At 44.4% G+C, this 288,358-nt stretch overlaps 1 protein-coding gene across 3 annotated transcripts; it reads right to left on the bottom strand.

Annotated features, from left to right (window-relative positions):
- Window positions 1–39,199: 39,199 nt before the first annotated feature.
- On the bottom strand, window positions 39,200–214,533 carry LOC143816555 (acyl-CoA dehydrogenase family member 11-like). Of its 3 annotated transcripts, none has more exons than XM_077297079.1 (15): window positions 214,401–214,533; window positions 165,981–166,245; window positions 159,167–159,399; window positions 120,415–120,514; window positions 116,048–116,165; window positions 115,836–115,978; window positions 115,500–115,649; window positions 101,835–101,929; window positions 101,663–101,762; window positions 70,685–70,825; window positions 57,496–57,588; window positions 57,303–57,410; window positions 56,996–57,167; window positions 48,066–48,132; window positions 39,200–41,238 (listed from the first exon to the last, which is right to left on the bottom strand). In XM_077297079.1, the coding sequence occupies exons 1-15, from the start codon at window positions 214,424–214,426 to the stop codon at window positions 41,112–41,114; spliced, it is 1,938 nt and encodes a 645-aa protein (XP_077153194.1). In that variant the 5' UTR covers window positions 214,427–214,533; the 3' UTR covers window positions 39,200–41,111. The 3 variants fall into 3 exon arrangements, with proteins under 3 accessions (XP_077153194.1, XP_077153202.1, XP_077153213.1); XM_077297087.1 differs by lacking the exon at window positions 214,401–214,533 and adding an exon at window positions 205,515–205,647; XM_077297098.1 differs by lacking the exon at window positions 214,401–214,533 and adding an exon at window positions 179,266–179,364.
- Between the last annotated feature and the right edge of the window lie 73,825 nt (window positions 214,534–288,358).

Consider the following 288,358-nt stretch of genomic DNA (forward strand, 5'->3'; position numbering starts at 1 on the left):
GAGGACCAGTTAGCCAGGTCTCAGGTGAAGGTGTATTCAACTATACAAAAGCAATTGCCTTTATAAAAGCATTAAGGTGGAACTAAGTTCAGTACACTTGACAGTTTAAAAGACCGCATCTTCCAATGGGCTGAACAAAATATTCTAACCTTTACTGTGGTTCTCTTAGAAGGGAAAGAAAATACTGGCATAGACTTCTTAAAGGAAGTCTATGCACCAAAAGCCTATGCTTGGTTTGAACAAATTGTTATTTGCTAACAAAGATGTGGCCAATCATTTAAATACACCTCACTACCTGCTTGCTTTCCATCTATCTCCACCCTTCTCTGGCTCTATGAAGCGAAAGCTGTCAATTTAACCAGTTTTCTGAGGTCAAGAGAGGCCCTGCCCATCATCCCTGGATACATATAAAATATTAGATTTTTTACAATCTGGGTTAGACAAAAGTCTTTTCTTACTCATCGACCTTAAGTTCCATTTTCGACTATCAGCTCGTAAATCAATCCTGAATAAGGACTGAAGCCAAACATTAAGGCTGTGTGCACAAGTTCCGGATTTTTTGCGTTTTTTGCTATAAAAACACGATAAAACCACGAAAAAAAGCATACATTAAGCATCCTATTAAAAGAATGCAATCTGCATTTTGTATGCACATGCTGCGTTTTTTTTCCTGAGCGGAAGCGCATTCCGGAAAAAAACGCGGCATGTTCATTAATTTGCGGAATCACTGGGATTCTGCACACATAGGAATGCATTGATCCGCTTACTTCCCGCATGGGGCTATGCCCACCATGCGGGAAGTAAGCGGATCATGTGCGGTTGGTACCCAAGGTGGAGGAGAGGAGACTCTCCTCCACAGACTGGGCACCATATCAATGTAAAAAAAAAGGCAGACACAATAGTAAAAAGTTGGTCACACTTGTCAAACACTGTTTGACAAGTGTGACCAACCTGATCACCTTTCCAAGCGATGCTACAGATCGCTTGGAAAACACTAGCATTCTGCAAGCTAATTACGCTGGCAAAACACTAGTGTTCAGTGGGAATACGCATGCCAATTCCTCATACGATATACCCGCGGCAGGAGTTGCGGAATTGCCACGGAAATTTCTGTGGCAATTCAGCAATGTGTGCACTTAGCCTTAGAATGTGACGTCTTCCTGGAACCAAAATTGAGTCCTGACCAAGCCAACTATGACTTCTTTTGAGCATATTGAAAATGCAGTAATCAGACTTCTAACCCCTAGTGGGGGTTTTTCTGATAGCAATCACTATGGCCAGGAGAATAGGAGAATTGCAAGCCTTATCGATTCAAGAATTGTATCTTATTATTTATAAGATTCACCCTAGAGCTAAACCCATCCTTCTTGCTCAAAGTGGTATCAAGTTTCCATAGATCGCAGCATATCGTTGTTTTAAATTTCTGTGACAATCATAATTAGAAATAAAATGTCATATGCTTGATGGAAGAAGAGAAATTCGAAATTACCTTACAGTAAATCAGTCTCTGCCTCCCTTTCCTGTGCTGGAAAGTATTCAGCATTCTTCGAGCAGAGATACAGAACGTCGATGTGGTCAAACCTCACACCTTTCTCAATCACTACATGCTATACATAAAGGTACCGTCACACTCAGCGACACTGCAGCGATATAGACAACGAGCCAACCTAAACTAGATCGCTGGAGCGTCGCTGTTTAGGTCGCTGTAGAGACGTCAAACACAGCAGCTCCAGAACGATGCAGGAGCGATCCAGTGACGTAACGGCGACTCACTTCTCGTTCTCGCTGGTTGTTAGCTCCATTACATCCATTGTTAGCGTCGTTGCTCTTGATGTCAAACACGATGATACACGCCGACCTGGCGACGAAATAAAGTTCTGGACTTCTAGCTCCGACCAGCGAAATCACAGCGGGATCCAGATCGCTGCTGCGTGTCAAACACAACGAGATCGCTATCCAGGACGCTGCAACGTCACGGATTGTTGTCATTCTCTTTGCAAAGTTGCTGAGTGTGACGGTACCTTTACGCCCAAAGGCCAAATCCTGGCCTGAAGCAAAGTCCTTCATGCTGTTGTCGCTCCCTAAAAAATGTTTATCTTGCATTTCTCATGTCAGTACAGTCATGCTGGTGCTATGTAAAATTGGAATTATACTTGCCAATAATTTGGTTTTCTTTAGCCACCATAACAGCACCATTTATATTCATCCCCTCTCTGTTCTGCCTTAAGAACATTAAATCGTCCTTTGTTCAAGCATTCTCTGGTGTTTCTGATTTATTTAGAAAACAATGGGGGAGGAGAGGGGCTTTTAACCTCTTTGCTTGTTTCTGGTTTCTGTTAGGACCCACACGCAATTTCATAGCAATGCTATAATCCTGGCTAAAGAACACCAAATTATCAGTAAGTATAATTCCAACTTTTTCTCTACATTGTCTGCCTAATTTCAGCAAAAAAATAAAAAATAAATACATATATCGTGAAAAGAAGCAAAAAATTATTTGAATATCCGAATGAGAACAAATTTTTATAGCCTTTAAAAGTACATGTATGATAAAATGCTAAAGTATGGCGGTAAGGAACGGTGGAAAATGGCTTGGTATTGAAGTGGTTAATAATGTTTTCAGTTTGTATTGTGAAAATCTGGTTACAAGTCTTATGAACTGCTGACTCGGAAGTTTTTTAACATGTATTTATGTGTATATATACATACATTAGCCAACAAGAGTTGTCAACAGAACAGCTTGAGGCTGCACAACCAAAATTTGTGGAATTTTGCTACATAGTCTGATCCCATTGGTTTACATTATGACTTGCAATTTGCTGCGACTACAATGTACTGGTTGTAAATCTAAATTATATGTCTTTTCTATATGTAATTTTCATTATTCCATTAGTTAATGATATGGGGTTGCAGGTTACGTAAATGAGAATGGAAAATAGAAATAACTATGCGAGTAGTCACTGCACAGGTGTATGTGGAATGAGAAGTGACATGTAAAAACTATCCACATTTCATTTGGTTTTAAAAATTTATTTTAGAAATAGAAAAAGAAAACAGTGTGGGAATCTCATGATGGTTGTTCATGGTAAGAAAAATTGTCAAACGCTGTAGTATCTGGTTCCCGCTCACCATGACCACACCAATAGAGAAAATACTGGGAGAAAAAAGCCTAGGTTGGGACAAAAGATTAGAGAATCTTTAAACCAAACGACAAAGCAGAATCCTCAACTACGTACAACACGAGAGAACAAAGTAATGGGATACTGAAGCAGCACCTTTACAAATTTTGACATTAGAACAAAAAATATTGGCTTTCCTCCAGTTATGAACTCTGATAGAATGAGCACTGAAAGATGCACCTGCACTTCCACTTTATCAATCTTCTCCTCTTCTTAATTGATAGGATTATCCTTAAACACATGCAGCATAGTTTTCTTCTTATTGTGGGAAAATCCTTCTTTACCAACCTTCTTAGGTTATAAAATGTACATTAGGAATACAATCGTTACAGTAAGAAAATTGTCAGAGACTGATTTAGTAGGTTTAGATGGCTATTTGGTCTTAGGGTTTATCTTGGGGAGTCTTCCGGATCTTCAGAAGAGCTAGCTGAAGATCAGGATTCTCTGGTGGCGGTGCAGGAAGTGACTGCAAATATTCGATCTGCATGCTTCCAGTCACATTCTCACTAGACCTGTTTGGCCTCCTTCAATTCACGTATACTGAGAGAGGCTGCACACGTCTATTTGGCATGTAACTACATGTATTCAAATTGCATACTTGTGGTCATGCGCCACCTGCTCCTAGAGAATCCCGACAGTGATCAGTGTGCGCGCTGTGATGATTCTTCACAAGTCTGAAATGCCATAGAGTGACTGCAGACTTTAGCCCCAAGCCTTGGCAACCCCTTTAAATTGATGAAATTATAATGATGTATTCAATACAAAATTCAAAAACACTTGTCATTTCCAGAAGTGGCTTTAAGAAGGGATTTCTACTTTACAGGAGTGTGTTATTTGCTTAATCTAACAGGCAAAATTGTGTATTGATATCTTCAAGCTTTTATATGTAAATTTCTTATACCTTGATGATAAATCAGCTTGAGATGGAGATCTTGCTCATGGATCTGAATTTGAGAGTAACCTTAGACAAGTTAACTAGACCATTAAAAGCTGGAAATATTGTTAATAGTATCACTCTGGCTTTTTCTTTTCCGCAGTACTTCTGGAATTGTTCACTGTGATGTATAAGCGTAAGCCAGAGTCAAATCCCACTTTCGGATAAGGTATCTCCTGCCAGAGAACAGTCTGCCCAGCTCAGAAAGTCGATTTTTGTATTTTTTTTAACTTCCATATTTTGTTATAAAAAGCTTTTGGATAAGACTTTTGTAAGGGGTTGACACGCTTAGCTGCAACTCCAGGTAGACACAGGAACACTTTTGACAGTGAAACGCCTGCTGGTTTATTAAAGTCCGCATAGACCAAGGGAGGGTTCAGAAAAACAAAAGCAGAGCCTTCCTGGCTTAATGGATAACAAAACAAATAAGGTATGACAGAGTCCTTTCTCTGCAGGTTCACCTGCAGTTTTCCCGCACAGTCCTTTAGCTCCTCCGGGAACTATGTGGGAGTTCCTGCTCTCTCAATACATAACACCCCACTGACTCTCATGGCCAGGTATTTAACACCCATGTGATGGCCACATGACATTGACCTCACACAGGTCCTGGAAGGACTCTACAGGTGGAGATACGGTGGACCTCCGCCACCCACTCTATGAAGGTCCACTAAAACCAGCCCATAACATAAGTTCCTATGCCACCTGTCTTATCCATGGTTTTTTTTTCTGTGCTATGTTGTGCATAAATATGTGATTCTTCAGAATTTGTATTAGTCTATGCCTGATGAAGAGACCTGTGTAGTCTCGAAAGCTTGCAATTTGTTACCATCTTTTCAGTTAGCCAATAAAAGGTATCAACCACTGAGGACTCTCAATTCTAAACATCTTTCTATCTACTGGCTAACACGGTACCAAGATATATATCTTTCCTGTATTAAAGGGCCACTGTCACCCCCTCCAGCCGTTATGAACTAAAAGAGCCACCTTGTGCAGCAGTAATGCTGCAGTCTAACAAGGTGGCTCTTTTAGTTTTTGATTAAGTTATTACCTCAATAAAGCGTTTTGAAAATTGTCCACAAAGACCAGATATTGTACCTGGAGGCGGTCCGAAGCGTCCTGTATGAATCCCCCAACGGCCGTCACTCTTCTCTTCAGGGGCGCTGGTTTCCGCCCCCTTTGCGGTGTTTCTTCTTAAATCCGGCGCCTGCGCTGTGCGTGCCTGCCTGGGGCCTGCGCAGTGTTCATTGTGAGTCACACTCAGACGCAGGGTGCATGACTGCGCCTGTGCGGGCAGTGCGGCCACCCTGTTGCTGAATACAGCAAGCCTCTGCCGTCTGTTCTGCACCAGCTGCAGGAAAACTACATTTCCCAGCGTCCCCCGATAGACCTGGCAGTCAGGGCATGCTGGGAGTTGTAGTTTTCCAGCTGCTGGAGCGCAGTGACGTCCATGGAGCCTGTACAGCGCTGGATAACACCGCACCGTGCCCGGAGGAGCCTGAAGACAGCGGCCACCACTGGGGTAACAGCTCCGCCGCCGCCGCTGTCAGGAGCCCTGGATCTGCGCTATGACCGACAATGAACACTGCGCAGGCCCCAGGCAGGCACGCACAGCGCAGGCGCCGGATTTAAGAAGAAAAAGCGCGAAGGGGGCGGCGACCATCGCCCCTGAAGAGAAGAGTGACGGCCGTTGGGGGATTCATACAGGACGCTTAGGAACGCCTCCAGGTACAATATCTGGTCTTTGTGGACAATTTTCAAAACGCTTTATTGAGGTAATAACTTAATCAAAAACTAAAAGAGCCACCTTGTTAGACTGCAGCATTACTGCTGCACAAGGTGGCTCTTTTAGTTCATAACGGCTGGAGGGGGTGACAGTGGCGCTTTAACCTCAGCAGTTAGTGTGCTGGAGGAAAAAAATACTCTGGTTTTACATCACTGACCACAGTATGCGCAGTGACACGTATCTCCCTTCATTTACTATGCCAGTGACTCTCACAATTTGTAAAAATTCATTATCAACTGAAAAATCGGAAGACAAAACACTTTTTTCCTCAAAGCACATTGTGCCTGCTTACATAGCCTGCTCAAAAATTGTCTTTTCATGTCAGCCACAGCCAGAGGTAAAATAAGGCTTCACGAGAGGGGAAAAAAAAAATCTGGCACCTTACATTTATCAGGGATGCATTTCTTGTACTCCGGTCTGCTCAACTTTTCCTCCCTTCTTGTGAAACAGTCTTACATCATAGCCTTGGCTGGACTAAATTTGATGTCTTTTGCTTGAGCCAATTTGGACTTGGTTTCTCCAGGTTTGAAATTTCAATTCGTGTGTAAAAGTTCAGTGAAGTCAGATTTTGCAACTAAATATCAAAGTAAGAGAAATGGTCTAGAAATACCAGCACTTCCAAAACTTATAAAAAACATGAAAAAATGGAAGCAAATGCAGCTTTATAAATATATGAATAACCTTTACTAGAAATATATTTACATAAAAACAGTCTAAGGCTACGTTCACATTTGCGTTGTGCGCCGCAGCGTCGTCGCCGCAACGTACAACGCAAACAAAAACGCAGTTGCGTTTTGAACAAAAAACGCAGCGTTTTGCGCCGCATGCGTTTTTTTTGCATTGAGTCATTCTTCATCCCCCCCCCCAAAGTCTAGACAATGTTTTGCATTTTTTATTGGAAAACGCATGCGTCGTACAACGCACCACGACGCAACTACTTGCGTCGTCTGCGTTGTCAATACAAGTCAATGGGAAAAAAGGCGCATCGACGACGCAAACACGACGCATGCGTTTTTTTAAAAAGTCTGCGCCGCCCAAAAAATGCAACATGTTGCGTTTGCCGCGCCCTGACAGGTGCGCCCTAACGCCGCATGCGGCGTACAACGCACCAAAACGCATGACAACGCATGTACATGCGGCGCCATGCGGCCCCAATGTTAAAGATAGGGCCGCACGACGCATGCGTTTTGTTGCGGCGACGACGCTGTGGCGCACAACGCAAATGTGAACGTAGCCTAACAAAGGGGAGATGCATGACAAAGAGCCCTCACCAATTGAGGAAGAAAAAAAAATCCCAATGGAATATGACAGATTTAAAGCTGTTTTTATAATGAAGTCATAGTGTGGCATAGAGCAGGCACAATAAAATCCATAGTAAAAGCCCTTAGTGGGTGATAAATAGTATATGCCAAGAGTTAATATGCAGCAAAGTACACAGTAATACCAAAGAGAACATAATAGATGATAACTGTCAGATGGTAAATACACACATATACAAAAAAAATCATCTGTACAACCTGTCAAAGGAAGGAGGAGATACCCCAATGCACATTTCGAGTTAGCTTTTTATGGGGGTATATGTTGGGGCGCATAAGGTTCTTTATGTAGGGAGAAAATGACTTGCCAATCTAAGGTGACAGTAGGGGGATCAGCGCTCCCGATGGCAGGGCCTTGAACCTATTGGTTTCCCCTCAAAGTGCTAAAAACCATATTCAATAAGTTTATTAACCCTTAAAGTGCTTCACAGAAGTTAAGAAGAAAAAAATATTTAGCCACAAATTTTGCATTTTCACAAGGGTAACAGGCGGAATTGTACAACAAACTGTATGATCCATTTTCTCCTAAGTACACCAATACCCCATATGTGGTGGTAAACTACTGATTGGGCAAATGACAGTGCTCAGTAGGGAAGGAGCGCCAATTGAATTCTGGAGCGCAATTTTGAATAGATTGTGATTGCCATGTCACAATTGAAGACCCCCTGACATGCTGAAACAGAAACCCCATAAGTGACCCAACTTTAGAAACTACACCTCTTGAGAAATTAATCTAGGGGTGTATTTAGCATTTTTAACCCTCAGACCATTAACAGAATTGTATAACATTGGGCTGAGTCAGTGTAAAATGACCGATTTTCCACAAAAATGTTGCTTTGGCCCCAAGTTTTTAATTTTCAAAAGGTATAATAGGAAAAAATTAATGGTACAATTTGTTACGCAATTTCTCCGGATTATGCCAATAGGTACAGTGCAAAGCTCAGAAGAGCAGAAGCGCCATATTGGAGTTCAGATTTTGCTAGAATGGTTTGAGTGTATAACATTGGCAGAGCCCCTGAGGTGCCTGAACAGGAGAAACCCCCCATCCCCTATAAATTACCCCATTTTATAAACTACACCTCTCAATTAATCAATCTAAGTATGCAGTGATCATATTGACACCACAGTAGCGTCAGAATTTTATACCATTGGGCAATGAAAAAATAATAATTATATTTTTACCACTAAAATTTTGTCTTGGCCCCAGATTTTTACATTTTCATACAAGGAAATGGGTTAAAATGGCACCAAAATTTGTCCCACAATTTCAGCTGAATATAAAAATACCCCATAAGTGGTTGTGCAGTACTGCTTAGCCATACGGTGAGACTCGGGAGGGACGAAGGGCTATTTGACTCTTGGAGCAGATTGTCCTAGAATAATTTGCGGACACCAAATATAGAGTTCTTAAGTGCTAGAAGAGCAGAATCTCCCCTCAAGTGACCCCATTTTGGAAATTACACCCCTCGGGAGTTTCATCTGAATCACATCATTCAGACATTAAGATGGAAACCCTGATACAAGTGCTCAGCAAAGAGGGCAGGATAAATGTGATTCAAAATGTGATGCAAATAAAAGCTTAATCTCAATCCACAAAAAAAACCAAAACACTCACTTCCAACACCTGGAAATACAGTGGCTTCCACGTTACCGATAGCACAAACCTCTTGAAAAACAATATAGCTCCTCGCCCCCTAAAAGAAATCCAGCAACTCCCAAATCCAAATGCCCCCTACCTTCTGAACCCAACAGTGTGCCAAAATCACATTTAGCGTCCACATGTTTGGTATTTCTGTAGCGATGAGAGCACGCTTAATTTTCAGGTGCGTGTCTCCAGAAGCACGAGTTGGGAATAATGTACTGGGTACTACAATGGCAGACTTGCAATTTTCACTTGACAACATCCACTGCTGCTCGTTTCTGGAAAACACCCATGAAGTCAAAATCATAATTATACCTGTAGATAAATTCCCAGAGGGATCCATTCACTATAATGAGGCAGCAGAGTTACTCTGGCCTCTGTTCAGTATTGTCCGTTTCAGAAGTGCACAAATCTATGGCACGACCGCGCTTTATGCACGCTTAAAAAGACAGACACAGTAGGATCATAGGCCAAACGGCATCCACAGTACCTCCATCTTCCTCATGATAGGGAATCTTCTGCCGGAGGTTCTGTCTGAATCACATATTTCAGAGATTTACACAGAAACCCTATCATAAGCGCTCAGCTTGGGAGGCAGAATAAACAATTCAACAGCAGATCTAGAATTGGTTTTATTTTTTATGCTGTTCTTCGTACGATATAAGTGATTAGACGACTTTATTCTTCAGGTCGGTGTGATTACAGTGATACCAGATTTATATTGTTTGTTTATATTTGGTTGCTGTCACACTCTAAAAACACTTTTCTTTGCGCATCGCCATATTTTGAGAGCTATAAAAATATTGAACTGCACTCTGATACGATTTTCACAAACTTACAGAATGGAGAAACTTTTTTTTCTTTTCTCTTAACCATTGAGAAAACAGATACCACGCTGCTCAGAGTCCGATCAGAATAATTGGATTATTTTCTCAGATAAAGAGAAAATGGTTCCGTGCACATATCCTTACAATAAACTATATAAGAATACATATATTAGATGCAGCTGCTAGTCCACATACTTAATACTTCAATACTAAGAAATACAAATTTATATATAATAATGAGCAAGATTAAATTCAGCATGTTGGCCCTCCCCAACACTCATGATCTCCCATGTGGTACTGTGGGAAAATTGCTCATCCCTTGTCTAAAGTTTTTTTTTTTTTTTTTTTTTTAAATCAAAACAAATTTTTATTGTGACAATCACGATTTCCCAACAATACATATTACATTCTTAATTTATATATCATGGAATAATCTTATAATTTTATTGTAAACCAATTATCAAAACCTTCTCTTCCCCCAAAACACCCCCCCTCCCCTTCCCCTTGTTTGGTATGTCTTCTTTTCCTATGTGTTTGCTTCTTCAATATTCACGAATGCATTCATTCTTCAGATTATAAAATTCCTATGCCCTTCCATATCCTTCTCTAAAACATAAATGTATTAAATATCACATCTCCAGTCATACCCTCCGGGTACATTTGATCCATTTTCCCCAAATTTCTTAACAGCACCTCTCTTAATTAGTGTTGAGCGATACCTTCCGATATCGGAAAGTATCGGTATTGGAAAGTATCGGCCGATACCGTCAAAGTATCGGATCTAATCCGATACCGATACCCGATCCCAATGCAAGTCAATGGGACGAAAATATCTGAATTAAAATAAACCCTTTCTTTCCTTGTAGGTTCATTCTACATGAAGGAAAACAACTAAGAATAATGTAGGATGTATTGGGGGAGGTGGCGGAGACATTAAAGGCACAGAGGTTTAGCCCAATCAAATAGAATAGCAGGATTTTGTTTTGTTTTTTATGACGTTCGGCGTTAGAAAGATTTTGACTATGTTAATTTTTTTTTTATTTTGTCAGATATTGATGTTTCACTACTTCCACGCCCTTCACCTTCTTTTTACTTCTCCCACACTTTCTTCTTCATTATCCTCATCATCAGCTTCTTTGACATCAACTTCTTCACCTTATTCATCTTCTTCTTCATCTTCTACCTATTTTTTTTTTTGTTACATTGTTCATATTCTTTTTATTTTACTATTATCTTCTTCATATTCAACTTCTTCATCATATTCTTATTTGTGACAGGCATTCCCGTAGTTGTTATCTATAAAAGTTTGAAGATTACACCTTCCATTCTGCCTGTCACAAAACAGTTACATTTGTCCACGTTCAGTTTGGCCTGCAGCATCAGGCTTTATCCAGGGGCACCACGAGGAGGAACGGACTCACCCCCATACACTGCTTAGTCTTCTTCTGCTTATAATTTAGATAATATCTTTTGCTCTGATATTTAGTCTTATGCTTAATGTTCTTCTGCTCTTTGTTCTGCAGCCTCTTGTTCTTCTGCTTCTCGGTCTTCCAGGTCGTCGTCGTCTCCAGGGTCGTCGTCTCCGGGGTCGTCGTCATCGGGGTCGTCGTCATCGGGGTGGTCTTCAGGGTCATCGTCTCCAGGGTCGTCGTCATCTCAGCGGTTGTCGTCTCTGGTGTCGTCGTCATCTTAGGGGTGGTCTTCCGGGTCGTCGTCTTTAGGGTCTTGAACTTGGAAATGTAGCAGAAGGTACAAGAAGGCCGAGAAAATGCCGAGAAACAGCTGATGGAACTGGAACTCGGATGGCTACCCGAAGGTCCAAGAGCCAATGGAACTACCGAGGACCAGCTGTCGTTACTGGAACCCAGTTACTAAGCAGGAGGTACCCGTGCCTGAAAGCACTACCAAGGACCACCTGACGTTGGTGGAACTCGGATACCCAGAGGGAGGCACCTAAGCCAAAGGCTCTGCCCGGAACCAGCTGACGGTACTGGAACCAGGATGGGGAGCAGAAGGTACAACAGCAAAAGACACTGCCGAGAACCAGCTGACGGTACTGGAACCCGGATGGGTAGCCGAAGGTCCAAGAGCCAATGGAACTACCGAGGACCAGCTGACGTTACTGGAACCCGGTTACTAAGCAGGAGGTACCCGTGCCTGAAAGCACTACCAAGGACCACCTGACGTTGGTGGAACTCAGATACCCAGAGGGAGGCACCCAAGCCAAAGGCTCTGCCCGGAACCAGCTGACGGTACTGGAATCAGGATGGGGAGCAGAAGGTACAAGAGCAAAAGACACTGCCGAGAACCAGCTGACGGTACTGGAACCCGGATGGGTAGCCGAAGGTCCAAGAGCCAATGGAACTACCGAGGACCAGCTGACGTTACTGGAACCCGGTTACTAAGCAGGAGGTACCCGTGCCTGAAAGCACTACCAAGGACCACCTGACGTTGGTGGAACTCGGATACCCAGATGGAGGCACCTAAGCCAAAGGCTCTGCCCGGAACCAGCTGACGGTGCTGGAACCAGGATGGGGACCTATTCAAGCTTGTCTTCCTAGAGCCCCAACTAGCGGTGTTGGAGCAAAGGGTCAGCAGGGGGAGCAGAGTGTAGGCCGAAGCCTGCACTGGAGGCATTTGTAGGTCTGTTGTGTCTGCGTGGCTGTTGCAGGACACGTTGCCGGCTACACAGCAGGGGAACAGCTGGCGGTGCTGAACCCCACTGACACATTGGCGAGGTGTTTGGCTCTGTGCAGCCAGCAGTACCGGGCGCCACCTGGCGGTGTTAGAGCCCAGGGGTCAGCAGGAGGAGAGGGAGCAGAGTGTAGGCCGAAGCCTGCACTGGCGGCAGCTTTGTGTCTGCGTGGCTGTTGCAGGACACGTTGCCGGCTACACAGCAGGGGAACAGCTGGCGGTGCTGAACCCCACTGACACATTGGCGGGTGTTTTTCTCTGTGCAGCTAGCAGCACCGGGCCCCAACTGGCGGTGTTAGAGCCCAGGGTCAGCAGGAGGAGAGGGAGCAGAGTGTAGGCCGAAGCCTGCACTGGCGGCAGCATTGTGTCTGCGTGGCTGTTGCAGGACACGATGCCGGCTACACAGCAGGGGAACAGCTGGCGGTGCTGAACCCCACTGACAGAGTGGCGGGTGTTTTGCTCTGTGCAGCTAGCAGTACCGGGCCCCAACTGGCGGTGTTAGAGCCCAGGGTCAGCAGGAGGAGAGGGAGCAGAGTGTAGGCCGAAGCCTAATTGAACCAATTTTAAAGGTAACCTTTAACCCCCCCTCAGGTGTTACACACTAGAAGAGCCACGCCTTATGCAGCAGTAGTGCTGCACAAGTGAAAGGTTGCTCTTTTAATTTTGTTCCTTGCACAAGCTGAATGAAACACGTACAACATTTTGGCCCTTATACAGTCAATCTGTCTTGGAGGCGGGAGTTCCCTTCGTAATGAGACGCAGCACAGCTGGCAAAAATACCACCTTGGTGCTTGGCGCGGCCTCCTGAGCATCGCATTTTGCTGTACAGGAGTCTGCGTTGTTGCGTTATCCCTTGGCCATGCGCTGCCCGTCTTCTGACATCATTTCATGTCGGCCGGTGCGGTTCGCGATGCCCATGGATCCCAGCCCCGCAGTGTCTTTACAGTGTTTCACACTGCGGGGCTGGGATTCATGGCCTGGCGCAGTACATATGTTCGCCTCTCGCTCGGGTCCTTACACCTGCTACAGACTATGCGGCGTCAGCTGATCCCTTACCGCATGCCACGGCCATGAAGCCGCACAGTCTGAAGAAGGCGGAAGGAGCTGAGTGACAGCCTGGCGAAGATATGCACTGCTCATGCCCGTCAATCACACCCTCGCAGTCAAAATAAATAAGACACCGAGGGGCGTTGTGTCGGGCAGGGTGGCCGCAGAGGCGCAGCCAGCCAAACAATGATGTCAGAAGAAGGGCTTTGCTACCAAGGGGGTCGTTGCGTGTCATTACAAAGGAAAGTCACACCTCAGGGACGTTTTAATGGTCTCAGGGGACACATTGTAGACGTGTTCTGTTCCACGTGTGCAAGGAGAATAAGTTTATGAGCCACCTTGCACACATGCAGCATTACTGCTGTACAAGGTGGCTGTAAAACACACAAACACCTGGGGGAGGGGGGACAGGTTCCCTTCAATTTCAGTTCTTGTGTCTGCGTGGCTTTTGCAGGACACGATGCCGGCTACACAGCAGGGGAACAGCTGGCGGTGCTGAACCCCACTGACACATTGGCTGGTGTTTTTCTCTGTGCAGCTAGCAGTACCGGGCCCCAACTGGCGCTGTTAGAGCCCAGGGTCAGCAGGAGGAGAGGGAGCAGAGTGTAGGCCGAAGCCTGCACTGGCGGCAGCTTTGTGTCTGCGTGGCTTTTGCAGGACACGTTGCCGGCTACACAGCAGGGGAACAGCTGGCGGTGCTGAACCCCACTGACACATTGGCGGGTGTTTTTCTCTGTGCAGCTAGCAGTACCGGGCCCCAACTGGCGGTGTTAGAGCCCAGGGTCAGCAGGAGGAGTAGAGGGAGCGGAGTGTAGGCCGAAGCCTGCACTGGTGGCAGCTTTGTGTCTGCGTGGCTGTTGCAGGACACGATGCCGGCTACACAGCAGGGGAACAGCTGGCGGTGCTGAACCCCACTGACAGAGTGGCGGGTGTTTTGCTCTGTGCAGCCAGCACTTCCGGACAGCAACTAGCGGTGTTGGAGCCCGGGGTCAGCAGGAGGAGGAGAGGGAGCAGAGTGTAGGCCGAAGCCTGCACTGGAGTAAGTTGAAAGGAAACCTTTAACCCCCCCCCCCCCAGGCGTTTGTAGCTGAAAGAGCCATATTGTACAGCACTAATGCTGGAAAAGGTAAACTTAGCTCTTTTAATTATGGTCCTTGCAAACGCTGAACCTAACACTTATGAAATGTGTCCCCTCACACCGTTAAACTGTCCGGTCGGTGGAACTTTCCTTTGTCATGTGACGCAGCACAGCTGTCATTCTTACCCCCTAGGCGCCGTGCGCCGCCTCTTCAGCGTTGTTTTAATCTGTCCCGGAGCCTGCGCTGTTAGGTTAGCCCTTGGCCATGCACACATTTTGCGCTGCCCGTCTTCTGACATCATTTGGTGTCAGGCTGGCTACGCCTGTGCGGCCGCGCTGGACAAGATCCCGCCTCGCTGTGTCATCTAATGTAATCACTCTGCGGACCTGGGATCCATGGGCATGAGCAGTGCATATCCTCGCCTCTCACTCCCCTCCCTACGGCTTCTTCAGACTGTGCGTCGTCACGGCCGTGGCATGCTATTAGGGATCAGCTGACGGCGCACAGTCTGAAGAAGGCGTAGGGAGATGAGTGAGAGGCGGAGATTCAGATATGCACAGCGCATGTCCATGGATCCCAGGCCCGCAGTGGTATTAAATCAGAAGACACTGCGAGGTGGGATCTCGGCCAGCGCGGCCGCACAGGCGCAGCCAGCCTGACACCAAATGATGTCAGAAGACAGGCAGCGCAAAATGTGTGCATGGCCAAGGGCTAACCTAACAGCGCAGGCTCCGGGACAGATTCAAACAACGCTGAGGAGACGGCGCATAGGGGGTAAGAATGACGGCTGTGCTGCGTCACATGACAAAGGAAAGTTCCACCGACCGGACAGTTTAACGGTGTGAGGGGACACATTTCATAAGTGTTAGGTTCAGCATGTGCAAGGAGCACCGCGAAAAGAGGCACTTTTTCCTTTTGCATCATTACTGCTGCAGAAGGTGGCTCTTTCAGTAACAAACGCCTGGGGGGGGGGGGGGGGGGACAGGTTCCCTTAAATTTAAGTTGTTGTGCCTGCGTGGCGTTCGCATGACATGTTGCCGTATACACAGCAGGGGAGCAGCAGGCATTACTGAACCCCACTAACACATTGGCGAGGTGTTTGGCTCTGTGCGGACAGCACTTCTGGACAGCAAGTAGCGGTGTTGAAGCCCAGGGACAGCAGGAGGAGGAGGTGGAGGAGAGAGGAGGGATTGCCACACACACAGCTGGGGAACAGCTGACGTTACTGAACCCCAATAACACGGCAGCAAGTGTTGACTATGCGGACAGCACTTCCAGGCACCAACTAGCGTTGTTGGAGCCCAGGGACAGCAGGAGGAGGAGGTGGAGGAGAGAGGAGGGATTGCCACACACACAGCTGGGGAACAGCTGACGTTACTGAACCCCAATAACAGAGGAGCGACTGTTGACTGTGCGGACAGCACTTCTGGACAGCAAGTAGCGGTGTTGGAGCCCAGGGACAGCAGGAGGAGGAGGTGGAGGAGAGAGGAGGGATTGCCACACACACAGCTGGGGAACAGCTGACGTTACTGAACCCCAATAACAGAGGAGCGACTGTTGACTGTGCGGACAGCATTTCTGGACAGCAAGTAGCGGTGTTGGAGCCAAGGGACAGCAGGAGGAGGAGGTGGAGTAGAGAGGAGGGATTGCCACACACACAGCTGGGGAACAGCTGACATTACTGAACCCCAATAACAGAGGAGCGACTGTTGACTGTGCGGACAGCACTTCTGGACAGCAAGTAGTGGTGTTGGAGCCCAGGGACAGCAGGAGGAGGTGGAGGAGAGAGGAGGGATTGCCACACACACAGCTGGGGAACAGCTGACGTTACTGAACCCCAATAACACGACAGCAAGTGTTGACTGTGCGGACAGCACTTCCAGGCACCAACTAGCGTTGTTGGAGCCCAGGGACAGCAGGAGGTGGAGGAGAGAGGAGGGATTGCCACACACACAGCTGGGGAACAGCTGACAATACTGAACCCCAATAACAGAGGAGCGACTGTTGACTGTGCGGACAGCACTTCTGGACAGCAAGTAGCGGTGTTGGAGCCCAGGGACAGCAGGAGGAGGAGGTGGAGGAGAGAGGAGGGATTGCCACACACACAGCTGGGGAACAGCTGACGTTACTGAACCCCAATAACAGAGGAGCGACTGTTGACTGTGCGGACAGCACTTCTGGACAGCAAGTAGTGGTGTTGGAGCCCAGGGACAGCAGGAGGAGGAGGTGGAGGAGAGAGGAGGGATTGCCACACACACAGCTGGGGAACAGCTGACGTTACTGAACCCCAATAACAGAGGAGCGACTGTTGACTGTGCGGACAGCACTTCTGGACAGCAAGTAGCGGTGTTGGAGCCCAGGGACAGCAGGAGGAGGAGGTGGAGTAGAGAGGAGGGATTGCCACACACACAGCTGGGGAACAGCTGACGTTACTGAACCCCAATAACAGAGGAGCGACCCCAATAACAGAGGAGCGACTGTTGACTGTGCAGACAGCACTTCTGGACAGCAAGTAGCGGTGTTGGAGCCCAGGGACAGCAGGAGGAGGAGGTGGAGGAGAGAGGAGGGATTGCCACACACACAGCTGGGGAACAGCTGACGTTACTGAACCCCAATAACAGAGGGGCAACTGTTGACTGTGCGGACAGCACTTCTGGACAGCAAGTAGCGGTGTTGGAGCCCAGGGACAGCAGGAGGAGGAGGTGGAGGAGAGAGGAGGGATTGCCACACACACAGCTGGGGAACAGCTGACGTTACTGAACCCCAATAACACGGCAGCAAGTGTTGACTGTGCGGAGAGCACTTCCAGGCACCAACTAGCGTTGTTGGAGCCCAGGGACAGCAGGAGGAGCCGAGGAACACAGTGTAGGCCGAAGCCTGATTGGAGAAAGTCGAAAGGGAACCTTTAACCCCCCCCAAGGCGTTTGTAGCTGAAAGAGCCAGCTTGTGCAGCACAAAGGATGCAAAAGGAAAAGGTGGCTCTTTTCATTATGCTCCTTGCAAACACAGAACTAAACACTTATAAAATGTGTCCCCTGATACCGTGAGACCGTCCCGGAGGTGGGACTTTCCTTCGTAATATGACGCAGCACAGCCGTCATTCCTACCCCCTTGGCGCCGTGCCCCGGCTCCTCAGCGTTGTTTAATTCCGTCCCGGAGCCTGCGCTGTTATGTTATCCCTTGGCCAGGCACACTTAGCGCTGCCCATCTTCTGACATCATTTGGTGTCAGTCTGGCTGCGCCTGTGCGTCCGCGCTGGCCGAGATCCCGCCTCGCAGTGTCGTCTAATGTAATCCCACCGTGGGCCTGGGATCCGTGGCCATGCGCAGTGCATATCCTCGCCTCTCACTCCCCTCCCTACGGCTTCTTCAGACTGTGCGGTGTCACGGCCGTGGCATGCTATTAGGGATCAGCTGACGGCGCACAGTCTGAAGAAGGCAAAGGGAGATGAGTGAGAGGCGGAGGTGAAGATATGCACTGCGCATGCCCATGGATCCCAGGCCCGCAGTGTCATTAAATCAGAAGACACTGCGAGGCGGGATCTCGGCCAGCGCGGCCGCACAGGTGCAGTCTGCATGACACCAAATGATGTCAGAAGAGGGGCAGCGCTAAGTGTGCCTAGCCAAGGGATAACATAACAGCGCAGGCTTCGAGACAGAATCAAACAACGCTGAGGAGCCGGTGCACGGCGCCGGGGGGGTAAGAATGACGGCTGTGCTGCGTCACATTACGAAGGAAAGTCCCACCTCCGGGACGGTTTTACGGTATCAGTGAACACATTTTATAAGTGTTAAGTTCTGCGTGTGCAAGGAGCTAAACAAAAATAGCTACCTTTTCCTTGTGCAGCATTACTGCTGCACAAGGTGGCTCTTTCAGTAACAAACGCCTTGGGGGGGGTGGACAGGTTCCATTACATTTCAGTTGTTGTGTCAGCGTGGCGGTCGCAGGACACATTGCCGGCTACACAGCTGGGGATCAGCTGACGTTACTGACACCCAATAACACTGGGTCCTATGTTTTGACTGTGCAGACGGCACTTCTGAGCCTCAACTGGCGGTGTTGGAGCCCAGGAATTAAAGTTCAGGTGGTAGAAAGATGAACACAACTGGAGACCTGGATACTGTAGACAGTCACCTAATTATTTAATCAGGAAGAGGAGTGGCAAAGTCCTGCGAGATCCAGGCCTGGTTCATTTTCAGGAAAGTAAGCCGGTCAACGTTATCGGAGGATAGTCGCATGCGACGGTCAGTTAGTACACCACCTGCAGCACTAAAGACGCGTTCCGATAGTACACTAGCCGCAGGGCAAGCCAGCACCTCCAATGCATACTGGCTTAGCTCTGGCCATGTATCCAGCTTTGAGACCCAAAACTTGAAAGGGGAAGAGCCGTCTGGGAGTACAGCAAGAGGGCAAGACATGTAGTCTGTCACCATCTGACGGAACCGTTGCCTCCTGCTGACTGGAGCCGTCTGTGATGGTGTAGACTTTTGTGTCGGGCACACAAAACTGTGCCACAGTTGGGCCATACTGGTCTTGCCTTGGGCAGAGGTACTGCTTCTGCTCCCTCTTTGTGCAGAGCCTCCTCCACTGCCTGGACGCACTGAGCTGCTTTGTAATGCACTAGCAGCACTTCTCTCAGTTGGAATGGAGAAGATGATGGAATTCACCAGTGTCTCTTGGTACTCCCGCATTTTTTGCTCCCGGTTCAACGGTGTGATGAGGCTTTCTACGTTGTCCCGGTAGCGAGGATCGAGGAGGGTGAACACCCAATAATCAGACATGTTGAGAATGTGGGCGATGCGGCGGTCGTTTCTCAGGCACTGCAGCATGTAATCCACCAAGTGCTGCAGACTGCCAACTGGCCAAGAAACGCTGTCCCCTGCTTGAGGCGTGATCTCTGCCCGCTCGTCATCACCCCACCCTCGCTGTACACACTGACTACTGGACAATTGTGTAACTCCCTCCTCTGGACGGATGTCTTCCTCCTCCATTGACTCCTCCTCATCCTCCTCACAAAGTGTCCCCTGCCTACGCGTTTGTGAGGAACCACGTGGCGCTGACTGTCCAGAAGATGATGGAAATGGTGAATCCTCATCCTCCACCTCTTCCACAACATCATCCCTTAGCGCTTGCAGTGATTTTTCAAGCAGGCAGATAAGGGGAACAGTCATGCTGACTAGTGCATCATCTGCACTCGCCATCCGCGTGGAATAATCGAAGGGACGCCAAACCTGGCAGACGTCCTTCATAGTGGCCCACTCTGTGGTTGTGAAGTCTGAACGGCGCGGAGTGCGACTTCTTTGTGCCTGATGCAGCTGGTACTCCATTACTGCTTGCTGCTGCTCACACAACCGCTCCAACATATGTAACGTGGAATTCCACCTGGTAGGTAGGTCACATATGATGCGATGTTCCGGAAGGCGGTATCGGCGCTGCAGAGCCGCAATGCGCGATTTTGCCGTGCTGGAACGCCGCAAGTGAGCACACTCTAGGCGGACCTTGTGCAGCAGTGCATCAAGATCCGGATAGTCCCTCAAAAAACTCTGCACGACCAAATTGAGCACATGTGCCAGACATGGGATGTGAGTGAGGTTGCCGAGGCCCAGAGCTGCCACCAGATTTCGGCCATTATCACACACTACCATGCCTGGCTGGAGATTCGCTGCCACAAACCACACATCGCTCTCCTGCTTGATGGCATTCCAGAGCTCCTGCGCTGTGTGGCTTCAATTCCCCAAAGAAATTAATTTCAAGACGGCCTGTTGACGTTTGGCCACGGCTGTGCTCATGTCGGTCGTAACAGGTAAACGTTCACGGGTCCATGTGGAGGTGGACTGTGACGGCTCCTGCAGCGATGATTCTGAGGAACTGGTGTAAGAGGAGGAGTCAATGCGTACAGACTGGATTCCTGCAATCCTTGGAGTGGGCAGGACACGTCCTGCGCCACTCGCACGATCTGTACCCGGCTCAACAACATTAGCCCAATGGGCTGTTAGGGAAAGGTATCTGTTGTGAATTTGCTTTTTGCTCCCTCTAGTGGTTACTAGTTTTTTGACTCTGGTTTTTCTGTCATTCCTTTTATCCGCACCTGGGTCGTTAGTTAGGGGTGTTGCTATATAAGCTCCCTGGACCTTCAGTTCAATGCCTGGCAACGTAGTTATCAGAGCTAGTCTGCTGTGCTCTTGTCTACTGATCCTGGTTCCAGTTATATCAGCTAAGTCTGCCTTTTGCTTTTTGCTATTTGTTTTGGTTTTGTATTTTTGTCCAGCTTGTTCCAAATCTATATCCTGACCTTTGCTGGAAGCTCTAGGGGGGCTGGTGTTCTCCCCCCGGACCGTTAGACGGTTCGGGGGTTCTTGAATTTCCAGTGTGGATTTTGATAGGGTTTTTGTTGACCATATAAGTTACCTTTCTTTATTCTGCTATCAGTAAGCGGGCCTCTCTGTGCTAAACCTGGTTCATTTCTGTGTTTGTCATTTCCTCTTACCTAACCGTCATTATTTGTGGGGGGCTTCTATCCAGCTTTGGGGTCCCCTTCTCTGGAGGCAAGAAAGGTCTTTGTTTTCCTCTACTAGGGGTAGCTAGATTCTCCGGCTGGCGCGTGTCATCTAGAATCAACGTAGGAATGATCCCCGGCTACTTCTAGTGTTGGCATTAGGAGTAGATATATGGTCAACCCAGTTACCACTGCCCTATGAGCTGGATTTTTGTACTCTGCAGACTTCCACGTTCCTCTGAGACCCTCGCCATTGGGGTCATAACAGTTTGCCAGGCCCGTATTAAATGTTTAATGCATTGCAGAAGAGGGATTATAAGAAAGAAGATTCTGAGTTTTTTTTTTTTTTTTTTTCTCTTCTTCCTCTTTACCTCAGAGTGGCTATGCTTGCTGCAGACATGAATGTCCAGACCTTGATTACAAGTGTGGACCAGCTGGCTACTCGTGTGCAGGGCATACAAGACTATGTTATCAGAAATCCTAGGTCAGAACCTAAAATACCGATTCCTGAACTGTTTTCCGGAGACAGGTTTAAGTTTAGGAATTTCGTGAATAATTGTAAATTGTTTTTGTCCCTGAGACCCTGTTCATCTGGAGATTCTGCTCAGCAAGTAAAAATTGTTATTTCGTTCTTACGGGGCGACCCTCAGGATTGGGCTTTTTCGCTGGCGCCAGGAGATCCGGCATTGGCTGATCTTGATGCGTTTTTTCTGGCGCTCGGTTTACTTTATGAGGAACCCAATCTTGAGATTCAGGCAGAAAAGGCCTTGCTGGCTATGTCTCAGGGGCAGGACGAGGCTGAAGTGTATTGCCAAAAATTTCGGAAATGGTCCGTGCTGACACATTGGAACGAGTGTGCACTGGCCGCTAATTTTAGAAATGGCCTTTCTGAAGCCATTAAGAATGTTATGGTGGGTTTTCCCATTCCCACAGGTCTGAATGATACTATGGCACTGGCTATTCAAATTGACCGGCGGTTGCGGGAGCGCAACACCGCAAATTCCCTCATGGTGTTGTCTGAACAGACACCTAATTCGGTGCAATGTGATAGAAAAACCGCAAATTCCCTCATGGTGTTGTCTGAACAGACACCTGATTTAATGCAATGTGATAGAATCCTGACTAGAAATGAGCGGAAAATTCATAGACGCCGGAATGGCTTGTGCTACTACTGTGGTGATTCTACACATGTTATCTCAGCATGCTCTAAACGTATAGCTAAGGTTGTTAGTCCTGTCACCGTTGGTAATTTGCAACCTAAATTTATTCTGTCTGTAACTTTGATTTGCTCACTGTCATCTTATCCTGTCATGGCGTTTGTAGATTCAGGTGCTGCCCTGAGTCTCATGGATCTCTCATTTGCTAAGCGCTGTGGTTTTACTCTTGAACCATTAGAAAATCCTATTCCTCTTAGGGGTATTGATGCTACACCATTGGCAGCAAATAAACCGCAGTATTGGACACAGGTTACCATGTGCATGACTCCTGAACACCGCGAGGTGATACGTTTCCTGGTTTTACATAAAATGCATGATTTGGTTGTTTTAGGGCTGCCATGGTTACAGACCCATAATCCAGTCCTGGACTGGAAGGCTATGTCAGTCTCAAGTTGGGGCTGTCGTGGTATTCATGGGGATTCCCTGCCTGTGTCTATTGCTTCTTCTACGCCTTCGGAAGTTCCGGAGTATTTGTCTGATTATCAGGATGTCTTCAGTGAGTCTGAGTCCAGTGCACTGCCTCCTCATAGGGACTGTGACTGTGCTATAGATTTGATCCCAGGCAGTAAATTTCCTAAGGGAAGACTGTTTAATCTGTCGGTACCTGAACATACCGCTATGCGTTCATATATCAAGGAGTCTCTGGAGAAAGGACATATTCGTCCGTCTTCTTCCCCTCTTGGTGCGGGATTCTTTTTTGTGGCAAAAAAGGACGGATCTTTGAGACCTTGTATTGATTATCGGCTTTTAAATAAGATCACTGTCAAATTTCAGTATCCTTTACCGCTGTTGTCTGACTTGTTTGCCCGGATTAAGGGTGCCAAGTGGTTCACCAAGATAGACCTTCGTGGTGCGTACAACCTTGTGCGCATTAAGCAAGGTGATGAATGGAAAACCGCATTCAATACGCCCGAAGGTCATTTTGAGTACTTGGTGATGCCTTTTGGGCTCTCCAATGCGCCTTCAGTTTTTCAGTCCTTTATGCATGACATTTTCCGGAAGTATCTGGATAAATTTTTGATTGTTTATCTGGATGATATTTTGGTTTTTTCTGATAATTGGGATTCGCATGTGGAGCAGGTCAGGTTGGTCTTTAAAATTTTGCGTGAAAATTCTTTGTTTGTCAAGGGCTCAAAGTGTCTCTTTGGTGTACAGAAGGTTCCCTTTTTGGGGTTCATTTTTTCCCCTTCTGCTGTGGAGATGGACCCAGTCAAGGTCCGAGCTATTCTTGATTGGACTCAGCCCTCGTCGGTTAAGAGTCTTCAGAAGTTCTTGGGCTTCGCTAACTTCTACCGTCGTTTTATCGCTAATTTTTCTAGCATTGTGAAACCTTTGACGGATATGACCAAGAAGGGCTCCGATGTAGCTAACTGGGCTCCTGCTGCCGTGGAGGCTTTCCAGGAGTTGAAACGCCGGTTTACTTCGGCGCCTGTTTTGTGCCAGCCTGACGTCTCACTTCCCTTTCAGGTTGAGGTGGATGCTTCGGAGATTGGGGCGGGGGCCGTTTTGTCGCAGAGAGGCCCTGGTTGCTCTGTTATGAAACCTTGTGCCTTTTTCTCTAGGAAGTTTTCGCCTGCCGAGCGAAATTATGATGTGGGCAATCGGGAGTTGTTGGCCATGAAATGGGCATTTGAGGAGTGGCGTCATTGGCTCGAGGGTGCTAAGCATCGTGTGGTGGTCTTGACTGATCACAAAAATCTGATGTATCTCGAGTCTGCTAAACGCCTTAATCCGAGACAGGCCCGCTGGTCATTGTTTTTCTCCCGCTTTGATTTTGTTGTCTCGTATTTACCAGGTTCAAAGAATGTGAAGGCCGATGCTCTTTCTAGGAGCTTTGTGCCTGATGCTCCTGGAGTCGCTGATCCTGTTGGTATTCTTAAAGATGGAGTTATCTTGTCAGCTATTTCTCCGGATCTGCGACGTGTGTTGCAGAGATTTCAGGCTGATAGGCCTGAGTCTTGTCCACCTGACAGACTGTTTGTCCCGGATAAGTGGACCAGCAGAGTCATTTCCGAGGTTCATTCCTCGGTGTTGGCAGGTCACCCGGGAATTTTTGGCACCAGAGATCTGGTGGCCAGGTCCTTTTGGTGGCCTTCCTTGTCAAGGGATGTGCGGTCATTTGTGCAGTCCTGTGGGACTTGTGCTCGAGCTAAGCCTTGCTGTTCTCGTGCCAGCGGTTTGCTCTTGCCCTTGCCTGTCCCGAAGAGACCTTGGACACATATCTCCATGGATTTCATTTCTGATCTTCCGCTATCTCAGGGCATGTCCGTTATCTGGGTGATATGTGATCGCTTCTCCAAGATGGTCCATTTGGTTCCTTTGCCTAAGCTGCCTTCCTCTTCCGATCTGGTTCCTGTGTTTTTCCAGAACGTGGTTCGTTTGCACGGCATCCCTGAGAATATTGTGTCAGACAGAGGATCCCAGTTCGTTTCCAGGTTCTGGCGATCCTTTTGTAGTAGGATGGGCATTGATTTGTCGTTTTCGTCTGCTTTCCATCCTCAGACTAATGGACAGACGGAGCGAACCAATCAGACTTTGGAGGCTTATTTGAGGTGTTTTGTCTCTGCTGATCAGGACGATTGGGTGACATTCTTGCCGTTGGCTGAGTTTGCCCTTAATAATCGGGCTAGTTCCGCCACCTTGGTTTCGCCTTTTTTCTGCAACTCTGGTTTCCATCCTCGCTTTTCTTCGGGTCATGTGGAGCCTTCTGACTGTCCTGGGGTGGATTCTGTGGTGGATAGGTTGCAGCAGATCTGGAATCATGTGGTGGACAACTTGAAGTTGTCACAGGAGAAGGCTCAGCGCTTTGCCAACCGCCGCCGCGGTGTGGGTCCCCGACTACGCGTTGGGGATTTGGTATGGCTTTCTTCCCGCTTTGTTCCTATGAAGGTCTCCTCTCCCAAATTTAAACCTCGTTTTATTGGGCCTTACAAGATATTGGAAATCCTTAATCCTGTATCTTTTCGTCTGGATCTTCCTGTGTCGTTTGCTATTCACAATGTATTTCATAGGTCCTTGTTGCGGCGGTACATTGTGCCTGTAGTTCCTTCTGCTGAGCCTCCTGCTCCGGTGTTGGTTGAGGGCGAGTTGGAGTACGTGGTGAAGATCTTGGATTCTCGCCTCTCCAGGCGGAGGCTTCAGTACCTGGTCAAGTGGAAGGGCTATGGTCAGGAGGATAATTCCTGGGTGGTCGCCTCTGATGTTCATGCGGCCAATTTAGTTCGTGCCTTTCATGCCGCTCATCCTGATCGCCCTGGTGGTCGTGGTGAGGGTTCGGTGACCCCTCACTAAGGGGGGGGTACTGTTGTGAATTTGCTTTTTGCTCCCTCTAGTGGTTACTAGTTTTTTGACTCTGGTTTTTCTGTCATTCCTTTTATCCGCACCTGGGTCGTTAGTTAGGGGTGTTGCTATATAAGCTCCCTGGACCTTCAGTTCAATGCCTGGCAACGTAGTTATCAGAGCTAGTCTGCTGTGCTCTTGTCTACTGATCCTGGTTCCAGTTATATCAGCTAAGTCTGCCTTTTGCTTTTTGTTTTGGTTTTGTATTTTTGTCCAGCTTGTTCCAAATCTATATCCTGACCTTTGCTGGAAGCTCTAGGGGGGCTGGTGTTCTCCCCCCGGACCGTTAGACGGTTCGGGGGTTCTTGAATTTCCAGTGTGGATTTTGATAGGGTTTTTGTTGACCATATAAGTTACCTTTCTTTATTCTGCTATCAGTAAGCGGGCCTCTCTGTGCTAAACCTGGTTCATTTCTGTGTTTGTCATTTCCTCTTACCTAACCGTCATTATTTGTGGGGGGCTTCTATCCAGCTTTGGGGTCCCCTTCTCTGGAGGCAAGAAAGGTCTTTGTTTTCCTCTACTAGGGGTAGCTAGATTCTCCGGCTGGCGCGTGTCATCTAGAATCAACGTAGGAATGATCCCCGGCTACTTCTAGTGTTGGCGTTAGGAGTAGATATATGGTCAACCCAGTTACCACTGCCCTATGAGCTGGATTTTTGTACTCTGCAGACTTCCACGTTCCTCTGAGACCCTCGCCATTGGGGTCATAACAGGTATCGCCCCTGTCCATGTTGACTGGTCCACGCATCGGTGGTGAGGTGGACCTTGCTACTGACGGCGTTCAGTAGCGCGTGTTTTATGTGTCCCTCCACATGCTTGTGCAGGGCAGGGACAGCTTGCCTGCTGAAGTAAAAGCGGCTGGGCACATTGTACTGTGGGACTGCCAATGACATCAAGTCACGGAAGCTGTCAGTCTCCACCAGCCTGAATGACAGCATTTCCAGTGACAGAAGTTTGGCAATGCCTGCAGTCAGAACCTGTGCTCGTGGGTGGTTTGACGAGAAAGGCCGCCTTTTCTCCCATGCCTGTACTACCGATGGCTGTAGACTGGGCTGGGAGTGTGAGGATGCCTGGGAACGTGGTGCTGCGGGTGGAATTACAGTGGGTCTCTGGACAACAGGGCAGAGGTGCCACAAGGTGTTGAAATGGTCGATTCACTAAAGTTCAAGGAATGCATGGATGTCTTTCTTCATAAATATAACAGGTTCTGGATGAGAGTCATTAATCCAGGGAACTAGTTTGATTGCCATACTTAGAGTGGGGAACAAATTTTTCACTTCCTATAGGACAATTAGCATTTGCCTCATGGGTTTTTTGCCTTTTCTGGATCAATATGTTAGGTTATAGGTTGATCTCAATGGACCTTTGTGTTCTTTCAAACTTAAATCCGTTAAATGAAACCAAGATATAGTCGAGATAATTTTTATTCTTTATCTGCCCCTCTAGTTTAGGAACTGACAATTTTGTGGATTGAAAAGGGATGGGAAGAGGAAAATAACAAGTTATGATGCTACTTTCTGCTGAATCCACATCTGGCTTTGGCAAAAAAAAAGTATGTGATTTCCAGCCTAAAGTTGGCTGACTGCTGCCAACCTCTTCAAAAATCTAAAATCAAGCACATCTTGGACCTCACTTACCAGCAATAGCAAAGGAAGCTGCCATCAGTGGATGTTGATGATTTGCTTGCCCATGAGCATTCGGCATGGCAGAACATTCCTCAGACAACCATTAAAAACCTCATTAATTACATGCGAAATAAATAAAATGGTAAGAAAAATATATAGAAATATAATAAAATACATACAGACCTACATAAAACTGACATTGATGTGAAATAAGAGGTAAACATTACAACCACATTTATATCTGTGATTAGTGCACATACATAGTTGTTTGGAAAATTTTGATTACATTTTTTCCATCATTTGCAGATTAGTCACAAATGTCCAAAAACCTAAAGCTATGTGGCACTTCACATAACAATAAATAACCCTATTCCAGCCATGACTAACAGCTAGAGTACCAAAGAGAACCATATTATAAAAATATTAATAAAACTTTATTAGGGATGACATATAAAAGCATATATAATAAAAAACAAATAACATGGTGCCTAGTGATGAGCGAATATACTCGTTACTCAAGATTTCCCGAGCACGTTCGGGTGTCCTCCGAGTATTTTTTAGTGCTCGGAGATTTAGTTTTCATCGCCTCAGCTGAATGATTTACAGCTATTAGCCAGGCTAAGTACATGTGGGGGTTGCCTGGTTGCTAGGGAATATCCACATGTAATCAAGCAGGCTAGTAGCTGTAAATCATCGAGCTGCGGTGAAGAAAACTAAATCTCCGAGCACTAAAAAATACTCAGAAGACACCCGAGCGTGCTCTGGAAATCTCGAGTAATGAGTATATTCGCTCATCACTAATGGTGCCTAATGTAGCCACTGAGTCCTGATGAACCATAGAAGTAAAATCACAACATGGGGGTCCTAAGTAAATAGTGAAGTGACTCACCAAATGAGAAAATACCATGTGTTTAAATAATACTAAACTCTCTAGAAATGAGAGAGACATTCTTTGAGTGACAATTAATAAAAAAATTTATTTGGAAAGTTTTATTTTTATCCTTATCTTGGAATGTGTTATTTGTTAATGCGTACCTGCATGTACTGCACGCAGTGACACCACATTTGTAAAAGCCTTTACATTGTAACCATGTACTAGAAGCCGGCTGTGATTGAAAGAGACTAGGTGATAAAGAGCTGCCAATAGTTGGCGCTCTCCTGGCCACAATATTGAGCCCATCTTTGAGGAAAAAAAAAAAAAAAAAAATTTATTAATTGTCACTCAAAGAATGTAGTGTACAAAATTGACTGTAGAGAATGTAATTTGTCATACATAGGGTGCACTACGAGAAAGCTGAAAACTAGGTTCACAGAGCACTTAAGGGACCTAGGAAGCACTAATATCCAAGGTAAAAATATATCAGCTGCTGCCAAACACTTTATCATGTGTCATTCAGGTAATACATCTATGATGACAATCCAGGGCATAGAACAAACTAAACTGTCACAGCGGGGGGGAGATATCAAAAGACAGCTTCTAACCAGAGAAGCTTTTTGGATATATAATTTGCGAACCAGATATCCATTTGGCCTGAATCGTAAAAATGAAATTATGTACAATTACTGCAGAATTTATTCCATTCTTATTCTTTGAATTTATCTTTGTATTAATCCTTGCATTGTTGATTGTTTTGTATGTATATTTGATATGTCATTTAGTATTTTAACCACACTTGTGTGCAATTTCCGCAGCTGCGGCGAAGTTCATGTGTTCAGGACCTGTGGTAATAATCATGTGACCAGCATTGATCACTGGATTGGTCCATGAACACTAGATAACAATCATTGCAAATCTCAGAAAATCATGCATTGACTAAGATCGGGTACGATCGAAACGCGTCGCATGTACTCTGTACTTGGACTTTTGCGCTAAGGCAAGGACTGTTTGTACTACACCAATTTTTAATGGAGAAATAAAGCATTTGAATTTTATGGAGCTGGAACGCCTTCCTTACTTCGTTATGTATATCCATCTTAGTCCAAGATGATGTTCCGTGCACCTGTCTGGATTGGTGAGCTGGCTGTGGCTTCTTATAGCCTTTTCTTTTTGCACATTTGCACTTTTGGACTTTGCCGAAGTCTCCCAATCTAATCTTGCCATTCACTGTATTTTTGCAAATGCTCATAGTACAGAGTTATCTAAGGTCATCATGAATCTTAATGATAGATCAGCAAAGGCTGCACAAGTTTTCGGTGACCTCAGCAGTACTCCAGCTGAAGATTCTGATTTTTCTATGCACATGCTGGAATTGGAAAAATTATCCAAACATGAAATGAAAATCTGGTGGAATAATACCACGCTGCAGAATTACCTAGCCAAGGATATGATCCCACGGGGCTTAAGGATAAAAAAAGTCTCCACGGTGTTGTATTCAGAGAACTTTCAAAGGGAGTGGAATCAGATCCTAACAAATTGCTCACTAAATCTGATGAAATTGTTGGTGAAACATGAAGAGTTAAAACTTGGTGAAGTACAAAAAAATATTGAAGAAATCACCATCACCATTGACAAGTTTAAAAATTCTTCACAGTATGAATCATCAATGAAAAAAATGAAAGATAATATCGGTGCGCTGGAAATTGAAATTATGGACCGTAAAAAAACGGAAATTTGAAAGGGATCTGAAAGACTATGCCTCAGACAAAGTATATGAGTGGGGCGAGTGGGACAGAAGTTATAAATCCCCGAGATCCATATTAAAAACTAGTTCAGCACACAGAAAACCGCTTGGCAAATCGCAAGTTGGATTTGTATCATCAGATGCGGAATCGTCGGATGCCAATTTAAGTGCGTCAGATGCATCTTTGGATAACAATACGTGGGAAAATAGAAGAACTTTCTACAAACCGCCAAAAAACGGAAAAGACGGGGGGGCAGAAAACACAAAAAGCATGCCGAGAATGACCACCAGATACAAGGGCAAGCAGAAAAGGAAACAAAATGCAATGTGATTAACCTTTCAACATCAAAACTCACGAAGGATCAATTGGATGTGCTGTCCTTAGGGTTAAATTTTGTGCCCGACACTGAATTTAATTTGTTCACAACTATTATGGATGTGAACAAATTTATCTGTAATCTTACAATAAAAAAACATTTTTTCAACAGTGAAGAGGAGAGAAACATAGAACCTGAAAAACAGGGGGTTAATGAGTTTGCACATATGGACTTCAGTGAGCAATTAGCGCTTGTATGTCTTCAAGATCTGTCCACACAGGGTGCAACAGGGTTTTCATCAAATGATCAGTCTGCTTGCTTTAACACTAAAAATCCATACTTCTACCCTATCCAGTCCAGGGTGGAATGTATGGATAAATTCCAAGAAATGATGGAGAAAGATTTAAAACATCTCAAAGACAATATTACTAAGGCCGGTTTCACACGTCAGTGGCTCCGGTACGTGAGGTGACAGTTTCCTCCCGTACCGGAGACACTGACACACGTAGACCCATAAAAATCAATGCATCTGTTCAGATGTCATTGATTTTGTGCGGACCGTGTGCGGACCGTGTCTCCGTGTGCCAAACACGGAGACATGTCAGTGTTCGTGGGAGCGCACGTTTTACACGGACCCAATAGAGTCAATGGGTCCGCGTAAAACACGCACCTCACACGGACATTCTCCGTCTGGGGTCCGTGTGCGTGCCGGAGACAGCGCTACAGTAAGCGCTGTCCCCCCCACATGGTGCTGAAGCCGCCATTCATATGTTCCCTGTAGCAGCGTTTGCTACAGAGAAAATATGAATGATAGTGTTTAAAATAAAGATCCATGTGTCCGCCGCCCCCCCACCCCCTGTGCGCCCCCCCGCTGGTCGGAAAATACTCACCCGGATCCCCCGTCGGCAGTCGCTCCTTCCTGGTCTGGCCGCGGCTTCTCTACTGTATGCGGCCGATTACACTCATGAATATGTGGCTCCACCTCCAATAGGGGCGGAGCCGCCTATTCATGAGTGTAAATGAGCGGCCCCACGTGACCGCATACAGTAAGCCGCGGCCAGACCAGGAAGGAGCGACTGCCGACGGGGGATCCGGGTGAGTATTTTCTGACCAGCGGGGGGGGCGCACAGGGGGTGGGGGGGCGGCGGACACATGGATCTTTATTTTAAACACTATTCTTCATATTTTCCCTGCAGCAAACGTTGCTACAGGGAACATATGAATCGCAGCTTCAGCACCATGCAGAGTGGGTACCACACGCTCCGTGTGGTACCCACTTGCCATACGGGCGGCACACGTGTGCCGCAGGTATGGCCTCCGTGAGTTCCCAGGCACACGGACACGGATAACTCCGGTACCGATTTATTCCGGTACCGGAATTATCTGGACGTGTGGGACAGCCCTAAAACAAACAAGAGCAACCTCACATATAGACAAAAAAAAGCCCTCAGGGAACTGAAAGAAATGAAAAATATTATCATTAAAAAAAGTGATAAGGGTGGCATGATAGTAATTATGAACATAAAAGATTATAAAGAAAAAATGTTAGAATTACTAATGGATAATGAAACTTACGGTAAAATGAAAGGCAATCCATCTAAACAATATAATGAGGAAATAAATATCATGGTAAATGAAGGTTTGAGTTTGGGTGTCCTTAGCAAAAAGCAGGCTGATTATTTATATGTTCCCAATCCCAAAATGCCCATATTATACGGTTTGCCTAAGGTGCATAAAGGAGTGGCTTTGCCGGCTATGAGACCCATAGTATCGGGTATAGGGTCAATGAATGAACATCTCTGTGAGTGGGTGGACTCCGTCTTACAACCCCTTGTTGTTAAATTACCAGGCTATGTTAAAGATTCTAGGGAAGTTCTCAAAACCTTTTCAAATAAAATATGGCAGAAAAATTATTCATGGTTGTGCTGTGATGTTATATCACTGTACACATGCATACCACACACCCTGGCAATGGAAGCGCTACGTGATCACTTGGAAAATTTCAGCTCCTAAACCCAGGATCTAATTAATTATGTGTTGCAAGTCACTTTTTTTCTTCTAAAACACAATATTTTTTCATTTGAAAATACGGTGCATGAGCAGAGGACAGGCGTTCCAATGGGGGCTAAGTATTCTCCCTCATTGGCAAATCTGACTATGGCGTATTGGGAACGCAAATATATCTACAGTGTGAACAATCCCTTTGCCGGGTCCATGGTCTGGTACGGCAGATACATCGATGACACCCTAATTATTTGGGGTGGCGATGTATCTGCCGTACCGGATTTCATTGGATACATCAACGGCAACGATTTTGGTATCAAATTCACCCACAAATGGAATAAAAGTACTATTTCATTTTTAGATCTAGACTTGATGGGGGTAGAAAATCAGATTGTTGACAGCAAGACGCACATAAAACCCATCAGTGGGAATACTGTGCTACATGCGAGGAGTAGCCACCCCAAACATACTATAAAGTCAATTCCAGTGGGAGAATATACGCGGCACAAGAGAAACTGTAGTAGTGAAATATCTAAAAAGGAGGAATTTGATGGCTTAAGAGTGCAGCTAAAAGAAAGACAGTATCCTGACTGGACCCTAAATAGAGCACAAAAAATAGTGGATAAAAAACCTAGAGATAGTCTTTTAACCCTAGATAGGGAGAATAAAAGAGAAAGAGAAGGTAAAAGTAAGAAACCATATGTTTGTTTCCAATACAGCAGCCAGTTCAACGAAATTAAAAATATAATATTGAAAAGGTTACCTATATTGCAGGAAGACGATTCACTATCAGATATTCTCAAAGATGGGCTCAATATTGTGGCCAGGAGAGCGCCAACTATTGGCAGCTCTTTATCACCTAGTCTCTTTCAATCACAGCCGGCTTCTAGTACATGGTTACAATGTAAAGGCTTTTACAAATGTGGTGTCACTGCGTGCAGTACATGCAGGTACGCATTAACAAATAACACATTCCAAGATAAGGATAAAAATAAAACTTTCCAAATAAAAAATTTTATTAATTGTCACTCAAAGAATGTAGTGTACAAAATTGACTGTAGAGAATGTAATTTGTCATACATAGGGTGCACTACGAGAAAGCTGAAAACTAGATTCACAGAGCACTTAAGGGACCTAGGAAGCACTAATATCCAAGGTAAAAATATATCAGCTGCTGCCAAACACTTTATCATGTGTCATTCAGGTAATACATCTATGATGACAATCCAGGGCATAGAACAAACTAAACTGTCACAGCGGGGGGGAGATATCAAAAGACAGCTTCTAACCAGAGAAGCTTTTTGGATATATAATTTGCGAACCAGATATCCATTTGGCCTGAATCGTAAAAATGAAATTATGTACCATTACTGCTGAATTTATTCCATTCTTATTCTTTGAATTTATCTTTGTATTAATCCTTGCATTGTTGATTGTTTTGTATGTATATTTATGATATGTCATTTAGTATTTTAACCACACTTGTGTGCAATTTCCGCAGCTGCGGCGAAGTTCATGTGTTCAGGACCTGTGGTAATAATCATGTGACCAGCATTGATCACTGGATTGGTCCATGAACACTAGATAACAATCATTGCAAATCTCAGAAAATCATGCATTGACTAAGATCGGGTACGATCGAAACGCGTCGCATGTACTCTGTACTTGGACTTTTGCGCTAAGGCAAGGACTGTTTGTACTACACCAATTTTTAATGGAGAAATAAAGCATTTGAATTTTATGGAGCTGGAACGCCTTCCTTACTTCGTTATGTATATCCATCTTAGTCCAAGATGATGTTCCGTGCACCTGCCTGGATTGGTGAGCTGGCTGTGGCTTCTTATAGCCTTTTCTTTTTGCACATTTATAATCCAAGTGTAGACATTCATTGGTGTCCCTTACATTAGGCACTGTTATTTATTTTATTATATACTGTATGCTTTTATGTTATAATAAAGATTTTTTAATTTTTAATAATATGGTTCTCTTCGTTACTCGGGCTGTTATTCTTGTACAGAGTAGGGTTGTATATTTTCCTTTTTGGTGTTGCAATTTCAAAATGATGGAGTGTACCCTACCAATGGCTTTTCATAGGCTTTAATCAGATGATTAAGTGTATTCCTTTCATAAATGAGTTTTTGCTTAAAAATGTCTTATTTGGTTAACAAGTTATCGGCTAGACTGTCCAACTGAACTAAGCGCATAGTAATCAAAAACAATAGAAATCGATGTTGAACTGTATAAAGGCTGGGTACAGCAGTCATAACATGTCCTCATTATTCCTATATGAAATCAGCCTGGCAATTGGAATAAGGAAGAAATATATAAACACACATGTAGAAATAAAAGTAGACTTTACATATTTATTGCTATATGCAAACCTCAAAGATTCTGTAAAAATGTTTCAAAATACAGAAATTTACCAAAGCAAAATCCATTTTTCAATAACTGTTACAATTGCATCAATTAAAACAAATACATGAAGATTAAGAACGTTAAAATTCAAATATAGTAAAGTCTGCTTTGTCTGCTTTAGAGGACACTTCATTTCACCTAATTGTTCACTCGAGCTCAGTCCTTATGTTGCAGAAGAGGTCTTTTATTTTAATACTGTTGAATTTCTCAGCAGGAGGCCTCGTACTCTAGAAGATGTTGATTGTCTATGAGAAAGCCACAGTATTTTAACTATGTACTTGATCATATGCATCAGATGCTTGGCAGTTGAAATGAGTAGTGTATTTGCTGTGGTTATTTACTTCATTTAACTTATTTAATAGGCTGATCAGAAACTCTAGCTCTGAAATTAGTATTAATCCCGGATATTCTCAGTAATGAAAGAATGTACAATAGACACAGCGCAGCTCTCCTTTGGGGCCATTGTGCAGAGTTACCGTATGTGTTGTGACAGCGCTCCATTGACATTCTTCTTTATTCCTGTGCAGTGATGAAATGTTGCTCCTACTCAAAGTTAAAATACTACAATGTCCAACGAAGAGTGTATTAAAAAGCCTGTCACCGAGTCAAAAATAGTTAATTTTTGCTTATTTTATTTCTACTGTGCTCGTTTACTCCATTTTTTGTATTTATTGTTTTTTTAAACCGCCATATAAAATCAAGAGATATGGGGCTTATTATTTAGTGCATCCAATATGCTAGCTTTATGGTCTTTTCTGAGTGGGGTGCCTTACCAGATCTTATGAAAGTATGTGTTGAGACTGTTCTGCATAATTACCCGATGATATCACTCCGTCCCATCCCAGATAATGTCCATAGTTTAGCATATTTCATACTCTAAGAAAAAAAGCCCATGTCTATAGAACCATATGGTGGATTCAAAAATAAATGGCATACTCCTGGGAGAAGAGTGAAGAAAATAAGTAAATACTGTCCACTTTGGTAACAAGTCTTTTGACTACTAAAGATTCTTCACTGAGGTAGAGAATTATTGATCAGAAGTCAGAAATGTAAACCAGATAACTGTGCTAAGGCAACAAGAATAAGGCTAAAGGTACCTTCACACTAGACGACTTTGCAATGATAACGATAGCGATCCGTGACGTTGCAGCGTCCTGGACAGCGATATCGTTGTGTTTGACACGCAGCAGCGATCTGGATCCTGCTGTGATATCGCTGGTCGGAGCTAGAAGTCCAGAACTTTATTTGGTCGTCAGATCGGCGTGTATCGTCGTGTTTGACAGCAAAAGCAACGATGCCAGCGATGTTTTACAATGGTAACCAGGGTAAATATCGGGTTACTAAGCGCAGGGCCACGCTTAGTAACCCGATATTTACCCTGGTTACCCGGGGACTTCGGCATCGTTGGTCGCTGGAGAGCTGTCTGTGTGACAGCTCTCCAGCGACCACACAGCGACGCTGCAGCGATCGGCATTGTTGTCGATATCGCTGCAGCGTCGCTTAATGTGACGGTACCTTAAGTGCACACGTTGCAGATTTGCCTGTGGAATTTTCTGCGCAGATTCTGCATCTCTTGGCAGAAAATGAAGGTAAAAATCCGTATGGATTTGATGCGTTTTTTTATGCGGATTTTTCTGGTTTTTTTGTCCGCTAAATAAAGATATGTTTAACAAAAAAAAAAGAATTGTGATGTAATTTCTTATCCATCCTCTTCATTTACATACTCCACTGAACAATAATGTTTACACACACACAGATAGATCTATAGATAGATAATAGATAGATCTATATAGCTCTATAGATAGACAGATCTATAGATACATAGATAGTTACAGTGCTGTGCAAAGTAATTGGGGCAAAGCATTTTTTTAAGTAAAATCGTAAGTTGGTTACCAGTGAGTGATTCAAACCAGTTTTAATATATAATAAATAAATCTTGGTCAACTAGCCAGTGGAAAAAGGTAATTTTCAGAATTAGAATGTAACAGTGCATTATAGCATTTTATTTTTTGCTTTGACCCAATTAACTTGCACAGCACTGTAGATATATCTATAGATGGATAGATATAATACCAAGCCGATGTTTAGTAATAAACATAATAAAATGGTACATAAAAAGAGTTAAATAAGGACACACACACAAAATCTGTGTTAGGCTGGGATCACACTTAATTTAAAATAAAAAAAAAATAAAAAAATGGCGTGGGCTCCCGTGCAATTTTCTGCGCCAGAGAGGGAAAGCCAGTGCCTGGGGGTCGATGTTTATAGCCTAGGAAGGGGTTAATACCCACAGATCTTCCCAGGCTATGAATATCAGTCCGCAGCTGTATATTTAGTCTTTACTGGGTCTCCCTATAATAGCCAGAAAAGGCTATGCTGACAGCTGCAGGCAGATATTAATAGCCTAAGAAGGGGCCATGGCTATTGGACCCCCCCCCCGGCTACAAACACCAGCTCTCAGCTGCCCCAGAAATGGCGCATCGCTAAGATGCACCAATTCCGGCACTTATATTTCTCTTCCCACTGCCCTGTAGCGGTGGCATATGGGTTAATATTTGTGGGGTTGATGTCACCTTTGTATTGTAAGGTGACATCAAGCCGGCTTATTAATGGAGAGACGTCAATAAAATCCTTATCCATTACTAATCCTAAAGTTGGTAAAGGGTTAAATAAAGACACAGCCAGAATAAAGTATTTTAACGAAATAAAACACAACACAGTTTTTCCATCTTTATTATTCAGCTAATCCATGCGACGCCCTCTATCTCCTGTAAAAATAAATAAATAAACCAACACAAATACTCCCTGGTCTGACATAGTCCATTTAATAACAACTGTCCCAGGACGATCTCCTCTATAGAACAGTCAAATCAGGAGATGTGACTGGTCTACAGGGCCTCCAGTGACACACTGACAGGAGACAATGGCTCCTGCAGTGTTATCACTGAGGTTCATGCTGTCATTTTACAGCACTGCTGCGTGAAAATTTCCCCACGCAGCGGTACCGCAAGTGACAGAGACCTCTGACGGCGGAGTGATACACTGCAGAAGGATACCTTCCGTCATTGTATAACTGGAGGCCCCTGGAGAGCGGTCATATCTGCCGATGTGACAGCTCTACACGGGAAATTGTCATGGGACACTTGTTATTAAATGGACTACATCGGAACAGGGAGTACACTGTTGGTTTATTTTTATTTATTGTTTACAGGTGATCGAGGGCACCGGGGAATTACCTGTGTGGTGAGTATGTACTGTATATGAGTGTGTATGTGGTTTTTTTTTTTTTTTACACTTGAACACAGTAGCCGGATGATGGGACTACAACTGTTCCATCATTGGCTAGCTGTCACTGTAGCAGGCATAGCCGGATGGGACTAGTAGTCCCATCAGATGATGCCTGCCTACATACAGACCGGCACACACACACAGCCCCGCAGACCCTCATACACACACAGACACAAGCACACACACATACACGTAGACAGACACGCACATAGTCTCCGCCCACACACACTTCCTTTTCCCTATCTGCGTTTCTCGCACGCAACTCCGCAGCAAAACCGCAGATCTTTTTAAACCTGCAGTTTTGCTGCGGATTTAACTGAATCAATGGAAGTCAATGGGTGCAGAAATGCTGCAGATCCGCAAAAAGAATTGACATCATTAGATTCCTTGGTAAGGCGTTGATCCAGGGAACTAGTCTGATTGCCGTATGTGGGGTCGGGAAGGAATTTTTTTCCCCATGGTGGAGCTTACTCTTACCACATGGGTTTTTTTTGCCTTCCCCTGGATCAACATGTTAGGGCATGTTAGGCTATGGGTTGAACTAGATGGACTAAGGCTACTTTCACACTAGCGTTAACTGCATTCCGTCACAATGCGTCGTTTTGCCGAAAAAACGCATCCTGCAAAAGTGTTTGCAGGATGCGTTTTTTCGCCATTGATTAACATTAAGCGACGCATTGTGACGGATTGCCACACGTCGCACCCGTCGTGCGACGGATGCGTCGTGCAGTGGCGGACCGTCAGGAGCAAAAAACGCTACATGTAACGTTTTTTGCTCACGACGGTCCACCCCCACCTCCCCGCGCTTCCCCGCACCTCACAATGGGGCAGCGGATGCGCTGGAAAAATGCATCCGCTGCCCCCGTTGTGCGGCGGAGACAACGCTAGCGTCGGGAACGTCGGCCCGACGCTAGTGTGAAAGAAGCCTTAAAGTCTTCCTTCAACCTTAATAACTATGTAACTATGGTGCAGAAAATAAAACTCTGCAAATCCAAGCATTTTTTTCCGCAGCATGTGCACACCAATTACTAATTTCCCACTGACTAACATTGCTTGTGCACTACACTGCGGATTTGATGCAATTCCACGCTGCGTAAATGCATCAAAATCCACGTGTGCACATAGTCTAAAGGTGTTCTCCACTGTTTGGCAAGTACATTAGCTAGGATTCTAACAGAAATTATGCATAACAGGGGAGTACACAGCTTATGCCAAAACTTTCTGTGTTGTGTACACTTTATACAGGTGTAGAAAGTGTTTAGGAAACAAAAAGTTGTAGCTAAAAAGAGTTGTAAATTGCACTAGTTTGTAGAATGAAGCACAGCAGCAAATATTAGTGCAAGTATGTCAGAGGTAGTATAAGACAGGAGAATGGCTGACATACCAAGCAAGATGCAGCAAATTTATTTCACTTAAGTGTTGCACACATTGGAGTAGATTTAGCAAAACTAATTTGTAGGAAGTACAATCTAGACAGTCTTAAAATGTGCCAGATTTACAAAAGTTGTTCATGCTGCTTAATTTGAATATTGTCTTATCTACGTTTACATCACATATTAATTGGCTTACTTTGTGCCACAAATGTGCCCACAATTCTGGAGCATTTTTTGGCGAGACTCCTTTTCAGTGAGTCCAAGCATCCTTGTTGCGCAAGTTACAAAAAGTGTCTAAAACACATAAGTATGGTGAAGGTCATGAAAGAGAAGTGTCTTGCTGTAAAAGACTCCAGAATTATGGCGCATTTAGCTTGATAAATATGCACCATTGTGCCTGACAGGTCTAGTTCTAACTTTAGTGTAGAAGTAATAAATCATTCTGCAGTATATTGCTTAGTCATGTAGGAATAATAAGATTTGCTTATCACACATACTAAATATTTGATCAGAGTATAGATCAAACCCATACAGATCGTTTGAACAGTTGAACTTGATCATCACATTGCCATTTCAACTAATGTGTGTATGTAAATGACAATGTTATTTACGTTTAATTACACTGTGTGCAGAATTATTAGGCAAGTTGTATTTTAGAGGAATATTTTTATTATTGATCAACAACTATGTTCTCAATCAACCAAAAAGACTCAAATATCAAAAGCTTAATATTTTTGGAAGTTGGAGTGTTTTGTTTTTTTTAGATTTGGCTACCTTAGCAGAATATGTTTGTGCAGGTAACTATTACTGTGCAGAATTATTAGGCAACTTAATAAAAACCAAATATATTCCCATCTAAATTGTTTCTTTTCACCAGGTAAACCAATATAACTGCACAAAATTTAGAAATAAACATTTCTGACATGCAAAAACAAACCCCCCCAAAATTAGTGACCAATATAGCCACCTTTCTTTATGATGACACTCTGCAGCCTTCCATCCATAGATTCTGTCAGTTGCTTGATCTGTTTACGATCAACATTGCGTGCAGCAGCCACCACAGCCTCCCAGACACTGTTCCGAGAGGTGGACTGTTTTCCCTCCCTGTAGATCTCACATTTTATGAGGGACCACAGGTTCTCTATGGGGTTCAGACCAGGTGAACAAGGGGGCCATGTCATTATTTTTTCTTCTTTGAGACCTTTACTGGCCAGCCACGCTGAGGAATAGTTGGAGGCATGTGATGGAACATTGTCCTACATGAAAATCATGTTTTTCTTGAACGATACCGAATTCTTCCTGTACCACTGCTTGAAGAAGTTGTCTTCCAGAAACTGGCAGTAGGTCTGGGAGTTAAGCGTCACTCTATCCTCAACCCGAAAAGGTCCCACAAGTTCATCTTTGATGATACCAGCCCATACCAGTACCCCACCTCTACCTTGCTGGTGTCTGAGTCGGAGTGGAGCTCTCTGCCCTTTACTGATCCAGTCTCTGGCCCATCCATCTGGCCCATCAAGAGTCACTCATTTCATCAGTCCATAAAACCTTTGAAAAGTCAGTCTTAAGATATTTCTTGGCCCAGTCTTGATGTTTTATCTTACGTTTCTTGTTCAAAGGTGGTCGTTTTTTTTTTATGTCATTAGACAACACCCCTCCTCATTACAGAGATACACATCACCTGATTTACTTAATTGGTAGTTGGCTCTCAAGCCTGAACAGCTTGGAGTAGGACAACATGTATAAATAGTATCATGTGATCAAAATACAACTTGCCTAATAATTCTGCACACAGTGTATATTGTCAGGTTAAATGGTCATCAAAGATGTTCACCTATATTTATTGATAAAAAGATTAGGTAGTAACCACTAAATGAGTCCTTAACAGGATAAAGTCAAATCAGGGAAAATTAATAGCTTATAGCTTTCCCTTTAATAAAGGGCTTTTTTCATACACAAGCTGTCTTTCCATGGAAGCTGTATCTGAATCATAGCATCCAGACGCTTCGGCGGTGATGACAGGACACAAATCTTGTTCACTCCATCTAAGAAAATGTCAAAAGACAATATTTTAAAATTTGATGCAAACATTCATTCTTGTTTTCATGCCCCTAGACGAAGGGTGGGCAATTAATTTTCTCAAGGTGTCACGTGACTGTTGTGGAGGGATGAAATTAATTCTGCTCACATATTAACATATTGATTATTATTGTTTTATATTAATTGTATCATTTAATATTAACCCCTTAACCCCCCAAGCCTGTTTGCACCTTCATGACCAAGCCAAATTTTACAATTCTGACAAGTGTCACTTTATGAGGCAATAACTCTGGAACGCTTCACCCGATCCCACTGATTCGGAGACAGGTTTTTTTGTAAAATATTGTACTTCATGATAGTGGTAAAATGTCTTCAATATGACTTGTGTTTATTTGTGGAAAAAAAACTGAATTTTGTTGAAAATTTTGAAACCTCCGCAATTTTCAAACTTTTAATTTGTATGCCCGTAAATCAGAGTTATTTCACACAAAATAGTTAATAAATAACATTTCCCATATATCTACTTTACATCAGCACAATTTTTTAAACAATTTTTTTTTGTTAGGAAGTTATTTATTTATTTTACTCATTTATATAGCGCCAATAATACCACAGCACTTTATAAACATTATTGGCACTGTCCCCATTGGGGCTCACAATCGAGAATCTCTATCAGTATGTCTTTGGAAGTTATAAGGGTTAAAAGGTTGACCAGCGATTTCTCATTTTTCAACAAAATTTACAGAACCATTTTTTTTTTTTTTTAGGGGCCACATTACATTTGAAGTGATTTTGGGAGGTCTACATGGCATAAAATATCCACAAGTGATACCACTATACCCCTAAGACTATGTGCACAAGTTGTGGATTGTATGCGTTTTTTCGCCACGAAATGCGTACACAACACAACCTATTGAATTCAATGGGATTCTGCAATGCTGTGCATTTTTCCGCGGCGGAATTGCATAGCAGAAAAATACGCAGCATGATCATTCTTTGTGCAGAATCGCGGCAAATCCGCACATATAGGAATGCATTGATCCGCTTACTTTCTGCATGGGGCTATGCCCACCATGCGCAAAGTAAGTGGATCATGTGCGGATGGTACCCAGGTGTGTAGGAGAAGAGACTCTCCTCCAGGCCCTGGGAATAAAAAATAGTTAATACTCACCTTCTGACGGCCCCCGGATCCAGCCCAGGCCTTAGCGATGCTCCCATTCCTAGTGATGCCTTGCGACATTGACCTGTGATGACGTAGCGGTTTCACGTGATGTTACGTCATCTGGAGTCATTGTTGCAAGGCATCGCTGGGAAAAGGAGTTGCCGGGAGCATTGCGAGGACCGGGAAGGCTGTGGGGGCCGCCAGAAGGTGAGAATATCACAATTTTTTAAATTATTTTTAACATTCTATCTTTTACTATTGATGCTGCATAGGCAGCATCAATAGTAAAAAGTTGGTCACACTTGTCAAACACTATGTTTGACAAGTGACTAACCTGTCAATCAGTTTTCCAAGCGATGCTACAGATCGCTTGGAAAACGCTAGCATTCTGCAAGCTAATTACGCTTGCAACACGCTAGCGTTTAGCGGGAATACGCATGCCAATTACGCATGCGTATTTCCAGCGGCAGGGAGCTGCGGAAATTTCCACGGCAATTCCGAACGTGTGCACATAGCCTTAACCCCTTTCTGACCTCGGACGGGATAGTACGTCCAAGGTCAGAAGCCCCTCTTTGATGCGGGCTCCGGCGGTGAGCCCGCATCAAAGCCGGGACATGTCAGCTGTTTTGAACAGCTGACATGTGCCCGCAATAGGCGCAGGCAGAATCGCGATCTGCCCGCGCCTATTAACTAGTTAAATGCCGCTGTCAAATGCAGACAGCGGCATTTAACTACCGCATCCGGCCGGGCGGCCGGAAATGACGGCATCGCCGACCCCCGTCACATGATCGGAGGTCGGCGATGCTTCAGTATTGTAACCATAGAGGTCCTTGAGACCTCTATGGTTACAGATCCCCGGCAGCTGTGAGCGCCACCCTGTGGTCGGCGCTCACAGCACACCTCATTTTCTGCTACATAGCAGCGAACAGCAGATCGCTGCTATGTAGCAGAGCTGATCGTGCTGTGCCTGCTTCTAGCCTCCCATGGAGGCTATTGAAGCATGGCAAAAGTTTTAAAAAAAGTTACAAAAAATGTGAAAAAAATAATAAAAAAATAAAAGTTTAAATCACCCCCCTTTCGCCGCAATCAAAATAAATCAATTAAAAAAAAAATCAAACCTACACATATTTGGTATCGCCGCGCTCAGAATCGCCCGATCTATCAATAAAAAAAAAGCATTAACCTGATCGCTAAACAGCGTAGCGAGAAAAAAAATTGAAACGCCAGAATTATGTTTTTTTGGTCGCCGCGACATTGCATTAAAATGCAATAACGGGCGATCAAAAGAACGTATCTGCACCAAAATGCTATCATTAAAAACGCCAGCTCGGCACGCAAAAAATAAGCCCTCAACCGACCCCAGATCATGAAAAATGGAGACGCTACCAGTATCGGAAAATGGCGCAATTATTATTTTTTTTTTTTAGCAAAGTTTGGAATTTTTTTTCACCGCTTAGATAAAAAATAACCTAGTCATGTTAGGTGTCTATGAACTCATACTGACCTGGAGAATCATATTGGCAGGTCAGTTTCAGCATTTAGTGAACCTAGCAAAAAAGCCAAACAAAAAACAAGTGTGGGATTGCGCTTTTTTTGCAATTTCACCGCACTTGGAATTTTTTTCCCGTTTTCTTGTACACGACATGGTAAAACCAATGATGTTGTTCAAAAGTAAAACTCGTCCCGCAAAAAATAAGCCCTCACATGGCCAAATTGATGGAAAAATAAAAAAGTTATGGCTCTGGGAAGGAGGGGAGCGAAAAACAAACACGGAAAAATGGAAAATCCCAAGGTCATGAAGGGGTTAAAATCCTGCTTTCTTCAGAACGGCGGCCTCAACTGCCATGGCATTAAATTCAGCAAATGAGAATTCTGGTGGAAGAGAGGACCCTACGAAAGGAGATGGATGATCTGGAAGTTTGCAGGGGGTGTCCATAATCATGTTTACTAGTTCTGCGAACCAGGCCCGTCTGGTCCAGTCTGGAGAATTACGCAGATGATCATATGCCCTGCCGGAGGAGTTTTGCCCAGGCGGAAACCGATTTGGCCACCCATGTGGAAGCAAATGCAGGGCAGAGGGATGCACCAGCGGCCTCGAAGCCAGATTTGGCAACAGCCTCAATCTGTCTGTCAGTGGAATCCTAAAGGGAGGAGCCATCAAGAAGGGACAAGACCATCTTGGCGGACAATCGTGAAACAGGCGGATCAACAGCGGGTGACTCTGACCACTTAGTGACAAGATGTGTGTGAAAGGGATATAGGATATCCATTTGTTTTCTCTACCTGAAAACAGTTTCTCCAAGTGTTCCCAGTGTTTCAAGAATATCCCTGAGGAGAAGTCTTGTCTTCTTTAACATTAAGGGCTTGGTAAACTGCGGATATAAGGCTGTCAACCATATCCTGGGTCTTGGTCGTCTGGTCCTGGTCGTGCTCGGAATTTGAACCAGCTTCAGACTCTGACCCCAGGGCCACCTACAAAGAGGCATGGGATATCGAGTGCAACATGAAGGATATGAAAGGGGACGGAGAGCTGAACGAGGAGCACGAATATGCCCACTTCTTAGATTTAACCCTTAATCTGCCCTTGTGAAAGTGGTGATGGTGTGCCCATGAATCGTCCAGAGGAGTGATTGGGGCACTGGTGGCAACAGGTAGGTTACAAAGACATTCAAGGACCTGGACCAGGTACTGAGAAACCGCAGTGAGGTAAGACACAGACAGAGATAGCCACAGCCCACTCCGGGAGAGGGGGTGTGGAAATGTCCTAGGCAGCGGGGGGTTCCTGTGATGCCAACATGGTAGGAGTGCAGGATTGGCAGTAGGCCAATGCCTGACCTGAGGGCCACTTTCTTTTATAAATGGAGCAGGCGTAGCGAATGATAGTGGGGGAATGGGCAAGACACTCCCCAGGTCTGGGCATATGCGAAGGCCTGGGGAATACTGCTGAGGATGGCACCTAGCAAGAAAAAAGTAGCCTGGACAGAGCCTACCTGGTCCTAGAAGAGTGGTAATCCTGGACAGTGCGGTGTAGAAAGGCGCTGAGGAAAGAGGCTGGTCTGTAGGGAAGCAGCTGCAGTAACGCTGACTGAAGCCAGGTGCTGAGGAAGGAAGCACCGTTCTGATGGCTGGCGTCCTGCCAACAGCCAGAAGAAATGTCACCGAGGCTGGCGTCCTGTTGCCTGACAGAATAGCATGGAGAAGGAGTGGGGCGGGAAGGCTGTGCTGAGATCACAACTTTAAGCCTGCGTCGCCGATAGGAGAGGAGGAAGGGATGTGCCCGAACCTCCCTGATGATTGGATAGATGGTCAAGGGAAGTCTGTTAAAGAAACATGCGCTATGATAGGAGCGTTTGAAAAAAATCCAGTGCGCCAAAGTACGCTGCATGATGACAGGGGGGGGGGAGGGGAGGGCTGGCAGAGAATAAAAAAAAGAGGGCGCTATTACAAGTACGGCTGGGGCGAGAATATTTGAAAATGGGGTTGCTCAGAGCATCGGAAGGATCTCCGAAGCACACCTGCCACTTGTGAAGGAAGAGGGACAGTACCTGAAAGGAGAGTCCCAATTCCTTCTTTGCATTCTTGAGGATGGCATCAGGGGCCCCCCTATTGCTAGGGTGTCCTCCATCCCGCACCATCTTGGTCCTTGACCATGCAGAAGTCCTTGACCGTCTTCCTTCTGGCCCGCTCCGAGGAGGGGACTGGGGAATAAGTCAAGGACCGGACACCACAAATCACCCTGTACACAGTGAAGTGGCAGGGGATAGGATCCTGCCTGGCGAGATGAGAGTGAACAGCATGGGTGATGCGCACTGTTGTCTAGGGTGAAAAATTACACCCTGCTGCCCTTGAGGAACCAAAATGACAAAAGGGAAAAGATTAACAGGGAAAAACAAGACCTGTAGGAAAAAAATACGAATCGGAGATCAAATCCAAGTCTGCCTCCTACAGACACTAAGTTAAACTGGTGAGATTTGTGCCTGTCGGTGGGTATACACTGCTGAGGAGGAGCAAATTCTTTTTTTGCCTAGTGTCAGCCTATTTATTTTTTACGTTATTCCTTATGCAGTATAAGCGATTAGGTGACTTTCTCCTACAGGTCGGTTGCAATTACAGCGATACCAGACTTATGTCGGGTCTATATGTTTGGCTGCTGTCACACACTTTTTTTTATTCCAAAAACATGTTTTTGAATTGCCATATTTTCAGAGCTATAATTTTTCCATATTTCGTCTGACAGTTATATGCCAGCTTGTTTTTTGAGGGACGTGTTGACGTGTTTATTGGGACCGTTCTCGGTCACAAAAATGTTTTGATCGCTTTCAGGATTTTTTTTTTTCTTTTATGCTGTTCCGCGGGTGGTAAAATTGATTGAATTAAAAGACAGCTTTATTCTTCCGGTCAGTACGATTACAGAGATACATTTATATTGTTTTTTCATCTATTGGTCACTGAATGGGGTTAACTACCGGGATAGTTTTATGGGCAGGTTGTCTCTGACACAGATAAACTTTTTTTTTTTTTATTAACATAAAAGTAGAAAGTTCTAATAAATATATACATACATACATATACATATATATATATATATATATATATATATATATATATATATATATATATATATATATATATATACACATACACATACCCACACACATATATTATAATATATATTTGCACATACATATATATATATATATATATATATATATATATATATATGTACTGTATGTATATGTAAATATTTGTACAATTTTTTTTTTCTTCATCCCACTATGGGACGTAACTTTCAGCAGCCTGATCACAGTTCTAATCCTCTGCAATACCGGACCACTGTCCTGGATTATAAGGGTCTGTGCACTCGTTGCGGATTTGGTTGCGGATCCGCAGCGGATTTGGCCCTGCGGATTCGCAGCAGTTTTCCATGCAGTGTACAGTACCAAATCCGCTGTCCACATGCTGGCGAAAATTCCGCGCAGAAACACAGCAGTTTATTTTCCGCAGCATGTCAATTCTTTGTGCGGATTCCACAGTGTTTTACACCTATTCCTTTATAGGAATCCACAGGTGTAAAAACGCAGGCAAAATCTGCAGAAAGGGGTTAAGCAGACTTAAGTGTGCTGGCATCCCCCTATATATGGTATGAGCTCTGACACAGCCCCCCTGTATATAGTATGAGCCCCTACACAAACCCCATATAAATTATGACCCCCCCCCACACATTCCCGCTATACAGTATGAGCCCCCATAGACATATATATATATATATATATATATATATATATATATATATATAGACACACACACACTATGTGCCCGCACATAGCTCCCTATATACAGGCACAAATCTCTCGTTCCTGACTCTCCGTACGGCAGTTATGATGTAGTGACGTCATTGCGTCTGCTGTCTCAGTTGCACACGCTGATTGGTGGAAGACAGAGCCGATGGCTCCATCCCCCACCAATGTATTCACTGGTGTTTACACCCTGAGGATGCAGATGGGACGTGGGAGGCGGCACACAAGTGTGGGCCACTGTTTTAAGCCATTGACTGTCTAGGTGTGCAGGCTACACTGAACAGCCAGAGGGCCAGATGGGACCCAGTACTTTTTGTCCATGCCTACTCTAAACCAACACCAGTAGCATTGTTTGGAACTTTTTGAATATTACCTTTGAGCACAGTATACATCTGATTCTTTTGCACCAACCCAAGCTGCATGGTCCACGAAAAGACAACCTACAATGGTAATGTACCATAATTGTGAGACATGGAAAGTTTAACTGTAAATACATAACTGCATCACATTAGCCAAGAATATTGAACTCTCCCCAATTTCTAGACCAAATAAAAAATGTCTTGGTGGGAGGATCCTAAAAAGCTTCTGCAGTTTCTCTTCTGTGACCGTCTCGTTTGGCACAATCTGACCGTTCCAACTATATTACCAGTTCCAGAACCTCATTAATGGATTGCTGGGGCTTAGGAGTTTGGGCAAGGTGTACAGTAATAATATACTTTGTTCATTTGCACAGTTGCAGGAGACCTTTGGTATCTCTCGCTCATACATGTTAGGTACTTTCAGCTAAGACATGCCTTGAACACACAGTTAAACAGAACCACCATCTCTATCTCATCGTACGCCCTCATTGGTATCCTTAACTCCCAGGGCCCTAACGGGCTGATCTCTGCTCTCTATGGACTTCTCTTCTTAACCAAAGTTGATTCTTCTCAGATAGTAGAGGAGGCGAGATGGAGAGACTCAATTCTGTCATTGTCAGCAAAGGCCTTGCAGGGTGTGACTTGTTCACATCTTGTGGCCTAGCCAGCAATTAACAATAAGCTGATCCAGCTTTCTATTATCTACCAAACCTAACTGACTCCTGCTCGTCTAACACAAGATGGGCAGTATTCCTTTTGCAGAATGTCCTCGCTGACATTCTCTAAATGCCAAATTTTGGCATCTGATATGGTCTTGCTCCCAATATCTATTTTTGGATTAAAGGGAACCTGTCACCCCCAAAATCAAAGGTGAGCTAAGCCCACCGGCATCAGGGGCTTATCTACAGCATTCTGTAATGCTGTAGATAAGCCCCCGATGTATCCTGAAAGATGAGGAAAAGAGGTTAGATTATACTCACCCAGGGGCGGTCCCGCTTCGGTTTTGCTCCGATGGGTGTCGCGGTCCGGGGCCTCCCAGCTTCTTACGATGACGTCCTCTTCTTGTCTTTATGCTGCGGCTGCGACGCAGGAGTACTGATTTGCCCTGTTGAGCACAGAGCAAAGTACTGCAATACGCAGGGCCTCTCTGACCTTTCCCGACGCCTGCGCACTGCAGTACTTTGCTCTGTCCTCAACAGGGCAGGCAAAGTACGCCTGCGCCGGAGCCGCAGCGTGAAGACAAGAAGAGGACGTCATCGTAAGAAGATGGGAGGCCCAGGACCGGACCGCGACAACCATCAGACCGGACCGCCCCCCCCAGGTGAGTATAATCTAACCTCTTTTTCTCATCTTTCAGGATACAACGGGGGCTTATCTACAGCATTACAGAATGCCGTAGATAAGCCTCTGATGCCGGTTGGCTTAGCTCACCTTCGATTTTGGGGGTGACAGGTTCCCTTTAATATTTTTTAGGTTGCTGTTCTCTCTATCAATCACTATAGTGTGCAAACCTAAACGGTTATTATTTGAGTTGTTAGATGAAGAACATTGGCAACATCACACTTTCTCAGGGAAATCTTATTCTTGCCTAGGAAAACAATTGCTCCCTGATAGATGGTTGAAAAGCCTCCCACAATTGGCAGATGGAAGGCACTGGTTAAGTTTTCTTTCAGAATAGGGGATGACCAGCTAAATTTCAAAATGTCTTTTATCTTCTAACCCTTGACCCTCAAGTAACACACTGGTTAAATATTTTTCTTGCTCTGTTCCTTTTCTATTATATATGCATTTTGTTTTTTTCCTTCCCTCATCTCAACCTGAAGTACTGGGATAGCAGAACCCCGTTTTGCTCATGGCTTGGGTCTCTGATAATCAGTCCTGATCTCTTATCTAGCCGGAGAGTCCTTCATAATTCTCCGCTCCATCTATGTGTTCTCCCAGGCTGTAATAATATGACTTTTGTTTTGTATAGGTAATCACTTAATTGATCATGTATCATCTTCTAGCTCATCAAATTCTTTGTTTTGCAACATGTTAAAGTGAACCTGTCAGCAGTTTTGGCGGAAATAAGATACAGCCACTGCCTTTCAGGGCTTATCCACAGTATTCCATAATGCTGTAGATAAGCCCCTGGTCTGACCTGAAAGATAAAAAAATAAGTTTATTATACTTACCCGGGGAGGCGGTCCGGTGGGTGTCCCAGGTCCGGGTCCGACACCTCCTATCTTGTGGTGCCTCCCTCCTGTTGAGGGAAGACCAAAGTACTGCAGTGCACAGGCCCTGGGAAAGTTCAGAGAGGCCCAGCACTGTACACTGCAGTACTTTGCTCTGCCCTCAACAGGGCAGATAAGTAAGCCTGCGCAGGAGCGCGATATCGGGGAACAATGAAGCAAGCAGGAATCACAAAAAGATGGGAGGTACCGGACCCAGACCTGCGACACCCATCGGACCGGACCGCACCAGAACCCCCCGGATGAGTATAATAGGACTTATTTTTCTTATCTTTCAGGTCGGATCGGGGGCTTATCTACAGCATTATAGAATGTTGTAGATAAGCCCTGAAAGGCAGTGGCCGTATCTTATATTGGCCAAAACTGCCGACAGGTTCCCTTTAAATAAAATGAATTAACAAAAAAAAAATATATCTAATGGAAGTACTGATTAAAGGAGCTGTCCACTAACTTGATATTTATAAACTATTTACAGGATAATCCTTCAATATCAGGTTGGTAAGGGTCCAACGCCTGGTAATTGAATAGGAGCTAAGCTGTAATAACCAGGAACAGCTATTAATAGATCTGCGCTGTTCCAGCTCTGGACAAGGTTTACATCTTGTCGCTGCCATAGCTGCTAGGCAGCTGATCAGTGGGGATGTCGGGTGCTGTAATCCCACTGATTGCAATTAATGCTCTATAGATTAGGCAATAAATATCAGAAGTATTGTACAACCCCTTTAACCATTATTTAAGAGGCATTTTATTATGGAAATGCTCAAATAACAGTGAAAGGTGTCCCGTACATGGCAGAGCTACACAATGGATCCGCTACAGGCAGCATTATATTATAGCCATATACTCCCCTAGTAGCTAGTATGTTGTGAACTCTGTTTTCGGGCTCCCTCTTGTGCTCACTGGTGGTATTGTGTGACTTTTGCTTTGGGCTCCCCCTGGTGGCTTTGTTTGTTATCCTGCTGGTCTCTGGCTATCAGCTGGTTCGTTATCCTCTGGGAGGTTCCTATATAGCTCTGTTTTACTTCCACTTGTGGCCGGCTGTCGATGTAATCAGTGCTACTCAGATTCCTTCTGACTACCTTGCTCCCAGTCCATCCAGGATAAGCTAAGTTTTGTTTGCTCATTTTTTGATCAGCAGTGTTTATCATGTTTTCTGTTCCAGCTTGCTAAAATGTAATTCCCTCGCTTGCTGGTTGCTCTAGTGGGCTGAGTTTCTCCCCACACACCGTTAGTTGGTGTGTGGGTTCTTGAAATCTCAGGATGGATATTTTGTAAGGGTTTTTTTATTGATCGCATAGACCCCTGCTCTATTTTCTGCTTTCTAGTATTAGTGGGCCTCTTTTGCTGAATCTGATTTCATCCCTATGTATGTACCTTCTTCTTACTTCACCGTTAATATTTGTTGGGGGCTTCTATATCTTTGGGGATTATTTCTCTGGAGGCAAGCGAGGTCTTTCTTTCTCTTTAGGGGTAGCTAGTTCCTCAGGCTGGCTCGAGACGTCTAAGAATTTTTTAGGCACGTTCACCGGCTACCTCTAGTTGTTTTGGATAGGTTCAGATTTGCGATCAGTCCAGTTACCATCTCCCTAGAGCTCGTCCTTAGTTTAATCACTTGCTGATCTATTTGTGATCCTCCGCCACTAGGGATCATAACAGTACAGCCGACCAGTAAAGTGTTAATTGCATGGCAGAAGCAGGAGAAAAGAAGCCTTGAGAATTTTTTTTTTTTTTTTGCCGTGTGTCTAGCTGCTGTGGCTAGCTTCTCTCCTCCTCTTAATCTTGGTGTGGCTCTGAGTTCAGCTGCTGACATGGATGTCCAGAGCTTGGCTTCCAGTCTGGATCATCTTGCTGCTAGGGTTCAAAGTATTCAGGATTTTGTTGTTCACAGTCCTATGTCAGAGCCTAGAATACCTATTCCGGAGTTGTTTTCTGGAGATAGATCTAGGTTCCTGAATTTTAGGAACAATTGTAAGTTGTTTCTTTCTTTGAAACCTCGTTCCTCTGGTGATGCCGTTCAGCAAGTTAAGATTATCATTTCCTTTTTGCGTGGTGACCCCCAAGATTGGGCCTTCGCATTGGCGCCAGGGGATCCTGCATTGCTTAGTGTAGATGCGTTTTTTCTAGCCCTTGGATTGCTCTATGAGGAACCTAATCTTGAGAACCAGGCTGAAAAAACGTTATTGGCCCTCTCGCAGGGGCAAGATGAAGCAGAGGTGTACTGCCAGAAATTTCGGAAATGGTCGGTGCTTACTCAGTGGAATGAGTGTGCCCTGGCTGCAAATTTCAGAGAAGGTCTTTCTGAAGCCATTAAGAATGTCATGGTGGGGTTCCCTACGCCTGCAGGTCTGAATGAGTCAATGACTCTTGCCATTCAGATTGATCGGCGTTTGCGGGAGCGCAAACCTGTGCACCATTTGGCGGTGTCTTCTGAACAGACACCTGAATCTATGCAATGTGACAGAATTCTGACCAGAAGTGAACAGCAAATTTATAGACGGCAAAATGGGTTGTGCTTTTACTGTGGTGACTCAGCTCATGTTATCTCAGCATGCTCTAAGCGCAAAAAAAAGGTTGATAAATCTGTCACCATTGGTACTTTACAGCCTAAGTTCATTTTGTCTGTTACCCTGATTTGTTCCCTGTCATCTTACCCGGTTAATGCTTTTGTAGATTCAGGTGCCGCCCTGAGTCTGATGGATTGGTCATTTGCCAGGCGCTGTGGTTTTGATTTGGAGCCTTTAAAATTCCCTATTCCACTAAGGGGAATTGATTCTACACCATTGGCTACGAATAGACCTCAGTACTGGACACAAGTGACCATGTGCATGACTCCTGTTCATCGGGAGGTGATTCGCTTTCTTGTACTGCATAATTTGCATGATGTCGTCGTGTTGGGTCTACCATGGTTGCAGACTCATAATCCAGTCCTGGATTGGAAAGCTATGTCGGTGTCAAGTTGGGGTTGTCAGGGAATTCATGGTGACGCTCCTGTGGTGTCAATTGCTTCGTCCACTCCTTCTGAAGTCCCTACGTTTTTGTCAGACTACCAGGATGTATTTGAGGAGCCCAAACTCAGTTCTCTACCTCCTCATAGGGACTGTGATTGTGCTATAAATTTGATTCCTGGTAGTAAGTTTCCTAAGGGACGACTTTTCAATTTATCTGTGCCGGAGCATGCTGCCATGCGGAGTTATATAAAGGAGTCTTTAGAGAAGGGACATATTCGCCCGTCCTCATCCCCTCTTGATGCAGGATTCTTTTTTGTGGCTAAAAAGGATGGTTCCCTGAGACCCTGTATTGATTATCGCCTTTTGAAGAAAATCACGGTCAAATTTCAGTATCCTTTGCCATTGTTAACTGATTTGTTTGCTCGCATTAGGGGGTCTAGTTGGTTCACCAAGATAGATCTTCGTGGTGCGTATAACCTTGTGCGTATAAAACAGGGTGATGAATGGAAAACTGCATTTAATACGCATGAAGGCCATTTTGAGTACTTGGTGATGCCTTTTGGACTTTCTAATGCTCCTTCAGTCTTTCAGTCCTTTATGCATGACATCTTCCGTGAATATCTGGATAAGTTTATGATTGTGTATCTGGATGATATTCAGTTTTTTTCGGATGATTGGGAGTCTCATGTTAAGCAGGTCAGGATGGTCTTTCAGGTCCTACGTGACAATGCTTTATTTGTGAAGGGCTCAAAATGTCTTTTTGGAGTCCAGAAGATTTCTTTTTTGGGTTTCATTTTTTCTCCTTCTACTATTGAGATGGACCCAGTCAAGGTTCAGGCTATTCATGACTGGACGCAGCCTACATCTGTTAAGAGTCTTCAGAAGTTCTTGGGTTTTGCTAATTTTTACCGTCGCTTCATAGCTAATTTTTCTGGCGTTGTTAAGCCTTTGACGGATTTGACCAAGAAGGGTTCTGATGTGACTAATTGGTCTTCTGCGGCTGTGGAGGCCTTTCGGGAGCTGAAGCGTCGGTTTTCTTCGGCTCCGGTCTTATGTCAGCCAGATGTCTCACTTCCCTTCCAGGTCGAGGTTGATGCTTCCGAGATTGGAGCGAGGGCTGTTTTGTCGCAGAGAAGCCCCGATGGCTCTGTGATGAAGCCATGTGCTTTCTTTTCAAGAAAGTTTTCGCCTGCCGAGCGGAATTATGATGTTGGTAATCGGGAGCTGTTGGCTATGAAGTGGGCATTTGAGGAGTGGCGACATTGGCTCGAGGGAGCTAAACATCGTGTGGTGGTCTTGACTGACCACAAGAATTTGATTTATCTCGAGTCGGCCAAGCGGCTGAATCCCAGACAGGCTCGTTGGTCGTTGTTTTTCTCTCGTTTTGATTTCATGGTCTCGTACCTGCCGGGTTCGAAGAATGTGAAAGCTGATGCTCTTTCTAGGAGTTTTGTGCCTGACTCTCCTGGAGATTCAGAGCCGGCTGGTATCCTTAGAGAAGGGGTGATTTTGTCTGCCATCTCCCCAGATTTGCGACGTGTGCTGCAAGAGTTTCAGGCGGATAGACCTGACCGCTGTCCACCGGAGAGACTGTTTGTCCCGGATAGATGGACCAACAGAGTCATCTCCGAGGTTCATTCTTCGGTGTTGGCGGGCCATCCTGGAATATTTGGTACCAGAGACTTGGTGGCCAGGTCTTTTTGGTGGCCTTCCTTGTCGCGGGATGTGCGTTCCTTTGTGCAGTCTTGTGGAATTTGTGCTCGGGCGAAGCCTTGCTGTTCTCGTGCCAGTGGTTTGCTGTTACCTTTGCCTGTCCCGAAGAGGCCTTGGACGCACATTTCCATGGATTTTATTTCAGATCTCCCTGTCTCTCAGAGAATGTCTGTCATCTGGGTGGTGTGTGATCGTTTTTCTAAGATGGTCCATTTGGTGCCCTTGCCTAAGTTGCCTTCCTCCTCCGAGTTGGTTCCACTGTTTTTTCAAAATGTGGTTTGTTTGCACGGGATTCCTGAGAACATTGTTTCTGACAGAGGATCCCAGTTTGTGTCTAGATTTTGGCGGACCTTTTGTGCTAAGTTGGGCATTGAATTGTCTTTTTCGTCGGCCTTCCATCCTCAGACGAATGGCCAAACCGAGCGAACTAATCAGACCTTGGAGACTTATTTAAGATGTTTTGTTTCTGCTGACCAGGACGACTGGGTTACTTTTTTACCGTTGGCCGAGTTTGCCCTTAATAATCGGGCTAGTTCTGCTACTTTGGTTTCTCCTTTTTTTTGTAATTCGGGGTTTCATCCTCGTTTTTCCTCGGGTCAGGTGGAGCCTTCTGACTGTCCTGGAGTGGATGTTGTGGTGGATAGGTTGCATCAGATTTGGAATCATGTGGTGGACAATTTGAAGTTGTCACAAGAGAAGGCTCAGCTCTTTGCCAACCGCCGTCGCTGTGTGGGTCCCCGACTTCGCGTTGGGGACTTGGTGTGGTTGTCTTCTCGCTTTGTTCCTATGAAGGTCTCCTCTCCCAAGTTCAAGCCTAGGTTTATCGGTCCTTATAAGATTCTGGAAGTCCTTGGCCCTGTGTCATTCCGTCTGGACCTCCCGGCATCATTTGCTATTCATAATGTGTTCCATCGCTCGTTGTTGCGGAGGTATGTGGTACCTGTGGTTCCTCCGGTTGAGCCTCCTGCCCCGATGCTGGTTGAGGGAGAATTGGAATACGTGGTGGAGAAGATCTTGGATTCTCGTGTTTCTAGACGGAGGCTCCAGTATTTGGTCAAGTGGAAGGGCTATGGTCAGGAGGATAATTCTTGGGTTGTCGCCTCTGATGTTCATGCGGCCGATTTGGTTCGTGCCTTCCATGTGGCTCATCCTGATCGCCCTGGGGGTTTTAATGAGGGTTCGGTGACCCCTCCTTAAGGGGGGGGGGGGGTACTGTTGTGAACTCTGTTTTCGGGCTCCCTCTTGTGGTCACTGGTGGTATTGTGTGACTTTTCCCTCGCTTGCTGGTTGCTCTAGTGGGCTGAGTTTCTCCCCACACACCGTTAGTTGGTGTGTGGGTTCTTGAAATCTCAGGATGGGTATTTTGTAAGGGTTTTTTATTGATCGCATAGACCCCTGCTCTATTTTCTGCTTTCTAGTATTAGTGGGCTTCTTTTGCTGAATCTGATTTCATCCCTATGTATGTGCCTTCTTCTTACTTCACCGTTAATATTTGTTGGGGGCTTCTATATCTTTGGGGATTATTTCTCTGGAGGCAAGCGAGGTCTTTCTTTCTCTTTAGGGGTAGCTAGTTCCTCAGGCTGGCTCGAGACGTCTAAGAATTTTTTAGGCACGTTCACTGGCTACCTCTAGTTGTTTTGGATAGGTTCAGATTTGCGATCAGTCCAGTTACCATCTCCCTAGAGCTCGTCCTTAGTTTAATCACTTGCTGATCTATTTGTGATCCTCCGCCACTAGGGATCATAACACTAGTAGCTGCTACACTGCAAATCCACCTGCACACAACAAGCTCGGCTCAGAGGTTCCCTACTCCTTTACTGGACTGCTACCACTTGTGTAGAGAGCTGTTTCAGCAATAAAAGCAGTTTACCAAATACTAATTATGATGCATACCATGAATGGTAAATTAATGGTCATTATACTTCTGAAAGTCATGAGAAAAAAAGGTGATCAATGATTGAATTTATTAATACAGAATTTCAAAACCCTTTTCGCTGCAGGTAATTCAATATTATAAAGTGTAAAGTAAACTATTCCATGTAAAAACATTACCTATGTAGATTTTGGCGATACTGTAAGCAAAATCCCGTGCTGCTAATTCCATATAGTTGCTTCCTCTCTCTCCCGCCTTCTGTGTGAAGACTTTTAGGTTCTGCAGAGCTTGCAGCAGACGTGAGACAGGTTGAGACAGACCAGGAACATTAGATGAGGCTTCCAGCATTTCCTGCAGTAAAAAATGCATATATCACAAGTTTTCTGTGAATATTAGCTGAGATCTTGTGGAAATTAGTAGTCACAGTAATAACGAGGCTTGTGTACCATGGCAATGATGGTCATAACAGAATGTGATGAACTTTACCTGAGTAGAAGAGAAATAAGCACTTAAAACCTGTCCTTGGCTCTTTATGACGGACCGTAGGACATCCAGAGATAAAACGTTGGTTGTTCCTTCCCAGATTGTTAGCACCTATCACAGATATATGACAGGGTGAGCAATGGGAATACAAGGCGATTATGGTTCACTATTGAACATTGAGTTATATAGTTCTTACTTGGGCATCTCTCAGCAAAGTTGGTAGTCCTGTATCTTCCATATAGCCCTGTCCTCCAAAGCACTCCAATCCTTCCGATATGACAGTAATAGCCTAGCATGTACAAAGATTAATACTCCTTAAAAAAAGAGGAAAGACAGGTACAAAAGCATACCTCCCAACTTTAGAAGAACAGAAAGAGGGACAGATCATGCAGAGTACCATGGCAAATTTTGGCCACACCCATTTACCATGAATTCCTTCCCTGGCAAGAGGATTGGTTAGAGGGGCGCTGTTAGTGAAGGAAATTCAGCAAACTCTCATGACTACATGGCATAGGCCCAAATCCAGGCCTGTCCACTGTATCCAGGACAGCTGGGACTTGAGATGAGCGGCTGGATTCATGGGTCTCTGGTCCAGCGTTCAGGTCAGTAGTACCTGGCAGCGTGAACTGAGGCCATGAATCTTTAACCTTCCGGCAGGACGTCATCTGTGCGTCCTGCTCATCTCTAGTTGGGACCTGTGGATTTATTTTTTGTTCCTTCATTCACAGTCAGAGCCTCCAGAACCTTATCGTCTTTATGTAGCTTTACTATATGACATCCAGTGAGTTTGAGATTGTTTTTTCGTGACACATTATAATTTTTGATAATGATAAATTTAGGTCAATATTTTTTGTGTTTATTTATAATAAATATCAAAAATTTGACAAAAATTTTAAAAAATGTGTAATGTTCAAACTTTGAATGATTATCCCTTTAATCCACCACACAAAAACATTAATAACATTTCCCACATGTCTGCTTTACATCAGAACCATTTGTAAAATGTTATTTTACTTTATTTGCATTTTATGAGGTTTAAAAATGAACAGTAATTTTTCATTTTTTCAAGGAAATGTACAAAATATATAATTTTAGGGACCTATCCAGGTTTGAAGTGACTTTGAGGGTTCTATATATTGGAAAAACCCCAAAAGTGATACCATTTTAAAAATTGCACTCCTCGATATATTGAAAACTTCTGTCAGGTAGTTTATTAACTCTTCAGGTGATTTTCAGGATTTAATGCAAAGTGGCATGACAGAAATGAAAAAGAATTTTTACCAACTTAGGGTATGTGCACACGTTCAGGTTTTTTCGCATTTTTTCGTGATAAAAACGCTATAAAAACTCATTAAAAACGCGTACATTATGCATTCTATCACTTAGAATGCATTCTGCATGTTTTGCACACATGGTGCATTTTTTTCCGCGAAAAAAACGCATTGCGGTAAAAAAAAGCAGCATGTTCATTAATTTTGCGGATTTTCCGCGTTTTTCCCGCAATTCTATGCATTTGGAAAAAACGCACAAAAAACGCGTCAAAAATGCGGTAAAAAACGCATGCGGATTTCTGGCAGAAATGTCCGTTTTTTCTCAGGAAAATTTCTGCTAGAAATCCTGACGTGTGCACATTGCCTAAATGTCGCTAACTTCTGAACAGGTTACAACAGCCTGGCAGACTCTAAGGCCGCTATTTGGCGGTGAATTGCCATGGCACACATCAGGACCACACAATCATGATCTCTGGGTGGGGATATAGTGGAAGCCCCCACACTCTGCTAACCATTTATATGATGTAGTAACTTTTGACAACAACATCTTAGGTGTTAAACAGATATGGTTAGTTCCAACACTGATCATAGCTAATACAGCAAGTTGTCAGCTATGGTGGACAGCCGACAGCTGCTGGATTGTCACCCATCGGAGGATGCTAGTCTCTTAAAGCTCAGAAAAAGACATATTGGCGGTCATTAAGGGGTTAAAGTAGTTTTTATTAAGGATTTTTTACATATATGGGGTAAAGAAAAAGGGGGAGACATATTATAAATACACAGTAATAAAGACACAAACAAGAACAAAATAAAAGCAAAATTTAAAGGGATCAAAGATATAGGCTAAATAAAGGGTGGAAAGGGTTAAGGATGAGAAGGGAAGGAAAAATATGGTTTATTAAGGAAAATGGGAAAAAGAAAAAATTAAAGGGACAGAAGGAAAATGAAAAAGATTGTTATGTACAGGATAGGAAAGGAAAGGGGTGACAATACACATATAAGATACCGTACCTTATATATAAAACATTTAAGAGGTGGGGGGGAGGAATGGGAAAGGCAAGGAAAGAAACAGGAACGTAAGAACACCTGTAAAACAGGAGTAGCCACAAGCATATTGATAAATACTAACTATTAATGTAAAATACTGTTTGTCGAATTCTAATACCGGGCGTAATTTTCATGAAATCACATCCACTTTGCTTGGACAGTTAAACACAGCAGAATGCATTTACGCTACATGTGAACATGGTCTAAATTTCAAAGCAAAGTGGATGTGCTTCCATGAAATCTCCGCTCTCTGTGGTCTGAAGATGCTGCCAAATTCTGCAGTTTTGGTGAATTTTTTCTCTATAGGCTTCTTCTGAAAAAAACGTATGAAGAAAAAAACGCTGTTGCATTTTAAAGAGCAGAATCAAAGCTTTTCTATACTATTAAAAAAGTGTTAAACTCTCACCCTTTCAAACTCTGTAATCTCGACTCTAAACTTATTGGAAATACTGGATCTATTTTCTAAGATCTCATATTTCAAAATAAACAAGAAAAAAATCAAAGCTGCTACACTTCAACTTGGATGACCAAACCAATAATTTTCTGAAGATTGCGACTGATTTCACCTGGGAAGAGGAAGAAATCTCCTACTTAGGGGTACTCTTCACTAAAAACATCTCTACTACTAAAACCAATTGTGATAGAATTATAACCTCAATTTCAAAAGACTTCCTCACCTGGGAGAATTTAGGTTTGACATGGACAGGTAAAATTTTGGCGGCCAAAACAATCATTCTCCCAAAGATTTTATACCTATTCAGAGCACTTCCCTTAATCTTCCCATCCTCTTATCTTCTTAAAATACAATCGTTGGTCAACTCCTTCATTTGGAGCGGTAAAAAAGCGAGAGTAGCTAAAGACATCCTCTACAAAAATAAATTAAAAGGAGGTTTAGGACTACCAAATATTCAAGCTTACTATTTAAGTAATCTGATAAAACAAAGCTCTAATTGGTTCAATGAATCCTCACCCCCAGCTTGGCTAGAACTCGAAACTTCACACAACAAGAACCAACCTCTAAAAGATTGTATATTTGATCACTTATTCAAGTCCAATTCTCGTATTTCCTCACATCCCATCATCTCCGCAATCTCTTCTATATGGGACAAACTCGCTAAACCTCATAGAGGGACTAATAGATCAGATCTAATAGGTAATTTCCTGCTGTACCTGCTTGTGTCCATATACAAATTCCAATTCCCAGTAGGGTGCACCCAATTAGGCATCAAAAGAGTTAGAGACGCTTATGACAACAATTTTATGTTTTGTTGAATTAAAACCAACCTCCAATCTTCAGATTTCATGTCCTACTTTATTTTGAAAGAACAGATCCGAAAATTTATAAGCAGATCATCACCAAAGGCAGAAATAGCGATTTTATTTCTTAATAATCCATGCCACAAAATCTTTTTGAGTACAAAATTCTTATATAACCACTTCAACATGGATAACAAATTTAATAAAAACTCTTACTTGACCCGCTGGGAAAAAGAACTAAGAATATCACTAAGTGAGGACCAATGGCAAAAAGCAATTAAGAATTCCTATACTTCCAACATATCATTAACTCTCCACGAGTCCTATTACAAGCTCCTAGTTAGGTGATATCTTACCCCTATAAGGCTATCACTCATTAATAGCGAACATTCTCCTCTATGTTGGAGGGATTGTGGGCATCCAGGCAATCTACTACATTATACTGGGGTTGCCCAAAGATCAAACCATTGTGGAGAAAGATTTCCGCCTACATAAACACAATTCTTAACAGAGATCTGATGCTTACCCCCCAATCGGCCTTAAGCCCCCGTCTCACTAAGCGAGATCGCTAGCGAGATCGCTGCTGAGTCACAAGTTTTGTGACGCAACAGCGACCTCCGTAGCGATCTCGCTATGTGTGACATGTAGCAGCGACCAGGCCCCTGCTGTGAGATCGCTGGTCGTGTCGGAATGGCCTGGACCTTTTTTTGATCGTTGAGGTCCCGCTGGGTAGCACACATCGCTGTGTTTGACACCTTACCAACGACCTCGTTGACGACTCAGACACTGAATCGTCATAATAGCTCCCATGTGACATCGTTGTACAGGTCGCTACAGGTCGCTGGTGAGATGTCAAACAGTGAGATCGCAGCTGCGATTGTTGGAAGATCTCACTGTTTGACATCTCACCAGCGACCACATAGCGACGCAGCAACGATCCCTGACAGGTCGTATCGTTGTCGGGATCGCTTTAGCGTCGCTAAGTGAGACGGGGCCTTTACTCTCTATCGATTTAGATAATATCCACCCTTCACGGAGATGTTATCATACACGTTATAGTCAAGAACTTGATAGCATTCAATTGGAAAAAAAATCTGTGCCAGGACTCTCTGACGTTGTTGACAGATTTCATCTCCATAACTCCCTAGAATACACGTTTGCGGTAGTTAATGGTTGTTTAACAAAATATAACATAAAATGGGAGAAATGGAACATCTTGTTTCCCTGAATTGCGTTTTCACTGAGTACTCATGTCAGGTATAATTCCAATAGGATTTGTTATTGTTTTTGTTTTTTCTTTTTCCTCTTAGGAACAGGTTATTGTCTCGGACTGGAAAAATAAACAAAAACAAAAAAACAAACAAAGAAAACTCTGCTTGATATCTGCCCAAAAATTGCATCAAATAAGGGGGAAAAGGCATGAAGGAAATGCTGCAAACACAATAATCAGAGAAGATTGCTATTGCGCTGTGTGGTGCGGACACTTGCAGAAAAAAAAGCAGCATTTGCGCTACATGTGAACACAGCCTCAGCATTACACTTTTATTACATTTTTTATGGGTTTAATAGACAAAAAAATATCAATCACACCTTTTTTTTATGTCATTTACTGATTCCCGTAAACAATCTGTTCGCTGTGATGTGCGGGTTGTTAAGATTACAGGGATACCAAATATGTCCATGTTCTGTGCAGATTTGCGATGTTTATTATTTTAAAAAACGCATTAAGTGTATGTGCACTGCACACGTTGCAGATTTGCCTGTGGAATTTTCTGTGCAGATTCTGCATCTTGGCAGAAAACGCAGGTAAAAATCCACGTGGTTTTGATGTTTTTGGTGCGGATTTTCATGCGGATTTGTATGAGTTTTTGTAGGCTAAATAAAGATTAAAAAAAAAAAAGAATTGTGACGTCATTTCTTGTCCAACCTCTTCATTTACATACTCCATTGAAGAATAATGTTTACACACACAGATAGATGATAGATATTAGATAGATCGATAGATGTATCTATAGATAGATGATAGATAGCTGATCGATCGATAGATATTAGATAGATAGATCTATCTATCTAATATCTATCTATCTATACTGTAGATCTATCATCTATCTATAGATCTATCTAATATCTATCTATAGATCTATCGATTATCTATCATCTATCTATAATCTATTATGTATAGACATATATATCTATATCTATCTATCACTCGCTTTTAAATCTGCTCTCACCTCTGCTAAACAGACCTACTTCATAACCCTCATATCTTCCCTATCCTACAACCCCAAACAGCTATTCTAAACCTTTAACTCCCTCCTCCGCCCCCCACTGCTCCCTCCAACCTCCCTCATCTCTGCTGAGGACTTTGCCACACACTTTAAAAATAAGATCGACCAGACAAGGCAAGTCTTCATTGTTCAACCACCACAATCCCTTTGTATACCAGACCAAATGCCCAAACCCCATAACTTCCCTATCCAACATCACTGAAGGGGGCTTAATTGTGCCCTCTCCAAATCGCACCTCACCACCTGTGCGCTAGACCCCATCCCATCCCACCTCCTCCCCAACCTTACCACCACACTTATCCCATCCCTAACCCACCTCTTCAACCTATCACTAACTTCTGGCACCTTCCCTTCTGCTTTCAAACATGCCACAATCACGCCTATCCTTAAAAAGCCATCCCTCGATCCAACTGCTATGTCCAGCTATCGCCCAATATCGCTGCTCCCATTCGCTTCCAAACTCCTGGAGCAGCACGTCCACTCTGAACTTTCCTCCCACCTCTCATCTAACTTGCTCTTTGACAATCTACAATCTGGTTTCCGCCCCCATCACTCAAGTGAGACAGCCCTGATCAAAATCACTAACGACCTACTTACCGCCAAAGCTAACGGACAATACTCTGCACTCCTCCTTCTAGACCTGTCCTCTGCTTTCGACACAGTTGACCACTGCCTCCTACTACAGATCCTCTCCTCCTTTGGCATCAAAGGCCTCGCCCTATCTTGGATCTCCTCGTACCTTTCCAACCGCACATTCAGCATCTCCCACTCCCACACTACCTCCTCATCTCACCCTCTCTCGGTTGGAGTCCCCCAAGGCTCTGTTCTAGGACCCCTACTCTTCTCAATCTATACACTTGGCCTGGGACACCTCATAAAGTCCCATGGATTCCAGTACCACCTCTATGCTGATCACACTCAGATCTACCTCTCTGGCCCAGATGTCACCGCTCTGCTGTCTAGAATCCCAGAGTGTCTATCAGCCATATCCTCCTTCTTCTCCTCTCGCTTCCTCAAACTCAATGTGGACAAATCTGAACTCATCATCTTTCCTCCATCCCATAGATCTTCCTTACCTGACCTATCTATCACAATCAACGACATCATGCTTTCCCCTGTACCGGAAGTCCGCTGCCTCGGAGTATCCTTTGACTCTGCCCTGTCCTTCAAACCGCACATCCAAGCTCTGTCCACCTCCTGTCGCCTCCAGCTCAAAAATATCTCCAGAATCCGTCCTTTCCTCAACCGTCAATCTACTAAAATGCTTGTGCATGCCCTCATCATCTCCCGCCTTGACTACTGCAACATCCTTTTCTGCGGCCTCCCTGCTAACACCCTTGCACCTCTCCAGTCCATCCTTAACTTTGCTGCCTGACTAATCCATCTCTCTCCTCGCTACTCCTCCGCTTCCCCTCTCTGCAAATCTCTTCACTGGCTCCCATTCCCTCAGGGTATCCTGTTCAAATTACTAATACTGACCTACAAAGCCATCCATAACCTGTCTCCTCCATATATCTCTGAACTAATCTCCCGATATCTTCCCTCACGTAATCTCCGGTCCTCCCAAGATCTCCTTCTCTCCTCCATGCTTATTCGCTCCTCATCCAACAGCCTCCAAGACTTCTCCAAAATATCCCCCATCCTATGGAATTCTCTGCCCCAACACGTCCGACTCTCAACCACATTCGGATCCTTCAGACGGAGCCTGAAAACCCATCTCTTCAGGAAAGCCTACAGCCTGCACTGACCCACTGCCTCCTCATCACTACCAGAGATACTGCCTCATCAACACCGGAGCTCCAACAACCCTCAACCTCTTGTCTCCTTCCCCATTGTTAGTTTGCTTACTGTAAGTGATATCTGTAACTTGTATGTAACCCATTCTCATGTACAGCACCATGGAATCAATGGTGCTAAATAAATAAATAATAATCTATAGATACATCTATAGATAGATATGTATATAGATAATAGAGATAGATAGATATATCTATAGATTGATAATACCAAGCCCAAAGTTTAATAATAAACATAATGAAATGGTACATAAAGAGTTAAATAAAGACACACACAAAATTTCCTCTGGGCCGGAGTCACACTTGCGAGAAACTCGCACCTCAATATCCAGCACTGCCGACGGCACTCGTTCCGACGCGTTCAGCTGCATAGAAATACAAGCAGCCGCACACTCCGGTCCCGAGTGTCGGTGGCAGTGCCGGGTATCGAGGCAAGAGACTTGTGCGATTTTCTCGCAAATGTGACAATGGCCTTGAAGGCATTCTCTGTTTTATTTGAAAAAAATATTTTGAAAAAAAAAAAATGGCCTGGGCTCCTGTGCAATTTTCTGCGCCAGAGAGGGAAAGCCAGCGACTGGAGGCCGACGTTTATAACCTAGGAAGGGGATAATACCCATGGATCTTCCCAGGCTATGAATATCAGCCCGCAGCTGTATGTTTAGCCTTTACTGGCTATTAAAATAGGGGAACCGCCCAAAAAATGACGTGAGGTCCCCCTATAATAGCCAGAAAAGGCTATGCAGACAGCTGCGGGATGATATTCATAGCCTAGGAAGGGGCCATGGATATTGCCCCCTCCCCCCTGCTACAAACACCATCTCACAGCCTTAACAGATATGGCGCATCTCTAAGATGCACCAATTCCGGCACTTAGCCTCTCTCTTCCCACTGCCCTGTAGTGGTGGCATATGGTGTAATAGGGGGTTAATGTCACCTTTGTATTGTAAGGTGACGTTAAGCCAGCTTAGTAATGGAGAGGCGTCAATAAGACACCTATCCATTACTAATCCTATAGTTGTGAAAGTGTTAAATAAACACTTAGCCAGAATAAAGTATTTTAGTGAAATAAAACACTACACAGTTTTCTCATATTTATTGTTCTGCCAATCCATGTGATGCTCTCGATCTCCTGCAAAAAAAATAAATAAATAAACCAACACAAATACTCCCTGCTCTGATGTAGTCCATTTAATAACGAGTGTCCCACAACGATCTCCCCTACAGAGCTACACCAGGAGATGTGACTGCTCTATAGGCCTCCAGTGACACACTGCATAGAGACAATAGCTCCTGCAGTGTTATCACTGAGGGTTCAATGAGTTTGCTGCCCTCACTTTATGGCACTGCTGCGTGAGAATTTTCCCACGCAGCAGTGCCGCAAGTGACAATATGAACTCTGCTGAACTCATTTTTCAAGCAGAAGATTGATAATATCAGAGACAGTTTTGATCAACAACCCCCAGAGCCCTTCCTCCCGAATTCCCAGCCCTCCACCTTCAAAACCAACTTCTCCATCATTACAGAAGATCAAATCTCCACTCTACTCTCAAAATCGCATCTCACCACCTGTGCACTTGACCCGCTCCCATCCCACTTCATCCCAAACCTCACCACTGTCTTCATCCCAACCCTAACCCATCTCTTCAACCTATCACTAGCAACTGGTGTTTTCCCCTCAAGCTTTAAACAAGCCTCCATCACACCTATCCTCAAAAAGCCCTCTCTTGACCCATCCTCTGTATCTAGCTATCGTCCTATATCACTTCTCCCTTATGCCTCCAAACTACTGGAACAACACGTCTACCTTGAACTGTCCTCCCATCTCTCTTCTTGCTCCCTCTTTGACCGCTTACAATCTGGCTTCCAGTCACACCATTCCACTGAAACTGCCCTAACTAAGGTCACCAATGACCTCTTAACCGCCAAGAGCAAGCGACACTACTCTGTCCTCCTCCTCCTCGACCTGTCGGCTGCCTTTGACACAGTGGACCATTCCCTATTATTACATACCCTCTCATCCCTTGGCATCACAGACTTGGCTCTATCCTGGATCTCATCATACCTAACAGACCGGACATTCAGCGTCTCCCACTCACACACCACCTCCTCACCTCGCCCCCTATCTGTCGGAGTCCCACAAGGTTCAGTCCTTGGGCCCCTGCTCTTCTCCATTTACACCTTTGGCCTGGGACAGCTCATAGAATCTCATGGCTTTCAGTATCACCTCTATGCTGATGACACACAGATCTACATCTCTGGACCAGATATCACCTCCCTACTAACCAGAATCCCTCAATGTATGTCCACTATTTCATCCTTCTTCTCTGCTAGATTTCTGAAACTTAACTTGGACAAAACAGAATTCATCATCTTTCCCCCATCTCACGCGACCCCCCCAACGAACCTATCCATTACAGTACATGGCTGCCCACTCTCCCCAGTCCCACAAGCTCGCTGCCTCGGGGTAATCCTTGACGCTGATCTCGCATTCAAACCACATATCCAAGCCCTTTCCACTTCCTGCCGACTTCAACTCAAAAATATTTCACAAATCCGTACATTCCTCAACCAAGAATCTGCAAAAACCCTAGTCCATGCCCTCATCATCTCTCGCCTTGACTACTGTAACCTCCTGCTCTGTGGCCTCCCCTCTAACACTCTCGCACCCCTCCAATCTATTCTAAACTCTGCTGCCCGACTAATCCACCTGTCCCCCCGCTATTCCCCAGCCTCTCCCCTCTGTCAATCCCTTCACTGGCTCCCCATTGCCCAGAGACTCCACTACAAAACCCTAACCATGACGTACAAAGCCATCCACAACCTGTCTCCTCCATACATCTGTGACCTCGTCTCCCGGTACTTACCTACACGGAACCTCCGATCCTCTCAAGATCTCCTTCTCTACTCCCCTCTTATCTCCTCTTCCCACAATCGTATACAAGATTTCTCTCGCGTATCACCCCTACTCTGGAACCCTCTACCACAACACATCAGACTCTCGCCTACCATCGAAACCTTCAAAAAGAGCCTGAAGACCCACCTCTTCCGACAAGCCTACAACCTGCAGTAACCACCGATCAACCAAACCGCTGCATGACCAGCTCTATCCTCACCTACTGTATTCTCACCCATCCCTTGTAGAATGTGAGCCTTCGCAGGCGGGGTCCTCTCTCCTCCTGTACCAGTTATGACTTGTATTGTTTAAGATTATTGTACTTGTTTTTATTATGTATACCCCTCCTCACATGTAAAGCGCCATGGAATAAATGGCGCTATAACAATAAATAATAATAATAATAACTCAATGAGGCGGAGAGATACGAGGCGGAAGATTATCTCCTGTCATTGTATCACCGGAGCCCCTAGAGAGCGGTCACATCTCCCGATGTGACAGCTCTCCACAGGAGATCATTGTGGGACACTCGTTATTACATGGATTACATCGGAACAGGGAGTATACTGTTGCATACTGTTGGTTTATTATTTTTATTTTTGTTACAGGTGATCGAGGGTGTCTGGGACTAGGTGATTGGTGAAAATGTACTGTATATGTGTTTTTGTTTGCTTTTTTTTGTTATACACAGTAGCCGGATGATGGGACTACTACTGTCCCATCATTGGCTAGCTGTCACTGTAGCAGGCATAGCCAGATGGGACTGGAAGTCCCATCGGATGATGCCTGCCGGCATACAGCCCCGCAAACACAAACACCCGCACACAGACACGCACATCTTCTCCGCACACACACAGTGTCCGCCCACACACTCTTCCTCCTCCCGATCTGCAGCATTTCTAGCGTGCAACTCCGCAGCAAATCTGCAGATCTTTTTAAGGCTACGTTCACATTTGCGGTCGGCGCCGCAGCGTCGGGCGCCGCAGCATGCGTCATGCGCCCCTATATTTAACATGGGGGCACTTGCGTTTTGCGCCGCATGCGTCCCTGCGGCGCCCGCGTCCGGGCGCAGAGGACGCAGCAAGCTGCATTTTTGCTGCGTCCAAAATCAATGAAAAAAAGGACGCATGCGGCGCAAAACGCAGCGTTGTGCATGCGTTTTGCTGCGTTTTTGTTTGCGTTGTGCGTTGCGGCGCCGACGCTGCGGCGCACAACGCAAATGTGAACGTAGCCTAAACCTGTGGTCTTGCTGCAGATTTGCATTGAGATTTTAATGGTAGTTAATGGGTGCAGAAACTCTGCAGATCCGCAAAAATAATTGACATGCTGCGGAAAATAAAATGCTGCAAATCCGCGCATTTTTTTCTACAGCATGTGCACAACAAATCAAATTTCCCATTGACTAATATTGCTTGTGCACTACACTGTGGATTTGATGCAATTCTGTGCGTCCAAAAACGCCACAGAAACGCATCAAAATCCGCAATGTGTGCACATAGCCTAAAACTTACTTTTTTTCATTATCAAGTGTTTTTCATAATTTTTTTAGTAATTTTATAGGATGAAAAAAAAAAATCTTAATCTCTCCTCTAGAAAAAGAATACGGTACATTAATTGTACACAGCAGTGTATTGCTATCAGTATAATTTGCCTGTAGTCACATCCTGCAATACAGATCAACCACAAAATTCTTGTGACTCAGCAGTTTATAGCATCTGTGTCTGTAATGTTAAAGTTGTGAGTTCAAGACCTGGGAGGCTCACGGAATAAAAACATTTTTTGTAATTATTATTTTTAGCACTTTTATAGGAACATAAAAAAAATATTTTTCTTCACCTCAGTATACAGGCACCATAAAATACATTGTTATATACACAATGTATTTCTATGAATACTGTATGTATACTCTGCTTCTGGGTTCATTGACTGCAATATAGAGGTAACCAATTTCTAATATCTCCAGCATTGTGCGTTGTGGCTCACTGGTGAAGCAACAGACTGTGGACACTGAGTTCAAGTCCTGTGGAGACTGATTACAGGTGGGAGATGAAGTGAATATATAATTTAATTTATGCATTCAGCAAAGAAGCAGCCTTGCCCCCCAGGAAGAGTTCCGGGAGCAATGAAAATGTTGGAGAAGTATCAGAGTCAGGAGTACAGCTGGGACGCGTGACTGAGCCCTCAAATCAGGACAGTTCCGCCAAATCCGTCCCGGTTGGGAGCTATACAAAAGGTCAGTTGCACTTCCTAAATTTAAAAAAATGTTAATACTTATTATGTAACAAACACAACCTAAGCAATACAAATAAAATATTTAGAATTTTGCATATTGTGCATGATAACCAATATAAACATGTACGGTAAATGGACACTATCGCTAAAGTAATATCAAGTAGTATTTAGTAAAGAAGAAAGGTGTAATATAAAGGTACAGACAGTAAATAATGCAGTATCAAAAGAATATCTAAAAGAGAATATGGAATAACTATGTGGAATAAAGTGCCATAAGCAGAGACACCAAGCTAAATTAGCTAATAGAAAAAAAGATCATATGGGAAAAAGGACCCCTCACATATTGCCACAAGAGATGGCTTCCTCAGGGGTCATTATCTCAGATATTCATCACATTTACATAACTTTATTGGTTATCATGCCGGTCATATTGGTTGTACAAGTGCCACTTTCTGGCCAAGGAAACCGGTTCCGGCACAATATGCACAATTTTAAATGTTTTCCTAAATTTAGGAAGCACAACCATTTTTTAAGTGCTTCAATATATACTGTATACATAAACATGTTTATGTACAACAGCAAAGAGTGTGGACTAGTGTACCTGTTTTCCTGTGTAGAGCTTGGCTATGGGAGTTAGTAGCCGGAGAAGATTTTGGTCCTGTACCGTTGCCATGTTTGTTTCTTGTAGGCCCAGCAAGCGCGCAACCTCCATAAGTAGAAGAAAAGATCCACGGGCTTGCACCTAAGAAAATCCAGCACATGCAAAGTTAATGAGCTCAGATCAACTACAAAGATGAAAATGTTGCCATCACTCCGATGAAGGGTAAAAACATCAAATTGAAGCTTTTTCCACTGTGAAATCGATCATTATAGATAAGTGAAACATTAGTGTAGAACAGCGTTATATAACACCATGTAAAAATGGTATTTTTAAGCCACATCCTTTAACCCTTTAAGGACCTAGCAGAGCTGAGTAAAACAGTTCTTATTTTTAAAACTTCTCCTCTCTGGAGATATTAGCTTGTAATGTTATGCTATAGTTCAATTATGCATCACCAGAGATTTATGTAGGAGGCTGAAAAATCATAAACATAAAGCAACAGAAAAGGCGAGAAAAGAAAACACGCATGTCTTCTAACTGATCTCTGCAGCAAATGTGCTACAGTATATAAGGGCCAAGTTATGCATCATGTACAATCCTTGACAAATCTCATCTCATGGCAGTCAGTGTGAGGGCAGTGTGAGAACTGTCAGCACTGGGAGATGAGAGCTGAAGGGTTTGTAATGATAACTCAGCTCTGCTGTCTCTATACAGCAGCTGCAGAGAAAAGTGAGAGGAGGGCGTGTTCTTTTTTGCCCTGTCTGTTGCTGCCTGCTTATGATTTGTGAACCTAAAAAGGGGGAAGAAGCACACACCCCCAGAGACAAATCTCTGATAATGCCCAATTGAACTTTACATAAATTATAACCTAAACGTTACAAACAAAGAGCTCTGCAATGGAGAAGAAAAATTAAACGGCAGAAGAGACTTTCAGTGATACCATTTTTTTTTTTTTGACGCGTGCATCACTTTTTATTCTATGCTTTGTGTCAGTTTGGTGAAAGCTACATTCTTGGAGTTTTTTTTCTTACCGTTTTCACTGTGTGAGATGAATAACTGTTTTATAGCTTGGTAGTTCCAGACTTGGCAATGTGTGTGAACTTTTATTTTTTACACAAAACCTGCATTTTTAGTGCAAAATATTTTTTCGAAATTTTTTTCCAGTATTAAGAATTTAGTTTATTTTTAACATTTATTTATATACAGGCTACCATAGCTGGCAGACCACAAGGTCGTTACTTGGCCTCGGATTACCCTCCTTCTGTTAACCACTTAGATGCCACTATTAAAAATGACATCTAAGGAGTTAATCTCTTGTAGCAGGGCGCAAGGGTTTTTGCCCCGACGCACTCACTGCTTCACAGCAAGCTCTGTGACAATGCTGAGACTGTCAAAACCCACCATAGCAATCGCTGGGCAGGACCAAACCTGATTGCTCTCCCTGGCACTGGAGATGAGGTGCTAACTGGCCAGGTATCAGTTTTAATTAAAACGTCACTGTAATTTTTTGTGATGACAGTTTAAATCAATCACGTACATTTATGGCGTAATGAGTAAATGCACCACATCCTCATATGTACCTTACGTGATTTTTTTGTTTAGGGGCTAATAATGATGATGAATGTGATGGATTTTAAAGTAAAAGAAAAAAGTGACAATAAAAAGAGTGTCACCCCCAAATCAATGAGTGCATTCTCATATGAGGAACTTAGCTCTTATAAAAATCATATCTTTAGTTTATAAATCTTTCCCTTCATTGTGCAAAAGCTTCTTTTTATTCCCATATGCTAGTTATGGTGCACTGTCTCAGAAGAAAGCTGGTGCCTGATCTCACTGTCAAAGTTCCTACCTTGCAAGGTGTATGTGCAGAGCTCTCTACTCTAGGCTGCAGCTGCTCCGCTACATTGTGTAGCATGCGACAACATTAGAGAGCTGTGTGTGTGCACGTGCTCCGATTTAGGAACTCCAGCAGCGAGTGAGTGCGTGAACAAGCCTTCTCACGAGACAGCGCTAGCTCTGGGCAAGCCAGCACTATATATCACCAGTGAAACAGGGCAACATTGTACCAAATCTGCTCCGCCATGTCAAGGCTACATATGACTAAGTGCTTATAGATAAATATTTATAAAGGGCAGTATAGGTATTGGACCACCCCTTTAAATTGTGTTTTGGGTGACAGACTTCATGCTGAAAAAATACTTCATTCCATTTTCTTACATTGATGATAATAAAAGGTTAGGTATGCATGTCTCATTTATGCTGCATTTTTCCCCATTTGTTTTTGCTGTGGGAAACGCAGCATTTGACTGTCCCAGCAAAGTGAATGAGATTTCTGAAACCTTCATGGACACGTTTCTTATTTTCTCCTCGCACATTTGATGCAGGTTCAACTCTACAGAATGTCAATTATTTCAGCGATTTTCACCCAATCTAATGGCTGGGAAAAAACACATGAGGTGCGTTTTTTTATGCAGCATTTTTCCTACCAAGAGACACATTTTTGATGCTGAAAGGTATGCAACAAGCACTTAACGTGTGCAAATACGCTGATAGTTTGGCATTCCTAAATCAAAAAGCAAAGAACAGATTAGCCATGACTAGAGCTTTACAAATACTTTGATTATGAGAAAGAGAAACAATCTAGGATGGGCTTTTTGCTTCCAAACAAATTAACAGTGGTGTGGAAAGGGGCATCTAGAAAGAGGTTTGGGGTCAGACTGAAATATAATACTGTGACTTTTAAAATGATAATCTTACATTTAAAAGGTTATGTCATCTGTAAACCCACTTAACGTCTTTTATTGAAACATTAAAGTTCAAAATAAACTCTATGAACTTTATCTGTCTGTACACGATTATAATTATAAAAACACTATCCTCACTTCTGACTATACGACCTACAGCATAATGAAGTGAGCAGTCTGTTCCACGCACTTCTCTAAACCTGCCATTAATCAGCAGATGGCAATGATTATCAAAGCCAAGAAGTGACCTGGCCATGGTCTGTGGAGTAACATGCCACTACACACGAGGGCATGCATTTACAAGAACATTTGTAATTAAAATTGTTATTGTGTGGTGCACAGCAGATTTCAATGCTGTAAAATCAAGACTTTGTTTTACTCATGTTGACAGCAAACTGAAATGTATTTAGTATATGGGCACTCTATACTATATTATAAACCACAAACATACAAGGAATAGATATGAACAATGCCTGTATCAAATCATTAATTTCATATTCATAGTAGCTAGACCCTTAGCTCCCTTCTACCATGTGATGTCATTCCCCTGGGAGTTAAACAATCCACACTGCTACGTGCGGGACATATGTTTGAATAATTAAACTTACATTTTTAATGGATACCATAGATAACTTTGATGATGTGGGATGACTAACTGTCTAGCCATTGAAATTTTCAGACATGTATTTACAAACGGAATAATGCAATTATACAATATACTTGAAGTATGAGCTCTCTCCTTATCTGTCCTGCTCTCATCCTCTTCTATTACAGGAATAGTATGAAGGGTCTGTAGAAAACAAATCTTCCCCCCTACAATGAATGGAGAGGTCTATCATGTGAGAGACAGAATCTTAAAGTTAAAAAAAAAAAAAAAACAGAAAATCACATTGTATGATTTTTAAATAATTAAATTGCATTTCATTTCATGAAATAAGTATTTGATACAATAGAAAAACAGAACTTAATATTTGGTACAGAAAACTTTGCAATTACAGAGGTCAGACATTTCCAGTAGTTCTTGACCAAGTTTGCACACACTGCAGAAAGGATTCTGGCCCACTCCTCCATAGAGATCTTGTCCAGATCTTTCAGGTTTCGGGTCTGTTGCTGGGAAACATTAAGCTTCAGCTTCCTCCAAAGATTTTTTGTTGGGTTCAGGTCTGAAGACTGGCTAGGTCACTCCATGACCTTAATGTGCTTCTTACGGAGCCACTCCTTATTTGCCCTGGCTGTGTGTTTCGGGTCATTGTCATCCTGGAAGACCCAGCCGCGACCCATTTTTATTGCTTTAACTGAGGGAAGGAGGTTGTTGGTCAATATCTAGCAATACATGACCCCATCCATCTTCCCTTTATTGCGGTGCAGTTGTCCTGTCGCCATTTGCAAAGAAGCACCCCAAAGTATGATGTTTCCCCACAATTCATCATGGTTGGGACGGTGTTCTTGGAGTTGTACTCATCCTTCTCCCTGCAAAAATGGCGAGTGGAGTCGATACCAAAAAGTTCTATTTTGGTCTCATCTGACATAATGACCTCCTCCCATGCCTCTTCTGGATCATCCAGATGGTCTTTGGTGAACTTCAAACAGGCCTGGACCTGTGCTGGTGTGAGCAGGGGGACCTTACGTGCCCTTCAGGATTTTAATCCATGATGGTGTGGTGTGTTACTAATGGTAATTTTTGAGACTGTGGTCCCAGCTCTCTTCAGGTCATTCACCAGGTCCACCCGTGTAGTTCTGGGATGATTCCTGACCTTTCTCGGAATCATCTTTACCCCACGAGGTGAGATCTTGCATGTAGCTCCAGACAGAGGAAGATTGACAGTCATCTTGTGCTTCTTCCATTTTCTAATAATTGTGCCAACAGTTGTTTCCTTCTCACCAAGCTACTTGCCTATTGTCCTGTAGCCCATCCCAGCTTTGTGCAGGTCTACAATTTTGTCCCTGGTGTTCTTAGACAACTCTTTGATCTTGGCCATGGTGGAGAGGTTGGAATGTGATTGAGTGTGTGGTCTGGTGTCTTTTATACAGGTAACGAGTTCAAACAGGTGCAATTAATACAGGTAATGAGTGCAGAGTAGGAGAACGTCTTAAAGAAAAACTAATAGGTCTGTGAGAGACAGAATTCTTGCTGGTTGGTAGGTGATCAAATACTTATTTAATGCAATAAAATGCAATTTTATTTTTAGATTCCGTTTCTCACAGTTGAAGTGTACCTATGATAAAAATTGCCATATACTATATCTTACCAATAGTGCATTACTCACATCGATGAATTTGCTACATTGTGCTAATTGTGTTATATATGTTATGTCCAATAACTGCTATGCACGGATACTTTATTTATTGTATTCTATTTTAAGTATTTTGCATGTTATGACAGATAATTTCTTGCTAGCTGTGATGGAATTTCATTGGTGTTTGATCTGTGTATACAATGTGGTAATGTAGCTATTGATGGCTCATCTCTCATTTGCACGCGCTGTCTCGATGTGTTCATGGCTCCTCCCGGCTCTCGGCGTCAGCACAAGGTGGGTGGCTCCGCCCCCTGCCATGTGACGCCATGCGGCGTCCTGGTTCACATGGCGATACATGCGTCACTTCCGGTGGGGTGTGGCTTACTAGCGAGGCAGACGCCACTCACTATTTGGCGGCATTTGAGGGGCAAAATGTTTATAAGGCTGCACAGTGTGAGTGTGTGTGTCACTATTTGGCGGCATTTGAGGGGCAAAATGTTTATAAGGCTGCACAGTGTGAGTGTGTGTGTGCCCCCTGACGAAGGCAGGACTGAAATGCGCGTTGGGGCGGGCACACACACCTCTCTGGATCTTCCCTGGAGCCGTGGTTTATTTTCTTAGGTAATGTGATGGCTGTTACATTATAGAGATTTGAATCACACTATGGTATTGGATAAGAATTATTGTTATAGCCATGTTTTTTACCTTTACCTCTGAGATAATATAATTTGAATTATAGATTGTATTTACAATACTTATACCTCAGATGGAATAACGGTAGTATACATATATAGGGGGACCCCACTGGGGTGTAGTGTGCCCTTGTTTACAGCAGCAACTCACACACTGATAGTCCCTACATGTTTACCTTCCCTGCATGGTTTCTGTATTAGCGATAAAGTTAAGTAAAACATTTTTTTTAACAATTCTGGACTAATACATCATTTGTTGCTTTCGCAATTGTTCTTTGTTCATGTATTTGATGTGTCCATTACTATGATCCATCACACCATATATATATAAAATGATAAGGTTAAGTGATATTGATTAATATAGTATAACGTGTGTCTGTTGGTGGGGTATATTGTGTCTACGATAAAAATTACAGACCTCTCAATGCTTTGAAGGTGGGAAAACTTACAAAACTAGCAGTGTATCACATACTTATTTTCCCCACTGTATATGAATTTAATGCAGCATAAAGAAGGAAATCAGAAAAATTATAAGAGCTTCCAGCTTCACAAGCAATTGTCTGATTCCCTTGAGGTTTTTATTGAGCTTCAAGATGTAATTAAAGGATTTCATTATTCGGAGTTTTGAACTTTATCTGGTAAAAACCTGTTGGAGCACCTTGTTTTCTCTTTGTTGGGGTTTTCACATAGGATGTGTCAATCAGCTAAGAGGCAAGTGTTGATAATTACAGCCCACACTACTGTCAACAGGTCATATGTGCAAGGATTAAAAAAGCAGATATGTAGACTGCCATATGCGGGCAGTATTGATATGGAGGGAGACATGTAGTCACCAGTGAAGTTTACTGACTAAGTGAATATCTTCTCTGCAGGATAAAAAAAAAAAATAATCACACTAAGTCTTTGCATCTTTATGGTATCAAATTTAGTTTTACTTAATCCTTATTTTTTTTAAATATTAGATGTAAATATACATTTTGCAACAGCAGGTAAAGCTATGTATACATGTTCTGGAATGGGGCATTTCATTCCCCAATTACATGTTCCAGAAAAAAATCTGTTTACAATAAATAACATGCTGTGGATTTTAAAATTACTTCCATCAATGCCAAACAGAAAAGCCATGGATTAGACCCAGCTGAATTAACATTTTCAGTGGATTTCCCTGTGGCCAGACCATATCATGTAACCATGCCAGGGGTAGGAAATTCATTTTCCCAAAAGGTTCACATGGGAGACCCTGACTGTTGTGGAGGGCCGAACCAACTAGCTGAACTCAAAAGGGGCACTCCCATCTCCAAAATCCTATCCCAATATGTAGTGGGTATAATAATAATAATGCCTGCACATGGGGTAAGCGACATAGCGAATCAGAAAACCTATACTACATATCTAATTGGAGGCATTTGCTAATAATAATATTACACCTACTACACATTGGTATAGGATCTTGGAGGTGGAAATATACGTTCAACATTGCTTAAGATAATATCTTAATTTTTATCACTTAATATTGAGCACAATTAAGTATGTTGAGCAGCAGCTACTGTTAGTACAAGTTACAATAGGGAACATTGCAACATGTATTCTTGCCTGCAACAGCTAATCAGAACCATATAATTTACTGCTTGCTATAAAGTTTTTTATAAAGTTTATTAAAAGCAGGAAATCATACTGCTCATTATTCCACTTCAAATACAGTACAGACCAAAAGTTTGGACACACCTTCTCATTTAAAGATTTTTCTGTATTTTCAGGACTATAAAAATTGTAAATTCACACTGAAGCCATCAAAACTATGAATTAACACATGTGGAATGATATACTTAACAAAAAAGTGTGAAACAACTGAAAATGTGTCTTATATTCTAGGTTCTTCACAGTAGCCACCTTTTGCTTTGATGACTGATTTGCACACTCTTGGCATTCTCTTGATGAACTTCAAGAGGTAGTCACCGGAAATGGTTTTCACTTCACAGGTGTGCCCTGTCAGGTTTAGTAAGTGGGATTTCTTACCTTATAAATGGGGTTGGGACCATCAGTTGTGTTGAGCAGAAGTCTGGTGGATACACAGCTGATAGTCCTACTGAATAGACTGGTAGAATTTGTATTATGTCAAGAAAAAAGCAGCTAAGTAAAGAAAAACGAGTGCCCATCATTACTTTAAGAAATGAAGGTCAGTCCGAAAAATTGGGAAAACTTTGAAAGTGTCCCCAAGTGCAGTGGCAAAAACAATCAAGTACTACAAAGAAACTGGCTCACATGAGGACCGCCCCAGGAAAGGAAAACCAAGAGTCACCTCTGCATCTGAGGATAAGTTTATCCAAGTCACCAGCCTCAGAAATCGCAGGTTAACAGCACCTCAGATTAGAGACCAGGTCAATGCCACACAGAGTTCTAGCAGCAGACACATATCTACAACAACGGTTAAGGCCGTTTTCACATTTGCGGTTGTGTCCGCAGCGTTTAATCCGCAAATATCCGCATGCGTTGTGTATTCCTATCTTTAACATTATAGACGCATGCGTTTTTCTGTGTTCGCGTTTTGCCGCGTTTCACGACGCATGGGTCGTCTAGTCGTCTGCGTCTTGGCGCGGAGATGCAACATGTAGTAATTTTTAGAGGCGTCATTTTGCCGCCTGGAAACGTATGCGGCTGATTGCGCAAGGTTTGCGCCGAAAAAACGCATTGTAGTCTATGTAAACGCATGCGTTTTTCTGTACATGCGTTTGCTTGCGTTTGCCGAAGCATGCGTCTCAATTGAGAAAAACATGTCTAGACACTGATAAGCCACCCCCCACATACAAGGTGATAAAGGGAGGAAGTGGACATTGGCAGTTCACTACTCATCAGACTGCCTTGCAGACGAGATGCCCCACAGCCCCTTGGAGCAGCAAACAAGCCTCAGAACTATGTGAGTATATCCTATCCAATGCATTTCTTTTCTATTTTCTGTCTCTATATGCCCTAATTTCTTTCATTTCTTTCTTTCTGCACACATCAGAATGTCTTCTTCTTCTGATGAGGAAACGCCTGGGCCTGCACAAGGGGAACATGTCAGTGAAGTGAGTATTCACCTCCTCAGATTGGTAAGTATTCACTGTCACATCTACACATATGACAATGTATATTTTCCCTTTTTCAGACCACTTCTTCTACAGCGGAAGAGACTGGGCAGGAGACTGGGCAGGAGCAGCATAGTCACGGTCGGGTGACACGGCGGCATCGTGTAAGTATACCTGGCTGACTGTTTATTGTATCCTCACTTTACAATTCTTGAATCTTCATTTCTTTCTACTTCTCTCTTTCTTTTCCTTCTGCTTCAGCACCAGTGTTTTTTTTTATTTCAATATTCATGCCATTCCTCTGATTCTGTTTTCTGTCTTCCGTATGTGAATGCCTCCAATATTAATGTCCTTTTTGTTGTTAGGTTCCAGAAGGGGATGAGGACCTCATTGAGAATGAACACCTCATCTCCCTGGTTCATGAGCAAGTCGCATTGTGGGACACCCGGGATCCACTGCACGCCAACAATGTGACGATCCGGAGGCTTTGGAATGAGGTGGCCGCAGCATTGTGGGATGGCTGGGCCAATGCCCCGGCTCGGGTCCATTCTGCATTTGGTAAGTATCGCAATGCAGTGTGATGTAGTCAATACCTTGGCCATGCTCACACAACTGTGTATGATGAGAGAAAGTCATTACTTTTTCACAGCACATACAGTTGTGTGACCACGGTCAAAAGACCATTGTCCTAACAATTATGTTTTGTTTTGTCAACAGTGTCAAAAGTCAAAACACGTTGGCGATCGATGAAGGACCGCTTCAACAAGGACCTGCGCCAAGAGAGCCAGCTTCCAAGTGGTTCTGCAGCAAGGATACGCAAATACAAGTACCACCGCATCCTTGCGTTTTTGAGACCGGTCCTTGCACGAAGAACGTAAGTATATTGGTTAAAAAATAAAAATAAAAGTTGTGTACAATGCTAGTTTTTTTGGGTCACTATTTTGAATCAGTATTTGGAATCCAAAACCATGAGTGATTGATACATGCAGAAGTGGGGTACGTGTTCTTTGAATACTTTCCCCTCACATAGTTCCTCTCCAGGTTTTGGCTTACCAATACTGATTTGAAATACCGAGCAAATACTGACAGTGTGACGGCAGCCTACACAACAGATCTATAGTCATCAAGTCAGGTGCCAGAAATAATGAATTCAGGATGCCAATGGCTCCTCAATTCATTTTTCCTGACACTTGTCCTGGTGAGTATACAGGTGGCTTGTATGTCCTCCATCGTCAATTCGTATTTTCCATCAGTATTTGGAATCCAAAACCATGAGTGATTGATACATGCAGAAGTGGGGTACGTGTTCTTTGAATACTTTCCCCTCACATAGTTCCTCTCCAGGTTTTGGCTTACCAATACTGATTTGAAATACTGAGCAAATACTGACAGTGTGACGGCAGCCTACACAACAGATCTATAGTCATCAAGTCAGGTGTCAGAAATAATGAATTCAGGATGCCAATGGCTCCTCAATTCATTTTTCCTGGCACTTGTCCTGGTGAGTATACAGGTGGCTTGCTTGTATAGAGATATGGCTTGTATTGCCTCCATCGTCTCTTCATATTTTACATCAGTTTTTTTAATCCCCAAGGAGTGGTTGATGCATGCAGAAGTAGAGCATGTGGTTTTATGAAACTTTTCTTCCTACTGTTGAACTCCTGGCTTGCAAATTCTGATGTAAAATTCACTCCAAATAGTGCTAGTGTGACCTTTCCCTATCTGAATGTTTATCTAACTGTTGAGTTATCTTTTTGTAAATGTTTAATAATAATAATTATTTTTTTTTTCACAGCACTTGGAGCTCCACTGTTGGCCCAGGTTCTGGAGCGGTCCTTCATCAGTCAGCCACAGACCCGTCCCAGCCATCCTCCAGCGCTGCAGCAAGTGGGCTTGCCACACAACCTGGAGACCAGGAAGCTGGTCCATCAGGTGTTCCCCTTCCCCAGTCCTCTGCCTCTAGCCAATTTTTTATGGGCTCCTCCCGGCAGCGGCAGAGGGCCGCGGACAGGTCACTCATGCCCGAGTTTTTGCACTTGAGCTCGGTCTTCCATGAGGGACTCAAGGCGATGGGTGACCGACTGGATACTGTCATATGAGCACACGTATCCAGGAGGTAACCACAGCCCTTGCCCAAGTGAAAGCCGACCTCCAGAGGCCAGTACATCATTTTTTTAATCAGATAGAACAGGGCATGTCGGAACACCTTAGTCCTGAGCTCCAGATTACTGTTATGCAGGCCTGCAATGCTGCTTACGTGCAGGTTATGCAGCAGAGTCGGTATTTTCAGCAGACAGTGGGGGCATTTCCAACAGTGCCCACACTGTCACGCTTTACATCAATGCCGACATCTGCTGCATACCACTGCACGGCCACCTCCATTCCAAACACTGCCGGACCGTATTATAGCACCACCACCATGCCCAGTGCAGTGGGTCAGCCCACCGCCACCACCATGACAACTGCTGCTCCTGCTTGGGCCTCCTCCACTGCCACCACCATGCTGCCGCCGCAGGACCCTGGCCTGGCGTTCCCCGCTACCACCACAAGAGTTCCGCCGCAGGACCCTGGCCTGGCGTTCCCCGCCACCACCACAAGACTGCCGTTGCCGGACCCTGGCCTGGCGTTCCCCGCCACCACAACAAGACTGCCATTGCCGGAGCCTGCCCTGGCGTTCCCTGCCACCACAACAAGACTGCCATTGCCGGACCCTGCCCTGGCGTTCCCTGCCACCACCACAAGACTGCCGTTGCCGGACCCTGCCCTGGCGTTTCCTGGCACCACCACAAGACTGCCGTTGCCGGACCCTGCCCTGGCGTTTCCTGGCACCACCACAAGACTGCCGTTGCCGGACCCTGCCCTGGCGTTCCCTGCCACCACAACAACGAACCCGGGCCAAACAAGGAAGGGGAAAGGCAAAAAAAAGCAAAACACAATAGCTATCCCTCCCCCCTCACCTCCCAATGTGTCTGTAATGTCTGGTTTGTCTCACCCTTCCAGTGTGTCTCAGCCCTCTCATGTGTCTAGCCCAATCCCTGAATTTCCTGACCCCAGCAGTTTCATAGCGCCTTCTCCTGCCACCCCTATGTCGGCTACAATAAGCCAGACCTCACAACTGGACACCCCACAATATCGGCACTCAACCCCAAGCAGGCGGAGTTAATTTTTTTGTTTGTGTGTGTTTAATATACCTGTGTTTTGCCCCAATAAGGTTTGGTTAATTGTGTATTTCGCCGCCGTCACCACACACCGTGCGCCAATAACAAAAAATGCGTCTAACACTTTTTTGGGAGCCACCTCCAACCTCCAGTACTTAATTAGCAGAACATTGAAGCTTGGTGTGTGTTTGGTTGAGAGATATGAGGTTGCCCCCAAAAATAACACTTGTATTTTCTCCAAAAACAGTTCTTTCGGTTTACTCCGTGACTTTTGGTCGCACACAGAAGACAAAATGGTGGTAATACACAGCACAACTATACTCAACAGGTCGTGTCTTATCAGAAACATTATTTATGACCCCTGACCTGCTGATTTTAGAAATGCATTGTATTACCTCCATTTTATCTTATGGGTACATATACATATATTTCACACAAAGTGAAGGGACAATGTACGTCATACATGGCATATCTATACTCACCCGGACAAGTATCAGGAAAAATGAATTCAAGAGCAATTAGCATCATGAATTTATTAGTTCAGACCCCTGACTTGATGACTATAGATCTATGGTGTAGGCTGCCATCACACTCTCAGTATTCGCTCTGTATTTTACAGCACTATTTGTAAGCCTAAACCTGGAGTGGAACTATGAGAGGAAAATTTCAATAAATACATATGCACCACTAAGCATTTAACTACCACTCCTGGTTTTGGCTTACAAATACTGATGTTAAGTACTGGACAAATACTGCGACACCCAACAGCCATCGTCTATACAGTCTGCGGCAAATAGCTACTAGTGAACCAAGACAGGACGCAATGACGTCAACAACCTAAACCCAAAAACCCTAAGTGGTTTGTTAAGAAAATAGATAGGAGACATGGTTCAGAAAGTAAAACACAATTATTTTATTAGAAAAAACATTAACATTTCAAACATAACTTTACAGACCTGAAGCCACCAGTACATTTTACACCATATTGTCCTGCCATGGCACACGCCCAATGTCAGAATCAAAAAAGGCAGCAAATTGGTCCCGCATGTGGCCTACTTCAACTGTTGACCGCAGTGGGTGATGACGGTAATCAGGCAAAGGGTTTGCAACAGGTTCCTCAAGTTCTATGGTGGGTCGCTCCTTAGCCAGAATGAAATTGTGGAGAACCACACAGGCTTTTACCACCTCATCCACTGTTTCCATTTTTAGATTTATGGCAGTTGCTAGAATGCGCCATTTGGACACCATAATCCCAAAGGCACACTCTACTGTTTTGCGGGCCCTGGTTAGTCTGTAGTTATAGATCCGTTTTGTGCGGTTCAAGTCCCGACTTGAATAGGGCTTCAGGAGATTTTCACTCATCTGAAAGGCTTCATCCCCAACCATTACAAATGGCAGCGGTGGGCCTTGTGTGTAGGGGAGTGGTCGTGGCTGTGGGAAATTAAAATTTTTGCCATAAACACGTCGGCCCATATCAGAGTTTTTAAAAGTCTGTGAATCGTTGCCACGGCCAAAAGCACCAATGTCCACAGCAATAAAGCGACAGTCCGCATCGGCTATTGCCATGAGAACTACTGAAAAATATTTCTTGTAGTTGAAGAACTGTGATCCCGTTCTGGCTGGTTTGATAATCCGGATGTGCTTCCCATCCACCGCACCCAAACAGTTGGGAAAATCACAAACAGTCCAAAATTTTTCAGCAATTTCTTTTCACATGTCCTCCGTGGGTATGGGTATAAATTCCTCACGGAGAACGTTCCATAAAGCCCAGCAGGTGTCAAAAACAATTCCGGACAGCGTGGAAATTCCAAGGCGGTACTGGAAATGAAGGGATGACAAGCTCTCTCCAGTTGCAAGAAATCTGTAGAAAGAATAAATAATTTACAAAAATGCCAAAAATACATGTCAGACCTGCAAAAATTATGGCTAGCTTTTGTTTAGAATTATTACGTACCTTAAGGTAACCAGGAGACGTTCCTCTGGTGGAATGGCTCTACGGAGCTGTGTGTCCTGTCTCCGGATGGCTCCTTGGACACGATCAAGCAAATCCCGGAAAGAGTCTTGTGACATCCTTGTATATTCCGGGAATTTTTCTGGGTTCTCATTGAGCTCACCATACAGGGTGTGATATGCACCATGGCTCTCCCGCAGTTCTACAATGGGGTGTTGCCAAAACCGCCTACGCCGTGTCCTTCTCTGTCTTTCCCGGTTTCGGTGTTGCTCCCAAGCAAACGCACATGCCAGAAAAATCTTGATGCTCAGATCCAGTTTGAAGTAAAAGCTATCCATGTGAAGATCCATCTTGTCACAGGATACAGGAGCAAAATCTGAAGATTTCAGCTGTCCTAGGGTCTATATATAGATTTCACATAATACACGCCCTCTGTAGTCCCATTGGCTGTTTCTTGTGATCTAGATTTTTCTCTAGTAAATTTTTGCAACATGCGCACAAAAAACGCAAACGCATGGAAAACGCAAGCAAAAGCATGTAAACGCAGCGTTTTAATGACGCATGCGGTAACCGTAAGCGGTTTTAAAACGCTGCGTTTACATGCGTTTTCGTGCGTTTTTCGTGTCCTTGCGTTTGCGGATTAAACGCTGCAGATTAAAACGCAAATGTGAAAGTAGCCTAAGAGAAGACTTTGTGCAGCAGGCCTTCATGGTAAAATAGCTGCTAGGAAACCACTGCTAAGGACAGGCAACAAGCAGAAGAGACTTGTTTGGGCTAAAGAACACAAGGAATGGACATCAGACCAGTGGAAATCTGTGCTTTGGTCTGATGAGTCCAAATTTGAGATCTTTGGTTCCAACCACTGTGTCTTTGTGCGATGCAGAAAAGGTGAACGGATGGACTCTACATTACTGGTTCCCACTGTGAAGCATGGAGGAGGAGGTGTGATGCTGTGGGGGTGCTTTGCTGGTGACACTGTTGGGGATTTATTCAAAATTGAAGGCATACTGAACCAGCATGGCTACCACAGCATCTTGCAGTGGCATGCTATTCCATCCAGTTTGCATTTAGTTGGACCATCATTTATTTTTCAACAGGACAATGACTCCAAACACACCTCCAGGCTGTGTAAGGGCTATTTGACCAAGAAGGAGAGTGATGGGGTGCTACGCCAGATGACCTGGCCTCCACATTCACCAGACCTGAACCCAATCGAGATGGTTTGGGGTGAGCTGGACCGCAGAGTGAAGGCAAAAGGGCCAACAAGTGCTAAGCATCTCTGGGAACTCCTTCAAGATTGTTGGAAGACCATTTCCGGTGACTACCTCTTGAAGCTCATCAAGAGAATGCCAAGAGTGTGCAAAGCAGTCATCAAAGCAAAAGGTGGCTACTGTGAAGAACCTAGAATATAAGACATATTTTCAGTTGTTTCACACTTTTTTGTTAAGTATATAATTCCACATGTGTTAATTCATAGTTTTGATGGCTTCAGTGTGAATTTACAATTTTTATAGTCCTGAAAATACAGAAAAATCTTTAAATGAGAAGGTGTGTCCAAACTTTTGGTCTGTACTGTATAGTTAATAAGTAGATGTACCTATATCAACCCACACCCAATATGATGTCCCTACAGTCTTCATATATAGTGTGACACCCCCACAGACACCACATGCACAGAATGATGCCTCTACATATCCTCACACATAGTATGATGTCCCTACACACATTATGGTGGCCCTACAGTCCTCAAACACAGTAGGATGAGCCCGACAACCCTCACATAGTATGATGGCCCCCACAGTCACCCACACAGTATAATGGCCAGCACATAATAAATTCTGTTCCCAAAGCCCCTCACAAAGTTTTATGAGCCCCCCACACATGCATGATGTTCCGACCACCCTTCACACAGTATTATAGCCCCAACCACAATTATGATGACCAAAGTCACTGGCACAGTATGGCACTCCATAAAATTCTGATGTACTTACAGCGACTCACACAAGTATGATATCCAAACAGCCCTTCACATAGTATTATGGCCCCCACCACAATATGTGATGTACCCACAACTCCTCACACAATATGCCCCTCCCCACAAGTATGATGACTCCACAGACCCTCTCATAGTATAACGACACCAATATTTTCATATTTTTTCCATACTAGTACTGACCAATAATTAAAATAATACTACTCACCCCCATCCCGTCTGTTCCAATGCATTGCTCAGCTCTGTACAATGTGTGTACTGAATCTCTGCACAGCAGACACAATCTGTTGATGTCATTATGCCCACTGAGCAGAGACTATGTGGCACAGGCTGAATGATGGAACAGGGAAGCAGTATCTACAGATTCAATTATTCTATTCCTGCATATCGCAGATACCAATAAAATCGAGATGGCCAGCAGGGTGCAACCTTATAGTGCGGGATGGGAATGTATCCAGGCCGTTGGCTGTTTCAGACAGTAGGCAAATATCGTAGTTACTCACCGATAACGGTATTTCTCTGATCCCATCACGGCACCACGGAGAGAGGGATCCGCCCTCAGGGACAGGAAACCCACAGGTTAAAAAGGCGGGACCTCTCTTCCACCTCAGTTTGGTTTACAGAGCCTTGACAGGACTTCAGCTGTAACTTAAATGGTTATTAAACAACAAAATAATTAAACCTTTCCTTTTTTTTTTTTTTTTTCTCGACACCTCGTGACTAAACATTAGTAGTGTGCACACCCACACATGAAAGGGAGGGAATATACGGGTGCCGTCATGGGATCAGAGAAATACCGTTATCGGTGAGTAACTACGATATTCTCTTACCCCCATGACGGCACCACGGAGAGAATTTCATAGAATGTATATTAGGGTGGGATTACTGCCTCCAGAACCCTCCTACCAAAGGTTAGGTCTGAAGAGCAGGATAGGTCCAGTTGGTAGTGTTTGAAAAATGTAGAGGGAGAAGACCAAGTGGCTGCTCTACATATCTGGTCGATCGATGCTCCGGCCCGCTCTGCCCAAGAGGTTGATATCTATCTGGTTGAATGAGCTTTGATCCCTTCTGGAGCGGCTTCATTGGACGAGGCGTATGCTAGAGTGATAGCCTCCCTTACCCATCTCGCCAATGTTGCTTTTGACGCTTTGTGCCCTTTATTTGGATCCTGAAAACAGACAAACAGAGACCTGCCTTTCCTACACTCCCTTGTGGCTGTTATATATTGGGTCAAGCATCTCTTAAGATCTAGTGTGTGTAGGGACTTCTCTTTTTCGTTTTTGAGATTTGGGCAAAACGATGGTAAGGATATTTGCTGAGATCTATGAAAACGTGATGCTACCTTGGGCAGGTAAGACAGGTCAGTCCTAAGGACCACTCTATCCTCTAGTATCTGGGTTAGAGGCGGGTAAGCTGAGAGAGCCTGCAAGTCACTAATTCTGCGTCCTGAGGTTAATGCTACCAGGAGAGAGGTTTTCAGGGAGATTATCTTTAAGGAAGCTTGAGACAAGGGTTCAAAAGGCGCTTTCGTGAGTGCAGAAAGTACCAGGTTTAGGTCCCAGGGAGGCGAAGTGTGGTGTATGACTGGTTTAGAACTAATTGAGGCTTTTACAAACCTTTTTATCCAGTGATTCCCTGCTAGGTCACAGTTGTATAAGGCACCCAATGCTGCAATTTGAACTTTAAGGGTACTTGTTGCTAACCCTTTTTCTAATCCTTTCTGAAGGAATTCTAGTACTTCCTTAATTGGGATTTTCCCCGACACACTGACATTTGGATTAGAGAGGAACTTCTTCCAGACCTTGCCATATGCTCTGGTAGTTACTGGTTTCCTACTGGACAAGAGTGTTGAAATTAAATTTGAGGAAAACCCCTTTTTTGCTAAAAGTTCCCTCTCAAATTCCATGCTGTCATGTGTAGGTTTTTTACTCGTGGATGGTTTATTGGCCCTTGGCGTAGAAGATTTGGGATGTCCGGGAGAACCCATGGCTCTATTACCGACATCAAGCGTAACCATGGAAACAACGCTCTCTTTGGCCAGAACGGGGCTATCATAATCACTCTTGCCCTGTCCTCCCGGATTTTCTTCAGAACTAATGGAATTAATGCTATCGGAGGAAAGGCATAAGCCAGTTGCAAGTTCCAGGGAATCAGAAAAGCATCTAGGGTCACTGGGTTCCCCCGTGGGTCGATTGAGCAAAATGCCTGTGTTTTGCGGTTTAGATAGTTTGCGAACAAATCTATTTCCGGTATTCCCCAGCAAGCTACAATGCGGTCGAATATCTCTTGGTTCAACTCCCATTCCCCCTGTCTTAACAGTGTTCTGCTTAAAAAATCTGCCCCCTGGTTCTCTGTCCCTTTGATGTGAAGGGCTGACAGAGAAGACAGATTTGTTTCTGTCAATGTCAAGATAGATTTTGTCACTTCCATCAACGAGCGGGACCTTGTTCCCCCCTGGTGATTGAGGTATGCCACCACCACCCTGTTTTCAGATAGTACTCTTACATGATGGGAACGGAGGAAAACTAGGAAGTGTTCGAGTGCGTATTTTACCGCCAAGAGTTCTTTCATGTTTGATGAACATAGTTTTTCTGTTTCTGACCAAGGGCTTTGGGCAATTTGATCTTTCAAATGAGCCCCCCAACCCCATGGGCTCGAATCCGTGGTTAGGGTTACCGAAACTGGCCATACCCATGGAACCCCCCTGGTTAAGTTGGTTGGGTCTATCCACCAACCTAGGGAACATATTGTTCGTGAGGAGATTGTTAAGCGCTTTTCTAAATCCCCTTTTAATCGGAGTTGTGCTTCTAGTATCTCCCTCTGGAAATCTCTGGAGTGGTACTGGGCCCATTGGACTGCTGGCATACAGGCTGTCATTGACCCTAACACAGACATTGCCTTCCGTAAAGTGATGACTGGAGAAAGTCTTATTTGAGTTATTAGTTCTATCATGTTGGTAACTTTCATCCCTGGAAGACGACATTCTTGTTTTGTTGAATCTATCATTATTCCTAAGTACTGATGTATTTGTGCTGGAATAATTCTGGATTTCTCTAGATTCAACATCCCACCCAAATTTGACAAGGCTGTCATCACCTTGTCTAGCTGTTGACTGCAATGGTGTGAGGATCTGCCCACTACCAGGAGATCGTCCAGATATGGGACTATTAGCACGTCTTGCTCCCTTATATGGGCCATCACTTCTGCCATCAGTTTCGTAAATACTCTCGGGGCTATAGCAAAGCCGAATAGGAGAGCTCTGAACTGATAATGTTTCAGTTCCCCTTGCATTATCACCGCCACTCTGAGGTATTTCTGGTAACTGGGATGGATAGGCACATGATAGTATGCGTCTTTCAGATCGACTACAGTCATGAAACAAGATGGATGAAGGGATCTGACACAGGTTATTATTGTTTCCATCTTGAAACTTTGGGTCACTAGATATTTGTTTAATTTTTTCACGTTTATTATCGACCTGAATGTCCCATCTAGCTTTGTTCGGAGAAAAAGAGGAGAATAAAATCCTGTATCTTTCTCCTGTTGTGGGACCTCCTGTAGGACATTCTTTGCGAGGAGACTGTATATTTCCTTTTGTAGGGCCAGTTGTTCACTAAACTGCGGCCAGTCTCGCGCTCCACTAGAGCCTCTGCCGCCATGCTGGCCGCCGGCGCTTGGGGGTATTGGAAGTGCCGCCACTGTCTCCATATCATCTGTTCCTGTCGGTGGCCGCCGCCAACATCCCCACCAGGGCCCCAGACTGGAGGTAATTTACCAGGTAGCCGCCGGTACCTATTACCGGTCGTGTGATAAAAGGGAAGAGGCAGACCGGATTCCTCTTCACTGCCTCTTCCCTGCACCTACTCAGGGCCCGCCGACCCCGGATTGTGCCCTCGGGGACGAAGATCCACCTTGACCGCGGCAGGGCCCCCTGCTGCTTGAATCCGGTCAGATGGCCCCGGTATCCCGCGATGCAGGTATGTTCACCTGTAGGTTCCCCGTCAGGGACAGGAAAGCGAACTGAGGTGGAAGAGAGGTCCCGCCTTTTTAACCTGTGGGTTTCCTGTCCCTGAGGGCGGATCCCTCTCTCCGTGGTGCCGTCATGGGGGTAAGAGAAATAGGAACAGCTAAAGGGTTGGAAGTGCACGCTTTGCCCAGGTCTTAGACGATGTATACATGCATTATTTTATTAAAAAAAACAACATTTTTTAAACTGAAATACCGTATTTTTCGGACTATAAGATGCTTTTTTTTCTCCAAAAATGTGGAGGAAAATGGGGGGTGTATGTTATAGTCCGGATGTATGGTGTGGTACGGTGTATAGTCTGGCTGTGGTGTGAAGGTGGGGGAATGGCATCAGCAGAGCAGCAGGTCACAGGAGGCTAGAGCCGATGGCTGCAGCTAACTCCTGTTCCCGCTGCTAAGGAGAAATGAATATTCACTGCATTCCACGCCCATGGGTGTGGAGGGCAATGAATATTGATTTCTCTTTAATAATATTATCCTGGTATGATTTTCCCCAAACCCCGGTCCTGGTATGCATGGCTCCATCCTTATAATTGGCCCCCACCCCCATCAAAAAACAAACCATTACACGGCACTCACTCGCAGCATCCTGCTCTGGTGCCAGCAACTACCTTATGCTTTTAAGCAGCGCATGGCAGAGACGTCATGCGCTGCTCACAAGCAGAGCACAACTGCCGGAATACTCACCGGGACTGTGCGCGCAAAGAGCAGTGAGTATTTATTGCTCTTCTGTGGCGCGCAGTGTCAGCATTCGGCTTCCTGTTGCTGCCCGGTGGTCATGAATATTAAATTTCTCTTAAGTAGTGGCACACGAGGCCGCCGGCAGCAGCAGGAAGCTGGTTCCTGACACTGCGCGCTAACAGAAGAGCAATAAATACTCACTGCTCTTTGCGCGCACAATCCCGGTGAGTATTCCGGTAGCTGTGATCTGCTTGTGAGCAGGGCATGACGTCCCTGCGATGAACTGCTTACAAGCATAAAGCAGTTGCTGGCACTGGAGCAGGATGCTGCGAGGGAGTGCCGGGTAGGGGAGTGTAATGGTTTGGTTTTTTAAATGTTTTCTGATGGGGCTAAGCATACCAGGATGGGGATGGGGGACAATTATAAGGATGGGGCCATGCACACCAGGATGGGGATGGGGCAAATTATAAGGATGGGGCCATGCATACCAGAATAGGGATGGGGCCCTGCATACAAGGATAGGGATGGGGCCCTGCATACAAGGATAGGGATGGGGCCCTGCATACCAGGACAGGGATGGACTATGCATACCAGAATAGGGATGATGGGACCATGCACACCGAGATAGGGATGAGGGAGCCATGCATTAGGATGGGAATGAGGAGGCCATGTATACCAGGATAAGGAGGGGGCCATGCATACCAGGATAGGGATGGGACCATGCATACCAGGAAAGGGATGGGACCATGCATACCAGGATAGGGATGAGGGATCAATGCATACCAGGATAAGGATAGGGGGACATGCATACCAGGTAAAGAATGAGGGGGCCATATATACCAGGATAGGGGATATTAAGTACAGAATTGACCACATTTTTTGCTTAAATTTTTTTCCCCTAGTTTACTCCTCCAAAACCTAGGTGCGTCTTATGGTCCAGTGCGTCTTATAGTGTGAAAAATACGGTAGTTATTGCTACATGAGCTAAAAGCTATGAACACATTTGCACTGTTTTTTTCTTTATTGTTAATTCACTTCCTAAATTCAAAATAAATCAACTTTCCAAATCATTTTCATTAAAAAATGTCTACCCTTTAGTTGATGCAGAGTCTGTGCAATTTCTTCACATAACTGGTTGTGTAGTTCCTTCTGACATATACGGTGGGGGAAATAAGTATTTGATCCCTTGCTGATTTTGTAAGTTTGCCCACTGACAAAGACATGAACAGTCTATAATTTTAAGGGGAAGGCTAATTTTAACATTGAGAGAAAGAATATCAAAAATAAAATCCAGAAAATAACATTGTATAAATTATATACATTTATTTGCATTTTGCAGTGAGAAATGAGTATTTGATCCCCTACCAACCATAAGAATTCTGGCTTCTACAGACCAGTTAGACGCTCCTAATCAACTCGTTACCTGTATTAAAGACAGCTGTCTTACATAGTCACCTTTATAAAAGACTCCTGTCCACAGACTCAATGAATCAGTCAGACTCTAACCTCTACAACATGGGCAAGACGAAAGAGCTTTATAAGGATGTCAGGGACAAGACCATAGACCTGCACAAAGCTGGAATGGGCTACAAAACCATAAGTAAGATGCTGGGTGAGAAGGAGACAACTGTTGGTGCAACAGTAAAAAAATGGAAGAAATACAAAATTACTGTAAATTGACATCGATCTGGAGCACAGAGCAAAATCTCACCTCGGTTATCCTTGATCATGAGGAAGGTGAGAGACCAGCCTAAAACTACACTGGGGAATTTGTTAATGATCTCAAGGCAGCTGGGACCACAGTAACAAAGAAAACCACTGGTAACACATTATGCCGTACAGGTTTAAAATCCTGCAATGCCCGCAAGGTTCCCTTGCTCAAGAAGGCACATGTGCAGGCCTGTCTGAAATTTGCCAATGAACACCTGGATAATTCAGCGAGTGATTGGGAGAAAGGGCTGTGGTCAGATGAGACAAAAATTGAGGTATTTGGCATTAACTCAACTTGCCGTGTTTGGATGAAGAGAAATGCTGCCTATGACCCAAAGAACACCGTCCCCACTGTCAAGCATGGAGGTGTAAACTTTATGTTTTGAGGGTGTTTCTCTGCTAAGGGCACAAGACTACTTCCCTGCATCAATGGGTGAATGGATGGATCCATGTACCATAAAATCCTGAGTGACAACCTCCTTCCCTCCGCCAGGACATTAAAAATGGGTCGTGGCTGGGTCTTCCAGAAAGACAATGACCCAAAATATACAGCCAATGCAACAAAGGAGTGGCTCAAAAAGAAGCACATTAAGGTCATAGATTGGCCTAACCAGTCTCCAGATCTTAATACCATAGAAAACTTATGGAGGTGTTGAAGCTCCAAGTTGCCAAGCAACAGCCTCAAAATCTTAATGATTTAGAGATGATCTGCAAAGAGAAGTGTACCAAAATTCCTCCTGACATGTGCACAAACAACATCATCAACTACCAAAAACGTCTGACTGCTGTGCTTGCCATTGTTTTACCACCAAGTATTAAGTCTTGTTTGCCAGAGGGATCAAATACTTATTTCTCGCTGCAAAATGCAAATACATTTATATAATTTATACAATGTGATTTTCTGGATTTTATTTTTGATATTCGCTCAGTGTTAAAATTAACCAACCCTTAAAATTATAGACTGTTCATGTCTTTGTCAGTGGTCAAACTTACAAAACAAGCAAGGGATCAAATACTTATTTCCCAACTGTATGCAGACAGCCAGGGCTGCCACCAGGAATTTCAGGGCTCCATACTGGCAAAATTTTCATGCCCCCCCAAGACTCCGCGTCCACCACTCAACCCTTCCAGATTCCCACGGCCCACTCTCAGAAAAACTCCACTTCTGCACCACGTCCTCACCAATCACACATGAACAGCTCTGAACACCATATCACATACACGTACATCAGCTTTTGTTTTGGCCAAAAGTGTTTTTTTTTTTAAACCTGCCACTACAACTACAAGGTAGACTCTTTAGGCAGGGCCCTACTCTATTCTAACATATTAGACATTTATTAAAATATCCAATACTCTTTTTAGATATATTATTATGTATTGCTCTTCAAGGAAATGTGTCACATACATTTTTTAAAATGACCAATAATACCACATACGAGGGACAAATACCGCCACACCAAGCCGGACCACAAATTACTGCCACAGTGACCAAATAATACCATATACCGGTGAAAAATACCACCACACCATGACCAGACCACATAGTGACTGAATAACACATACAAGGAAAAATACTGCCACACCATGACCAGACCACATATTACCACCATATAGTGACCAAATACTACAATACTTATTAATAAAAAACCATAATACCAATATTACCACAAGTGCCATTATATACAGGAGCTCTGTACATAGTCTACAGTATATAGTGTCAGTGTACCAGTAATACAGGGATCACAAGAGACACTATATACAGAGCTCAGGCATATAATGTCACTGGTGATCCTTGTACACTGACACTATATACAGAGATTCGGTGCATAATGTCAGTGTACAGGTAATACAGGGATCACCAGTGACATTTTACACAGGAGCTCTCTATATAGTATAGAGTGTAGTGTGCCAGTGTATAGCTAACACACTGACATAGCGGCAACGTCTCTAGTTGAAGTCCTTCATCTTCGCTTTTCTTCTTCATCCAGCATAGCCCGCCAACACTTCTTCTAGGCAGGACTTGTCTCTGCAGAAAATAAGACACAGTTATCTAAAGCACCACTTCCAAAACAAATTCACCAATTATTCTTCAACTTCTACACTACACCAGTTGACAGTAACAGGACTTCCTCTCCCTCACTGAAAGCAGTATCCTCAAAAATAAAATAAATCCCTTAATTAGCCCCTACAATAATAATGTCTCACATCCTGTTCCCATATGTACGCCATTCTGGACCCCACATGTCTCAATCATGGCCCCTTGTATTCTCCCATTCCTGGCTCCATAAGTTCATCCATCGTGCCCCCATGTGTCTCCATCATGCCCCCGTGTCGCCTCTATCCTGCCCCATAAGATCTCCCATTCTGCTCCCCATTGTGTGGAGTTACAAAAAAAGTCTTAGTTACTCACCGGTTAACGGTGTTTTTCGGAGTCCATGACAGCACTACGGAGAGAGGGGATCCGCCCTTCAGGAACAGGAAACCTACAGATACATAAGGGCGGCACCTCTCACACGCATCAGTTGGTTTACAGAGCACAAGAGGACCACCAAGGTTAATAGCATACATAATAAACAATGATACAAATAACTAACTATTCACTACCCGTGAATTATATAAATAAAGGAAGAGGTGTACACCCAGAACTTAAGAAGACGGGAGGGTATGTACAGGTGCTGTCATGGACTCCGAAAAACACCGTTAACCGGTGAGTAACTAAGACTTTATCGGTCGTCCATGACAGCACTACGGAGAGAATTACAGAGAGTAACTAACTAGGGAGGGACTACAGCTTGCAGCACCCTTACACCAAACGAAAGGTCAGAAGAGGCACCCAAGTTCAATCTATAATGGTTATAGAATGTGTGTGGAGAAGACCAAGTAGCAGCCTTACAAATTTGGTCGATCGACACCTCCAATCTTTCCGCCCACGAAGCCGCCATAGCTCTAGTGGAATGCGCTTTCAGACCTTCAGGCGCCGGCTTGCCCTTTGAGATGTATGCCAGCGAGATAGCCTCCCTGATCCATCTAGCTAAAGTAGATTTTGATGCCCTGTGACCCTTCCTACTACCCTGATAGGACACGAATAGGGCGTTATCTATCTTCCAGGGATCAGTTACTGCCAGATATTCCAGGATACATCTTTTTACATCTAAAGTGTGTAGCTTCCTTTCCTTATCGTTAGTAGGATTGGGGAGGAAGGATGGAAGAACTATTTCCTGTGTTCTGTGGAACCTGGACACTACTTTAGGAAGATATGCTGGATCAGGGGATAGTATCACTCTATCATCCCTAAGCTGCATGTAAGGGGGAACCCTGGATAATGCTTGGATGTCGCCTATCCTACGCGCCGATGTTAGGGCCACCAGGAAGGCTACTTTAAGTGATACATTTTTAATAGAGGCTGATGCAATTGGCTCAAATGGGGCCTCTGTCATGGCTGAGAGGACTAGGTTCAGGTCCCATGGCATGACCCTATTCTTCACCATTGGCCTGGACCGTTTTGTCGCTCTGATGAATCTGCTGACCCAGTGATTCTCAGCAATGTTGCAGCCAAAGAGGGCCCCTAAGGCTGATACCTGCACTTTAAGTGTATTTGGGGATAACCCCATATCTAACCCTTTCTGTAAGAATTCTAAAATCTGGTCTATTGGTATTGACTGACCAGCTATTACCCCCGAGTTTTGAAGGAACCTCTTCCAGATCCTAACATAAATCTTTGTGGTGATTATTTTTCTGCTCTTCAGTAGAGTGTTAATGAGGCCCGGAGAGAACCCCCTATCCTTTAACAGCGCCCGCTCAAAATCCACGCCGTCAGATGAAGGCCAACCGCCCGAGGATGGTAGACTGGGCCCTGGGACAGGAGATCCGGGATGTCTGGCAAGACCCATGGGTCGGATATCGACATAGCCCTCAGGCATGGAAACCACGTCCTTCTGGGCCAGAAGGGGGCAATTATTATCACTGTGGCTTTGTCCTTCCTGATTTTCCTCACCACCAGAGGAAGTAGAGACAGGGGAGGAAAGGCGTAGGCTAGCCTGAAGTTCCAGTCTATGAGGAGGGCGTCTACTGACAGAGGATTTTCTCTGGGGTTGAGAGAGCAGAATTGTGCCACTTTCCTGTTTTCTTTTGTGGCAAACAGGTCTATTTCTGGTTGACCCCATCTTTCCACGATGAGGTTGAAGATGGAGTCGTTCAGGGACCACTCCCCCTGCCTCAATGTGTTGCGGCTTAAGAAATCCGCTGTAGTGTTTTCTGCCCCTCTTATGTGAAGAGCCGTCAATGAGAGAAGATGTTGCTCTGCTAGATGGAATAGACGATCTGCTACGCACATTAGGGATTTGGAACGAGTCCCGCCTTGGTGATTTATGTATGCCACGGCGACCCGATTGTCCGAGAATACCCGCACGTGGTGGCCCTGTAGATAGATAAGGAGTGATTTAACTGCCTGTTCCACAGCCGTTAACTCCTTTAGGTTGGAAGACATTTCTATCTGATCCTGATCCCAAAGCCCCTGGATCAATGTATCCCCCATGTGAGCCCCCCATCCAGAAGGGCTAGCGTCCGAGGTGACTATACGAGTTACATTATATTCCCAGGGGACCCCTGTGGACAGGTTCTCTTGGACTAGCCACCATCCGAGGGATATAATAGCGTCTTGGGATAGGGTCATCAGGCTCTCCAGACATCCCCCCAACCTTTTTTGTTGTAACAGCACCTCGCCCTGAAGTATCCTCGTATGATACTGGGCCCATCGGACCGCTGGAATACAGGACGAGAGAGAGCCCAACAGAGACATGGCTCTTCTAAGGGACATGGTGGGGTTTTTAGAGGCATTCAGCACCTGAAGGTGCAGGCGATCAATTTTCTCTTGAGGCAAACGGCATTCCTGAACCTGGGAATCCAGGGTCAGGCCTAAAAATCGCTGCACCGTCATGGGCTGTAAGCGTGATTTTTTGACATTTAGCATCCACCCCAGATGCTCCAGAGCAGACATCACTTTATGTAACTGTTCCAGACAGTGATCCACCGTTTTACCTACGATAAGGAGATCGTCCAGGTAGGGGATTATTAGAATGTTGGACTCATGCAAGTGAGCCATAACCTCCGCCATAACTTTGGTAAACACTCGAGGGGCGACCGATATACCAAAGGGGAGGGCCCTATACTGGAAGTGTCTGATTACCCCATCCAACCTTACCGCCACCCTCAGGTATCGTTGGTGACCTGCATAAATGGGGATATGGTAATAGGCGTCCTTCAAATCCAATACTACCATAAAGCAGTTTTTAAACAGCAGCTTTATTGCGGTGTTAATAGTTTCCATCTTAAATGATTGGACGGTCAGGAAATTATTAAGAGCCCTAAGGTTAATAATTGTTCTGAAGGAGCCATCAGGTTTACTTATTAGAAATAGAGGAGAGTAGAATCCTCTACCCTGTTCTCCTTCCGGAACCTCTGACAGGACATTCTTACTGAGCAGGTCGTGAACTTCTGCTTCCAGGGCCGCCTGTTCTGCTGGAGAGGACCTGAGTGGGGTAACTCTGAAGAAGTTCTGAGGGATGGAGGAGAACTCTAGCCGCAGACCCGTGGCTATTAACCCCAAAATCCAATCACTACTGGAGATTTTGGACCAGGCCGGGTAGAAGGCAGATAGTCTACCTCCCACCGGGGCGACTAGTCATTGGGGTGGTTTTTTGACCTCACGGGATGGCTCCTGACGTCCTCCACCTCCAAACATAAATCCAGTACCTTTCTTCTTTTTCTCATCCCATCTGCTCTGGTCTCTGGCTGGTCTCCTACGAAAGAATCTTTTCCCTGTGAAGGGACGCCTGTAAGAGGTAGCTGGTAGATTGGGAAACTTTTTCTTCTCGTCTCCAGCTTTCTCCAGCAGTTCGTCTAGGACTGGACCAAACAGGTATTCCCCTTCGCATGGGATTGAAGGTCACCTGGCCAACATTTCAGCCATAGGGCCCTGCGTGCTGCGTTTGATAGTCCGGCCGCCCTAGCCGCCATTCTTGCCGAATCCGCAGATGCGTCCGCGAGAAAGGCAGCGGCATTCTGAATTGTTGGCAGGAATTTCAACATAGAGTCTCTGGAAACACCGCCTTCCAACTTAGACCCTAGCTGATCCAGCCAGACCATCATCGATCTGGCTGCACATGTCGCAGCTACAGCAGGTCTCAGGGCACCCGCCGACATCTCCCATGTCCCTTTAAGGAATGAGTCAGCCTTCTTATCGAGAGGGTCCTTTAGGGAAGCCATGTCGTCGAAGGGGATAGATGATTTTTTAGACGCCTTAGACACCGCTGCGTCCAATTTCGGCGCCTTATCCCATGTATTCACCATGGGGTCCTCAAAGGGATATCTGCGTTTAAAGGCAGGTGGAAAAGAGCCTTTCTTCTCCGGTTTTTTCCATTCCCTTTTGATGAGGTTCTGGACCTTGTCATTGAGCGGAAAAGACCTACGTTTTTTAGGGTCTAGACCGCCAAACATTAGGTCCTGTGTAGAGAGTTCTGGCCTTTCATCAGCCACCCCCATGGTGGATCTAACTGACTTAATAAGTTTGTCCATTTGGTCCAATGGGAAACAGAACCGGTTAGACTCCTCTTCCGAAGAGGACGCTGAGGAGACAGAGGCGTCTGACTCATTCTCCCTACTAGGGCCAGCGGACAACTCCGACTCTGAGGCGCTAGGCTCCCTTCTTCTTTTTGAAGACTCCCCCCGGGACAGGGATTTCAGGGAATCTTTCACCTCCTTCCTGATAATCTCCCTAAGGCTTGATGTGAAATCAGGAGACTCTTCCGCCACCTATGGGAGCGGAGAAAAAGGCTATGTAATTTATCTGGCGCTACCGCTATCAGTGTTCCCATCAATTTATTTCCTACCGTCTGCCGTACACACGACTGACAAAGTCTCTTAGGGTAGGCGTCTGGCAAAGGGCAAGCGCATAGCGCGCACTCCTTGTTTTTTGATTTACCAGCGCTTTTTTTCCCCTACGGAAATAAACATAGGAAAAGACTGCATCAGGGTACATTCACGAAGATCTCTTACCCAGGCAGTAGCGGTAGGTACCGGATTACTGGGGGGTCGGTCCAGATCCTTCTGCTTAGATCTGCGACTGGTCTGGTTACTGCGTCCGCGGGTCTTCAGCTGGGGGTTCGCATGGGACTTCTCCGAGGATCCATCCTGCTCCTGCTCCAGCAGACCGACGGCAGCTTCCGGCTCATCCATAGCTGCAGATGGGCTCACAAGCAGTGCTGCAGCATTCTGTTTGGCTATAAATAGCCCTCCCCCGGATCCGGAATCAGTGCAGGTGTGTGGCCAAATCCACCCCCCCGACTTGCAGGTGACTGCTCCACCCCCCCTGCACCCAAACGCCCCCCCCCCCGCCGCATGCAGGACAGCGGCGTTTTTAGAAAAAAAACCGGCCGGCGTTTGGCTTCCGGTTTTGGCCCCGCCCCCTGCGTGTCACTTCCGGTTTCGGGCAGAACGCTCAGAAACGTGCCCGGAAGCCGGGGAACGGTGCCGCCGGACCATCCAGCCGCCCCCCCGCTACGCCACCGCCGCTTCCACGGCCGCAGCCCAGCGGTGACCGCGGCAGAGGCCGGCGTCCGACCCCCAGCTCCGGTCCCGAATCGAAAGGAGCACACAGGACGCCGCGCTGCACCGCACCGACGGGGATCAGAGTGGGGAAGACCGAGGCCCAGGGGGGAGAGCGGACCCCGGGGGGGGACATACTCACCTGCTGACCACTGGGGATGGACCTCCTCCGGACGTCGCTCCACACTGCACCGCTCACTGTCGTGGAGCCCTACCCGGACCCACCGTGGCGCTTCCAGGGACCCGCACTGCCCGAGGTAGGAGACCCCCTCGCTACCTGGGTCGGACAGCCGGCCTGGGTATTGATAGGAGAAACGAAGTCGTATCTGCAGGGAATCCTGTCCTCCAGGAACAGGAAACCAACTGATGCGTGGGAGAGGTGCCGCCCTTATGTATCTGTAGGTTTCCTGTTCCTGAAGGGCGGATCCCCTCTCTCCGTAGTGCTGTCATGGACGACCGATAAAAAATAGTTTCTTCTTACCTGGCCAGGGTCCAGCGGCATCCTCCCCTCATCTATCTGAGGCGCGGTCATGCCGGCGCATGGCAGTGAAGTCATAAGCCGATGTCAGCTAGATGCTATTAACTATTGCTGTGCAGAAAGCCACTGGCTTGCTACAGTGCATTGCATTTCATATGAACGTGGATCTGAGGACACACGTTCAGTTACTAAACTGGCAGACTTCTGCAGCTAGAGCCCAGTGAGCAGAAGAAGAAAAAGAGGGTGGGCCCAGACCAGGTCCTCCTCTACTCACCGGGACTCATACGCCATTAAGGGCAGTAATACCTGGATGGCAGCCCTGCAGACAGCACACAGCTTCAGGCTGCTGTTGGCATCCATCAGCTATACTTAGAGAATGGAGTGGAAAACAAAGAGAGCAGGTGCAAAGTTTAATATTAGAAGTAGATTGTAAAATGAACATCAGAAGGTCTAAAAATTAAGGAATGAAGACTGCAGCCTAAAAAATCAGTGCAACTTTTTAACTCAAGTGATTAGTGTCTGCAGATGTATAAACAAGTTGTCAGAATTAATTTTTCTCAATGTTGTATAACTAAAATGCTGCCATATCACCATATTTGTTAAATTTCAGCAAGAAACAATATCAAAGAAAAAGCACTTACCTCCATGCGTGCAATAGTCTGCATATGCAAAGGATGATCCTTTATCAGATTGCCAAATACAAATCTCTTTGATGCATAATCACGGGCCAGATTAATTACCCTAGATTTAAAAAAAAAATGTGTGGTTATCTGCCTGAATACATAGTACAAATATATTGTAGAGAGATTTTACCTTCTCATGCCAGCAACTGCAGCAATGGTGTTGTGAATGCGAGTTATTGTCAACATATTGGAGATTGAAGCAACACCACGACCTTCAGGTGAGATCTTAAGTTTATCAAAATAAAGGAAAATACATATCAGCCCTTAAATATAACTGACAATCTGATCTTGTGGATATAAAACAGATTTGAAAAATGTTAGTCCTCTAGTAATAAGGTATGTGAATAGCCTCTTCAGAGTAGAAGAAGAGTACAGGACTTCTGGTGCCACCCATTTGATGTATTAATGAGAAACAACTTAAGGGTAACCTACCAGAGTACAGGGAATAAATAAAGAAAAAAGCCTTTAACACACAAAGCAAAAGGGTTTGCAAGTATTAAGATACTACATCCCTTGAAATGTGGCATAATTATCACAGCTTTTAGGTGTAGAAATATATAAGTATGTGTTTTTACATTGGCCATCTGAAAGATAATGGCAAATAGGAACTTAGCCTGATTTAAGAGTCTGCTATAATCTTGAAACGCCTGCTAATTCTCATCATGTCTTCAGTTAAGCAGGCGTCAACCATTGAGTACTGACAATTGTTATCTTTGTGTTAACGTTTTTAATTATGACTGTTGTGTTTGAAACTGTTAGGGCTTGTTTCCACTTGCGAGAAATAAGTCCGTGTCTCGCATGTGAAAACCAAGCTCTGGCGTGCCAGAGCTTGGTTTTCACATGCGGGACACGGACGTGTTTCTCGCAAGTGGAAACAAGCTCTTAAACTGTAAAGTGCTGCGGAATATGTTGGCACTATATAAAGATTATTATTATTATTATTTTTTCTAAGTTGGTTTGACCAATTTTACAAATGCGCCCTTAATGTATTGCAGACATGAATTAACTTAGTAACAGACCCCCTGCTATTCCCGGCCTCTCCCCTCTGTCAATCCCTGCACTGGCTCCTCAATACCCAAAGACTCCAGTTCAAACCCTAACCATGCCATCCACAACCTGTGTCATCCATACATCTGTGACCTTGTCTCCCAGTACTTACCTGCACGCAACCTCCGATCCTCACAAGATCTCCTTCTCAACCTCCCTCTTATCTCCTCTTCCCAAAATCGGATACAAGATTTCTCCCGCGCATCCCCCCTACTCTGGAACTCTCTACCACAACATATCAGACTCTTGCCTACCGTGGAAACCTTCAAAAAGAGCCTGAAGACCCACCTCTTCTGACAAGCCTACAACCTGCAGTAACCACCGATCAACCATACCGCTGCACGACCAGCTCTACCCTCACTTACTGTATCCTCACCCATACCTTGTAGATTGTGAGCCTTCGCGGGCAGGGTCCTCTCTCCTCCTGTACCAGCTGTGACTTATATGGTTTAAGATTACTGTACTTGATTTTGTATTATGTATACCCCTCTTCACATGCTCACATGTAAAGCGCAATGGAATAAATGGTGCTATAATAATAAATAATAATAATAACAACAACAGTATCTCAATAGTATCAAAGTACTGTACTACCACATGACTAAACACCTTAAAGAGTTAAACTCCAGCTCAGAAATATCCCCGCCAGAAAGTAAACTTTTTTTTAGGATATCAGTAAAAAAAAAAATCTGTAAACTATTACAGCCTGAAATAGCCACATGATCATGCTGAAACTAAACAATGCCAGAGGCATTTATGTTTCTGATTAATACACACTACTGTTGTGCAGCAGATCTTCCCACTGAGAAGAGCGCCTACTGTTGTTCTCAGGATAAGCTACATAAAATGAGCACAATCTTACATGATAATCAATTAATGACTACATGTTTTGTCATTGCTCAGCGCCATATCACTGGGTCCTTGGGATTAGATTCTAATTAAGGTACTCTATGTCTCAGAATTTGCCTTGTGCTTCTGTGGGAGTCTTCTCACTTATCATTTTCTCATAGAGAGTAAATAAGAACTTCTGTAAACAGACAAAAGCTTTTAGATTTGCTTTAGCAAAATTCCTTAACCCCTTAAGGTACCGTCACACTCAGCGACGCTGCAGCGATATAGACAACGAGCCGACCTAAACTAGATCGCTGGAGCGTCGCTGTTTAGGTCGCTGTAGAGACGTCAAACACAGCAGCTCCAGAACGATGCAGGAGCGATTCAGTGACGTAACGGCGACTCACTTCTCGTTCTCGCTGGTTGTTAGCTCCATTATATTCATTGTTAGCGTCGTGGCTTTTGATGTCAAACAAGACGATACACGCCGACCTGGCGACTAAATAAAGTTCTGGACTTCTAGCTCCAACCAGCGATGGCACAGCAGGATCCAGATCGCTGAGATTGCTATCCAGGACGCTGCAATGTCACGGATTGATGTCGTTCTCTTTGCAAAGTTGCTGAGTGTGACGGTACCTTTAGTGACGGAGCCAATATGCAGCTTAATGACCAGGCCAATTTTTACAATTCTGAAAACTGTCACTTAATGAGTTTATAACTCTGGAACGCTTTAATGGATCCCGCTGATTCTGAGACTGTTTTTAGATGTTACATGTTAGTGGTAAAATTTATTCGATATTAATTGCGTTTATTTATGAAAAAAAAAAACCGAAATATGGCGAAAATGTTTAAAATTTTGCAATTTTCAAACTTTGAATTTTTATGCCCTTAAATCAGAGAGATATGTTATACAAAATAGTCAATAAATATCATTTCCCACATGTCTACTTTACATCAGCACAATTTTGGAAACAACATTTTTTTTGTTAGAAAGTTATAAGGGTTAAAAGTTGACCAGCAATTTCTCATTTTTACAATAAAATTTACAAAACCATTTTTTAAGGAACCATCTTACATTTAAAGTCACTTTGAGGGGTGTACATGACAGAAAATACCCAAAAGTGACACCATACTAAAGACTGCACCCCTCAAGGTGCTCAAAACCACATTCAAGAAGTTTATTAACCCTTTACGTGCTTCACAGGAACTGAAACAATGTGTAAGGAAAAAATTTACATTTAACTTTTTTTTTTTCCCACAAAAATGTTTTTTTAGCCCCCCAAATTTTTATTTTCACAAGTGTAAAAAGAGAAAATGAACCATAAAAGTTGTTGTGCAATTTCTCCTGAATACGCCGATACCCCATATGTGGGGTAAACCACTGTTTGGGCGCATGGCAGAGCTCGGAAGGGAAGGAGCGCAGTTTGACTTTTTCAATGCAGAATTGGCTGGAATTGAGATCAGACGCCATGTCGCTTTTGGAGACCTCTTGACGTGCGTAAACAGTGGAAACCCCCCCCACAAGTGACCCCATTTTGGAAACTTAGACCCCTTAAGGAACTTATCTAGATGTGTGGTGAGCACTTTGAACCCCCAAGCGCTTCACAGAAGTTTAGAACGCAGAGCCGTGAAAATAAAAAATCTTTTTTTCTTCCTCAAAAATGATTTTTAGCCAGCAATTTTTAATTTAAAAAATGTAAAAAAAAATTTTCACAAAAATTATCTTTTCAACCCCAAATTTTTACTTTCACAAGGGTAATAGGAGAAATTGGACCCCAAAAGTTGTTGGCTAATTTGTCCTGTTTGGGCACACATCGGGGCATAGAAGGGAAGTAGTGATGTTTTGGAATGCAGACTTTGATGGAATGGTCTGCGGGCGTCATGTTGCATTTGCAGAGCCCTTGATGTGCCTGAACAATAGAAACCCCCTACAAGTGACCCCATTTTGGAAACTAGACCCCCCAAGGAGCTTATCTAGATGTGTGGTGAGCACTTTGAACGCCCAAGTGCTTCACAGAAGTTTAGAACGCAGAGCCGTGAAAATAAAAAATCTTTTTTTCCACAAAAATTATTTTTTAGCCCCCAATTTTTAATTTTCCCAAGGGTAAAAGGAGCAATTGGACCCCAAAAGTTGTTGTCCAATTTGTCCCGAGTACGCTGATGCCCCATATGTGGGGGTAAACCACTGTTTGGGTGCACGGCAGAGCTCAGAAGGGAGGGAGCACCATTTGACTTTTTGAACGCAAAATTGGCTGGAATCAATGGTGGCGCCATGTCACGTTTGGAGACCTCCTGATGTACCTAAACAGTGTAAATCCCAATTCTAACTCCAACCCTAATCACAACCCTAACCCCAACACACCCCTAACCCTAATCCCAACACACCCTTACCCTTATCACAAACCTAACCCTAATCCGAGCCCTAACCCAAACCCTAATCCCAACTCTAACCCTAATTTTAGCCCCAGCCCTAACTTTAGCTCAACTCTAACCCTAATGGGAAAATGGAAATAAATACATTTTCTTTATTTTATTATTTTTCCCTAACTAAGGGGGTAATAAAGGGGGGGTTTATTTACTATTTTTTTATTTTGCTCACTGTGATAGGATCTATCACAGTGACCAAAATTAACCAATAGGAAAAATCTTCCTATTGTTGCCGGGTGCTGGCCGGAAGATCTCAGCGGGCGCACTGAGTATGCGCCCGCTATTTTATTACCGGAAGAAGATGCCAGCGGCCGTGGAGGGAAGCAGGAGGATCCAGGGACACTGGTAAGTATCGGGGGCAATCGGAGACCATTTTTCTCTGTCCTCTGATGTGAGATCACATCAGAGGACAGAGAAATTGAATGGCCTATCGTGCTTTTTTTTTCTTGAGATCGCCGTTATACTGTTTGTTAATAACGGCGATCGCAACCCGGGGGTCGATAAAAACTGACCCGAATCATGTTCCCTGGGATCTCGGCTACACCCGGCAGCCGAGACCCCAGAAGAAAACCCGACTCTGGGGGGCGCTATACACTTTTTCCACAGCGCTCTTAATTAACAGTGCTGTGGTTTAAGTACCCTTAACTACCGCCATTAAAAGGCATATCAGCGGTCATTAAAGGGTTAAAAGTAGTGATGAGCGAATATACTCGTTACTTGAGATTTCTCGAGCATGCTCGGGATCCTCTGAGTATTTTTTAGTGCTCGGAGATTTAGTTTTTCTTGCCACAGCTGAATGATTTACATCTGTTAGCCAGCATAAGTACATGTGGGGGTTGCCTGGTTGCTAGGGAATCCCCACATGTACTTATGCTGGCTAACAGATGTAAATCATTCAGCTGCGGCAAGAAAAACGAAATCTCCGAGAACTAAAAAATACTCAAAGGACCCCCAAGCATGCTCGAGAAATCTCGAGTAACGAGTATATTCGCTCATCATTAGTTAAAAGGGAACCGGCCAGACATATCATGCTGCTCGAACCCCACACACAGCAGTGTTCCTCAACTCAAATTCTCAAGGCCCAGCAACAGATCACGTTTTCAGGATTTCCTTAGCATTGCACAGGTGATAATGCCACCACACGGGCAATAAAGAGGAGATCCCGAAAACACAATCTGTTGATGGTATATAAACAAGGAGGAACCGGAGTCTATGCAACTTAAAGGGAACCTGTCATCGGGATCGTGCACAGTAACCTACAGACACTGTCAGGTCATTGCCGTTATACTGATTACAATGATACCTTGGTTGATGAAATCCGTCTTGTGGTTGTTGTTTAATATTTATTTTCAGTTTTGAGTTCATGAGATTCTCGTGCTCCGGGGCGGCTTGTAGGGGGCTCTCCATGTGGTGCTTTGATTATGCATTCCTCTGTATGGCTTCCGACAAGTCACTGATCCCTCAGTTACATAATACCTATTTTACATAATGAATATTATATATATATCTTAAAAAAATCTCCTTCTGCAGGTGTTGGCGGTGGCAAATGCACTGCACCATGATCGTATATATAATGTGTATGTAATCCTTTTATTTCAGGATATCCATAAATTCTTTAAAAAAAAAAAATCTGTTTGAAAATGGCGCTGGCCCCGTCTATGCAGTAGCAGCTATGAGTGATCTGATAGCTGCTACTGAGCAGGTAGCGTCATCATGCAAGAGAAGGAAAAATTGTCTCCACTAAGATGGCACCATTTTTTCTCTAGCAAGATGTCGATGCCGGTGCCTGTGCAATATTCTTTATGTAAAATAGGGTCCCTCAGTGACCTGTCAGATGCAATACTGATGAATAATTAAGCAGAGCACCACATGAAGCCCCCCTACCCCCGAAACGCGCAGGCCTTGGAGCACAAGAATCTCATTAACTCAAAACTGAAAATAAAGATTAAACAACCACAAGGCGAATTTCATCTCATGTCTGTAGTTTACCGTGCACAATCCGTTATTAAAAATATATTTTATTGAAAAACCAGTTACAGACAAATGCGTAAATTCTCCCCCTATTCTACCTGGTACGTTTGAACTGTCTGCTAACTTGGAATACCCACTGCATCCCTGAATCCATGCATCTCTCTCCACCTATTCTACCTGGTACACTGCTCCTTTTCCCTGACTTTAATTCAATGAATCATACTTCTAATTTACTGCATGCTGATTGATATATTCTTGCTTTTCACACCTAACACTATCCTCCTATCTTATCCTATCTTTCTTCAGCTTTGAAGGCAGTCAAATGTTCATGTAACTGCAATCTGCTAATTGTCCCCTGCTGTGGACTGTCCAAACTACAGGTACCGTCACACTAAACGATATCACTAGCAATCCGTGACGTTGCAGCGTCCTGGCTAGCGATATCGTTGAGTTTGACACGCAGCAGCGATCTGGATCCTGCTGTGATATCGCTGGTCGTTGCTGAAAGTTCAGAACTTTATTTGGTCGTCAGATCGGCGTGTATCGTCGTGTTTGACACCAAAAGCAACGATGCCAGCGATGTTTACAATGGTAACCAGGGTAAATATCGGGTTACTAAGCGCAGGGCCGCGCTTAGTAACCCGATGTTTACCCTGGTTACCAGCGTAAAAGTAAAAAAAAACAAACACTACATACTTACCTTCCGCTGTCTGTCCCCCGGCGTTCTGCTTCTCTGCACTGTGTAAGCACAGCGGCCGGAAAGCAGAGCGGTGACGTCACCGCTGTGCCCTGCTTTCCGGCTGGCGCTTACACAGTGCAGAGAAGCACAGCGCCGGGGGACAGACAGCGGAATGTAAGTATGTAGTGTTTGGTTTTTTTTACTTTTACGCTGGTAACCAGGGTAAACATCGGGTTACTAAGCGCGGCCCTGCGCTTAGTAACCCGATGTTTACCCTGGTTACTCGGGGACTTCAGCATCGTTGGTCGCTGGAGAGCTGTCTGTGTGACAGCTCTCCAGCGACCAAACAGCGACGCTGCAGCGATCGGAATCGTTGTCTGTATCGCTGCAGCGTCGCTAAGTGTGACGGTACCTTACCACAATCCCTCACACTTAAAACCTGTGCAACTGATTCCCTCCCCCCTGCTTCCTCTCTCTGGGGCACTTTGGAATGCCTGCTCTGTCTGCAACAAGCTCCACGTGATCCACGATTTCTTTACTTCCCGCAACCTTTCCTTCCCGGCCCCGAGACCTGGCTGACACCCCCTGACACGGCCTCCCCTGCTGCACTGAGTTACGGTGGCCTCCACAATACCCACACTCCTCGCTCTGGCAACAGACATGGCGGAGGAGTTGGTTTCCTTTTTTCTAAAAACTGTCTATCCAACCCCCACCCTCCCTTATCCTCCCTTCTTTCGAGGTTCATTCTGTCCATATCTAATCTCCAAATGGCTGTCATATACCAACCACCGGGCTCAGCCACTGCCTTCACTGACCAATTCTCCACCTGGCTTCTTTACTTTCTCTCTGCTGACATCCGCCCCATCATAATGGGTGACTTTAATATCCCTACTGACACCCGCCAACCAGCAGCCTCCAAGCTCCTGGCCCTTACCTGATCCTTTGGACTTACTCAGTTGTCCTCCACAGCCACCCACACAGACAGACATACGCTCGATCTCATCTTCCCCTGCCTCTGTTCCTTATCAAATCTCACAACCTCTCCCTTCCCCCTATCTGACCACCATCTACTCACCTTCTCTTCCTTGTCCTCCTCACCTGCCCCCCACATCCAGCCAGTACCACATCCTCGCAGGAACCTTGCACACCTAGACATTCAGAGACTCTCAGACTCTCTTCTACCCCTGTCCTCCATATCTTCACCCCACGACACGGATAGCGCCACTGCTTTCTATAACTCCACCCTCACATCAGCCATAGACTCAGTCGCCCCTCTCATACATGGCAAAGTGCGACAAATCACTAGGCAACCCTGGCATAACAACGTCACAAAAAAACTCCGACAAGCATTCAGGGTCGCGGAGCGGTGTTGGAAAAAAACACGCCTGCCAGACGACTTCACCGCTTTCAAACAAGCTACACTTGCCTTCACACTAGCTCTCACTTCTGCTAAACAGACCTATTTCACTAACCTTGTATCTTCACTATCCTACAACCCAAAACAACTGTTCAGCACATTTAACTCTCTCCTCCGCCCCCCACTGCCACCTCCAACTCCCCTCATCTCTTCTGAGGACTTTGCCACCTACTTCAAAAACAAGATCGACCAAACAAGGCAAACCTTTACTGTTCCAACACCCCAACCACTCCATGTACCAGACCTCTGCCCTTCCCCAATAACTTCCCTCTCAAACATCACTGAAGGAGAAATTACTCGCCTCCTTTCCAAATCACACCTCACCACCTGTGCACTTAACCCCATACCTTCCCACCTGCTCTCCAACCTCACTAACGCTCATTCCGGCCCTAACCCATCTCTTCAACCTATCGCTATCTTCTGGTACTTTCCCCTCTGCCTTCAAACATGCCACCATCACACCCATCCTCAAAAAAGCTAACCTTGACCCAACTGCTATGCCCAGCTATCGCCCCATGTCACTGCTCCCGTTTGCTTCCAAACTCCTTGAGCAGCATGTCCATGGTCAACTTTCCTCCCACCTCCAATCTGGCTTTCACCCCCACCACTCCACCGAAACTGCTGACCAAAATTACTAATGACTTACAGCCAAAGCTAACAGACAGTTCTCCATCCTCCTCCTTCTCAACCTGTCCTCTGCTTTCGACACAGTTAACCACTGCCTACTGCTACAGATTCTTTCTTCCCTCGGCATCAAAGGCCTTGCCCTGTCCTGGATTGCCTCATACCTTTCCGACCACACATTTAGCGTTTCCCACTCCCACACTACCTCCTCACCCCACCCCCTCTCTGCTGGAGTCCCTCAAGGCTCTGTCCTAGGGCCTCTACTTTTTTCCATGTATACCCTTGGCCTAGGACAACTCATGAAGTCCCATGGCTTCCAGTACCACCTATATGCGGACGACACTCAGATCTACCTCTCTGACTCAGATGTCGCCTCTCTTCTGTCCAGAATCCCGGAGTGTCTGTCAGCCATATCCTCCTTCTTCAACTCTCGCTTCCTAAAACTCAATGTAGACAAAACCGAACTCATCATCTTTCCCCCATCTCGCGTATCACCCCTACCTGATCTATTATGGTAAACGGCATCACGCTCTCTCCCGCACCTGAAATCCGCTGCCTCGGGGTAACTCTCGATTCTGCCCTGTCCTTCAACCGCACGTCCAAACTCTTGCCACCTCCTGTCGCCTCCAACTCAAAAATATTGCCAGAATCCGTCCCTTCCTCAGCCCACAATCTACTAAAAAACTCTTGTGCATGCCCTCATCATCTCCCACCTCGATTACTGCAACACCCTCCTCTTTGGCCTCCCTGGTAACTCCCTTGCACCACTCCAGTCTGTCTTCAACTCTGCTGCTCGGCTAATCCACCTCTCTCCTCCTCTGCTTCACCCCTCTGCAAATCCCTCCACTGGCTCCCAATTCCCCAACGAATCCAGTTTAAACTGCAAACACTGATCTACAAAGCCATCCACAACCTGTCTCCTACCTATATCTCTGAACTAATCTCCCACTATCTTCCCTCACGTAATCTTCGATTCTCCCAAGACCTCCTACTCTCCTCCACACTTATTCGTTCCTCACACAACCGCCTCCAAGATTTCTCACGAATATCCCCCATCCTCTGGAATTAAACGTCTCAACACGTCCGATTATCCACCACCCTCGGATCCTTCAGACGGAACCTGAAAACCCATCTCTTCAGGAAAGCCTACAGCCTGCAAAAACCATTCTGCAGCCTCACCAACCACCCGAGCTGCCACCTCACCAAGCACCCGAGTCGCTGCCACGTCACCAATCACCCAAGCTGCCGCGTCGCCACCACCAGAGCTGCCGCCTCACCAACCACCCAAGCTGCCGCCTCACCACCACCACTGTCTCTTCCCCATTACCCTGAAGAATTTAAGTCCGCAAGGACAGGGTCCTCTCCCCACTGTACCAGTTTGTCATTGTAAATTTGTTTACTGTTAACGATATCTATAACCCTGTATGTAACCCTTTTCACATGTACAGCACCATGGAATTAATGGTGCTATATAAATAAATAATAATAATAATAATAATAATAATAATAATAAACACTGGGCAAAAAAGAGATAAAGGTAAATCAGTGACAAATAATCCAGAGATGATGGGGCCAGGAGTACTGCATGTATAACAATAACCAAAGGGTAATATATGAAGCTAAACAGTGATGGTAAGTATAAAAAGGTAACTATCCTGAAGCAAATCAAATAAAATGATCTATTAGGCAAAAGTATAAAATGCACACGTGGTAGGTCTGAACTACATAGTGTGAGTTCACATGGAAATGGATCTCCAGCAGTCCATGCACTGTGGCAGAATGTAGTATTAGTTCCATATCCATGCTCACCAGCACACTTGAGTCTGACAAGCTCCTGGATGAGAAAAGGATAATTACCTTTCATACTTACCATCACTGTTTATCTTCATATATTACCCTTTCGTTATTATTATACATGCAATGCTGTTGGCTCCATCATCTCTGGATTATTTGTCACCAATTTACCTTCATCTCTTTTTTGCCCAGTATTTATGTGTTTGTGTCAGTAATTGCTTTTTCAATAAAATATACGTTTTTATTAAGTAGCATAGACTCAGGTTTTTCCTTGTTTATATATCCAACAGAGTTGCTACTATAGTCATTTTTGGACCTCATTTACATATAAATGCATATTTAATAAAATATTTAACTGGAGAATTCTAAATATATGATCCGTTGATGGGTCTCAAGGACTGGAGTTGAGAAAGCCTGACATACAGTATGAAACATACTGTACAGTATATTCCCTCATTACAAGACGCTAACTTTTACTGTAAATAGATACAGTGCTTCAGAGAAAACCTAGCTTACAAACAAGCTAGGCATAAAAAAAGGAGTCTGCCGGGCACCTCCCACAGTTTGACTGACATTTATTTTTACAATGTACAAATATATATATATTTTTAGTGGAGACCATCAATCAATCCTACCTAGGTGATCAGAACAGACAAGTAACTCAGTCAACACTTCTCCCTGGCTCCTTCTCAAGATAGGGTCTCTCTGTGCAGTATTTCAGACTAAAACTTTATCTTTTGTAATGGGTGAGCTTGTGTAGAGTCCAAGCTCCTTGCGCTTTCAGGCAGCATGAAATGGCTGCCAATTTCCCTTTAACTGTAATTGTACTTTGGAAAGTACATGTTAGTCATCTGCCTACAGTCACCTTTTCAACTTAATGGTTTAGTAAGTGAAAAAAGGATCAACTCTTTCGCTCACCATGGTTTTAACATTTAACATCGTACACAAAAATTTTATGGAGAAATTCCACTGAAATGCAGCTTCTATTATTTCGCAAGCACTGTCTCTTTTTCACAGCGTGATGTGATTTGTAATCTGATCCAGAGCATCTAGATTTTTTTTTCTGTGGTGATTCTCATTCAAAAGAATACATATGATGGCTTTTTGTGTGTATCATATATACTGTAAGGAAGCCACACTTGCCAAATCTATCGGTTAGTCCAGGAGATATCTTGGTGTGCCAGCAGAGCAGGTGGATTGTCCATCAGTTTCAACTTCCTTTATCAACCAAACCAATTTCATGGCACTGAGGAGAGGAATTAAAATGGAAGTGTTTGGCCATTGAGCTAAAGGATCAGTTTTATGGGATAGAGATAATTCAGTGACAAAGAATGTATAATTCGTGAAGAAATGTTGAACTTGATGGACACAAGTCTTTTTTCAATTGATGTAATAACTATGTTTAGGGTTTTTTATTAAAGAGAACCTGGCAGCTGATACATGCTCCCCTAACAGTGGGCAGCAAGTATAAGGCAGTGGCTGTACAATCACTTCCATGTTTGTTTGTCTCTTTGTTGTTGTTTCAGAGATAAACACACTTAGTAGCCGCTGGGGACCGAGCCATGTTAAGGCTAGGGTCACATTGCGTTATGTGACCGCGTTTAACGCGGTGTAACGTACTCCATTAACGCCGCCATTGCCTGTAATGGCGAACGCATCGCTAGCGGCCGCCCACATTGGGCGTGCGCTAGCGATGTGCCGTCATTTGAGTGACGGCCCGCGAACGCTGCTAGCTAGATCGGCTAACGCGATCCCTTTTGGAACATTGCGTTAGCGCAGTCCGTAGCGCTATGCGCTAAACGGACTGCCCTAAAGCAATGTGACCCTAGCCTTCTAGAACAGTCATACTTGTGGGTCCCCAGCGGCCTTCTCACTGCCCACTAGCAGTGACGGCAAGCCTCTCCCTATGTGCACACATAGGCAGAGGCTTGCCAGTCACTGTCAGCAGGCAGGAAGAAGCTGAATAATGTATCACATGTCCAGATGTTTGGTTGTTTGCTTAGACTGAAAAATTAATTACCAGGTGGTTAACATTGCTGTGACTATCAGACACGCAGTCAATCATACGAATCCAACCCGTTCTCTGATAAGCATCTCACCGCCTATAGACAATGTACATACAGAGTCTTGGTGTGAGTGGGATCAGTTTCTCAGTTCTGCTGCATTGCTAAATATAAAGGCTCTGATTGTGTCAGAATGCCTGTACCCAGTAAAATAAGTGATACATAGTTGAATTCACGGTCTCTATTCCTACATCATGCTGCTCTCAGATGGGATATCAGAAACCCGCTGATAGATTCCCTTTAATGAATTTGTGAAAATAAGAAGTTGAAGGGACACTCAAAGTTTATACCACTGAATTCTATGGGAAATATTACAGTATGTGTTAAATGTGCACTGTTGGAAACTGTTTGCATGGCTGTATTTGTGGCTGTTATAACCAAATGATTAACAGAATTGTTACACCCTCTGTCCTATTACTCGGCCTGTTTAGTATGTTGGCAAAACATGTAATTTTCACCACTAAGCAAAGCTGAAACTGCTTATAGTCAGATGCCTTCTGGAAAAGATCCTTAAATAGGATCTGCCTGAAAGAAAAGCATGTGTGCATTATTGAGACACAAATACAGTTATTCCTGATCTGTTCCAGACCCTCATGTATTAATCTGTTGTAAGTGGATACGGACATCAAATAGGCACACATTTACATTTTAAAAATGGCCATAGCTTTAGGTTTTTCAACACACACCCTTGATAGACTTTTGGATTCCATTAGATTTAGCAGTAATCTACAATTTGGTCAAAATGGCTTAGAAAAACTCCACGTTTTGAAACAAAACTCCCACTAAGCGCTCGGACACATTTACAGATCTTCTAATTTATGGACTAAAAAGTAAATTTATCTTTAAGTAATCATGATTAAAGTAATCATCTTTGGGTAGAATATGTTTATTACGTGGTTAAGAATTTCCCATATTACAAAACAATGATCAGAAAATACTTACCCGCAGAGCCTTTACCCCATCAAGGAGCAATTCTGCCGTTGGCAACTGCCTAGTACCCAACTTTTCTTTAAGACGCTGAACCTCGATTCCATTTAGTTCTCCATCTGCATCCCTGACCTCCAAGTAAAAAAGTGATAGTCCTTGTGTGCCCTGCAAAATGTAAACAGCTTAAGTTTATTGCATTTAATTTATTTCAAGCATATTAACATGAGATTTTTTTGTCTTTTTGTTGCATTTTTCATAATTACAGCAAATATATGGTTCTATTAAGATTATAAAAATTGTAGATAAAAAATTAATCTGATTCACCCCAATTAAGGGCTTAAAGGGATTTACCGACATAATATGTCCTTGTGCATTCATCACTCTGCCCAGAGTCAAAGTCATGTCAGAGTCCGTGGCTGATGTAAACCATTTGTACCCATAAAGCTTGTAAGTGCCATCCGCCTGGGCATGAGCCACTGTTTCTGTGCCATGTGCTGAAAACAGAAAATATACTGGTTTATTCTGGCTGTACATGTTTCACACTGATGGATTTAATCACCCACCAACATCTGATCCTCCTTTGCGTTCTGTCATCCACTGGCCAGATGTCCAAAATCTTTTAGGATCTCTGGAGGTAAGGTGTCTGAATGCATCCTGCAGTGCCTCAGGCATACCCAGTGACTGTGAAAGGAAAGTTCAGGAATTTAAATTATATTTTATTAACAATAACAGATAATTAAGAAATGTACATAATGAACTTTATCCTCTTGTTTATATTCTTGGTTGTAGTTTTACGGAAACTCTCACTATTCTTAATACCTAAAATGAATGGTTTTGTTTAGTTGCCTTTCTCTACTCCTTGGCCGTTACTTATTTTCTAGTGGTCATGCCTTGTCAAGTCTAAAGGGAATCTGTCACCACATTTGACCTTTCTAAACAGTTAGTTTGGGCATACAGGTTGTAGAATGCTAACAAAAAGTTCATCCCTGTGTGTCTCATATCAGATGTGTTGTTGATAAATCATCTTTTATCACTTTAAGTAAATGAGCTGTTCCAGGCTATGGGAGGACGCTGCCTTGAAGTTAACTCAGGCTCCATAGCTTATTTTTACAAGGGGGAGTTACCAGTGTGAGACAAATAACTAACACAGAACAGAAAAATGTTTAGAATTGAGAGTCCTCAGTGGTTGATACCTTTTAATGGCTAACTGAAAAGATGGTAACAAATTGCAAGCTTTCGAGACTACACAGGTCTCTTCATCAGGCATAGACTAATACAAATTCTGAAGAATCACATATTTATGCACAACATAGCACAAAAAAAAAAAACAACCATGGATAAGACAGGTGGCATGAAGCAGAATTACCATGAGTGATAAACAGTTATGTCCATAAATGTTGAGCCAGTTCTCAGATAAGGAATGTTTTATTGTCCTCTGATTGGGGTCTCTGTTGTGATGACCCCTCATAGTCTGAGGGGCAAGTTCCTTAGTTGATGTAAAAGGACCTAAATCCATGTGACACATTCATTCCACCACTAAGACAGTCAAAGGACGACCTTTGACTGTCTTAGTGGTGGAATGAATGTGTCACATGGATTTATGTCCTTTTACATCAACTAAGAAACTTGCCCCTCAGACTATGAGGGGTCATCACTAGGGTTGAGCGACTTTTGCTTTTTTAGGATCGAGTTGGGTTTTGTGAAACCCGACCTTCTCGAAAGTCGGATCGCGTGAAATCGGCCGATTCTACTGTAAAGTCGGGTTCCGGACCGGAACACGAAACCCAATGCAAGTCAATGTGGATTATTTTTTAAAATCAATCAATCAATCTCTCTCTCATATGTTGTGTTTGACTGCGGAAATCACTGCAGCCCAAACGGTAATATGGCTCTATGACGCCGCAGAAACCAGGCCGGAACCTATGTCATCACGCTGCCCACACTCCTTAATTGGCTGAAAAAATGGCGGGGAAAGCGTCATACAAAACGCGACTTTGGCGCCAAGATCGCCGACCACGTGGCCGATCCCACGCTGGAGTCGGGTCGGGTTTCACGAAACCCGACTTTGCCAAAAGTCGGCGACTTTTGAAAATGAACGATCTGTTTCCCTCAACCCTAGTCATCACAACAGAGACCCCAATCAGAGGACAATAAAACATTCCTTATCTAAGAACTGGCCCAACATTTATGGACATAACTGTTTATCACTCATGGTAATTCTGCTTCATGCCACCTGTCCTATCCATGTTTTTTTTCTTGGTTTTTTTTCTGTGCTATGTTGTGCATAAATATGTGATTCTTCAGAATTTGTATTAGTCTATGCCTGATGAAGAGACCTGTGTAGTCTCGAAAGCTTGCAATTTGTTACCATCTTTTCAGTTAGCCATTAAAAGGTATCAACCACTGAGGACTCTCAATTCTAAACATTTTTCTATCTACTGGCTAACACGGTACCAAGATATATATCTTTCCTGTAACACAGAACAGGAAATTTTTCTTTTTACAAAACACATTTTTTGCTTCTCTCTGAGCTCTGCTGTATTGCAACAACATTGCAACCCTTTCTGCCTGTGAGATGGAAGCTGCAGCTGAGAGAAACCTGCAGATGTGTCCGTTATAAACCCACAGAGTTCTGCAGTGAGATCAGTAGATCAGAGAGCGGCCATTATATACCACACTGGTAACTCCCCTTCATGTAAAACAAGATCTGGAGGAAGAGCTATCTTTTAGGCAACATCCTTCTAAGACCCTGGAAGAGGCCATTTAAATCAAGTGATAAAAGATGATTTATAAACAAGGCATCTGATATGAGGCATACAGGGAGGGCTTTTTTCAGCAGTCTATATGCCCATATTAATAGTTTAGATAGGTCAAATGTGATGACAGATTCCCTTTAATAATATCCCTTGTCATCTACCTGTTCAAAAATAACATCCTGAGTGGTCTACTAAATGCAACACAGATACTTAATAGGGTATTCGAATACTAAGATTTTTCTTTTCCTGTACTTTGACTTCTAGCAAGATGGAAATGAAAAATGTTCCAGACCTTGAGGATAAAATCATGCAAGTTATTTCAATATTAAGTTAAAACTACGCCACTAAATATTGGAATAAATTGGATGATAAATAATCACTTTTTGCAACTGGGTTTCAATTAAAATATTGCACTGTTTGGCACTTACAGGGTCTTTGTTTCCCTGCACATATAACTTTGATTTGGTCTGTGCTCATAAATAAGCTGAGCGGATATCAGAAAAATACAGATGTAAGAGTTAAAAACTATGAGTCAGACCATAATAGCAGATTCGCAGTTAATGCTTTCTGAAGGCAGGAATAGACAGTACAATACAGAGGCTATATGAGGCAAAATGTGTAAAATTTCTAATGAAACCCAAATGCAAAATTTATTTTTAGCCCAAAATATATGCATTTAAGTTAAAGAAAAAAAAATTCACATTGTTGAACAACCCCTTTTAAAAACACCAGTAGGGCTGGAGTTAGGTTAGGGGCAGGCAAACTAGGCATTTGCCTAAGGCCCCCACTCCCACAGTCAGTGGCATGCTGATATGGGGCCCGTGAGTCAGGTGGATCCGATGCCAGCGCCGGCTACTCCCCCCCACATAGCGCATTTACCTGTATAAGTATCATAGATGCAGATACAGTTGAAATCAATGGAGGAGAGAGCGTAAATATCCTATCATTCCCCCTCTGCTTCTGACACAGTGGGCATAATGACGTCACTTCATCTCATGCCACGCTGTGCTGAGCAGTGTAGCTGCTGAGTAGACACACTGCAGAGATCAGAGAAGTGGGGGAACGGGGAGAGGCAAGTATGTATTTATTTTTAAATCATTGAGTAATACTGGAGTAATATGGGGTGTGCATTATACTATATGGGACTGCATTATACTCTACGGGGGCTGCGTTAGACTATCAAGGACTATTAGGAGTGCATTATACTATATGGGGGCTTTATGATACTGTATGGAGAATTACGGGGAATGCATTATGCAGGGTTATTATTATTATACATTTTTTATAGCGCCATTTATTCCATGGCACTTTACATGTGAAAAGGGACAAATACAATAAACATGAGCAAAAACAAGGCACTAACAGGTACAGAAGGAGAGAGGACCCTGCCCGCGAGGGCTCACAGTCTATGGGGAATGCATTAAACTATGGGGAGTGCGTTGTCCCCGGCACCTGCGCTGTAAGTTCCCATTATGTGATGGGAGTCGAAGGGCAGCGCAAACTGCGCATGCCCCCCCAAAAAAAACTTACAGGGCAGGCGCCGGGGACGTTAATGAAGGAAGTGGAGGCGGCGCCCGGAGGCCTTGAGTGATGGCTGGGAGGCGTTTGTGTCAGGGGGAAAAGATATGACCCCCTGACAAACTACAGGTAGGAAAGGCAAATTCTAAAAACGAGTAGTTCAGCGTTGGCAGGGACCCCAACTAAAAGAGCCACCTTGACAGAATGCAGCATTAGTGCTGCACAAGGTGGCTCATTTAGTTAAAACCGCCTGGGGGGGGGGGGTGACACGTTCCCTTTAATTGTTTATGCCGGAACAGGAATCATTGTTCTCAGCAGCACATCGCCCGGTGAAAACTGCAGATATGCTGCTGATAACATGATACTGTATGGGGACAGAATGATCTACTTAAGATAGTTCGGTGCTCAGCATTCTTTGTCAACCTGTGTAAAGAGGCAGGGAAACAAGAATCGAACAACTTCAATATTGTTGATTATGCTCGTTTAATGGCTTGAATTTAGCGCATGTAAATAGAACCAAAATGTTTCTGTGTGATGGTGCAATATGTTAGCACTTGTGGACCCAGTCTAAACTTTTGCCAAGGGCCCCGCTTTGTCTAAAACCAGCCCTGGCTCCCAGAATACAATATATTCTCTCCACACAAACATCATCTTACCTCTATGACCTTTGCTGCACCATCGGTCATAGCAAGAGGACAGCTGAAGAATCCAGAGGATGGTGAATAGAGATAGAGCTTTACAACCTGGATCAAGCGGCTGCAGAATTCACAACAGAAGCAATAGTATTACATTTATATACCCAATAAATTAGAGTCTGGAGCATATTAATGACCTTTTAATAAAATAATGACTTAACCCCTTCACCGTACATGTATGGCACAAGAATCATACTGCAAAGTCATTTTTATCACAAAATGTACACCGTAAAATCAATTTCCAAAAACAATGTTAGAATTCTGCTTTTTTTTCACTATGGGAGTGGAATCGCGTCCATATTCATTACTTTAATGAGCGGTACCACATGACCGCTGAACACAGGAAGGAGCTGCCAGCACCCGGAGACCATCGCATCGGAGAAGCAGGGACCGAGAGGGGCACTTTCAGCCTAAATAAATGGGCTGAAAATCTCGGCTTATACTCAAGTATATACGGTATATAAAGAGTAAAATCTTACAGACAAACAAATAGACTCAGACAAATGGAAATGGGGGGAAATGATGTGGAATGCTATAACCTAGTTATACCCATCTCATAGAGGTCATATATTTAACATGGCCCAAAAGGAATCCCAAGGAGACCAAACAAGGTTAAATCTCTCTACAGTATTGTCATTAAGGGCTGCCCAAAATTCAAAGTTCCTGATATCCTTGATGCAAGAATATAGATCTATTTGAGAAGGTTGAGAGGTTTGCTTCCAATGGTGGGCAATCAAACAGTGTGTTGCTGTTAACATATGTTAAAGCAATCTAATGCATCTCTTGGATATGGATCCAGGGAAAATATTCAATAGAAAGAGCTGAGGATTCAGTGGGCGATCTACTCCAAAAACTTGCTTAGTGAGGAGTTGGACTATTACCTAAAACTGTTTAATCAGTGGCCAGTCCCAAAAAATGTGAAAAATAGAACCTCTAGACAGGAGCAATGCCAGCAAAGGGAAGGAATAGATGGGTCCATTTTTATGGAAAAATTCTGGCGTATGATGTAATGATTTTGTACGGATTTTCTTTGTATGAAATACAAGGTGCAGTATTGGCTGCTCTGGTCCAAACATTTTTCCACTCTACCACGGTCAAATGTTTTACCCAAACATTTCTCCCATTTGAGCATATAAGAGTGTCTAGTTAGGGAATCTGAGTCTGGAGCCCGAAAAATATTGTAAATACTACAGTAGATATTAAACTTGTTGCTATTGAACTATTTTTGCACAGTCCCTCAAAGGAAGTACGAATGGAGGTCTGCAGACCTTGAAATAATGATGAGGCAAAGTGCCTAATTTTAATATATTGAAGTAATGTAAGAGAACTGAGGGAGAATTTTGTTTTCAGATCATCATAGAAATGTAAAATTTGCGTATTATAATTGATTATGTCAGCGAAGTTAAACAAGCCAGATTGAGTGCATACCCATGTAAACGCGTGGGTTGAACTTTCAGGAAAATTCGACCACCAACAGTTTTTACAGGCTGATCAGATGCCTGGTTTCTGGTAGCGTATGGCTTCCAGGAGTGTGGTGTACAGGACAAAAGGAACAAAACTATTACATTTTATATTTAATCCAGAATGATAGGCATTGTTTATAAAAAGAAATATACAAAGATTCTACACAGGGGACAAACAATGGAGCATATACAATTACATAAAATAAAAAGGAGAAAAGAAAGTTACTACATTGGTTATAGAGATGGCTCAGATAGTGAAGGAGAGGACTTCGATTGGAAACGTCAAGTGAATGGGAATCATACATACACATGTATATATTTCTCTGCAGGAACCCAGATCATAATTCGCCTTGACCGTTTATCAGCACCTAAGTTACACCCACACACCTCCCCTTTATGAATTGCAACAGGGCTGGTCCATGGATGTGGCTTCAGTTTCTGAAAATTATGATATTCCCAACATTAATAATATCTTCACTTCTGATGATTGCAGAAGTTAGAGATCGCCACCATATTTTTATCGGGATTTTACCGTTCCATACAAAGCAAACGTGGCATGGCTATTGTCGGCTATCTGGCTACTATTGATTTGGGGTTTATAGGCAGGTGTCACAATTATGAAAAAATATGCATGATCTTCCCTGATTATTCCTGAAGTTGAAGATGTCTCATCAATATCAGATCTATACATACCCCAATATTAACAACTTTCCACCGATGGCCAACAGTCTAGTTGTACACTACGATTCCAAAGTTTAGGGTCACCCAGACAATTTTGTGTTTTCCATGAAAACTCATACTTTTATTAATCAAATGTGTTTCCAAATGAATTGAAAATCTAGTTCAGACATTGACAAGGTTCGAAAAAAGACTTTTATTTTAAATAATAGTTTTCTCCTTCAAACTTTGCTTTCGTTAAAGAATGCTCCCTTTGCAGCAATTACAGCATTGCAAACCTTTGGCATTCTAGCAGTTAATTTGCTGAGGTAATCTGGAGAAATTTCACCCCATGCTTCCAGAAGCTCCTCCCACAAGTTGGTTTGGCTTGATGGGCAATTTTTGCATACCATACGGTCAAGCGGCTCCCAGGACAGCTCAATGGGGTTGAGATCTGATGACTGCGCTGGCCACTCCATTACAGATAGAATGCCAGCTGCCTGCTTCTTCACTAAATAGTTCTTGCATAATTCAGAGGTGTGCTTTGGCTCATTGTCCTGTTGTATGAAATTGGCTCCAATCAAGCGCTGTCCACAGGGTATGGCATGGCTTTGCAAAATGGAGTGGTAGCCTTCCTTATTTAAAATCCCTTTTACCTTGTACAAATCTCCCACTTTACCAGCACCAAAGCAACCCCAGACCATCACATTACCTCCACCATGCTTGACAAATGGTGTCAGGCACTCTTCCAGCATCCTTTCAGTTGTTCTGCATCTCACAAATGTTCTTCTGTGTGATCCAAACACCTCAAACTTGGATTTGTCTGTCCATAACACTTTTTTCCAGTCTTCCTCTGTCCAATGTCTGTGTTCTTTTGCCCATATTAATCTTTTCCTTTTATTAGCCAGTCTCAGATATGGTTTTTTCTTTGCCACTCTGCCCTGAAGGCCAGCATCTCTGAGTCGCCTCTTCATTGTAGACGTTGACACTGGCATTTTGTGTGTATTATTTAATGAAGCTGCCCGTTGAGGACCTGTGAGGTGTCGATTTCTCACACTACAGACTCTAATGTACTTGTCTTGCTGCTCAGTTGTGCAGTGGGGCCTCCCACTTCTCTTTCTACTCTGGTTAGAGCCTGTTGTGCTCTCCTCTGAAGGGAGTAGTACACACCGTTGTACGAAAACTTCAGTTTCTTGGCAATTTCTTGCATGGAATAGCCTTCATTTCTAAGAACAAGAATAGACTGTCAAGTATCACATGGAAGTTTTTTTTTTTCTGGCCATTTTGAGAGTTTAACCCCTTTCTACCATTGGACGTACTATTCCGTCCATGTGGGGTGGGCCCTACTTCCCAAGGACGGAATAGTACGTCCAGAGCGATCAGCCGCGCTCACGGGGGAGCGTGGCCGATCGAGGCCGGCTGTCAGCTGACTATCGCAGCTGACATCCGGCACTATGTGCCAGGAGAGGTCACGGACCGCCCAGGCACATTAACCCCCGGCACACTGTGATCAAACATGATCGCAGTGTTCCGGCAGTATAGGGAAGCATCGCGCAGGGAGGGGGCTTCCCTGAAACCCTCGGAGCAACGCGATGTGATCGCGTTGCTGCGAGGGTCTCTTACCTCATCCTCCCTGCTGTGCATGTCAGATCGCTGATTTGACACAGTGCGCAGCAAAGTGTCAGATCAGTGATCTGTCACATTACTGTGATGTCCCCCCCGGGGCAAAGTAAAAAAAAAAAAAATTACATGTGTGAAAAAAAAAAACAAACCTAAATAAATAAAAAAAATATATATTGTTCCAATAAATACATTCCTTTATCTAAATAAAAAAAAACAAAACAATAAAAGTACACATATTTAGTATCGCCGCGTCCATAACGACCCGACCTATAAAACTGTCCCACTAGTTAACCCCTTCAGTGAACACCGTAAAAAAAAAAAAAAAAACAAGGCAAAAAACAACGCTTTATTATCATACTGCCGAACAAAAAGTGGAATAACACGCGATCAAAAAGATGGATATAAATAATCATGGCACAGCTGAAAACGTCATCTTGTCCTGCAAAAAACGAGCTGCCATACAGCATCATCAGCGAAAAAATAAAAAAGTTATAGTCCTCAGAATAAAGCGATGCAAAAATAATTATTTTTTCTATAAAATAGTTTTTATCGTATAAAAGTGCCAAAACATAAAAAAATGATCTAAATGAGGTATCGCTGTAATCATACTGACCCGAAGAATAAAACTGCTTTATCCATTTTACCAAACGCGGAACGGTATAAACGCTGCCCCCCCCAAAAAAAAAGAAATTCATGAATAGTTGGTTTTTGGTCATTCTGCCTCATAAAAATCGGAATAAAAAGCTATCAAAAAATGTCACGTGCCCGAAAATGTTACCAATAAAAACGTCAACTTGTCCCGCAAAAAACAAGACCTCACATGACTCTGTGGACCAAAATATGGAAAAATTATAGCTCTCAAAATGTGGTAACGTGAAAAATATTTTTTGCAATAAAAAGCATCTTTTAGTGTGTGACGGCTGCCAATCATAAAAATAGGCTAAAAAACCTGCTATAAAAGTAAATCAAACCCCCCTTCATTACCCCCTTAGTTAAGGAAAAATTAAAAAAATTATTTATTTCCATTTTCCCATTAGGGTTAGGGGTGGGGCTAGGGTTAGGGGTGGGGCTAGGGTTGGGGCTAGTGTTGGGGCTAGGGCACGACTCATATTGCACGACTCGTTAAAGGGTTGATTGTGACTTGTAGGATCGCTACTTCCAATAGGTGGCGCTATAGAGTTAAGTCCTCTTTTTTTCAGCAGAGGCAATTTGCACATTTTTATTTAAACATTCCAAAAATTCCTGTGAAACACCTGAAGGGTTAATAAACTTCTTGAATGTGGTTTTTAGCACTTTGACGGGTGCAGTTTTTAGAATGGTGTCACACTTGGTTATTTTCTATCATATAGACCCCTAAAAATGACTTCAAATGAGATGTGGTCCCTAAAAAAAAATGGTGTTGTAAAAATGAGAAATTGCTGGTCAACTTTTAACAATTATAACTCCCTAACAAAAAAAATTTTGGTTCCAAAATTGTGCTGATGTAAAGTAGACATGTGTGAAATGTTACTTATTAAGTATTTTGTGTGACATACAGTATCTCTGTGATTTAATTGCATAAAAATTCAAAGTTGGAAAATTGCAAAATTTTCAAAATTTTCGCCAAATTTCCGTTTTTTTTCACAAATAAACGCAGGTAATATCAAAGAAATGTTCACCGGGATCCGTTGAAGTGTTCCCTCATAAAGGGACAGTGGTCAGAATTGTAAAAATTGGCCCGGTCATTAACGTGCAAACGACCCTTGGGGGTAAAGGGGTTAATGGAACCAACAAATGTAATGCTCCAGATTCTCAACTAGCTCAAAGGAAGGCCAGGTTTATTGGTTCTATAATAATAATCTTTATTTTTATATAGCGCTAACATATTCCGCAGCGCTTTACAGATTGCTCACATTATCATCACTGTCCACGATGGGGCTCACAATCTAAATTCCCTATCAGTATGTCTTTGGAATGTGGGAGGAACCGGAGTACCCGGAGAAAACCCAAGCAAACACAGAGAGAACATACAAACTCCTTGCAGGTATTGACCTTGATGGGATTTGAACCCAGGACCACAGCGCTACAAACTGTTTTCAACTGTGCTAACGTACTTGCACAAGAGTTTTCAAGGGTATTCTAATCATCATTAGCTTTCTTACAGTTAGCAAACACAAAGTACCATAAGAACACTGGAGTGATGGTTGTTGGAAATGGGCCTTTACACTCACCGGCCACTTTATTAGGTACACCATGCTAGTAACGGGTTGGACCCCCTTTTGCCTTCAGAACTGCCTCAATTCTTCGTGGCATAGATTCAACAAGGTGCTGGAAGCATTCCTCAGAGATTTTGGTCCATATTGACATGATGGAATCACACAGTTGCCGCAGATTTGTCGGCTGCACATCCCAAAGATGCTCCATACAAGGCAGGATGGATCCATGCTTTCATGTTGTTTACGCCAAATTCTGACCCTACCATCCGAATGTCGCAGCAGAAATCGAGACTCATCAGACCAAGCAACGTTTTTCCAATCTTCTACTGTCCAATTTCGATGAGCTTGTACAAATTGTAGCCTCAGTTTCCTGTTCTTAGCTGAAAGGAGTGGTACCCGGTGTGGTCTTCTGCTGCTGTAGCCCATCTGCCTCAAAGTTCGACGCACTGTGCGTTCAGAGATGCTCTTAGGCCTACCTTGGTTGTAACGGGTGGCGATTTGAGTCACTGTTGCCTTTCTATCAGCTCGAACCAGTCTGCCCATTCTCCTCTGACCTCTGGCATCAACAAGGCATTTCCGCCCACAGAACTGCCGCTCACTGGATTTTTTTTCTTTTTCGGACCATTCTCTGTAAACCCTAGAGATGGTTGTGCGTGAAAATCCCAGTAGATCAGCAGTTTCTGAAATACTCAGATCAGCCCTTCTGGCACCAACAACCATGCCACGTTCAAAGGCACTCAAATCACCTTTCTTCCCCATACTGATGCTCGGTTTGAACTGCAGGAGATTGTCTTGACCATGTCTACATGCCTAAATGCACTGAGTTGCCGCCATGTGATTGGCTGATTAGAAATTAAGTGTTAACAAGAAGTTGGACAGGTGTACCTAATAAAGTGGCCAGTGAGTGTATATACCTCTATGAAGATATTGCATTACAAACCAGACGTTTGCAGCTAGAATAGTCATTTACCACATTAACAATGTATAGAGTGTATTTCTGAATCATTTAATGTTCGCTTCTTTGGAAAAAAACTGTGCTTTTCCTTCAAAAATAAGGACATTTCTAAGTGACCATAAACTCTGGAATGGTAGTGTAGCTGTACCATTTTGAGAGAAGGGGACAATAATTACTGTATATACTCATGTATAAGCTGAGTTTTTCAGCACATTTTTTGTGCTGAAAATGCCCACCTCGGCTTATACACGAGTCATTGTCACAGACAGATGGTGGGGGAGGGGAAGAGGCGGAGCAGCGGGTCACAGAGGCAGGAGCCGGCGGATGTGGCTAAAGCCTGTGCCTGCTGCTAAAGAGAAATGAATATTCACTGCACTGGCAGTCCCGAAAAAAAACAAGCCCTCATATGTCTGTCTATGTGGACAGAAAAATAATAGTCGAGACTTCAGGAAGAAAAAACAAAAGCAGAAAAACGGAAATTGGCCCCATCATGAAGGGGTTAAGAAAAAACTAATACAGCAATTGTGTATCAGCTCTAGACCTTAGATATGATATGTGAATTTAGAAGAGCACATTATACAATAAATATCACACTCATCTAGGGTACGTGTATGGTAATTGGCCAGTAGAGATGGGCAAAAACCTGGATGTTCAGGTCCGTCCGAACAGTTACAAAAAGTTCAAGTTCCAGAACAGTTCCAGAACAGTACCCTAACATCCAGTGTTTGCCACGCTGTCATGTGCATGACAGCGCGGCAAACACCGCTTCTGATTAGTGGTGAAATCATCCCCGCCGGTCAGCGAGCCGCGGTTCCCACACTGTTAAAAGACAGCGTGAGCACTCAGCTGTGATCGGAGGTATAAAGCTTACCTCCAGTTACTGGAGTCAGCTAATGAAACTACTGCTCCCATCATCCGACACCTGCTGTCGCCAGGGCCGGCCTGGCCATCGGGCATTTCTGGCAAATGCCAGAACGGCCGGTCCCTGTAGTGGGCCGCTCGATCTATTAATAGCTCCTTCATGCTGTCAGCTTCTGCAGCCAGCAGCGCGCTACTGTTAAAATCACTGCCGCTGTATGGGATGAAGTTTGCAGCTGCCGTCTGGTGTCCTGGTCACACCAGCAGCAGTGAGGTAATATAGAGACAGGCAGGGGGGAGGGGGAGGGGCGCTCTGCTCTGCTCTGCTGTGCTGCCCGGACCCTGCCACTTACTGCAGCTGGTGATCACGACATCAGACCGCCCACTTCCTCCTGTCCACTGTGTCCGTCCAGCAAAGCGGCAAGGAGTGGGACAGAAAAGATTTAGAAGCTGCTGATGACCTTAACGTGAGTGTCCTGAGCAGAAGCCCAGAAAGCCCCGGAGTTGTACTTAGGAAAAAAGAAGCTGCTAAAAGGCAAGCATTAATAGAATTAAGAAAAAAAAAAAAGCTGTGTCCACTCTGCTCCAATGCCACTAAGGCTATATTTCCACGGTCAGTATTGGCAGCGCTCTGGACGCAGCACATACCCGCTCCGTCGTAAGCGCTGCCAGCTTTTGTACGTGTGGTGATTCTGCATGTGTTCACTGGAATGTGATATTTATCTGGCAGAGACAAAGCGTCTCCGCCTAGATAAATAGACATGCTGCGGTCTAGAAAGACACACTGCATGTGTGTATACGCAGGGAAGCTGCGGGTGTCCCTGCATGCATAGTGGAGATGGGATTTCATAAAATCCCATCCACTATGGTGTAACATCTTTACGCTGCGGGTTGGATGCTGCGGCTGGACACAGCGTTCAATCCACAGCATTTACTGACCGTGGAAACATACCCTAACTGAAGAGAAAATCACCACTCCTGTGGTGAACTAGAACTCCCAGCATGCCATAGGAGCTTCTGTACATGCTGGGAGTTATAGTTCTCCTCAAAGGGATAAGGATAATAGTCAATCATGTGACATAAATGTCACCTATGGGATCTTAAAGGGAATCTGATGGCTGATGCATGCTGCTCGTTCCACAGGTCGCATGTATCAGACAGTGGCTGTATAATTCCAGAAAGGTATGGTTGACTCTGAAATGCTGCTATGTTTCAGGAAAACACACTTTAAAAGCTGCTGAGAACCAAGGCCACACGAGTGACTAGTCAGACAGGCGGGTCCCTGGTGGCTTCTCCCCATCCGCTCCCACTGAGGGACAAGTTTCTTCCTGCGTGCGAGTACAGAGACACACCAGTCACTGGAAGCAGGAGGGGAGAAGTCAGACATGTTTTTCTCTGTGATGCCGCAGCGTTTCAGAGACAAACATACCTGGCTTAGATCGTACAGCCAATACCGGATATGTGCTGCCCATGGGTCACACAGCACTTATCAGCGGTCAGGTTCACTTTAACCCCTTTCTGACATCTGACGTACTATCCCGTCGAGGTGGGGTGGGCCCGTATGACCACCGACGGGATAGTACGTCATACGCGATCGGCCGCGCTCACGGGGGGAGCGCGGCCGATCGCGGCCGGGTGTCAGCTGCATATCGCAGCTGACATCCGGCACTATGTGCCAGGAGCGGTCACGGACCGCCCCCGGCACATTAACCCCCGGCACACCGCGATCAAACATGATCGCGGTGTACCAGCGGTATAAGGAAGCATCGCGCAGGGAGGGCGCTCCCTGCGGGCTTCCCTGAGACCCCCGGAGCAACGCGATGTGATCGCGTTGCTCCGAGGGTCTCCTACCTCCCTCCTCACCGCAGGTCCCGGATCCAAGATGGCCGCGGCATCCGGGTCCTGCAGGGAGGGAGGTGGCTTACCGAGTGTCTGCTCAGAGCAGACACTTGGTAAGCCTGCAGCCCTGCACAGCAGATAGCAGATCTGGCAGAGTGCTGTGCACACTGCCAGATCAATGATCTGTGATGTCCCCCCCTGGGACAAAGTAAAAAAGTAAAAAAAAAATTCCCCACATGTGTGTAAAAAAAAAATAAAAAAAATATCCTAAATAAAGAAAAAAAAAAAAAAATATTCCCATAAATACATTTCTTTAGCTAAATAAAATAAAAAAAACAATAAAAGTACACATATTTAGTATCGCCGCGTCCGTAACGACCCAACCTATAAAACTGCCCCACTAGTTAACCCCTTCAGTAAACACCATAAGAAAAAAAAAAAAAAAAACGAGGCAAAAAACAACGCTTTATTACCATACCGCCGAACAAAAAGTGGAATAACACGCGATCAAAAAGACTGATATAAATAACCATGGTACCGCTGAAAACGTCATCTTGTCCCGCAAAAAACGAGCCGCCATACAGCATCATCAGCAAAAAAATAAAAAAGTTATAGTCCTGAGAATAAAGCGATACCAAAATAATTATTTTTTCTATAAAATAGTTTTTATCGTATAAAAGCGCCAAAACATAAAAAAATGATATAAATGAGATATCGCTGTAATCGTACTGACCCGACGAATAAAACTGCTTTATCAATTTTACCAAACGCGGAACGGTATAAACGCCTCCCCCAAAAGAAATTCATGAATAGCTGGTTTTTGATCACTCTGCCTCACAAAAATCGGAATAAAAAGCGATCAAAAAATGTCACGTGTTTGAAAATGTTACCAATAAAAACGTCAACGCGTCCCGCAAAAAACAAGATCTCACATAACTCTGTGGACTCAAATATGGAAAAATTACAGCTCTCAAAATGTGGTAACGCAAAAAATATTTTTTGCAATGAAAAGCGTCTTTCAGTGTGACAGCTGCCAATCATAAAAATCCGCTAAATAACCCGCTATAAAAGTAAATCAAACCCCCCTTCATCACCCCCTTAGTTAGGGAAAAATAAAAAAATTTAAAAATGTATTTATTTCCATTTTCCCATTAGGGTTAGGGTTAGGGCTAGAGTTAGGACTAGAGTTAGGGTTAGGGCAAGGGTTAGGGCTAGGGTTAGGGCTAGGGTTGGGGCTAGGGTTGGGGCTAGGGTTGGGGCTAGAGTTAGGACTAGAGTTAGGACTAGAGTTAGGGCTAGGGTTAGGGTTAGGGCAAGGGTTAGGACTAGGGTTAGGGCTAGGGTTGGGGCTAGGGTTGGGGCTAGGGTTAGGGCTAGGGTTAGGGTTGGGGATAGGGTTAGGGCTAGGGTTAGGGCTAGGGTTAGGGCTAGTGTTACGGCTAGTGTTAGGGCTAGTGATAGGGCTAGGGTTATTGCTAGGGTTAGGGCTAGGGTTAGAGCTACAGTTAGGGTTGGGGCTAAAGATAGGGTTAGGGTTTGGATTACATTTACGGTTGGGAATAGGGTTGGGTGTGTCTGGGTTAGAGGAGTGGTTAGGGTTACCGTTGGGATTAGGGTTAGGGATGTGTTTGGATTAGGGTTTCAGTTATAATTGGGGGGTTTCCACTGTTTAGGCACATCAGGGGCTCTCCAAACGGGACATGGCATCCGATCTGAATTCCAGCCAATTCTGCATTGAAAAAGGAAAACAGTGCTCCTTCCCTTCAGAGCTCTCCCGTGTGCCCAAACAGGGGTTTACCCCAACATATGGGGTATCAGCGTACTCAGGACAAATTGGACATCATCTTTTGGGGTCCAATTTCTCCTGCTACCCTTGGGAAAATACAAAACTGGGGGCCAAAAAATAAGTTTTGTGGGAAAAAAAAGATTTTTTATTTTCACGGCTCTGCGTTGTAAACTGTAGTGAAACACTTGGGGGTTCAAAGTTCTCACAACACATCTAGATAAGTTCCTTGGGGGGTCTAGTTTCCGATATGGGGTCACTTGTGGGGGGTTTGTACTGTTTGGGTACATCAGGGGCTCTGCAAATGCAACGTGACGCCTGCAGACCAATCCATTTAAGTCTGCATTCCAAATGACGCTCCTTCCCTTCCGAGCTCTGTCATGCACCCAAACAGTGGTTCCCCCCCACATATGGGGTATCAACGTACTCAGGACAAATTGGACAACAACTTTTGGAGCCCAATTTATCCTGATACCCTTGTGAAAATACAAAACTGGGGGCTAAAAAATCATTTTTGTGAAAAAAAAAAGGAATTTTTATTTTCACGGCTCTGCGTTATAAACTGTAGTGAAACACTTGGGGGTTCAAAGTTCTCACAACACATCTAGATAAGTTCCTTGGGGGGTCTAGTTTCCAATATGGGGTCACTTGTGGGGGGTTTGTACTGTTTGGGTACATCAGGGGCTCTGCAAATGCAACGTGACGCCTGCAGACCAATCCATTTAAGTCTGCATTCCAAATGGCGCTCCTTCCCTTCCGAGCTCTGTCATGCGCCCAAACAGTGGTTCCCCCCCACATATGGGGTATCAGCGTACTCAGGACAAATTGGACAACAAAGTTTGGGGTCCAATTTATCCTGATACCCTTGTGAAAATACAAAACTGGGGGCTAAAAATCATTTTTGTGAAAAAAAAAAAGGAATTTTTATTTTCACGGCTCTGCGTTATAAACTGTAGTGAAACACTTGGGGGTTCAAAGCTATCAAAACACATCTAGATAAGTTCCTTAGGGGGTCTACTTTCCAAAATGGTGTCATTTGTGGGGGTTTTTAATGTTTAGGCACATCAGGGGCTCTCCAAACGCAACATGGCATCCCATCTTAATTCCAGTCAATTTTGCATTGAAAAGTAAAATAGCGCTCCTTCCCTTCCGAGCTCTGCTATGCGCCCAAACAGTGGTTTACCCCCACATATGGGGTATCGTCGTACTCAGGACAAATTGCACAACAACTTTTGTGGTCTAATTTCTTCTCTTACCCTTGGGGAAATAAAAAAATGGGGGCGAAAAGATCATTTTTGTGAAAAAATATGATTTTTATTTTTACGGCTCTGCATTAAAAACTTCTGTGAAGCACTTGTTGGGTCAAAGTGCTCAACACACATCTAGATAAGATCCTTAGGGGGTCTACTTTCCAAAATGGTGTCACTTGTGGGGGGTTTCAATGTTTACGCACATCAGGGGCTCTCCAAATGCAACATGGCGTCCCATCTCAATTCCAGTCAATTTTGCATTGAAAAGTCAAATGGCGCTCCTTTCCTTCCGATCTCTGCCCTGCGCCCAAACAATGGTTTACACCCACATATGGGGTATCAGCGTACTCAGGACAAATTGTACAACAAATTTTGGGGTCTATTTTCTCCTGTTACCCTTGGTAAAATAAAACAAATTGGAGCTGAAACAAATTTTGAGTGAAAAAAAGTTAAATGTTTATTTTTATTTAAACATTCCAAAAATTCCTGTGAAACACCTGAAGGGTTAATAAACTTCTTGAAAGTGGTTTTGAGTACCTTGAGGGGTGCAGTTTTTAGAATGGTGTCACACTTGGGTATTTTCTATCATATAGACCCCTCAAAATGACTTCAAATGAGATGTGGTCCCTAAAAAAAAATGGTGTTGTAAAAATGAGAAATTGCTGGTCAACTTTTAACCCTTATAACTCCGTCACCCAAAAAAATTTTGGTTCCAAAATTGTGCTGATGTAAAGTAGACATGTGGGAAATGTTACTTATTAAGTATTTTGCGTGACATATGTCTGTGATTTAAGGGCATAAAAATTCAAAGTTGGAAAATTGCAAAATTTTCGCCAAATATTCGTTTTTTTCACAAATAAACGCAAGTTTTATCGAAGAAATTTTACCACTATCATGAAGTACAATATGTCACGAGAAAACAATGTCAGAATCGCCAAGATCCGTTGAAGCGTTCCAGAGTTATAACCTCATAAAGGGACAGTGGTCAGAATTGTAAAAATTGGCCCCGTCAATAACGTGCAAACCACCCTTGGGGGTGAAGGGGTAACGGATCCCGCTGATTCGGAGATTGTTTTTTCGTGACATATTGTACTTCATGTTAGTGGTAACATTTCTTCGATACTACTTGCGATTATTTATGAAAAAAATGGAAATATGGCGAAAATTTTTAAAATTTTGCAATTTTCAAACTTTGTATTTTTATGCCCTTAAATCAGAGAGATATGTCACGAAAAATAGTTAATAAATAACATTTCCCACATGTCTACTTTACATCAGCACAATTTTGGAAACAAAATTTTTTTTTGTTAGGGAGTTATAAGGGTTAAAAGTTGACCAGCAATTTCTCATTTTTACAACACCATTTTTTTTAGGGACCACATCACATTTGAAGTCATTTTGAGGGGTCTATAACGAAGTGTGACACCATTCTAAAAACTGCACCCCTCAAGGTGCTCAAAACCACTTTCAAGAAGTTTATTAACCCTTTACGTGCTTCACAGGAACTGAAACAATGTGGAAGGAAAAAATGAACATTTAACTTTTTTTTGCAAACATTTTACTTCAGTACCATTTTTTTTATTTTCACACGCGTAAAAACAGAAATTTAACCATAAATGTTGTTGTGCATTTTCTCCTGAATACGCCGATACCCCATATGTGGGGGTAAACCACTGTTTGGGTGCACAGCAGAGCTTGGAAGAGAAGGAGCGCCGTTTGACTTTTTCAATGCAGAATTGGCTGGAATTGAGATTGGATGCCATGTCACGTTTAGAGAGCCCCTGATGTGCCTAAACAGTGGAAACCCCCCACAAATGACACCATTTTGGAAACTAGACCCCATAAGGAACTTTTAGTTAGAACCTATACAAAATGCACCAAAGAGGGATCCAAATAAAAAGTATACACTTTATTGAAAAAATGTTAAAACAGTAACATAGTGTCAACAATGGGATTCAATGATGGAAACTACTACTAGGTGGAACCACATGTCAAAGGCAATTGCAACATACCGGTTATACTAACACCCTACCCAAAATATGCATGTCCTAATTGTATCAGAGGCTGACCAAGCAAAGTGCATAAGTTAATCTGGTATGGAGTGTCCAGTGGTAGACAAGATAAGGAACTTATCTAGATGTGTGGTGAGCACTTTTAACCCCTAAGTGCTTCACAGGAGTTTATAACGTAGAGCCGGGAAAATAAAAAAATCACATTTGTTTACACAAAAATGATCTTTAGACCACAAAAGTTGTTGTGCAATTTCTCCCGAGTACATCGATACCCCATATGTGGGGGTAAACCACTGTTTGGGCGCACCGCAGAGCTTGGAAGAGAAGGAGTGCCGTTTTACTTTTTCAATGTAGAATTGGCTGGAATTGAGATCGGACGCCATGTCGCGTTTGGAGAGCCCCTGATGTGCCTAAACAGTAGAAACCCCCCACAAGTGAACCCATTTTGGAAACTAGACCTCCCATGGAACTTATCTAGATGTGAGGTGGGAACTTTGAATGCCCAAGTGCTTGACAGAAGTTTATAATGCAGAGTTGTGAAAATAAAAAATATTTTTTTCCACAAAGGGTAACAAGAGAAATTGGACCCCAAAAGTTGTTGTCCAATTTATCCCGAGTACGCTGATGCCCCATATGTGGGGGTAAACCACTGTTTGGGCGCACGGCAGAGCTCAGAAGGGAGGGAGCACCATTTGACTTTTTGAGTGCAAAATTGGCTGTCGTGTTTGGAGACCCCCTGATGTACCTAAACAGTGGAAACCCCCCAATTCTAAATCCAACCCTAACCCCAACACACCCCTAACCCTTATCCCAACCCGATCCATAATCCTAATCACAACCCTAACGATAATCACAACTCTAACCCCAAAACAACCCTAATCTCAACCCTAACCATAACCCTAATCAAAACCCTAAATCCAACACACCCCTAATCCTAATCTCAACCCTAACCTCAAACCTAACCCTAATCCCAATACACCCCTAACCCTAATCCAAACCCTAACCTTAACCCTAATCCCAAACCTATCCCTAATCCCAAACGTAACCCTAATGCCAACCCTAACCCTAATACCAACCCTAATCCAAACCCTAACCCTAATCCCAACTCTAACCCTAACTTTAGCCCCAACCCTAACCCCAACTTTAGCCCCAACCCTAACCCTAACTTTAGCCCCAACCCTAACCCTAATTTTAGCCCCAACCCTAGCCCTAACCCTAACTTTAGCCCTAACCCTAAATTTAGCCCCAACCCTAACCCTAAATTTAACCCTAGCCCTAACTTTAGCCCCAACGCTAACCCTAGCCCTAAGGCTACTTTCACACTTGTGTCGTGTGGCATCTGTCGCAATCCGTCGTTTTGGACAAAAAACGGATCCTGCAAATGTGCCCGCAGGATGCCTTTTTTGCCCATAGACTTGTATTGCCGACGGATGGCCATAACATCGCGTCTGTCGTGCACTGGATCCATTGTGATTTGGCGGACCGTCGTCACAAAAAAAGTTAAATGTAACCTTTTTTTTGTATGTCGCGTCCGCCATTTTCACGCATGCGTGGCTGTAACTCTGCCCCCTCCTCTCCAGGACATAGACTGGGCAGCAGATGCGTTGAAAAACTGAATCCGCGGCCCACGTTGTGCACAATTTTCACAACGTGCGTCGGTACGTCGGGCCGACGCATTGAGACGGCCCCGTACCGACGCAAGTGTGAAAGAAGCCTAACCCTAGCCCTAAATTTATCCCCAACCCTAACTTTAGCCCCAACCCTAACCCTAACCCTAATTTTAGCCCCAACTCCTCTCTCCTGCCGGCCGGCAGATGGCGGGCGCACTACGCATGCGCCCGCCATTTTCTTTCCTGATGAAGAAGCTGGGGGACGCAGGAGGACCCAGGGACACCGGTTAGTATGATAGGGTCCCCGAATCCCCCTATTTCTCTGTCCTCTGATGTGCGATCACATCAGAGGACAGAGAATGACAGATCGCTTTTTTTTTGCGACCGCCGGTAAACAGTTAATTACCGGCGATCGCAAAACAGGGGTCGGTAAAAACCGACCCCGATCATGTTCTTTGGGGTCTCGGCTACCCCCGGCAGCCGAGACCCCAAAGATCCTCCGGGTGCCGGACGGCGGGCGCACTGCGCATTTGCACGCCACTTTTTTGCCGGAAAAAGATGGCGGCGCCCATCGGGAGCCACGAGGAGCACCGGGGGAGACAGGTGAGTATCGGGGGGCTATCGGGGATCCCATTTCTCTGTCCTCTGATGTGCGATCACATCAGAGAACAGAGAAATTAAAAGGGAAATCGCGTTTTTTTTGCGATCGCCGGTAAACGGTTAATTACTGGCGATCGCAACTCGGGAGTCGGTAAAACCCCCCCGAATCATGTTCTCTGGGGTCTCGGCTACCCCCGGCAACCGAGACCCCAGAGAAAATCCGACTCTGGGGGGCGCTATTCACTTTTTCCACAGCGCAGTTAGTTAACGGCGCTGTGGTTTAAGTACCCTTAACTGCCGCCGTTAAAAGGCGTATCGGCGGTCGTTAAGGGGTTAAAAAAAACAGCATGGGTTCCTATGTATTTTTGATAACCAGCCAGGCAAAACTCACAGCTGGGGCTGCAACCCTCAGCTGTCAGCTTCAACAAGACTGTTTATCAAGAATAGAGGGGTCACCATGCTGTTTTTATTTTAATTATTTCAATAAATTTAAAAAAAAAACGGCATGGGGTCCCCCCTATTTTTGACAACCAGCCTTGCTAAAGCAGACAGCAGGAAGCTGGTATTCTCAGGCTGGTAAGGGGCCATGGATATTTCCCCTCCCCAGCCTAAAAAAAAAGCAACCCGCAGCAGTCCAGAAAAGGCACATCTATTAGATGCGCCAATTCTGGCGCTTTGCCCGGCTCTTCCCACTTGTCCTGTAGCTTTGGCAAGTGTGGTTAATGTCACCTTTGTATTGTCAGGTGACATCAAGTTCACAGCTTAGTAATGGAGAGGCATCAATGAGACATCTATCCATTACTAATCCTATAGCTGTATGGTAAATAAAGACACAGCCAGAATAAAGTCTTTAATTAGAAATAAACAAAAAAGTAAAAGTGTGTTTTGTTTAAAAAAAAAAAAACAAAACAGATTATACTCACCTAACACCTATTCCACCGAAGCCCTGGTTCTCCTGTAATAAAACAAAAATAAAAAAACAACAATATCTCTCACCTATCCGTTGTTCTGTCCCACGCCGTAATCCATGTCTGGGGGAAAAACAGTTTTCAACCTGGACGGTGCCAAGATGCGACCATCCAGGATGAGAACCAATGGTGACTGAACTGCTGCTAGCGCAGCCTCAGTGTTGTCATCGAGGTTACCTCCGGTCACTGAGGCTGCATTCCCTGCCGGGCTGAACTGCCGTGACCTCGGAGAGATCCCCGCTAGCACTGTGAGAAAAACTCAGTGTTTAAAGGAAACCTGTCACCCCCCTCAGGCGTTTGTAACTAAAAGAGCCACCTTGAGCAGCACAAATGCTGCATTCTGACAAGGTGGCTCTTTTAGTTATGATGCCTGCACACGCTGAAATAAATGTTTATAAAATGTGCCCCCTCATACCGTGAAACCATCCCGGAGGCGAGAATTTCCTTCCTAATCAGACGCAGCACAGCTGTCACTCCACGCACCGCCTCCTCTTGCTGTATTATCGTCCCCGACGCCAGCGCTGTAAGTACGAAGGGCAGCGCAACTGCGCATGCCCGAAAAAAAAAAACTTAATGCGCAGGCGCCGGGGACGATAATGCTGCAAGAGGAGGCGGCGTCCGGCGCGCACAGGTTCCCTTTAATTTAATCTTTATTTTCAGTTTTTAGTTAATGAGATTCTTGTGCTTCGGGGCAGCCTGTGTGTGTGTGTGTGTGGGGGGTCTTCATGTGGTGCTCTGATTCACCAGTATGGCTTCTTTCAGGTCACCATCTTGCAAGAGAAAAAAAAGTCCACCTCCAAGATGGTGCTGCCTGGATCAACGATAGCTGCTACTGTGCAGGTGCAGCCGGCGCCATTTTCAATTTTTTTTTTTTATATCAGGAGAATAGCAAAGAAATTAATTATAAACACATTACATATGCGATCAGGCTGCAGCGCAGGTGTCACCGCTTGCGCCAGCCTGCCGAAGGTTTTTTTTTCTTCCAAGATATACGGTATATACAGCTCTGGCAAAAATTAAGAGACCACTGTAAAATGTTCAGTTTGTTTGATTTTTCTATTTATAGGTATATTTTTGAGTAAAATGTAAATTGGTCTTTTAGTCTATAAACTTCTGACAACATGTCTCCAAATTTCCAAGCAATAAATTTAGTATTTTTTTTTCTTACAAAGAAAAATGGTAAAAATAAAAAAAATAAAAACCCCGGTGCTTTTAGACTTCAAATAATGCAAACAAAACAAGTTCATAATCCTTTAGAAAAAATAATACTAATATTTTAACTCAGGAAGATTTCAGAAAACAATATTTTGTGGAATAACCATGATTTTTAATCACAGCTTTCATGCGTCTTGGCATGCTTTCCACCAGTCTTTCACACTGCTTCTGGCATAAAAATGTAACCAGCTCTTATTTGTTCAATGGCATGTGACTATCCATCATCATCTTGACTACATTGCAGAGGTTTTCAATGGGGTTCATGTCAGGAGATTGGGTTGCCCATGACAGGGTTTTGATGTGGTGTGGTCTGTTGCTATTTGCCAGAGCTGCATAATATTCATTATGTAAACTAGGGGGCAGGTCACTGAGGGATCAATGACCTGCCAGAAGCCATACACTTGAATGCCTAAGCAGAACACCACATGAAGCCGCACTATCCCCCCCCCCCCGCCCACCGCAGGCACACGAGCATATCATTAACACAAAACTGAAAATAAAGATTAAACAACAATCAAAAAACGGATTTCATCAACCAAGGTATCATTTTAATATCATTTTAATAAGTATAGTGGCGCCGACATGACACTGCCTGCAGGTTACTGTGGACAATCCTGCTAACAGGTTCCCTTTAACCCCTTCATGACCCAGCCTATTTTGACCTTAATGACCTGGCCATTTTTTGCAATTCTGGCCACTGTCCCTTTATGAGGTAATAACTCAAGAACGCTTGAACGGATCCTAACAGTTCTGAGATGGTTTTTCGTGACATATTGGGCTTCATGTTAGTGGTAAATTTAGGTCGATCATTTTTGAGTTTATTTGTGAAAAAAAACGGAAATTTGGCAAAAAGTTCGCAATTTTCACATTTTGAATTTTTATTCTGTTAAACCAGAGAGTTGTGTGACACAAAATAGTTAATAAATAACATTTCCCACATGTCTACTTTACATCAGCACAATTTTGGAAACAAATTTTTTTTTTTGCTAGGAAGTTATAAAGGTTAAAATTTGACCAGTGATTTCTCATTTTTACAACAAAATTTACAAAACCATTTTTTTTAGGGACCACCTCACATTTGAAGTCATTTTGAGGGTTCTATATGGCTGAAAATACCCAAAAGTGACACCATTCTAAAAACTGCACCCCTCAAGGTGCTCAAAACCACATTCAAGAAGTTTATTAACCCTTCAGGTGTTTCACAGCAGCAGAAGCAACATGGAAGTAAAAAATGAACATTTAACTTTTTAGTCACAAAAATGATCTTTTAGCAACAATTTTTTTATTTTCCCAAGGGTAAAAGGAGAAACTGGACCACGAACGTAGTTGTCCAATTTGTCCTGAGTACGCTGATACCTCATATGTGGGGGTAAACCACTGATTGGGCGCACGGCAGGGCTCGGAAGGGAAGGAGCGCCATTTGACTTTTTGAATGAAAAATTGGCTCCAATCTTTAGCGGACACCATGTCGCGTTTGGAGAGCCCCCGTGTGCCTAAACATTGGAGCTCCCCCACAAGTGACCCCATTTTGGAAACTAGACCCCCCAAGGAACTTATCTAGAAGCATAGTGAGCACTTTAAACCCCCAGGTGCTTCACAAATTGATCCGTAAAAATGAAAAAGTACTTTTTTTTCACAAAAAAATTATTTTAGCCTCAATTTTTTCACATGGGCAACAGGATAAAATGGATCCTAAAATGTGTTGGACAATTTCTCCTGAGTACACCAATACCTCAAATGTGGGGGTAAACCACTGTTTGGGCACATGGTAAGGCTCGGAAGGGAAGGAGCGCCATTTGACTTTTTGAATGAAAAATTATCTCCATCGTTAGCGGACACCATGTCACGTTTGGAGAGCCCCTGTGTGCCTAAACATTGGAGTTCCCCCACAAGTGACCCCATTTTGGAAACTAGACCCCCCAAGGAACTAATCTAGATGTGTGGTGAGCACTTTGAACCCCCAAGTGCTTCACAGAAGTTTATAACGCAGAGCCATGAAAATAAAAAATAATTTTTCTTTTCTCAAAAATGATTTTTTAGCCAACAATTTTTTATTTTCCCAAGGGTAACAGGAGAAATTGGACCCCAAAAGTTGTTGTCCAGTTTCTCCTGAGTACGCTGATACCCCATATGTGGGGGTAAACCACTGTTTTGGCACACGTCGGGGTTCGGAAGGGAAGTAGTGACGTTTTGAAATGCAGACTTTGATGGAATGCTCTGCGGGCGTCACGTTGCGTTTGCAAAGCCCCTGATGTGCCTAAACAGTAGGAACTCCCCACAAGTGACCCCATTTTGGAAACTAGACCCCCAAGGGAACTTATCTAGATGTGTGGTGAGCACGTTTAACCCCCAAGTGCTTCACAGAAGTTTACAACGCAGAGCCGTGAAAATAAAAAATCATTTTTCTTTCCTCAAAAAAGATGTTTTAGCAAGCAATTTTTTATTTTCACAAGGGTAACAGGAGAAATTGGACCCCAATATTTGCTGCCCAGTTTGTTGTGAGTACGCTGATACCCCATATGTGGGGGTAAACCACTGTTTGGGCGCACGTCAGGGCTCGGAAGGGAAGTAGTGACATTTGAAATGCAGACTTTGATGGAATGGTCTGTGGGCGTCACGTTGCATTTGCAGAGCCCCTGATGTGCCTAAACAGTAGAAACACCCCACAAATGACCCCATTTTGGAAACTAGACCCCCCAAGGAACTTATCTAGATGTGTGATGAGCACTTTGAACCCCCAAGTGCTTCACAGAAGTTTATAACGCAGAGCCATGAAAATAAAAAATAATTGTTCTTTCCTCAAAAATTATGTTTTAGCAAGTAATTTTTTATTTTTGCAAGGGTAACAGGAGAAATTGGACCCCAATAGTTGTTGCCCAGTTTGTCCTGAGTACGATGGTACCCCATATATGGGTGTAAACCACTGTTTGGGCGCACGTCGGGGCTTGTAAGGGAGGGAGCACCATTTGACTTTTTGAACGCAAGATTGGCTGGAATCAATGGTGGCGCCATGTTGCGTTTGGAGACCCCTGATGCGCCTAAACAGTGGAAACCCCTCAATTCTAACTCCAACACCAACCCCAACACACCCCTAACCCTAATCCCAACTGTAGCCATAACCCTAATCACAACCCTAACCCCAACACACCCCCAACCACAACCCTAACCCCAACACACCCGTAACCCTAATCCCAATCCCAACCCTAACCACAACTGTAACCCCAACACAACCCTAACCCTATCCGTAACCCTAACCACAAGCCTAATCTTAACCCTATTTCCAATCCTAGCCCTAATTCCAACCCTAAGGCTATGTGCCCACGTTGCGGATTCGCGTTGAGATTTTTCCGCACGATTTTTGAAAAATCCGCAGGTAAAAGGCACTGCGTTTTACCTGCGGATTTACAGCGGATTTCCAGTGTTTTTTTGTGCGGATTTCACCTGCGGATTCCTATTGAGGAACAGGTGTAAAACGCTGCGGAATCCGCACAAAATTGACATGCTGCGGAAAATACAACGCAGCGTTTCCGCACGGTATTTTCCGCACCATGGGCACAGCGGATTTGGTTTTCCATAGGTGTACATGGTACTGTAAACCTGATGGAAAACTGCTACGAATTCGCAGCGGCCAATCCGCTGCGGATCAGCGGCCAATCCGCTGCGGATCCGCGGCCAATCCGCTGCGGATCTGCGGCCAATTCGCTGCGGATCCGTGGCCAATCCGCTGCGGTTCCGCAGCCAAATCCGCACTGTGTGCACATGCCCTAACCCTACCCCTAGTTCTAACCCTAGCCCTAACCCTGCCCCTAACCCTACCCCTAACCCTACCTCTAACCCTAGTTCTAACCCTAACCCTAGTGGAAAAAGAAAAAAAAAATGTATTTTTTTATTATTGTCCCTACCTATGGGGGTGATAAAGGGGGGGGGTCATTTACTATTTTTTATTTTGATCACTGTGATAGGTTATATCACAGTGATCAAAATATGCCTGGAACGAATCTGCCAGCCGGCAAATTCGGCGGGCGCACTGCGCATGCGCCCGCCATTTTGGAAGATGGCGGCGCCCGTGGAGAAGACGGACGGACACCGGGAGGCCCGGTAAGTATGGGGGGGGGGGGGATCTGAGCATGGGGGGTGGATCGGAGGACGGGGGGGTGGTATCGGAGTACGGGGGGGGGAGCGGGCAGGAGGACGGGGGAGCAGACAGGACGACGGAGGGGAGCGGAGCACCGGACGGAGGACCGGGGAGGAGATCGGTGGTTGTAATATATACAATATATATTGTAGCCGGAAAGCACAGCGGTGACGTCAGACGTCACCGCTGGGCTCGCTTTCCGGCTGGCAGACGCTCACACAGTGCAGAGAAGCTGAGACGCCGGGGACAGACACCGGAATGTAAGTATGTACTGTTTGTTTTTTTTACTTTTACGCTGGTAACCAGGGTAAACATCGGGTTACTAAGCGCGGCCCTGCGCTTAGTTACCCGATGTTTACCCTGGTTACAAGCGAACACATCGCTGGATCGCTGTCACACACAACGATCCAGCGATGTCAGCGGGTGATCAAGCGACGAAAGAAAGTTCCATACGATCTGCTACGACGTACGATTCTCAGCAGGATCCCTGATCGCTGCTGCGTGTCAGACACTGCGATATCGTAACGATATCGCTAGAACGTCACGAATCGTACCGTCGTAGCGATCAAAATGGTACTGTGTGACGGTACCCTAAGGGCAGACAACTCCTATTCAGTGACCCTGACAGAGTCAAACATATCTGGATGAGATAATGCGGCCAGTGTCTGATACGATACATGCTGCTCATGAATTGTGCAGAATGTATAACTGGTCAGGTTTTCGACCAGACGATTTTCCTTTTCTGCACTTTCATTTCCTCTTCCCTTTCTTCCAAGAGCTATAACTTTTTAATTTTTCGGGTTGCGGTGCGGTGAAATTGCGAAAAAAAAATGTATTTCTGCAATTATTTTCTTGTTTCTATGATATTCATTGATTGGTAAACATGTCTTGTGAAAATAACTCTCCATGTAAGTACAATTACAAAAGGTACCAAACTTGAATAGCATTTTTTTTTTTTTTTTAAGAGGTGAAAAAAAAAAATCTGAATTTCGTATAAAGGTAAAAAAAATGTTTTGGCTTGTGTCACCATTTTCTAATCTCTGTAACATTTTTATTTTTTGGCAACTGAAGCTGTGCGAGGGCTGTTTTTTTTTTGGCAAGTCTATACATTTGTATTGACACCATTTTGAAATAGCTTAATCTCATTGCATTTTCTTTGCGGAAACAAACAAACAAAAAAAAAAAACAAAACACGCAATTCTGGAGTTTTAATTTTTTTTCTTATTACGGTATCTACTAATTTTATGTTTTAATAGAGTGGACTTTTACAGATGCATTTATTTTTTTTACATTTTTCGTTTTTCATGGGAATGATTCAAACTTTCTAGTTCTAACTTTTTGACTTTTTTTTAGTCCCCTTAGGTAACTTGAACCTGCAATCAACCAATAATGTACACTATATGTTGCAATATCACAGGCTGGTCTTTGTAGATGCACCACCATGGCAGGCACAGGAGTCTTCAGCAAACCTCCAGCTGTCATGGCAACTTATTGGCAGCCAGTGGTTGTGTCAATGGGAAACCTCTTTGTGAGTGGAACTGCGCATCCCTGTGCCACTGCACTACACACAATATATGGCTAAATAGAGCTCCAGAGCCATAAGGAGCTCAATAAATGACAAAAAGAAGGCATTTGGAGAACTAATGAAAAAGGGTGGGGATTAAAAAAAATTATAGACAGAATAATAAATTGTGTAAAAATAAATAAATAAGTAAATAAATAAATAAAACAAATCAAGGCAGCAAAGATTGAGACATAGAGGCTCATTGCCAAAGAAAGTAAAAATAGCCCAAATATATTATTCTACTAAATAAATAATAAGCGACTCAAAAATTAAAAGTGTTGTCCCCCTCTAAAATAACTTAGGTGAAATGGTAGTAAAGGATGTGGAAAAAGCCAGTCTATAAAATGCCTTATTCTCAGATGTCATGATCATAAATGCTCCATTAAAAGTCACCTACTTAACCCCGCAGATAATACATTGTGATGCCTCAAAAACACTAAAATAGACAAATCTCTGGGCCTGGATAGCATATACCTTAGGTGTTAAGACAGACTATTTCTAATACTGGCACATAGCAAATGCAGTAAAAATATTCAAACTATAGGCCTGAAATTTTAATTTCTACTGTGGGAAAAACCTTTGATGGTTTTCTAAGAGATGCCATCTTCGAGTATTTAAAAAAACCTACCTCATAACCCAATATCAGTATGGGTTTATGAGAAATTGGTCCTGTCAGATTAATCTGATAAGCTTCTATGAAGAGATAAGTTGCAGTCTAATAAGTTGCAGGGTAACCCTGTGGAGATTCTAGATCTGGACTTTTCAAAAGCATTTGTTATCATTTTATAAACCAACCTTTCATATGGCACAAATTTAAACGGACTAGAGGAAAATATGTGTTATTAGGCTACGTTCACATTAGCGTTAAGCTAATGTGCGTCGGGTTTGCGTCGGCGACGCAGCGGCGACGCATGCGTCATGCGCCCCCTATACTTAACATGGGGGACGCATGCGTTTTTTTTTGTTGCGTTGTGCCACACATGCGTCTTTTTTGCCGCAAGCGTCGGACCAAGAAAACGCAACAAGTTGCATTTTTCTTGCGTCCGATTTTCGGCAAAAACCGACGCATGCGTCGCAAAACGCAGCGTTTTTGCGTGCGTTTTGCCGCGGTTTTGCGTGCGTTGTGCGTTGCGTCGCCGACGCAGCGGCGCACAACGCTAGTGTGAACGTAGCGTTAGGCAAACAACTTGCTCTGTTATAGGAAACATAGGATGGTAATTAATGGAAGACACTCTGACTGGGTTACAGTCAACAGTGAGGCACAACACGGGTCAGCTCTTCATAATATATTTATTAATGTCCTGATAGAGGACATACAAAGTAGCATTTCAATATATGTATGCTCGATTAAGCTGCAAAAGTTAATCAACACCAGGTTATCTAGTGTGAGGATCAGGTACTAATCATTCACAAGATGAATAATCACCACTATGATTGAGCATTATGGAGTAGCATACTGTATATTACATGGCTGGTTATATATCCGTTATATGCTTAAACACTTTACTAGGCCCATAATCCTATATGTCCTCTTCAGTGTTTTGTATTTCACTGGTATACATTTGTAGGATTTAGGGTAAGTTCACACAGGGCGTTTTTGCGCTGCTTTTTTTCATGCTAATTTTCAGCTGCTTTTTACAGTACCAGCAAAGCCTATGAGATTTCAGAAATCTCATGCACGCACATTGGTTTTTTGTATGATCAGTATTTTGAGCTTTGCTGCGTTTTTTGGACATAGAGCATGTCACTTCTTTCAGCGTTTTTGATGCGTTTTTTCAGCTTTTTTCACCCATTGACTTGAATGGGTCTTGAAAAAAAGCAGCAAAAACGCAGCAAAAAGGCAGGTATCATTATTTGCTGCGTTTTTGCTGCTAAAAATCCAAGGACATTAGCATGGACAAAGAGGAAAAAAAAGCAACAAAAATGCACCTAAACTTGCGTTTTTGACGCAATAGCAATCAGCTTCTTTCCTGCCTAGAAGTTCAGGTTTTGCTGCAGAAAAAAAAGCAGCAAAACACCCTGTGTGAACTTACCCTTATAGTTTATTTTTTACATTACGGCATTTTTCCATTGTGTATCGGTTCTCTCATTTCAATTAATTTCATTGTAAAATTTAAAGGCAATCTGTCAGCAGGTTTTTGCTATGTAATCTGAGGACAGTATGAGGTACGGGGTAAAACACATAATTCTGTGATGTCTCACTTACCAAGTTGTGTGCAGAGGTTTACTTACAGAGAAGTTTTTATCATTGTTGTGACTAGCAGGCACTCATCTGACTACGCCCCTTCCTGTGATAAGCAACTCACTGTCATTAGAAAAGGTACCTATAAAGCCTATTTAGCGGGGTTAGCTTTTCAGCTCTACTGCATTCTAAATCTAAGAATTCTAATTGTATCACAACTGCTGCACTCAGTAAACTAAGTGATACATCGTTGGATTCAGGGTCTCTTTTCCTACTTCATCATGATGTTAGATGAGGTAGCAAAAACCTGGTAACAGATTCCCTTTAAAGGGAACCTGTCACCCTCAAAATCGACGATGAGCTAAGCCCACCAGCATCAGGGGCTTATCTACAGCATTCTGGAATGCTGTAGATAAGCCCCCGATCTATCCTGAAAAATGAGAAAAAGAGGTTAGATTATACTCACCCAGGGGCGGTCCCGCTGTGGTCCGGTCCGATGGGCGTCGTGGTCCGGTCCGGGGCCTCCCATCTTCTTACGATGACGTCCTCTTCTTGTCTTCACGCTGCGGCTCCGACGCAGGCGTACTTTATCTGCCCTGTTGAGGGCAGAGCCAAGAACTGCAGTACGCAGGTGCTGGGAAAGGTCAGAGAGGCCCGGCGCCTGCGCACTGCAGTACTTTGACATGCCCTCAACAGGGCAGACAAAGTACACCTGCGCCGGAGCGTGAAGACAAGAAGAGGATGTCATCCTATGAAGATGGGAGGCCCCGGACCGGACCGTGACGCCCACCGCAGCGGGGCCGCCCCTGGGTGAGTATAATCCTACCTCTTTTTCTTAACTTTCAGGATACATCGGGGGCTTATCTACAGCATTCCAGAATGCTGTAGATAAGCCCCTGATGCTGGTGGGCTTAGCTCATCATCGATTTTGGGGGTGACAGGTTCCCTTTAACCCCTTTCTACCATTGGATGTACTATTCCGTCCATGTGGGGTGGGCCCTACTTCCCAAGGACGGAATAGTATGTCCAGAGCGATCGGCCGCGCTCACGGGGGGAGCGCGGCCAGGTGTCAGCTGACTATCGCAGCTGACATCCAGCACTATGTACCAGGAGCGGTCACGGACTGCCCCCGACACATTAACCCCCGTCACACTGCAATCAAACATGATCGCAGTGTTCCGGCGGTATAGGGAAGCATCGCACAGGGAGGGGGCTCCCTGCGTGCTTCCCTGAGACACTCGGAGCAATGCGATGTGATCGCGTTGCTGCGAGGGTCTCTTACCTCATCCTCCCTGCAGGCCCGGATCTAAAATGGCCGCGGAGCTGCATCCGGGTCCTGCAGGGAGGTGGCTTACCAGCGCCTGCTCAGAGTAGGCGCCGGGAAGCCTCCCTGCTGTGCATGTCAGATCGCTGATCTGACACAGTACACAGCAAAGTGTCAGATCAGCGATCTGTCACTTTACTGTGATGTCCCCCCCCCCCCCGGGGCAAAGTAAAAAAAAAAAATTACATGTAACAATAAAAGTACACATATTTAGTATCGCCGCGTCTGTAACGACCCGGCCTATAAAACTGTCCCACTAGTTAACCCCTTCAGTGAACACCGTTAAAAAAAACAAGGCAAAAAACGCTTTATTATAATACTGCTGAACAAAAAAGTGGAATAACACGCAACCAAAAAGTCGGATATAAATAACCATGGTACCGCTGAAAACATCATCTTGTCCCGCAAAAAACGAGCTGCCATACAGCATCATCAGCGAAAAAATAAAAAAGTTATAGTCCTCAGAATAAAGCGATGCAAAAATAATAAAAACTATTTTATAGAAAAAAATTATCGTATAAAAGCGCCAAAACATAAAAAATGATATAAATGAGGTATCGCTGTAATCGTACTGACCCGAAGAATAAAACTGCTTTATCCATTTTACCAAATGCAGAACAGTATAAACTGTTCAAAAAAGAAATTCATGAATAGCTGGTTTTTGGTCATTCTGCCTCACAAAAATCAAAATAAAAAGCGATCAAAAAATGTCACGTGCCCGAAAATGTTACCAATAAAAACGTCAACTCGTTCCGCAAACAAAAAGACCTCACATGACTCTGTGGACCAAAATATGGAAAAATTATAGCTCTCAAAATGTGGTAACGCAAAAAATATTTTTTGCAATAAAAAGCGTCTTTTAGTGTGTGACGGCTGCCAATCATAAAAATCCGCTAAAAAACCCGCTATAAAAGTAAATCAAACCCCCCTTCGTAACCCCCTTAGTTAGGGAAAAATTAAAAAAATGTATTTACTTCCATTTTCCCATTAGGGTTAGGGTTAGGGCTAGGGTTAGGGCTACAGTTAGGGTTGGGGCTAAAGTTAGGGTTTGGATTACATTTACGGTTGGGAATAGGGTTGGGATTAGGGGTGTGTCAGGGTTAGGGGTGTGGTTAGGGTTAAAGTTGAGATTAGGGTTAGGGGTGTGTTAGGATTAGGGTTTCAGTTAGAATTGGGGAGTTTCCACTGTTTAGGCACATCAGGGACTCTCCAAACGCGACATGGCGTCCGATCTCAATTCCAGCCAATTCTGCGTTGAAAAAGTAAAACAGTGCTCCTTCCCTTCCGAGCTCTCCCGTGCGCCCAAACAGGGGTTTACCCCAACATATAGGGTATCAGCGTACTCAGGACACATTAGACAACAACTCTGGGGGTCCAATTTCTCCTGTTACCCTTGGTAAAATACAAAACTGGGGGCTAAAAAATAATTTTTGTGGAAAAAAAAAGGATTTTTTATTTTCACGGCTCTGCATTATAAACTGTAGTGAAACACTTGGGGGTTCAAAGTTCTCACAACACATCTAGATAAGTTCCTTGGGGGGTCTAGATTCCAATATGGGGTCACTTGTGGGGGGTTTCTACTGTTTAGTTACATCAGGGGCTCTGCAAATGTAACGTGACGCCTGCAGACCAATCCATCTAAGTCTGCATTCCAAATGGCGCTCCTTCCCTTCCGAGCTCTGCCATGCGCACAAACGGTGGTTCCCCCCCACATATTGGGTATCAGCGTACTCAGAACAAATTGGACAACAACTTTTGGGGTCCAATTTCTCCTGTTACCAAGGGAAAATACAAAACTGGGGGCTAAAAAATAATTTTTGTGGGAATTTTTTTTTTTTTTTTTTTTTTTACGGCTCTACATTATAAACTTCTGTGAAGCACTTGGTGGGTGAAAGTGCTCACCACACATCTACATAAGTTCCTTGGGGGGTCTACTTTCCAAAATGGTGTCACTTGTGGGGGGTTTCAATGTTTAGTCACATCAGTGGCTCTCCAAACGCAACATGGCGTCCCATCTCAATTCCAGTCAATTTTGCATTGAAAAGTCAAACGGCGCTCCTTCCCTTCCGAGCTCTCCCTTGCGCCCAAACAGTGGGTTACCCCCACACATGGGGTATCAGCGCACTCAGGACAAATTGTCCAACAACTTTTGGGGTCCAATTTCTTCTCTTACCCTTGGGAAAATAAAAAATTGGGGGCGAAAAGATCATTTTTGTGAAAAAATATGATTTTTTATTTTTACGGCTCTGCATTATAAACCTCTGTGAATCACTTAATGGGTCAAAGTGCTCACCACACATCTAGATAAGTTCCTCAGGGGGTCTACTTACCAAAATGATGTCACTTGTGGGGGGTTTCAATGTTTAGACACATCAGGGGCTCTCCAAACGCAACATGGCGTCCCATCTCAATTCCAGTCAATTTTGCATTGAAAAGTCAAATGGCGCTCCTTCGCTTCTGAGCTCTGCCATGCGCCCAACTACTGGTTTACCCCCACATATGGGGTATCGGTGTACTCTGGACAAATTGTACAACAACTTTTGGGGTCCATTTTCTCCTGTTACCCTTGGTAAAATAAAACAAATTGAAGCTGAAGTAAATTTTTTGTGAAAAAAAGTTAAATGTTTATTTTTATTTAAACATTCCAAAAATTCCTGTGTAACACCTGAAGGGTTAATAAACTTCTTGAATGTGGTTTTGAGCACCATGAGGGGTGCAGTTTTTAGAATGGTGTCACACTTGGTTATTTTCTATCATATAGACCCCTAAAAATGACTTCAAATTAGATGTGGTCCCCAAAAAAAAATGGTGTTGTAAAAATGAGAAATTGCTGGTCAACTTAACCCTTATAACTCCCTAACAAAAAAAAATTTTGGTTCCAAAATTGTGCTGATGTAAAGTAGACATGTGGGAAATGTTACTTAAGTATTTTGTGTGACATATCTCTGTGATTTAATTGCATAAAAATTCAAAGTTGGAAAATTGCGAAATTTTCAAAATTTTTGCCAAATTTCCATTTTTTTTTCACAAATAAACGCAGGTAATATCAAAGAAATTTTACCACTACCATGAAGTACAATATGTCACGAGAAAACAATGTCAGAATCACAGGGATCCGTTGAAAAGTTCCAGAGTTATAACCTCATAAAGGGACAGTGGTCAGAATTGTAAAAATTGGCCCGGTTAAAAATGTGCAAACCACCTTTGGGGGTAAAGGGGTTAAAAGAAAAATTGTGAAATAGTGGCACTAGATACTGTGGCTTGCGAAAGTATTCGGCTCCCTGGAACTTTTCAACCTTTTCCCACATATCATGCTTCAAACATAAAGATACCAAATATAAATTTTTTGTGAAGAATCAACAACAAGTCGAACACAATTGTGAAGTTGACCGAAATGTATTGGTTATTATAAATTTTTGTGGAAATTCAAAAACTGAAAAGTGGGGCGTGCAATATTATTCGGCCCCTTTACTTTCAGTGCAGCAAACTCACTCCAGAAGTTCATTGTGGATCTCTGAATGATCCAATGTTGTCCTAAATGCTAATGATAATAAATATAATCATCCTGTGTGTAATCAAGTATCTGTATAAATGCACCTGCTCTGTGATAGTCTCAGGGTTCTGTTTGAAGCACAGAGAGCATCATGAAGACCAAGGAACACAACAGGCAGGTCCGTGATAATGTTGTGGAGAAGTTTAAAGCCAGATTTGGATACAAATCCATACATGATTTCCAAAACTTTAAACATCCCAAGGAGCACTGTGCAAGTGATTATATTGAAATGGAAGGAGTATCATACCACTACAAATCTACCAAGACCCGGCCGTCCCTCTAAACTTTCATCTCAAACAAGGAGAAGACTGATCAGAGATGCAGCCAAGAGGCCCATGATCACTCTGGATGATCTGCAGAGATCTACAGCTGAGTTGGGACAGTCTGTCCATAGGACAACAATCAGTCATACACTACACAAATCTGGCCTTTATGGAAAAGTGGCAAGAAGAAAACCATTTCTCAAAGATATCCATAAAAAGTGTTGTTTAAAGTTTGCAACAACCCACCTGGGAGACACACCAAACATGTGGAAGAGGGTCCTTTGGTCAGATGAAACCAAAATCGAACATTTTGGTAACAATGCCAAACGATATGTTTGGCGTAAAGGCAACACAGCTCATCACCCTGAACACACCATCCCCACTGTCAAACATGGTGGTGGCAGCATCATGGTTTGGGCCTGCTTTTCTTCAGCAGGGACAGGGAAAATGGTTAAAATTGACGGGAAGATGGATGGAGCCAAATACAGGACCATTCTTGAAGAAAACCTGCTGGAGTCTGCAAAAGACCTGAGACTGGGACGGAGATTTGTCTTCCAACAAGACAATGATCCCAAACATAAAGCAAAATCTACAATGGAATGGATCACAAATAACCGTATCCATGTGTTAGAATGGCCAAGTCAGAGTCCAGACCTCAATCCAATCGAGAATCTGTGGAAAGAGCTGAAAACTGCTGTTCACAAACAGGCTTGGACTGGCCCACCGGAGAACCGGAGGATTCTCCCGTGGGCCCAGGCACTGACACCTGCTGGCATACTAGCCAGCAGCTGCCTAGGGCCCCCACTGCTCCAGGGGCCCCTTGCCAGTGGCTATAGGGCCCCTGAGTCAAGGGGGCCTGCCCTGTGCCAGTAGCCACAGCTGGAGACAGGATCCTGTCCCCGCTGCTAAAGCCAAATGAATATTCACGCTTCCCCATGCCCCTAGGGGCGTGGAGAGGCGTGAATACCATTTCTCTTTAATAGCAGGCAGCGTTAACCTGTTGTGAATTCTGCTCTTGGGTTCCCTCCGGTGGTTGTTGGTAGTAATGCAGTTGTCCCTGGGTTGCAATCCTGGGCAGGTGTCCCTGCTGATTGCAGCTCTGACTGGGATATTTAGGTGTGCAGGATTCATTAGCCCTTGCCAGTTGTCCATTGTTCTTGGAGGTTTTGCATCTCTGTCTGGTTCCTCCTGCCCTGCTGCCAAATCAGCAAAGATAAGTGTCTGGTTTTGTTTCTACAGCACACATGCTGTGTGCTTTACAATTCAGTACTATTCAATGTTTTTTCTTGTCCAGCTTAGACTGTGTTTGGATATTTCAGTCAAGTTGGATTCTCAGGAGATGCAGATATACATTCCATGTCTTTAGTCAGATGGTGGAATTTTTTTTTATTATCCGCTGTGGATATTTTTAGGGTTTTAATACTGACCGCTTAGTATTCTGTCCTATCCTTTCCTATTTAGCTAGCTTGGCCTCTTTTGCTAAATCCTGATTTCTGCCTGCGTGTGTCTTTCCTCTAATACTCACAGTCAATATTTGTGGGGGGCTGCCTATCCTTTGGGGTTCTGCTCTGAGGCAAGATAGAATTCCCTTTTCCATCTATAGGGGTATTTAGTCCTCCGGCTGTGTCGAGGTGTCTAGGATGTGTTAGGTACACCCCACGGCTACTTCTAGTTGCGGTGACAGTTTAGGGTTTGCGGTCAGTACAGGTTCCACCTACTCCTGAGAAAGTTTCATGCTGCTCCAAGGTCACCGGATCATAACATAGCCACAGGCTGCAGCTAACACTGCCCGCATGTAAAGCTGCACCACACACACACTCACAAAGTACCGCACACACCGCACCGCACCCATACACACACGCAGGCACGCAGACTCACAAAGCAGCTTAGCTCACCTCCCGACGTCCTACTTCCTGTCTGAGACAGCCCAGCTGGATGACGTCATCATCCAGCGTTCTGTCTATCAGTCAGAAAAGCTTCCAGCGAGGAAGAGGCTGCTGGGATGAGCTGCTGCTGCGGGGAGGTGAGCTGTGTCGTGTGCCTGCGTGTGTGCGACGTGTGTGTGTGTGTGTGTGAGACGCGTGTGTGTGTGTATGTGAGAGTGTGTGTGTCTGTGAGATACATTGGTATATATAGGGGAGAGATGCTCTGCAGTTGTTATATGACCATGTGAGATACACTGTTATATATGGGGGAGAGATGCTCAGCAGATATTATATGGCCATGTGAGATACATTGTTATATATGAGAGGGAGAGATGCTCTGCTGATGTTATATGGCCATGTGAGATACATTGTCATCTATAGGGGAGAGATGCTCTGCAGATATTATATGGACATGTGAGATACACTGTTATATATGGGGGAGAGATGCTCTGCAGATGTTATATGACATGGTGATATACATTTTTATATATGGGGAGGAGATGCTCTGCAGATGTGATATAGTTTGTGACGAGTAAAGTCACTTGCAAAAGGGCGATGATCTGCAGCTGTGGTGAATGATATGTAGACGTCGCTTTAGTAGGGTAATGCTCTGCAGCAGGTATATAGTTTATGGTGAGTAATGCTCTGAAGCAGGAATATAGTTCATGGTGAATAATGCTCTGCAGCAGGTATATAGTTTATGGTGAGTAATGCTCTGCAGCAGGTATATAGTTTGTTAGTAATGCTCTGCAACAGGTATATAGTTTATGTTAGTAATGCTCTGCAGCAGGAATACAGTTTATGGCGAGTAATGCTCTGCAGAGGGCACATTTTTTGTGGGAAGCCAGCAGTATTGGTCACTTGTATTAGGTGATGCTCTGCTTATGTGAGCACAGGAGAACATGCGGCTTCTTATAAATGTGTATGACCTGTTACTGGAGTAAAGCTCTGCAGTGATCCTGATTTGATGCTCTGCAGGGGTTACCCAGGTCACTGTCAGTGACGTCTGTGTGTCACTTGAACTGAGCAATAAGCTGCAGCGATTGTAGAGCTTCTAGGCTGTGAAGTGTATATATGTATATCACGTGTATGGAGTGACGCTCTGCAGCTGTTATACATGATATAATAAATGAAGTGTATGTGCCACTTCTTGTTTGGAGTGATGCTCTGCAGAAGTGATGCAGCTTATGGTGAGCGTTGCCACCTTTAAGTGCTGTTTACTTAATGATCTTCCCACAACATTGATGCTCTGCAGATGTTGCTCTGTCTTTTGATGAGTGATGGTCTGCAGAGGGCTCCCACAGATTTTCCTCTGAGGATGACGCTGATCATAACAATCCTCATAAGAAATGTTCTTCATAATCAAGGATTTCAATTCTTCAGATTCCCCTGAGGTCACCGTCAGGGTCTCGGACTCGGTGTAAGGATAGCGCATATCCTGCCTGTGTCACTCAAGGTATATGGCACCTTATGGCGTACGGCACCTTATGGCATATGGCACCTTATAGTATATGGCATCTTATGGTATATGGCACCTTATAGCATATGGCACCTTATTGTATATGGCACCTTATTGTATATGGTATTTTATAGTATATGGCACCTTATAGCATATGGCACCTTATAGCATATGGAACCTTATAGCATTTGGAACCTTATAGTATATGGCACCTTATAGTATATGGCACCTTATGGTACATGGCACCTTATAGGATATGGTACCTTATGGTATATGGTACCTTTTTAGCATATGGCATTTTATTGTATATGGCACCGTGTGCCTGCGTGTGTGAGAGTGTGTCTGTGTGCCTGCGTGTGTGTGTGTGTGCCTGTGCCTGCGTGTGTGAGTGTGTGCCTGCGTGTGTGTGTGTGTGTGTGTGATGAGCTGCGGTGAGGTGTGTGTGGTGGCGAAGGACAATGATATTGGTGGGGGGAGACGATGGAGGTGATGGGCAATGATGGTGATGGGCAATGATGGTGATGGGCAATGATGCAGGTGGGGGAGGCAATGATGGAGGTGATGAAATGGACAATGATGGTGGGGGAGGAGGCAATGATGCAGGTGGCGGAATGGGCAGTGATGGAGGTGGTGGGGGAGAATGATAGGGGTGGAGGGGGAGAAGGCAATGACGGAGGTGGTGATGAGGACAATGATGGGGGTGGAGAGGGGCTGCATTATACTTTATGAGAGGGCTACATTATATTCTGTGGGGGGACTGCATTATTCTCAGGGGACTATACTACATTATATTATGGGGGGCTACATCATATTATATGAGGGGGCTACAGTATACTCTATGGGGGGGCTGCATTCTTTCAGGGGACTACATTATATTCTGTGGTGGGCTGCATTATACCCTATTATTATTATTTATATAGCACTATTAATTCCATGGTGCTGTACATGAGATAGGGGGTTACATCAAAATACAAACTTTACTTACAGTAAACAAAACAAACAATGACAGACTGGTACAGAGGGAAGAGGACCCTGCCCTTGCGGGCTTACATTCTACAGGAGGGTGCTACATTATATTCTATGGTGGGGACTGCGATATACCTGAGGGGGTTGCATTATATTTTGTGGGGTGCTGCATTATATTCTATGAGAGGGGACTGCATTATATTTTATGAGGGGGCTACATTATATTCTGTGAGGGGGCTACCCCAACACTTGCTACATAATTAAGACGTGTACTACCTTATATTATACCCTGATATTAGCGCTTTTTACCGCACAATTGATGGTCTTGTATCTATTTCTATATAGCTACATAGTGGGCTCCAAGAATGATTTTCTCTGGTGGGCCCAAGGTGCTCCAGTCCGACGCTGTTCACAAACGATCTCCATCAAACCTCACTGAGCTCGAGCTGTTGGCCAAGGAAGAATGAGCAAGAATTTCAGTCTCTCGATGTACAAAACTGATAGAGACATACCCCAAGCGACTTGCAGCTGTATTCGCAGCAAAAGGTGGTGCAACAAAGTATTTAGTTAAAGGGGCCGAATAATATTGCACGCCTCACTTTTCAGTTTTTGAATTTCCATAAAAATTTAAAATTACCAATAAATTTCGTTCAACTTCACAATTGTGTTCCACTTGTTGTTGATTCTTCACCAAAAATTTACATTTGGTATCTATGTTTGAAGCATGATATGTGGGAAAAGGTTGAAAAGTTACAGGGAGCCGAATATTTTCGCAAGGCCCTGTAAGGGCCTGTGCACATGATGCAGATTTAGTGCAGATCTGCAGCGTTTTTTTCTGCTGCAGAAACGCTGCAGTTCTGCACTGTGATTTACAGTGCAATGTAAATCAATGTGAAAAAGTGCATGTCACTTCTTTTGTGCGGATCTGCAGCGTTTCTGCACCCCCCCATTAATAGAAATGCGCAGTGGTAAAAACTGCAGAAAATCCGCACAAAATCCGCATCAATTCTGCACAAAAACCGTACTAAAACCGCATAAAAACCGCGGCAAATCCGCAGCTGTGGATTCTGCCAGGAGATGCGGATTTTGTGCAGAAAATTCTGCACCTCTTTTTTTAACGTGTGCACATAGCCTAACTATAGCACTGATCGTATGATTAATTGCATCAACCAGATCAACAAAAAATTCTTACAGGAAAATGGCAAAGCAAAATATAAGCATTTTATATGAAGTCAGTATATTTGGATGTTATTTTAGAAAATCCATATCGTGTTATTTTTTTCCATCTACGGAAATAGATATAATCAAAAATCTGTACTTTTGGTCTCTGTGCAAAAAATAAAAAAGCCAATGATGCAAAGATTCAATCAAACTCTTTACCAGAGTATTTCCAGGAAACGTTCACATTGCAAGGTGGTTTTCTGTCAGAAAATTTGGAAATGCACATTAATTTCTACACATAGCAGAATAGAAAAAAAAAAGGTTCAATTTGCATGGTTAGTAGAAAGTTAGACTCCCATTGCCAACTAATAAAATGAGGCATCTAACAATTTACAAAGCTCCAAGTATGACTATTCAGCATGTCATTAATGCATTGCTGAAAAGAAAAAAAAAAAATCAGTTGTGACTGAAAATTTTCAGAGTGTGATTTATTATCAATTTGCCAATAGGGGAATATAAATTGGCACTAATAATTTTATATTTCTCAATTTTTATTAATGTGATATTTGGTTAAAGCAAATCAATGAGTGTGCTACCGGGTGGCACTGGCTTGGCGAAGACAGTGTGTGCCCACGCTAAGTGTTGGGTATAAGTGTGTGGAAGCTAGAACTATTAAGGTATGTGCACATTCACATTCAGTATTTGCAACAGAATAATCTGCTGCAAATAGTGATAAAATACATGGGTTTTGATTGTTTTTCCATATGTTTTCCCATTCATTAGCATGGGTAAAATCTGCAAGGAAAAAATAAGCAACATGAGACTTCGAGAATCTCATTCGCTTTTCTGGTACTAGGAAATTCTTCATATTTTGTGATAAATCTGAGCAGAAAAAAACATGTCAAAACTGATACAATAACATAACGTGTGCACACACCCTTAGGCAGTAGCTTTACTACGACAGGATCATTGGCTACGTTTGTAAATAGTTAAATGCTTGAGGACTATTAGAATGAAAAGTTATGTGTATTATGAAATAGGATGTTGGTGCTGAGACTTTTAAGGATGGGAGGGTAACAGTATATAATGATAATGCGTAACAGTTTTTTCGTGTATTGTAAATGATTTAGCGTATAAAAATGTATAGCTTTACCTCCAACTAGAGTATTTTCTCTCATATCCTTCTGCCACCAAGCCTTCCTCTGCAGACACCACCTTCATCCTTTGCCAAGCTGGACAAGTAATGATACGATCAACTCTTCGGCCCCAGGCATCATAACGCTGCAAGTGTGGTTGATTGAGCTCACATTCACGTCCAAGGGAGTCAATCTCATCTACTAAACGTTGCCCAAAACGTTCCAGATCCTGGCTAGCTTCTTTCAACACCTGCACACATATACAAAAAAAATATGCATAAAAATAAATAGATAACTATATTTAAGCAGCCGGATTGGCGACGCTCATAGCAATCTGGCAATGACAACCATAGAGGTCATTAGAGGTCCATCGGTGACCTGCGATCATGTGATGGGTCATAGATGGACGGGATTTACGACACGCTTCCATTAAGCACAAATTAAATGTCGCCATCAGAAATTGACAGCAGCATTTAACTAGTTAACAGCCGCGGGTGGATTGCGATTACACCCAAGGCTGTTGCAGGCACGTCAGCTGTATATATCAGCTGATGTGCCCGGAAAGGTGCAGGCTCAGTGCCAGAGCCCGCACCAAACAGGGTGAGTCCGCCAGCGGCGTACTATTAAACCCGATGTCGGAAAAGGGTTAATGTTATGCATTCATCTGTCATGTTCTCAATGGCAAGAGAACATAGCATCAGCATATATAGGAACTAGCTCTTGGAAGATGGGAACTGAGCTGACCATGAACTAAACCTAACACACAACTAGCAGTGGCCGGGTAGCATGCCTACGTTGATTCTAGATGCCCAGCACCAGCCGGAGGACTAAATAATGCTAGCAGAGGAAAATATTAGTCCTAGCTCACCTCTAGAGAAATACCCCGAAAGGAGACAGAGGCCCCCCACATGTATTGGCGGTGAATTAAGATGAAATAACAAACGTAGTATGAAAATAGGTTTAGCAAATTTGAGGTCCACTTACTACATAGCAGAAGACAGAAAGGACACTTTCGTGGTCAGCTGAAAACCCTTTCAAAACACCATCCAGAAATTACTTTAAAACTCTGGCATTAACTCATAACACCAGAGTGGCAATTCCTGTTCACAAGAGCTTTCCAGACACAGTAACGAAACTTCAGCTGTGAACTGGAACAAAAATGCAAAAACAAACATGGACAAGAGTCCAACTTATCTAGTAGTTGTCTAGGAGCAGGAACAAGCACAGAGAGGCTTCTGATAACATTGTTGACCGGCAAGCAACTAACAGAGCAGCAAGGTTATATAGCGACTCCCACATCTTGATGGGAACAGGTGAACAGATAAGATGAAAACACCAGTTCAATTCCACCAGTAGCCACCGGGGGAGCCCAGAATCCAAATTCACAACAGTACCCCCCCCTCAAGGAGGGGGCACCGAACCCTCACCAGAACCACCAGGGCGATCAGGATGGGTCCTATGAAAGGCACGAACCAGATCAGAGGCATGAACATCAGATGCATTCACCCAAGAATTATCCTCCTGGCCGTATCCCTTCCACTTGACCAGATACTGGAGTCTCCGTCTGGAAACACGAGAGTCCAAGATTTTCTCCACAACGTACTCCAACTCACCCTCAACCAACACCGGAGCAGGAGGCTCAACGGAAGGCACAACCGGTACCTCATACCTGCGCAATAATGACCGATGAAAAACGTTATGAATAGAAAAGGATGCAGGGAGGTCCAAACGGAAGGAAACAGGGTTAAGAATCTCCAATATCTTATACGGGCCGATGAACCGAGGCTTAAACTTAGGAGAAGAGACCCTCATAGGGACAAAACGAGAAGACAACCACACCAAATCCCCAACACAAAGCCGAGGACCAACACGACGGTGGCGGTTGGCAAAAAGCTGAGTCTTCTCCTGGGACAACCTCAAATTGTCCACCACCTGCCCCCAGATCTGATGCAATCTCTCCACCACAGCATCTACTCCAGGACAATCCGAAGATTCCACCTGACCAGAGGAAAATCGAGGATGAAACCCCGAATTACAGAAAAACGGGGACACCAAAGTGGCAGAGCTGGCCCGATTATTGAGAGCGAACTCTGCCAATGGCAAAAAAGCAACCCAATCATCCTGGTCAGCAGACACAAAACACCTCAGATATGTCTCCAGGGTCTGATTAGTCCGCTCGGTCTGGCCATTCGTCTGAGGATGGAAAGCGGACGAAAAAGATAAATCTATGCCCATCCTAGCACAGAATGCCCGCCAAAATCTAGACACGAATTGGGTCCCTCTGTCAGAAATGATATTCTCAGGAATACCATGCAAACGAACAACATTTTGAAAAAACAGAGGAACCAACTCGGAAGAAGAAGGCAACTTGGGCAGAGGAACCAAATGGACCATCTTAGAGAAACGGTCACACACCACCCAGATGACAGACATCTTCTGAGAAACAGGCAGATCTGAAATAAAATCCATCGAGATGTGCGTCCAAGGCCTCTTAGGAATAGGCAAGGGCAACAATAATCCACTAGCCCGAGAGCAACAAGGCTTGGCCCGAGCACAAACGTCACAAGACTGCACAAAGCCTCGCACATCTCGTGACAGGGAAGGCCACCAGAAGGACCTTGCCACCAAGTCCCTGGTACCAAAAATGCCAGGATGACCTGCCAACGCAGAAGAATGAACCTCAGAGATGACTCTACTGGTCCAATCATCAGGAACAAACAGTTTATCAGGTGGGCAACGATCCGGTCTATCCGCCTGAAACTCCTGCAAGGCCCGCCGCAGGTCTGGAGAAACGGCTGACAATACCACTCCATCCTTAAGGATACCTGTGGGCTCAGAGTTACCAGGCGAGTCAGGCTCAAAACTCCTAGAAAGGGCATCCGCCTTAACATTCTTAGAACCCGGTAGGTATGACACCACAAAATTAAACCGAGAGAAAAATAATGACCAGCGCGCCTGTCTAGGATTCAGGCGCCTGGCGGTCTCAAGATAAATCAAGTTTTTGTGGTCAGTCAATACCACCACCTGATGTCTGGCCCCCTCAAGCCAATGGCGCCACTCCTCAAAAGCCCACTTCATGGCCAAAAGCTCCCGATTCCCAACATCATAATTCCGCTCAGCGGGCGAAAATTTACGGGAAAAGAAGGCACAAGGCCTCATCACGGAGCAGTCAGAACTTTTCTGCGACAACACTGCCCCAGCTCCGATCTCAGAGGCGTCGACCTCAACCTGAAAAGGTAGAGCAACATCAGGCTGACGCAACACAGGGGCAGAGGAAAAACGGCGCTTAAGCTCCCGAAAGGCCTCCACAGCGTCAGGGGACCAATCAGCAACATCAGCACCCTTCTTAGTCAAATCGGTCAATGGCTTAGCAATATCCGAAAAACCAGCAATAAATCGACGATAAAAGTTAGCAAAGCCCAAAAATTTCTGAAGACTCTTAAGAGAAGAGGGCTGCGTCCAATCACAAATAGCTTGAACCTTGACAGGATCCATTTCAATGGAAGAGGGAGAAAAAATATATCCCAAAAAGGAAATCCTCTGTACCCCAAAAACACACTTAGAACCCTTCACACACAAAGAATTAGACCGCAAAACCTGGAAAACCCTCCTGACTTGCTGGACATGAGAGTCCCAGTCATCCGAAAAAATCAGAATATCATCCAGATACACAATCATAAATTTATCCAAATAATTGCGAAAAATATCATGCATAAAGGACTGGAAAACTGACGGAGCATTTGAAAGACCAAAAGGCATCACTAAATACTCAAAGTGGCCCTCGGGCGTATTAAATGCGGTTTTCCACTCATCCCCCTGCCTGATTCGCACCAAATTATACGCCCCACGAAGGTCAATCTTAGAGAACCACTTGGCCCCCTTTATGCGAGCAAACAAATCAGTCAGCAACGGCAATGGGTATTGATATTTTACAGTGATTTTATTCAAAAGCCGATAATCGATACATGGTCTCAAAGAGCCGTCTTTTTTTGACACAAAGAAAAAACCGGCTCCTAAGGGAGATGACGATGGACGAATATGTCCCTTTTCCAAGGACTCCTTTATATATTCTCGCATAGCAGCATGTTCAGGCACAGACAGATTAAATAAACGACCCTTTGGGTATTTACTACCCGGAATTAAATCTATGGCACAATCGCACTCTCGGTGCGGAGGTAATGAACCAAGCTTGGATTCTTCAAAGACGTCACGATAGTCAGACAGGAACTCAGGAATTTCAGAGGGAATAGATGATGAAATGGAAACCACAGGTACATCCCCATGAGCCCCCTTACATCCCCAGCTCAACACAGACATAGCTCTCCAGTCGAGGACTGGGTTGTGAGATTGCAGCCAAGGCAATCCTAGCACCAAATCATCATATAGATTATACAGCACCAGAAAGCGAATAATCTCCTGGTGATCCGGATTAATACGCATAGTTACTTGTGTCCAGTATTGTGGTTTATTATTAGCCAATGGGGTGGAGTCAATCCCCTTCAGAGGAATAAGAGTCTCCAAAGGCTCTAAAACATACCCACAGCGTTTGGCAAAGGACCAATCCATAAGACTCAAAGCGGCGCCAGAGTCGACATAGGCGTCCGTGGTAATAGATGACAAAGAGCAAATCAGGGTCACAGATAGAATAAACTTAGACGGTAAGGTGCAAATGGAAACAGATTTATCAAGCTTTTTAGTGCGCTTAGAGCATGCTGATATAACATGAGTAGAATCACCACAATAGAAACATAACCCATTTTTCCGTCTAAAATTCTGCCGCTCGCTTCGGGACAGAATTCTATCACACTGCATACTCTCTGGCGACTTCTCAGTGGACCCCGCCAGATGGTGCACTGGTTTGCGCTCCCGCAAACGCCTATCGATCTGAATAGCCATTGTCATGGACTCATTCAGACCCGCAGGCACAGGGAACCCCACCATAACATCCTTAATGGCATCAGAGAGACCCTCTCTGAAAGTCGCCGCCAGGGCGCACTCATTCCACTGAGTAAGCACAGACCATTTACGGAATCTTTGACAGTAAATTTCCGCTTCATCTTGCCCCTGAGATAGGGACATCAAAGTTTTTTCTGCCTGAAGCTCCAAATGAGGTTCGTCATAAAGCAACCCCAAGGCCAGAAAAAACGCATCCACATTGAGCAACGCAGGATCCCCTGGTGTCAATGAAAAAGCCCAGTCTTGAGGGTCGCCCCGGAGCAGGGAAATCACAATCCTGACCTGCTGTGCAGGGTCTCCGGCAGAGCGAAATTTCAGGGACAAAAATAATTTGCAATTATTTCGAAAATTCTGAAACCCAGATCTATTCCCCGAGAAAAATTCCGGCAAAGGAATTCTCGGCTCAGATACAGGTGCATGACAAACAAAGTCTTGCAAATTTTGTACCTTCATGGCGAGATTATTCAAACCTGCAGTTACACTCTGAAGATCCATTACAAGCAGGTGGACACAGAGCCATTCAAAGATTAGAAGGAGAAAAAAAAAAAAAATTCTCAGCAGACTTCTTATTTCTCTCCTTTCTCAGCCAAGGATTTTAACCCTTTAGTGGGCCGGTCAAACTTTCATGTTCTCAATGGCAAGAGAACATAGCATCAGCATATATAGGAACTAGCTCTTGGAAGATGGGAACTGAGCTGACCATGAACTAAACCTAACACACAACTAGCAGTGGCCGGGTAGCATGCCTACGTTGATTCTAGATGCCCAGCACCAGCCGGAGGACTAAATAATGCTAGCAGAGGAAAATATTAGTCCTAGCTCACCTCTAGAGAAATACCCCGAAAGGAGACAGAGGCCCCCCACATGTATTGGCGGTGAATTAAGATGAAATAACAAACGTAGTATGAAAATAGGTTTAGCAAATTTGAGGTCCACTTACTACATAGCAGAAGACAGAAAGGACACTTTCGTGGTCAGCTGAAAACCCTTTCAAAACACCATCCAGAAATTACTTTAAAACTCTGGCATTAACTCATAACACCAGAGTGGCAATTCCTGTTCACAAGAGCTTTCCAGACACAGTAACGAAACTTCAGCTGTGAACTGGAACAAAAAATGCAAAAACAAACATGGACAAGAGTCCAACTTATCTAGTAGTTGTCTAGGAGCAGGAACAAGCACAGAGAGGCTTCTGATAACATTGTTGACCGGCAAGCAACTAACAGAGCAGCAAGGTTATATAGCGACTCCCACATCTTGATGGGAACAGGTGAACAGATAAGATGAAAACACCAGTTCAATTCCACCAGTAGCCACCGGGGGAGCCCAGAATCCAAATTCACAACATTCATCCATGTGAGTAACATTCTATATCGCCATCAGATTTTTCAGCATCTTCACTGCTGCAGTGGATGTAGGTGTAACTTTCTTAGGACAGCTTCATCCCTCTTTTTGCTTGTCCTACATACAATACCAGGGCACTGAAGCTGGACTATAGTGTCCAATAATATCACATCAACAAGTTATACATTTTTGGATCCTGGAAAAAGCTCTGCTCCACCCACGGTTGTTATAGTGAAGTCGTGGCTGTGCGTTAGAGATATTATCTGCTGGGTATAGGTCAGGCCCCCCCACACCCCCGTGAGCCTGCTCCATATACCCGCTACCACCTTGTACTATACATGTAAAGACATGTCAAGGGAATCTGTAGGATTTCACTCCTATACTATTTATATGTGCATGTAGCACATTCGAATACCTTTACATCGCCAGTCCATTGCGATATTGATAAATCAGCGTTTGAATTGATAGGTAAATGAGAATGAAAGACTTTGAATAAATACATTAGAGGAACAGAAAGAACAGTTTGCGTACCACAGGAGGAAGATGTCTCTTGAGGTAACCCTGAAGAAGAGAATCCTCTAGAAACTGGTTCCCCAATCGAGGCTGATCTTGGAAAAAGTTTCCAATCAATGCACGAGAAAAGGGAATATTCAATTCTTCCAAGACGGATTGAGGCTGGATGTCTTCATGACTCACAATGCTTTTACTACTCATGCAGCAAACAGGCTGGTACTGTATGTGGTGGCAGAAGATCTTACCAGACTGTTGTGCCAACAGGAGGTTGAATAATTTCACCCTGCAATGCAAAGTAAATTAGTGAAGCAAGCAAACAAAATCTAAATATACAGTGTTGTGCAAATTAATTGGGACAAAGCAAAAAAATAAAATGTTATAATGCACTGTTACATACTAATTCTGAAAATTACCTTTTTCCACTGGCAAGTTGACCAAGATGTATTTATTATATATTAAAACTGGTTTGAATCACTGACTGGTAACCAACTTACGATTTTACTTAAAAAAGGTTTTGTCCCAATTAATTTGGACAGCACTGTATTAGGTCCAGAGTAGGATCACGTTGATGCAGTTCTCTACCTCAAGCACTGCATTGGTGTTTCTGTCAGCATCATCGAAAACTGATCTCCGACGGAAGCCCCAACAGAGCCATTCTCTTGAATGACAGTCACTGTAGCCACTGTCTGGACTTAATCCTGGTAGTATTCATCTTTTTCACAACACACAAAAACTTTGTTTTCCACATTTTTGCATGAAAAATATGAATACTGCCAAAACATACGCGAAGCAGTGTCCAGTGACTCCATTAGTTTCATTCAAGTGAATGGCTCCGTCAGGGTTCCTGTCAGAATATAGCGATTTGAAGACTCCAATAGAAACCCTGACATAGTGCTCGACAAAGAGAATATTAGATTATTTATTTATTGCCAACACATATACATGTTGTATAAAAACTGCAATACCACACAAGTGAGAAACACATTGCTCCTATTCTGTGAAAAAACATGCCAACACTAAACCTGTCATAAACATGAATTAATTAAATATGAAGTTTACAAAAATGTAAAAAAGATAATGAAATATCCCACAAATAAAAGTTAATGGCAGCAGGATCTTCCAAAGACAAGTATGAACACTTTCTTAATGTCTGCTTTTTATCTTATGACACCTCCACTGAAGGCACACTCATGATCTCCATGCAGGCACCGCATTAATACCAGGGCAATTAGCAATTTGCAGCATCACACAACATCTCTGTGGCCTCAGGCACCACATTTTGCCCACATTTTCTTCACTGGCTGAACAGATTTAAGTGCTATTCTTCCCATGAGACATGCATACTCTTTCCCACGCCCATATGCTTCTGTTTTTCATATGAGAGGTTGAGGTCCCTTTACCCCTTGGTCAAGTCAATTGAGGAGTAGATCTTCTCATAACATATTTTTTACCTGTACTACTACATCAGTAGAGCATATGATGCCTGGTGTCAGAAATTTAGGATTACTGGATGATTAATGTCACTTGAAGGAGGACAGTACCAAATAAAATGCTAATGTCGGTTATGTTATTATGAATTAAAGGGAACCCGACAGCTGTTACATGTAGCCCAATCCATTGGTAGCATGCATTAGACACTGGCTGTATGATCTCTGGCAAAAATGAAGAGACCACTGCAAAATGTTCAGTTTGACCGATTTTTCGCTTTATAGGTATATTTTTGAGTAAAATGTAAATTGTTCTTTTATTCTATAAACTTCTGACAACATGTCTCCGAATTTCCAAGCAATAAATTTTGTATTTTTTTTCTTACAAAGAAAAATGGTAAAAAAAGAAAAAAAAACAGCGCTTTCAGACCTCAAATAATGCAAAGAAAAAAAGGTCATAATCATTTAGAAAAAAGAAAAAAAATTATATACCCGCACTGACGCTTTCTGCGATCACCTATCAGCGTGCCTTAAGCTGCTATGCCAGTACCCATACCACCTACTCCATACCCGGGCGCTTCGGGTGCATAACCAAAAAAGTGCTTGAAATCCGTACAGGTAAGGGTGTTCCCCATCTCATAACTCATGTTAGACAGGTGCATAATGGAGACATAAAGTCACTCGGATTTGTGGGTTTGGAAAGAGTTGTCTTACCGCAACGAGGCGGCGATTTGAATAGGCTCCTTCTTAGGAGGGAGGCGATATGGATATTGCGCACTAACGCATTAGGACCAATGGGCCTTAACCCCTTAATCCCATATGACGTACTATCCAGTCTAGGTGACCTGGGACTTAATTCCCAGTGACGGGATAGTACGTCATATGTGATCGGCCGCGCTCACGGGGGGAGCGCGGCCGAGTATCAGCTGACTATCGCAGCTGACATCCAGCACTATGTGCCAGGAGCGGTCACGGACCGCCCCCAGCACATTAACCCCCGGCACACTGCGATCAAACATGATCACAGTGTACCGGCGGTACAGGGAAGCATCGCGCAGGGAGGGGGCTCCCTGCGTGCTTCCCTGAGACGATCGGTACAAGGTGATGTACTCACCTTGTACCGAGCGTCTCCTCCCTGCAGTCCCCAAATCCAAAATGGCCGCGGGGCTGCATCCGGGTCCTGCAGGGAGTACTTCCGGGTCCACAGCAGGCGCTGGTAAGCCTGCACGGCTGTATGTCAGATCGCTGATCTGACAGAGTGCTGTGCAAACTGTCAGATCAGTGATCTGTGATGTCCCCCCCGGGACAAAGTAAAAAAGTTAAAAAAAAAAATTTCCACATGTGTAAAAAAAATAAATAAATTCCTAAATAAAGAAAAAAAAAATAATATTCCCATAAATACATTTTTTTATCTAAATAAAAAAACAATAAAAGTACACATATTTAGTATCGCCGCGTCCGTAAAGACCCAGCCTATAAAACTGTCCCACTAGTTAACCCCTTCAGTGAACACCGTAAGAAAAAAAAAAACGAGGCAAAAAACAACGCTTTATTATCATACCGCTGAACAAAAAGTGGAATTACACGCGATCAAAAAGACGGATATAAATAACCATGGTACCACTGAAAACGTCATCTTGTCCCGCAAAAAACGAGCCGCCATACAGCATCAAAAGCAAAAAAATAAAAAAGTTATAGTCCTCAGAATAAAGCGATGCCAAAATAATTATTTTTTCTATAAAATAGCTTTTATCGTATAAAAGCGCCAAAACATAAAAAAATGATATAAATGAGATATCGCTGTAATCGTACTGACCCGAAGAATAAAACTGCTTTATCAATTTTACCAAACGTGGAATGGTATAAACGCCTCCCCCAAAAGAAATTCATGAATAGCTGGTTTTTGGTCATTCTGCCTCACAAAAATCGGAATAAAAAGTGATCAAAAACTGTCACGTGTCCGAAAATGATACCAATAAAAACGTCAACTCGTCCCGCAAAAAACAAGACCTCACATGACTCTGTGGACCAAAATATGGAAAAATTATAGGTCTCAAAATGTGGAGACGCAAAAACTTTTTTGCTATAAAAAGCGTTTTTTAGTGTGTGACAGCTGCCAATCATAAAAATCCGATATAAAAAACGCTATAAAAGTAAATCAAACCCCCCTTCATCACCCCCTTAGTTAGGGAAAAATAATTTATTTCCATTTTCCCATTAGGGCTAGGGTTAGGGTTAGGACTAGGGTTAGGGCTAGGGTTGGAGCTAAAGTTAGGGTTGGGGCTAAAGTTAGGGTTAGGGTTTGGATTACATTTACGGTTGGGATTAGGGTTGGGATTAGAGTTAGGGGTGTGTCAGGGTTAGGGGTGTGGTTAGGGTTACCGTTGGGATTAGGGTTAGGGGTGTGTTTGGATTAGGGTTTCAGGTAGAATTGGGGAGTTTCCACTGTTTAGGCACATCAGGGGCTCTCCAAACGTGACACAGCGTCCGATCTCAATTCCAGCCAGTTCTGCGTTGAAAAAGTAAAACAGTGCTCCTTCCCTTCCGAGCTCTCCCGTGCGCCCAAACAGGGGTTTACCCCAACATATGGGGTATCAGCGTACTCGGGACAAATTGGACAACAACTTTTGGGGTCGAAGTACTCTTGCTATCCTTGGGAAAAAAAATTGGGGGGCTAGAAATCATTTTTGTGGGAAAAAAAAGATTTTTTATTTTCAGGGCTCTGCGTTGTAAACTGTATTGAAACACTTGGGGGTTCAAAGTTCTCACAACACATCTAGATAAGTTCCTTGGGAGGTCTAGTTTCCAATATGGGGTCACTTGTGGGGAGTTTGTACTGTTTGGGTACATCAGGGGCTCTGCAAATGCAACGTGACGCCTGCAGACCAATCCATCTAAGTCTGCATTCCAAATGGTGCTCCTTCCCTTCCGAGCTCTGCCATGCGCCCAAACAGTGGTTCCCCCCCACATATGGGGTATCAGCGTACTCAGGACAAATTGGACAACAACTTTTGGGGTCCAATTTATCCTGTTACCCTTGTGAAAATTCAAAACTGGGGGCTAAAAAATCATTTTTGTGAAAAAAAAAAGAATTTTTATTTTCACGGCTCTTCGTAAACTGTAGTGAAACACTTGGGGGTTCAAAGCTCTCAAAACACATCTAGATAAGTTCCTTAGGGGGTCTACTTTCCACAAAGGTGTCACTTGTGGGGGGTTTCAATGTTTAGGCACATCAGGGGCTCTCCAAACGCAACATGGCGTCCCATCTTAATTCCAGTCAATTTTGCATTGAAAAGTAAAATGGCGCTCCTTCCCTTCCGAGCTCTGCTATGCGCCCAAACAGTAGTTTACCCCCACATATGGGGTATCAGCGTACTCAGGACAAATTGCACAACAACTTTTGTGGTCTAATTTCTTCTCTTACCCTTGGGAAAATAAAACAACTGTGGGCAAAAAGATCATTTTTGTGAAAAAATATTTTTTATTTTTACGGCTCTGCATTATAAACTTCTGTGAAGCACTTGTTGGGTCAAAGTGCTCACCACACATCTAGATAAGTTCCTTAAGGGGTCTACTTTCCAAAATGGTGTCACTTGTGGGGGGTTTCAATGTTTAGGCACATCAGGGGCTCTCCAAAAGCAACATGGCGTGCCATCTCAACTCCAGTCAATTTTGAATTGAAAAGTAAAATGGCGCTCCTTTCCTTCCGAGCTCTGCCATGCGCCCAAACAGTGGTTTACCCCCACATATGGGGTATCAGCGTACTCAGGACAAATTGTACAACAACTTTCGGGGTCAATTTTCTCCTGTTACCCTTGGTAAAATAAAACAAATTGGAGCGGAAATAAATTTTGTGTAAAAAAAAGGTAAATGTTCATTTTTATTTAAACATTCCAAAAATTCCTGTGAAACACCTGAAGGGTTAATAAACTTCTTGAATGTGGTTTTGAGCACCTTGAGGGGTGCAGTTTTTAGAATGGTGTCACACTTGGGTATTTTCTATCATATAGACCCCTCAAAATGACTTCAAATGAGATGTGGTCCCTAAAAAAAAATGGTGTTGTAAAAATGAGAAATTGCTGGTCAACTTTTAACCCTTATAACTCCCTAACAAAAAAAAATTTTGGTTCCAAAATTGTGCTGATGTAAAGTAGACATGTGGGAAATGTTACTTATTAAGTATTTTGCGTGACTTATCTCTGTGATTTAAGGGCATAAAAATTCAAAGTTGGAAAATTGCGAAATTTTCAAAATTTTCGCCAAATTTCCATTTTTTTCACAAATAAACACAAGTTATATCGAATAAATTTTACCACTATCATGAAGTACAATATGTCACGAGAAAACAGTGTCAGAATCGCCAAGATCCGTTGAAGCGTTCCCGAGTTATAACCTCATAAAGAGACAGTGGTCAGTATTGTAAAAATTGGCCCGGTCATTAACGTGCAAACCACCCTCGGGGCTTAAGGGGTTAATGAGAGAATTGTCTTTCTGTAAACATTTTTTTTTTCTGTTTGCAATATTTAATGTTCGTTTGCCTCCTGTCGTCTATTATATTTTTCTGTTTTTTTGTTTTCCGCTTTGCAGATTTGATTGTATTCCTTTTAATATGTGGTTATTTGATGTTTTTGATATTTCTTGAGCAATGTTTTTCTTTTTTTCTTCTTTTTTTTCACATTTTGGGTGAGGGGGAGTTTTTGTGTATGATGTCATTTCAGGGGAGGGGTTGCATTTGTATAAATTGTTACCTCATTTCCCGTTCTGGCATCGGGATCTGTGGAAGCGCTGCGTGCGCGAAACAGCTGTCATCCCGTGGTCAACATGATCTCCTTGTCCATTTTGCATATGTCCTAATAAAGTCTTATCTGTTTTGTCGGGCTTGGTGAGTGCAAACCATTTTTTTCTTTTTCTCTGATAATCATTTAGAAACAACAATACTAATGTTTTAACTCAGGAAGAGTTCAGAAATCAAGATAGCCCTGTACGCGGACGATGTATTATTATTTCTGGAAGATGCGCAGGAGTCTTTGAGAGTGGCTATGCATAGCATTACTAAATTTGGGGCTCTTTCGGGACTATCTATTAACTGGGACAAGTCTGTGTTGCTCCTCTTGGTCGTGGCGGCTCCTCTGACTGTAGATCCTGTGATTCCCTTACGGATGGTTTCTGAGTTTAAATATTTAGGTATGATAATTTCGGCTAAGATAGAGGACTATGTGCGGCTCAACCTGACTCATTTGCTTGGGAAATTTCAGCAAAAGATTGGGGCCTGGAAGAAACTATTTCTGTCTGTGGCAGGTAGAGTCAATCTGATCAAAACGATACTTATGCCTCAGCTGCTCTATATATACTGCAGTGTTTCTCAAATCCGGTCCTCAAGACCCCCCAACAGGTCATGTTTTCAGGATTTCCTTACTATTACGCAGGTGATGGAACTATTGCTTGAGCAGGCAATGAAATTATCACCTGTGCAGTTCTAAGGAAATCCTGAAAACTTGATCTGTTGGTGGGTCTTGAGGACTGGAGTTGAGAAACACTGATATACTGCATAATGCTCCAGTGTGGTTGGCACAGAGCAAATTTTATAGAATTAATACTCTATTTAGAGATCTGATTTGGAAGGGTGGACAGGCACGCATCAAATTAGAGCATCTGCAGAGATCAAAGGACGAGGGTGGATTGGCAGTCCCTAACCCCTGGATATATTATATAGCGTCTCAATGTCAGCATATGGTGGGCTGGGGAGAATCTAGCCAAAACACATCAGCTGGGATAATCACTTAATATATAGTGGCGAAGGGTCCATTGTTAGCTAGTTTGGAAGAGGGTAGATTTAGATTGAACCAAGAAAAATTCCCAACCATAGTTATGATGAGGAAAGTTTGGCAGAAAATTAAACAGTGCAGGGGGGTGACAGAATTTACACGATATGCATCGATTTGGTTTGACCCTAGAATGACAGAGCTCATGAGATTGCGGGGGTACAGCCAGTGGAGGCGTATTGGCATTTGATTCATGTCTCAGTTGTTCGATGGAGGTGTTATTAAAACATTTGAAATGCTCAGGAATGAGTTTCCTCTGAGCCAGGAGATGGTTTCCAGTATTTGCAGCTGAGACATGCCCTAAATAAACAAAACGAAGTGTCAGGTGTGGTTCTGCAGTCAGATAGTTTGTTGAATCTCATAGGACCTCGGAGGAATTCGACTGGGTTCATCACTTTGATGTACAGGGGCCAGTTGGACACTTTTTTACTGAGACATCCGTTAATGTTGAGGGAAAAAATGGATGCCGGACCTGGGTCCTTTATCGGAGTCTCAGTGAGATTCCATATTACAATATATTCCCAAGGTTCCTTTAACCCCTTTACCCCCAAGGGTGGTTTGCACGTTATGGACCGGGCCAATTTTTACAATTCTGACCACTGTCCCTTTATGAGGTTATAACTCTGGAACGCTTCAACGGATCCCGGTGATTCTGACATTGTTTTCTCGTGACATATTGTACTTCATGATAGTGGTAAAATTTCTTTGATATTACCTGCGTTTATTTGTGAAAAAAAACGTAAATTTTGCAAAAATTTTGAAAATTTCGCAATTTTCCAACTTTGAATTTTTATGCAATTAAATCACACAGATATGTCACACAAAATACTTAATAAGTAACATTTCCCACATGTCTACTTTACATCAGCACAATTTTGGAACCAAAATTTTTTTTTGTTAGGGAGTTATAAGGGTTAAAAGTTGACCAGCAATTTCTCATTTTTACAACACCATTTTTTTTTTAGGGACCACATCTCATTTGAAGTCATTTTGAGGGGTCTATATGATAGAAAATACCCAAGTGTGACACCACTCTAAAAACTGCACCCCTCAAGGTGCTCAAAACCACATTCAAGAAGTTTATTAACTCTTCAGGTGTATTACAGGAATTTTTGGAATGTTTAAATAAAAATGAACATTTAACTTTTGTTTCACAAAAAATTTACTTCAGCTCCAATTTGTTTTATTTTACCAAGGGTAACAGGAGAAAATGGACCCCAAACGTTGTTGTACAATTTGTCCTGAGTACGCCGATACCCCAAATTTGGGGGTAAACCACTGTTTGGGCGCATGGCAGAGCTCGGAAGGGAAGGAGCGCCGTTTGACTTTTCAATGCAAATTTGACAGGAATTGAGATGGGACGCCATGTTGCGTTTGGAGAGCCACTGATGTGCCTAAACATTGAAACCCCCCACAAGTGACACCATTTTGGAAAGTAGACCCCCTAAGGAACTTATCTAGATGTGTGGTGAGCACTTTGACCCACCAAGGGCTTCACAGAAGTTTATAATGCAGAGCTGTAAAAATAAAACAAAAATTTTTTCCCACAAAAATTATTTTTTAGCCCCCAGTTTTGTATTTTTCCGAGGTTAACAGGAGAAATTGGACCCCCAAAGTTGTTGTCCAATTTGTCCTGAGTGCGCTGATACCCCATATGTGGGGGGAACCACCGTTTGGGTGCATTGGAGGGCTCGGAAGGGAAGGAGCGCCATTTGGAATGCAGACTTAGATGGAATGGTCTGCAGGCGTCACATTGCGTTTGCAGAGCCCCTAATGTACCTAAACAGTAGAAACCCAAAAAAAGTGACACCATTTTGGAAAGTAGACCCCCTAAGGAACTCATCTAGATGTGTTGTGAGAGCTTTGAACCCCCAAATGTTTCACTACAGTTTATAACGCAGAGCCGTGCAAATTTAAAAAAAAATTTTTCCCACAAAAATTATTTTTTAGCCCCCAGTTTTGTATTTTTCCAAGGGTAACAGGAAAAATTGGACCCTAAATATTGTTGTCCAATTTGTCCGGAGTACACTGATACCTGATATGTGGGGGGGAACCACCGTTTGAGCGCATGGCAGAGCTCGGAAGGGAAGGAGCATCATTTGGAATGCAGACTTAGATGGATTTGTCTGCAGGCGTCACATTGCGTTTGCAGAGCCCCTAATGTACCTAAACAGTAGAAACCCCCCACAAGTGACCCCATATTGGAAACTAGACCCCCCCAAGGAACTTATCTAGATGTGTTGTGAGAACTTTGAACCCCCAAGTGTTTCACTACAGTTTATAACGCAGAGCCGTGAAAATAAAAAATCCTTTTTTTTCCCACAAAAATTATGTTTTAGCCCCCAGTTTTGTATTTTCCTAAGGGTAACAGGAGAAATTGGACCACAAAAGTTGTTGTCCAATTTGTCCTGAGTATGCTGATACCCCATATGTTGGGGTAAACCCCTGTGTGGGCACACGGGAGAGCTCGGAAGGGAAGGAGCACTGTTTTACTTTTTCAACGCATAATTGGCTCGAATTGAGATCGGACGCCATGTCGCGTTTGGAGAGCCCCTGATGTGCCTAAACAGTGGAAACCCCCCAATTATAACTGAAACCCTAATGCAAACACCCCTAACCCTAATCCCAACGGTAACCCTAACCACACCTCTAACCCAGACACACCCCTAACCCTAATCCCAAACCTATTCCCAACCATAAATGTAATCCAAACCCTAACCCTAACTTTAGCCCCAACCCTAACTTTAGCCCCAACCCTAACTGTAGCCTTAACCCTAGCCCCAACCCTAGCCCTAGCCCTAACCCTAGCCCTAACCCTAATCCTAACCCTAGCCCCAACCCTAACCCTAGCCCTAACGGGAAAATGGAAATAAATACGTTTTTTTAATTTTTTTATTTTTCCCTAACTAAGGGGGTGATGAAGGGGGGTTTGATTTACTTTAACAGCGGGTTTTTTAGCGGATTTTTATGATTGGCAGCCGTCACACACTGAAAGACGCTTTTTATTACAAAAAATATTTTTTGCGTTACCACATTTTGAGAGCTATAATTTTTCCATATTTGAGACCACAGAGTCATGTGAGGTCTTGTTTTTTGCGGGACGAGTTGACGTTTTTATTGGTAACATTTTCGGGCATGTGACATTTTTTAATCGCTTTTTATTCCGATTTTTGTGAGGCAGAATGACCAAAAACCAGCTATTCATGAATTTCTTTTGGGGGAGGCGTTTATACCGTTCCGCGTTTGGTAAAATTGATAAAGCAGTTTTATTCTTTGGGTCAGTATGATTACAGCGATATCTCATTTATATCATTTTTTTATGTTTTGGCGCTTTTATACGATAAAAACTTTTATAGAAAAAATAATTATTTTGGCATCGCTTTATTCTGAGGACTATAACTTTTTTATTTTTTTGCTGATGATGCTGTATGGCGGCAGTTTTTTGCGGGACAAAATGACGCTTTCAGCGGTACCATGGTTATTTATATCTGTCTTTTTTATCGCGTTTTATTCCACTTTTTATTCGGCGGTATGATAATAAAGCGTTGCTTTTTGCCTCGTTTTTTTTTTTTTTTTCTTACGGTGTTTACTGAAGGGGTTAACTAGTGGGACAGTTTTATAGGATGGGTCGTTACGGACGCGGCGATACTAAATATGTGTACTTTTATTGTTTGTTTTTTTATTTAGATAAAGAAATGTATTTATGGGAATAATTTTGTTATTTTTTTCTTTATTTAGAAATTTTTTTTTTATTTTTTTTTTTTTACACATGTGGGAATTTTTTTTTTTTTTACTTTTTTACTTTGTCCCAGGGGGGGGGGACATCACAGACCGGTGATCTGACAGTTTGCATAGCACTCTGTCAGATCACCGATCTGACTTAGAGCACTGCAGGCTTACCAAGCGCCTGCTCTGCGCAGGCACTCGGTAAGCTACCTCCCTCCCTGCAGGACCCGGATGCCGCGGCCATCTTGGATCCGGGACCTGCAGCGAGGAAGGAGGTAGGAGACCCTCGGAGCAACGCGATCACATCGCGTTGCTGCGGGGGTCTCAGGGAAGCCCGCAGGGAGCCCCCTCCCTGCGCGATGCTTCCCTGTACCGCCGGCACACTGCGATCATGTTTGATCGTGGTGTGCCGGGGGGTTAATGTGCCGGGGGCGGTCCGTGACCGCTCCTGGCACATAGCTCCGGATGTCAGCTGCGATAGGCAGCTGACACCCGGCCGCGCTCCCCCCGTGAGCGCGGCCGATCGCGCTGGACGTACTATTCCGTCCTTGGGAAGTAGGGCCCACCCCACATGGATGGAATAGTACGTCCAATGACAGAAAGGGGTTAAGTGAGGCTAAAAGGGTGTCACAGCTATACTTAGTCTATAGAGTTTACAGTACCCTGGTATGGATGATGAAGGCAGGTCTGAGGAGACTCAAAATGCCCAAGGTGTTCTGAGGAAGGAGCCGACATTCTACACATGATGTGGTCGTGTTCTCGCCTTCAGCCCTTTTAGGTGAAAGTGCTCAATCTGATTCAAGAAGTAAATATTGTGCGGAACCTGCTGACCTGCCTCCTGGGATGTATGGATGATATTGCTACTGATGAATGTGGGAAACTGACTATTGCAAGATTGCTATATGCTGCTAGAAAGCTTATTGCGATGCACTGGCTAGATGAAAAACCACCAGTCAAAAAGAGTTTGTGAATAAAATAAACTTTATTGTCCTTATGGAAAGGAATATTTACATTAAGAGAGGTCAACATACAAAATCTGAAAACGTGTGGGGCGGATGGATAGATACCTCTGCAGAAATTGTACTTGTGCGCCTGAGCTTTAGTAAAGCGGTGTATAAATTTATCAAGAGGAGATGTACCAGTTTGATAATAAAGGATATTGGGATGGGGAGGGAGAGGGGGGAGGTCTACTGGGTAAAGGGGCTAGTTCATGTTAAATGAAAATGTATCAATCGGCTTTGTAATTTTGGTATCTGTCTGAAATTTGTGTCAGACTGTATTACATTTTTGACATATGCCTTAATAAAAAGTACTTGATTAAAAAAAAAAAAAAAAAAAAAGAGTACAGAAATCAATATTTTGTGAAATAACCATGATTTTTAATCACAGCTTTCATGCGTCTTGGCATGCTTTCCACCAGTCTTTCACACTGCTTCTGGCGCAAAAATTTAAGCACTTCTTTGTTTGATAGCTTGTGACTATCCATCATCCTCTTGATTACATTCCAGAGGTCTTCAATGGGGTTCAGGTCTGGAGATTGGGCTGCCCATGACAAGATTTTGATGTGATGGTCTCTTAATTTTTGCCAGAGCTGTATGTTTGACCCAAACACTGTGGAATTTCAGACAAAAACACACTTTAGAAGCCTCTAAGGACTCCACTGTCCGACTTGTCTCCAGCAGTATGCGCCCCCTGCTGTCCTCGATTTGGCTTTATCTATTTACCATGTCTCAAGGTATTTATTATATTAAATGATTGCACCTCAATATCTCTCTCTTTTCTTCCTATATATGTTTTTAGTTGTTCCTCTACCTACCACGAATTGTAAGCATTTGGGCATTATAGCAATATCCATCAATAAACTTTTTCATTTTTTCAATTGCCCTCAGCTGTTCTTTCCCTTTTTTCTCTAACGGTGTATTGTCTACACTACAGTTATTTTTTTATAGGGGAAAAAAAACTTTTTGCTTTAGATATTTATAGGGGGACGTTTCTACTAATTGGTGAATAATTTTGTAGGTTAGTATAGTCTCCTGCGTAGATGGGTCCCCGGCGGCTTCTGACTTATGTTTTTCTCCAATATGCCACAGCATTTCAGAGCCAAACATACCTGGCTGTGATCATACAGCCAGTGTCTGATATATGCTGCCTGTGGATTGGGCAGCATGTATCAGCTGTCAGGTTCACTTTAATTCAGAAAAATGTGTTGCTTGGTCTGCAGTTTCTGATCCTGCGCTGGAAAGAAGAGTCAGATTATATAAGACTTTCATGATTATCAGAGGTCATATTAAAGGCATTTCACTGTAATATAATTACAGCACTGCCCACCTAATCTGCTTGTCTGTATAACATTATCGGGGTCCTGTCTTTTCTCTGCAGCAGGGATGTGTCATAACCAACACAAAGAACTTTTTCTTGTTGCCCGGAAGTCTTGCATCATCTGAATGGCAGTCAGGTTATTGCCAACTTCCCACCTCCTGATTATACAACTATCTGGAATGTGGAAAGATATAGAAAGCATAACACGTAGTCAGCAGACACTGTCATGACTTGCTTTTAAGTTTCACGGAAAAAGTAGGATGAGCCTGAGAAAGGCTCTTGTATTAATCATCATATAGACACAGCAAACTTGAGGCAAGTCATAGGATCTAGAAATAGGAAAATAATGACCTTAGGTAGGCTGCATTATCAGGACATAATTGGAAAATCCCACATATTTAGAAGCCTAATAACAAGATATGTTCTATATTTAAAGCAGATCAGTGATGAAAGTGTACTACCATATCAAGGGGGAAGCTTATAATCATGTCAGGTCAGACTGACTAGCTCTTATTCTAAACAGATCCAAAAATTGTGCTGTTTTTTTAACAGACTATTTACAAATTGTTCTATTAGGCCACTTTCACACTTCCGTCGGTACGGGGCCGTCGCAAACCGTCGGCCCGACATACCGACGGATGTTGTGCTAAATTTAGCACAACGTGGGCAGCGGATGCAGTTTTACAACGCATCCGCTGCCCATTGTGATGAGCGGGGAGGAGGGGGCGGAGTTTCGGCCGCGCATGCGCAGTCGGAAATGGCGGATCCGACGGACAAAAAAACGTTACATTGAACTTTTTTTGTCACGATGGACCCCTAAAACACGACGCATCCGTCGCACGACGGATGCGACGTGTGGCCATCCGTCGCAATCCGTCGTCCATTAAAGTGTATGGCAAAAAAACGGATCCTGCAGGCACATTTGCAGGATCCGTTATTTTTGCCATAACGACGGATTGCGACGGAGGCAAAAAGACGGAAGTGTGAAAGAGGCCTCAGACAAATAATACCTGGCGTCCAGAGGCAGATGAATGCATAAAATGTAACTTTTATTATATAACTTCGTAGAGAAAAATTGTAAAATCCATAAATACCTTTCCGGTCAAGGGACATATTCACCTCACATTGAAAAAATGGAATTAATTATAACTGGTGAAGTGAGAATGAGCGCACACTTCAACCTTCATTGAAGCAAGACCTTGTGCCATGAACAGGTTATTATAACAGGGGATCTACTGAGAACAATTCGTATAATCTGAGGCGCAGAAGTACCGGGATTTCAAAAGGAATTATCTCAGGCACTCTGGAGCCAATGGTCAGTGATGAATATTGGAGTTTGCATCAATCCGATATATGGGAGATATATAGCGAAGGCACAAACAAAACGCATTCACTCACATCACAGAAAGGCCAGCTAATCACCTCCAACTTAATCACAGGTGATGCTATCCATGCCATGTTTCACCTCTACAGAAAGGTAAAGTTATGATAGGAAACATGACAACAGTATCTCCCTCTCGGGGACCTCCAGGGGCAAAGATATCCTGAAAGTTGGGAATTTCGAAGTCCTCTAAAGACCTAGCACATCTCACGACCAGCCCCCTACATGAGCTCACTAAGGGGAGGTATGTGAGCGTAACCTTTACCTAATAAAAAGTCGAGTTTGGGTTTTTGTCATTAATCAGTTCTGGAAAACACAGTACTTTGTGGTTCTGTCCGTTGCTCTGAGGAGTGCTTCCCTCTGCTAAGCTCTGAGCCAATCTGTAACATCTTTGTATATACCGTATATACTCGAGTATAAGCCGAACCGAGTATAAGCCGACCCCCCTAATCTTGCAACAAAAAACTGGGAAAACTTATTGACTCGAGTATAAGCCTAGGGTGGAAAATGCAGCAGCTACCGGTAAATGTCAAAAATAAAAATAGATACCAATAAAAGTAAAATTAATTGAGACATCAGTAGGTTGTGTTTTTGAATGTCCATATTGAATCAGGAGCCCCATATAATGCTCCATGCAGTTCATTATGGCCCCATAAGATGCTCCATATACAAATATGCCCCATATAATGCTCCATACAGTTCTTTATGGAACCATAGATGCCCCATATAATGCTCCATGCAGTTCTTTATGGCCCCATAGATGCCCCATATAATGCTCCACGCAGTTCTTTATGGCCCCATAGATGCCCAATATAATGCTCCATGCAGTTCTTTATGGCCCCATAGATGCCCCATGTAATGCTCCATGCAGTTCATTATGGCCCCATATAATGCTCCATGCAGTTCTTTATGGCCCCATAGATGCCCCATGTAATGCTCCATGCAGTTCTTTATGGCCCCATATAATGCTCCATGTAGTTCATTATGGCCCCATGGATGCTCCATATAACAATGTGCCACATGTAATGCAGCTGCTGCACTAAAAAAAAAAAAAATGACATACTTCACTGAGCGATACCAGTGACAGCTGAACAGGGGAAGAAGCTGCCGTGCCCGAAGACTGTGGGATATGCAGGGACCGCGTCAGGAGCGCCAGGAGCAGGTATTTGACAGTCGTCGCTCCCCCTCACCCACCGACCATGACTCGAGTATAAGCCTAGAGGGGCACTTTCAGCTCATTTTTTTGGGCTGAAAATCTCGGCTTATACTCGAGTATATACAGTATTTTTTTTATAAACACTGCCTACTTTTACAGATTAAATATATAAACCTTAATAGCTCCGTTCCCCTTGCTCTGTAAATGGCACCCCAGAAGCCATACGCTGCCTGTCAGGTGTCCAATCGGCCTGTATAAATGATCAGTGGTAGAAGCAACTAGTTCTTGTTATTGTGGAGTTGGCCCATTTTCCTTTTTGTAATTTTTAAAATGTTTTAAAACTATCCACAACAACAGTAATTTTGACTAGGGGTGCCCAAACTTTTACATGGGACTGTATATTATATAAAATTATATATTCAGGAGAACCACTGGTATGAGTCCAGCACACATACCTTGCAAGACATGGGTTCATCCACCCCAGCCCCACTCCTGAACCCTCACATATATCCCCCCCCCCACAGGGCCCAGCCTGCCCCCTCATCCTAGTTCACATATATCACCCCCCACTTCATCATTTTGCTTACAGCCAAAAAAGGTGGGAGGACTGGGAGAGGAACATATAGCCACCATGAGACGTAATGCTACTGCCCGAGGGGAGGCGTGGGGGTGTCCTCCCTGCTACTTTCTTGTTGGAATCTCACAGCACGGGTCCCACCGCTACTACTATAGTCTGTAAGGGGGAAGTGACAGGCAGCAACAGCAAGATGGGTATGCCCCCAAGAGCAGGACCGGACACAGCAGAAAATGGATACCAGCGTACGCAAGTGGTCACCCCGTTTGTCCAGGGCCCCAGCACTTACCCGGGTGTGCCAGACGGTAACGCCGGCCCCAAGTCTTAGATAGTGCGTAGGAGATAGGCAGTGCGCCTGCAGTGAGGCTAAGATATAATGTCCGTTTGACTGAAAATAAAACCAAAAATCAACCTCGGCTCAACATGTTTCACCCAACCAGCACAGCAGTATAATCAATGGCCTATGGACCTATGGCATGGCCTGCCAGTTTTCAGAGACTTTTAGAACCTATGAAGGTCCTTCAATATTGATGTACATCATTAACACCAGCTGTAGGTGCTGATGCATCTCCCAGGAGCGATTGGCACATAACACAGACAATCATCTTTCAGCTAGAGCGGAGACTTGTCGAATGATCTCACAGGTCCCCCTACCACATCATGAGATGCATCCTCTAATTACATCACAATTACAATACTGACACGGAGCATGTCTTTGGACTCCATTGTTATCACAGTAATTTGTACTGGGCATGTCTTTATACTTAGTGCCAGTGAGGTGAACATAACATTTAGATGATGTTGACAATAAAGTCTGCTATTGTGTATATGTAATTGGACTTTGTTTTTGTAATATCTATTCATACTGCACGTCTTTAGACTTAGTACCAAAAAGGCAAAAATATTTTTGCCTCTACACACTAAACTAACTTTCCTGGCTTGTAATACACAGTATAAATGGACCTTCGCTGGATGGAAAATACCTTTTTTGTTTACAGGTTAAATCAGAGGAATTAGGGTACCGTCTCACAGTGGCACTTTGGTCGCTACGATGGCACGATCCGTGACGTTCCAGCGATATTCATACGATCTCGCTGTGTCTGACACGCTACTACCATCAGGGACCCCGCTGAGAATCGTACGTCGTAGCAGATCGTTTGAAACTTTATTTTGTCGCTGGATCACCCGCTGTCATGTGTTCGCTTGTAACCAGGGTAAACATCGGGTTACTAAGCGCAGGGCCGCGCTTAGAAACCCGATGTTTACCCTGGTTACCATTGTAAATGTAAAAAAAAAAACACTACATACTCACCTTCTGATGTCTGTCACGTCCCCCGCCAGCGGCTAACCTGCACTGAATGTGAGCGCCGGACGTAAAGTAAAAGCAGAGCACAGCGGTGACGTCACCGCTGTGCTGTGCTTTACGGCCGGCACTGACACAGTCAGTGCGGGAAGCTGACGGCGAGGGACCCGACAGACACCGGAATGTAAGTATGTAGTGTTTTTGGGTTTTTTTACATTTACAATGGTAACCAGGGTAAACATCGGGTTACTAAGCGCGGCCCTGCGCTTAGTAACCCGATGTTTACCCTGGTTACCCGGGGACTTCGGCATCGTTGGTCGCTCCAGCGACCACACAACGACTTACCAACGATCACGGCCAGGTCGTATCGCTGGTCGTGATCGTTGGTAAATCGTTTAGTGTAACGGTACCCTTACTCTTGGTCTTATTTACATATATGGAAATGTCAATATGGTATACAGAAGATACTAGTTTAATCTCCCTATATTTAAACAGTTCCAGGACTTCTGTTTCGAAAGGGAGGGGAGGGGGGTTATTATGTTTTCTGTTTTTGTATGTGATTTATTAGGGGTGATTTTCCCAGTGGTTGTAATTATTTGACAAATGTTTAATAAAAAGAATCTGATAAAAAAAAAGTATAACACTTAGATGATGTTGACAAAATCTGCTATTATGTGCATGTCTGAACTTAATCTTCATCCTAGTTATTTATAAGTCTAAGTATGAATTTATAAAATCTAAAGTCCAAAGACTTTAGGCTATGTGCACACGTTGCGGATTTTGATGCATTTCCGCAGCATTTTTGGACACGTGGAATTGCTTCAAATCCGCAGTGTAGTGCACCACCAATGCTAGTCAATGGCAAAAATGAGAATGGTTGTGCACATGCTGCGGAAAAATATGCGCAGATGTGCAGCGTTTTATTTTCAGCAGCATGTCAATTCTTTTTGCGGATCTGCAGTGTTTCTGCACCCATTGCCTACCATTGAGTCAAGCAAATCCACAGGTTTAAAAAGATCTGCGGTTTTGCTGCAAAGTTGCCTGCGAGAAACGCTGCAGATCGGGAGGAGGAAGAGTGTGTGGGCGGAGACTGTGTGTAGGCGGAGACTGTGTGTAGGCGGAGACTGTGTGTAGGCGGAGACTGTGTGTAGGCGGAGACTGTGTGTGCAGAGAAGATGTGCGTGTCTGTGTGCTGGTGTCTGTGTGTGTGTGTGGCTATATGTAGGCAGACATCGTCCAATGGGACTACTAGTCCCATCCGGCTATGCCTGCTATAGTGACAGCTAGCCGATGATGGGACAGTAGTAGTCCCATCATCCGGCTAATATGTTCAAGTGTAAAAAAACAAACAAACACATACAGTTCATACAGTATATACTCACCATACAGCTAATCCCCGATGCCCTCGATCACCTGTAAAAAAAATAATAAAATAAACCAACAGTTTACACCCTGTTCCGTCGTCATCCATTTAATAACAAGTGTCCCACGACGATCTCCCATGGAGAGCGGTCACATCGGCAGATGTGACCGCTCTCCAGGGCCCTACGGTGATACAATGATGGCAGGTATCCTCTCGCAGAGGATCACTCCGCCGTCAGAGGTCACTGGAGTTCAAGCAGTCACTTGTGGCACCACTGCGTGGGAAAATTCTCTAGTCACCTTCCACGACAGCAGTATCGGAGGATGTCTCCCCGCCCTAATAGGGGACAGGCAACAAAGAGGTTAAACACCCCTCCCCTTCCTGCAACCACCAGTGTTTTTCCTGTCCCCTATGGGGCATGAAGAGGTTCTCGATAGTGCTGCCGTGGCCGGCGATCGGAGCACTGTTACCTTAGTGGCCGGGCAGTCGGGGGCTCCGCTCTCCTCCTCTTGTGACTGCTCCCATCTCCGCGTCCACCGCGCAACTTGGGACCCCTATCCCGTCCTTCCTGCGCCTCCTCGTGGGGCAAAGCAGGGCGGTGAAGCAAAGCGGGGTCCTCCTGTAGCTCCCCGGCTCTCTCCTCCTTCTTCGCTGCTGCCGAAGGCCGCACGCGCGCGTACCGGAAGTGACGCGTCCAAACTTACGGTTTCGTCTTCATGCGCTGGAGCTCGCGCACACGCCGGCCGGCATCTCAATCCTGCGGCAGCCATGTCGGCCGATCACTGACATCACCCCCTACGGACCCTGGGGAGGGGGAGGAGGAGGAGCACAAAATCCGCTGGCGACCTCGATGTATATATATTCCTGGTCGGGGAAGCCTCCAGGTAAGGCCTCTGTCTATGTCCCTGTCTGACCGGTGACTGACTGACCCTTTGGATGGCGACAAACCCCTGCACTCTGCTTCTGCAGAGCCCAGCGTTCACCCTCCTACTGTAAGTAGAGGATGAGGTCCCTTGCTGTCCAGTTATTTATGAAGTGACTTAGTCCACCTTTCTCTCTTTTTAGAGAGACAAGGTCCCTGCCCCTAGAAAAGATAAGATGCCCAGCCGCAAGTGTGGTGCGTGTGCGTCCAAGCTTCCCTCCACTTATAAGAAAAAGCTCTGCCAACCATGCACGGATGAAGTGCTGCGTAGTGAATAGCCCTCTCTTCTGGACAGCATCAGAACCTTCATCAAACAGGAGGTCCAGTCCTCTATGGCGGCACTGTCTCAGCCTCCGACACCACAGCCCCCTCCTCCTAAGAAAAGGAAGAGGGCTCCTATTGAATCTGACTCTGATTCGGGCGAGATCCATACCTCGGGTTCAGAGGACGTTTGGGAGAAGGAGGGTTCTACTTCCACCCCCAAATCTGATATTTTTTATTATCTCTTCTCTTCCGAAGATATGGAAGAGCTCATTTCCATGGTGAGGGGCACCATGGGGGTGGAGGAGGAGATAGCGTGTCACTCCGTTCAGGATGATATGTTTGGAGGTTTAAAGCCTAGGACCCCTAAGGGGTTCACTATACATTTGAATATTGAAAATCTTGTCCTTCATGAGTGGGGCCTACATGAAAAAGGTTTGAGTGTCCCATCACAATTAAAGAATCGTTTCCTTCTGGATGGGGACTGTGTTTTATGGGAAATGCCTAAGGTAGATGTACAGGTGTCCAGGGTAACCAAAAAAAGATTCTACCCTTTGAGGATTCCTCTCAGCTCAAAGATCCTATGGATCGAAAAATTGAGAGCTTACTAAGGAAATCCTGGGACACGTATACTAATCTACTGAAGACAAATGTGGCCTCTACATGTGTTGCCAGATCCCTATTTCTCTGGTTACGTACCTTAGAAAATCACCTTTCTCAGGGGACATCAAGGGAGGAGATTCTAAATTCCCTACCACTACTTCAGAAGGCAACAGGGTTCCTTGCGGATGCTTCCGCTGAATCTGTACGGGTAGCCGCTAGGTCTGCAGTTCTCTCCAATTCCGCTAGGAGAGCTCTATGGCTTAAATCCTGGGGAGGTGACATAACTTCTAAGTCCAAACTATGTGGTATTCCCTTTCAGGGACATTATATGTTCGGGCCAGCCCTCGATGACATCCTAGACAAGGCTACAGATAAAAAGAAAGCTCTTCCGGAGCAAAAAAGCTCTAGGAAACGCTTTTTTCGTCCCTCCTGTGAGCAAGTTCCCCAGAGGGATTACAGGGGTAAAGGTAAAACGGGTCGGTGGAGCTACCCCAAAGGGGGTAAAACCAGGAACATCCTTGTCCCCCAGCAGACCCCTGAGAAACAATGACTGCTCTCCGGCCGGGGGCCGACTCTCAGGTTTTCTTTCCCAATGGCAGGCCATCACCACAAATCAGTGGGTCCTGCGTACCATACAGGAAGGCCTGAGGTTAGAATTGTAGAGTCATCTTCCTCACCGTCTAACAATTACCGCCCTACAGTCTCCACACCTTCGGGAATCCCTCAATGCAGATATTCTCGATCTGCTTCAGGCAGGAGTAATCTCCCGGGTACCTCCTCAGGAGATAGGAGAGGGTCACTATTCTCATTTGTTTTTGGTGAAAAAGCCCTCTGGGAAACACCGGGTTATCATAAACCTGAAACCCCTAAATCAAATGATCAAATATCGGAGATTCAAAATGGAATCAATCAGATCAGCAATCCCGCTGATCGGTCAGGACTGGGTAATGGCTACGTTAGATCTGAGGGACGCATACTATCATGTGTCGATACATCCCGACCACAGGAAGTTCCTCAGATTTGCAGTGGCCCAAAACCATCGAGCCAGCCATTATCAATTCAATGTCCTTCCATTCGGAGTCTCATCAGCTCCACGGGTCTTTACCAAGATCATGTCAGAAGCAGTGATCTTCATCCGACAACAAGGGATCTGTATCATCCTGTACCTCATCGATTTTCTTATTATCGCTCCATCCATTCCTCGTCTGAATCAGGATGTGACGAAGGTCCTGGATATCCTGAAATCACTGGGGTGGTTTCCGAACTTGGAGAAGTCGGACCTCCATCCATCTTCAAGGAAAAAATTCCTTGGAGTTCTTCTGGACTCGAGGAAAAGAATGTCCTTCTTACCCAGGGACCGTCAAGACGATCTCGTCCACAAGATTTCCAGGTTCAGGGGTCAGAATACTCCAACCTTAAGGGACTCTATGTCAATCCTGGGTTCATTGACCTCTTGCATCCAAGCAGTCTCCTGGGCCCAGGCCCACACAAGAGTCCTTCAGTCCCACATCCTGATGCATTCAAAAGGACGCCAGAATGCTTTAACCAGGAGGATTCCTCTTCCCACTCACGTGAAATCCTCCCTCTCATGGTGGCTGAACTCCCAGAACCTTCAACTGTAAGTCAGCTGGGATCAAATTCCTCTGAAGGTGTTCACAACAGATGCAAGCCAGAGGGGTTGGGGCGCCATAATAGAAGGTTCCCACTTCCAGGGGTTGTGGCCCCCAAGCATCAGGTCCAGATCCTCGAATCTGAGGGAACTGAAAGCGGTGGAGGAGGCGCTTTAAGCCGCATCTGTCCTCATCCAAGGTCACCATGTACGTGTAATGTCCGACAACACGACTACGGTGGCCTACCTCCGACACCATGGAGGTACGAAATACACCAGCCTGAAGTTAACCGCTGCAAGGATTTTTTCCTGGGGGGAAAAACACCTCCTGTCCATCTCGGCAGTGCACATAAAGGGGTCAGACAATGCCCAGGCGGACTTTCTAAGCAGGAAAGATTTCCATCCTCGAGAATGGTCTTTAAACCAGGAGGTATTCCTATCCCTGGTCCGGAGATGGGGAAGTCCCAACGTGGATCTGTTTGCCAGCAGTCAGAACACAAAGTCGAGCACTTTCTTCTCCCTCAACCCCTCAAGCGAAGCACAGGGACTGGATGCCTTCTCCCATCCTTGGAAGTTTGCTCTGGCATACGCCTTCCCACCAATTCCTATGTTGCCAAGAACTTTACAAAAGATCCGGGCAGACCGAGTCACAACGATTCTGGTAGCACCGATGTGGCCAGGAAGAAGCTGGTACGGCGCACTAACAGACATGTCTCTGGAAGGCCCGATACTTCTACCTCAGCTAGTCGACCTTTTTCAGCAGGGACCCCTGCTACACCCACACTTACAGTCTGAAACTGGTGGCCTGGTTACTGAGGCCGAGGTTCTGAGAGCCAGAGGTCTCTCAGATGACGTCATCCAAACCCTACAAAAAAGTAGGAAACCAATAACTAACGCCATCTATGGCAAAGTTTGGAAAAAATTTTCATCCTGGTGTTTCCCAAACAAACCTGATCCATTCCATCCCAATATCGCTCAAATATTAGAATTTCTCCAGAAGGGTCTGGAGTTTGGGCTCTCGCCTAGCACCCTAAAAGTTCAAGTGTCGGCACTGGGTTCCTTTTGTGATCAGGATTTAGCAGGCCACCGTTGGATTAGACGTTTCATCACGTCTGCAACTAGGATTCGTCCTAGACTCCATGTCCAGACCCCTCCTTGGGATTTGACCCCTTTGAGCCCTTATCAGCCATCAGTTTAAAAAATCTGACCCTCAAGACTGTCTTCCTGGTAGCAATTACTACCGCTAGACGTATAGGACACCTATAGGCTTTGTCAGTACAAGAGCCATTCTTAACCATAACCATGGATAGCATAATCCTTAGACTAGACCCTTCCTTTATACCTCAGGTGGTCTCGGACTTTCACAGAAGTCAGGATATCGTTCTACCTTCATTCTGTCCAAATCCCTCTAATCCGAAGGAAGAAACCTTTCACACCCTGGATGTCCGCAGGGTGGTCCTGTTCTACCTTCAACAAACGGAAGGTTTGAGGATAGGCCAAAACCTATTCGTCCAGTGGCAAAAAAGCAGCTAAAAGTATGATCGCTAACTGGATCAAACAGGCCATTTGCCTTGCATATTCAACCCGGAAGATTGCGCCCCCGGCATCACTGAAAGCTCACTCCACCCGTTCAGTCTCGACTTCCTGGGCAGAGAGAGGGAACGCTTCATCTGAGCAGATATGCAGAGCTGCCACCTGGTCGTCAATCCATACATTCACCAGGCATTACAGGCTAAATTTCAATAGGGAACTATCGTTTGGCAGACGTGTTCTGCAGGCAGTTGTCCCTCCCTAAAGAAATTAGCTGTTGGTATCACTCCGATACTGCTGTCGTGAAAGGTGACTGGAGAAAATAGAATTAGACTTACCGGTAATTCGATTTCTAGGAACCTTCCACGACAGCACTAATTTCCCTCCCTATCTGATATTCTTATTGGATGATTCCTGCACTTAAGTGGTAACTATACATGCTACTGTGTCCAGAAAAGAACACTGGTGGTTGCAGGAAGGGGAGGGGTATTTTACCTTTTTGTTTCCTGTCCCCTATTAGGGCGGGGAGACATCCTCCGATACTGTGGTCGTGGAAGGTTCCTAGAAACCGAATTACCGGTAAGTCAAATTCTATTTTCTCATGCATTAGTGCCGTCAAGTGAGAACATGAACTCCAGTGAACCGTCAGTGATAACACTGCATGATCCATTTTCTGTCAGTGTGTCACTGGAGGTCGTGTAAGGCAGTCACATCTCCTGATGTGACAGCTCTACACGGGAGATCATCATGGGACACTCGTTATTAAATGGATTACGGAACAGGGAGTATACTGTCGGTACTGATCAGCATTTGGCGGCAGAGAGGGGTAACGGGGAGGGGTGTGAGAGAGGGAATAAAGGGGGAGGGGAATTGGGGTGGATGAGGAGAGATCAGGCAACAATCAGGGATCAGGAACTCTTAACTTCTTCCTTCAGCAGGAACGGCAATGATCAGGCAGTAGCAGCAGGATCTGTGATCTCACTGGCTTCTGTGGCACCACAGGGCCCAGCACAGCGCACAGAGTGACCAGACCACGTTGTACAAATTCGAAGTTAGAATGAGGAAGTACAAGGTGGTCACTTGCAGGTAAAAGCGCCTGTGCACTCTCAATGGGCAATCAGAGCTGGTCCTGGTGATCCTCGCGTTGCCAGGCACCGGCCTATGATCAGTGCTCTTACAGCACCAATCCTAGGCTGGACATCAGTTTTTCAGGCAATCTGATTGCCTGAAACACTGAGAAACGCTGTGATTGGCTATTCAGAATTGAACAGCGAATCACAGCGACTGTAGTTGAGGGGGGAGCCGCCACTCCCCGGGACGACTCCATGTGCCCAGTCCAAGATGGCACCAAAATTTTAATGCTAGCCAGGTCAATAAGTACCAGGTTACAGGGATATATGGATACGTCTCAGGTTATAGAAGTGGTTAAGGTCAAAATTAGCTGTCACTAATGGGTTAAAGAAAAAAATACAAAAACAAAGCCCTGAATATTAAGGGGAGCAGCAGGAATAAAATAAAAGCAAAAATTGGCCTTTTTGATCTGGTAACAGATACGCTTTAACCCCTTAATCCCATATGACCTACTATCCCGTCAAGGTGACCTGGGACTTAATTCCCAGTGACGGCATAGTACGTCATATGCGATCGGCCACGCTCACGAGGGAGCGCGGCCGGGTGTCAGCTGACTATCACAGCTGACATCCGGCACTATGTGCCAGGAGCGGTCACGGACCACCCCCGGCACATTAACCCCCAGCAGTGTTCCGGCGGCACAGGGAAGCATCGCGCAGGGAGGGGGCCTCCCTGCGTGCTTCCCTGAGACGATCGGTACAAGGCGATGTGCTCTCCTTGTACCGAGCGTCTCCTCCCTGCAGGCCCCGGATCCAAAATGGCCGCGGGGCTACTTCTGGGTCCTGCAGGGAGGTGGCTTACCAAGTGCCTGCTCAGAGCAGGTGCTGGTAAGCCAGGAGTCCTGCATGTCAGATCGCTGATCTGACACAGTGCTCTGCAAAGTGTCAGATCACCGATCTGTCACTATACAGTGATGTCCCCTGGGACAAAGTAGAAAACATTTTTTTAAATGTGTAAGGCTGGTTTCACATTTGCATTTTTTGCCGCTGCGTTTTAGCGCAAAAAAAACGCATGCGTTTTTTTTCCTATATTTAACATTAAAAACGCATGCGTTTTTTGGTATGCGTTTTGCCGCCTTTGACGACGCATGCGTCGTTTCTATGCTTGCGTTTGGTTGCAGAAATGCAACATGTAGTAATTTCTAGAGGCGTTTTTTTGCCGCAAAAAAACGCATGCATTTTTTTGCGGCAAAAAAACGTATTGCTGTCTATGTAAAAGCATGCGTTTTTAAGCACATGCGTTTGGTTGCGTTTTAAACGCATGCGTTTCAATAGAAAAAAACAAGAATACACACTGATAAGCCACCCCCCACCATCAAGGTGATAAAGGGATCCAAACCCTAACCTTACCCCTACTCCTAACCCTAACCCTACCCCTAACCCCAACCCTAGCTATTTCTATTTATAGTGGGTTTTCTAGATGATTTTGATGATTGGCAGCTGTCACACACTTCTCAGCATGCGTTTCAAAAATGCAAACGCAGGAAAAAACGCATGTAAACTCGTCAAAACGCCGCTTTTTTTACCGCATGAGAAAACGCATGCGTCTAAAAAACGCAGCGTTTGCACGCGTTTACATGCGTTTTTTTCACCACCTGCGTTTGCGTTTTAAACGCTGTGTTTTTAAACGCAAATGTGAAACTAGCCTAAAAAACTAAAAAAATTCCTAAATAAAGAAAAAATATATACCGTATATATATTGTTCCCATAAATACATTTATCTAAAAAAAAAAACAATAAAAAAGTACACATATTTAGTACCGCCGCGTCCGTAACGACCCTGGCCTATAAAACTGTCCCACTAGTTAACACCTTCAGTGAATACCGTAAAAAAAAAAGAGGCAAAAAACGCTTTATTATCATACCGCCAAACAAAAAGTGGAATAACACGCAATCAAAAAGACGGATATAAATAACCAGGGTACCGCTGAAAACGTCATCTTGTCCCGCAAAAAAAACGAGCCGCCATACAGCATCAAAAGCAAAAAAATAAAAAAGTTATAGTCCTCAGAATAAAGCGATGCAAAAATAATTATTTTTTCTATGAAATCGTTTTTATCGCACAAAAGCGCCAAAACATAAAACAATTATGTAAATGAGGTATCGCTGTAATCGTACTGACCCAAAGAATAAAACTGCTTTATCCATTTTACCAAACGTGGAACAGTATAAACGCCCCCCCCCCCCCCAAGAAATTCATGAACAGCTGGTTCTTGGTCATTCTGCTTCACAAAAATCGGAATCAAAAAATGTCACATGCTCAAAAATGGTACCAATAAAAACTCAGCTCGTCCCGCAAAAAACAAGACCTCACCTGCCTCTGTGGACCAAAAAATGGAAAAATTATAGGTCTCAAAATGTGGCAACGCAAAAAATATTTTTTGCAATAAAAAGCGTCTTTTAGTGTGTGACAGCTGCCAATCATAAAAATCCGCTAAAAAACCCGCTATAAAAGTAAATCAAACCCCCCTTCATCACCCCCTTAGTTAGAGAAACATAAAAAATTTAAAAAATGTATTTATTTCCATTTTCCCATTAGGGCTAGGGTTAGGGTTGGGGTTAGGGCTTGGGCTAGAGTTAGGGCTAGGGTTGGGGCTAAGGTTAAGGCTACAGTTATGGTTAGGGCTACAGTTAGGGTTGGGGCTAAAGTTGGAGTTAGGGTTGGGGATAAAGTTAGGGTTTGGATTACATTTACGGTTAGGATTAGGGTTAGGGGTGTGTCAGGGTTAGGGGTGTGTTTGGGATAGGGTTTCAGTTAGAATTGGGGGTTTCCACTGTTTAGGCACATCAGGGCTCTCGAAACGCGACATGGCGTCCAATCTCAATTCCAGCCAATTCTGCGCTGAAAAAGTAAAACAGTGCTCCTTCCCTTCCGAGCTCTCCTGTGTGCCAAAACAGGGGTTTACCCCAACATATGGGGTATCAGCATATTCAGGACAAATTGGACAACAACAACTGGGGTCCAATTTCTCTTGTTACCCTTGGGAAAATAAAAATTTGGGGGGCTAAAAAAACATTTTTGTGGGAAAAAAATTAATATTTTCACCACTCTACGTTATAAACTGTAGTGAAACACTTGGGGGTTCAAAGTTCTCACAACACATCTGGATAAGTTTCTTGGGGGGGTCTAGACCAATCCATCTAAGTCTGCATTCCAAATGGCGCTCCTTCCCTTCTGAGCTCTGCCATGCGCCCAAACGGTTGTTCCCCCCCACATATTGGGTATCCGCGTACTCAGGACAAACTCTTGGGGTCGAATTTCTCCTTTTACCCTTGGGAAAATACAAAACTGGGGGCTAAAAAATAATTTTTGTGAAAAAAAAAAAGAATTTTTATTTTCACGGCTCTGCGTTATAAACTGTAGTGAAACACTTGGGGGTTCAAAGCTGTCAAAACACATCTAGATAAGTTCCTTAGGGGGGTCTACTTTCCAAAATGGTGTCACTTGTGGGGGGTTTCAATGTTTAGGCACATCAGGGGCTCTCCAAACGTGACATGGTGTCCCACCTCAATTCCTGTCAATTTTGCATTGAAAAGTCAATTGGCGCTCCTTCCCTTCCGAGCTCTGCCATGCGCCCAAACAGTGATTTACCCCCACATATGGGGTATCGGCGTACTCAGAACAAATGGCACAACAACCTTTGGGGACCATTTTCTCCTGTTACCCTTGGTTAAAAAAAAAAACAAAAACAAATTGGAGCTGAAGTAAATTTTTTGTGAAAAAAAGTTAAATGTTCATTTAAAAAAAAAAAAAAAAAAAAAACATTCCAAAAATTCCTGTAAAACACCTGAAGGGTTAATAAACTTCTTGAATGTGGTTTTGAGCACCTTGAGGGGTGCAGTTTTTAGAATGGTGTCACACTTGGTTATTTTCTATCATATAGACCCCTCAAAATGACTTCAAATGCGATGTGGTCCCTAAAAAATATTGGTGTTGTAAAAATGAGAAATTGCTGGTCAACTTTTAACCCTTATAACTCCCTAACAAAAAAAATTGTTGTTTTGTTGTTTCCAAAATTGTGCTGTTGTAAAGTAGACATGTGGGAAATGTTACTTATTAATTATTTTGTGACATATCTCTGTGATTTAAGGGCATAAAAATTCAAATTTGAAAAATTGCAAAATTTTGAAACTTCTCGCCAAATTTCCGTTTTTTTCACAAATAAAGGCACTTAGTATGAAAGAAATTTTACCACTATCATGAAGTACAATATGTCACGAGAAAACAATGTCAGAATCGCCAAGATCCGTTGAAGCGTTCCAGAGTTATAACCTCATAAAGGGACAGTGGTCAGAATTGTAAAAATTGGCCCGGTCATTAACGTGCAAACCACCCTTGGGGCTTAAGGGGTTAAAGGAGTTATCCAGGCTTGGGTTTCAGTTTGCAATGTCAGGATACTGGGGAGCAGGTGGTCTCATGTGGCTGGCCTTGCTCAATTCACAGTTTATCACTCTCCCATAATGGTAGTTCTGCTTCTTGTCACCTGTCTTATCTATGGCATTATTTCTGTGCTGTGTTGTGCATAAATATGTGATTTTTCAGATTTTGTATTAGTCTATGCCTGATGAAGAGACCTGCGTAGTCTTGAAAGTTTGCAATTTGTTACCATCTTTTCAGTTAGCCATTAAAAGGTATCAACCACTGAGGACTCTCAATTCTAAGTATTTTTCTATCTTTAGATAAGAACCCTGAGTGAGTTTAAATAAAAGCAAACTATTTCTCCAAGTAAGTAAATATAATTCAAAGCAAACTATTTCTCCAAATAAGTAAATATAATTCACTGACTATTCCAATTGCAGTGAAAATTTAAAATATAACTTTTAATACTATTAATAAAAATGGTACAATAAGTGAATAAATTTAAAGAAATACAAAGTGTCAGATTGTTCACTGTCCTATGAATTTGATTGCAGGGATTAAGAAAAAGTTTTACACTATTGACGAATATAAAATGCACCAATCCTATACAAAGGCTATGTAGATGTAGCTTTTGTAACTAGAGGATTTAATCAGATCGAAAATAATATTCCTCTGGTTGCTGTCAGTCTATTTTGCTGTTGATATTATATCCTTATCATTGCAGATAGATCCTATAACCATACTCCTATAGAGGCATGTGAATTTTTTTTTTTTTAATAGCAACACACTGAATTTTAGTGGGTATTATGCAAATTGCCTCTTCAGAGAAAAAGAGGACTTAAACTCTATAGCGCCACCTGTTGGAAGTAGCGATCCTACAAGTCACAATCAACCCTTTAACAATTCTAGCAATATGACTTAGGATAAAAGCCAAAATCAGTATCTCAATTCACAGACACGGTGTTTCGGGCTGTTGGCCCTCGTCAGTGCGAAGCATGAGAACTGATTTAGCTAGGTGAGAGGCTCTGGACTGAGGTCTAAGGTCATTCGATTTATTAAATATTATTGCCGCTCATATGCGTAACGATGCGACAGTACAGCAGCTGTATTTAGGATGGTGCTATCAGTGCAATTAATTAGAAAGAAAAGGAAATATTTTTTCAGATCCATTTCCTTTTAAGTATTAATTGCCAAAATCCCCAGGGAATTAGTCCAATGATGATTGTGCAATGTGACTAAATTCTCCCCTTAGCACAGAAGTAAGTAAAGCCCATATACATTAATCAATCCCTACGCGTTTCATCAAAATTTGTGACTGCTATGATCAGGGGCTAGCAGTTATTAGCAGATTATTTTTCTTTCAGTCATGAATGATAGAACGTATCGGGATGGTTGCAGGCCATGTGTGGTGGCCAAACTGGCGCATATTTATGGGTAAGTTAGTCCCACCTTCTGCTGTTGGCGTTCTCTGTTGCACCAATGGTAGAGGTGCAATATGTAATCCTAAGCCTATTGAGTGCTACAATAGCAAAGGGGCTCAAATTCATCAGCCAATAATCAATCGTACAACAAACAAAGGCAACCGCCTTTTATGCATACGAGGCCAAACATACGCTTAGATTATATTTCATAGGCTCCACTCCCACTCCACTTCTGGTTAAAAGATTGTTAGGGACTCGTCAATCTGGGCCAATCAGCTCAAAGACAGTGCGTCTCACAAACTAATCGCCAAAGTGGAACCGGACATAGTGTCATCAATATGGATCGTGTGCCTTCATCTGGCAACAAATGATCAACAAAAGAGGTTGTGACACAGAAATTTATGCTATGATGCCAGCACAGACAAATTGTGGTCAGCAAAGGTAAATCCTTTTCTTTTATTGGAATGGATCAGGAAAACGCCGGTATGCGATAAAATACACGAAAGTTAGATACAAAATGCATACGGTAATCGTGGTTATCAAAGATTTAATGCAGGATTCTGGATTAATATAAAAGACCGCAGAAAGTTATATGAAGTGTTAAAGAGCAAATGAAGCATGAAAATGACAAGGATTCATTGATCCTTTTGGGCAGTTGGATTGTAATTTATGAATCCATCTACTCTCCCTTCTGGAGGAGCAACTGGTCCCAGTCACCTACTCTCTGAGAAGAACGTACAACCTCTACTGCTTGGAACTGTAAGGCTATGTGCAGACATTCAGGATTTCTTGCAGAAATTTCCTGAGCAAAACTGGACATTTTCTGCAAGAAATCTGCATGCGTTTTTTGCGCGTTTTTTTACTGCGTTTTTGGTGCGGTTTTTTTGCGGATTTTTCCGGAGGATCCAAATGCAATAATATAGTGGTAAATCCGCAAAATTATTGAACATGCTGCGTTTTTTACCGCGATGCATTTTTTTCGCTGAAAAAACCGCATCATGTGCACAAGAATTGCGGAATGCATTCTAAATGATGGGATGCATAATGCATGCGGGTTTTTTTGCGCTCTTTTCACTCTACTGAAACTGCCCTCACTAAAGTCTCTAATGACCTACTAACAGCTAAATCTAATGGTCACTACTCCATGCTAATTCTCTTGGATCTTTCCGCAGCATTCGACACTGTGGATCATCAGCTCCTCCTCACTATGCTCCGCTCCATCGGCATCAAGGACACCGTTCTCTCCTGGTTCTCCTCCTATCTCTCTGACCAATCCTTCACTGTATCTTTTGCTGGTTCCTCCTCCTCTCACCTTCCCCTTACTGTTGGGGTTCCTCTAGGATCAGTCCTAGGCCCCCTCCTCTTCTCTTTGTATACTGCCCCTATTGGACAAACAATCAGTAGATTTGGTTTCCAGTACCATCTCTATGCTGACGACACCCAATTATACACCTCTTCTCCTGCTTTCACTCCGACCTTCTTAGAAAACACCAGTGATTGTCTTACCGCTGTCTCTAACATCATGTCCTCCCTCTATCTGAAACTTAACCTGTCAAAAACTGAACTCCTCGTGTTCTCTCCCTCTACTAACCTACCTTTGCCTGACATTGCCATCTCTGTGTGCGGTTCCACCATTACTCCCAAGCAACATGCCCGCTGCCTTGGGGTCATCCTTGATTCCAAGCTTTCATTCACCCCCCACATCCGATCATTGGCTCGCTCTTCTTATCTGCATCTCAAAAATATTTCTAGAATTCGCCCTTTTCTTACTTTCGACTCTGCAAAAACTCTTACTGTCTCACTTATTCATTCTCGTCTGGACTATTGTAACTCTCTACTAATCGGCCTCCCTCTTACCAAACTCTCCCCGCTCCAATCTGTCCTGAATGCTGCTGCCAGGATCATATTCCTCACCAACCGTTACACCGATGCCTCTACCTTGTGCCAGTCATTACACTGGTTACCCATCCACTCCAGAATCCAGTACAAAACTACTACCCTCATCCACAAAGCACTCCATGGCTCAGCCCCACCCTACATCTCCTCTCTGGTCTCAGTCTACCACCCTACCCGTGCCCTCCGCTCCGCTAATGACCTCAGGTTAGCATCCTCAATAATCAGAACCTCCCACTCCCGTCTCCAAGACTTTACACGTGCTGCGCCGATTCTTTGGAATGCACTACCTAGGTTAATACGATTAATCCCCAATCCCCACAGTTTTAAGCGTTCCCTAAAAACGCATTTGTTCAGACTGGCCTACCGCCTCAACGCATTAACCTAACTATCCCTGTGTGGCCTAATTAAAATAAAAAAAACATAATCAGGTTCCTCGCAACACTTTATGCAGTCAATAGCCTCTGTGTCTGTACTGCTACATACTTAGGCAGTTAACTGGTTCATGCAGCTTTACATGAACACCCGAGCCTTACACTATGGCTGGTCCAAATAACTAAAGCAATTGTTACCATCCACCTCTCGTGTCTCCCCTTTTCCTCATAGTTTGTAAGCTTGCGAGCAGGGCCCTAATTCCTCCTGGTATCTGTTTTGAACTGTGATTTCTGTTATGCTGTAATGTCTATTGTCTGTACAAGTCCCCTCTATAAGTTGTAAAGCGCTGCGGAATATGTTGGCGCTATATAAATAAAATTATTATTATATTATTATTAAAAAAAACGCGAAAAATCTGCAACGTGTGCACACAGCCTTAAGCTAGAAAGGATTCAGCAAGCATATGCCTAGCAAGTGAAGTATCCTCCTTTCTTTTAGGCTGTGTGCACACGTAGCAGATTTTTCACTTTTTTTGCTATAAAAACGCAAAAAAAATGCTCACATTAAGCATCCTATTTAATAGAATGCAATCCGCATTTTCTGTGCACATGCTGCGTTGTTTTCCTGAGCGGAATCGCATTCCAGAAAAAACCGCAGCATGTTCATTAAATTTGCGGAATCGCGGGGATTCCGCACACCTAGGAATGCATTGATCTGCTTACTTCCCACATGGGGCTATGCCCACCATGCGGGACGTAAGCAGATCATGAGCGGTTGGTAACCAGGGTGGAGGAGAGGAGACTCTCCTCCACAGACTGGGCACCATATAATTGTTAAAAAAAAAAGAATTAAAATAAAAAATAGTGATATACTCACCTTCTGATGGCCCGGAGTCTTCCCGCCTCTCAGCGGTGCACACGGCCGCTTCCGTTCCTATAGATGCTTTGTGTGAAGGACCTGCGATGATGTCGCAGTCACGTGAACGTGATGTCATCACAGGTCCTGCACACAAAGCATCTATAGGAACGGAAGCCGCTGAGGAGATCCGGGGCCATCAGAAGGTGAGAATAACCATTTTTTTAATTTTTTTAATTATTTTTAACATTATATCTTTTACTATTGATGCTGCATAGGCAGCATCAATAGTAAAAAGTTGGTCACACTTGTCAAACACTATGTTTGACAAGTGTGACCAACCTGTCAATCAGTTTTCCAAGCGATGCTACAGATCGCTTGGAAAACGCTAGCATTCTGCAAGCTAATTACGCTTGAAAAACACTAGTTTTTAGCAGGAATATGCATGCCAATTCCGCATGCGATATACCCGCGGCAGGAGTTGCAGAATTGCCGCGGAAATTTCAGCGGCAATTCTGCGACGTGTGAACTTAGCCTTAATGTATCCGATATGATCAAGAACCTGTCACCTGAGCTCGCTTTTGGTTTACCTACATAGTTGAGTGGGCATGAACATGTTGCCATACAGACAACAAATTTTTTTACAGTTTGCAAACTCTCGATTTCTGTATACTTTTTTTTGTCGTGGCACTGATAAATGTCTTGCTTTTAACGATGTAATTACAGGCCCTACATTCTACCTTGATTAACGTTGCAAAGGACAGAAGAGACTTTGTAATTTTTCTTTCATTAGTGAAAAACACTGATGGTAAAAACTGACAAACACTGATGACTCAGATGATTATTTTAACGTGCCTGAACAAACAAAGATGTTTGAAAGATCATAAGTAGTGATGAGCGAGTGCACTCGTTGCTCGGGTTTTCTCGAGCACGCTCGGGTATTTGTTAGTGTTCGGAGATGATTTACCGCTATTAGCCAGGCTGAGTACATGTGGGGGTTGCCTGGTTGCTAGGGAATCCTCACATGTAATAATGCTGGCTAATAGCTCAAAAATCATTCAGCTGCCGCGATGAAAACTAAATCTCTGAGGCAGGGCCGGACTGGCCATTTGGCAAATGCCAGAAGGGCCTGTCTGGTTGTGGGCTGCCTTGTGTGCTACGTTGTTAACAGAATCAAAGTTCTCAAGACACCCATACTGTTAACAGTTGTGACGGAGCACAAAGCCGTTCACTCCATTACTTACCTCAGCATGCCGTTGGTATAATTAGAAATATTGGTCTTGTAGTAAATCTTCCTTTTCTCCATCCAGGGTAATATTAGTAATATATCTCATCTGGTTCATGGGGACGGGGACAACATGGGCCTGTGTGATTTCAAATGCCAGGGCTGAATTTCATCCCCAGTCCGTACCTGCTCTGAGGTCACCCGAGCAACAAGTACACTGGCTCATCACTAACCATAAGCAGAGACCAGAGTAAACGAAGTCTGAGTTAGGGGATGTGCACACGATCATGAATTGGCAGCGCTTTGGACGCAGCGCATGTCCGCTGCGTCCAAAGTGCTGCCAGCAATTGAATACAGATGAATCCGCATGTGTTCACTGAACCGTACAGGTGAAGTTTCTCTTGCGGAGACTAGCATCTCCACAACATAAATAAACATGATGCGGTCTGAAGAAACGTGCCACATGTCCGTCTCCATGGACTGAACACATAGTGGGCATGGGATTTCTTGAAATCCCATCCACTATGCTGTAACATCTGGACGCTGCACAAGTACGCAACATCCAACCTGCAGCGTTTACTGATCGTGGGCACGTATCCTTAGGGTACGTGTTGACGATCAGGAATTGCTGTGGTTTTGACACTGAAAAATGTATGCAGCATCAAAACCACAGCGGCTCGATGTTAGAGCCTATAGTGGATGTGATTTCTAGAAATCCCATGTCCACTATGCATGCATGTGCGCCTGCAAATCACCTGCGGTGTGATTTTACAAGCCTCAGTAAGTCAACTTCTCTTGCAGAGCCACTAGCCTCCACAACAGAAATTTCAAAAATAGAATGTATTTGGATGCGGCAAATCCGCATGGTTCAATGAACACATGCAGATTTACCTGAGTGATTAGAACGCAGCGTTTTGGACCCAGTGAAAATACGCTGTGTCCAAAGCGTAGCTAATTCCTGATCGTGGAAACATACCCTTAGACAACCCCCTGAAATAACCAATCAGCATGGGTCCAGCTTCTATAACACAACCTCCAATGATGAGATGTTATTTAGCGGTGGCTGTAGAAGGGAAAATGAAGAATTAGGCTATGTGCACACGTTCAGGATTTCTTGCAGAAATTTACTGAGCAAAACTGGACAATCTGGCAAGAAATCTGCATGCGTTTTTTACCGCGTTTTTGGTGCGTCTTTTTTTGCGGATTTTTCCGGAGGTTCCCAATGCAATAATATAGTGGGAAATCTGCAAAAAATCCGCAAAATGAATGAACATGCTGCGTTTTTTACCGCAATGCATTTTTTGTGTGGAAAAAAACGCATCATGTGCACAAAAATTGCGGAATTCTAAATGATGGGATGCATAATGTATGCTTTTTTTCACGTTTTTACAGCGAAAAAACGCGAAAAAGCTGCAACGTGTGCACACAGCCTTACACATAGCTCGGTCTGTCCTTTGCAGCGCTAAACTCTGCGACAGCCATGTACCTAAAAGGGCACGAGAAACAACCTTTTAATCATTTGTGAAGCACTGAACATCTTAAAGGGAATCTGTCAGCAATTTTTTGATATGTAATCTAAGGACAGCATGAGGTAGGGGTTAAAACACTGAACTCGATGTGTCATATGTACGGCTGTGTGTCGGTTACTTAGACTGAAAGTTTAATCATGAAAACACCAAAAGTCGCTAAATTACAATGCTGAAGTTGGTTTCTTATTCAGCAATTTTTTCTTTTCTGCTTTTTAATGGTTTAACAAAAAAATAAGCATCACAATAATAACATACAATGCAGCGAAGTGCCCTAAAGTGAACACACTTAAAAACAGCTAAAAAAATTATAAAACTGGCACAAAAATGGGCATAAAAGTGGGTACCAAAGGGCGATAATGAAAGGGTTAAATGACTTTGGGACACTGATATCACACGGCAGACATATGGAACAGTGAGCACCACATCAAATTCAGGTTCCTCCAGCCCGGCCAAAATGGGTTCTGGGCATCAGAATTGGCATCAAAGTGGGCAAACAGCCCATTTTCACAGATTTGAATAAGTAAATGATGTTTTAAGGGGTTAAATGACTTTGGTGCACTGATCTCAACCCCTTAAAATCACCAGTTATTCAAATCTGTGAAAATTGTTTTTATGCCAAATTTGATGCCAATTCTGATGGCCAAAACCCTTTTGGGCCAGGCTAAAGTCACCTGGGTTTGATATCACTATGTATGAAATGGTGATGTGAGATCAGTGGCCCGAAGTAATTTAACTCCTGGAAAAACATCAGTTACTTATTCAAATGTGTGAAAATTGGCTACTTGCCCACTTTGATGTCATTTCTTTTGTCCAGAACCCATTTGGGCCAGGCTGGAGGGACCTGGGTTTAATGGACAGCATCACTATGTATGTAATGGTGGTGTGGAATCAGTTGTCCAAAGTCACTTCACCCTTTAAAAACATCAGTTACTTATGCAAATCTGTGAAAATCGGCTGTTTGCCCACTTTGATGCCAATTCTAATGCCCAGCATCCGTTTGGGCCAGGCTGGAGGGTCCTGTGTTTCATGTGGGGCATCAATGTCTGTGTATTATTAGTGTGAGATCAGTGGCCCAAAGTCATTTAACACCTTAAAAACATCACTTATTCAAATCTGTGAAAATTGGCTGTTTGCCCACTTTGCTGCCAGTTCTGATGACCAGAACCCATTTGTGCCAGGCTAGAGGGACCTGGGTTTGATGCAGGGGATCAATATCTGTGTATTATTAGTATGAGATAAGTGGCCCAACATCATTTATCCCCTTAAAATCATCAGTTTTGTATTCAAATCTGTGAAAATGGGCAGTTTGCCCACTTTTATCCCAATTCTGATGCCCAGAACCCATGTATATAGTCACATCAGGGCACCTCGCTGCATTGTATGTTATTATTGTGATGCTTATTTTTTGTTGTTAAACCTATAAAAAAACAAAAGAAAAAAACTGCTGAATAAGAAACCAACTTCAGTTCCGAATAAAAAACTGGACAAATAACTAAGTTCAGCATTGTCGCTAAATTGACCCTGTCACAGGTTCCTTCTCCGGTACCACACAATCAACAGAGCCAGCGAAGAGTGAACAATCCCAAGACCTTTATTTAGGCAAAAGTACGAAAGGTCCATATACGATCCACCACACAAAGGATACAAATATTCCAGAACACAAATGCAGTTCAGTTACAGAATAAAAGTCCAACAATCCAGCACAGAGGATAACAGTCCACATTCCCTTTCTCTCTCTGACGTGCTGTGTTCACTTCCTAGTTCCAAACAAGACTGATCTGTGTCTCACCTCCCCATTCACAGGTTAGGGGGGTGGGTCACAGGGGCTCATTGTTTCAACAAGCTAGGTCAACATGTCATTAGCATATTAGCAAACAACATTATTCACTGACCCTGTGGAGTGATAACAATACAGAACTGTGGGGAGAATATCAGATGGCAAATAACAACTCAACACCATGAAAATAAGTAAAATAGAAATATACACAAAATGATACCCACATAGCATATCACACCATCACAACCTCTCCCCCCTCATAATAAGTGAGCACGCCATTAGGTCTACACAGACCTCTGGCCTGCTCACTTTAGTCCGCTTTGCTCCACTGTTTATAGTTCCTTGTCCAGTGGCAGGGGTTGCAATAATCATGAGCACAGGCGGGATGGAGTGCACAAGATGCACTGGACAAGCTGGGGCTGCGTGGGGCTCCCTCCGAATCCTTGAGGGACAGCCAGACTGCAAATGTCCAGGTTGCCCACACCCGTAACATCTCCTCTCTGTGATACCCCCAGGTCGTGGTCGGAACTGTTGGGGCCCAGGATTATGAGCTGTGATTGTCATCGGCCTGCGGCTGGGTGGAGGGGCAGATGTAATCGGAGGGGGACAGGGCACGGTCAAAGGCCGTGGTTCATTGTCCAGAAGCCTCCTCCATTGCAGTCGGATAGTAAGCGCTTCATCGGCCAGGGCTGCAGCTCTATCCACGGTGCACGGCGTGCGCTCCCGGACCCATTCCCGTACCTCTGCGGGGCACTTGGCAAGAAATTGTTCTATAAGGAACGCCTGTATAACATCTTCCACAGTAAAGGCATTTTCTGCTTCCAGCCATCTCCGACATGCCTGGGACATCTTTCAGACATATGGGAGTAGGTGGTCTGGCTAGCACCCACCAGTAGATCAATTAAGGCCTCTTTAGTCAGTCCCTGGTAGTTCATGCCCAGGTCTCTGGCTCTCTCCTGTAAACTGGATACAGTCCAATTTCTGTACTCACTCTGTGTGTTGTTCTCCATTAGGTTACGCTCTGTTGATCCCGCTGCTTGCCACCAGTTGTCACAGGGTCCTACTCCGGTATCACACAACAAAGCGAGAGATGAGTGAAAAGATCCAAGAATCTTTATTTAGGCAAAAACACGAAAGGTCCAGATATACGATCCACCACACAAAGGATAAAAAATAGTCTAGAACACGAAAGAGGTTCAGTAACAGGATAAAAGTCCAACAATCCAGCACAGAGGATAACAGTCCATATTCCCTTCTTTCTCCCTCTGATGTGCTGTGTTCACTTCCTAGTTCCAAACAAGACTGATCTGTGTCTCACCTCCCCATTCACAGGTTAGGGGGGTGGGTCACAGGGGCTCATTGTTTCAACAAGCTAGGTCAACATGTCATTAGCATATTAGCAAACAACCTTATTCACTGACCCTGTGGAGTGATAACAATACAGAACTGTGGGGAGAATATCAGAAGGCAAATAACAACTCAACACCATGAAAATAAGTAAAATAGAAATATACACAAAATGATACCCACATAGCATATCACACCATCACAGACCCCCATGATGTAGTGTAGAAATATGCCAACACGGCTGACAACTTCATTTATTTCCTTTCATTTCTAAGAAGCTTATAGAAAAATCACAGACAGCCGACATTATTTACAAACACATTGGAAAACCATAATTAATGAGTAGGATTAGGAACGAGACATCTACAGCCCATAATACTGACATGACCAGATTAGCAGCAGTCACTGGGAACTTTACATCAAGGGACCTGCAACGAGGCTGAAGTTGGTTTCTTATTCGTCAGTTTCTTATTCGGCAATTTTTTTTTCTGTTTTTTATAGGTTTAACAACAAAAAATAAGCATCACAATAATAAAAGACCGATATAGAAAAAAAGAAAAAAGACGGCACTGACTGCAAGAGGCGCTTCAGACTTTGACACCGGTGCCTTTGATATGTCTTAATGGGTCAGACAACCTATAAATCCAGACTTCGGGTGCTCCTCTGGAAACAACAACTGTTCATAATGTCTATATAAGAAATTTGAGGGCACTCACCGGTCTTCTTAGAAAATCCTTTATTGATAAAATCTAATACATGCGTTCATGGCCGGAGTCGACAGAGCCGAAGCTCATGTGAGCAGGGGGGATCACAGACGACGGCCGTTTCGCGCTTGTGCCTGCGCTTCTACGGGTCAACATGCAAGGGTAAAGCGGCGGAAATATAGTGCCGACTCCAGCACCTCCCCCTCCACCAACACCCTCCCACCATCATAAAATACATTCATAATAAAAGCACATTTTAAAATGTTACATCAACCTATAATCTATCCATATATAAGCTATACTAATCACTCTTTGACTAGGTCAAACAAATTTATTCTATATCTTGTCTACTTCAAAATCCAGTCTCTGAACTATATTACTATGTCTCTTATGCGTTCTAATTTAATCACTACTCATCACCTCAATTTTATGAATCTACAAAAAAATAGACATATCAATCTTGTCATTAAATCCCAGCGGTCCCAGCGCATTACTGCGCATAATCCACTTAGCTTCACGTCGTAACAGCGCATTATTTAAATCTCCTCCTCCCGGTGGCAGACTAACTTTTTCAATTCCCGCAAAGGTAAGAAACTCTGTCTTACCTTCATGTTTTTCTATCATATGTGTAATTAGCCGTGGTACCCCCTTCTTCGTGCCTATCGATCTACAATGCTCGCGAAATCGCACGAACATAGGTCGGATGGTTTTCCCAATGTAATAATATTTACAGGGGCAAAAAATTACATACACGACATGGTCCGATCTGCAGGTGATGAAGTCACATACCGTGTGCTCCACTGCTCCCATACGTATTGTTCTTTCTGTCAAATGCTGATCACAAAACGAACAGTGACCGCATTTAAAATTACCTTTGGGTACTACGGTATTTAACCAGTTTCTATTAGGTTTCATAATGCGGTTTCTTATTAATTTATCTCTCAGTCTTACACTTCTTTTATTAGCTATTAAAGGGCCTCTGGCTACGACGTCCGCTAGTTCTTTATCACGCCCCAGAATATGCCAGTTCTTTTTAATTGCTAACCGTATCTGCTGGTCCATATTACTAAAAGTAAAACAGAAAGTAAATCTTTTTTCTCTCTTATTTTTTTGTTTCTCTACCACACTATGTCTCTTATTTCTTCTTTCATTGACCACCTTATCTCTCGCTTCTGTCAGTAATTTATCCGGGTAACCCCTTTGTTTCAGTCTCTGGACCATTTCCTCAGATTGTCTCACAAAACCTTCTTCAGTATTATTAATTCTATCTACCCTAAGCAATTGGCTCCGAGGTAACGCTCTTTTTGTATGTACTGGGTGGAAACTATCAAAATGCATCATGGTGTTTGCTGCCACTGGTTTACGATATAATGATGTACATATTTTTCCTTTGTTAATTTCTACCATGACATCCAGGAACTCCAACTTCTGTCCCCCGAATACTGATGTGAAGACCATATTCATTTGATTATTTGCATTCAGATATGCCACAAAATCATTAAAATCTTTCTCTGTACTGTCCCAAACAATCACTATGTCATCTATATATCTTAAATAGAATTTAATATGTCGCAGAAAGCCATGATCATTAGTGTAAATATATTTCTCTTCAAAGAGACCTAAAAAGAGATTGGCGAACGTACAAGCTGCCGGAGTCCCCATCGCAGTCCCCACTTGCTGCACGTACCATTCATCCATAAACATAAACGCATTGTGAGTTAGGATGAAATCCAATCCTTCACAAATAAATTGAATGAAATCGTGACTTTTGTCTGTCGTGTGTAAAATCTGTCCAATCGCCTCCACTCCCATCTTCTGAGGAATCCGTGTGTATAGGCTCTCTACATCTATAGAGGTTAAAGAATAACCTTCCTGCCATTCAAATTCATGAATATTAGCCAAGAAGCAATTTGTGTCTTTACAGTAAGCCGGGATCTCCTCTAGAATTGGGCGTAACAACCAATCAATGTACTGGGACAGGGGCTCAGTGAGCGACCCTATCCCAGATACGATTGGCCGTCCGGGGGGGCTCTGGACAGACTTGTGCACTTTAGGATTATGGTATAAGTGGGGTCTGGTGGGGAACTCCGGCAGTAATTTTTCCGCTTTTTTTTGAGTTATTATACCCAATTGTACATACTTTCTCAAATATGTTCTCAATTCAACTTTATATCTACAAATTGGGCTCCCTGTTAATTTCTTATATACTATTCCATCTGACAGCTGCCTCTCTGCTTCTGCGACATAATACGGTCTGGGCAGTAAGACTGTTTTTCCCCCTTTATCTGCCGGCCGTACTATTGTGTCTTCCCATGAACATATTTCTTGCATGGCTTTCCTTTCTTCCAATGACAGATTGTTATGGGGTCTCTCATAAATTAATGCCTCGACATCTTTGATAACTAAGGCTTCAAATAAATCTACCAGATTTCCGGGTGATACTGTTGGCATGAATCTAGATGGAACTCCACCTGTGAACGGGGTTAAAGTTTCTGTATCCTGTACATGCACCTCATCATTATCATTATTTATACCCAATAACAATCTAGCTTCTCCACCAAAATCTGCTAGAGCTCCTGTCCCTGCCATAAAGCCTAGGGGGCCGATTACACAAGGAGTCTCCCCTTCTAAAGTACTACTGGCCGAAGCTTTATTATTAAAAGTTTTGAAAAGATGTATTTTTCTAATAGACTTGTTTAAGTCTATTAGAAAAATACATCTTTTCAAAACTTTTAATAATAAAGCTTCGGCCAGTAGTACTTTAGAAGGGGAGACTCCTTGTGTAATCGGCCCCCTAGGCTTTATGGCAGGGACAGGAGCTCTAGCAGATTTTGGTGGAGAAGCTAGATTGTTATTGGGTATAAATAATGATAATGATGAGGTGCATGTACAGGATACAGAAACTTTAACCCCGTTCACAGGTGGAGTTCCATCTAGATTCATGCCAACAGTATCACCCGGAAATCTGGTAGATTTATTTGAAGCCTTAGTTATCAAAGATGTCGAGGCATTAATTTATGAGAGACCCCATAACAATCTGTCATTGGAAGAAAGGAAAGCCATGCAAGAAATATGTTCATGGGAAGACACAATAGTACGGCCGGCAGATAAAGGGGGAAAAACAGTCTTACTGCCCAGACCGTATTATGTCGCAGAAGCAGAGAGGCAGCTGTCAGATGGAATAGTATATAAGAAATTAACAGGGAGCCCAATTTGTAGATATAAAGTTGAATTGAGAACATATTTGAGAAAGTATGTACAATTGGGTATAATAACTCAAAAAAAAGCGGAAAAATTACTGCCGGAGTTCCCCACCAGACCCCACTTATACCATAATCCTAAAGTGCACAAGTCTGTCCAGAGCCCCCCCGGACGGCCAATCGTATCTGGGATAGGGTCGCTCACTGAGCCCCTGTCCCAGTACATTGATTGGTTGTTACGCCCAATTCTAGAGGAGATCCCGGCTTACTGTAAAGACACAAATTGCTTCTTGGCTAATATTCATGAATTTGAATGGCAGGAAGGTTATTCTTTAACCTCTATAGATGTAGAGAGCCTATACACACGGATTCCTCAGAAGATGGGAGTGGAGGCGATTGGACAGATTTTACACACGACAGACAAAAGTCACGATTTCATTCAATTTATTTGTGAAGGATTGGATTTCATCCTAACTCACAATGCGTTTATGTTTATGGATGAATGGTACGTGCAGCAAGTGGGGACTGCGATGGGGACTCCGGCAGCTTGTACGTTCGCCAATCTCTTTTTAGGTCTCTTTGAAGAGAAATATATTTACACTAATGATCATGGCTTTCTGCGACATATTAAATTCTATTTAAGATATATAGATGACATAGTGATTGTTTGGGACAGTACAGAGAAAGATTTTAATGATTTTGTGGCATATCTGAATGCAAATAATCAAATGAATATGGTCTTCACATCAGTATTCGGGGGACAGAAGTTGGAGTTCCTGGATGTCATGGTAGAAATTAACAAAGGAAAAATATGTACATCATTATATCGTAAACCAGTGGCAGCAAACACCATGATGCATTTTGATAGTTTCCACCCAGTACATACAAAAAGAGCGTTACCTCGGAGCCAATTGCTTAGGGTAGATAGAATTAATAATACTGAAGAAGGTTTTGTGAGACAATCTGAGGAAATGGTCCAGAGACTGAAACAAAGGGGTTACCCGGATAAATTACTGACAGAAGCGAGAGATAAGGTGGTCAATGAAAGAAGAAATAAGAGACATAGTGTGGTAGAGAAACAAAAAAATAAGAGAGAAAAAAGATTTACTTTCTGTTTTACTTTTAGTAATATGGACCAGCAGATACGGTTAGCAATTAAAAAGAACTGGCATATTCTGGGGCGTGATAAAGAACTAGCGGACGTCGTAGCCAGAGGCCCTTTAATAGCTAATAAAAGAAGTGTAAGACTGAGAGATAAATTAATAAGAAACCGCATTATGAAACCTAATAGAAACTGGTTAAATACCGTAGTACCCAAAGGTAATTTTAAATGCGGTCACTGTTCGTTTTGTGATCAGCATTTGACAGAAAGAACAATACGTATGGGAGCAGTGGAGCACACGGTATGTGACTTCATCACCTGCAGATCGGACCATGTCGTGTATGTAATTTTTTGCCCCTGTAAATATTATTACATTGGGAAAACCATCCGACCTATGTTCGTGCGATTTCGCGAGCATTGTAGATCGATAGGCACGAAGAAGGGGGTACCACGGCTAATTACACATATGATAGAAAAACATGAAGGTAAGACAGAGTTTCTTACCTTTGCGGGAATTGAAAAAGTTAGTCTGCCACCGGGAGGAGGAGATTTAAATAATGCGCTGTTACGACGTGAAGCTAAGTGGATTATGCGCAGTAATGCGCTGGGACCGCTGGGATTTAATGACAAGATTGATATGTCTATTTTTTTGTAGATTCATAAAATTGAGGTGATGAGTAGTGATTAAATTAGAACGCATAAGAGACATAGTAATATAGTTCAGAGACTGGATTTTGAAGTAGACAAGATATAGAATAAATTTGTTTGACCTAGTCAAAGAGTGATTAGTATAGCTTATATATGGATAGATTATAGGTTGATGTAACATTTTAAAATGTGCTTTTATTATGAATGTATTTTATGATGGTGGGAGGGTGTTGGTGGAGGGGGAGGTGCTGGAGTCGGCACTATATTTCCGCCGCTTTACCCTTGCATGTTGACCCGTAGAAGCGCAGGCACAAGCGCGAAACGGCCGTCGTCTGTGATCCCCCCTGCTCACATGAGCTTCGGCTCTGTCGACTCCGGCCATGAACGCATGTATTAGATTTTATCAATAAAGGATTTTCTAAGAAGACCGGTGAGTGCCCTCAAATTTCTTATATAGACACAATAATAAAAGATAATGCAGTGAGGTGCCCTGATGTGAATACACTTAAAAATGGCTACAAAAACAATAAAACTGGCACAAAAATGGGCATCAAAGTGGGCACAAAAGAGCGCTGAAGAAAGGGTTAAATGCCTTTGGGCCACTGATCTCACACTGCAGACAGGTAGAACAGGGCGCCCAACATCAAAACCAGTTATCTCCAGCCTTGCCCAAATGGATTCTGGGTATCAGAACTGGCATCAAAGTGGGCAGTCAATTTTGGCCATTTGAATAAGTAACTGATGTTATTAAGGGGTTAAATGCCTTTGGGCCACTGATCTGACACTTAAAATACACAGATAGTGATGCCCTGCATCAAACCCACGTCCCTCCAGCCTGGCCCAAATGGGTTCTGGGCATCAGAACTGGCATCAAAGTGGGCAAACAGCCCATTTTCACACATTTGAATAAGTAACTGATGTTTTTAAGGGGTTAAATGCCTTTGGGCCACTGATCTGACACTTAAAAAACACAGATATTGACGCCCTGCATCAAAGCCAGGTCCCTCCAGCCTGGCCCAAATGAGTTCTGTGCACCAGAACTGACATCAAAGTGGGCAAGTAGCCCATTTTCACAGATTTGAATAAGTAACTGATGTTTTTAAGGGGTTAAATGCCTTTGGGACACTGATACCACAGTGCATACATATAGAACAGGGAGCCTCAAATCAAAATCAGGTCCCTCCAGCCTGGCCCAAATGGGTTCTGGGCATCAGAACTGGCATCAAAGTGGGCAAACAGCCCATTTTCACAGATTTGAATAAGTAACGGATGTTTTTAAGGGGTTAAATGCCTTTGGGCCACTGACCTGACACTTAAAATGCACAGATAGTGATGCCCTGCATCAAACCCAGGTCCCTTCAGCCTGGCCCAAATGGGGTCTGGGCACCAGAACTGGCATCAAAGTGGGCAAACGGCCCATTTTCACAGATTTGAATAAGTAACTGATGTTTTTCAGGAGTTAAACATCAGTTACTTATTCAAATGTGTGAAAATGGCCTGTTTTCCCACTTTGATGCCAGTTCTGATGCCAAGAACCCATTTGGGCCAGGCTGGAGGGACCTGTTTTTGATGTGGGGCTCCCTGTTCTATATGTATGCACCGTGGTATCAGTGGCCCAAAGGCATTTAACCCCTTAAAAACATCAGTTACTTATTCAAATCTGTGAAAATGGGCTGTTTGCCCACTTTGATGCCAGTTCTGGTGCACAGAACCCATTTGGGCCAGGCTGGAGGGACCTGGGTTTGATGCAGGGCATAAATATCTGTGTATTCTAAGTGTCAGATCAGTGGCCCAAAGGCATTTAACCCCTTAAAAACATCAGTTACTTATTCAAATCTGTGAAAATGGGTTGTTTGCCCACTTTGATGCCAGCTCTGGTGCCCAGAATCCTTTTGGGCCAGGCTGGAGGGACCTGGTTTGATGCAGGGCATCACTATCTGTGTATTTTATGTATCAGATCAGTGGCCCAAAATCATTTAACTCCTTAAAAACATCAGTTACTTGTTCAAATGGCCAAAATTGACTGTCTGCCCACTTTGATGCCAGTTCTGATGCCCAGAACCCATTTGGGCCAGGCTGGAGATAACTGGTTTTGATGTGGGGCGCCCTGTTCTATCTGTCTGCAGTGTGAGATCAGAGGCCCAAAGGCATTTAACCCTTTCTGAAACGCTCTTTGGTGCCCACTTTGATGCCCATTTTTGTGCCAGTTTTAATGTTTTTGTAGCCGTTTTTAAGTGTATTCACATCAGGGCACCTCACTGCATTGTATGTTATTATTGTATTGATTATTTTTTGTTGTTAAACCTATAAAAAAACAGAAGAGAAAAAATTGCCGAATAAGAAACCAACTTCAGCCTCGTGGACCTGCACAAGTGTTTTCATCAAGTTCTTGTGGGGGTTATGGACGTGGGGGTTATGGACGTGGGGGTTATGGACGTGGGGGTTATGGACGTGGGGGTTATGGACGTGGGGGTTATGGACGTGGGGGTTATGGACGTGGGGGTTATGGACGTGGGGGTTATGGACGTGGGGGTTATGGACGTGGGGGGGGGGGGGGGGAGTGTCCTGTTAGTATGGAATAAGCTGGTGACAACACTCTACAACATGGAGAATGCCCTTAGAGATAGTCTAAGGTCTTCTTTCATCAGGGCGAACAGAAGCAGGACCTCAGCGTGAGCTGTAGGCACACTACAATGCCCTCCTCCATTCCTCCTCTGCAGTAACGCAACAACCAGACACTAGTCACACACGGAACCTCAGGCCGTCACTACACCAGCAGCGCAGCCTATGCACGTACGTACGGCCTAAGCATGGCACACCCTAAGCATGGTGGCACAGCCTAAGCATGGCACAGCCCCCCACTTCCGCCCAGTTACCCTGTATTTGATTTTGCACGGAACATTGAAGGTCTTCGCTCGAACTCTGACACACAAGGAAACAGGTCAGGTGATCGCCTGAGGGTGGAGCCAGCTGATCAAGCCTCACGCTGTTCTGCCCCGGGAGGAGGTGCATCAGTTTTAGAGCATTGCGTAATAGTCGGAACTGTGATGGCGCTAGGAGTGGAGAACTGCGCCTTCTGATTGGTTTGGAGCAGTTTAGGCGGGAAAGGAGCGCACGTCTCCAACATAAGTGTTTCATATTTAGGAGCGACGGCCACAAGCCAATTACCTCATATACATGCATGGCTTCTGGCTGGGCAGGTTAGGGGCTTACTATACAGGAACTAACTGTAGGTGGACACTTCTGTCAGGTGTGTTTGTGGGTGCTGATCTGAGGGGGGACAGTTATTGCTCCTCCATACCAGGTGTAAAACAAGAGATTTGTAGCCATCTAAGGCTGCTTTCACACTAGCGTCGGTACGGGCCCGCCGCAGTGCGTCGGCCCAACGTACCGACGCATGCTGTGAACTAAATGCCCGACGTGGGCAGCGGAAGCAATCTTACGACGCTTACGCTGCCCCATTGCAAGGTCCGAGGAGGAGGGGGCGGAGTTTCGGCCGCGCATGCGCGGTCAAAAATGGCGGACTCGACGCACAAAAAAAATTACATGTAACTTTTTTTGTGCTGACGGTCTGCCAAAACATGACGCAACCGTTGCACGACGGTTGCGACGTGTGGCAATACGTCGGTAATAGTCTATGGGGAAAAAACGCATCCTGCAGACAACTTTGCAGGATGCGTTTTTCTCCTGAACGACGCATTGCGACGTATTGCAAACGACGCTAGTGTGAAAGTAGCCTAGGCCTCTTTCACACTTCCATCTTTTCAGATCCGTTGCAATGCGTCGTTTTGGGAAAAAAACGGATCCTGCAAATGTGCCCGCAGGATCCGTTTTTTTCCCATAGACTTGAATTAGCGACAGATGGCCACACGTCGCATCCGTTGTGCGACGGATCCGTCGTGTTTTGGCGGACCATCTGGAAAAAACGTTCAATGTAACGTTTTTTGTCTGTCAAAAAAACATACAGCGACGGATCCTGTGGCGTCCGTCGTTGGCTAGAATGGAAGCCTATCCACGCAGGATCCATTGCTGTCCGTCAAATGACGGAATCCAGCAACAGATTCCGGTTTTTTACACTGAGCATACCTGGAAGGATTTCTATTCCTTTAATTTAACCCATTTTTCCTGCAGCTGCTGCATTGACGGATCCGTCAAAAAACAGGATCCAGTGCATCCGATTTTTACAATCTGCACAGGATCCGTCTTTTCAACACTTTGACGGATTGTGACTGATTCTAAAAGACGGAAGTGTGAAAGAGGCCTTAAAGGGAACCTGTCACCTCAAATTGGCGGGATATTTAAATGAGTTTTTACCGGTCCGATAGGCAGTGTTTCTTCTTCATTTCTCCACCTCGTCCGTCCCTGTTGTCAGTGGCATATCCGGGGGGGGCAGCCGGGGCATGTGCCCCGGGCGCAGCCGACAGGGGGGCGCCAGCAGGCCACCTAATGCGGCGGTCCAAGGAGGAGGCTCCCCGACGGCGGAATTCTGCCGCCCCCACACTGAGATTCTTCCGTTCTCTGAGCCGGCTGTCAAAATCACAGCCGGCTCAGAGAAAGTACTGCGCATCGGTTCCCAAGGATGTACTTTGATCTATGCCCTGACCGCCACCGGCACACTTCCGCATCAGTGAAGCGCCAGCAGCGTGATCAGGTCACATGATCACGCTGCTGACGTCGCCAGAAGGAGAGATGTGGGCTGTGCTGTATACTACTGTGTGGGCGGTGCTGTATACTACTATGCGGGCTGTGCTATATACTACTATGTGGGCAGTGCTGTATACTACTGTGTGGGCTGTGCTGTATACTACTGTGGGCTGTGCTGTATACTACTATGTGGGCAGTGCTGTATACTACTATGTGGGCAGTGCGGTATATTACTGTGTGGGCAGTGCTGTATACTACTATGTGGGCTGTGCTGTATACTGCTATGTGGGCTGTGCTGTATACTACTGTGTGGGCTGTGCTGTATACTATGTGGGCAGTGCTGTATACTGCTATGTGGGCTGTGCTGTATACTAGTGTGTGGGCAGTGCTGTATACTACTATGTGGGCTGTGCTGTATACTGCTATGTGGGCTGGGCAGTATACTACTGTGTGGGCTGCGCTGTATACTACTATGTGGGCAGTGCTGTATACTGCTATGTGGGCTGTGCTGTATACTACTATGTGGGCAGTGCTGTATACTACTGTGTGGGCTGTGCTATATACTACTGTGGAGAAACAGGGTCAGTGGGTGCTCTCGTCCGCTGGCCCGGCTGTCTTTAGCAAGACTGCATGGACCACGGCTCATACCATTGAACGCCCGCTCTAACTCCCTGTGGACAATATACTACACAGACAACACAGGGTTAAGGTAAAACAGTGTGGCAATACTTTATTGAACCACAACACACAATAGCAAACAGAACAATCCCACCAATTACCCCAAGATGGTGCACATTACAGGGCCTCACCCTTCCGCTGACTCGCCGAGATAATGGTAGATGTTATGTCAGAGCTCCCAGGGTCGCTACTCCATCTGTGGATGCACGCACAGAGAAGGGGTAACGACAAGCATAGGGAGATGACCAATAACTGTCCATACAAGGTCCAAAGCCAGTTGACACGATGTCAGAGCTCTCAGGGTCGCTACTTCATCTGTGGATGCACGCACAGAGAAGAGGTAATGACCAGCATAGGGAGATGACCAAGAACTGTCCATAGAGTCCATATAAGGTCCAAAGCCAGTTGACACAAGAGTCACCACCTGGCATATCTGACCATCTCCATGGAACCAGGCGACCAGCGGGTCCCAAACCTGGCTTTCTCCAAACATATCCATGGTTCAGAGATGGTCACTTGATCAGATCTGTGTCCTTCCAACCGGAGCCGAAAACCCCTAGGTTGTATCCTATAGAATCATAGATCAGTGTCCCTCGTGATGGTGCCATGATGAATTGGCTGCAGTCCTTTCTCTTGTCTGTTGGGTGGTTTGCAGAATGTCTGGCTGGTAGCTCTGTATTACTTCAGTCTTCCAGGATGTGATCTCTGAGTCTTTTTATACCCAAGGCATGTAAGCTATTTTTAGAATTACCCAGGGCCTTTCAGTCCAACATCAAGATAAGGTAAACAATGGTGATGGGATTAAGTAGCACTATTAGCATATAAGCACACATCAATAAACAAAGCTTAACACACTCAATGTACAGTCACTATTACAGACTTAGGTACCGTCTCACAAAACAATTTACCAACGATCACGACCAGCGATACGACCTGGCCGTGATCGTTGGTAAGTCGTTGTGTGGTCGCTGGAGAGCTGTCACACCGACAGCTCTCCAGCAACCAACGATGCCAAGGTCCCCGGGTAACCAGGGTAAACATCGGGTTACTAAGCGCAGGGCCGCGCTTAGTAACCCGATGTTTACCCTGGTTACCGTCGTAAATGTAAAAAAAAAAAAACAGTACATACTCACATTCCAGTGTCCGTCAGGTCCCTTGCTGTCTGCTTCCCGCACTGACTGACTCCCGGCCGTAAAGTGAAAGCAGATCACAGCGGTGACGTCACCGCTGTGCCGTGCTTTCACTTTACGGCCGTCAGTCAGTCAGTGCGGGAAGCAGACGGCAAGGGACCTGACGGACACCGGAATGTGAGTATGTACTGTTTGTTTTTTTTTACATTTACGACGGTAACCAGGGTAAACATCGGGTTACTAAGCGCGGCCCTGCGCTTAGTAACCCGATGTTTACCCTGGTTACAAGCGAACGCATCGTTGGATCGGTGTCACACACACCGATCCAACGATGACAGCGGGAGATCCAGCGACGAAAGAAAGTTCCAAACGATCTGCTACGACGTATGATTCTCAGCAGGGTCCCTGATCGCTGCTGCGTGTCAGACACAGCGATATCGTATGGATATCGCTGGAACGTCACGGATCGAACCGTCGTAGCGACAAAAGTGCCACTGTGAGACGGTACCCTTACACAGTATGTTAGATAGTATATCAGTTGGCAAGTCTGTCTTCTTGACCCACCAGACATAAACACTTAAATTCGCAAGCCAATATACAGATAAAAAGCCAGTTCTTTTGGTTTTGCAAAAAACATGGTTGTCTGGGAAATTAAGATACAATCTGGTTTCTTCACAACTACTATTTGGGCTGTGCTGTATACTACTATGTGGGCAGTGCTGTATACTACTGTGTTCCTCAGATTTCTCCACCACATGCAACTGCATGGGGGATGAGGGCAGAAATCAGGACATTATGAGGGCATAATTCTGAGGACATTATGGGGGCAGAAATCTGAGGACATTATAGGGGCAGAAATCTGAGTGGGGGGTCACCAAACCGATCCTTTGCCCCGGGTGCAGGAAGAGCTAGATACACCTCTGCCTGTTGTCTGCAATATGTTAGTAAATTAGAGTACGTGTGCACCATAGTTGGCGCGTGCGCAATTCAATCTTCGGTCGCGCACTCGCAGTATGCTTTGCCCAACTGCGGGCAAAGCTGAAAAGCATTACTGCATGCGCCCACGCACTATGTCCCTCAACACAGTGAAATACTTCCGGGACATAGTGTGCAGGCGCATGCGTAGTAATGCTTTTCGGCTTTGCCCGCAGTTGGGCAAAGCATACTGCGCGTGCGCGACCGAAGATTGCATTGCGCGTGTCAACTATGGCGCACACGTACTCTAATTCACTAACATATTGCGGACAACAGGGACGGACGGGGTGGAGAAATGAAGATGAAATGCCGCCCATTGGAACGGTAAAAACTCACTTAAATATCCTGCCAATTTGAGGTGACAGGTTCCCTTTAATTGTATAGCTCTTTAGGGCTCATTCAGAGGCATAATGCTCAAGGTTACGGAGGATGCAATGAGCGTGTAGGATGGTGGCCTGATGCCAACACTTTGTCAGCTGGATGCGTGCCCGAGAACTCACATTAAAGGGAATCTGTCACCAGAATACCGGTATTAACCTGTAGATATAGAGTTAGGCTGCTTTCACACATCAAATTTTCACACATGAGAGAGACTCCAGAATGGAAAATGAGTGATTTGTTTAAAAAACAACGGAATCCGTCAACGGATTCCATCATTTGACAGATCCGGCGCCATAGGGTTCCATTATAGCAAGCGACAGATCCGGCGCTGTCCGTTTTTTCGAAGGACAGAAAAAATGTTCTTATGTCCGTTTTCTCCACCCGCCGGAAAACGAATTTTCAAAGGATCTGGCAAAAAACGGATGAAACGTGAGGCAATCCGTCGCTAATACAAGTCCATGAGAATAAAAACGGATCCGGCAGCAACTTTTGCCTGATCCATTTGATTGTGCTTGTCGGCAAAAAACTGATGTGTGAAAGCAGCCTTAGTTTGCAGGTTAATAGCGTTACTGTCCTGCCCGGCGCCTGAACACTGCAGGAAGACAATTAACTTTATTCCACCTACACTGTGCTGGTTTGAATCATGGTAGCGGCACTGGCGCTGGTTCAGTCACCGCTCTATGTTTAGAGTGGCAGCTGTGACCGTGCCTCGTCAATGACTGACCATGCAGAGCCAGTGACTGAAACCAAAACCTAGGGGGTAAAGTTAATTTTCTCTGCGGCTAAGTGCAGGCTCCGGTCAGGTTAGTAACGCTCTTAACCTGCAGATTAACCCCATATCTACAGGTTAATAGCATTTTTCCTGGTCACAGGTTTCCTTTAAGCTGAAATGTGCTGTGGTGCAGAGCAGGGCTGCCACTAGGAATTTCGGGGCCCATACTGGCAAAATTTTCGGGGCCCCCATGTGACTCCTCCCAGGCTCCACCTCCACCCCTCGAACTGTCCACAGTCAAAAGATTTTTTAAGCTGCCACCACAACTAGGTAGACTCTTTTGGCCGGGCCCTACTCTACTCTATCCTATTAATCATTTGTTAAAATATCCAATAGAATTTAAGTATATTTGTATTTTTCAGTTTTCAAAATGACCAATAATATCACATACAAGGGACAAATGCCACCACACCATGACCAGACACCATATTACCACCACATAGTGACCAATAATACCACATACAAAGAACAAATACCTCCACACCATAGCTGGACAACATATTACCACCACATAGTGACTGAATACTAAAATACTGATCAGTAGTAAAAAAAACAAAAAAACAAACCCCACAATACTAATATCACCATAAGTGCCATTATACACAGGAGATCTGTACTTAGTATGCAGTATCTGTGCACAGGTAATACAGTGACCACTGTTGACATTGTACACAGGACAGCTATATATATTATACAGTGTATGGTGTCATTGTACAGGTAACACACTGACTCACCAGTGATGTCTCTAGGTGAAGTTATTCATCTTTGCTTTTCATCTTCATCCAGCACAGACCGCCGTCACTTCTTACAGCCAGGGCTCATCTCTGCATGAAAGAACACAGTTATCTAGAGCTCTGCTTGCAGAACACATAACTTTTTTTTTGCCCAAATTCGAAACTACACCAGATGAAGAAAAAAAGGCGACAGTTGTAACAGGATCGCCTCCCCCATTTAAAACACTGTCTTCAAAAAATATAAACACCTCACTTCAGTAATAATTTCCCCCATCCTGACCCCTGTGTGTCTCATTCCTGGCTCCAGCCATATGTTCTCCCATCCTGACTCCATGTGATGTCCCATCCTGCCCCATCTGTCCCATGATCCTGCCCCATCTGTCCCATAATCCTGCCCCATCTGTCCCATGATTCTGCCCATCTGTCCCATGATCCTGCCCCATGATTCTGCCCCATCTGTCTCCATCGTATTCATCCTGCCCCATGATTCTGCACCATCTGTCTCCATCAAACCCCATTATCCTGCACCATGTGTCTCCATCCCGCCCCATGATCCTGCCCCATCTGTTTCCATTCTGTCTCATCTGTCTCCATCCTGCCCCATGATCCTGCACCATCTGTCTCCATCCTGCCCCATATTCCTGCACCATGTGTATCCATCCTGCCCCATCTGTCTCCATCCTGCCCCATCTGTCTCCATCCTGACCCAGGATCCTGCACCATCTGTCTCCATACTGCCCTATATTCCTGCACCATGTGTCTCCATCCTGCCCCATGATCCTGTACCATCTGTCTCCATCCTGCCCCATATTCCTGCCCCATCTGCCTTCATCCTACCCCATGTCTCCAATCCTGCCCCCTGTCTCCATTCTACCCCGTCTCCATTCTGCCCCCGTGTTTCCAATCCTGCCTCTTGTCTCCATTCTGCCCCGTGTCCCCAATCCTGCCCCTTGTCTCCATTTTGCCCCGTGTCTCCCATCCTGCCCCTGTGTCTCCAATCCTGCCCCTGTGTCTCCAATCCTGCCCCGTGTCTCCCATCCTGCCCTAGTGTCTCCCATCCTGCCCCATCTGTCTCCATTCTGCCCCGTGCGTGTATCCATCCTGCCTATGAAACATATTGGTTTCAATTAAAAAAAAAAAAAACTTTCATCTTACCTGGATGCGCTCCTGCGGCAATGATGATCCCTCTAGACGTCTCAAGTGCACACTCGCCGGCGAATGACAATGACGTGATATGCCTGATGTTAGCTGCCAGCCTCCGATTGGCTGGCGGCTTTAACTATTGCCAATTGGCAATAGAGTAAATGAACCTGCGTCTTGGACGCAGGTTCAGTTACTGCACAGAGCAGAAGCCTGCCACTGGGGCCTGATCAGCAGAAGAGACAGGGCTCGATGAGAGCCCCCTTTACTGATCGGGCCCCATATGCCAGTCAGGGCAGTAATGCCCTGATGGCGGCCCTGGTGCGGAGACCCACTGGCACCTTGCACTGCAGTTCACACTGTTGGCCAGTCACAGGCTGTCGGCTGACATTGTGTGCTCGTCACGTGTGGGCAGACCAAAGCATCCGCCTGGCATCGTGGGGCCAGGAGAAGGTGAGAAGAATTGTTTTCTTTAATCCCTTCACCGTCTCCCCCTCCAAGCCTGTTTTCACCTTCACGACCAGGCCAAATTTTAAAATTCTAAACCAGTGTCACTTAGTGTGGTAATTACTCTGGAATGCTTCAACGGATCCCACTAAGTCTGAGTCTGTTTTTTCGTGACTTAGGCTGCGGTCACACTATTAGTATTGGTCAGTATTTTACATCAGTATTTGTAAGCCAAAATGAGGAGTGGAACAATTAGAGGAAAAGTATAATAGAAACATATGCTCCACTTCTGCATTTATCAGTTGTAAAATTCGTTCGATATGACTTGCGTTTTATTTGTGAAAGAAAAATTAAAAATTTGGTGAAAATTTAGCAATTTTCAAGCTTTAATTTTTATGCCCTTAACCTCTTTACCCCCGAGGGTGGTTTGTATGTTAATGACTGGGCAAATTTTTACAATTCTGACCACTGTCAATTTTTGAGGTAATAACTCTGGAATGCTTCAACGGATCCTGGTGATTCTAAGAGTATTTTTTTCGTGACATATTGTACTTCATGATAGTGGTAAAATTCTTCGATATGACTTGCGTTTTATTTGTGGAAAAACGGAAATTTGGCAAAAATTTGGAAATTTTGTAATTTTCCAACTTTGAATTTTCATGCCCTTAAATCACAGAGATAAACCGGCTGCATCTGAATCAGAATATTTTAACTATAAAAAGTACTTTTCCATTTTCCTGATGGCCATCGCCGATGCGGAACACAAATTTGTAGCGGTGGATATTGGGGTGTATGGCCGCTCAAACGATTCCCAAGTTTTCAAACTGTCTGCAATGGGGCCTCATTTGTATGGAAACACCTTTCAATTCCCCCCCTTCCCCCCCAAGACCACTGCCTCAAACCTCTGGGCCACCAATGCCTTTTTGTTTGTGTTGGGGATGAAGCCTTCCAGCTGTCAGAACATCTTTTGAAACCCTACTGCAGTGGTTGATTAACTGAAACTAAAAGAATTTTTAACTACCTCCTCACACGTGCACTGAGAATGGTGGAGTGCGCTTTTGGGATTTTGACCGCCAAATGGAGAGTTCTACTGACAGCTATAAACTTGAAGACAGACACTGTTGACTAGGTGGTGAAAGCGTGTGTTGTCCTGCACAATTATGTAATATCCAAGGAACAGATTTCCATTGAGGACCACTCTGAAGAAACCACCTTTCCTGATTATAACAACATTACGTATAGAAGTTCTGCGGCAGTTTCCCGAATTAGGGACCTATTCGCAGAATACTTTATTTCACTGGAAGGAAGAATAGACTGGCAGGATGAGAGAGTTTGAACAATTTGTCTTTGACCTTGTAACCTTATTTTACCATATTGTACCCAAGTTGTGTACCTGTTTGTGTTTACACCAAAGTATTAAACCTTTAATAACCCAAGTTGTGTACCTGTTTGGGTTCTACCCAAAGTGTTAAACCTTTAATTACCCAAGTTGTGTACCTGTTTGGGTTCTACCCAAAGTATATTACCTTCTTTTACCCAAGTTGTGTACCTGTTTGGGGTCTACCCAAAGTAGTTTACCTCTAACCAATAAACCTTGTTTAACCCAAGTGTTAACTATACCTTATAAAGAATATACAAATTTGCTTTAAAAAGACAGTTTTATTACAAATTTTTTTCAACAACAAAAATAAATTTCTCTTTGGCAACACAAAAATAAACTTTATTTGGCTGCGCCAAAAACTTAGAGGTTTGAATAAGTCGGGGTGGAGATAGTGCTGGGGGGGCTGTCAGATAGGGACACTTCGACCGTGGGAGTGTGGAGAGAGGAATGTGGTGGTGGTGGGGAATGATCAATAGGTAGTGGTGAAGGGGTGGAGAAAGCAAGTGAATGGGTGGACAGGAAACTGGGAGTTGGGTTAGGAATTTGGTATGATAGAGGGGTGTAGCTGATGGTTTGGGAGGATTGGGAGGCAGAAGTGGTGATGATTGGAGAAGAGGGTTGGCACATGACCGGTGAAAGAGGCTGGTGGTAGTGGGCAGGGAGAGTAGGCGCAGATGATGTTGTTTGGAAATGGTATGGGGAGGGATGTTCATACTGGTCTGGATGGTGGGAAGGGGCACGGGCGTGACGCTGGTAGTTGTCTGGATGGTGGGACGGGGCACGGGCAGGATGCTGGTAGTGGTCTGGATCGTGGGACGGGGCACGGGCACGATGTGGGTAATGGTGAGGTTGCTGGGACGGGGCACGGGCAGGTTGCTGGTATGGGTCAGGAGGATGGTAGTGGCTGTAGTGAGGGACAGTGGCTGAAGGGGGGGCAGGTGCAGGAGGGGTGGCAAGTGTGGTGGCTTTGGAGGCAATGAGCGCTAGAGTAGACTGGCAGGCTTCCATTACTTGCATCTGCTGATCAGTAGATAGCTTCTCCATTTGCTCGAGTACCGACTGGAAATAAGTGTGGTTCGGTGACTGACTTGCCTCTGAACGGATCGTTAGCAGAAGTGTATGCAACTCGAGTATGTTTTTATTTATTAAATTGAAACCTGCAGCCTTTTGCTCGGACAAAACTTTGAGACAGTTCTGGAAGGATGCGTTCAGGTGCAAGAATTCAGGCGCATAGCTCTGTACCTGACCCCTCTGCCGCTGGCGCCCTGAAGCCACAGGTGTACTAGAGGTGGCAGCAGCAGAGGGGTGGGGTACAGGAAAAGCTATATCCTCACCAGCAGATTGATGCAATGGAACCGGCCAGGATGCTCCAGCGCTGGTGGATGGGACCGAGGGATCAGATGGGTGGGAAGGCTGTGAAGGTGCAGAGTGGGAAGGTGCAGAGGGGCCGGGACTGTCGAAGTGTCCCTCGGTGGCGGACTCCTGAGGGATCACCCCAGAAGGGTTCAACTTAGCTAAAGGCTCCCGAGTGCTCCCGACAGTGCTGTGGAACAAAGAGAAAAAAAATATAATTAATATACTGATATTGCATGGCCCTGGCTGAAACAGCAAAAGAGGGTTAGACATGTAAAATATTGGTTATTAAATGTGGTGGGTAATATTTACCTTCGGTTCTCCATCGTTGTCCTGAGGAACGACAGGGCTTGGTCATATTTGTATCTGCTCCTGCGTCCTCCAGAACCTTTCGGGGCCCGCATCTCTTTGTTGAACTCCTTCGTAAAGCAATCCCTGATAGACCGCCACCGCTTCACAATCCTTTCACCTGTAAAAAAAGGAGAAACACAAATTGGTTAAGATACAATACTTAGAATTCATCGCCATAAGGCTGCCGTCACACTAGCAGTATTTGGTCAGTATTTTACATCAGTATTTGCACGCCAAAACCAGGAGTGGATGATAAATGCAGAAGTGGTGCATATGTTTCTATTATACTTTTCCTCTAATTGTTCCACTCCTGGTTGTGGCTTACAAATACTGATGTAAAATACTGACCAAATACTGCTAGTGTGACGGCAGCCTTACTGAACTGTGTATACTTACGTTCTTGATTCTGAGTCCGAACATCGAGGTCCTCCCAGTTCCCTACTAGCTGTTTGCATACTTGCTCCCAGAGTCGACAGGTCACTATGACATCAGCATGGCGGCGGTCACCCATGTTCCACAGCGGCTCCCTGTCAGATCGATGAGGAGGTCAATATTGAGGCCGACCTCCTCACCGTCCGAATCAGGAGCACTCTGTGAAACCTGTTATAAAAAAGGTAAAAAAAATTAAATTAGATTCAAAACAACATAAAGAAAGTAACAAAAAAATGCTGCTTACACGATGACGGCCGCCACGACTCTCACGCCGACGACCCTGGGAGCCACTCGGAGGACCTCTGGATCGAGCACCAGAATCCGAACTCTAGAAGAAAAGTAACATAACAATTATGTGCTTGTAGTTAGCCTTTTTATGTGTTGTGTACATTTTTATATATATAATGATCATTCTGTGTATGTTGTGTGAGGTGTCCAATGATCTGTTTCTATGTGTTGTGCTTATTGTTCTTTCTGTAAGGATCTTTTGTTTTTATGTGTTGGGTATAGTGTGTGGTTTGTGGTTCCGCGATGCATGAAAGAAATATACCAATTGTGATCCTGCTCCAGGTTTTTCTCCACCCCTTTGGTCTTCTTCCGGAAGCACCTCTTCTGCTGCAGCAGCAGCAGCTTCCTACAAAAATTAAAGATGGTGAAATACATTACTATATATAGACAGAGAGCGAGAGAGAGCAAGAGAGAGAGAGAGTGAGAGAGATAGCGAGAGAAAAATTATATAAAAAAATATATATTTACCTCAGTGCACTGCCGACAAAAGGGAGGGCTCCCAGAAGACATGGCTGATGGCAGGCGGGCTCTTGCAGGCAGGCTCTAGCTGACAGGCAGGCTCTTGCTGGAAGGCAGGCTAGGCTCTAGCTGGCAGGCAGGCTCTTGCTGGCAGGCAGGCTCTAGCTGGCAGGCAGGCAGGCTGGCTCTTGCTGGAAGGCAGGCTAGGCTCTAGCTGGCAGGCAGGCTCTTGCTGGAAGGCAGGCAGGCTCTAGCTGGCAGGCTCTTGCTGGCAGGCAGGTTCTAGCAGGCAGGCAGGCTCTTGCTGGAAGGCAGGCTAGGCTCTTGCTGGAAGGCAGGCACTAGCTGGCAGGCTCTTGCTGGCAAGCAGGCTCTAGCTGGCAGGCAGGCTCTTGCTGGAAGGCAGGCTAGGCTCTAGCTGGCAGGCAGGGTGGCTCTTGCTGGAACACAGGCTAGGCTCTTGCTGGAAGGCAGGCTAGGCTCTTACTGGCAGCCAGGCTCTTGCAGGCAGGCTCTTGCTGGAAGGCAGGCAGGCTCTAGCTGGCAGGCAGGCAGGCTCTTGCTGGCAGGCAGGCAAGCTAGGCTCTAGCTGACAGGCAGGCAGGCTCTGGCTGGAAGGCAGGCTTGGCTCCTGCTGGCAGGCAGGCTCTTGCAGACAGGCTCTTGCTGGAAGGCAGGCAGGCTCTAGCTGGCAGGCAGGCAGGCTCTTGCTGGAAGGCAGGCTAAGCTCTAGCTGGCAGGCAGGCAGGCTGGCTCTTGCTGGAAGGCAGGCTAGGCTCTTGCTGGCAGGTAGGCTCTTGCAGGCAGGCTCTTGCTGGAAGGCAGGCAGGCTCTAGCTGGCAGGCAGGCTCTTGCTGGAAGGCAGGGTGTGGCAGGATGTTGGCTCTCTTGCAGTATGGCTGGAAATGAGTGAGGGCCTCAATGGCATTGTTTTATATATGTGTCCTTGGGGCAGGCCAATAGGTTCTGAGCATGCTTAGATTAAAAAACTGGATCAGGCCGCCGGATCCACTTATTTCTGGATCCGGCGCATTCTGGCATCCATAGACATGCATTTGTAACGCCTGGGAGACCGAGGTACCCAGCACCAGATCAAAGAGGTCCGTCTCTTGAGGGGGATGTCACTAGTGGCTTGACCCGGTGCTGTGGCCTCAGGCGATGCACAGTGTAAGGGATATCATGAAGGAACAGACACTTACTTGATCAGCAGCAGGTCCTCTCAGCTGTGATGACCCCGATCCTGGAACGATGGCTATTGTCCAAATGAAAGACTGAGGCGCTGAAACGTTTAACCAGTTTACTTTAACAAAAAGGGATTTGCAACCAATACTGTCACCGGAGTCTGTTTAAGAACTCTGAATTACTTTGATCCTGTCAGGATTTCCACCTCTTATTATGCGCAGTTTCTGTATGGCCCTGCTGCTGTATGTGAACTGGCTGCCGACCCAATCTGTCTCTTCTATGCTCTGGTTCAACGGACAACCCGAGTCCTTTTTTTGTCGGCTTACCCCCTCTGGGAGTACCGCTGAACTCTGTGTCTGTTGCTGCGTCTTACCCTGGTGAAGCTGATATCACCTCACTTCCTTCCGGTTGCTGTATTATATCTAATGAATATAGCCACGGATCCGGTATCCGCCTCTGTGCCTATTCTGGGTAGAGGTTATTGCTACCCGGTTCTCACAATGTCCTTTTTCTCTATTCCTCTTTTCCTACTATGGGTATTACAGGCCTATAATCCGTCATAGGGCTGTTAGGAGTTCAGTTATACGACCTCTCACTTTCAGCTCCTCAACCCAACTGCCCATCCTTTTCTCAGACCAGAATAGATCAAGGGGAGTCTCTGGAGCTCCCCCTTCTGGCCGGAGATTGTAGTACAGTCTTGCTATTTTAATATTTGTATTTGGTGTCAATAACTATTTTTGTGGCAAATACCCCTAGGGGCGCCACATTCCCCCTTAGTTAAGAACAGTACTCCGGGACTGTGGGATGATAACATTTTCAAATAACAATTGATATGTACAGAGTCTTAAAAATGAAAAGTTACAAAAAACATTCAAAGAGACAAAAAAAATGGAATTCTGTAAAAAGTCACTTCAAATAGCGTCCATTAATACAGTTCTATCCTTGAAGGTACTAGGAAGCAAAGTTCACAAAGCAGTCTTTCCGGAGCTTTGATTTAGTGTTTCCGGGCTGATAAAAAGTTCAAGAATATGCAAGAAGTTCATACAGGTAAGTCTCTGTAGGTACTGGGCTTAAACGTTACAGAACGATAACAATGACTATAGTCTTATAGTTGGTAATCCGCATACCTGGCCGGTAATTGACCCTGGGTACTACGCTGGGATCTACGTAATAGCGGTGTCTCTTTATGTGGTGTACTACTGTCTACTGCGGATATAGTATCTGCCCTCTCTGCTAAAGATAATTCCACTACTATGGGGTTGGCAAGTCCACCGTGAATGGGATCACTCTGATCAGGAATCTGTTCTTCCTGACCTGGAACCTCTTGTAGTACGGGGTCAGCCTCTTCCTGTCTTGGGAATACTAATATTGGATTCGGTGTTGGATAAAAGACCACCATGGGAACCACTACTGCACCATGGTATGTTAGTAGGGTTTTGGGAAAGTCTCCTATACAGGTGTGATACATTTCCTCCTCTTTTTCCTTTACTGGTTGAACCTGTATAGGTTGAATAACTTCTGAATCTGGCTGGACAACTTCTGGCTCTTTCAACGTTTCCGGACATAATTTAAGATTGTCTCTTGACACTAGAACAGATGTTAAACCTCCATTTTTGCTAATGAGACACATTTTAGGATTATCCTTTCTTGTTGGTAAAACTGTGTAGGGTACGGCTTCCCATTGATTATCCAGTTTATTGGTTCGACGATTCCTCCTGAGTACTTGGTCACCGGTCTTAATGGAGTTGCTAGAGCATTCTGGTTGAAAGTTCGCTCTTGTCTTTCTCTGGTTTGCTGGAGGCTTCTTTCCACACTCTCTTGCACTTGGCGATGCTGCTTTTGCCGTACGACATCCCAATTGGAGTCTTGAACTTCTGCGTCTGGTTTCATAATTCCCATTTCTAGATCGATTGGCAACTGGCCGGGTCTTGCACGCATAAGATAAGCTGGGGTGCAGTTGGTAGAGCTCACCGGGACATGATTATACAGATCCACCAAGCCAGGCAATTTCTCTGGCCATTGATTCCTTTCCGTTTCAGGTAAAGTCTTTAGTAGGTCTATCACAATATGGTTCATCTTCTCACATAAGCCGTTTGTTTGCGGATGATAGGCCGTCGTCCGGATCTTTTTGCAACCATACATATTACAGAATTCTCTGAAGATCTCTGATTCAAAGGCTGTACCCTGGTCAGTGAGAACCTGTTCCGGATATCCATGGGGTCTACAAAAGTACGTTTGGAACGCTTTGGCTGCTGTTTTTGCAGTCAGATCTTTTACAGGTACTACTACCAAGAAGCGCGAATAATGATCCACGATGGTCAAGGCATAGACGTAACCGGACCGGCTCGGTGTCAACTTCACGTGGTCCATGGCTACCAGTTCAAGTGGTTGTTTGGTGATTATGGGCTGCAGTGGTGCCCTTTGGCTCTTTTGATCGTTCCTTCTGAGGTTGCACGGGCCACAGTTTCTACACCACTGTTCGATTGATTTTCTCATCCCGACCCAATAAAATCTTTCTCTCAGAAGTACTTCTAGCTTTTTCCAACCAAAGTGACCAGCACCATTGTGGTAAGCCTCGAGGACCATCCTCACATCTTGTTTAGGCACGATAATCTGCCAAACCAATTCATGTGTTTTCGGATTGGTGTATCTTCTACAGAGTTTCCCTTGATACAGGAACATTTTGCCTCTCTCTTTCCAGAGTTGATGCGTCTCTTCTGGGGCATCCTCATCGGGATATGCACTTTGCTCAGTCAATAGTTCCTTCACTAGCTTCACAGCCGGATTGCTATCTTGGGTGTCAGCCTATCTATGGTGTGCTAACGGATTAAAATTCACTTCTTGTTGTTTCTGATAGGTATTTGACTGACGATGTTTTACCTTGGGCTGATGAAAGGCCGGTAGTTCAATTTCTTCAAGCTCCCCCGTTTCTTCTTCTACATCTCTCAAGTGTGGCATTCGGGATAGGGCATCGGCATTTCCATTCTTGCGACCTGCTCGATACTTGATCATGAAGTTGTAATTAGATAACCATGCTATCCATCGCTGTTCTAATGCACCTAATTTAGCCGTGTCTAGGTGGGTCAATGGATTGTTGTCAGTATAGACAATAAATTCTGCACCGGTCAAATAGTGTTTGAAACGTTCAGTCACAGCCCAAACTACTGCCAGTAGCTCCAATTTGAAGGAGCTATAATTTTCAGAATTTATTTCAGTAGGCCGGAGTTTTCTACTTGCAAAAGCGATGACTTTCTCCCGACCTTCTTGCTTTTGTGACAGCACCGCTCCCAATCCCACATTACTGGCATCGGTGTAGAGGATGAAAGGTTGATGGTAATCCGGGTACGCCAGAACTTCTTCTCCAGTTAGTGCCTTCTTTAGTTGTTCAAAGGAGTCTTCTCTTTCGTCATTCCACTGAAAAGGCGGGTTTCGGTTTGAAGGTTTCTTCATCTGCCCTATCAAAGCATCTTGCAAGGGCGCTGCCAATTTGGTAAATCCTTTTATAAATCTACGATAGTAACCCACTAATCCCAAGAATTGCCTCACTTCTTTTGCGTTGGTAGGTCTTGGCCAATCCCTTATGGCAGTTATTTTCTCGGGATCCGGTGCTACTCCCTCCGAACTCACGATGTGCCCTAAGTATTGTACCTTTGGCTTGAGAAGGTGACATTTGGATGGTTTGATTTTCATACCATACTTGGATAAGGCTTCGAACACCTCTGCCAGGTCTGTTAAGTGCTGTTCGTAAGTCTTTGAGTAGACGATCACATCATCTAGGTACAGGAGGACGGTCTCGAAGTTCTTTTGTCCGAGGCAACATTCCATCAGTCGCTGGAAAGTACCGGATGCGTTGCAGAGTCCGAACGGCATGCGATTAAATTTGCTTAGACCCATTGGTGTGGTGAATGCCATTTTTTCTTTATCTCTCTCAGCCACAGGGACTTGCCAATACCCGCTTGTTAAGTCTAAGGTGGAAAAATAATTAGCAGATTTCAAAGCAGTCAAGGACTCTTCTATCCTAGGCAAGGGATAGGCGTCTTTATGGGTGATGTTATTAATCCGCCGGTAGTCTACGCACATTCTCATGGTTCCGTCCTTTTTTTTGACAATCACCAGAGGGGCCGCCCAAGGGCTACAACTATCCCTTATTACCCCGGCCTGTTTCATCTCTCTCAGCATGTCCTTCGCGCATTGATAGTGAGCGGGCGGTATGGGTCTATATCTTTCTTTTATCGGGGGATGGTCACCGGTGGGGATTGTATGTTCCACCCCTTCTATCTGTCTGAAGTCCAATGGGTGTTTACTGAAGACCTGTTCATATTCCGTCACTAATCTATACACCCCTTGTCTTTGATGGGTAGGTGTTGAATCTACACCCACGTCTAGCTGTTGGCACCAATCCTCCGATTCTCCATCTGAGCCGTTATTTTCCACCTGACAGGTCGATTCTAAGGGCTCAACGGTTGTGATGGCATTGTTGTCAACAGTATATAACTTTGCCACTGTAGCATACCTTGGCAAAGTGACCTCTTCCTCTCCACAGTTCAAAAGTCGTACCGGCACCCGTCCCCGGTGTACCTCAACCACCCCTCGTGCCGTGAGTATAGTGGGCCTGCTGTCGGTGTACGCTGGTTCTATTAAGGCTTGATAGTCTCGTCCTTTAGTACCAATGGCCGCTCTACACCATACCAGCATTTCTGTTTTTGGTGGGATTACAATAGACGTTGGATCACTCGCCCTCACACTGCCGATTTCTCCACCTGCAACTTCTATCTGTTGCCTTAACATTAATACTTTTATTTCCCTCCGGAGAACTCTCTGCTGACAGGATCGGGCAGTTTCAGCAATTTGTTGTAAGACAGAAATAACTTCGGAAAAGCAGTTCTGTAACACATTCATTCCTATGAATACAGTTGGTTCACAGTTCTGTCGGTCAACATCAACGACAATTATACCCTGTTTCTTCAATTCTGCTTTACCAATCTTTATGGTCATCTCCCTGAATCCTAGTTTTGGTACCAACTTACCATTACTGGCCCATATATCTAGTTCAACATCAGAGGGTCCTTTATCAATATCTACCTCAGCCCAGTACCTCTTATAAAGGATATATGGTATAGATGAAATCTGGGAACCTGTATCCAGCAAAGCGTTGAGGGGAATTCCGTCCAGCACGATAGGGATGATGGGTCGTCCTCCGATGTATCTGTCGTGCCAGGGTGTTGGGCCTTGAAAATTCATTCCTGCGAAGCGGCCCGCATTCCCAGGGGATTTCCGTTTAAATCACAATTTCGTGCAAAGTGGCCTGGCTGCTGGCAACGGTGGCAAATGAGCTGTCCATCCGGTTGGTAGCGGTCACGGGGTCGTCCTCTCCATGTCGGGTATCTCCGGGACCTCATCCATGGAGCATCCTCTCTACGGTTTGCCAACTCCATCTTGGGTTCTCTCATCTCCTGCATGGTTTTAGCCATTGAAGCAACAACATCAGTTAAAGAGTCAAGCTTTTGCTGAAGAGCCTCATTAGTAATGGGCCCCAGGGACTTAGCACTGGCACCGGACGTAGCTGATGTCACTGGCATTTCCCGTTGCTGAAGTGCATCTGCCATGGGTTGTGTGAGATCCTGATCCCGAGGTGCCTCTGCCAGCTGGAGACGTATAGCGCTCTCCTTTAATTGGGCAAATGTCAATTCAGGGTTCTTAAAAACAAGCATGCTCACATGCCCCCGGTGAGAAGGGGTGTAGAGTCCCTCAATAAATTGATCTCTTAGCAGTTTATCGGCTCCTGTGTTAAAAATGGGTTCAGCCAGTGTAAGTGATTTAAGGGCTTACTGCAGGTTTAAGGCAAAATCTCTCACGCCCTCATTAGCTTTTTGTTTGCAATTAAAGAATCGTACTTTAGCTTTGCTGCTGGTAGTGGTTTCAAATGTAGCTTTTAATCCAGCAAATATGCGTTCAACAGTACCTTTTAGATCAGTTGCCCATGCCGTGACTTCTCGCTTAGCGTGGTCACTTAACTGCATCATCAGGAGACTAGCACGCTGAGCTTCACCCACGGGGAACATATCAAAATGAGCCAGCATCTTTTCCCTGAAACCGTCAAGGGTATTAGGTTCACCTTCATACATTGGAAGCCACTGGCCACCCGGGGTATATGGCATCAACACCGGCATGATGGGTGCCACTCCTTGCACTGCTGCGCTGCCAGGCTCTCCATCGACACTCTGTCTTTCAGCTGCATTAGCGTCGCCGGGTGCTGCGGCGTCTCCGTGCTGCGACATACTGTACCCCTTTAGTTAATCCAGACCCCTCCGGTCCCAGCTTCCATCTAGATAATGTAGATTCGTTCCTCTGTGCAGCAGGATGACAATGACACGCCCCCTGCTGCCTCTAACTGCCGCACGCTCTGTGATGGTGGATTTTGAAGTTTTTCAGTTAGACTGGGGCTTGGGTAATGACGTAGCTCGATTAACAGTTTTGTGCCTAACGGTTATGAGATGATTACATCAGGGGATGGCGGCCATTTTTACCCCATTATAACCAATGGAGAAAAGTCACTTTCAATAGTTTTCAATGGTGAATGGGATTTTCTTTAACAAAGTCAATTTCCAAGATTTTTCATCCAAATTTTCACAGTTTCAGACTCCAATTACGGCACACAATACCCGGTGTACGGGCTGGCCCTATCCTGTTCGTGACGCCAGTTGTAACGCCCGGGAGACCGAGGTACCCAGCACCAGATCAAAGAGGTCCATCTCTTGAGGGGGATGTCACTAGCGGCTTGACCCGGTGCTGTGGCCTCAGGCGATGCACAGTGTAAGGGATATCATGAAGGAACAGACACTTACTTGATCAGCAGCAGGTCGTCTCAGCTGTGATGACCCCGATCCTGGATCGATGGCTATTGTCCAAATGAAAGACTGAGGCGCTGAAACGTTTAACCAGTTTACTTTAACAAAAAGGGATTTGCAACCAATACTGTCACCGGAGTCTGTTTAAGAACTCTGAATTACTTTGATCCTGTCAGGATTTCCACCTCTTATTATGCGCAGTTTCTGTATGGCCCTGCTGCTGTATGTGAACTGGCTGCCGACCCAATCTGTCTCTTCTATGCTCTGGTTCGACGGACAACCCGAGTCCTTTTTTTGTCGGCTTACCCCCTCTGGGAGTACCGCTGAACTCTGTGTCTGTTGCTGCGTCTTACCCTGGTGAAGCTGATATCACCTCACTTCCTTCCGGTTGCTGTATTATATCTAATGAATATAGCCATGGATCCGGTATCCGTCTCTGCGCCTATTCTGGGTAGAGGTTATTGCTACCCGGTTCTCACAATGTCCTTTTTCTCTATTCCTCTTTTCCTACTATGGGTATTACAGGCCTATAATCCATCATAGGGCTGTTAGGAGTTCAGTTATACGACCTCTCACTTTCAGCTCCTCAACCCAACTGCCCATCCTTTTCTCAGACCAGAATAGATCAAGGGGAGTCTCTGGAGCTCCCTTTTCTGGCCGGAGATGGTAGTGCAGTCTTGCTATTTTAATATTTGTATTTGGTGTCAATAACTATTTTTGTGGCAAATACCCCTAGGGGCGCCACACATTGTAGCGAAAAGCCGGAAGAACCGGATCCGGCCCTTCCGGATTTTTCGCCGCCGACAAAAAAACTTTACTGTAGACGTTTTTTCCACACACCGGAATCGTAATTTTCGCCAGATCCGGAAGAAACCGGAAGGAACGCTGGGCCATCCGGCGCAATCCGGCGCTAATACAAGTCAATGGGGAAAAAACGGTTCCGGTTTTTCACAAAAGAGCCGTAATCAGCTGGAATGAAAAAGCCTGATGTGTGAAAGTAGCCTAAAAGACGCTTTTTATTGCAAAAACTAATTTTTACATCACCATATTTTGAGAGCTATAATTCTTCCATGTTTTGGAACACAGAGTCATGTGATGGCTTGTTTTTTTGTGGGACGAGGATGTTTTTATTGGTACCATTTTTGGGCACATGACATTTTTTGATCGCTTTCTATTCCAATTTTTGGGAGACAGAATGAACAAAAAACAGGAATTATATTTTTTTGGGAGGGGGGCTTATGCCGTTCCGTGCTTGCTAAAATTGATTAGCCAGTTTTACTCTTCAGGTCAGTACCCTACTTATATAGTTTTTTCAATGTTTTGGCGCTTTTATCCAGTTAAAACTATTTTATAGACAAAATAATTATTTTTGCATCGCTTTATTTTGAGAGCTATAGCTTTTTTATTTTTTCGCTGATGGAGCTGTACAGTGGCTTGTTTTTTGCGGCACAAGATGATTTTTTCAGCGGTACCATGTTTATTTATATCCATCTTTTTGATCGTGTGTTATTCCACTTTTTGTTTGGCGGTATGATGATAAAGCATTGTTTCTTGCCTTGTTTTTATGAGGTTCACTAAAGGGGTTAACTTGTGGGACAGTTTTAGAGGTCGGTCGTTGCGGACGAGGCGATTCCAAATATGTGTACTTTTATTGTTTATATTTTTTTCATTCGAATTTTTAATTATTGATACAATATTTTTTCATTTTTATTATTATTATTTTTAAAAAATATTTTTACAATTGTTAAAAAAACTTACTTTTTTTTAGCTTTTTTTACTTAGTCCCATAGTGGGACTATCATTTTTTGCAGGCTAATCGCTTCTACAGCATGGAGATGCAGCGACATCCCCATGCTGTAGAAACTGTCAGTTCTACACTGACAGAGAGACTTTCTTTTCATGCACTGGGCATGATCATCAAGTTTCCTTCCTTTTCCGTCACACCGCGGGGTATCCGATCCAAAGTCAGAGGGGCTGTCAGTTCTCTGCCGGCTCCTGGAATGCTGCGATTTAATTCGATCGCAGCATTTCGGGGGTTAAAGTGCCGGGAGCGGAGTGTGACCATTCCTGGCACTTAGTGCCGGGTGTCAGCTGTAAGAATCAGCTGACACCTGGTGGCGATCGCCCACACACCACCCGTGTGCTCGGGCGATCGCGTAGGCCCAGGTCACATGGATGGATTATTATATCTAATGTCAGAAAGGAATTAAATCAGAGAGTTACGGTATGTCGCACAAAATAGTTAATACATAATATGTCCCACATGTCTACTTTACATCTGCACAATTTTGGAAACATTTTTTCTCTAGTAACCCCCACGACAGCACACCGGAGGATGTTACCCCTTTCCTAATAGGGACAAGAAATATCAAAGAGGTTAAATAACCCCTCCCACATCCACCCCTTCAGTGTTCTTTCCTGTCCCTACTAAGGATGAAGAGGTCATCCACGGTGTGTTGTGCCGGCAACAGTAACCGGGGGAAAATAGATTCAGGCCGGGCAGCAGAGGAAGCATACTTACCTCTCGTCCCCGAGCTCTGCTCCCGTCTCCGTTATGGACTCGGGACCCTCCTCCAGACTGCACTTTTGGGTAAGGTCTGTAGGGGTTTCTTCGGCTGGAGGCCTCTCTGAGCTCTCCTCCTCCGGTTTTGCGGATCCAGGCAGCATGTCACACTGGGCGCGCACACGCAAGAACTTTGTGTCTGAAGCCAGTGGCAGTAGGTGACGTCACACGCCGGCCAGCTTCAGCATACAGAGGCAGGATTCTTGCATTCCATGCTGAAATGCATAGGCATTACAGCGGAGATGGTGTCGACGAGCCCCTCTCCCCAACACACCTGGACATCGGAGAGAGGAGGTCCTCTAATCAGAGGACAGGTGCTGGAAGTCCGGTCACCTATATAAGAGCCCTGGACAAGGAAGACATCTAAGGTAGGACCTTTGTGTGGTAAACAGCATGGAGATGTCAGGTTCCTCTCGCTCTGCGTCTGCAGATCCCAGCACCCTCCGGTCCCAGTGAGTACTCTGGCACGGGGTGTCCATCCCCTATGTGCAGGTTTAGAGCCTTATTATTTACTCTTCCCTTTCTTGTAGGGGGACAAGGAACCTGCACTAGGAGGCAAGTCCAAGACTTCACTTGGACTTGGACTTCAGCTGCTGCTGTATGAGTCATAACAGCTCCAGATCCAGGCTGGCGGGCATGCTGGGACTTCTGCTCCCTTGGGTGTATGCCAGCTTGTGCTCTGTCCCACCTCGGGGACGGACGCCTGCTCCTCACCTGCACCGGACTGCGCGGCTGGCCTCTAGGGGCCCCGGTAGTGCTTGTGGTTTCCATGGTGTCGGGAGCAGCCACGTAAACGAGCCTCTGAATTTTCCGGGATCTTTTGGCCCCGCCCCCACAATGCGCAGAGGATTGTGGGAGGATCGTCCAGTCAGCACTCGCACTGCAGCAAGAAAAGGCAGGAAGTGAGAGCGAGACGGATCCATTCCCTGCAGCTCTGCTCCCATTTTCTGTTGCAGTCAGCGGAGCTGCAGGGATTGCTCCCTGCCTGCCGCACATGAGGGCAATCTGGTCAGGGGCCCCCCGGAGTCTCGGGGCTGGATAAACTGGCCAGATTGCCCTCATTATTATCCTCCCTGCAGGGGCCCCTGGGAGCCTCTGGGCCCTGGTGCAGTCGCATCGGTTGAACCGGTAGTATGTCCGCCCATGAGCCAGGGCATATCGATACGTCCTAGGCCGGGAACCCTTCTCAGCCAGGACATATGGATCCGTTTAAGGTCGTGAAGGGGTTAAGAACACGTGGGTCAAATGGGAGAAGTGCTTGTCCCAGCAAAATAAAAAAAAAATGTACAGATCATGCAATATATCATAGATTAATGTGTGATATTTGGATGTGCAGTCAATGTATTTCTCTACATCTAATAAGCAAGATTCCTCTGCTCAGAATGTCTGGTACTCAGTGATGGACAGCTCTGTTATCCTATCCTGTGCCAGGGCATGCTGAGCTGTCACTGCTTTGATTGACAGCGTGGTTGACCTATTTGAGACTGGGAGGTGCAGAGATTTCCACAGGTTCTCCCTTGTCTAAGCAATTGCCATGGTATTTAGGTGAGCTATCTGGCCCACATCACTGCCAGTCAAAAGCTTATGCTCTCTGGTGTGTGACCGCATGATCCCTGTGCTGTAAAATTCTGATCTTGTGCTGCTGACCTTTCAACCATGTTCTGACTACCCGTTTGTTATTGCCCCTTTGCTTATCTGCTATTTTTCTGGTATTCTGACCCTGGAATGTGATCTGACATCCGACTTCATATTTTCCATTATTTGACTACGTGCTCTTTTGGTATTGACCCCGAAACGTCTGACTTCATTGACTCTCAACCTGTCAGTGGGTTGTGACTAGCATGTATCCCACTCATGCAGCAAAGTAAACATTTACAAACTGAACATGAGGTTCTTAGTTTAACATTCTGATCAAGCTGTATGAAGACTACCACGTCACAGTGAACCTCTCTGTTAGGCCCTAGCTCAAAAAGTGCAGATCCATTTGCCAAAGTAACAGCCTACTAGCAGAGGGAGATATCCAGTGCCCCACAGCATACATTTTGCAAGGGAAAGCCCCCATGGCTCCAGGTCACACCATCCCACAGGCACACCATCACAGAAGCAGTGCCCGCCACACTGCATCTAAGGCCGGAGACACACTGGTGCGAGAGACGGCCGAGTCTCGCTGGTTAAAAGCAAGCTGTGGCACCTGCACTCCGGAGCGGAGCGTGCAGCTCCATAGCAATACATGGAGCTGCACGCTCAGCTCCGGAATACAGGTGCCACAGCTTGCTTTTAACCAGCGAGACTCGGCCGTCTCTCGCACCAGTGTGTCTCCGGCCTAAAAAAAACTCACGTTCCACATGTTCACAGACTGAGCAAAAATATGCTGACCCCCTCTGGCAGTCTACTGCTAATTTAAAAAGCATTTGGGTCAAATAGGAGGAGTACTGGTTGATACAGTCTGTTCCACCACAAAGAACCACATGTTAGATAAATGTATGATTATTTTTATATGTGCAGTCCATGTTTGTTTTGTTTTTTGTTTTTTTTTAGGGTATGTGTACACGTTGCAGATTTGCTTGTGGAATTTTCTGTGCGGATTCTGCATCTCTTGGCAGAAAAAGCAGATCAAAATCTGCGCTTTTTTTTGCATTTTTGTTGTGGAATTACTGCAGATTCTGTGCGGATTTCACGCATTTTTACCCCTGCGGATTTCAATTATGGAATGGGTGCAGAAACGCTGCAGATCCGCACAAAGAATTGACATGGTCCTTCTTTTAATCCACTGCGTTTTCCGTGCGGAGTTTTCCGCACCATTAGCACAGCATTTTTTTTCCATTGATTTACATTGTACTGTAAATCACTTGCGGATCTGCAGCGTTTCTGCGTGGAGAAACTGCGGATCCGCAGTAAATCTGCAACGTGTGCACATACCCTTACAGCTATGGTATATTGAATGTTGTTCAACATAAGCTGCAAGTTCTTACAAGTTTCCTTCATATGAACAGCATGTTCACCTTTCATCTCAATTCATTCAGCCATCTTCCCCTCCTCATCCTCTATTGTCCACACCTGTGGCGGTTTTGTAATTGGTAGACTTTTATCCTGCGATACTGGTTTTAATGCCAAGGCAAGGTTGGGATACTCAATAAACCTCCTGTTCTTTGTTATGTCTGCATGACAAATACTTCAAGCTTTTCTTCCTTCACTTATATGATCTTGCTGCTCCCTCCCGATCATTGGGATGGCAAATGGCATAAATGGTCACACGCCCTTTAGCCAAAGTCATAACAACATATGAGTAGCTCATGCTATATGCTGGTCACCAATTTTGACCTGAAGTATAACTGATAAGCCTTTTTCACAGCTCCAGACATCACTATTATTTTGACATTGGTGCAACATTCTACAGCTTGTTAATGAATTCTATTATCTATTTTCCTCCTTATGAAATAGTCATTAAAACAGACAACACCAAGAAGGAATGATACATCATTACTGCTGCTATATAAGCTAGGTTCACATTGCGTTAATGGGTGTCCGCTAGCGGACTCCGTTACATGGCGCAATTGTTGCAATTAATGCTATGTAACGGGTCCGTTAGCGCACCCATTGACCACAATGTGCTAACGGGTCGCTGACGCATGCCATTTTTGGCATGCGCTAGCGATGTCCCGTTATTTTCGAATGGACCTCGAACGCTGCTTGCAGCGTTCGAGGTCCGTTACTTGCTAGCGCAGATCGGGCATCTGCGCTAGCGGAAACGCCAAACGCGATCCCTTTTGGGACATTGCGTTAGCACAATCCGCTAGCGTATGCGCTAAATGGATTGCCCTAACGCAATGTGAACCTAGCCTTAGGCTACATTGCCATGAAAACATTCAAACCCTTGTCATGCCTGAGCGTGCATAATCAGTATGTTGCATGGTTAGACAAGACATCAAGTGCAGTACATTATAACAAACCGAGTCTATTATGCATCATTACTAATTACAATTATTGCTGTCAAAAGAACGATGTGTAAATTTATTTGCATTTCATATGATCCCTATTAGTAATGCTAAAAATTTAATGTAAATGGTACGTGCTAGAGAAAATCTGATAACATATCTGAAATCAGCAGCTCAAACTACCTAAAGATAATGTATTTGTAAACATGAAACAAAAAAGAAAAGTCAACATTTGTTGAGCTGAATAATGTTATCTGCAATCAGCCTCCAGGCCTTTACTAGCTACTCTAATAGCATGGAGATGATGAATTTATATCTTTTACTAAAATGTATATATCTGCTAATTTAATAGACAAATAACAATTATTCAAAGCTAGATAACTAGAAAACAAACGTCGACACCAATGTAAAAGGTGAGGGTTCAGTTGCAAAAGTTTCTAGCCTCCTTAATTTCCTTGTAGTTTAGACATGCAGTGTTTATACAGTCTGATATAGCTCCAGAATTGTCCAGGTAATGACTCATATCTCTGAAAATATGATGTTCAATAAAAACAACTGAACTGGAATGTTGCTTTAAATAGCTAGTTTGGTGACTGATGCAAGATAAAAATGAGTCAACTCTATCTTTGTCCCTCATGTTAGGAGAATAGAGGTGTGGGTTAGACTTTTCTAAAAGTTCAATTTTCTCTTGAAATCTATATAGTCTGTCAAGAAGCATAATGTGTTACTTTCTGAGAGCTTCAATTTAACTTCAAGTCATTTAACCCCTTAATGACCGCCAATACGTCTTTACTGACCAAAGATATAAGAGAATAGCATCCCCACACAGTTGACAATCCAGCAGCTGTTGGCAGTACACAACTTGCTGCATTAGCCACAATCAACGATGGCACCATCCATATCTGTTTAACCTCTTAGGCTACTTTCACACTAGCGTCGTTTGACGCACGTCGCAATGAGTTGTTTTGGAGAAAAAACGCATCCTGCAAAGTTGCCCGCAGGATGCGTTTTTTTCTCCATAGACTTTCATTAGCGACGCATTGCGACGTATGGCCACACGTCGCATCCGTCGTGCGACGGATGCGTCGTGTTTTGGGGGACCGTCGACACAAAAAAACATTCCATGTAACTTTTTTTGTGCGTCGAGTCTGCCATTTTCGACCGCGCATGCGCGGCCGAAACTCCGCCCCCTCCTCCCCAGAACTCAAAATGGGCAGCGGATGCATTGTAAAACTGCATCCGCTGCCCACGTTGAGCTAAATTAACACACTGTCCGTTGGTACGTCGGGGCAACGGTTTGCGACGGCCCGTACCGACGGACTAGTGTGAAAGTAGCCTTAGATGCTGCTCTGAAAAATGACTACATAAATGGTTAACTGAGTGTGGGAGCTTCCTATTTAACCCAATCGGCACCCAGAGATCATGATTGTGTGGTCCTGATGTTTGCCATGGCAAGTCATGGCCAAATAGCAGCCTTAGAGTCTGTCGGCTATAGTAACCTGTTCAGAAGTTAGCGACATGAAGGAGGAAAAAATACATTTGTTCGTTTCTGTTATGTCACTTTACATTAATTCCTGAAAATCACCTGGAGGGTTAATAAACTATCTGACAGCAGTTTTCAATATGTCGAGGGGTGCAGTTTTTAAAATGGTATAACTTTTTGGGGTTTTCCAATATATAGGACACCCAAAGTCACTTCAAACCTGGATAAGTCCCTAAAAAAAAATGTTGTAAATTTCCGTGAAAAAATGAAAATATTACTGCTACATTTTTAAAGCTCCTAAGGCTATGTGCACACTTTGCGGATTCCACTGCGGATCCGCAGCGGATTTGACTGCTGCGGATCCGCAGCAGTTTCCCATGAGTTTACAGTACAATGTAAACCTATGGGAAACAAAAAACGCTGTGCACGTGCTGCGGAAAAAACTGCGCGGAAACGCAGCGGATTACATTCCGTAGCATGTCACTTCTTTTCTGTGGATTTTCACCTGCTCCAATAGGAAAATGCAGATGAAAATCCGCAGAAAAAACCGCAGTAAAAACCGCGATAAATCCGCAGTAAAAAACGCAACGGGTTTTCACTGCGGATTTTGGAATTCCGCTGCGGAAAATTCCTCAGTGGAATCCGCAAAGTGTGCACATAGCCTTAGATGCTAACAAAATAAAAGAACATTTTACAAATGGTGCTGATGTAAATCAGACATGAGGAAAATGTGTTATTTATGAATGTTTATCTGTGGTATGACTATCTGGATTAAAGGCATAATCATTCAGAGTTTGAAAATTACACTTTTTTTTTACATTTTTGGCAAATTTTTTATATTTTGTATAAACAAACACAAAACGTATCAACCTAAATTTACCATTATCATAAATTATAATGTGCCATGAAAAAACAGTCTCAAAATCACTGAGATTTGTTGAAGCGTTCCAGAGTTATTACCACATAAAATGACACTGGTCAAATTTGAAAAGTTTGCCCCAGTCGCTAAAGGATTAAATCACAGCATTTTGTTGAGACAACTGTTTTTGTCTCACTGTTTCTTTTTACTTGCTATGACTGATATTACAAAATATTTTTTCTGGTTAAGTAATGCAACTTCATTGCTACACTTGGCTTAGTCATGTAGTAAAGAAAATAACTTCCAATAAAAAAAATCTGAAATTGTAATTTTGCAACAAGGTAACAGTGGATGTACAGCTCTGGCAAAAATTAAGAGACCACTGCACAATTTTATAAAAACCAGCTTCTCTATATGTCTGACAGCCATTCCATTCCAGTGTCAGTTCAATTCCAACCAGAGTACACCTCATTCTACTTAATGTGCTTCTGATTAGGTGATCACCTGAACCAAATCTTATTTAACGAAGGAAAGTATAAAAAACACTACTGTGCTGTTCACAATCCTTTTGCAATAGGACAAGCTGGATAGCAAAACAAGTGCTAGTAATATCCCAAAAGTAATAGGAATGAAAAAATAACTATAAGGCTATGTGCACACGTCCGAAATTTCCGCAGCAATTCCGCAACTGTGCCGCTGGTAAAACGCATGCGGAATTGGCATGCATTTTCCTGCTAAACACTAGCGTTTTACAAGCATAATTAACTTGCAGAATGCTAGCGTTTTCCAAGCGATCTGTAGCATCGCTTGGAAAACTGATTGACAGGTTGGTCACACTTGTCAAACAGTGTTTGACAAGTGTGACCAACTTTTTACTATTGATGCACCTTCCGGCATCCCTCGCAGCCTTCACGCTCCTCGCGATGCTCCCGGCTGCTTCCATTCCCAGTAATGCCTCGCGGCAATGACCCCAGTTGACGTAGCATCACGCGAGACAGCTACGTCATTCCAGGTCATTCAAAGCATTACTGGGAACGGAGGCATCGCGAGGAGCGGGACAGCAGCCAGGGACACCGGAAGGGGAGAATATAACTCCTATGATATTTATTTATGTTACTTTTACTGATTCTTTTGTTTGCACGCATGGCTAACCTACTGCTGCATTAAGAGGCGTCTGCCCTATTTTGTGCAATATGCTTGGAACATTCTTACTATTGTGTCAGTCTTTTCAACTAGCACTATGCATTACCATTTGACTGACCCATGTCTTTGATTATATTCACTTGCATATTTAACAAACAGACTCTATGCACAGACATAACCAGTGGCACAGAGAATTTCTCGGTATTAGGTAACATATAGAGCCACCTATGTGCATTTTCAGGACCCCATATGGCTATAGCCTTTACTGACATCTGAGATATCAGCATACCATATTATAGTGACCCTATGGATATATGTATATCCTTAGGCTACTTTCACACTAGCGTTAACTGCAATACGTCGCAAATGCGTCGTTTTGCCGAAAAAACGCATCCTGCAAAAGTGCTTGCAGGATGCGTTTTTTCAGCATTGACTAACATTAGCGACGCATTTGCGACGCATTGACACACGTCGCAACCGTCGTGCGACGGTTGCGCCGTGCTGTGGCGGACCGTCGGGACCAAAAAACGTTACATGTAACATTTTCTGCTCCCGACGGTCCGCTTTTTCCGACCGCGCATGCGTGGCCGGAACTCCGCCCCCACCTCCCCGCACTTCCCCGCACCTCACAATGGGGCAGCGGATGCGCTGGAAAAATGCATCCGCTGCATTCGTTGTGCGGCGGAGACAACGCTAGCGTCGGTAACCTCGGCCCGACGCACCGCGACGGGCCGAGCCCGACGCTAGTGTGAAAGAAGCCTTACTAATATATAGTTTAAGTGTATGTTGTAGGCATTTATTTGGCTGCTTTGAGTAAAAAATTCACATCATCTATCTCCACGTATTAGGGTTACGTTATGCATTAGTGGTATCTATCTATTTATTATTTTTGAGCCATAGAATTGGTTATATATCGAGACTTTGACCCAATATATAGGGGTGTGCTACCCAGCCAGGCGGTTAAATTTTGCATTTATATCTCCATTTTTTATTATTATTTCTTTATATATTTTTAAAAAATTTTGTTGATAATAAAGTGATTGAGTTTTACGCTTGGTATTTGCTTCCTTGTTCTGTTTGGATTTTGAACTCTGACTTTGGTTGACACGTCTAGATTTTAAGTCATACATGCAAAGCCTATTCACTTAATTCACATAATACATTACACTGGTCAACAGCATTTTTGGTGCCAAAGATATTTCATCGAATTTAGGGTATTTTTGGGGTGCTGATTCTGAATATGTCATCAGTTTTGCCAGATTGGCTCAAGTTTTTGAGATTTTTGGTATCTTATTTATAGCACTTGTTGGTAAATGCGACGCATCATCTCATTAATTTCTTTGGATTAGTACTTGAACTGAGCAGTTCTCAATATAGTTTTGTGTTAATTAGTGTTCTAAAAGTTTGTTCATAGCTTGATTTTTGCACTAACTTTATGTTGTTGTCTGTTTTCCAGTGAAAAGCATGAACTCATCAAGAAGAAGTTGTCTTAACGATCCAGACTCATTCTGTTACATTTGTGGTGAATACACACTGCCAAAACATAGAAGAAACATAACAGACTTCGTAAAAAAAAATTATTTTGCCTATTTTGGGGTTATGCTTGGGGACCAAGACAAGTTTTGGGCACCACACATAGTGTGCAAAGCATGTATCGAATTATTACGAAAATGGAGCAAAGGACAAAGAAAAAGCTTCAAATTTGGTGTTCCAATGGTGTGGAGAGAGCCAAAAAATCATCATGATGACTGTTATTTATGGTAAACACAGGTACAGGCACATCTTCACAATGAGGGACAGGCCTTCTTGCAGATTCCATGTTACTCCCATTTTCGTTTCTTATGCTTATTGAATCCTTGCACTTGCACTGCACAGAAATAACAGTCATCATGATGATTTTTTGGCTCTCTCCACACCATTGGAACACCAAATTTGAAGCTTTTTCTTTGTCCTTTGCTCCATTTTCGTAATAATTCGATACATGCTTTGCACACTATGTGTGGTGCCCAAAACTTGTCTTGGTCCCCAAGCATAACCCCAAAATAGGCAAAATACACTTTTTTTATGAAGTCTGTTATGTTTCTTCTATGTTTTGGCAGTGTGTATTCACCACAAATGTAACAGAATGAGTCTGGATCGTTAAGACAACTTCTTCTTGATGAGTTCATGCTTTTCACTGGAAAACAGACAACAACATAAAGTTAGTGCAAAAATCAAGCTATGAACAAACTTTTAGAACACTAATTAACACAAAACTATATTGAGAACTGCTCAGTTCAAGTACTAATCCAAAGAAATTAATGAGATGATGCGTCGCATTTACCAACAAGTGCTATAAATAAGATACCAAAAATGTCAAAAACTTGAGCCAATCTGGCAAAACTGATAGCATATTCAGAATCAGCACCCCAAAAATACCCCAAATTCATTAAAATATTTTGGACACCAGAAAAAAAATTTTTTTTTGTTGACCTGTGTTATATATTGGAAATATTTTAACGGATATGCCTGGACCTGTCCACAAGCTCTCAGACAAGTCTATTGACTGATGTCAGCAGTAAGTACTATATATAAGGCAAGCTTGACAAAGTTAAGTAAAGTGATCTGTTATAGTGCTGTCAGTTTTGAAAGTTAGGATGGATAGATACAAATGTGTTAACAGTCTGGACAATTTCGGCCATATACAGTGGGTACAGAAAGTATTCAGACCCCTTTAAATTCTCCACTCTTTGTTTCAATGCAGCCATTTGGTTCATTAAAAAAAATATATACAGGTCCTTCTCAAAAAATTAGCATATAGTGTTAAATTTCATTATTTACCATAATGTAATGATTACAATTAAACTTTCATATATTATAGATTCATTATCCACCAACTGAAATTTGTCAGGTCTTTTATTGTTTTAATACTGATGATTTTGGCATACAACTCCTGATAACCCAAAAAACCTGTCTCAATAAATTAGCATATCAAGAAAAGGTTCTCTAAACGACCTATTACCCTAATCTTCTGAATCAACTAATTAACTCTAAACACATGCAAAAGATACCTGAGGCTTTTAAAAACTCCCTGCCTGGTTCATTACTCAAAACCCCCATCATGGGTAAGACTAGCGACCTGACAGATGTCAAGAAGGCCATCATTGACACCCTCAAGCAAGAGGGTAAGACCCAGAAAGAAATTTCTCAACAAATAGGCTGTTCCCAGAGTGCTGTATCAAGGCACCTCAATGGTAAGTCTGTTGGAAGGAAACAATGTGGCAGAAAACGCTGTACAACGAGAAGAGGTGACCGGACCCTGAGGAAGATTGTGGAGAAGGACCGATTCCAGACCTTGGGGAACCTGAGGAAGCAGTGGACTGAGTCTGGTGTGGAAACATCCAGAGCCACCGTGCACAGGTGTGTGCAGGAAATGGGCTACAGGTGCCGCATTCCCCATGTAAAGCCACTTTTGAACCATAAACAGCAGCAGAAGCGCCTGACCTGGGCTACAGAGAAGCAGCACTGGACTGTTGCTAAGTGGTCCCAAGTACTTTTTTCTGATGAAAGCAAATTTTGCATGTCATTCGGAAATCAAGGTGCCAGAGTCTGGAGGAAGACTGGGGAGAAGGAAATGCCAAAATGCCTGAAGTCCAGTGTCAAGTACCCACAGTCAGTGATGGTGTGGGGTGCCATGTCAGCTGCTGGTGTTGGTCCACTGTGTTTCATCAAGGGCAGGGTCAATGCAGCTAGCTATCAGGAGATTTTGGAGCACTTCATGCTTCCATCGGCTGAAATGCTTTATGGAGATGAAGATTTCATTTTTCAGCACGACCTGTCACCTGCTCACAGTGCCAAAACCACTGGTAAATGGTTTACTGACCATGGTATTACTGTGCTCAATTGGCCTGCCAACTCTCCTGACCTGAACCCCATAGAGAATCTGTGGGATATTGTGAAGAGAAAGTTGAGAGACGCAAGACCCAATACTCTGGATGAGCTTAAGGCCGCTATTGAAGCATCCTGGGCCTCCATAACATCTCAGCAGTGTCACAGGCTGATTGCCTCCATGCCACGCCGCATTGAAGCAGTCATTTCTGCCAAAGGATTCCCGACCAAGTATTGAGTGCATAACTGAACATTATAATTTGATGGTTTTTTTGTTTGTTATTAAAAAACACTTTTATTTGATTGGACGGGTGAAATATGCTAATTTATTGAGACAGGTTTTTTGGGTTATCAGGAGTTGTATGCCAAAATCATCAGTATTAAAACAATAAAAGACCTGACAAATTTCAGTTGGTGGATAATGAATCTATAATATATGAAAGTTTAATTGTAATCATTACATTATGGTAAATAATGAAATTTAACACTATATGCTAATTTTTTGAGAAGGACCTGTATATATTTTCACATTAATGTACACTCTGCACCCCATCTTGACTGAAAAAAAAAAAATCTAGAAATTTTTGTAAGTTTAATAAAAAACTGCCACCAGGTTTGCATTATTGCACACAGCCTTCCCTGGCTCCAGGTTCAGTGGAGACAGCCATTGCTCTAACTCGGCCTGTATAGCTGTCCACAACTCTTGAGCTGTGTGACTGTGATTCCCAATTTGAACACTGCCTGATTGCGGTGAGCCATGACTGTGCAGTACGGAGGTGGGAGGGATTCTATCTGCACTGTTGGAATGCGTGTCAGATAAAGGGAGAGGTTGAGTACACAGGTGGAGACCCTAGAGGAGGTGGAGGAGCCAGAAGCAGTGGAGGAAGTGTTAGATACAGATGTTTGTCCTGCAAGTCTTGGGGATTCCAAGGCTTGTGGAGCAGCCCCTTGACCGCCTGCCCCCACATACACCAGTCACCAAGTGCCCAGTCAGTGAGATGTAATGCCCCTGCCCATGTTTTGTCATTCAGGTGTCAGTGGTAAAATACATCCTGGCAGACATAGATATTTTTTAAGGGAACAGGTGATTTTGTCGGTGACATGATGGTGTAGTGCAGGCACCACTTTCTTAGAGAAGTAATGGTGACTGGGCAACTGGTACTGGGGGACTGCGATGGTCATCAACTTTCTGAAACCATCTGTATCCACCAGGCTGAAATACGTGAGCTACTTACCGGTAGTGGTGTTTTTCAGGAGCCCATGACAGCACCACGAGAGAGGGGATCTGCTCTTCAGGGACAGGAAACCTACAGACATAAAAAGGGCGGTACCTCTCTCCCGCATCACTTGGTTTACATGAGAGGACCTCCCTGGTTAGTAGCACATAAACAATTTACAACATAGTACAATTCACCCGGTGAAAATACTTAGGACTTAATGGAAAGAGGGTGTTGACCCATAGGGTAGGGCATATAAGGGTGCTGTCATGGGTTCCTGAAAAACACTGCTACCGGTAAGTAGCTCACGTATTTATTCAGTCGCCATGACAGCACCATGAGAGACTTTTAGAGCAGTAAAAGAGGCTAGGGAGGGACAACTGCTTCAAGCACCCTTCTCCCAAATGTGAGATCGGAGGAGCTACCCAGATGTAGTCTATAGTGTTTAAGAAAAGTAGATGGAGAAGACCATGTGGCCGCCTTACAAATGTCTTCAATCGACACCTCTGATCTCTCTGCCCAGGAAGTAGCCATGGCTCGAGTGGAGTGAGCTTTTATACCTTCCGGGATCTGCAAGCCACCTGCTGAATAAGCTAAAGAAATTGCCTCCCTGATCCATCTAGCTAATGTGTTTTTGGACACTCTAAGCCCCTTTCTAACTCCCTGAAAGGATACAAATAGGGAATTATCTTTCTTCCAAGCGCTAGTAGCCAAAATATATCTAAGAAGACACCTTCTTACATCTAGAGAATGGAATTTTCGCTCTTTATCATTGGTGGGATCAGAACAGAACGAAGGTAGAACCACTTCCTATAATCTATGAAATTTTGAAGCTACTTTTGGAAGGTAAGGAAGATCAGGCTTCAAAATAACTCTATCTTCTCTAAACTGCATGTATGGAGGCTGTCTAGATAGGGCTTGTAGATCACTAACCCTCCTTGCGGATGTGAGTGCGACTAAAAGGGCCGTTTTAAAAGATAGGATTTTAATTGGGACAGTATCAATAGGTTCAAATGGCGCTTCCATCAGAGCTGAGAGCACAAAATTCAGGTCCCATGGAACCAACTTCTGCTTAATGACTGGTCTGGACCTAGTTGCAGCCTTGAAGAACCTAGATATCCAGTGATTGCTGGCTAACTTACTATTGTACAGCGCCCCCAGAGCCGACACTTGAATCCTGAGAGTGCTTGTGGCTAAACCCATTTCTAATCCCTTCTGTAAAAATTCCAAAATGTTTTTAATACAGACTTTCTGGCCAATATGTGCCCCTGAGACCTCTAAGAATTTCTTCCAAATTCTGACATAAATGTTTGTCGACACCTTTCTACTCTTTAGTAATGTATTTACTAGATCTCGAGAAAAACCCTTCACCTTTAGTAATGACATCTCAAATTCCACGCCTCTAGATGTAAATTGGCGACTCGTGGATGGAGAATTGGGCCCTGGGAGAGGAGATCTGGTATCTCTGGGAGAATACAAGGCTGGGAAATGGACAGCTTCCTCAGCCACGGAAACCATGACCTTCTGGGACAGAACGGGGCTACCATGATTACCCGGGCCCTGTCCTCCCGTATCTTCCTCAGAACTATCGGGATTAAGTTTAGAGGGGGAAAGGCATAAGCGAGATTGAAGTGCCACGAAATTAGGAGAGCGTCCACTGCATATGGGTTTTCCCTGGGGTTTAAGGAGCAGAATTGATGTAGCTTTCTGTTTTCATTGCTTGCGAAAAGGTCTATGTCTGGGCACCCCCATAATTGTACAATCTGGTTGAAGATCGTCTGATTCAATGTCCAATCTCCCTGTCCGAGTTTGTTGCGGCTTAGATAGTCGGACACGACATTGAGCTTTCCTTTTATGTGAAGAGCCGTAAGAGATAGTAGATGATTTTCAGCCATCTGAAAAATACGATCTGCAACATCCATTAACGAACCTGACCGAGTACCTCCTTGATGGTTAATATAGGCTACGGTCACCTGGTTGTCTGAGAAAAATCTGACATGTCTACCCTGTAGGGGTATAAGAAAATTTTTTAAAGCGCGTTCTACTGCTAATAATTCTTTTAAGTTGGACGATGAATTCTGCTCAGATCGAGACCACTGTCCCTGGACCCAACTATTCTCCATGTGCGCTCCCAATCCCCTGGGACTAGCATCTGTAGTTACTATTCGGGACACATCGTTTGTCCAGGGAACACCTCTACATAAATTTGGTATATGTGTCCACCACTGTAAAGATTGTATAGATTCAGTGGATAGTGAAAAAATACTGTGAAGGTGTCCCGACAAGTGACGGGTGTTACGTAATACGTCCCACTGTAGTGTTCTGGTGTGATATTGAGCCCAGAGGACTGCTGTGATACACAATGTGAGTGATCCTAACAGTGACATTGCTCTTCTTATAGAGAGTGATGGTTTTTTAATCACTTTAGTAATTATTATTATCCACTTTTGCATCCGGAAGACGACATTCCTGCCCACTAGAATCTATGACAAGACCCAAACACGCCTGTACTTTAGAGGGTTGTAAATGGGATTTTTTAAGATTAATGATCCAACCCAATTCCTGTAACACTGAAGTCACCTTCCCTAATTGGCCAGTGCAGTGTGATTCGAATGTCCCACAATTAATAAGTCATCTAAATAGGGAATTATTAAGATGTCCTGTTCGTGAAGGTGTGCCATGACTTCTACCATTATTTTAGTGAATACACGGGGTGCAACTGCGACACCAAAGGGAAGTGCTCGGTATTGGAAGTGCTCTATTGTACCATTAATTGAAACTGCCACTCTAAGGAATTGTTGGTGGTCAGCGTGTATTGGGACATGATAATAGGTGTCTTTCAAGTCTAAGACAACCATGAAGCAATTGTTAAACATAAGTTTTATTGCCGTCTTTACAGACCCCATCTTGAAGGAAGGAACCAGCAGAAATTTATTCAGGCCTTTTAAATTAATGATGGTACGGAAGGATCCATCAGGTTTTTTTTAATCAGGAAGAGGGGGGAATAAAACCCCTTAAAACTCTGTATTGTGGACACATTAATCAGCACTCCTTTTTGCTGAAGTTCCTGGACTTCTGAATCCAGTGCCAATTGTTTTGCAGAAGAAGAACGGATAGGTGTTAGACAAAATTTGTCCTGAGGAATCCTTTGGAACTCGAACTTTAGACCAGTTGCAATAATACTGAGGACCCACGGGCTATTGGAAATTTTCAACCAGGCAGGGTAGAAGGCTGAATGTCTTCCCCCCCACCTGGTCCAGCAGTCTTTGAGGCTTTTTATAGTCCCGAGAGGTGTTAAACATATACCCTCTACCTCTTTTCCTGTTACTGTCATGTCTGGATCTTTCTCTATTCGATCTCTTGCGGTTGAACCATCCTTTATTGTCCATACCAAATAGAAGAAAAAATATGCGGCAGCACTCACCGAAGATGTGTGGTCCAAGTCCTTTATTGAGAACGCTTACAGTGAAGATAACATGCTGACGGCACGGGGGAGCAGGAGAAACAAGGAGGTGAGCAGGGGAAGACGATGGCCGTTTCACGCCTGCTGTGGCGCTTCAACAGGTCTCAGGTGTCAGGGAATGACTTGAGAAAGATATTGGGTGAGTGGACACACCCTCTCCTCACGCCTCCAATCACTGGCAACTGACAAATACAAAAGCTATAATGGTGACAAGTGTGAAACATCTAGACACAAGATACACAAGGCGTTTAAGCCAAACGTTAAAAACAATTGTGTGCTGTTGAATCCATTCATATATTATAAGAGAGATACATAGTCATTACTAAAATGCATGAAGGAGATATACCATGAAATAGTATGTGACAATATTCGCTAGCAAGACATCATATGTTAGCCAAAACGCGATATTATATATATATTTATAAACAAATTCATCTATTTATATAATCTCTTAATAATAGGATGCTTACAAACAGAGGCGAAATTACATGTTACCACCAAACAGGAGGGATCAATAAAATACAGCGGCGTGTACTAGTAAAGTAATGCAGAGATCACAAAAATACGGCCATATCGACTCTGTCATTTAACCCCGCGGGACCTGTTGCCTGGGTGCGTATGATCCACCTAGCTTCCTGTCGTAACAGTAGTCTATGTAGATCTCCTCCTCTAGCAGGTAAAGTAACCCTTTCCAGGCCAGCAAAGGAAAGAACTGAGGGATTTCCCGCATGGACCTCTCTTACGTGATCAATAAGTCTGGGCACCCCTTTACCTGTGCGAACCGACCCGACATGCTCTCTAAACCGTACAAACAACTGACGAATAGTCTTCCCTATGTAAAAACGTTTACAGGGACAAAAAACTACGTAGACCACATACTCCGTTTTGCAAGTTATAAAATGCTGGATAGTATGGCTAACGGGACCCACCTGTATGTTCCGCCCTGTAATGTGATGTGCACAAAAATTACAATGGCCGCAACGAAAATTGCCTCTCGGGGCAGATTGTTCCAGCCATCTAATCTGTGGACTTGGCATGTAGTTCCGTACCAGAATATCCCTAATGCGTGTGCTCCGCCTGTTGGAGATTAACGGTCCTTCGGCCACCCTGGCCGCTAGAGCTCTGTCATTTTTAAGAACGTGCCAGTGCCTTCTAATAGTGGCCCTTATCTCATGGTCCATAGGACCATACCGAAAACAGAAGGTGAAACGTGGTGATGTCGTTGAGGACCTAGATTTATCACGTGTGCCGGGATATTCTCTAACCTGATCCATTGCTGTATGTAATAAAGTGCTGGGATACCCTCTTTCCTGAAATCTTCCGAACAATTCACTAGACTGCCGTTCAAAGCCTTCTTGTGTGCTATTGACTCTTTTTGTCCGCAAAAGCTGACTGTACGGCAGGGAACATCTGACATGGGCTGGGTGGAAACTATTGTAATGTAAAACGGAATTCGTCGCAGTGGGCTTACGGTGAATAGTGGTACATATATTCCCCTCCTCAATAGTCACCAAAACGTCCAGAAATTCCAATCTTTGACCCCCAAAGATGGAAGTAAAAGACATACCCAGTCAACAAATGACCCAAACTCTTCCTCCGTTCCGTCCCATACCAGAAACACATCATCAACATATCTCAAAAAAAGTTTGATATGCTGAAGAAAATTATTTTTAGTAGAATAAACAAAATCCTCCTCTAACACTGCCAAAAATAAATTGGAAAAAGTACAAGCTACCGGGGTCCCCATGGCAGTCCCAGTGGTTTGAAGATACCAGGTATCCAAAAAAGTAAATGCATTATGGGTGAGTACGAAATTTAGTCCATTGCAAACAAAATCAATGAAAGCGTCCCCTCTGCCCGAAGCATTCAAGATGCGCCTGACAGTGTCCACTCCCATTGTTTGTGGGATACTGGTGTAAAGGTTGACAACGTCAATGGATGTCATGGAAAACCCCAGTTGCCAGGTGAAATCACGGATGTACTTCAAGAATGAGGTAGTGTCTCTGGTGTAGGAGGGAACGGATCGGAGTATTGGGTGCAACAACCATTCCAAATACTGGGACAAGGGTTCAGTCAATGAGCCAACCCCCGACACAATAGGTCTCCCGGGGGGTTGGGTTGCAGATTTGTGCACCTTTGGAAGATAGTACCAGTATGGTTTGGTAGGAAAATCTGGAAGAAGTTTCTCAGCTTTTTTCTGAGTTAACACCTGACGCTCCACAGCAGCTCTAAGGAACGACCGTAACTCTATCTTGAATCTATTGGTGGGATCATGTGATAATTTGCGGTAAGTGCCTATGTCCGACAATTGTCTAGTAGCCTCCCTAATGTATGCCTCCTTAGTCAATATCACAATCTTGCCCCCCTTATCAGCTGGGCGTATAATTACATCGGCCCAACTTGCCATCTCTCTTAGGGCTATCCTTTCAGAATTAATCAGATTTTGTGCTGCTTCCTTATAGATCAAAGCCTCCATATCCCTTAGGACCAAGGTTTCAAAAAGGTCCACCAAATTTCCAGGGGAGATAGGAGGCATGAATGTGGAAGGAACCCCGCCGATGAAGGGGGCAAGGCTGGCAGACTCAGTTTCTTTAGTGGCAACAGAGGGATCACATAGACTGGCCAAAAGAATGGCCTCATCACGTACATCCGCTAATGTTTCTCCCGAGGATCCCACCAAAAAACCAAGAGGGCCTATAGTACATGGTCGTTCCCCTTCCAAAGTCTGAGTACTGGTAGAGCCTGACGAAAACGCTTTATAAAGGTGAATTTTTCTAATAGCCTTAAAAAGGTCTACACGAAACTCTGTGAAATCAAATCTATTGGGTATACAATAATTGAGACCCTTGGCTAGCAACGTCAGATGTACTGGTTATAATGTGCGATCTGTTAAATTAATAACACAATCTTCGGGTAATGGCCTAATCAATGTCCCTGCCTCCATGAGACGCTCTTCCTCTTGCATCTCCAGCCGGGGACGGTGCCTCCGCTTGCCCCTTCTGGTGCGTCTCCTAAAGGGTGTGCGGTAGCTGACACGGTCTCTAAAGTAGAATCCTCAGTAATATCCATGCTGCCAGTCGGACCTTCACTTAAACTAGAGTCAGACTCTGTGGTAAGATAATCATTGCGGCGAGGCTGGTTCCATTTATTAAATTTCCGTTTTTTGTTATTACTAAATTTCGATGTCTGGAAGGAAGGTAGGAAAGTATCCCTTTTAGATTTTTGCCAGGTGAAAATTTGGCCGGAATCATAATCGTTCTTGTCACGAATAAATTTGTCCCTTTTTCTCTGTTTGATTTCGGCTTGAATGGGAATTAACTTGTCCAGCTTTTTATTAAAAGTGACCCATTGGCTTTCAGTAAGCCTACTCTTAAGTTCAGATTGGGTCTTAACAATTTCAGTATTCAGGGTCTCATAGTTCTGTACGTTTGATTTCAAAACTAATGTCAATAATTCTTGGGAACTCCTTAACATGATCTGTTCCCATTCCGCCTTGAAAGTCGCATCACTATTAAAATGAGAAATCTCCTTCCAAACTCTGAGTCCTCTAGGTACACGTCCATTATCAATATAGGACTGAAGAGAGTTGTTTGTCCAAAAAAGTCTGATTTCTCTCTCTGAAAGATTCATCAACTTAAATTCCAAGGATTTAGTACTAAGCATATGTACTTGATCCACCTGCTCACACTCCTTAAAATAGTTAGAGGCATCCTCCCGGCCAGCTTGTAGACTCACACGTACTGCAGATACTTCAGGATCCATGTCACACTGTTGCTATCCGCAACAGCAATAATACTCATACAGAGCAATTTCCGTGACAATGTGAAACACTTACCAAGGCTGGTAAAGGCGTGCTAGCTTACAGCAAGCAAATAGTATCAACTCAAGAGAAAAACAAAGCTGCACAGCCGCTATATATATCAGCTTCAATAGCCTCGTGGTAAAAATGGAGAGCCTGATCCTCACAGCAGCGGTGCTCGCATGAAGACAAGTGAAAGTCCATACCAAATAGAAGAAAAAATATGTGGAGCGCCCCCACACCGCCGCAGGGCCGAGGGGTACCCGGAGCCGGGCCTCTAGGTCTCAGTCCTGGGGTTGTCACGGTGGCTAGACCCGGTCCGTGGCCCTGTCCGTCAGTGGGGGACGTCCGGTGCAATAAGTGATGTTGTAGCGGTGCAGTTGTGGGGTGCAGGTCGCGGTAAATAACGAGGACACCAGGTTGCAGTCTCTTTACCTCTTTACTGAAGCTCTCTGGGTCCTCAGTCCAGAATACGGCTCACCAGGCTGCGCAAGTCCGGCCGGTCCAATGGCACTTCCAGAGCTCTCCTTGCAGGTGGAAATCGGTGCCTTCCTTCTAGCGCTATGTGTTGCAGTCCTTCCCTGCTGTGCTTACGGAAAGTACCCCACAACTGTTGTGTCTGTTTCTCGTGTTCCCTCACAACAACTTAATTCGCAATGATCTTCCTCGTCCCTCCAGATACTATGGTAGGAACGCACCCGTATGACGGGGAGGCTCGGAGATCTTCCGGGACTCTATCTGCGCCCCTCTCCTGTTGGTACCCCCCTTTGCCTTCCTGGGTGATGCGTGAGACAGTCCGCCTCAAGCTAACTGCCCTGCCGTAGGTCTGAGGTATGGCTTGAAACTCTTTACCTCCTCGGCGTTCCGGCCACCGGTAGTGCGCCTCAGTAAGGTGCTGCCTCTTTCAGCACAACCCTCACTGGTATCTCCTTTCGCTTGATTTCGTTTCTCACTCAGCACAATCTATCTCGCTTCTAGTCCTTTCCTGAGTCCCGCCGCTTCCAGGAGCCTGCGCGGACCCGTTACGCTCTTTCCATGCCAAGCCTCTGCCAGGATCCCACCCCTGGCAGAGACCCTACAGTCTCTCCCTTCACAACACCCCCTGCCACAGGGTGTTGCTCCGTTCAATCCCGTCAGCGTTCTCTCTAACTTCCTGCCTGACCCCCAGTTTACCCACTATGGTGGAGAGTGGCCTAATGAATAGCACCCTTAGCTCCCCCCGGAGGCCCAGCTGTGAAATGAATTGGTGACTGTGATACCTGCTCAGAGAACTCCTTCAGTGCCATCGAACGCACCATGGCCCCCCTTAGTGGCTGAGCCATGATACTGCAACGACCAGGACTCTGGGGCGCTGCACTCCCCCCTGGTTAAACACAGTACTCCGGGACTGGGAAGAAAAACAACAATACAGGTTAGCAAAAAGACATACAATTTTGTCGAGTGCAAATAACAGTAAGTATACTTAAGTAAGCTTCCCTTTATGGGAGGTGAGGACACTTTTAACGTTACAAACTTAATCAACATTATAAATTACAGAGCATAAATAACTTCTGTTACCCAACCGGGTATTCTACTTAGTGCAATTTTTGGAACAATAACTTAACATTGCCTTTAAGAAACTCACACTCTTAGTCTATCAAAGGCCTTCCTATAATCACATTATAAGGCATTTCAACTTTACATTCTCCTTCTTGTGAACCTGCAGGACCGCCTGTCCCTACGGCACCAGACCTACTGCCTCTCCTTTCTTCTACAGGACCGCCCTGTTCAGCCAGGGCCTACTGCCTTTCTCTACTATACACAGTATAGACATAACATTCCTTTCGGTTGAAGAACTCTGAGCCAGCTCTACTCGGCTCCTTTAAGGACTCACTCTCTAACCCCTACGGGTTCACTCTCTGTCCTTAGCAATAAAGTAACTTTTCAATGGGGACGCAGGGTTTACCTTCTATCCTCACCTTCATTATTACTTTGCTCACTTTCAACTATGCAGACCTCTATCTCTACCCCTACGGGCTCTCTGCATCTTTTCTTTCTGCAAACATTATTTAGACATTTCAACAAATTCAACACATATAACTTAGCATGTAAAACAGTTACATTTCTTTTCAAGGCATCATTATGGCATTACTGTTCTGCAACAGTATCTCTCTCAAGTTCAATTTCTCACATCCCCTTTAAGAGGAGACCAAGTCTTTCTAAGGTAGCTCGTCTTCTCAGCCTACCAGTCCATGCAAAGGTTCCGGCATGGTATCTTCGCAAAGTGTCTTTAACTAGAACCGGTAGGAAAGGTATCTTCACAAAGTGTCTTTGGCTCAAACAAATAGGGCAAATATCTTCGCAAAGTGTCCTTGGCTAAAACCAGTATGGAGCACCTTTAAAAAGGTGCAAACTATTTACAAAAGAAAGTTTGAATCATGCACAGTCCATGATTACTGCAGTTCGTGTAACTTTAGAACTTGTATAAACTTCAGGAAAAGAAGAACAAACAAAGAGGATCCCGGGTCAACAGAGGGATCCATTAACCCTGGGCGGGTTTAGCAGCAAACAGGAACAGTTAAAGGAATGAACAGTTAACTATTTACATTTCCAGGTTTCCGAGGTTTACTCTTTTTCAGGCGGCTCGGGCTCCTGCCCCCCAGCCACCGTGGTGCCAGCATCCGCGGTTCGAACGTGAAGATGAACTCGACTGGCCAACTCGGTGGCCGCAACCAGGCGCACCGTTGCGATGGTAACAAGATCGGGTGCTCCTGGGACCAGGTCCGAAGCGGTAAGGGTCGCGGCTCCAGACATACACCGCCGAACATTCCGTGCATACCACCCGAGCGGGTTCTGGTGGCGGCTGTAGGTCACCGAATCCCCCTTTTGCAATGGTTCTCCACTTCGGCCACAGCAGGGAGCCCTCACGTTACAGTGCGCAACAAAAACGTCAGTATCCAATCCTGGCTCGTGTATGAGGCCCCACCCTCTTCTTGCATGGTAGGCCAATACAGTGCCCCGCCTTGTCACGTCTCTGTCATCCCATGCCGGAGGGGGTTGTTGTACTTTCGATGGGCCCATCGACTCGGCCTCTTTCCGGCCTTTCCACTGTAGAATCAAGCACTGTCTATATTGTTCCCATGTAAGCACCGCAAGAGTGGACCCGTTCTCCCGGGATCCATCTGTTCTAAACCAGGGGGTGTCCCACCGAAGAACTACTCCATCTAAGCTCACATCCACAGGCTCCCCCACTCCAGTTGACAGCGGTGGCACCATCCTCCCCAGGTCATCGGGGGATAGCACCATTAGCCCCGCCGAGATAAGTCGCTCCCTACTGCGATAGGGATGGGTCATGGAAGCGGGCTCGCGGAGGGGAGCAGGGACGTCGGCCATACCTGCGCCTAATATGGTTCCATCGGTGTCGCTCCGGTCCGCTAACGAGGACGCTGGAGTCTGCTGCAGCCCGGACCGGGGCTCCTCCAATGGGATGCTCGGATTCGGCTCCGCTGGCCGTGGTTCCTCCTCCTCTAACTCCGAGGTCGGGATTGGTGGATGTACCTCCGCTGTTGGATCCGCAGGCTTCCGGTCCATCTCCGGTGAAGAAGGGCAGGCCGGAACTGCTTCCTCCTCGCTCAGGCACTCGCCGTTCATCATCGCTGCCTGATAGTCGGTGGCAGTGCATGCACCTAACTCCGCCATTTCTCTGAGGTCGGGCTTCTCCGTCACCAGCCTCTCGCCGTTGCATATCAAGGGGTGTTTCTCTTCTGCTTTGAGGCAGGTCATTCCTCTGCAGCCAGAAGTGCAGGGGGCGGTAGCCATTTCTCGCGCCACACTGGGAGTCTCCGCCCATAACACGCCCTCCTTCCCCTTGGGTGTAGCAATGGCGGCGCCTTTTGGCGGGAACTTTTGGCGACTAATGGCGCAGCACAGTCTTTCCAATAAAGTACGGTTCAAGCACAACAAATCGCAGTCTCTAGGCACACATGACCTGATTCTTCAGGCTTAAGTAGATCCTGTTCGTGACGCCAAGTTGGAGCGCCCCCACACCGCCGCAGGGCCGAGGGGTACCCGGAGCCGGGCCTCTAGGTCTCAGTCCTGGGGTTGTCACGGTGGCTAGACCCGGTCCGTGGCCCTGTCCGTCAGTGGGGGACGTCCGGTGCAATAAGTGATGTTGTAGCGGTGCAGTTGTGGGGTGCAGGTCGCGGTAAATAACGAGGACACCAGGTTGCAGTCTCTTTACCTCTTTACTGAAGCTCTCTGGGTCCTCAGTCCAGAATACGGCTCACCAGGCTGCGCAAGTCCGGCCGGTCCAATGGCACTTCCAGAGCTCTCCTTGCAGGTGGAAATCGGTGCCTTCCTTCTAGCGCTATGTGTTGCAGTCCTTCCCTGCTGTGCTTACGGAAAGTACCCCACAACTGTTGTGTCTGTTTCTCGTGTTCCCTCACAACAACTTAATTCGCAATGATCTTCCTCGTCCCTCCAGATACTATGGTAGGAACGCACCCGTATGACGGGGAGGCTCGGAGATCTTCCGGGACTCTATCTGCGCCCCTCTCCTGTTGGTACCCCCCTTTGCCTTCCTGGGTGATGCGTGAGACAGTCCGCCTCAAGCTAACTGCCCTGCCGTAGGTCTGAGGTATGGCTTGAAACTCTTTACCTCCTCGGCGTTCCGGCCACCGGTAGTGCGCCTCAGTAAGGTGCTGCCTCTTTCAGCACAACCCTCACTGGTATCTCCTTTCGCTTGATTTCGTTTCTCACTCAGCACAATCTATCTCGCTTCTAGTCCTTTCCTGAGTCCCGCCGCTTCCAGGAGCCTGCGCGGACCCGTTACGTTCTTTCCATGCCAAGCCTCTGCCAGGATCCCACCCCTGGCAGAGACCCTACAGTCTCTCCCTTCACAACACCCCCTGCCACAGGGTGTTGCTCCGTTCAATCCCGTCAGCGTTCTCTCTAACTTCCTGCCTGACCCCCAGTTTACCCACTATGGTGGGGAGTGGCCTAATGAATAGCACCCTTAGCTCCCCCCGGAGGCCCAGCTGTGAAATGAATTGGTGACTGTGATACCTGCTCAGAGAACTCCTTCAGTGCCATCGAACGCACCATGGCCCCCCTTAGTGGCTGAGCCATGATACTGCAACGACCAGGACTCTGGGGCGCTGCATATGCGGCAGCACTCACCGAAGATGTGTGGTCCAAGTCCTTTATTGAGAACGCTTACAGTGAAGATAACATGCTGACGGCACGGGGGAGCAGGAGAAACAAGGAGGTGAGCAGGGGAAGACGACGGCCGTTTCACGCCTGCTGTGGCGCTTCAACAGGTCTCAGGTGTCAGGGAATGACGTGAGAAAGATATTGGGTGAGTGGACACACCCTCTCCTCACGCCTCCAATCACTGGCAACTGACAAATACAAAAGCTATAATGGTGACAAGTGTGAAACATCTAGACACAAGATACACAAGGCGTTTAAGCCAAACGTTAAAAACAATTGTGTGCTGTTGAATCCATTCATATATTATAAGAGAGATACATAGTCATTACTAAAATGCATGAAGGAGATATACCATGAAATAGTATGTGACAATATTCGCTAGCAAGACATCATATGTTAGCCAAAACGCGATATTATATATATATTTATAAACAAATACATCTATTCATATAATCTCTTAATAATAGGATGCTTACAAACAGAGGCGAAATTACATGTTACCACCAAACAGGAGGGATCAATAAAATACAGCGGCGTGTACTAGTAAAGTAATGCAGAGATCACAAAAATACGGCCATATCGACTCTGTCATTTAACCCCGCGGGACCTGTTGCCTGGGTGCGTATGATCCACCTAGCTTCCTGTCGTAACAGTAGTCTATGTAGATCTCCTCCTCTAGCAGGTAAAGTAACCCTTTCCAGGCCAGCAAAGGAAAGAACTGAGGGATTTCCCGCATGGACCTCTCTTACGTGATCAATAAGTCTGGGCACCCCTTTACCTGTGCGAACCGACCCGACATGCTCTCTAAACCGTACAAACAACTGACGAATAGTCTTCCCTATGTAAAAACGTTTACAGGGACAAAAAACTACGTAGACCACATACTCCGTTTTGCAAGTTATAAAATGCTGGATAGTATGGCTAACGGGACCCACCTGTATGTTCCGCCCTGTAATGTGATGTGCACAAAAATTACAATGGCCGCAACGAAAATTGCCTCTCGGGGCAGATTGTTCCAGCCATCTAATCTGTGGACTTGGCATGTAGTTCCGTACCAGAATATCCCTAATGCGTGTGCTCCGCCTGTTGGAGATTAATGGTCCTTCGGCCACCCTGGCCGCTAGAGCTCTGTCATTTTTAAGAACGTGCCAGTGCCTTCTAATAGTGGCCCTTATCTCATGGTCCATAGGACCATACCGAAAACAGAAGGTTAAACGTGGTGATGTCGTTGAGGACCTAGATTTATCACGTGTGCCGGGATATTCTCTAACCTGATCCATTGCTGTATGTAATAAAGTGCTGGGATACCCTCTTTCCTGAAATCTTCCGAACAATTCACTAGACTGCCGTTCAAAGCCTTCTTGTGTGCTATTGACTCTTTTTGTCCGCAAAAGCTGACTGTACGGCAGGGAACGTCTGACATGGGCTGGGTGGAAACTATTGTAATGTAAAACGGAAATCGTCGCAGTGGGCTTACGGTGAATAGTGGTACATATATTCCCCTCCTCAATAGTCACCAAAACGTCCAGAAATTCCAATCTTTGACCCCCAAAGATGGAAGTAAAAGACATACCCATATTATTGGACCCATTCAGATAGTCAACAAATGACCCAAACTCTTCCTCCGTTCCGTCCCATACCAGAAACACATCATCAACATATCTCAAAAAAAGTTTGATATGCTGAAGAAAATGATTAGTATGTGAGCCTGACGAAAACGCTTTATAAAGGTGAATTTTTCTAATAGCCTTAAAAAGGTCTACACGAAACTCTGTGAAATCAAATCTATTGGGTATACAATAATTGAGACCCTTGGCTAGCAACGTCAGATGTACTGGTTCTAATGTGCGATCTGTTAAATTAATAACACAATCTTCGGGTAATGGCCTAATCAATGTCCCTGCCTCCATGAGACGCTCTTCCTCTTGCGTCTCCAGCCGGGGACGGTGCCTCCGCTTGCCCCTTCTGGTGCGTCTCCTAAAGGGTGTGCGGTAGCTGACACGGTCTCTAAAGTAGAATCCTCAGTAATATCCATGCTGCCAGTCGGACCTTCACTTAAACTAGAGTCAGACTCTGTGGTAAGATAATCATTGCGGCGAGGCTGGTTCCATTTATTAAATTTCCGTTTTTTGTTATTACTAAATTTCGATGTCTGGAAGGAAGGTAGGAAAGTATCCCTTTTAGATTTTTGCCAGGTGAAAATTTGGCCGGAATCATAATCGTTCTTGTCACGAATAAATTTGTCCCTTTTTCTCTGTTTGATTTCGGCTTGAATGGGAATTAACTTGTTGTCCAGCTTTTTATTAAAAGTGACCCATTGGCTTTCATTAAGCCTACTCTTAAGTTCAGATTGCGTCTTAACAATTTCGGTATTCAGGGTCTCATAGTTCTGTACGTTTGATTTCAAAGCTAATGTCAATAATTCCTGGGAACTCCTTAACATGATCTGTTCCCATTCCGCTTTGAAAGTCACATCACTATTAAAATGAGAAATCAAGAGTTTGGGTCATTTGTTGACTATCTAAATGGGTCCAATAATATGGGTATGTCTTTTACTTCCATCTTTGGGGGTCAAAGATTGGAATTTCTGGACGTTTTGGTGACTATTGAGGAGGGGAATATATGTACCACTATTCACCGTAAGCCCACTGCGACGAATTCCGTTTTACATTACAATAGTTTCCACCCAGCCCATGTCAGACGTTCCCTGCCGTACAGTCAGCTTTTGCGGACAAAAAGAGTCAATAGCACACAAGAAGGCTTTGAACGGCAGTCTAGTGAATTGTTCGGAAGATTTCAGGAAAGAGGGTATCCCAGCACTTTATTACATACAGCAATGGATCAGGTTAGAGAATATCCCGGCACACGTGATAAATCTAGGTCCTCAACGACATCACCACGTTTCACCTTCTGTTTTCGGTATGGTCCTATGGACCATGAGATAAGGGCCACTATTAGAAGGCACTGGCACGTTCTTAAAAATGACAGAGCTCTAGCTCTAGGACCGTTAATCTCCAACAGGCGGAGCACACGCATTAGGGATATTCTGGTACGGAACTACATGCCAAGTCCACAGATTAGATGGCTGGAACAATCTGCCCCGAGAGGCAATTTTCGTTGCGGCCATTGTAATTTTTGTGCACATCACATTACAGGGCGGAACATACAGGTGGGTCCCGTTAGCCATACTATCCAGCATTTTATAACTTGCAAAACGGAGTATGTGGTCTACGTAGTTTTTTGTCCCTGTAAACGTTTTTACATAGGGAAGACTATTCGTCAGTTGTTTGTACAGTTTAGAGAGCATGTCGGGTCGGTTCGCACAGGTAAAGGGGTGCCCAGACTTATTGATCACGTAAGAGAGGTCCATGCGGGAAATCCCTCAGTTCTTTCCTTTGCTGGCCTGGAAAGGGTTACTTTACCTGCTAGAGGAGGAGATCTACATAGACTACTGTTACGACAGGAAGCTAGGTGGATCATACGCACCCAGGCAACAGGTCCCGCGGGGTTAAATGACAGAGTCGATATGGCCGTATTTTTGTGATCTCTGCATTACTTTACTAGTACACGCCGCTGTATTTTATTGATCCCTCCTGTTTGGTGGTAACATGTAATTTCGCCTCTGTTTGTAAGCATCCTATTATTAAGAGATTATATGAATAGATGTATTTGTTTATAAATATATATATAATATCGCGTTTTGGCTAACATATGATGTCTTGCTAGCGAATATTGTCACATACTATTTCATGGTATATCTCCTTCATGCATTTTAGTAATGACTATGTATCTCTCTTATAATATATGAATGGATTCAACAGCACACAATTGTTTTTAACGTTTGGCTTAAACGCCTTCTGTATCTTGTGTCTAGATGTTTCACACTTGTCACCATTATAGCTTTTGTATTTGTCAGTTGCCAGTGATTGGAGGTGTGAGGAGAGGGTGTGTCCACTCACCCAATATCTTTCTCATGTCATTCCCTGACACCTGAGACCTGTTGAAGCGCCACAGCAGGCGTGAAACGGCCGTCGTCTTCCCCTGCTCACCTCCTTGTTTCTCCTGCTCCCCCGTGCCGTCAGCATGTTATCTTCACTGTAAGCGTTCTCAATAAAGGACTTGGACCACACATCTTCGGTGAGTGCTGCCGCATATTTTTTCTTCTATTTGGTATGGACTTTCACTTGTCTTCATGCGAGCACCGCTGCTGTGAGGATCAGGCTCTCCATTTTTACCACGAGGCTATTGAAGCTGATATATATAGCGGCTGTGCAGCTTTGTTTTTCTCTTGAGTTGATTCCATCCTTTATTGTATTCCCGTCTGTATGAGGGTCTTCCTAGGAAGGGAAATCGTTTTTTATTATCATCTGCTTTTTCTAACAGTTCATCAAGTACTGGCCCAAACAAGTGTGCCCCTTCACAGGGAATGCCACATAATTTTGATCTGCCTGCAAATCTCCTGGCCAACACTTTATCCATAGAGCCCTGCGGGCCGCATTAGAAAGGGCTGAAGATCTAGCTGCCAATTTCACCAAATCTGCCAAAGCATCTGAAAGAAAAGCTGCTGCTTTTTGAATTATAGGAAGGGAGGATAAGATCTCATTTCTAGGAACTTTGTTTTTAAGTTGATCTTCCAGGCGGCCGAGCCACACCATTAGCGACCGTGCTGTACAAGTAGCCGCAATTGCTGGTCTCAGAGATCCCGCCGCCGTCTCCCAAGTACCCTTAAGAAAAACGTCAGCCTTTCTGTCTAATGGGTCTTTTAGATTCTCTAGATCTTTAAAAGGTAGCGAGGTCTTTTTACACGCTTTGGCTACTGCCGCGTCTAGCTTCGGGGCTTTATCCCATGAGGATGATGCTTCTTCCTCGAATGGATACCTCCTCTTAAATGCTGGTGGGAGCGATCCTTTCCTCTCAGGTTTCTTCCACTCCCTTGTAATTAAAGCGTTTATTTTATCAATCACCGGGAAAGACCTACGGGATTTTTTATCTAACCCCTTAAACATTATGTCCTGCATGGACCACTCTGACTGGGGCTCCTCAATCCCCATTGTATTATTTACTGCTTTAATCAGCCGATTAATTTTATCTAGTGGTAAGCAGGAGTGACCCGATTCAGCGTCCATGGATGAGGAGGAAGATGGAGAGGAATCTGAGCTTAGGTCGCCCGAGTCTGAAGTAAAATCCAACACTGGGGATCTAATTTTTTTCCCCTTTTTAAAATCTGTCTTTCGGGATTTAATAGAACCCCTGATTTCTTGTCTAACCATATCTCTTAAGGTAGATGTAAGGTCAGGGGCCTCCTCCTCTATTAGGCGTTGTATGCAAGGTTTGCACAACCTTTTCTCATAACTATCCAGGAGTGATTCCCCACACTCGCCACACTCCCTGTGTTTGGCCTTGGTGGAACATTTTCTCCCCTAATAAAGAGAGAGGGAACATAAAGAGGGGCAGAGGATCACTAAGTGAACTTTCACGTAGATCACTTACCCAGATGCGTAGTACACGGTACCGTAGTTAGTGGGGGGTCCTTCCTGGCCGGTGATGTTTTACGGCCTGAGGACTTGCTCGACTTCTGAACGCTTTTGGCTCCACCAGCGTAACTATTGCTACTAGATCGCCGCTGGGAGGTAGCATGGGTCTCTTCTATGGGCTGATGCTGCTGCCGCTTCTCCAGCTGCGGTGCTTCTTGCTCCGATGATTCCATTTGAAAAAATGGGTCTGAGACACTCAGCAGGCACCAAATCCTCTTTTAAATATGCCCCCAACGGTACCGCCCCCGGATGGGGGTCAGCAGGATCTCTGCGTGACCTGCCCGGCACCAACGTGAGGATTGACCTCCCCCTCCTAAGGCCGTGCCCCCGGATGACAATAGGGTCCCCCCCAGGCCTTGCCGCACCGCCGCTTTCACCGCCGATTTCGAGTGATATGTCTCCAGCCGGCGCGGCTCCACCGCGCATGCCCGGCCGCGTCATCAGACTGCACCGCTGGCCGCGTCATCCGGGTGCGCCGCTGGTTTCACCAGGGAACGCCCCTTCTGGTCGCGACCGCAGCGAGTCCATACACACCCGGACATGCCGGCGCCATCTGGATCAAAGCGCTCACCCCTGCAGGATGCGACCAGACCTGGAAGGACCCACCAGAACACGGCCCCAGGAGCAGGTACCATATACTTACCAGGTACCTGCGGCGAAGGGTCATTAAGAAGCAAGCTGTTCTAAGGGCTTCTTCCCTCTGCTGACACCCGACACAAGGCAGTTCCCCTGCTGTGTGGTGCTTCCTGCATCCTGGACAGTCTGAGGTAGGGCCCTCCTGCTACCTGCGTCTGACCGCCAGGACTGGGTAGTCTTCTTTTTCTTCAACCTTCTTCACAAGGTCTGCCTGAAGAGGTTCACCTGTCAGGCACAGGAAACCAACTGATGCGGGAGAGAGATACCGCCCTTTTTATGTCTTTAGGTTTCCTGTCCCTGAAGGGCGGATCCACTCTCTCGTGGTGCTGTCATGGCAACTGAATAAAGGTAGCATTTCCGTGGCCAACAGATAGGAGATGGTGGAGTTCAAGCTCTTAGCTTTGGCATGTGTAGGAGGAAACATTCCTTTACGTGACCACAACTGCGGGACCGAAGGCTGGATGCTGGGCTGAGAGAGGGTGGAGTACGGAGAACAGGACAAATTGCTGAACTGTGAGTGAGGTGCAGGCGGAGGTTATTGTGGATTGAGAAAGATGTGTTGTGCTAGGAGACACAAAAGCAGCAGCTGTGTCTACTTCCGTAACAGCTGACAGGTAGTGATAAGCGAGTGTACTCGTTGCTCGGGTTTTCCCGAGCACGCTCGGGTGACCTCCGAGTAATTGTTATTGCTCGGAGATATAGTTTTCATCGAATCAGTTGCATCATTTTCGGCTTCCAGATACGCTGAATACATGTGAGGAATGCCTGTTTGTTAGGGAATTGCCACATGTATTCAGCATATCTGGAAGCCGTAAATCATGCAACTGAGGCGATGAAAACTATATTTCCGAGCAATAACAAATACTCGGAGGTCACCCGAGCATGCTTGGGAAAACCCGAGCAACGAGTATACTCGCTCATTACTACTGACAGGCTCTCACTCACCCCGACTGTATGGGGTAAACAAGTGTAGTTTCTGTGACCAGAGACCTGCATGAGAAGACTTGGCATGGTGAAGGATGAGAAAGAAGCAGCAGATGGGGTTGATGGAATGGCTGGTGGTTGGTAAGGCCCGATAGTCTGCATTTTAGCTTAGCGAGATTCCAAGACTAAGGCATGTTGATTGCACATGTGCTGGCTCATGCATGTAGTTGACAAACCATTGAAATGTTTGCCTTTATTGAGTTTTTTTGCAAATTTGACAGATAATGTGTTGTGTCATCCTTTGTGGTCTCCAAAAAGGCCAAGGCTAGACAGCACTTGACACCCCTGTGAACTGCACACTCATGACCTGTGCTGGCCACAGCCAGAGTTGGGGCTGAGGATGCAATGCTTGTCGTGGTTGCATCACTTCGTGTCTCTGTGGGAAGCTGCAGAGTAACCTCATATTCCTCCTGCTCGACCTCCTCTGCTGAGCTACTCAGCTGTTTACTTCTGGGCTCACAGCAAGTGAGATCTACAACCTCATCGACATCCTTTCTGTTCTCACAATCCACACCCTTAGAATCACCCTCCTCCTCTTCTGTTTTGACAACACAGTACATTCTGGTATCTGAGTCTCATCAGGATCACCTCCACCCTTGGTGGTTAACGTCTTGTGATGAGGGTCTGGATTCTGCTCTGACCCTTCTTCATCCATCCCTGGATCCAACATGAACACATTTTGGGCATTGGAACAGATGCTTTGCTCCTCTGGATTCTGTGATTCTTTGAACAGACCTCTGATGCTCATGATATAGAATGTGTGAACAGCTTTGCAGAATGGACCATCTATGGTTTCCCACAGTCAGTTGGGCATCAGACATTTTTGGCGCAGGGGGAAACAAGGGTGATTGGGGTTCCACCTCTGAGGATTGTACTGTGCGTGATGTTAAGGTGGAGGAAGAGGAGGAGAGGCCACTTGATGCAGTGCTTGCCATCCACTGATCACATGCTCTTTCTGAGCCTCACCTACAAGGCCTACTGCTGTTTGGCTGCCAAAGAAAGGGAGTTGAGTAGCCCTTCCAGTATCAGATGGTCTTTGGACCACTTTTTTCCACTCATGTTGTAAGAATCCTTCCCCTCTTTTAACCTGCTGTTTCACAACCTTAGGCCCACAGCTGTCAGTCACCTGTCACTAAATGAACAATCACTTTATTTCCTTAGATAGTGTGCCTGAACAACACTGTTACACTTAACTATTTTTAAGTGGAAACGTGGCCTTCTGATTTGCCACTGAAACACAGTTTTATCACAAATGTTTTGGATTAGCTAATTGGCCCTCTAGGCTGCACCCCATTATTAAGCCTAACGATTTTTAAATGGAAATCTGGCCTTCTGATTTGTCAGTGAAACACAGTTTTATCACAAATGATTTGGAGTAGCAAATAGAGCCTCCAGAGTCTGCTAAACAGCTTTTGCACAATCTAGTTTGATGCTGGAAGATTAATTTCACACAGGACCGGATCCTATCTAGTTAACTGACAAGTTCACTTTCAGCAACAGCACTAGCGCAGGACTGACCTCCCTGCACTGTGACACTGAAACAATGGTGCCAGCAAAACAAGTTTTCCGCTTTTTGTATGGCCAGGAACATGTGAATTCGGCAGCCTATCAAAGAAGACCTTGTGTCATGACATTGTGCATGATTTCTGAGCCCTGATGGGCTGCCAGAATCAACACAAAGTTAAAGGAAATGAAGGAAAAAAAGAGGGTGCCACTCTTCTAACCTCTGCACACCCCCCTCCACTCATCAAACGCATCCCCCCACCTCCCGCTCATCAAACAGCACTATCCTAGCCAAAATAATAACAAAAACAATAGTGGAAATGCAATGATTTATTGAACTGTGATCGAATTTTGCCGACTTTCAGGAAAAATGCATGTGAAAGTGAACACGAATCCGAATGTGCTACGTTTGGGCTTAATTTGAGATTGGCAAACGTTTTCCGAACAAGTCTGTATTACTTGTCCCTATATCAACTTGTTTCTTGTATAAAAGACACAGTCAATCAATCACACTCCAACCTCTTCACTATGGTCAAGATCAAAGAGCTGTCTAAGGACACCAACGACAAAATTGTAGACCTGCACAAGGCTGGCATGGGGTACAGGACAATAGGCAAGCAGTTTAGTAAGAAGGCAACAACTGTTGGCAAAATTATTAGAAAATGTAAGAATCACAAGATGACTGTCTTTCTTCCTCGATTTGGGGCTTCGTGCAAGCTCTCACCTTGGGGGGTTAGGATGATTCTGAGAAATTTCAGGAATCAGCCCATAACTACCTTAGAGGACCTGGTCAATGACCTGAAGAGAGCTGGAACCACAGTCTCAAACATTACGATTAGTAATATTAGGGTTGAACAATTAATATAAATGTTCAATTCTCTAGTTGCCTACTCCTGGCCTAATGTATATATTGATCATGTGCACTAAAGAAATACACCAGACACAGTCAGCTGTAACTCTCCTTGATCAATGTGTGGCTCAGCTCCAAGAAGGCAAGTTTATTAGTCAAACACAATGTTATATATCTCCTGTAAGGGGGCTCGGTTAGCTCTAAAATGGGAGTGATCGGATGTATTCCATTGGTTAGTGGGTTGGGCATGAGCAAGTCCATGGGCGGATCCATGAGGTCATCTAGGTGGGTTGGTCCGTGAGGTCATCAGAGTGGGCGTCGCTGTGGGTGGATCCATGAGGTCATCAGAGTGGGCGTCATCTTGGATACCAGACCGCATGGTCTGCTGAGACAGGAAATGGCAGCCATCTTCAGTGTCTTCATTGTTCTTCTTGGATACCAGAGCACACGGCTCTGATACAGGAGATGGCAGCCATCTTAAGTGTCTTACTTTGTCTGAGGAAAACTTATGTAAGGTTAAACAATACATGTTATAGGTTGCTTCCCACAATTACCTTATGTGTTGAGGTTAATTAAGTATTTGATCTTATGGCTCTCCTCAACAGTCCCCCCTAAATACTTTATTAACCTTTTCTTTTATCTTGATCCCACCGTGGTTCCCTAACCCATCGATGTTAAGTGTTATTATGACATCAGAAGCTTCATGACAATATGGATGCTATAGACACCAGAGAATGTGTGACTAATTATGGGTATACTGAGGAGGTATATCGGAGCGTGTTACCAGTGTCCTCGGGACTTCCCAACCTGCTGGATCTATTACTCTCCAATCTCCCATCTCCATGGTTACTTAGAGTAAAATACACATGTGACTAACCCTGTTGTACACATCCTAGATCCGACCGTCTTGCCCGGGAGGGGGAATTGGAGTTTTCACCAGTTTGAGACAAGTTTTCCCTTGTGGAAAACCTCCCTTTGTAGCTGGACTTTGACAAGCAGGTCAGATCCTACTCTGTCCCTACCTGTCTAAGAAGTTTACAATGTGAGAGATGGATCCAGGAGGCGCTCAGCAATCCTGACCGAAGTAGGAGTAGTCAGGAGCACTTGGTAGGGACCCTTAAATCTCGACTCCAGGAATGTCTTTTCTGATGAACTTCTTTACAAGCACGTAGTCACCAGGTTGGAAAGCATGGGTACCTTCACTGGAATCTGGACCTGGAATGGATGATAAAACTCGTACATGTGTTATTGACAGTTCTTTAGTAACAACAATTACATAATTTACAAGAATATCACTTCCCAAGGCTAGCTGTTGTGGAAAATATTGACCCAATCTTGGAGGCCCCCCAAAAAGAATCTCGTATGGTGTGAGTTTAATGGGACCCCTTGTAGTGTTTCTGACTGAGTATAAGGCAACGTGCAAAATGTCTGTCCCAAGTCTGTCCTCCTAACTGGCTTTCAGTATTTTATTTTTGAAGGTGCCATTCAGTGTTTCTACTTTCCCACTGCTGTGTAGGTGATATGGAGTATGTAAACCCAAATCCGCTCCCACTAATGTTCATAGTTCCTTAGACAGTGCTGCAATGAACGCAGGTACTTGGTCACTCTCAATTACCTCTGGGACCCCATATCTGCAGACTACTTCAGTCATCAGTCTCTTAACAGTCACTCTGGCAGTCATGTTGGTTACTGGATAGGCTTCGGGCCATCCTGAGAACATGTCAGTCACTACCAGTACGTACTCGCACTTCCCTACTTTTGGCATTTGAATACGATCGATCTGAACTCTCTGAAAGGGATAGTGGTTTAGCCAAATGTTTCTGAGGCGGTGCTGGATTGCATGTTGCACACACAAGGCAGGACTTGCAATATTTTTGGGTAACAGTAGAAATCCCAGGTGCCATGTAGGTCTTCCAAATCAGGTCATTCATCCGATTCTTGCCTCTGTGGGTGATACTGTGTGCCCATTCTGTCACTGAGGGATACAGATTACGGGGTAGACCTTTGTGTTCACCCTCCAGACTCCATCTTCATCCTTTTTTAGTTCCTCCTACTTGCCATGACTTATTTTCATCATCTGATGTCTTGTCTTGATGTAGATGGATAATCCTCATAAGAGAGGCTTTAGTCCCTTCTTCAGTGTCTTGTGACACGTACACCGCTGCTTTCTCTTTCCCAAATGGATCCACAGCATAGGTTTTTGCTGTTTTGTCAGCAAAGAAGTTCCCCCTTGCTTCTGGAGAATCCAATCTCCCGTGAGCTTTGATCTTGATCACTGCAACCTCTGAAGGTAGATTCAGAGCGACCACAAGTTCTTGTATGATAGCAGCATGTTTTACAGGAGTTCCACTGGACGTTAGGTATCCTCTGGCTGCCCAGATACTGCCGAAGTCATGAGTCACTCCAAAAGCGTATCTTGAATCCGTATAGATGTTGACCACCTTCTCCGTCGCTTCCTGACAAGCCAACGTCAAAGCTTTAAGTTCCGCTTCTTGTGCAGACATGTGCGGTGGTAGCGATCCAGCTGAGATGACCTGGTCATGTGTAACCACGGCATATCCCGTATGGAACCTTCCTGTTTTATCTGCAAATCTGGAACCATCAGTGAAGAACGTCACGTCAGCATGTGGGAGTGGGTCTTCAGACACGTTTTTCTGGGAGGCTACTTCTTCCTGCATTTGTTCGAGACAGTCATGATCCTCTGAGTGTGTAGTGGCATCTTCTCTGAGAGCATCAGTATCATCATCCACATCCCCCCTGGAAAGAGGAAGCAGCGTGGACGGGTTGAGGATGGTGCAGCGGACAAGAGTGACATTATCCGGAACCAAGAGCCAATGTTGGAGTCTCATATGATGCTGTACCAACAGATGTTTAGGTTCCAACAATAGCAATTATGTCATGTGGAGCCATTAAGAGAACTGGATGTCCTCTGATGATATCAGAAGTTTTGTCCAGAAGCATATGTGCAGCATGAACAGCTCTGAGGCAAGTCGGGGAAGCTTGAGACACAGAGTCCAGACGGGCAGAGTAGTAGCCGATTGGTCTTGTTCTTCCCCCATGTTTTTGTGCTAGGACTCCGGAAGCATGTCCTGCTACTTTACTGACAAACAAGTAAAAAGGTAGTTGATAATTTGGGATTCCAAGAGCTGGTGCAGACTGTATGGCCTGTTTAAGAGCGTAGAAAGCTTCCACGGATTTATTACATAGTGGAAACGCTGACGTCTTGAGGTCATCGTACAATGGCTGCATCAGCTTTGAGGCATCTGGAAACCTTTGGCAACAATAATAATTGATAGGTCAGCCAACTCATCCGAGGCCCTTGTCTTAGGTTCTTGGCAGAACTCAACACCAGAGTCCCATGCCTCGTCATGCTCCTGTAGAAAGGCATTGGCTGTTTTTCTGGATCTAGAACTTGGTTCAACAGAGTAGCAGCGTGCCGGGGTGTAAACTTGACACAGATGGTGGGCTCCTCAGACATGAGCATTGGCACTGTTGGCGGTGGCACCTGAAGCGGGAGTAGAGATGGCACCGGGAGTGCAGATGTAGTCCCTTGTGTATGAGGAGCCGGAGGAGGTAACAGTCCTGGAATGAAGGGCTCTATTTGGGCAGCTCCAGTATCATGGTATGGGCTCCAGGTGACGCAGGCAGTCTTAAAAGCTTTAACAGTCCTGTCCTCATTAATGCGAGTTATTGCTGCACGAAGTTGTTGAGCACTAACGTCTGGATGAATAGGGTCATAAGTAGGGGTCACAGCATGTATGATCATTCTACACAGGAGATTGCCAGCTTTAGTCACCGCTATGTCCCCAACAGCTATCTGACCACGTGACTCAACAATGATTTGACTGTCAGCTTGAATAGTCGCCCCTCCTGCTTCCACTATAGCTCTAGCTACACCTCCATTGTGCTCTAACCGAGAATTGGCAGCATTAACAATAGCGTCTGTCTCCATTGTTGTTATGTCACCCTTTCCCACCACTAACAAGGGTCCCTCAGGAAGTTCTTTTTCAAAAATAGGTTGCCAACATTCCCTCCCCTTTGTGCTTCCTGTGCTACTGGTATCCCCCTCCCACATTGAGCCCCCCCCTTGATACAGTCGCCACCGTCCCATACAGGTGTGCGCTTGGCTGCGAGACAGCCTGTGAGGTACTGGGCATAGGGTTATGTAGGCTGCGTGAGAGTGCTGTTGTGGAAGCATTGGGAGGAGAGGCCGCTGCTTGGAGCATCTCATGTGGGTGTGCGGCTAAATTGGCAGTGGAAGTGACAGTAGAAAGGGTAGGTGCTGGGGACGATCCAGGTGGGAGGACTGCTGGATTCACAACAGGAGTGATAGAGGAAAGGGTTGGTGCCCCATTGGAAACAACAGAGATAGGAAACATGGGTAAAGCCTGTTCACTTCCCGAAGGAATATAGTATTGGCCGTTAGTGGTCATTACTGGGTAACAAGGATTTGGTGATGTGGCGTGTAGCCTTAATCTGAGATGTTCACCACCAGGAGCAGCACATTCGCCATCCACAACATGGCTGCCTTCAGAATTAACACCTTTGCCATCCACAACATGGCTGCCGTCAGAATTATATTTACCACCACCAAGATGGCCGCTATTAGAATTATATTTACCACCACCAAGATGGCTGCCATTAGAATTATATTTACCATCACCAAGATGGCTGCCATTAGAATTATATTTACCACCACCAGGATGGCTGCCGTCAGAATTATATTTACCACCACCAAGATGGCTGCCATTAGAATTATATTTACCACCACCAAGATGGCTGCCGTTAGAATTATATTTACCACCACCAAGATGGCTGCCATTAGAATTATATTTAGCACCTGGCTCTGGGCCACCATTTTGGCTGCCATTACATTTAACACATTGGCCATTAACAAAATGGCGACCATTACATTTACCACATGGCTCTGAGCCACCATTTTGGCTGCTATCACATTTAACACATTGGCCATTAACAAAATGGCGACCATTACATTTACCACATGGCTCTGAGCCACCATTTTGGCTGCTATCACATTTAACACATTGGCCATTAACAAAATGGCGACCATTACATTTACCACATGGCTCTGAGCCACCATTTTGGCTGCTATCACATTTAACACATTGGCCATTAACAAAATGGCGACCATTACATTTACCACATGGCTCTGAGCCACCATTTTGGCTGCTATCACATTTAACACATTGGCCATTAACAAAATGGCGACCATTACATTTACCACATGGCTCTGAGCCACCATTTTGGCTGCTATCACATTTAACACATTGGCCATTAACAAAATGGCGACCATTACATTTACCACATGGCTCTGAGGCACCATTATACGGTGGTGGCCGCTCACAGGATATATTTTTGTAATACACAACTCAAAACTCTATTCTTTCTATTCCTTTTCTCTTCTACCCAATTTCCAATTTTTCCTTTTTTTTTTTTTTTTTTATATACAGACTTTCAGAGACTCTTTCTCCTGCCCTAGCAATAGACAACAATCCATTATCTTCTAGGATACCTTTTCTTTTATCTCAAGACAAGCTTCCACTCCAGGGGCTGTAACCTTCCCCCTTCTGGCATTCCACACAATTTCCACTAATGTGCATGAGTCTAACTTGCCATCTGAATTTGGCTTAGTGCCCATACGGCAGAACTGCATTACTTTCTCCATCTTTCTATAGATACACAGTATATATATCTATCTATCAAGATAACAAACACCAAACAAACGATAAGACGGGGGAGATGACTCAAACCTGAGATTCTAAAGGGAACTGGGTCTGCAGTACCCAGTTCCTATTGCTTCTTGTCACGTGGTCCCTGTCTGACTTCCGTGCTCCGTACTTTACAAACCAATTATTCCCTACTTTGTCAAATTGCTCCCTAACTTACCGGTCCCCGTGCAGAGTCAATTACTCGATGTCACGGGGCAAAAAAAGAAAAACTATAAATTTAATTGGCCCAAACTGAGCCAACTCGCTCCAAGTTTCAATGAGCCGCTACACAATTTATTATGCCCGAACTGAGCCAACTCGCTCCAAGATTTACCGGGCCCCTAGGCCGAGTCAATTACTCCAGGTCCTAGTCCTTCTTGTACAGAACTGAAAATCTTATCACAGGCGACAACCGTATACCACAGACAAAAATTATTATTATTCTACACTTGCTTGCTTTCCTTCTTTAAAAACAAACCTGCCCTGTTCCAAACACAATGGTTCTCTTTCTGTAAACACTTGCTTTGTCTTTCCTAGAAACCTTCTTTGTTCCAAACACAATGCTTTTCTTTAACTACCAGTACATACCCTGTTTTTCCTGTTTTATCACTTGCCTGTAGCCCTCTGTAAACACTAACCTGCTTTGACTGTCCTTACACAATATTTCTTTTCTTTACTACCAATCATCTCCCCTCTTCACAACATGTAACAGGCCGTAGGCAACTAAAACGTGACGGTTCTTGCAATTAAATGACCAGCAGCGGAGATACCCTTTCTGCCGTCTTACAGATACCAAGAAAACCGGACACGGTCAGGCAATCTGCACAGGATACCCCGAAAGACACAGGTAAAGACTACAGATTATAAAAATCAGCAGACTTACCGTGTTCTGTTAAGGAGTTGATCAGTCTCCAGATTCGGGGTACTCAGTGCATCCAGCCGTTCCAGTCGCCGGTTTCCAGGGTTCAGGGCTCTTCCTCTGCTGGCCCCCCGTTGGGCGGCCAAATATTAGGGTTGAACAATTAATATAAATGTTCAATTCTCTAGTTGCCTACTCCTGGCCTAATGTATATATTGATCATGTGCACTAAAGAAATACACCAGACACAGTCAGCTGTAACTCTCCTTGATCAATGTGTGGCTCAGCTCCAAGAAGGCAAGTTTATTAGTCAAACACAATGTTATATATCTCCTGTAAGGGGGCTCGGTTAGCTCTAAAATGGGAGTGATCGGATGTATTCCATTGGTTAGTGGGTTGGGCATGAGCAAGTCCATGGGCGGATCCATGAGGTCATCTAGGTGGGTTGGTCCGTGAGGTCATCAGAGTGGGCGTCGCTGTGGGTGGATCCATGAGGTCATCAGAGTGGGCGTCATCTTGGATACCAGACCGCATGGTCTGCTGAGACAGGAAATGGCAGCCATCTTCAGTGTCTTCATTGTTCTTCTTGGATACCAGAGCACACGGCTCTGATACAGGAGATGGCAGCCATCTTAAGTGTCTTACTTTGTCTGAGGAAAACTTATGTAAGGTTAAACAATACATGTTATAGGTTGCTTCCCACAATTACCTTATGTGTTGAGGTTAATTAAGTATTTGATCTTATGGCTCTCCTCAACAGTAACACATTACGCCGTCATGGATTAAAATCCTGCAGGGCATGCAATGTCACCCTGTTCACGCCAGCACATGTCCAAGCCCATTTAAAGTTCACCAGTGACCATCTGGATGATCCATAGAAGGCATGATAGAAGGTTATGTGGTCAGATAAGAACAAAATATCGTTTCCACTCGCCGTGTTTGTAGTAAGAAGGATGAGTACAACACCAAAAATGCCATCCCAACTAACTGTTATCAAAGCTGCAAAGAAATCAATACCACGTGGCTTCCGCAAAGAATACATTCCAGGCTGGACTGATGAATGTGAACAACTATACAGACAATTTCTTGAGAGTGAGGGATGGTGAAATCGGTGATGAGTTGCTGAACAAACTGAATGCAGCACGTTGTGTCAAATGGATGGAAACAATTGAGAACTTGGATTTTAAAAGGTCCAGTAGAAAAGCGTGGTCTCTTTTAAAGGGAACCTGTCACCCCCAAAATCGAAGGTGAGCTTAGCCCTCCAGCATCAGAGGCTTATCTACAGCATTCTAACCTCTTTTTATCATCTTTCAGGATACATCGGGGGCTTATCTACAGCATTACAGAATGCTGTAGATAAGCCCCTGATGCCGGTGGGCCTAGCTCACCTTCGATTTTGGGGGTGACAGGTTCCCTTTAAGAAAAGTAGAAGGAAACCGTAAAGCAAAACAGAAAACGAATGCTGTAACTCCAAATCAAATTGCAGCACACATTGTGAACACCTCAAGAATCCCTAAAGACCGAGCTCATACCATAAAAGTTAAAAATAAGTTTAAGCTACTAAAATCTGTGGCATCAACTGAAGAATATTCCCGTCCTTTTACAACTTGTGGCATCGAAATTGCCCTTGCTGATACTAAAAGTATCAAAGCTCCTGGATTTGATGGGATTCATCCCGAATTTCTCAAATATTGTGGACCTTTGGCGAAAAAATGGCTGGCAAAGTTCTCAGATATCATGAAGAATGCTCAAGTCCCCAGTAAATTAAAGCAAGATCATTGCATTGTTAAAACCTGGGAAGCCTGAAGATAATCCATCAAGCTATAGACCCATTGCTTTATTGAGCTGCCTTTACAAGCTGTTAGAACGCTTAATCTATAGCAAGATTAAGTTAAAGATTTTCAACTCTATACCTGTAGAGCAAGCCAGCTTTAGACCTGCTCGAAACTGCAGTGACCAAGTTTTAGCCTTGACAACTTTAATTGCAGCTGAATTTCAAAAGAACAAGAAGGTTTCAGTGGCATTCATCGATCTTTCTGCCCCATATGACACTGTGTGGAGGGAAGGACTTCTATACAAGTTTCTGAAGGTGATTCCATGTAAGAAAATTATGTTCCTTTTGAATAATATGACTGCAAATCGAACCTTTCAACTTATCATGGGTGAGTTAACCAGTTGTAAGAACACCTTAAACAATGGTTTGGCCCAAGGATCAGTGCTGGCACCTCTCCTGTTTGGTTTGTACCTAGCTGACAATCCTGACACAATATCATGGAAATTTGGATACGCCGATGACTGGGTACTTGCAACTGTGAGCAAAACAATGGAGGAAGCAGAGGAGGTTCTAACAGAAGATCGTAGTGTAATGGGAAAGTATTTTTGACAATAGAGGCTAAAGCCCAATCCATCAAAAACGGAAGTATGTTGCTTTCATTTACACAACGCAAGTGCTGAGACTGAAATCAAAGTACATTTTGAACGTCAACTTGTCAAACACAACTTCAATCCCAAGTATTTAGGCGTAATCCTTCATAGAAGCCTAACCTTCAAATCTCACTTTGATAAGACAGCACAGAAACTGAAAGCACGCAATAATATTATTCGGAAACTCTGCGGATCCTTTTGGGGTTCCTCAACACCTACCGGAGCCACTGACACACGTAGACACATTGAAATCAATGCATCTGTGCAGATGTCATTGATTTTTTGCGGACCGTGTCTCCGTGTGCCAAACACGGAGACATGTCAGTGTTCGTGGGAGCGCACGTATTACACGGACCCATTAAAGTCAATGGGTCCGTGTAAAACACGTAACACACACGGACGTTGTCCGTGTGCAGTCCGTGTGCCGTGCAGGAGACAGCGCTACAGTAAGCGCTGTCCCCCCCACGTGGTGCTGAAGCCGCCATTCATATCTTCTCTGCATTCATATCTTCCTTTTTTTTTTTTTTTCTGGTGTTTAACATAAAGATCCCTGTCCCCACCCCCCTCCCACCCCCTGTGCGCCCGCCCGCTGTTATTAAAATACTCACCCGCCTCCCTCGCAGTGTCCTGTCCTGGCCGCAGCTTCTCCTGTATGCGGTCACGTGGGGCCGCCCATTACAGAAATGAATAAGCGGCTCCACCCCTATGGGAGATGGAGCCGCATATTCATGACTGTAATCGGCTCATACAGTAGAAGGTGCGTCCAGGACAGGACACTGCGAGGGAGGCGGGTGAGTATTTTAATGCCGGCGGCCGGGCGCACAGGGGGTGGGAGGGGGGAGGATGCCCTAAAGCTTATTTTAAACACATAAAGACAAAACAAAAAAAGATTTTTCATCCCTTCTCCCCAGCGAGCGCTGTAGAGAACGGATGAATGGCGGCTTCAGCACCATGCTGGGGGGACAGCGCTTACTGTAGCGCTGTCTCTCCTGCACGGTCCGTGTGGTACCCAGGCGGCACATGGCTGCCGCACGTGTGCCACACGGATGGCCTACGTGAGCTCACGGACACACGGACACAGATAACTCCGGTACCGATTTTTTCTGGTACCGGAATTATCTGGACGTGTGGGACAGGCCTTAGTAAGAGCAATGTTGTAGCTGGGTCTTCCAGCATGACAATGGCCAGAAACAGACAGCCAGGGTGTGGCTAAGTTGTGGCTCTGTCAGGAGCATTTCTAGGTCCTGGAGTGGCATAAAAAGAAAATGATGCCAGCTCACCTTTAAAGTCCATTAACCCCTTCATGACGAGGTATTTTCTTTTTGCGTTTTCGTCTTTTGCTCCCCTACTTCCCTGAGCCATAACTTTTTTATTTTTCCGTCAATTTGGCCATGCTATGGCTTCTTTTTTGCATGACCAGTTGTACTTTTGAACTACACCATTAGTTTTAACATAGCGTGTATTGAAAATGGGAAAACAATTCCAAGTGTGGTGAAATTGCAAAAAAAGTGCAATCGCACAGTTTTTTGTTTTGCTTTTTTTTTTACCATTTTCATTAAATGCTAAAACTGATCTGCCATTATGATTTTCCAGGTCATTACAAGTTCATAGACACCAAACATGTATAGGTCCTTTTTTATCTAACTGGTGAAAAAAAAATTGCAAACTTTGTTTAAAAAAATTAATTGCGCCATTTTCCGATACCCGTAGCTCTTCCATGGGTTGGGTGAGGGCTTATTTTTTGCCTGCTGAGCTGACATTTTTAATTATACCAGCTCCCCACCATCCTGTAGAATGTAAGCCCGCAAGGGCAGGGTCCTCGCCCCTCTGTATCAGTCTGTAATTGTTAGTTTGCTTACTGTAAGTGATATCTGTAATTTGTATGTAACCCCTTCTCATGTACAGCACTATGGAATCAATGGTGCTATATAAACAAATAATAATACCATTTTGGTGCAGATACGATCTTTTGATCTCCCGTTATTGCATTTTAATACAATGTCGCGGCGACCAAAAAAACGTAATTCTGGCATTTTGACTTGTTTTCTCGCCACACCATTTAGCAATCAGGTTAATCCTTTTTTTTTTTTATTGATTGGGCGATTCTGAACGTGTCAATACCAAATATGTGTATGTTTGCTTTTTTTTTTAATTATTTTATTTTGAATGGTGCGAAAGGGGGGTGATTTGAACTTTTATATTTTTAAAAATATATTTTTTTCTTTTGGCATGCTTTAATAGTCTTCATGGGAGACTAGTAGCAGCCAAAACTCAATTGGCTCTGCTACATACAAGCGATAAAAAGGCATAGACCCTGTGTTACCCAGCACCAAGTCCTGCAACTATCACAGGGGTGTGAACTCTTGTGCAGTTACCAGCCAACTGTCTTTTTTGTTGGTCTCAGACATATTGGTACCGCAGACCCCCGGCTCAACAGCACCAGACTCTGAGATATTGAATCTAGAAAATGAACTATAATAAAAGAATGCAATATCTCTGAGCCTTGCCGAGCACATAACTGGAATCTGCATTCCTTTCCCCACAAGCCCATACCATTCAGCCACCACCAGAAATCTGCGTTAAGTTATAAGGCATAGCTACCAGGTATTAAATACGGTAGCCGTATTTATTCTCCCTGCACAGATAAAATGCAGGAGAACCCAGTGGCGCTGCCACCGTTCCATTTAGAGCTTCCGGCTGAATGTTATAGGCACCCACGGTTCTGGCCGGAAAACCATGCTTTCAGATATGGGAGGAGGGAGGCTGCCCAGCTCGGGTTGGCGCAGTGTGTGGGAGCAGCCTAGGGGATAATAAGCACCTTATCATTTTGGACTCAGTCTTTCTACTGGCAGGAGGCCCGTTAGCTGATGCAGCCAGGGAATCATATAACAAAGAATTGGACCTGTGATCCATCAGCACCTCCATGTGGTCACATGCTACATCACATGGTAATTGTAATCTATCTGTACCCTACCCTTGTACTACACTCCTGACTGTATACTTGTATATTGTTCTGTATATATATCCTTTCTGTGATTAAATATAAAATTAATCTTGGGCTGCTCTTTTACCTCAATTCACGAATCACCACTTCCGCACGCTCAGCTGGTTGTTATATGCTACCCGGATGGTTTCTGACCCAATATAAGCCTGTGGTCGGACTGGGCTTATATCTAACAAGGAACTGGTGGCAGCATACTGTACTGTGTTAGAGGGGAACTGGGCCATTCTCTCCCATCCCCAGAGGTGAGTGAAGTCGACACACCCCCTCCCCTGTACGATCCGTTACACCATCGGTGACCCCCAATCACGTGACGGAGGTCACTAATGGATGGATTTCCGACGCGATTGCCAGAAGTGCATGTTAAGTGCCACTGTCAGCATTTGACAGCGACATTTAATGAGTAAATAGCTGCGGGTAGATCACGATTCCACCCGCAGCTGTTCCGAACACATGTGAGCTGTTCAAAACAGCTGACATGTGCTGGGAAAGATGTGGGCTCACTGCCGGAGCTCACATCAAAGGGAGGGAGTGCGACGTGGGCGTATTATTAAACCCAACATCGTTAAGGGGTTAAGGTCCAGTGTGCACGGAACCACGAACAGAGCACTCGTGTTGAAGATATACAGGGGTTGGACAAAATAATGGAAACACCTGGAAACATCAACAAAAGTTAGTTTAATATGGTGTAGGTCCACCTTTTGCAGCGATTACAGCCTCAATTCTCCAAGGTATGGATTCATACAAGGTGTGAATTGCTTCTAAAGGAATTTTAGCCCATTCTGCAGTTAAAACACCCTCCAGTTCTTTGAGCGACGATGGCAGCGGAAATCGACGTCTAACTTGAATCTCTAAAATCAACCATAAATGCTCAATAATGTTGAGGTCTGGCGTGTGGGGGCCAGATGAGATGCTCAACTTCATTAGATTGTTCCTCGTGCCATGCTTTAACGATTCTAGCTGTATGAATTGGTGCATTATCATCCTGAAAGATGGCGTTCCCTTCCGGGAACAGTGCTTGTACCATTGGATGCACTTGGTCGCCCCAAATGCCTACATAATCTCTGCTGTTAATTCTTCCATGAAGGGATATCATTGGCCTGGCAGATCTCCACGAAATAGCACCCCAGATCATCACAGAACCTCAGCCATGTTTTACGGTTGGGAGAAGTCAGTCTGGATGGAATGCTTCTTTCGGCTGTCTCCAAATGTACACTCGGCCGGAGGTCGGAAATAGGGTAAATGATGATTCGTCTGAGAATATCACATGTTTCCACTGCTCGACGGACCCATTCTGGAGGTTTCTACACCACTCTAAACGCTTGGAAACATTTGTCATTGAGAGCAGCGGTTTTCTAATTGCAGCTCTTCCGTGGAATCCAGATTTGTGCAGCTCCCGACGAACAGTTTTCATGGAAACAGGGTTCCGTAGGTGTTCATTGAGCTCAGCAGTGATTTTCAGAGCCGTGGTCTTGCGATCCTCTCTCACAATTCGCTTTAGAGTGCAACGGTCTCTCTCAGTTGACTTTGACTTTCGGCCGGACCTTTGCTTTGCTGCGGACGTTTTTCCTTCTCTTTCAAACGCAGTCATTACTTTGGGGACAGTACCTCTTGACACGCCAAGCATTCGGGCACTTTCTGTTACACTAGGGCCTGCCATACGAGCACCAACAATTTGGCCTCTTTGAAAATCCGAGAGGTCTGCCATTGGTATCAAGTTCTCATCAATGTTCTTACAATTCTGCCTAACAAACAGTTAATTTACATACACATATCAGATAACACAAATAATCAACTACAAAACATTACCATATGTCACGGTTTGCATGTTTATCACATATTCGAAGATTATGATGCCAAAACGTTAGGTGTTTCCATTATTTTGTCCAACCCCTGTATATAAAAAAGTCGATAGAGTTCCTGCTTCTGGTAAAATTTTCACATAATAACTTCATTTCATCAAAATTAAAAAGTTCAACATAGTCAACAAGCAATGCGTTTTAAACACGGTTGTTCTTTATGAAGCTTAGGCTTCTTTCACACTTCCGTCTTCCAAATCTGCACAGCATCCGTCAAGACGTTGAAATGACGGATCCTGTGCAGATTGTGGAAAACGTGTGCACTGGGCCCGTCTTTCTGAAGAAAAAGTGGGGGGTCAAATGCCAGGAGGTTACGTCAAAATCAAGGAGTACAACAAACGGATAATCAGAGGCCAATTCCAGGGCCAGATACCTAAAGTCAGAGAGCATCAAAAGCAGAAGAGGAATGCAGAAGAGAAGTCATGACAAATCCAAGGTATGGAAACAGGGTCAGAGGAAAGAGAAACAGAGCTAAGCAAACACATCCAGTTTAGACAAATCCACAATGAACACTGACTACTAACATCTAGCTAGCTAAATATCTTGCAAATGATTAAAGACGGGAGGTACCTAAGGAAACACCCAATGATTAAAGCAGCTAGAGAAGCAGGACTGTCAATCAAAATGCTGACAGCCCAGCACACACCAGGATAAGAATGGATAACTGGACTGTTACACAACCAACAGTCCAGCACACTCCAGATTCCATAAGGTGACTGATCTGTCACTCACAGCGTTCCTAGGCCACTGTCAGTTATGAAACCGTGACTACTGCATTACTAGTTATCTGATTATATTTTGTTTTCTCTTTGGTGACCATTACTAATTAGTGACTTGCTATTATATGTGTTTTACTTTTTGCTGCTCTTTGGATGATCTTTCAGGTGGTTTATGTGATATCAAACTTTAGATCTGCATAGGGATTTTTAGAGTGAGACTTTGGTGAGTGGGGAGCCACGTTCTAATTCTTTTTAGGGATTCAAGGCAGGAAGATAGTATGATGTTTGTCACTAACGGGTAAGCCGTGGGGCTGAGTAGTCAAGAGGTCGAAGGTCAAAAATCAAAGAGCGTACATCTTGGACAGAGTGGCGAGACAAAGGCATAGTCAGAAAACAGTCTGAGGTTAATATTCCAAGAGCGTAGTGGATCACAACAAAAGGGCTAGGCAAATGGTTGGACAAGACAAAGCCTAGGTCGAGCAGCAAAAATCAGATTACCAGACAAGGATTACTGAGCAAGCATACCCCTGAAGAGCAAAGATACAAATGGCAGCAATCAAAGGCAGAGATCTGGTTAAATAACCAGGTAGTTACTCTGGACAAGAGAGACATTATTCTTATTATTTATTTATGTGTATGGAGACACCCTGGTTCTGATTGGATGGCTGAACTGTAATTGCAGACACTGACAGCTCACCATGCCGCAGCGTTCAATTGGATGGCTGAGCTGTCCATCACCATACAGACAGCTAAGCATGCTGCATTCCTAGATTGCACAGCAGAACTGTCATTCACTGCGTCCAGATACTTAGGGAGAATCGTGACAGATAACTTGTTAGGGCGTTCTAGTGACTTATAGTTGCACTTTTTTTTATATCTCCTCACCAGTAGATTCATTATATGTAGTTGGTCATACTGTTGTACATAATACTCTCTCACCTTTTAAGTGATATCAAACAAATCCATTCGGTTATCCGTCATTTGTTGTTGGCATCACTGCAGTATCCACTAGGTGTCACTTTCTAGCAGCAATTAATACATTTACCTTTTGGTAAAAGTTTTGCTAAAACTTTGTTTTGAACTTGTACTTCTTAGGATCATCTAATATGTGATAAATTGGTAAAATGAACACAATTACTGTACAATTATTTGTGTACATTAAAGCATTAAAGACATGCATTTGTGTATAAAAATAATTATAGCATTTTTTCTCAATACAATTTCAAGATCGCTTCACTTTCCTTCTGCATCATCTGCTAATGACAAACAAATACCTGTTTACACAAAAGGATATGTAAGGGGGTGTGCAGGTGGCTGGTTTGAGCCCTGCATTCCTGTGCATGCCTACCTAATGAAACTGGGTATGTTTTGTGTTTGCTGTGTGCCCTGTGTAGTTTATGATAGTTGACACTGTTTAATATGATAATGGCTGACACTGTTCTGATATCTGTGTGTTAGGGACAGGAATAGGGAAAGTCAGTGGCAGAGGTAGGTCAGCATTAGTAAGGGTTATGGCAGTGTAGTTACAGGTTAGTGTTAAGGGGGGCACTGTAGAGTAGGTGATTAGATTGTGTTGAGAACTGGTTTCAGTCAGAGTAGTGACAGTTGAGAAAGGGGGCGGAGCCAGTGTAGTGGCAGGGAGAGGGCCTTCCCGAGGTAATTTTCAGGTAGTGGGAGGAGCTAAAGCTGAGTGAGGAGAATTGTTCTAGAAGGAGTCGTGACAGAAAGCTGAACAGAACAACAGTGTAGAGTTAAGAGAGCGAGGCAGCCTGGAAGAATCAGTGGCTAGTCTGTGGGTTACCTCCCGTGACGTCCGGGACTTACGGTCCGAACAGGAATTGCGGAGGCAACCTGAATTTTTACCCAAGATGGGGAAAGTGGATGGGGAGCACTCAGTATCAGCTAGCTGGATGGTTCAGGAAGCTGCGGGCCTGGGAGCCACAGTGCAGGAAGAAAAGCTGAGGGAGCAGACCAGGGAAAACACAGGAGATGGATTACTCATGTTGGGAAAATGGATGGACT

The sequence above is a fragment of the Ranitomeya variabilis genome, chromosome 1, assembly GCF_051348905.1.
Source record: "Ranitomeya variabilis isolate aRanVar5 chromosome 1, aRanVar5.hap1, whole genome shotgun sequence".
Lineage (NCBI taxonomy): Eukaryota > Metazoa > Chordata > Amphibia > Anura > Dendrobatidae > Ranitomeya > Ranitomeya variabilis.

What these genes read in the sequence shown, in the direction of transcription:
- LOC143816555 (XM_077297079.1), bottom strand. Translation starts at nt 214,426, where the DNA reads ATGTTCCGTGCAAAATCAAATACAGG. An exon ending in CACAAGGACATATTATGTCG is followed by an intron (nt 115,650 to 115,835) that starts GTAAATCCCTTT and finishes TACATTTTGCAG; the next exon opens with GGCACACAAGGACTATCACT. An exon ending in TATCGCCAAAATCTACATAG is followed by an intron (nt 48,133 to 56,995) that starts GTAATGTTTTTA and finishes TTACCATTGTAG; the next exon opens with GTTGTCTTTTCGTGGACCAT.